The sequence below is a fragment of the Canis aureus genome, chromosome 3 (assembly GCF_053574225.1).
Source record: "Canis aureus isolate CA01 chromosome 3, VMU_Caureus_v.1.0, whole genome shotgun sequence".
Lineage (NCBI taxonomy): Eukaryota > Metazoa > Chordata > Mammalia > Carnivora > Canidae > Canis > Canis aureus.
The window spans coordinates 68,022,727-68,304,651 of record NC_135613.1 but is presented as its reverse complement, the minus strand read 5'-3'; the positions used below and the strand labels follow the sequence as shown (position 1 = coordinate 68,304,651).

The 281,925-nt window shown below is 41.1% G+C and overlaps 13 protein-coding genes and 1 long non-coding RNA gene across 44 annotated transcripts; 5 read left to right on the top strand and 9 right to left on the bottom strand.

Annotated features, from left to right (window-relative positions):
- Window positions 1-3,968: 3,968 nt before the first annotated feature.
- PTS (6-pyruvoyltetrahydropterin synthase) lies at window positions 3,969-11,065 on the bottom strand. The gene is made up of 6 exons (XM_077893524.1): window positions 10,924-11,065; window positions 9,458-9,537; window positions 8,183-8,205; window positions 7,749-7,805; window positions 5,143-5,213; window positions 3,969-4,953 (listed from the first exon to the last, which is right to left on the bottom strand). The coding sequence occupies exons 1-6, from the start codon at window positions 11,022-11,024 to the stop codon at window positions 4,830-4,832; spliced, it is 456 nt and encodes a 151-aa protein (XP_077749650.1). The 5' UTR covers window positions 11,025-11,065; the 3' UTR covers window positions 3,969-4,829.
- A 2,346-nt stretch (window positions 11,066-13,411) lies between these two features.
- BCO2 (beta-carotene oxygenase 2) lies at window positions 13,412-62,015 on the bottom strand. 4 transcript variants are annotated; one of them, XM_077893512.1, is made up of 12 exons: window positions 61,859-62,015; window positions 57,232-57,436; window positions 38,790-39,001; window positions 38,478-38,593; window positions 37,605-37,707; window positions 32,406-32,534; window positions 31,226-31,386; window positions 30,159-30,326; window positions 18,465-18,602; window positions 16,797-16,979; window positions 15,866-15,976; window positions 13,412-14,631 (listed from the first exon to the last, which is right to left on the bottom strand). In XM_077893512.1, exons 1-12 carry the CDS (start codon window positions 61,944-61,946, stop codon window positions 14,518-14,520), a joined length of 1,728 nt encoding a protein of 575 aa, XP_077749638.1. In that variant the 5' UTR covers window positions 61,947-62,015; the 3' UTR covers window positions 13,412-14,517. The 4 variants fall into 4 exon arrangements, with proteins under 4 accessions (XP_077749638.1, XP_077749639.1, XP_077749640.1 ...); XM_077893513.1 differs by having other exon boundaries at window positions 13,412-13,908; XM_077893514.1 differs by lacking the exon at window positions 61,859-62,015 and adding an exon at window positions 61,074-61,206.
- Window positions 62,016-64,832: 2,817 nt separating this feature from the next.
- On the bottom strand, window positions 64,833-69,381 carry TEX12 (testis expressed 12). 2 transcript variants are annotated; one of them, XM_077893521.1, is made up of 6 exons: window positions 69,261-69,374; window positions 68,365-68,436; window positions 67,403-67,481; window positions 66,519-66,630; window positions 66,368-66,423; window positions 64,833-65,610 (listed from the first exon to the last, which is right to left on the bottom strand). In XM_077893521.1, exons 3-6 carry the CDS (start codon window positions 67,463-67,465, stop codon window positions 65,470-65,472), a joined length of 372 nt encoding a protein of 123 aa, XP_077749647.1. In that variant the 5' UTR covers window positions 67,466-67,481; window positions 68,365-68,436; window positions 69,261-69,374; the 3' UTR covers window positions 64,833-65,469. The 2 variants fall into 2 exon arrangements, with proteins under 2 accessions (XP_077749647.1, XP_077749648.1); XM_077893522.1 differs by lacking the exon at window positions 68,365-68,436 and having other exon boundaries at window positions 69,261-69,381.
- IL18 (interleukin 18) lies at window positions 69,372-93,219 on the top strand. 4 transcript variants are annotated; one of them, XM_077893517.1, is made up of 6 exons: window positions 69,372-69,530; window positions 81,554-81,640; window positions 82,678-82,689; window positions 85,990-86,124; window positions 87,142-87,275; window positions 91,613-93,219. In XM_077893517.1, the coding sequence occupies exons 1-6, from the start codon at window positions 69,503-69,505 to the stop codon at window positions 91,832-91,834; spliced, it is 618 nt and encodes a 205-aa protein (XP_077749643.1). In that variant the 5' UTR covers window positions 69,372-69,502; the 3' UTR covers window positions 91,835-93,219. The 4 variants fall into 4 exon arrangements, with proteins under 4 accessions (XP_077749643.1, XP_077749644.1, XP_077749645.1 ...); XM_077893519.1 differs by lacking the exon at window positions 69,372-69,530 and adding an exon at window positions 72,320-72,480; XM_077893518.1 differs by lacking the exon at window positions 82,678-82,689.
- Window positions 93,220-126,180: 32,961 nt separating this feature from the next.
- SDHD (succinate dehydrogenase complex subunit D) lies at window positions 126,181-137,243 on the bottom strand. Of its 2 annotated transcripts, XM_077893509.1 has the most exons (4): window positions 137,086-137,243; window positions 134,113-134,229; window positions 132,568-132,712; window positions 126,181-127,136 (listed from the first exon to the last, which is right to left on the bottom strand). In XM_077893509.1, the coding sequence occupies exons 1-4, from the start codon at window positions 137,135-137,137 to the stop codon at window positions 126,971-126,973; spliced, it is 480 nt and encodes a 159-aa protein (XP_077749635.1). In that variant the 5' UTR covers window positions 137,138-137,243; the 3' UTR covers window positions 126,181-126,970. The 2 variants fall into 2 exon arrangements, with proteins under 2 accessions (XP_077749635.1, XP_077749636.1); XM_077893510.1 differs by lacking the exon at window positions 132,568-132,712.
- Window positions 137,237-138,867, top strand: TIMM8B (translocase of inner mitochondrial membrane 8 homolog B). The gene is made up of 2 exons (XM_077893505.1): window positions 137,237-137,392; window positions 138,486-138,867. The coding sequence occupies exons 1-2, from the start codon at window positions 137,264-137,266 to the stop codon at window positions 138,651-138,653; spliced, it is 297 nt and encodes a 98-aa protein (XP_077749631.1). The 5' UTR covers window positions 137,237-137,263; the 3' UTR covers window positions 138,654-138,867.
- Window positions 138,868-139,028: 161 nt separating this feature from the next.
- NKAPD1 (NKAP domain containing 1) lies at window positions 139,029-149,810 on the bottom strand. 9 transcript variants are annotated; one of them, XM_077893500.1, is made up of 8 exons: window positions 149,670-149,810; window positions 149,075-149,203; window positions 148,873-148,982; window positions 148,184-148,260; window positions 146,771-146,871; window positions 144,248-144,397; window positions 142,867-142,920; window positions 139,029-141,422 (listed from the first exon to the last, which is right to left on the bottom strand). In XM_077893500.1, exons 4-8 carry the CDS (start codon window positions 148,250-148,252, stop codon window positions 140,915-140,917), a joined length of 882 nt encoding a protein of 293 aa, XP_077749626.1. In that variant the 5' UTR covers window positions 148,253-148,260; window positions 148,873-148,982; window positions 149,075-149,203; window positions 149,670-149,810; the 3' UTR covers window positions 139,029-140,914. The 9 variants fall into 9 exon arrangements, with proteins under 9 accessions (XP_077749626.1, XP_077749622.1, XP_077749627.1 ...); XM_077893496.1 differs by lacking the exon at window positions 148,873-148,982; XM_077893501.1 differs by lacking the exon at window positions 148,873-148,982 and having other exon boundaries at window positions 149,075-149,104; window positions 149,670-149,782.
- Window positions 149,811-149,819: 9 nt separating this feature from the next.
- Window positions 149,820-156,487, top strand: PIH1D2 (PIH1 domain containing 2). Of its 6 annotated transcripts, XM_077893491.1 has the most exons (7): window positions 149,822-150,076; window positions 150,381-150,586; window positions 150,995-151,215; window positions 152,029-152,152; window positions 152,523-152,768; window positions 153,690-153,949; window positions 156,029-156,487. In XM_077893491.1, exons 3-7 carry the CDS (start codon window positions 151,039-151,041, stop codon window positions 156,161-156,163), a joined length of 942 nt encoding a protein of 313 aa, XP_077749617.1. In that variant the 5' UTR covers window positions 149,822-150,076; window positions 150,381-150,586; window positions 150,995-151,038; the 3' UTR covers window positions 156,164-156,487. The 6 variants fall into 6 exon arrangements, with proteins under 6 accessions (XP_077749619.1, XP_077749620.1, XP_077749617.1 ...); XM_077893493.1 differs by lacking the exon at window positions 150,381-150,586 and having other exon boundaries at window positions 149,820-150,076; window positions 153,759-153,949; XM_077893494.1 differs by lacking the exon at window positions 150,995-151,215 and having other exon boundaries at window positions 149,821-150,076.
- A 2,425-nt stretch (window positions 156,488-158,912) lies between these two features.
- Window positions 158,913-189,642, bottom strand: DLAT (dihydrolipoamide S-acetyltransferase). The gene is made up of 14 exons (XM_077893487.1): window positions 189,118-189,642; window positions 188,499-188,600; window positions 187,894-188,018; window positions 187,596-187,749; window positions 184,679-184,805; window positions 182,749-182,936; window positions 180,976-181,129; window positions 171,592-171,659; window positions 170,428-170,520; window positions 169,956-170,063; window positions 165,961-166,076; window positions 162,268-162,430; window positions 161,399-161,535; window positions 158,913-160,776 (listed from the first exon to the last, which is right to left on the bottom strand). The coding sequence occupies exons 1-14, from the start codon at window positions 189,394-189,396 to the stop codon at window positions 160,647-160,649; spliced, it is 1,944 nt and encodes a 647-aa protein (XP_077749613.1). The 5' UTR covers window positions 189,397-189,642; the 3' UTR covers window positions 158,913-160,646.
- LOC144311256 (uncharacterized) lies at window positions 188,968-195,307 on the top strand. Its single transcript, XR_013376821.1, has 2 exons — window positions 188,968-189,797; window positions 189,955-195,307. It is a non-coding gene; the product is annotated as an uncharacterized LOC144311256 (long non-coding RNA).
- Window positions 192,244-263,369, bottom strand: DIXDC1 (DIX domain containing 1). 10 transcript variants are annotated; one of them, XM_077893478.1, is made up of 22 exons: window positions 263,227-263,369; window positions 261,963-262,054; window positions 248,814-248,879; window positions 231,396-231,525; window positions 228,406-228,531; window positions 226,115-226,346; window positions 225,389-225,496; window positions 219,698-219,810; window positions 217,962-218,110; window positions 214,640-214,729; window positions 213,237-213,290; window positions 211,646-211,696; window positions 208,722-208,826; window positions 208,254-208,307; window positions 207,503-207,595; window positions 207,352-207,423; window positions 206,481-206,570; window positions 205,776-205,937; window positions 205,221-205,287; window positions 198,466-198,571; window positions 197,195-197,303; window positions 192,244-195,575 (listed from the first exon to the last, which is right to left on the bottom strand). In XM_077893478.1, the coding sequence occupies exons 2-22, from the start codon at window positions 262,017-262,019 to the stop codon at window positions 195,495-195,497; spliced, it is 2,115 nt and encodes a 704-aa protein (XP_077749604.1). In that variant the 5' UTR covers window positions 262,020-262,054; window positions 263,227-263,369; the 3' UTR covers window positions 192,244-195,494. The 10 variants fall into 10 exon arrangements, with proteins under 10 accessions (XP_077749604.1, XP_077749607.1, XP_077749605.1 ...); XM_077893481.1 differs by lacking the exon at window positions 248,814-248,879; XM_077893479.1 differs by lacking the exons at window positions 261,963-262,054; window positions 263,227-263,369 and adding an exon at window positions 252,980-253,325 and having other exon boundaries at window positions 228,406-228,528.
- Window positions 263,370-263,711: 342 nt separating this feature from the next.
- On the bottom strand, window positions 263,712-274,613 carry C3H11orf52 (chromosome 3 C11orf52 homolog). Its single transcript, XM_077893511.1, has 4 exons — window positions 271,012-274,613; window positions 265,961-265,998; window positions 264,834-264,907; window positions 263,712-264,610 (listed from the first exon to the last, which is right to left on the bottom strand). The coding sequence occupies exons 1-4, from the start codon at window positions 271,041-271,043 to the stop codon at window positions 264,362-264,364; spliced, it is 393 nt and encodes a 130-aa protein (XP_077749637.1). The 5' UTR covers window positions 271,044-274,613; the 3' UTR covers window positions 263,712-264,361.
- A 142-nt stretch (window positions 274,614-274,755) lies between these two features.
- HSPB2 (heat shock protein family B (small) member 2) lies at window positions 274,756-275,996 on the bottom strand. The gene is made up of 2 exons (XM_077893506.1): window positions 275,779-275,996; window positions 274,756-275,410 (listed from the first exon to the last, which is right to left on the bottom strand). The coding sequence occupies exons 1-2, from the start codon at window positions 275,870-275,872 to the stop codon at window positions 274,956-274,958; spliced, it is 549 nt and encodes a 182-aa protein (XP_077749632.1). The 5' UTR covers window positions 275,873-275,996; the 3' UTR covers window positions 274,756-274,955.
- A 736-nt stretch (window positions 275,997-276,732) lies between these two features.
- CRYAB (crystallin alpha B) lies at window positions 276,733-280,051 on the top strand. The gene is made up of 3 exons (XM_077893508.1): window positions 276,733-277,191; window positions 278,314-278,436; window positions 279,704-280,051. Exons 1-3 carry the CDS (start codon window positions 276,991-276,993, stop codon window positions 279,905-279,907), a joined length of 528 nt encoding a protein of 175 aa, XP_077749634.1. The 5' UTR covers window positions 276,733-276,990; the 3' UTR covers window positions 279,908-280,051.
- The last annotated feature ends 1,874 nt before the right edge of the window (window positions 280,052-281,925 follow it).

Genomic DNA, 281,925 nt, shown 5'->3' with positions numbered 1-281,925 from the left:
CTTTTTTTTTTGTTTTTTTTTTAATGATTAATATTCCTGTCTTGATAGTGACAGAATGCCAGTGGGATTTGGGGGACAGATTCTGAAGGAAGCAAATCAACTGATGAGCTACTTGAAAGCCTAACTGCCGCTTTGAAACTCCTTCCAGCACACAAACCACCCCCCCTACTTTTTCTTTTGTGGTGATAGCAGTTCTCTCTGCAGCTATGTGGAGAGAGTGTTTATCTGGGACAGTTTCCAAAAGTGTCTTGCAACAGAATCTTGCTATAAAGTTAAACTGCGTGAAACTAACAATGATTTTTCTGTGTGCAAGAGAGACTAGAAATATCCCAGACATAACAAAAGTGAAACGAGCACAATCTGTTTCCCACCTTTAAAATAATTCTATTTCCAGAAGGAATATAAAAGTTTGGAATGTAAAAAAAAAAAAAAAAAATGGACACTTACCATAGATCTAGTCTATGAGTAGCCACACATATACAACTGATCGTATTCTGGCCGTTTCTATAACCCACTGGTAGTGACTACATCCAGTTCAGACTAAGTGACAGCTGAGTTCTGGTCATTCTGTTCACAGTGATATGGTCAATATAATTTTTCTCAATTTCTCACCTTAGAGAGGGTTTTAATTTCAAGAATGCCATGCTTTAAAGATCTGTGTATCTACCCACAAAACCCACCATGCTCATTGGAAACAACCACTGCTGCTCGGATATTTCACTCCTGTAAAAGGAAATGAGTTTTAATCCCTCAAAAACTTTAGGGATTTGAGGGGGGGGGGGGGGCGGGAAGGGCATGACAGCGCCCCCTCCCCATACTTACCTCCCCAGCCACCTCTCCTGCGGTCCTCGCAACACTTTGCACCTTCCCTAGAGTGTGGGGTGGATTTAGTGAGTTGCTTCTAAGGGACAAAATCTAGAAATGTGATTAGGTCACAAGACTGTGGCCTCCGCAGTGCTGGGGCGCGTGCTCACTATCACTCCCTTTCCCTGCCCTTTGCCTGCTCACTCTGAGGAAGCAAACTGCCCTGTTGTAAGCTGTTCTATGCAGGGGCCCCTGTGGCAAGAAAGGGAGGGAGGAACTGAGGGCTCAGACCAACAACCCCACAAGGAACTGAACCCTGTCAACAATCCCATGAGCTGGCAGCTGACCCTTCCTAATCCAGCCTGGGGATAGATGACTGCAGCCTGTCAGTGATCCTGGGCCAGAGGTCCCAGCAGGGACTCATCCAGACTTCTGGCACATTCCAACTGTGATAATAATGATAAATGTGCAGTTTTGAGCCACGATGTTGGGGTAATATGCTGTGTAGCAGTAGATAACTAGCCCACTCCCCTTGCAGAGTGACCATAAGGATAACGTGAGGTAATATAAAAAGTACTGAGCAAAATGCCTGAGGCCACTGCAGGCACCGCCGTGTTAGCTCTGCCCTCCTTCCCTGCCGCTCCACTGCCTGAGCCCTGACAGTTCTAGCCACCATCACCTCACATCTGGATCCCCATAATGGCTTTGCAACTGATTTCATTACTTCCCTGGGTCCAGCCAGTGATCCTCCTTAAAAAGCAAACAAATTTCAACAGCTCCTTATTTCTCAGAGGTTAAGAACCAAACTGATACTCAAGGCCTCCAGACTGTCCCCATCCTATATTTCCTAGCCTGCTTGCATCTCATCACCCTTCTATTAAAATAAATCTATTTGCTCTGCCCCAAATATACTTGGTCCATTCCCACAAGCATCCTCATGAAGGAACTGTACCCATCCAGTACGTATTCCTTCCTTTCTCCTGAACTCCCAAGGCCACCCTCCCTACCCCATCACTTCAAGGACCATTCAGGACTGACCTTCTCTACTAAGCTTTTCCAAACCTCATCACCCCCATGATACCCCACCTTCTTCCTTGTCTAATTTAATATGTACTCCTTTAGGGGATCCCCGGGTGGCGCAGCGGTTTGGCGCCTGCCTTTGGCCCAGGGCGCGATCCTGGAGACCCGGGATCGAATCCCATATCGGGCTCCTGGTGCATGGAGACTGCTTCTCCCTCTGCCTGTGTCTCTGCCTCTCTCTCTCTCTGTGACTATCATAAGTTAATAAATAAAAATTAAAAAAAAAAATATGTACTCCTTTAGTATTTAAAATCACAAAGATATAAAATCTGACAACAGGCAGAAGCAACTTTGGAAAGCATCAGGTCCAAGCATTCATTTTATGAAGAAACTAAGGCTCTAAGATGAGAGGGACAATACCTGAACAGTCATGAGGACCAGAATTCAAGCCTCGAAACTCTCACATTATTCTATTCTAGAAACATTTACCAAGTGCCTATTATGTATAGGGGACCACAAAATTTCAACAGTTTCTATCAATATGCCATTCATTTATTTAATCAACAAAAAAAATTACTGGATACTCTGCTTAGAATAAAGACTCTGCCCACAAGAAATTTAGGGTAGTGAGAACACAAGAAGGTAAAGCAATAGTTATCAATACAGCTCAATTAGGGTCTCTGACAGCAGGTTCTAGGAAGACATAAAAAATCACCTACAGGGGCAGCCTGGGTGGTTCAGTGGTTTAGCATTGCCTTCAGCCCAGGGCCTGATCCTGGGGACCCAGGATCGAGTCCCACATCAGGCTCCCTGCATGGAGCCTGCTTCTCCCTCTGCCTGTGTCTCTGCTTCTCTCTCTCTCTCTCTCTCTCTCTCTGTGTGTGTGTCTCATGAATAAATAAATACAATCTTTAAAAAAAAAATCACCTACATAATATATTTACTCATTCTCTCCGTTTGATAGACAGATTTCTCACTTTTCTAAGGAGAACAAGTAGAAAAAAAAATGTTCTCTCAAAGCAATTTATGAACAGCAAACACCTGGAATTTCCATGCTACTAAGAAAAATAACGTTTTTCTAATGATTTCTATATCAGATCTACAAAATTAGATTAAAAAAAATCCTTGGGGCACCTGGGTAGCTCAGTAGGTGAAGCATCTGCCTTCAGCTCAGGTCATGATCGCAGGGTCCTGGGATAAAGCCCCATGTCTGGCTCCCTGCTCAGTGGGGAATCTGCTTTTCCCTCTCCCTCTGCTACTCCCTCTGCTTGTGCTCTCTGTCATATAAATAAATAAAAATCTTTTTTAAAAAATCCTCAAATATACACACACTATCCTATTACCCTTTGTTTAGAGTCTGTGTTTAGGAGTCAGACAGACCCTGAGTGTCAAACCCTCAGTTTGCTCTTTATTTGCTGGCTGATCTTAGGCAAGTGGTTAAACCCTCTTAATTTTAATTTTCTCATCTGTAAAATGGGAATAATATGCACCTTGCATGGTATCTGTGGGAACTAAAAATCCTGTCTTTTAAGTAATCAATATAGAATAAACATGCATACATAACAAAAGTTGTGTCTGACTACTAAAACACATTCAAATTTAATTAAGTGGCCACTGCACTATTACCAAAATTTATTATAAAATTCCTGCATTACTAAATCTCCAAAATATTTTTTTAAATTTTTAAATTTTTTTTTACTTATTTACTTGAAAGAGAGAAAGCACAAGTGGGGTGAAGGGCAGAGGGAAAAGCAGACTCCCTGCTAAGCAGGGAGCTAGACAACGTAGGGTTCAGAGAAGGGATGTAAGCCAGGGACTCCAGGATCATGATGAATCATTGTTGAAAACAGATGCTTAACCAACTGAGCCACCCAGGCACCCCCTAACTCTCGAAAATTACAGCACACTCCTTTGAAAAATTTTCTAGTATAGTAATCACCGCACAAGTCTTTTTACTATTTTCAGGCAGCAACATTCTGAAAATCTATTGTGTACTAGCTGCTATGTGGAGAGAAAAATAAAACCCTATGTTTAAGAAGTTTAGAATACGAATGAGTACACAGGAAGGAACAATTCTTTGGGCAAACCAAGCAAATATATTCTTGTGGATTTACTCATGAAGAAAAGATACCAGATGCCAAGAATACAGTTCAACTTAAGCAGGTAGAAGTTTAATGATCAGAACAAAATGAGGTCAATTAGGAAAAACTGTATATAAGAGATGCATTACAGTATAATATATCCTTTTCATTATTTAATAAGATTTAGTATATGTGACTATTCTTCAGTTTTCTGAATTAAAATTGTTCAGGTGGCCATAAGGTCTGGAAACATACACAAATATACATAATAGTCCAATGATATTCCAACAAATGTTCAATGAACATGCTGTTCCTCACTAGCAATTCATAGTTCAACAAGATATGCAAAACTGCAGTCAACAATTTCACTTAAAGCAGTATTTTCATCAATCCTTGTATATCCACCTACAACACATTGCCAAGGTGATCTGTGTGTCTCATTTTCACTGAATAAACTTGTGCCCTTACATATCTGAGAAGTAATCAAGGAAGAAGTATATGTTGTCAGTTTCTGGACTCTGTGGTCACCTGTATTTTTAAGTTTCACCTACTATAAGTCTTATAAACATTTCTGCCATTTATATTATACCAAAAAAATGAGTATTAAAAATGAGATAACGGAAAAACAAAAATGGATCTATTTTGCTTTCAAACTCCACACCACAACATTTTACTGAAAATGAAGTGATTTTTAATCTATAGATAAAAGACTCTCTAAATGATAATCAGAATGTTTTACAAGTTTGGTTTTAAGATATATTTCAATTACAACAGGTCCTACACACAATGATTTCAATCAATCGGGCACTCTAGAACACAGTTGTGAAGGCATAACAAGTATGTGATAACTTAATAGTCCAGGGGGATGAAGACCTTTTTCAAATAGAAAGAAATTAGTCTTTCTACAGTATTATCTCCTAAAAGCTACTCTCCTTTATAGACAACAATATTATTGTCAGTTTCATATACTTTTACTTTATAAAGAACTCCCAGAGGAAGAAATTTCTGGAGGTTTTCCCAGATATATACAGCTACATTTTCTGTTGTGCTGTAGGAAAAAAAGAAAGAAGATCAAAGACAAATATACAAAATTTCACTTTTGATATTTATAGAGAACAGAAATTCTAGATGTTAAAAGAGAATATTAAAACTTCAGAAATTATGCAGCAGTCAGATAAAATGTTAACAGCAATTCTTCTTTCTTACTATGTACATAAGGCAAGATGATCAGACTCACCTTACCACATCTGCAAAGTATGGTACATCCAGATCCAGATTCTTGTGATCAAGGGGCTTCATAATTGCCTCCTATAGATAAAACAAAGGAAGGATACCACTCATTCCCTTTCAGACTCAAATTCCAAAGTGTTCTATCTTCACCCCTAAACCTTACCTCATCAGTTAGCCACTAACTCAATACTTTTAAGAACTTCCTCCTTGTCTCAACGCTTAAAGTTGAAAAATAAAGCAAGGCCCAGATGTCCACCATGACTAGTTCTCTTTATTAACAAACGCAAAGAGGTAAGAAACTAACAAGTACAGGAGGATTCACTGGAGCTTTCTTGGAACCAGCCACTATGATTCAGAACTGAGTTTAACACCTTGTGACTGGCTGTCCCAAAAGTTACCAAAAACACTTCTCCATACAGTCTTCCCTTCTGCACAGAGCCACAATGTCATTAGGGTCCAGTGAGTAGTATATTTTACAAAGCAGACTAAGTGAAATTACGTAAGCAGTTCTAAATTTCTGCTATGAGGAGTAATTTAAGAATGGTCTTGGACACTTGGGAGGAAAAAAATGTAAATCTGTGGAGACCATTGTTTCCTAATGCTTATATATATTAACACAGTGTTTTCCCTTGTTAGTGGCAAGGGCAGTAACTGCCTTATTCTAACTTTTTACTTTTAGCTATTGTACAAAATCTATACATTTGAAAAACAATCTAATTTTCCAGTGGTATTGATCCCAGAATGGTACATTAATAATAATGGTAATCATTTTTTGAGCAAAACCAGAACCATATAAAAAGAGTTAAGTCTTTTTTTTTTTTTTTTTTTTTTTTAAGAGTTAAGTCTTAAATAGCCTGTAAAACAAATCAAATGAAAGGCTGTTCTACATGGAAATCAAGAAAATACCTGTTTTCTCTTCAAATCCAGTTTGGGTCCCAACTTTTCTGTCAATGCTTCTTTCACAGGCTCCTTCTGATTTAACTATCTAAGCCACAATGAGTCACTGTTACTGATGGGGCTGCATGGTGTCCCTCAGACACACAAAGTGGGGAAGAGTCCTCTCCAGAGAACCTCTCCTCTAGCATGTGGTCATATGCATGCATGGGACACCTCATACTTCCTATACTGTTGTCTTGTATTGTACAGCACTGTGTCCATATATATTTTATGTCCCCAATAAATGTAAAAATTCTGTCTTCATAGCTTTCCTAAAGTACTTGGAATACACTGAATCTTTTATTCATTTGTTCTTTTTTTAAAGATTTATTTAATTACGTGAGAGAAGAGTGTGTGAGCAGGGGAAGAACCAAAGGGAGAGAGAATCCTGAAGCAGACTCTCTGCTGAATGCAGAATCCAATGCAGGGCCAATCCCAGCTCCCTGAGACCACGACCTGAGCTAAAATCAAGAGTCATTTCACCCAACCGACTGAGCCACCCAGGTGCCCTCCTTCTTCATTTATTCAGCCGAACCTTACTGACCATTTATTACTGTTTGCCTCTTAGAAAAAGCACTCTGTGGGGAAGGACTTTGTCACACTCATCTGTGTACTCCTGATACTTAGCCCGAAGACTGATACAGAGTGGACAAACTTGCTGAATATACAGATGATAAGTATCATGGAAGCAGTAATGATCATTAATAGCATTTTTATGAGACAAATGTCAGATTCTAAAACAAGAGTAAGGAGCAGAGGGGATGCCTGGGTGGCTCAGTCAATTCCGTGTCTGCCTTGGGCTCAGGTCATGGTCAGGGTCCTGGGATCAAGCCCTGAATCTAGCTCCCTGCCTCATGGGGCCCTGCTTCTCCCTCTCCCTCTGCCTGCTGCTCCCCATTTGTGCTGTCATATAAAATAAATAAAATCTTAAAAAAAAAAGAGAGAGAGAGAGAGAAAGGAATAGAGTTAAAGTGAAGAAATGAACAAATAGGTAAAATGATGGAATCATAAAAACAGAGCTGGACAGAAGGAAGTCCACTCCCAACTTTGTAAAAGACTCACCACACAACCTAAGGCAAGTCAGTTAACTCTTCCGCCTCTCTTAGTCTTAATCTACGGAATGAAAAAATTGGTTTAGATAATCTCTAAGGAAAAAAAAAAAAAAAAAAGATAATCTCTAAGGTCTCTGACCAGGCAGGATTTCTATGATACAGTCAGCAAGTCTTTGAATTCCTTCTTCTATGTCATCCCTATGGTGAACTGCCTCAGTGAATTTAAAACTAGAGTGAATAACACAGGGTAGTGTTAAAGATCTATGATCAAAGGCATAAGGAAAATCCAGAGAAGGAAAAGAAAGCTTCAAGGGAAAAGCTGTGTCTTGAAAGAAAGGCAGAATCTGTTACACAGAGGAAATTGAGATACGCCAGCAAGAAATACAAGATGAGCCTGTTACTGCTATTCCCATCATTGCAATACAACTGGGACTTCTTTCCTTTAAATCACCCAAACACCTTTAGAAAAACATGAGAATGGTTCCTCCAACTACTTCCCTACTCCCATACCCAATTCCACTCACAAGGTCATGGAACCTCTGCAGATACTTGGTTGGGGAGTGATAAGGGGGCCATCCAATATACTTAGAGGACCATACATAATAAACATCCACCATGACGTTACCTCCATATATTCTTTGAGGTCGGTCAAGTTCATAACCATTCCTGTAACAGGATCAATCTAAAGAATAAACAAAGGTGAATGTTAATCTAATATTATCTTCATATTTAAACCTCTGTTAAATTATTAAAAGCTATACAATGTGCAGAAATTGTGCCCACATCTGCCTTCATTCCCGGGACATTGATCTCAGTACGGAAACACCTGGTGCTCCAGGAGCCCCTTTCATGGTGCTGCTCTTCAACCTGTCCACAGATAGCACATTACAGATAACCCTCCGGGAAAGGAAAGGCCTGGAATGCCAGCAGCTCACCACACACAAAGGCCAACACTGAAGCAATATTGATTTGAACAGAATTTTTCAACACAGAATCCATCACGTTGGCTGAAAGAGCCCAGCAATCTGCACAAATCACACAGCTATTTTCAGCACGTACCTCTCCATGCACTGTCACCACAACTATGGGAAAGAAAACAGAATACCAAAAAACCACATGACTTTCAACAGAAAACAGCCAAACACAAGTTAACAACATAAATTAAGTATTAGATCTCTGCCCTGCAATGTTCTATTTATATTTTCTCTAAAACAGCAGTTCCTTTGGTTCAGATCTTTTTATCAACCAAAGCAAGACTTGGCCAAGACAGAGAAGCTTAGCAGGAGCTTTGTTTAGGCAGAGGAGCCCAGCCAAAGCCAGAAAGGGTGTACACTGTGCTTATGAATTTGATGCACTACGTAGGAATGTCCACTAGATAGTGAGATGCTGCTTGATCACTGCCTGCAAAAGTAGAAAATGCACAGGAAGACATCTAGCAACACACGGAGATGGCCCAATAGTGGGCAACACCTTTCTCAGCAAGGAAAACCACGACTGACCTAAAACTCTGATCCCTTTTCTCACAGGACCTATATACCGTTTAAGGTGATGCTTTGTAAGTTAACAAAGTGCTTGTCTGAAGCACTTGAAAAATGATGATGGGAGCATTTTACAAATTAGTGACCTTTATATATGCTTTCCAGCTTTATACAAACACCATTAGGTATTATGTGATAAGTGAGCAAACTAAGAATGATAAATATCATAGATCACGTAAGAGGCAGTAACTAAACTAGAAATTCTGATCTTCCGATACCTTTTGAATCTTTTTACTCTACTGAACTATATGCTGTTGATACTCTATAGCTTACAGGGCTGTTCTTTTGAGATATCAGCTTTATCTCAAAGAATCAAGTCTCTTATAGTCGCATAAATTATTTTCTTGGAACACTGCTGCCAGTATTAGATCCAACCTATTTTCCTGCCATACAGCTATTCCTAGCCAATATCTCCCTTTTGTCAGTCATTATTTACTCAAAGAATACAATCTAATTTTTTAATACAATCTAATTTTAACATTAGCCTCAGCAATACCTAATTAGAAGGAAGTACGGTGCCAAAAGAATCTCATTATGCACACTAAGGCCAAGGGGGAAGAAAAACCTGTTTAAACCATTCATTATCTCTAACAGAGCAGATACTTGCAAGGTAAAATTTAAGACACATCCAACCAAGGTAACAGATTTTTTTTTTCATTCTGAACTTCCAGGTAACTTCTCATTTAAGGCTCAAATATGCTTTGTCCGTAAAGTTTCTTACTTATTAAAACCGTATTTGCTGATCATACTTTCATCCTCATTGGAAGGGCTAAAATTTCATCAGTTTTTCTCTCACCTTTATAATTGTGCCCATGGCCATTTGGATTGTTGCATTTCCCAAACAGTTTCAAGTTTTCTTCATTACTCAGAGATTTGCTGACCAAAAAAAAAAGAAAAAAAAATTTACATGACACAAGTTCAGACACCTTCTCTGTTCCCTATGTTTATTTGCTCTTGCCTTTGAAAAGCTTCACAATTTATTATTACCTTAGCTCACCAAAGGGAGAGTCATAAATCAACTGGACTTCATTGTTCAGCTGTCAGGAACCAGTGTATGCCCCCTAATTGGGCTACTGTACAGCACAAATGAGCATCAACCAAGCCCACACCCTTGTTCTATGGCAAGACTCCAACTCATCTAGATGCTCAAGTCCCTCTCCTGAAAAATAGTTCCGTGACCTACTACATCTCCTCTTTAACAGCCTTGCATTGAGGCACCTGGGCGGCTCAGTGGTTGAACGTCTGCCTTCGACTCAGGTCATCATCCCGGGGTCCTGGAATCGAATCCTGCCTGCATGCGGCTCCCTGCCACGAGGAGCCTGCTTCTCCCTCTGTCTCTCTGCCTCTCTCACGAATAAATAAAATCTTTTTTAAAAATCGCGTTTCTCCTGAAAAATAATCACATGACCCACTACCTCTCCTCTTTCACCATCTCGCACTATCAGGCCTTAACCACTGCCCGTTGGCCACTTCGCCAATCCCAAGAGCGGGATTCAAATTAGGGGACACTTTTAAAAATCACAATACTCAGCTGTAGTTCTGGACAGAAAACAATTTTCTTTTTTAAAGATGGCATTTATTTATTCAGAGGGACAGAGAGAAAGAGGCAGAGACACAGGCGGAGGGAGAAGCAGGCAGGCTCCGTGTGGGGCGCCCGACGCGGGACTCGTCCCAGGTCTCCAGGGTCACGCCCCGGGCTGCAGGCGGCGCTAAGCGCCCGAGCACCCAGGGATTCCCACAGAAAACAGTCTTCCTAATGAATGTTTATGTCTGCACCTGTCCCATCAACCACGCATCCTCAGTGAAGCCTAGGTGGGAAGGCCCTGCTCTGGCACGCCCTCCTGGGACTCTTGCTCCGGTCCCCCGCTCCCTCCGGCTCTACTCAGAGGCTTCGGCACCACGTGACTTCGCCGAACCCTTCCCGAAGCTGCGGAGGACGCGCCCCCACACAAGGCGGGGCGGCCGCGCCCCGGGCACCACTACCTGCCCAGGGAAGGAACGGGGGGCCTTGCTGGGGATGCTCCTCGTTCCGCGACGGGGAGCCGAGCGAGAGGCCACAGCGCCCTCGCAACAGCTCGTCTGGGGCTCCCTGCGCCCAGGGCTGCCTCCGGAAAGGACCCGTGCCGGGAGGGACGCAGACCCGGGGGCCCTGAGGTCCCGGGGACGGCCGCGCCCCGCCGCCTCCGCTCGGCCCCGCAGCCGTCGCCGTCGCCGGCCCTCCAGGTGCCCCCGGGCCCCGCCCCCCCGGGCACCCCCCCACACCTGTGGAGTCGGTGGGTGGCGCTGAAGGAGACGAGGCGGGACACTTGCGCCCTGCGGCGCCCCCCGCCGCCGCCGCCGCCGCCGCCGCCCTCCCAGCTCATCGCCTCGCCTTCCCGCGGTGACGGCGGAGCCGGGGGGGGGGGGGGGGGGGGGGGGGCGCCGCGGCTGCGCAGTGCGGCCGGCACCCTGGGCCGCTCTCTCGGCTCGGCGCTGCAGCTGGCCCCCCCTGCTGGCCTGGAGGCAGTAAAGCGAGTGTCTGTTGGCTCCCTGGAGTCGGGCTCAGCCGGGCAAACCTCCCCGAGGTCAGAAGAGGTGGTAGGGATGGCTTTCCTTAGGACTGCTCGGCTTTAGGCCACTCGGGGCCAGGAGGGTCAGCCTGGGTACTCTGGACACTGGAGGGGCCTCTCTGAGGTGCTCTTGCCACTGCCTTCCAGGAAGCCCCGTTACAATCCCCGCCACTGGCTGCGTAATCTGAGATGAGCCCCAGATCCAAACTACTCAGCATAAAGGGAGCGGGAATTTCAGGGCACATGTGGGACCACTTGGCTTTCGGGAATGATACTACCTTTGGACTGTTTGTGAAGATTCTTCTTACTAGGGGAAATTCTCGAGCTTTCCTGGTCATCCACACACATGAAGCCATTTGTGTGTGAACACACCCAGTCATGAACACACACACACACACACACACACACACACACCCTAGCCATCCTCGGCCCTCTGTGGACACCTCTGCAGTGAACGGAGCTCGTTTCCTCACACTTACTTATGAGCAGTATCCACACTACCTGCAGTTCCCAGTCTTAGGCCCCCTGTTTTCTCCATTCATTCCCTCACTAAATACTTACCCAGTAGCTAACCATGAGGCTGGCAGGGGTCCAGGTACTGGGAAGGACAGATTAAATCATGAGAGTGGCAGGCGTACAGCCTCCAAAAGGTGATTTCTCTCAAATGTCTCCTGTCTGCTGCTACATACTCTGCATGGGACACCTGGGTGGCTCCGCCGTTAAGCCTGCCTTCAGCTCAGGGCGGGACCCTGGAGTCCCTAGATCGAGTCCCACACTGGGCTCCCTGCATGGAGCCCGCTTCTCCCTTTCCCTGTGTCTCTGCCTCTCTCCTTTCTCTTTCTGCGTCTCTCATGAATAAATAAATAAAATCTTTAAAAAAAAAAAAAAGTATTGCCATGGAGCAACCTTTCTTAACACCTTTTCAGATATTTTTATTCTCTCCCCCACCTCGAGTTCACCTCGAGGGATGAACTTCGGAAATATCTGAGATAGACACTACCTAGTTCAGTCCTCTCACCAATGGGAAAACACGGGCCCAGATAAGTGAATTACTCATCCAAGATCCTACAATAAAACAGTATTTCCTGGGCGTTGACCACATCTAGGATAGAATACTTGACTCATTTTGAATGGAGTCTTAAGAATAAAAAGTACAGGGATCCCTGGGTGGCGCAGTGGTTTGGCCACTGCCTTTGGCCCAGGGCATGATCCTGGAGACCTGGGATCGAATCCAATGTCAGGCTCCCGGTGTGTGGAGCCTGCTTCTGCTTCTGCCTCTGCCTCTGTGTGTGTGTGTGTGTGACGATCATAAATAAATAAAAATTAAAAAAAAAAAGAATAAAAAATACAAACCTGAAAGAACTTATGATAAATTGCTGTTATTCAGTTACTGTAGTATGGCATTACATTTGCAGAGCTCTTTCTCTAAATGTTTTTATTAAAGGTACTAAATTCACCCTTAGTGATACTGTTATGAGCTCAGTAATGCCCCCCACCCCCAGATTAATGTGTTGAGCCTCCAGTAACTCAAAATATGACTTTATTTGGGAAAGGGTCTTTGCAGATGTAATTAGTTAACAGAAAGTCACTGGAGAAGTCCCTTTCCTTCTTCCTTGTACATCACATACTCCCTTTCCTTGAGTCTCTAGACACTGCTGAGTGATGAGAGGGGAAGAGGCCCTGCAGAGGCTTTGAAGCCTAGTCAAATGCTCACTCAATTTACCTAAACTCTCTGCACTGGATTATCAGGCATAGGCTATTACAAAATGTCATTGATCCTTTTTTGTCTTCTCCATCAAGAACCTCATAGCTGGCAGAACCATGGCAGAATTTAGGCACCTTTGGGTCCAAACCTTATGATTGTACTGCTAACCTTTATATGCTTGAACTTCACTCCCTGTGATTAGGATGGAGTTTATAGAGGAAAGACACTTATCAGCTCCACGTACTCCCAGATGTCAGCTAGAATCTCTTCCACCCTTTAGATCCAGATAAGATCTAAAACAATCTTCCACTCCTTGTCTGGAAAAGTACAATGCCTTTTTGAGGATTTCTGTGAGATATGAGGGGATTTATGTTCTCTTACGGTGACTTCAGCCTCGAAGCTCCCCCATCTGCTGTATTAGCTCTACTCTGGTATCTTCTCGTCATTCTGTTACTCACTGCTTTTGTTCCGTGTTTCATCAACTCAGACACAAAACTTAGAACTTTCACTTTATTGCCACAATATAAACTCTTACACACAGCATTTGTGTACCTGTGGGAACACTTCACTGAAAAGAACAGGGTTTATGATGTCTGCAACAACTCCTGAGGATAACTGGGAACAAACTGGCGATGCTGGTCCAGGGTTGTGCATGTATCTAACTGCGAATTCACAGTTGCCTAGAACTACAACTCTAGGAGGCTTCCCCAGCAACATGCAACATGCAGAGGGAGGGAGGACAGTGTAACGGGCCTGAAACTGGACTGAAGTGGATGGAGGAAGTATAACTGAAGGAAAAAGGAACATGGGATATTGAAGGTATTGGCAAAAGTGTAGCTTACATGACAGACATATGGCAGATTTGGGCGGTTGTTAAAAACTGGTGGGGGGGGGGGTTTAGGAATGTAGAGATTATATGGCCTCTAGTGCCACCTGTTGCCCAATTGAATGAAGAACTACCAACTCCTCTTCAATTTCTGGAGAACCATATACCTGGAGATGAGAAGAAATTTTAGTGACATCCCTCAAAACAACCCTCCCAAGGCTGAGCTGGGGTAGAAGGTGGCAGCTGGCGGTTCAACTGCTGTGCCCTCTGTGGACAGCGGAGAAACAGTGTGGAAGAAAGCTTCTAAGCATGACATAACTGGCTTCCTGTCCTCCCTGGGCCCCTTTGAAGCTGTGCTAATAGGCAGGCTGTGATGGAAGAAACAAAGTGCTTTTTAGAGCTATATTCATATCTTACTATCTATAATTATTTGTATTTTTTTCCCAAGTGTGAGGACCTCTGTCACCTCCCGACCTGGTGGTGGTAATAACACAGCTCTATTTTTTCTTTCGTGTATTCTTATGACCTAGAGGAAGATCTAGCTAGTAAATATAAATTTAAAGCTCTCTTCAAAAGGATGTATCAACACTTGCTTCATGTTTTTAAGGATGAGCCCTAAGAAATTATAAAACCATGACTATCTCAAGAACTGTTTTTAATAGAAATTTTAAAACCAGATGTCTGTGGTTTGGAAGGGAAGGTATTCTTTTTGTTCTCTCTTTTGTACAGAATATGTTCATCTCAGAGCTAGTTTCCAGGCATTTCCAGGTGTCCTATCAGGTGGCTACAAAGGTGCCATGGAACCCATAAGGCATTCGCACGGGCACTTCTGCTCGGCCCAGTTCTTCAAAGTTCTTGGCATCCAAGACTAGGAGAAAATTGTTTTCATTCTAGAATAGAAAGACAATACTGAAAATCCTTTTGATCATGTCTTATGCATCTTCCTATCTATCTTCAGCATCTCGCACAGTGCCTTGGCTATCTATCGATTCACTAAATGTTTGCTGAATGGCTGAACTAGCCTGAAAAGGAAATCATGGCTGAAGAAGTTCACACAGAGAGTGAAGAAATTAAGTTGTCTATACCAATTACCTTCATAGAATCTCTCAGAGCTTAAGGATCTTTTTACCTGTTCCTTTTCAATCTCCTAAGAGACATAGAATTTTTTTCTTCCAAATTAGAAATGCCTCCATTTCGTGTTACTTTGGAGCTGTACAAAGGGTAGCATTACAAGGCACACTGATATTTGCCCTGGCCTAATTACAGGAGTGGTAAGTACATGGTGTGAGGACAAAGTCCTTCTAGGCCTATGGCAGATATTAGTAATTGATCATAGCACTTTCCTCACTGAACCCTTAAAAAGCCTCAGAATCCTATACCCAGGCAGTCACTAATAACTGATTTGCCACAAGACTGCCTTAGACAATAAGTTAAAATATCATGATGACTGAGACACTAAGGCTCACCCCATTACACTTTTGGGGCACTCCGATGAAACTGGCAGTACAAATGGTGGCATGAACGTCAGACTAGATGTCAGAAGACAGACTGAAACACTGTCTTTACCACTATGAGATCTGACACAAGCTGTCTCAACTTCTAAAAGTTACAAATTCCACATGCATAAAATGGTATCCAACAAAGCTGTTCTGATGAGTAAATATAGTGATATGTGTGAAAATCGTTTGTAAATGAATTTCTGTGCAAATATAAATTATGACTATATAGAGACAGAGCTTTAAAGCAATGATAAAGCACAGATTATGATTTTTAAAAGGGCATGTACATGTGAATAGAGGAAGAAAAGGGAGAAAGTGCTGTATTGGAATCAAAAACTACTGACAGGGATCCCTGGGTGGCGCAGCGGTTTGGCGCCTGCCTTTGGCCCAGGGCGCGATCCTGGAGACCCGGGATCGAATCCCTCGTCGGGCTCCTGGTGCATGGAGCCTGCTTCTCCCTCTGCCTGTGTCTCTGCCTCTCTCTCTCTCTCTCTCTCTCTCTCTCTCTGTGACTATCATAAATAAATAAAAATTTAAAAAAACCATTGACAGCATCACTGAATATAATCCTCAAAAGGCTCAGTGCTACTTTTCTCTCTGACTAGTGATGGGAAGATATATCTACCTGGTCCGGGGTGATCACCACTGAGAGAATAACCCCACCATCTTCTTCTCTGGTTCCTGGTGCTGGGACAAACACAGGTTCCGAGGGGTAAAAGCCATCTTCTCTCCAAATCTAGAAGTCCCCAAAAACAGTATTTGATTGAAGGCTAGTTATGATCAGGAAGCTTTTGATAGCTTTTATCACATGTCATGAATTTGGCTGTCAGTACAATATTCCAACAGTAAAAGAATCAGGCTCACTGAGTTGAGTGGAGGAGGGGGTGCTTTTGCAGCTGCAGACTCCATCATTATCAGACACAATTTGTGCAATTATAATTTCTCATCCACCTGAAATATAAGTGTCCCAACAACCTGAACCCCATGATTTCTTTAAAAATAATATCAAGCGCAGACTTGTTTTTCTGGGCTTGTGATTCATTTAAAACTCCATAGATGGAATATACCCCTAAGCCTTAGTGATTCCATGGTTCTCAAACTTAAGAAAAGTAAATGGCTGAGCTGCTTATATGTTAAAGAATCTCAAAACCTACTTTAACAAAACAGAAATTCAGTTCAAATATCATGATGACTGAGACACTAAGTGATGTGAGTAGAGGAAGAAAAGGGAGACTCATTCAATTCACTACTCACATTCAATTCAATTCAAAGGGCAAAGCAGGTCTTTTAAAACTTCAGAAAGAGAGGGATACGTGGGAGGCTCAGCTGATTAAGCATCTGCCTTAGGCTCAGGTCATGATCTCAGGGTCCTGGGATCCAGCCCAACATCATCAGGCTCTGCTCAGCAGGGAGTCTGCTTCTTCCTCTCCCTCTGCCACTCCCCACCCCACTCATGCCCTCTTGCTCTCTCTCATATAAATAAATAAATAAATAAAATTTAAAAAATAGAGTTCAAAAAAAATAGGGTTCAGAAAGGAAAAAAATATTTTCATTACCGTCAGTGTCTTGTTCACCACATCAACCTTGATCAGAGAATCCCCCACCAAATGCCGAAAGCCACAGCCGTAGAAGAAGCGATACTTTTTGCCACTGAATTGGCCATAGTTGATCTGGGGAAATTCAACACCTCCTTCCTCCTCAAGATCCTCAGGATGTAGATTTTCATAAGCACACCAAATCTAAAAGAGATCCCAAAAAAGACTTGCAGTTGTTGCTTTCTTTCTCACTTATTTTACACAGCGTAGGTCAGTGAGAGGACTGAGTTTACCACAGGGCTTGGGAATTGAGACTTTCTAAGTATTTTTATCCATTGTTCCTCTTTCCATCATATGTACGAATCCATAAAAGATTATCGAGTTTGAGGGCACCTGCGTGGCTCAGTCGGTTAAGCATCCAACCTTTGATGTCAGCTCAGGTCATGATCTTGGGGTTGTGAGATCAAGCCCCATGCCAGGCTCTGCACTGTGTATGGAGCCTGCTTAAGATTCTCTCTCTCCAAGCAGAACCCCTCTTACTCTGTTGGAATGTAAACTGGTGCGGCTGCTCTGGAGAATAGTATGGAGGTTCCCCAAAAAGTTAAAACTAGAGCTATCCTACAACCCAGCAATTGCACTACTAGGCATTTATCCAAAGGATACAAACATAGTATTTTGAAGGGGCACATGCATCCCAATGTTTATAGCAGCAATGTCCACAATAGCCAAACTATGGAAAGAGCCCAGATGTCCACTGTTCATTGACAGATGAATGGATAAAGAAGATGTGGCATATTATATATATATATATAACATATTATACACACACACACATATAGGTATAGAATGGAATATTATTCAGCCATCAAAAAGAATGAAATCTTGCCATATGCAAGGATGTGGATGGAACTGGAGGGTATTATGCTAAAGTGAAATAAGTCAGAGAAAGACAAATACTGTATGATTTCACTCATATGTGTAATTTAAGAAACAAAGCAGAGGATCAGAGGGGAAGGGAAGGAAGAATAAAATAAGATGAAATCAGAAAGGGAGACTAACCATAAAAGACTCTTAACTATAGGAAACAAACTGAGGGTCACTGGAGGGAAGGTAGGTGGGAGGATGGGGTAACTGGGTAATGGGCATTAAGGAAGGCATGTGATATAATGAGCACTGAGTATTATATACCACAGATGAGTCACTAAATTCTACCTCTGAAACTAATAATACAGTATGTGTTAATTTAAAAAAAATTCTGCCCTTTTGCACACATACCCTCCTCTGCTTGCACACATATGCACACTCAAACGAGAAAAAAAAAGATTATCAGGTTTTGTGACAGTCACATGGCATGTGGAAGTGTGCTTTTTTACTCTACTAAAGCTGAAATATTTATAGCTACACAATGACATGCGTGTGGTAAGTGCAAACTATTTAAAGGTGAAGATGATCAATACCAATATCAAATACTTAGATGATCCATAACGATTAGAGAATTGCGTGTTTCAAAATACAAAAAGTAAACAGAGTGCTGACTCCTACTCAGAATTCTGCTGTTCCTGTGACCTTACCCTGCTCAGTCGAATGTTATTAGACTTATTGGGCACCAAATATTGTGTAGAACAGCCAAGGAATAAAGCAATATGACTAAAATTCAAAGTCTTCGTCTAATGTCCTTTCATAGCGTACCTTTCCATCAGCGTGTTTCACAGCACTAGCTGAAGAATAGGACAATGGGCTGAGGTTCTCTCCCTCGGGGTCATTCAAACTGACATGTAAGGGCAAAACAAACCTTCGAGGGAAAGATCTTCCCACTGAATTATAGACCTGTTCAGGAGAGACAAAGAAACAGATGAGAAAATGTCATTCGTGGGATAACAGCACATCCCAATAATTTATACCCAGGGAATATTGTTGGCATTCGTAAGTAATTGCCTAAGTGATAATTTTCATTCATTCATTTATTCCTCAAATATCTGCTGAGGATATCTGTCTACCTCCTGTAGGCCAAGCACTGTTTTAGACCTTGGGAATGCAACGGTGAACCAAGTCTCTGGCCTCATGGAATTCACATTCTAATGGAGAAAGGATGATAATAAATAAGAATTAAAACACAGGTTATTGAACGAATGTCTAATAAACAAATGATTACATAGCTCAAGGTCTGATAGTGATAAGTGCCATTAAGAAACATACTGCAGGGTGAGAGCCTACAGAGTAACAGGGTGCTTCCTTACTCATGTTTGGTCAGAATGGGCCTCTGCATTAGAAAAGCATTAACATAGTAGACCTGGGCTGCTGAAACCTGGCACATTGTCAAGAACGGTCTATTTTCACAACTAGTCAGTCGTTGGCCGGCACCTGGAAATTAAGCTCTTAGAATGTTTTGTCTGACAAGAGTGGTTTTGCAGACCTGAGGTCTTGAGCCACACTGTACTAGCTTCTCCAGATACTAACAATGTGATTTATAATGAACACCTGCTTCCTATGGGCATATGGAGGCTCACTAACCCAGGTTGTGTAGAGGCTATGGGCCTATGCGCCAATCCCCAACAAAACCCGGGACAACCAGCTTGGACAAGCTTCCCTGCCATGTAACATTTCACACACATTGTCACAACAAAGTTGCTGAAGAGTTCAGGCCTGTCCTGTGTGACTCCACCAGAAAGGACTTGGAAATGTGTACCTGTCAGTTTTCTCCAGGCATCATCCCATGCACCTTTTCATGTGCTGATTTTCCTGAGATCTGTGAGCCCTCCTAGTGAATCATCAAACCAAGGGGGTTTGTGACTTTGGGGACCCCCAACACAGATTATGTTTAAGCAGGAGACACTAACAAAATAAATGGGTTTTTTTTTTCTGACAATAAGAATGCTTTCGGCACATTTTCTTCTCTTGAACTACTGTTAAGATGGAGGGCAAACTGCCATTTCCCTTCATACACTTGGTTCATATCATCTCCATCTCACACAGAAATGTTTTTACCAAGTAAAGATTTAGTGCTATTTTTAAACTTCACAAAGAGATTTCTAAAAATTAATTTTAAATTTATTTAAACATTTCTTTTCTTTTGCAAAACCATAGCTGAACAAAAGCACTTCCAGTACTGATGGATTAGGTAATGTCGATCAACTGTCCCACTGAAAACAGCTAAAGAAGCTGGACAAGATTTTTTAAATAGCTGTGTGTAGGCACTGGTGAGCTAAAAAGGCAGTGAAAATCAACAGGGCAGAGATTTGAAGAGAGAAGGAAACCCACAGGTAAATAAGATACTGGGGGGCAATTTGTCCCCTCAGGATATCAGCTGCTTCTCAAAAAGGCTGAGAAAATGAGAGAATTTCTTTATTAGACTTTTTAATCCTGAGATCATTGCAGATTGGCATGGAATAATGCAGAAAGATAAACAACTGATTAAAAATAGGCAAGAGGGATCCCTGGGTGGCGCAGCAGTTTGGCGCCTGCCTTTGGCCCAGGGCGCGATCCCGGAGATCCGGGATCGAATCCCACATCGGGTTCCTGGTGCATGGAGCCTGCTTCTCCCTCTGCCTGTGTCTCTGCCTCTCTCTCTCTCTCTCTGTGTGACTATCATAAATAAATAAAAAATTAAGAAAAAAAAATAAAAAAATAAAAAAATAAAAATAGGCAAGAGACTAGAATTAACATTTCATCAAAAATATACAAATGGCCAATAGGTACTTGAAAAGATGCTCAACATCATTAGTCCTTAAGGAAATACAAAATTAAAACCACAATGAGACACGACTTCACACTAGGGTGGCTATTGTCAAAAAAATAAAAACAAAAACAAAATAACAAGTGCTGTGAAATATGGAGAAATTGGTCCCCTGTACATGGTGCAGCCACTGTGGACAACAGTCTGGTAGTTCCTCAAACAGATATAGAATTATCATAGGATCCAGCAATTCCACTTCCAGGTGTATACAAAAGGAATTTAAAACAGGCTCAAATAGATACTTGTATCCTGATGTTCATAACAGCATTATTCGCATTGCCAAAAGGTAAAAAACAATCCACCCAAATGTCCACCAACAGATAAGCAGACAAAAAAATGTAGTATAGACATACAAGGACATATTTAACCTATAACAGGAATGAGATTTTGATATATATTACAATATGGATGACCCTTGAAAGGATTATATTAAATAAAATAAGCCAAACACATACACACAAAATCTTTGGGGCACCTGGGTGCCTCGGTGCATCTGCCTTCAGCTCAGGTCATGATCTCAGGGTCCTGGGATGAAGCCCTGCATTGGGCTCCCTGATCAGTGGAGAGTCTGCTTCTCCCTCTCCTATTGATTCTCTTTCTACTCATGCTCTCTATCTCTCTATTAAATAAATAAAATCTTTAAAAATAAATAAACGAACAAATAAATAAATCCTGTCTGATTCCACTTATATTAGGTACCCAGAGTAGGTAAATGCATAGAAACAGAAAGTAGAGTAGAGGCTCCCAAAGGCTGCAGAGAGTGGGGAATAGGAATTTGTTATTTAATGGGTAGAGTTTCTGTTAAGGATGGTAAAAAGAAGTCTGGAAATGTACAGTGGTTATGGCTGTACAACACTGTTCATGTACTTAATGCCACTGAACTAAACACCTAAAAATGGTTAAAATGGTAAATTTTATGTATATTTTATCACATAAAAAAATAATGCAGAGGGATCACATGTATCCTTCATCCAGATTCACCAATGATAATATCTTGCATAACTAGAGTACAATATCACAACTGAAAAATTTACATTGATATTAATCCACCAACTTTATTCGGATTTTACCAATTCAACATGCATTCATTTGCGTGTGCGTATTTAATTCCATGCAATTTTATCACGTGTAAATTCATGTAGTCACCACCGCACTCAAGATATAAAATCACAAGAATCCTTAATGTTACCTTTATAAAGATATAGCCACATCAACTCCCTAACCACTTGACCCTAGTGAGTAGAGACTTTGATAGTTTTGAGGAACTAAAGGGACAAAAGTTGGAATTCAATAACTGCCAAAAAAGGAGAAGCCCTGATAAACCCCTAGTTCTTTGGGTCAAGACCCTGAAGGTCAGCACCTAAGAGTAAGAATAAACAAGAAATAGTCCAACTCTTTCAGGGACTGCATCCTTCTTCAAAATATCTCAATCCCTATAACTAGATTAAGAATATCTGGGACTCCTCATGTACCCTAGCAATCTGCCAGAAGAAAATAAATTTCTCTGGAGGAACATATCGTCCTGGGTCTCAAAATATCTCTACAATTTTTCAAACACAATATTCTGTATACAACAAAAATTAGAGAACACATGAGAAGACAAGAATTAGAGAACACATGAAAAGACAAGAGAGCATGATTAAAAAACAAAACAAGATAACAAACAACAGAAACAGGGCCACAAGGGATCAAGATATTAGAAACTATCAGACTTTAAGTATTCTGAATAGGTTGGAGGAAATTCTTTTAACTTGAGCATTGTAGCAGAGAACTAGAAATTATAAAAGAGAACCAAATTAAAATTCTAGAACTGAAAAATGCAATGAGATTAAGAACCTAGTGGCAAAGTTTAACAGCAGAATAGACACAGCTGAAAAAAAAATAAACAGTAAGATAGATAAGAAGAAAATATCCCAAACAAGATGCTTAGAGAGAGACAAGGAAGGTAAACTCTAAAGAGAACATAAGCAACAAATGGACAGAGTGAAAAGGAGTGACGTGTGTATTGCAGTCTCAGCAGAAGAGAAAGAAAGGATTTACCAGAGGCAATATTTGAAGAAACAATAGGTGACATTTTTCAAAATTAATAAAGACATCAAACCATAGATTCAAGTATCCCTAAAAACACCCATGTAAAATAAATAAAAAGAAAACTATATTGAGAGATACCATAGGACTAACTACAGAAAACCAAAGAGAAGATTTTAAAATGAGAGGAGGAAAAATTATCAACTTCAAAGGAGCAAAGCTTAGACTACTGATTTCTCAACAGAAATCAGAATACAATCAAATATCTTTAGAATGTCAAAAGAAAATAGCTAATAACATAGAAGTCTTTATCTATGTATCTATGTATCTATACTTTGGGATCCCTGGGTGGCGCAGCGGTTTGGCGCCTGCCTTCGGCCCAGGGCGCGATCCTGGAGACCCGGGATCGAATCCCACGTCAGGCTCCCGGTGCATGGAGCCTGCTTCTCCCTCTGCCTGTGTCTCTGCCTCTCTCTCTCTCTCTGTGACTATCATAAGTAAAAAAAAAAAAAAAAAAAAAAAAAAAAAAAGTATCCTTCAAGAAAGAAGGTAAGATAAAGATACTTTCCTGACAGGCAAAAATAGAGATTTCACCACCAGTATATCTGAACTGTAAGGAGCACAAAAAGATGGTCTTCTGTCAGAAAGAAATGATTCCACACAGAAGTTCAGACAGACTGAGAGGAATTAAGAGCAATTGAAAGGTACAGATGTGGGTAAATGGGTAGTATGCGGAACTATGATTACATAAAGCAATATTAGTAATAATGCCTTATAGGCTTTAATATAGAAAGAAAATTAAAATACACAACAACAGCAGTGTATAAACCAGGAGTAGAATAAATAGAGTTAAAGCATTCCAGAGTTCTTACACTGTATGCAAAGAATTAAAAGAATCAATTTATAATACATTGTGTTAAATCAAGGATCTATATTTTATTTTATTTTTTTAGATTTTATTCATTTATTCATGAGACACACACACACACACACACACACAGAGGCAGAGACAGGCAGAGGGCAAAGCAAGCTCCATGCAGTGAGCCCAACGCCAGACTTGATCCCGGGTCTCCAGGATCATGCCCTGGGCTGAAGGCAGCACTAAACCGCTGAGCCACCTGGGCTGCCCAAGGATCTATGTTTTAATCTCTAAAATAACTACCAAAAGAATGTATACCAAGCTAATGGGCAGAGGGTGAAACAAGGTTTGGAGGAAGGGAGATAGAAATGAAACAATAAAATATACTCAACCAATCCAGAGAAGACAAGAAAGGAGAGAAAGAATCAATGACACAAATAGGTAGTGAATAGTAAGATAGGATTTTTAAACCTCAGTATATTGGTGATTATTCCAACTAAAGGCTCAAATAAAAGTCAAGATTTAGGCACCCAGTGGCTCAGTCAGTTAAGTGGCTGACTCCTGATTTCAGCTCAGGTCATGATCCTGGGATCATGGGTCCTGGGATGGAACTCTACTGCAGGATCCGGGCTCAGTGGGGAGTTTGCTTGAGGATTCTCTGTCTCTCCCTCTGCCCATCTTCCCCCACCGCACATGCGCACAACCCTCTGTCTCAAACAAATAAATCATTTTAAAAAACATCAAGAATTAGCACAATGGATTTTTAAAATATATGTTGCTTACAAGGTACACATTTAGAAAGATTAAAACTAAAAAAGTAGAAAAGTTAGAGCAGGCAAGCACTATGCAAAAAAGTAGACTTTAAGGCAAAAACCATTACTCAGAAATAAATGTTCAATAAATTATCAAGGTAGAACAATTCTAAATTTGTATATACATAATAACAAAGCACCAAAATGTATAAAGTAAAATTTAACATAATTAAAGGGGTGTCTGGCTGTCTTAGTTGGTAGAGCATGTAACTCTCGATCTTTGGGTGGGTCATGAGTTCGAGCCCTACATTGGCGGTTGAGTTTACTTTAAAAAATAATATTAGGGATCCCTGGGTGGCGCAGCGGTTTAGCGCCTGCCTTTGGCCCGGGGCGCGATCCTGGAGACCCGGGATCGAATCCCACGTCGGGCTCCCGGTGCATGGAGCCTGCTTCTCCCTCTGCCTGTGTCTCTGCCTCTCTCTCTCTCTCTGTGTGTGACTATCATAAATAAATAAAAAACAAAAAAAACAAAAAAAAAATTAAATAAATAAAAAATAAAAAATAAAAAATAATATTAAAGGGCAGCCCAGTGGCTCAGCTGTTTAGCGCCGCCTTCAGCCCAGGGCCTGATCCTGGAGACCCAGGACCGAGTCCCATGTCGGGCTCCCTGCGTAGAGCCTGCTTCTCCCTCTGCCTGTGTCTCTGCCTCTCTCTCTCTCTCTGTCTCTCATGAATAAATAAATAAAATCTTTTTAAAAATAATATTAAATAAAACTAACATAACTATAAAAAGAAACAGAAAAGTCTATAGTCTAAGTAAGAGTTTTACTATGCCTCTCATGTGATATTGGAACCTTATATAATAAGCAGCAATCAATAAAAACAAGCATGATTTGGATATATATAAACAAATATGACTTAATTGACATATATTAAAACACTACATGCAAAATTCAGAATATATACTATTTCTAACATACATGAAGCATTGAAAAATGATCTTGTGGGCAGCCCAGGTGGCTTGGCGGTTTAGAGCCACCTTCACCCCAGAGCATGATCCTGGAGACCCAGGATCGAGTCCCACTTTGGGCTTCCTACATGGAGCCTGCTTCTCCCTTTGCCTGTGTCTCTGCCTTTCTCTTTTTCTGTGTCTCTCATGAATAAAAAATAAAATCTTTAAAAAAATAAAATAAAAATTATCTTGTTCTGGGTCATAAAGCAAATCTCAATAAATTTTATAAATTTAAAATCATACAGTAATATTAAGCTGAAAATTAATGGCAGAAAATAACTAGAAAAATCCCAATATATTTGGAATTTTAAAAATATGTTCCAAAGAAGATACCTCAATGAGAGAAAATTCTTTAACTGAAAGGTAATAAAAATAAAACATATCAAAACTCGTGGGATGCAGCCAAAGAGAAATTTATCATCTCAAAGACATATGTTGTGGGGGAAAGTATAAAAAAATAACAAACTGGGCAGCCCGGGTGGCTCGGCAGTTTAGTGCTGCCTTCTGCCCAGGGTGTGATCCTGGAGACCCAGGATCGAGTCCCACATCAGGGTGCCTACATGGAGCCTGCTTCTCCCTCTGCCTGTGTCTCTGCCTCCCTCCCTCTCTCTCTTTCTCTCTCTCTCTCATGAATGAATAAATAAATAAAATCTTTAAAAAAATGAAAAAAAATAACAAACTAAGGATCCATATCCTTAGTTAGAAAGAGGACACATTAAGCACAGAGACAGTAGAAAGTGTCAGAGAAAGACAAATACCATATGATTTCACTCAGATGTGGAATCTAAGAAAAAAAAAAAAGAGGATGATAGGAGAGAAAAGAAAGAAGAGGGAGGCAAACCATAAAACAGATTCTTAGCAATAGAGAACACAGGGTCACTGGAGAGACATGGGTGGGGGATGGGCTAGATGGAGGATGGGGATGAAGGAGGGCACTTGTGATGAGCCCTGGCTGTTGTACGCATCTGATGAATCATTAAATTCTTTTTTTTTTTTTAAATATTTTTTTCTTTATTTATTTATGATAGTCACACACACAGAGAGAGAGAGAGAGAGAGAGAGAGGCAGAGGGAGAAGCAGGCTCCATGCACCGGGAGCCCGACGTGGGATTCGATCCCCGGTCTCCAGGATCGCGCCCTGGGCCAAAGGCAGGCGCCAAACCGCTGCGCCACCCAGGGATCCCTGAATCATTAAATTCTACTCCTGAAACTACACTGTATGCTAACTAACTGGAATTTAATAAAATTTAAATAAAAACCTAAAAAAGAAAAAAACAAAGTAGAAAAGGAAATAATAAAAATAAGAACAGAAATTGATGAAATGGAAAACAAACACACATTAAAGAGCACCAGCAAAGGAAAAAAGATAGTCCTTTTTGAAAAGCTTCATTAAATTAATAAGACACTGGCAAGCCTTAGCAAGCAAATGAACAAAAAAGACAGGAAAAATAACCATATTAGAATAAAAACAGGTGGTATCAATTAACCCTAGGTACATTTTTTTAAAACATAGAATGACATTATGAATAACATCCAGTAAATAAATTTGAAATATTAGATGTCATGGATAAATTTATAGAAAAACTCAATTTACCAAATTTGACACAATGAAAAACAGAAAATCAGAATAATCCTATATTATTAAAGAAACAGAATTCATAATTTAAGATCTAACTATAAAGAAATTTACAGGCGGGATCCCTGGGTGGCGCAGCGGTTTAGCGCCTGCCTTTGGCCCGGGGCGCGATCCTGGAGACCCGGGATCGAATCCCACGTCGGGCTCCCGGTGCATGGAGCCTGCTTCTGTCTCTGCCTGTCTCTCTCTCTCTCTCTCTCTCTCTCTCTCTCTCTGTGATATGACTATCATAAATAAATAAAAAATTTAAAAAAAAAGAAATTTACAGGCCCAGATGGCTAACTTCTTGAATTATTCCAAACATTTAAGAAATAATGCCAATCTGATACATTTTCATGCAGAGAATAGAGAACAATTTCCAACCCACTGTATGAGATCACCAAACCTTAATACCAAAACTTAACAAAGTCGTTATAAGAAAAAAATTATAGGCCAATTTTATTCAGAAAATACATGCAAAAATATCCTAAACAAAATATTAACGAAGTAAATTTAACAATATTAAAAGAAAAATATGTTGCAATCAGTTGGGATTTGGTTCAGGAATGGAAGGTTAAGCTTCACATTCAAAAATCAATAAGTAAAAAAAAAAATCAATAAGTAGCTGTTATAAACATTTTTTAAATCAATCAATATACTTCACCACATTGATTACATAAAGGATAAGTCATATGATTATCTCAATAGTACAGAAAAAAAACAATAAATCCAACACCCATCCATGATAATAATTCTAGTAAACTGTAAGTAAGAAAGAACTTTCCTAAGCAAATAAAAAGCATCTTTAAAAAAAATCTAGCAATAATTTTCTCTCTCTTTCTCTCTCAAATAAACAAATCTTTAAAAGAAAGCTAGTCTGAAAAAGCTACATACTCTAGGATTCCAATAATATGACATCTTGGAAAAGGAAAAACTATAGACAGTAAAAAGATTACTAGTTGCCAGGTGTTGAGAGAAGTGGGGAGGGAAGAATAGGTGGAACATGGTATTTTAGGGCAGGGAAACTATTCTACATGACCTAATGCATTTGTCAAAATCCATAGACTTGTACAACACAAAGAATGAAAGCTAATGTAAATTATAGGTTTTACTTAGTAATAATGTATAAATATTGGCTCATCAACTATAACAAGTATACCACACCAAGGCAAGATGTAAATAATAGGGAACCTGGAGAGAGACGGGGTAAGAGAATATACATGGGCGTTCTCTGTATGTTCTGCTTGATTTTGCTTTAAACCCAAAACTTCTTTAAAAAAACAAAGTCTACTAGTTTGTTCGTTTGTTTAAATCTATAGCAAACAGCATATTTAATAGTAAAATTAAGAAAACTTTTCCTCTCAGATCAGGCATCAGATAAGGATAGCAACTATCACCACTTACATCCAACACTGTACTGGAGATCCAGTAAAGTAGGGCAAGAGAAAGAAAACCAATAACTAGTTTGGAAAGGAAGAAAAAAAACATCATTATTTGCATAAGATACAATTATAGATGTACAGAATCTTGAAGAATCTATAAATTATTAGAATCACTGAATTGCTACATTCATTACCGAATATAAGATCAATAAATAAAAATCAATCATATTGCTATACAGCAGTATTCACATAAATGCAAGTGAAGATAAATAACATCTAAATTAATATAAAATAATATTAAATACCTGGGGCACCTGAATGGCTCAGTCAGTTAAGGGTCTGACTCTTGATTTTGGCTCAGGTCATGATCTCAGGGTTATGAGATGGAGCCCCATCTTGAGCTCTGAGCTGAGCATGGGGTCTGCTTAAGATTCTCTCTCTCTCTCTCTCTCTCTCTCTCTCTTTCTCTTTCTCTTTCTCTCTCCTTATGCATCCCCCATTCATGCACACTCTTTCAAAATATATATATGTGTATATACATATATGTATGTATATACACATATATATATATTACCTAGAAATAAATGCCTAGGAGTAATACCCAGGAGGAAATCTATACTTATTCTAGAAGAAAAAAATTAGGAGGACATGATCTACTAAACATAAAGATTTTTTTAATACAGAGATAGTAATCAGAACAATGGGATACTGGTACAAGAATGCATAAGTAGACCAGTGGAACAGAATACAGAGTTCAGAAATAGAACTATATATATGTATACTTAATTTTTACAATTAAAAATTCTTCTAGAGGTAAATGAGAAAATATTTCCATGACCTTATGATGGGACGATATCTGAAATAGGATGTACAATGTACTACTCATAAAAAAAATTGATATCTTGGAAACTTATTCATCAAAAGCACCACTAACATAGGTCAGTTCTGTAAGTATAAAGAACTTTAAAATTAATGTTTTAAAAAGATTTAAAAATAAAACTACAAGGGCATCTGGGTGACTCAGTCAGTTAAGCATCCAACTTTTGTCTCAGCTCTGGTTTTGATCTCAGGGTTGTGAGTTCAAGCCCCACATCAGCTCCACACTGGATATGGAGCTTACTTTATTTTTTTTTAAAGATTTTATTTATTTATTCATGAGAGAGAGAGAGAGAGAGGCAGAGACACAGGCAGAGGGAGAAGCAGGCTCCATGCAGGGAGCCCGATGTGGGACTTGATCCCGGGACTCCAGGATCACGTCCTGGTCCAAAGGCAGGCACTAAACCACTGAGCCAACCCAGGGATCCCTGGAGCTTACTTTTAAAAAAAAAATTTTTTTTAAATAAATATAAAAAAAACTACAGCTCAAACCAATTTATATTGCATAATCTAAAGGGAAAACTTTACCTGGGATTCAGTATCAGGAAAATGTGAATCCCTTCAGCTAGATGAACTGAAACACTTTCTTTTATCAGAGAATTAAGATATTATATAGTCCATTTTGTTACCCTTTCCAGGAAACGTAAGTGTATTTAGTGTTCAAGTATAATAAAGAACTAATCACAAGAGCTCCAAAACACATCTCTTGGTTTTCCTTAATATGCTTTTTATTTATTAGGTATGAAGTAAGTATTTTGAATTATTTTTAAGTATTTTTTTTAATTTTTATTTATTTATGATAGTCACACAGAGAGAGAGAGAGAGAGGCAGAGACACAGGCAGAAGGAGAAGCAGGCTCCATGCACAGGGAGCCCGACTTGGGATTCGATCCCGGGTCTCCAGGATTGCGCCCTGGGCCAAAGGCAGGCGCTAAACTGCTGTGCCACCCAGGGATCCCTATTTTTAAGTATTAAATAAGTAAATTACAAAGCTGTGTTTTCAATGCTTCAAAACCATTCTCCTTCTTTATTTGCCAAAGAAGCAAGAGAAACAGCTAATTCCAAAGCTAACCAGAACCTGACTAGTTCAAAATTATGTTGACAACTCCTGACAAATCAGTTATTTACCTGATCAAGCCCTTCTCCAGCTTTCCTGAGATTCTGTAGCTGGTAAACTTCCAGGCTTCTTCCATCATCTTGACAGCACAAATCAATTACAACACAGCCCTGGTCCTCAAAGGCATTGATTTGATGAAAAGTAACAAAAGGTTTAGTGTAGTACATTCCTGGAAGAAGCTGCAGGGGAAATACAATGAAAAGAGATATTTTATTTTTTGTTTCATTTTTTTTCTCTAGGGAACAGAACCACGAAGTTTAAATTAAAAAGGTGCCCTCCCCTTTAAATGACAAGCCTAGCAAGTGTAAAAAGTAGAAGCAAACATTTTGATTTGAGCATTGCTTGTTTAAGCCATCACATCTCATATTAAACAATGAACTGGGGCTATCTGATACAAACCAGTCAACTGCTACAACGAACTTAAAAGTCCTGATGAAATATGGTCCAATATTTTGAGGGATAAATAAATACTGGACTCTACATGATTAAATAGAAAATACTGCCATTAAGTAACTTATGATTAATTCTTTGAAAAATGCACTCATTACCAAAAATAGGATTCTTTTGTGTAATGACATTAGGATAGAATAAATTTAGGATATTATCTCTTTAAAGAGGCTAAAAAAGGACAAACATACCAGTGCCACTAATCAGGAATATAGAAAGATATTTAACTAACATACTTTGGACTTTGGTAGGATTATCATATTTACATATCAAAAAGTCACAGAAGTAAGCAATTAAAGTATGAGTGCAAAAGTTACAGAACACCTCTGCACGAACAACGTTCTCTTTAGCAAATAGTATGATATGGACAAATCCATGCTAAGATGCTAAGAAGGTTTCCTAGATGCCATTATAGTTGGGTCAGATAATTAAAAGTGTAAAGCCATTTCTTACCATTTTCTAATATGCAAAACCCACTGTATTAATAAATAAGTGAGCTTCTACCTATGGAAGAAGGTAATATCCTTGATTAAGTGTGTCTTATGCAAGCAATGCCCAGAGAAGGTAAAAATCAACCACAGGAAAATATGCCTTTATGTCCAATCATTTTAGTATACTCAAAATACTCCACCTGTCCAGTGTGCTTATCCACTACATGAAATCGCGTATTATACTGGGGTTCCCAGCTTATTCCATCTGAAAAGGCCTTTCCCCGAATTCTAGAAGTGACAATTTTCCACAAATTCATCTTTAGAGGCTGTTCAATGAAGATTATATAGTTCCTTGTCATTCCTAAAAGGCTCCAGCAAATAATAAAATGTTATTTGGCAAATTAGAGTTGTCTGAAATGTAACAGTTATGGGGACTCATCCAAATGCCTGGACACGGTACTGCTGACCTAAGCAAAAGCCAGCCACAAAATAATTCTTCACTGTTTCCCAGCTTTGCTTAACATATTTTCTGTTCCTACATAAAAAAGGGAATTTCTTTAGAACAGCTGGGGTTTGAATGCCCTCAGCTTGCTTTTTGAGATCATGACTTGAGCTGAAGGCAGATGCTTAAACCAACCATCTGAGCCACCCAGGCACCCCTAAATTGTTTGTTTTAGGAACAAAGTAAAGAAGCATAATATTAAAATGTCATTTGTGATCGAGATGTTTATTCTGTATTCCATTTGCTATTTACATTGAAGGTAAGGATTCAGGAGCAGATTGGCTATAAAGGTTTAGAACACAGAAAATAAATATTCTGAGAAAGATCTGAAGCAATCAAACAAAATATGAATTTCCCCCCAAAATATAGTCAAGATTTTTTCATGTCTGATCATTACCTATGGCTTTAAAGTTACCTAAAATTTTGAGTTCTGTCAATTTTTTATGGTCAAATTATTTTTTTTATTAAGGCTTTACTTTTTTAGAGCAGTTTCAGGTTTGTAACAAAATTAAAGGGAAGGTACAGAGACTTGCCATATACCCCTTGCCCCCATACATGCATAGCCTCCTTATTAACAACACCCCCACTAGAGTGATCAGCATGTTTACTACACCTGATGAACTTACACAGATACATCAAAAGCATCCAAAGTCCATAACTTATGGTTCACTTTGATGTTGTCAATTTTTTAAATATGTCTTTTTCAGCAGTCATTTGGCCAGGGTAAGAAGTATGTGACTAAACAGAATAAATTTAACTAGCATTACAATGCAACTTTGATCTCATTATCAGCATACTTTGAGGTGTATTGACACAGCATTTGCCCAAACTAGTTCCTCTGCTGCAGCGACGTTAATTGACCTTATCTCTGGGCTTACCAAAGCTATGATAGTAAGAAGGTTTCATCCTCTCTGCAGAGGCAATAGAACATATCACCTGGGCTCCGTGGACTGTCTCCCCAAGATCCACCTTCTCTGGAGGAATCTGAATAACATTATAGCAAGAACCTGGAAAACAAAATCCTGTCTTACACATTCTAGAATAAAAGACAATCCTTTTAACTCATGAACTACACAAAAGCAGTGAAAAGACTTATGCAATATATGCATGACATCCATATTTCATAAAGGGCTATTTCAAAGGAAGACTTGGATTTAAAAAAATATGAACTTCACAAAAATCATTAGCTAAGGTTTTCAAACAATACAAAGTAATCGATCAACAGTTTATTGTGGTTTTTTTTTCATGATTTGTAGCTAAGTTTGTTGCATTTTAATGATCTCTAAAAGTTATCCACCCTTTCACTCCCTGAAGATGATCTCACTCTCTACTTTATAGGAAAAGATTAGGTACCAGTCAGTATTATCCTCAAATTCTTACTTTTTTTTAATATCCTCAAATTCTATTTGTCCCTCTTCCTACTCCCTACAACTATAGTCTCCACATGCCCCAACATCCACTCTTGTCCAATCCTCTGAATCCCTGGGGGCACTCTGAGTCCCATAGTCCCATCTCATCCTTTCTCATCAATGCATTCATGCAGTCACCTTCATTCATGCAATCATTCATCTTACCACTTCTTCAGAAATCAGCTCAGGTAACCACTCCTCAAGTAGCAATCCCTGACTCTTCCCTACCCCAAATGTAATTGGTGCCCCTCCTCTAATGCCCTGATTATATCCTATACAGTTATAGCACTTATTACACTATGATTGTGACTTATTTATCTGCTTCCCAGTAGACTGGTAAGCTCTTTAAGGGCAGGAATTGTGTCTGATTCATCTTTGCATCCTCAGTACCAAGCAAGGACTTAGTATTCAGTAGGCACAGTACAAATAGCTATTGACCGATTAATTAACATATTTGTTAAATCATATGTTATGTTAAACCATACGTTATAATAAATATTGAGGTCATATCAAATTATATTTCTGGTATTAGAATTGTCAATGCTGGTCCTGAAAAACTGGGGTAACTTACAGAATTTTGTAATTACTGAGCTTCTTTTGGAACAAGATAACCATACAGTTCTCTATTCATTTATTCAGCAATTATTTATTGAGTGCCAACTATATTCCAGGTATTCTTCTGAGTATCCTAAGTTTATCTTCCAGATACTTGTATACAGTGGTGTGCAATATACAAAAGGCTCTTCTTTGATAAAGCTCAAGTTCTAATAAGTACCCATAAGTAAAAACATAAAGCATGAGATGATGGTAAGACCTATAAAGAAAAAATAAAACGGAACGGGGATCAAGAGTAAGTGTATATGGATGGAGGCCACTGTTTGCAATTTCAGATATGGTGATCTGAGAAGGCTTCTCTAAAAAGGTGACATTTGAGCAAAGATCTAAAGATGGTGAGGAAGAGAGCCTTGAGGATACTCAAGAAAAACAATTCCAGGCAGAAAGAAGAGCAAATCCAAAGATTCTTAACCAAGAGTTAAGTCTGGAGTGTTCAAATAAAACCAAGAAGGCCAGTGTGGCCCTATCACAGTGAACAAGGGGAAGAGTCTAGAGAGATGAGGTGGGTGGGTTCAAAGGATAAGTGGCTGATATGTTGAGAATGAAATGAAGTGAGACTGAAGCATGGAGACCATTAAAAAACCATTATAATAATTCACATGAGAGAGGATTGTAGGCTCAAACCAGAGTGCTGGCAGTAGAAGTCATATGAGGTAGCTGGATTTTTTATTTATTTTGAAGGCATTGCTGCAATTTGCTTTTTAACCAATTGGATATGGATGTGACAGAGGTGGGAAGGATGATTCCAAAACTGTCGCCTTGTGCAGTTGGAAGGATGAAATTAGCATCAACTGAGATGGGGATTATTTTAAGCAGAAAAAAATCAGGGGAAATCTTCAGGAGTTTGGTTTTTAGATAAGTTAATTTTGTAATGCCTATTAGACATCCTAGTAAAAACACTGAGTAAGCAATTGGATATAAAATACTGGAGAGGTCTGAGTTAGGGATGTAGATGTGTTCTGAGAACCCATTATATATAAAGATGAGTTATAAAGCAATAAAAGACAAGCTCTATAGTTCAAGAGTACCATATTACCATCTAAATGATTACATATATTTAATTAACACTAAAAGTTAGCTGGATTGATTAATATTTAGAGGATTTTTGTTCATTTTTAAAGGTCTCTTAAAGATACCTGGAAAGGCTAAAACAACTAAAAGCTTTTTAATTCTTTTATTTTATTTTATTTATTTATTCATGATACAGAAAGAGAGAGAGAGAGAGGCGGAGACAGGCTGAGGGAGAAGCAGGCTCCATGCAGGGAGCCCGACGTGGGACTCGATCCCGGGACTCCAGGATCATGCCCTGAGCCTAAGGCAGGCGCTGAACCACTGAGCCACCCAGAGATCCCCAAGCTTTTTAATTCTTAAAGATAAAAATTACTGGCAAGCACTTTATTATGAGAATCACTAAATTCCCCCCAAACACATCTTAGGTAGTCGAGCTCCCTGCAGCTACATGTACATTTGAGTTTCAGTTCAAAAACTCCCCACCAGACTAAATCATCAAGTAAAAAGAAGGAAGAGGAAGAAAGAAAATTCAGTTTTAGTTGAGATTAGCAGAAGATAAAGAGAAGAACTGCCCATCTCAGCAGTTGGATTAAGTGACAATATTCAATTCATTAAACTTAACCATTAGTTAATGAACTATTTTTTTGTTTTCCTGGAAGATTTTTATTTATTTATTTGAAAAAAGAGGGAGAGAGAGCACGAGCAAGGGAAGGGGCAGAGAGAGAGGTAAAAACAGACTCTTCACTGAGTAGGAAGCTCGATTTGGGGCTTGATCTCATGACCCCAGGATCACAACCTGAGCCAAAGGCAGACACTTAACCAACTGAGCCACCCAGGCTCCTCATTAATGAACTGTTCTAACCACAAGTTGTGAAGGCCTGAGCAAGGCAGACACATGCCCAGGAAACATCCAGCAAAGGAATGCCCAGAATGACCTGCCCATACTACAAGTCTAACTGTGGGAGACTCTTCAGGACTTTGTATAATAGCAAATTGAGGCAAAGTAACAAGATAGCCTTTGATGACTTGGGGCAGGGGGGCAGGGTTTCTCAAAGATCCAGGAGTCACTTGTACCAAAATCACCTGGGGACTTGTTCAAATGTGCCAAGATAAGGGCCTTGTAAGGGGGTGGTTAAAATGCAGATTCTTGGCCCCTTTTCAGGTCTATTGAACCAAAATCTCTGAAGACAATGCCCAGGAATCTACATTGCTAAAAAGCATTCCAGAACATTCTTAGGCACATTAAAGGCTGAGAACCACTAATCCAATGACTATTTATTTTAGAATATATAATTCAGAATGGTTAAACAGTATTTATCATATTATGAACTAATTACAAAGTTATCTACTTGATTAATAGTTAATTTTTTTTTAAAGATTTTATTTACTTATTTATGAGAGACACAGAGAGAACAGATAAATAGGCAGAGGGAAAAGGTGGCTCCCTGCAGGGAGCCCAATGCAGAACTCCATCCCAGAACCCCAGGATCATGACCTGAGTCAAAGGCACTCAACCACTGAGCAACCCAGGTGCCCCTAGAATTAATTTATTAGTAAATGTATTTTTTGTCAACCATATTTTAATCAACATGAAAATAGTTTTTAAAAAAGAGGTACATCTACTTAGAAGAATTCTATGCAGCCTGGTTCTGCAAAACGAGTAATTAATTACACTAATATGTTACTAAAGGAAGAAAAAACAGACCAAAAAAAGTATATAGACATCATTTTTTAAATGAATCTTTTTTTTAATGATGAAAAAAGATGGATAGCCAAAAACGAAACAAAACCACTGAGTCAGTTTACCTATTTGCTGAAACATTTTACCTAAAAGAATGTTTGCTGTGTCCTGTAACAGCTTTGAAGGATTCATCCCTATCCTAGATCAAGTAATAAAGAAGAGGAGAGAGACACGGGTGATAAAGTGTCGGAATACCCTATCTTTACTTGAGCCGTAAAAAAAAACCTGCAGTATTCATTTTAATATACACCCCCACATTTGTAAATACAGAGGTAAAGACCAACAACCTGCAAAACCAATTACTCACTACCAACGTATACATTAACCTACACAACATTAAACTCTACAAAGCTTTCACAGGTTACAGATGATAGATTGACAGCAAAGAGAGCCAGCAATATCTTAACACCTACCCATTTCTTTTCAGAGGGATACATACTCAAGCTACAAGAACATGAATTTGCATGGTCTGAGAGTCTTCTGCACTCAGTAATGAAAAATTCCTAAGATTGTCCAACAAAGTGACTTTGGGTATGATTCAGGCTCAAGACCAGTTTTATATACTTAGAAGCTTGCTTAAGCAAGTATCCTAAACCTTCTTAGGTTCACTCCTTTCATCTGTAAAACGGGGGCAGTTTATTAGTACCTTTCCCAGAGAGTTGTTAGAAGGATTAAATGAGAAAATATATGTAAAAATGCTTAACATCAGCATGTACTAGGCACTTGTGCTCAATAAAAGTTAGCTATCACTATTAGCTATTAGAACTTTCTAGAGCAGATTGGTAGGCAGTTGGAAAAATATGTGGATGACCAGGAAAAAGATGTGATATAAACAGCTGTAAATACAACCACACTATAACCTTAACTTACCTCAGAATGTTATTCCATTGATAAATTCCTTCCCATGTGATAAACAATATACCTTCCCTGACCCCCATATCTCTTTGTGGTAGCATTCTACATTTTTTTGTACTTGCAATATGATACTTTTAAGAAATTCAAGTTTGTGAAATACATATTAAAAATCCCTACAATGCCTGTGAGCCAAAAAGGACGATAGAATATAAAAATGTAAGTCATGCTGAAAAGGTCAAATAGCAAATCAGTTGCTAAGTGTATGTGCAGAAGGACCACAGAACACAGTAAATTGTATACTTTAAGCTCAGTTATACCACTTTGGAAAATTCTCTCAGAACCTTTCAAACAAAGTTCCTATGGGCTTACAACCTTAACCATAATGGAATCCTGGAAAGATAGTTAACTCCTAATTATTTTTAAAAAGACCTCTATCTCAACTTTACCATGTGGCCCATAGGAGTTCCCCATGTTGTATGCTGTTCCATCTGGGTCATAATGAGGATGTGCAGTTGCTCCATTCACAGCAATAAATTTGCTCCAGTCTACCTGCAAATTTAAGACCATCAGGGATTTTTAATGTTACATAGGCAGATCCCTACTTGCAGCATAGACAGTAGGAATGTGTTAAATATTTTTAAAATAGAATAGAAAAACTATAGTATAAGCCCCAATATCTCACCCCCAAGAAATCAAATTTATTTTTCCTACTAAGGAAACTGAGAATAAATAATAAACAAAAACTGCAACACCATTAACAACAAATGGACAAAAACAATTATCCAGTAAGGATTTTCCCCCCAAGATCACAGGAAAGTGCAAAAAATAAGAATTAAAATTAAAATTCTGGTCCAAAATCCTATTTATTTTTAATTAATGTGTTAAGTGAAAGCAGTATGGGTCTAGACAATCTCTAGTCCAATTCTACCTGTAGCTAGGAAGAACATGAAACAGCCAATGTAAATCTATACTATTCTATTTCTCCTTTGCCATAGCCTTCGGATATTAGGACTAAGAAGTCTAGAATTGTCTTTCTTTTTTTTTTTAAGATCTTATTTATTTTAGAGAGGGAAGAGCAGAGGGAGAGAGAGAATCCTGAAGCAGACTCCCTGCAGAACGCTGAGAAAGACTTGGGGCTGTATCCCAGGAGACTGAGATGAGATCATGACCTGAGTTGAAATCAAGAGTCTGCCACTCAACTGCCTGAGTCACCCAGGTGCCCCCTCAATTTCTTCTTTAGATATCTACTACACTAAAAAGTATTTTGAAAGGAAAAAAATTGTAGGGTCTATTTTATTTATTTTTTACCTATATTTTACCTTTTCTGTTTTTTCCAGAGTTTTAATGTCCACTTTATTCATAAAGTTGGTCTCAGTACTAACATAGTAGTCACCTTTGTACTGCACGTAGTTGACGTTGGTATTGTCAGTTATTGCTGAAACCAAACCTCAGAGTTAATTAAACATCACAACTTACTATAGCACACAATCAGAGCAACAGCACAGTTTAAACATCCTCTCATACCTAGATATATGTATTTCAAAGTATATATTTATATAGATTGATACATATCATAATGAAATAATCATCACTATCACCCACAAATTCTGAGTACAGTAAAGGCTGCTTACCAGGCAGCTCAAATTTTGACATGAAACGTTCAAAAACATTCTTGCATGGATCAGGGAGAGCCAGTGTGCCAAATTCTGAGATCACAATTCGATCATGGGCACTATTGGCCTTATAGGTATCACTCTGTAGGAACTTGCTTCTATAGGTCACTGTGCCCTTCTCCATCCTGAACTGGTGAAGCAAAGCCATTCCATCAAACCAGTGACTGTACCTTCAAACAGGAGCAAAAAGAGAAAAACAGTTATCAGTAGGAAAAACATGGTGTCAAAATGAGAGCCTTCAAATATAGAGATAAGGAATCAGAATGAGTTCTTAGCACAACCTGATTAATTAGAAAACTTGAAATTAAGGGATGATACCTTTTGAGTATATCCTGGAATATAACGGGAAAGAGCAACCTACATTCTTCTGACCCCTACCCCATCAAAAAACTCACACTTAGAAAGCTAAATAGAATCTCTAAATTGCTGACTCCAAAGATAATTCTGATTTTTTAGCCTATGGCCAAGAGAATAACATGCAAGGATATAGAATACTTTACATTTTCTCAATTAAAATGGGTTCCTAAATTTTTAGAAAGTTATCTTCATATCTTATATCTTCCATTGACTTTAAAATTTTTCAAATTATCAGAATTTTGCTAAACTAAATAAATAAGATGACTGTCCTTACTGGCTAATCATTTTTATACATATAATTACAGTAGAAATGATCTATTTAAATGACAGAACAGGGGATTGGCTCAGCAGTTTAGCGCTGCCTTTGGCCCAGGGCGTGGTCCTGGAGTCCCAGGATCAAGTCCCACATCAGGCTCCCTGCATGGAGCCTGCTTCTCCCTCTGCCTGTATCTCTGCTTCTCTCTGTGTGTGTGTGTCTGTCATGAATAAATAATAAAAAAATAAAATCTTAAATAAATAAATAAATAAATGACAGAACATCAAAAAACCATAAGGAAAAGTTGTGGCTTTGCTTTCTAAATGGTTTCACACCTTACAGTCTTTTCATTAACGTGCTTGATTGAATGCTTAATGTCCTCAGCATGGATAAGCCAGGCTAACACCACTGCCTCAAGGCAATGGTCCAGAAAGCAGGGGATCAAAGAGATATTCGTACACCCTTGTTTATAGCAGTATTATTTACAATAATCAAAAAATAAGCAACCCAGTGTGCAATGAGCAGGAAGGAAATTCTGTCACATGCTAGAACATAGAATTTGGGGGACAGTGTTATAAATGAGATAATCTAGTCACACACACACAAAAGGTATAGTTCAATTTTGCATGATGAAAAAATTCTGAAGATCTATTTCACAATGTGAATAAACTTCACTAACCTTTACCCCTTAAAATAGCTAAGATGGTAAATTTTATGTTATAGGTTTCTTTTTAAGATTTTATTTATTTATTTGAGAGAGAGAGAGAGAGAGACAGCACGAGCAAGGTGAAGGGCAGAGGGAGAGGGAGAAGCAGACTGCGCAGTACAGAGCTGAAAGTGGGGTTCGGTCCCAGGACACTGAGATCCTGACCTGAGCCGAAACCAAGAGTCAGATACTTAAATGACTGAGCCACTTAGGCACCTCAAAGTATATTTTAATGTCTAGAAGGGCGTGTCCCTTCACTGAAAAATCTTTTTTAGTGTTTTCTTGACTATTCTTGCATATTTATTTTTCCATATAAACTTTATATTGATTTGTTTAACTTCCCTTATTTATTTATTTATTTATTTTGCTTAACTTCCTTTAAAAACTTGTTAGAATTTTTATTAAGATTGTATTAAATTTTAAAAAAACTTTACAAAAAAATAAAAATAAAATTTTTTTTAAGATTTTATTTATTCATGATAGACACAGAGAGAGAGGCACAGGCACAGGCAGAGGGAGAAGCAGGCTCCATGCAAGGAGCCCAACATGGGACTCGATCCTGGGACTCCAAGATCAGGCCCTGGGCCGAAGGCAGGCATTAAACTGCTGAGCTACCTGGGCTGCTTAAGGAGTACTAACATCTTTATGTTGTTGAATTATCCTATTCAAGAACACAGGATGTTTTTTCATTTAATTAGGTCTTTCAGGAGTATTCTAAAGTTCACACATTTCTTGTTAAGTTCCTAAATATTTAATCTTTTTTGCTACTGTAAAGGTTTTTTCTACTATTATTGTTCCCTAACTGGTTGTTTGTGTATATGAAGGCTATTATTTCAGTAGGTTAATTTTACACCCTGTTGCCTTACCTTCTATTGTTTGAATTGGTTTTGTCATTGATTCTGCCTGGTTTTCCAGGTTTACTAAGATATCATCTACAAACAGAGTTTTACTGTACTAATCCTCATGCCTCTAGTCAATTTCTTTAGTTTAACTGTATTGGTTACATCTGGTTGAAAGCTGTGGAATAGTGGCTATTCTCCCCTGTTCCTGTCTTAAAGAAATGAGTTGTAGTATTTCCCAATTTAATATTACTGGTTTTAAGACTAAGATTAAAATATTTTATGTGTGTATACTATATACACATATACATACAAACTTTATAATGTGTATATACATACATATATCAATATAAATACACACGTGTATATATACATATACACATATACACATCTATTTACATATATATGTATAAATTATGTATACATATATTTATACATGTGTGTACACATGTATAAATATATATAATATCACATTAAGAAAATATCCATCAGGTCCTGTTTTCTTGAGTATTTCCATAAAGAATGGATGTTGAATTTTGACAAAAGTTTTGTCAGCATTTATGGAGATAATCCTATGATTATTTATCCTAAAACCTATTAATATGGTATATGATATTGGTGGATTTCCAAATAATGAACTTACTTTGCATTCTTGGAATTAATCTTACCTTATCATACTTATTTATATTTTAAAATAGTGTTGGATTCTATTTGTTAATAAAATATTTGTCTTGTATTAACACTATATATATTTTTTCATGGATATTCAGAAATAATATAAATAATAGTTTTCTGTACTATCTGTATCATGTATAGTCAAAATTGCACTTGTTTCATTAAAAAAGGTGGAAAGTTTCCCTTCATTTCCAATTCTCTGAAATAATGTATAGAGAACATCAGGAGTATTTGATATTTGAAGGTTTGGTAGCATTTCTCTGTGAAGAAATCTGGGCCTTGTGCTTTTTTTGAGAGGTGGATACTTAATACATATCTCTTCTTTCCTCTGTAGAAATTGTGTTCACATCTGCTATCTCTATCAATTGTGGTATCTGTGCTTTCCCAGGAAACCATCCGTTTCACAAGGTCCTCAAATGTATTTGCTGAGAGGTGTGCAGTCTCCTGTACATTCTTATGTTTCGATGGTTTCCTTTCCTCCTGCCATTTCTTGTTTTGCACATTTGTGCTTCTGTCCTTTTTCTTCTTGATTGTATTAGCTAGTAGTTTCTCTGTTTGGGTAATTTTCTTCCAAAAACATTATAAAGAAAATAATTTCAATAATTATTGCTATTATAATCTAAGTATCTCTAAAACCACAATACAAAAAAAAATTTAAAAAAATAAAATAAAACCACAACACAGAGTCCCAAACACAATACTCTGGGTATAACAGCAGACACTCAAGTTTCTTCATTTAAGAAACTTCATATTTTTTTCTTTCCTACTTATTTTTTTTTGTTACCACCTCATAGTATTTTTTTTTTACCACCTCATAGTATTGACTCACACTGAGCTGTCAACCAAAACGCTTAAGTAATTTTTAACACATTATGCTGTTACATTCTGAATTACTTGTGCTTGTGAAATCTCTCTTCATCTCATCTACCTTTAAAAATATTCAACTTGTTAGATTCCATCTCATAAAATCCTTCTAGATCCTATCATTCCATGTATCCATTTACTCAAACCAGCCAACTTTTCTTGAGCCCCCACTACTCTGCCAGGCTTGTGCCAAGACGAGTGCTTACAGGCACATAACTATGTCATAAAGTTGTTCTCTGAGACAACATAAAGGTGTTAACTAATACTATCTGTGCACAGAAGGAGCAACAGAATGGAAGGATGTGGGGATCGCGAAAGGGTCTAGAGGAGAGAAGACTCTGATTCCCTAAGGATGTTTGCCAACTAAAGATGGGGGAGGGGTACTCTAGGGAGAGGTGGTGACAAAGAGAAAGAAAGAAAGAGAGAGAGAGAGAGAGAGAGAGAGAGAGAAAGAAAGAAAGAAAGAAAGAAAGAAAGGGAATTGAAGGCATGTGGTGATCCTGGAGAAACATCCAGTTAACAAATCCGTATGTGGGCAGCTGTCAGTGGCTGGTGATGGTGGAGAAATCAGTCAGCGCAAGATCTATCCACACTTAGAGCTCAAAGACTTCTTTTTTTAAAAAGATTTTATTCATTTATTCATGAGTACACACAGAGAGACAGAGAGAGAGAGACAGAGAGAGAGAGAGAGAGAGGCAGAGACACAGGCAGAGGGGAAGCAGGCTCCATGCAGGGAGCCCGATGTGGAACGTGATCCCTGGACTCCAGGATCATGCCCTGGGCCAAAGGCAGGCACCAAACCACTGAGCCACCCAGGGATCCCCAAGCTCAGACTTTTAACAGCAACGTATGCAGTTTTGAAACAGGAAGAATGAAATAGGCAGATGTGCATTTTAGAAAGGTCACTTGGGACACACAGTAGAATGGAGGACAGAATGAGGAGCATCCAGATTCGGAGAAACCAATAAGGAGACCACGCAACAATTCAAGTGAGAGATTATGAGAACCTGAACTGACATAGTATAATTAGAAAAGGACAAATTCCAGAAACAAGTGAGATGACTGATAGGATAAAAGCAGCGACAAAAACGCAAAGTACAGTCATACCTGAGAGATAGAGATACTTTCACTGAGATGGAGAACATGTGAAGAGCACAGAGTTCCATTTTGAACAAGAGTCAAGCTATTTGAAGCCATCAGAGTAAAGATGTTCTACAGCCCATTGGCAAAGTTACAGGTGCTAGAGCACAAGAGATGGGGACTGGGTGGGAGCTGCATGTGTGAGAGTATCTGTGTGTGACAGGCACAGGCAAGGTGCAAATAAGACAGTAACTACCACGTACTGAGTGCTTAACTAAGCATGTTACCACATCCTTTCCTATATATATAAATCTATAACATATTTTAACTCATATATAAACATAAAATATTATTTTAATATTTATCTCACACATGCATTAATCCTGTGAATAGATATTATTACCATTTTAAGGATGTAGAAACCAATGTACAGACTAAAAACACGCCAGGGTAACAGGGCTGGTAAGTGGCAGGAAAGGGATTTGAATTCAGTGCTGACCCCAAATCGTGGGATCTTACAACACCCCAAAAATTAAGGTGAACTATAAAAAGTAATTTGGCAGGAAAGGGAGTGGGGAGAGAAGGCACTGAAGGGAAAGAAGAAAATGAAAATGTACTGACTGCCAATTCTTGTTAGCCACTGACTGAGGTACTTTTTATGCATTGTCTCCTTTAATTCTCATGCCCAATCACTAAAATCTGTATTATTAGCCCCATTTCTCATGGGAAAACTTGCTCAAGACCACAGCACTGATAAATGGCAAAATGGGATCTGAATCCACTCCATCTACTCCAAAGAATGTATTATTTCTACTATATCAAAGAAAGCATATAATGATAGAAGAGGAATACTCAGGGCAGAGGCTGGTATGTATCAATACCAAAGGCACAAGTGAAGTGAGATGAAGAACAAAAAATTTATTTTAGAATGAGAAATCTGATGGGTAGAAAAAAAATCAGGAGAGGACACCTGGGTGGCACAGTTGGTTAAGCGTCTGCCTTTGGCTCAGGTCCTGATCTTAGGATCCTGGGATCAAGTACCAGGTCAGGCTTCTTGCTCAGCAGAGTCTGCTTCTCCTTTCCCCGTGCCCTTCCCCTCCCCACACTCGTGCTCTCTCTCAAATAAATAAGTCTTTAAAAAAAAAGGGGGGGGGGGCAGCCTGGGTGGCTCAGTGGTTTAGTGCCGCCTTCAGCCCAGGGCATGATCCTGGAGACCCAGGATCGAGTCCCACGTCGGGCTCCCTGCATGAAGCCCGCTTGTCCCTCTGCTGTGTCTCTGCCTCTCTCTCTGTCTCTCGTGAATAAATAAATAAAATCTTTAAAAAATAATAAAAGAAAAGAAAAAGAAAAAAGAATCAGAAGAAATTGGTCTGGAGGAGTTCAGGGATGAGAGAATTTTAAGACAGGCAGTCGATAATGTTAAACACTATTGAAAAGTCAGGCTAAGGATTGGAAACCTCATTTCATTTAATAATTACATAGGCTTGGTGACCTTTTTGAGAACAGATACTGTAGAGTGGTGTGTTAGTCAGAGGGCCGTGAACCAAGAAGACATGAGGAAGCAGGTAAACAGAGGCAGTGAGGGAGGAGAATGGATATTAGCTGAAGGGGAAGGTACAACAGCCAACGAAGGTGTTTTAGCGTGAGAGAGCATCTGGAGGCTGAGATGAGGAGTTGGTGAAGGAGAAACAGACACAAAGGAGGGTGTGAATGATGTGGCAAGGTTTCAGAGGAGAAGACAAGGGCCATTTGCTCCTCTGATCATGAGAAGGCAGGAAGAGGCACTTTTGTGGAGAAGTTTGGGAAGAGGGTAGTGGACAAAGCTCAATCAAGTCTGATGGCCCTCTTCACTATGAAGTAGGCTTTACTGTGCCTGTGACATTGAGAGGGACAGACGGAGTAAAGGAGGCTTCAGGAAGGGATGCTCTGAGAAGCTGGGAAGAACAGTGAATGCTAACCATGCCCGGCAACACCAGATTCAGCTGGGGCTGCCAAACATGCTGCTGTTCTTGAACCTGCCAGCGGGTTATGTGGTCTCCCCTGGAACTGCTGGGCAGGCCTGCACTGAGGGAAGACGGGATGGGTGCATCCAGGACTGGCAGTGGTCAGAGGGGATGTGGGGATCCCCAAGTAGAGGAAGCATGGACAGTGGTGAGAGTGGGTTTGAAGTAACAGACGGTGGGATCTGTACCAGGGACAAGTCAGAGGAGCATTGATAAACAGAGGACAGAGAAGACAGAGGAGGGGAGACCCTGAGGAGATTGAAATTACGTGGGGGACAAGCAGACTCTGCTAAGCACAGAGCCTGACACAGGGGTCGATCTCATGACCCTGAAATCATTGACCTGAGCCAGAATCAAGAGTTGGATGCCTAACCCACTGAGCCACCCAAGTGTCTCAACACTGAAAACAAGTTTGATGGGAATGAAGGAGTAGGGACACTGGAGTGCTGAACGGAGAGCTGAGTCTCAGAGTTCAAGATATCAAGGGCAGGACGATTCTGTGGCATAAGTTCCATGATGTAGATGTAGCCTTGTCGTTGTGGCACAGAGGGGAGAGTCACTGCAGTGGGGATGGGAGGTCCTGAAGTCAGTCCAGGACAGTGGTAGGTATGAAAATGCTAAGCATAGTTCCCATTCCACCCAAATTCATGTCATTTTAAAAACTCATAAGCATGGAATCATTGATATCATTGCTTAAATCACTGATGAAATCAGTGAAATATTTTTGATTGAAAAAGGGCTCTTAATTGAAGAAGACTGTCACTACTATGTCTGCATGTTGACAGAGACTCCTGAATGGCATCTCACAAAGGGACCAACACTCATGACTGAGTGGGGCTACTCTCATCCATAGGTTGGGGTCCCCCGGCTTTAGTTCTCCACCGGCCCAGGAAGTCTGATCAGGGGGGCCAATCACTAAACCAAACCTCTACTTTGACCTGAAGGCATATGTACCTCATATGCAAGGGGAAGGCTAGATCCTGTCCTTCTGTAAATGCCTACTGCCGGCTCTAAAAAAATGGACCAGCCACATTACCACTTCCCCCACAAAGATGTTTATCTTTAAAGAGGCATGTAAAAAAAAGGGGGGGGGCATGTAGTACAAGCCTAGGCCATGAGCAGCCCTGCTGCTTAGTTTTAAAATTTATTAGAGCTACTTTTGCAGCAGATGAAAGACCATATGCTTTTGCAAGAGACTGTTACTCTCTCAGGGTTGGACTAGTTGTTTTATTTTTCTCTTCCTCCTCCCTCTTCTTTTTGCCTTATAATCTTTTTCAAATTATAACTTGCATGGAATCAAGATATGGAAATAGAAAAAAGCTCAACTCTGCTGATTAGAGCCAGGGGGATCCACAGGCCAGCTCATTCACCTTCTTTTTCTCTGCCTCCAAACCACCTACCATCCAGCCATAAAAATAATGGTCATTCAGATTTCATAGCAACATGGGTTAAAAGGCTTATGATAGCATGAAATTTTTTAAATAAGGGCAAAAAAATCAACTACTATCCAAGATATAAAGAACCCACACAGCTCAATAGTAAAAATAATTAATTAATTAATTAATTAATAAACAATTCAATTAAAAAATGGAGAGATCCGAGTAGATGTTTTCCCAAAGAAGACATTCAGATGTCCCAGAGGCACATGAAAAGATACTCAAAATCACTAATCATGATGGAAATGAAAATCAAAAAAAAAAAAAAAAAAAGAAAAGAAAATCAAAACCACAATGAAATAGCACCTCACAGTTAGGATGGGTAATATCAAAGAAATGACAAGTGGCAAGTGTTGGTGAGCTGTTGAGAAAAGAGAACCCTCATGTACTGTTAGTGGGAATGTAAATGGTGCATCCACTGTGGAAAACAGTATGGAGGTTCCTCAAAAATTAAAAACAGAATTACCGTATGATCCAGTAATTCTACTTCTGGGTATTTATCTGAAGAAAATAAAACACTAGCCCCAAAAGATATCTGCATCCCCTCATTCATTGTAACATGATTTACAATAGCAAAGATACAAAAACAATCTGTGCATCAGTGGGTAAACCCATAAAGAAGATAAAGTACATATATATATATACAATGGAATATTATTCCATCATAAAAAAGAAGGATATCCACCATTTGTGACAATATGGTAAAGGCATTTTGCTAAATAAAAAAAAAAAATCAGGTGTTAAAAGACAAATACCACCTGATCTCATTAATACAAAGAATCTTTAAAAACAAAACAAAAAACAAAAAAACCCAAGTTCATAGAACAAGACAGGTGGTTGCAAGAGATGAGGAGGAGGGGTAAGTTAGGTGAAATGGGTGAAGGAAGTCGAAAAGTACAAAAATAAGTAATGGGAATGTAATATACAGCATGGTGACTATAGTCAATAATCTATATTGCATATTTAAAATTACTAAAAGAAAAAAACCTTAAAAGTCTTCATAACAAGTAAACACTATGTGTGGACAGATGTTAACTAGACTTACTCTGATGATCATTTGCAACACATACAAATATCAAATCATTACGTTGTACACCTGAAACTGTTATGTTAATTATACTTCAATAAAAAAATTCTACACACAATATGATTATAATTATTTAAAACCAATCTATAGAAATGGGGTAAAGCCTAGCAGGAAATACACCAAAGTGCTACCAGGATATGGTCCACATTCCCCCCAACCACCATCTCCGCTCTGTTCGATAATTTTTTTTTTGATAATTTTTTTTAATAATAAATTTATTTATTATTGGTGTTCAATTTGCCAACATACAGAATACCACCCAGTGCTCATCCCGTCAAGGGCCCCCCTCAGTGCCTGTCACCCATTCACCCCCATCCCTAGTTCGTCTCCCAGAGCTAGGAGTCTTCATATTCTGTCTCCCTTTCTGACATTTCCTACCCATTTCTTCTCCCTTCCCTTCTATTTCCTTTCACTATTATTTATATTCCCCAAATGAATGAGACAATATAATGTTTGTCCTTCTCCGACTTATTTCACTCAGCATAATACCCTCCAGTTCCATCCACGTTGAAGCAAATGGTGGGTATTTGTCATTTCTTTTTCTTTTTTTCTTTTTTTTATTTTTTTGTATTTGTCATTTCTAATGCCTGAGTAATATTCATTGTATACATAAACCACATCTTCTTTATCCATTCGTCTTTTTATGGACACCGAGGCTCCTTCCACAGTTTGGCTATTGTGGACATTGCTGCTATAAACATCAGGGTGCAGGTGTCCTGGCGTTTCATTGCCTCTGTATCTTTGGGGTAAATCCCCAGCAGTGCAATTGCTGGGTCATAGTGCAGGTCTATTTTTAACTCTTTGAGGAACCTCCACGGTTTTTCAAAGGGGCTGCACCAGTTCACATTCCCACCAACAGTGTAAGAGGGGTTCCCTTTTCTCCGCATCCTCTCCAACATTTGTGGTTTTCTGCCTTATTAATTTTCCCCATTCTCACTGGTGTGAGGTGGTATCTCATTGTGGTTTTGAATTGGATTTCCCTGATGGCAAGTGATGCAGAGCATTTTCTCATGTGCGTGTTGGCCATGTCTATGTCTTCCTCGGTGAGATTTCTGTTCATGTCTTTTGCCCATTTCATAATTGGATCGTTTGTTTCTTTGCTGTTGAGTTTAATAAGTTCTTTATAGATCTTGGAAACTAGCCCTTTATCTGATATGTCATTTGCAAATATCTTCTCCCATTCTGTAGGTTGTCTTTTAGTTTTGTTGACTGTATCCTTTGCTGTGCAAAAGCTTCTTATCTTGATGAAGTCACAATAGTTCATTTTTGCTTTTGTTTCTTTTGCCCTCGTGGATGTATCTTGCAAGAAGTTACTGTGGCTGAGTTGAGTTCAAAAACGGTGTTGCCTGTGTTCTCCTCCAGGATTTTGATGGAATCTTGTCTCACATTTAGATCTTTCATCCATTTTGAGTTTATTTTGTGTATGGTGCAAGAGAGTGGTCTAGTTTCATTCTTTTGCATGTGGCTGTCCAATTTTCCCAGCACCATTTATTGAAGAGACTGTCTTTCTTCCAGTGGATAGTCTTTCCTCCTTTATCGAATATTAGTTGACCATAAAGTTGAGGGTCCACTTCTGGATTCTCTATTCTGTTCCATTGATCTATGTGTCTGTTTTTGTGCCAGTACCACACTGTCTTGATGACCACAGCTTTGTAGTACAACCTGAAATCTGGCATTGTGATGCCCCCAGCTATGGTTTTCTTTTTTAAAATTCCCCTGGCTATTCGGGGTCTTTTCTGATTCCACACAAATCTTAAAATAATTTGTTATAACTCTCTGAAGAAAGTCCATGCTATTTTGATAGGGATTGCATTAAACGTGTACATTGCCCTGGGTAACATTGACATTTTCACAATATTAATCCTGCCAATCCATGAGCATGGAATATTTTTCCATCTCTTTGTGTCTTCCTCAATTTCTTTCAGAAGTGTTCTATAGTTTTTAGGGTATAGATCCTTTACCTCTTTGGTTAGGTTTATTCCTAGGTATCTTATGCTTTTGGGTGCAATTGTAAATGGGATTGACTCCTTAATTCCTCTTTCTTCAGTCTCATTGTTAGTGTATAGAAATGCCACTGATTTCTGGGCATTGATTTTGTATCCTGCCACGCTACCAAATTGCTGTATGAGTTCTAGCAATCTTGGGGTGGAGGCTTTTGGGTTTTCTATGTCGAGTATCATGTCATCGGCGAAGAGGGAGAGTTTGACTTCTTCTTTGCCAATTTGAATGCCTTATATTTCTTTTTGTTGCCTGATTGCTGAGGCTAGGACTTCTAATACTATGTTGAATAGCAGTGGTGAGAGTGGACATCCCTGTCTTATTCCTGATCGTAGGGGAAAGGCTCCCAGTGCTTCCCCATTGAGAATTATATTTGCTGTGGGTTTTTCGTAGATGGCTTTTAAGATGTTGAGGAATGTTCCCTCTATCCCTCCACTCTGAAGAGTTTTGATCAGGAATGGATGCTGTTATGTAAAGTTTTGTTGGCATTTATCCTACAAAAATAGAATATTTTAGTATGAATTTGCTGAATAAGACCATGGACTCTGTTTTTATACTATGGCCTGATTTTAAAGGTCCAAAACAAATTGTTTTTAAAAGTTTGCCCTTGTGCTAAAGTGCCAGTGTATGTATAATTGATCTGGTTGTAAACTATATTTCAAAGTAAATCCTAGTGTAATAAGTTTTATATAACTAAAGGTTTTAAGCTGCTAAAACACTTCCTATTTTTAAGAGATGTGAGATGCAGTATGGGACTAATTTTTCTTTCTTAAGCCCAAAGATTAAACTATTAAAGGTCCCTCCAACCCTAAAGATTCATTCTGGCTTTCAATAATTTTTGTAATCTATAATATGAATATAGTTTAGTGTATGATGTCAGTATATATTTTGTTACTAGTCCAAGTGCAACCCAGGGGACCATTAATGCAAAAGATGTAATTTCTTGCATAATATCTTGAAACGTGTTTTACCTAAATATAAATTTATCCAACATTAACTTACAAATCTGTATGGGAGACTCAATTTAAAAATTATTAAGTGCCCTATTCTAATTTGGTGGCCTTTTGACATTTTAAAGCAGAATGGCCAAATTGTATTTCTCCAGTTAAACGTAGATTGAGGTGATATTGCTCAAGTCAAATAATGCTATCCTAAAGTTTACATAGTACTTCATGTACATTTGTGAATTTCAAGCATGAAATTAAAAAATAAAATTGCCTCTTCCCCCCTCCCAAAAAAAAAAAAAAAAGGAATGGATGCTGTATTTTGTCAAATGCTTTCTCTGCATCTATTGAGAGGATCATATGGTTCTTGGTTTTTCTCTTGCTGATATGATGAATCACATTGATTGTTTTATGAGTGTTGAACCAGCCTTGTGTCCTGGGAATAAATCCTACTTGGTCATGGTGAATAATTTTCTTAATGTACTATTGTATCCTAGTGGCTAGTATCTTGTTGAGAATATTTGCATCCATGTTCATCAGGGATATTGGTCTATAATTCTCCTTTTCGGTGGGGTCTTTGTCTGGTTTTGGAATTAAGGTGTTGATGGCCTCATAGAACGAATCTGGAAGTACTCCATCTCTTTGTATCTTTCCAAACACTTTAGTAGAATAGGTATGATGGTTTCTTCTTTAAACATTTGATAGAATTCCCCTGGGAAGCCATCTGGTCCTGGACTTTTGTGTCTTGGGAGGTTTTTGATGACTGCTTCAATTTCCTCCCTGGTTATTGGCCTGTTCATGTTTTCCATTTCTTCCTGTTCCAGTTTTGGTAATTTGTGGCTTTCCAGAAATGCGTCCATTTCTTCTAGATTGCCTAATTTATTGGCGTATAGCTGTTCATAATATGTTTTTAAAATCGTTTGTATTTCCTTGGTGTTAGTAGTGATCTCTCCTTTCTCATTCATGATTTTATTAATTTGAGTCTTCTCTCTCTTTTTAATAAGGCTGGCTAATGGCTTATCTATCTTATTAATTCTTTCAAAGAACCAACTCCTGGGTTCGTTGATCTGTTCCTCAGTTCTTCTGGTCTAGATTTCGTTGAGTTCTGCTTGAATCTTTATTAACTCTCTTCTTCTGCTGGGTGTAGGATCTATTCGCTGTTTTTTCTCTAGCTCTTTAGGTGAAAGGTTAGCTTTTGTATTTGAGTTCTTTCCAGTTTTTGGATGCTTGTATTGTTCCTTCCAGTTTTTGGATGCTTGTATTGCGATGTATTTCCCCCTTAGGACTGCTTTTGCTGCATCCCAAAGATTTTGAACAGTTGTATCTTCATTCTCATTAGTTTCCATGAATCTTTTTAATTCTTCCTTAATTTCCTGGTTGACCCTTTCATCTTTTAGCAGGATGGTCCTTAACCTCCACGTATTTGAGGTCCTTCCAAACTTCTTGTTGTGATTTAGTTCTAATTTCAAAGCATTATGGTCTGAGAATACGCAGGGGACAATCCCAATTTTTGGTATTGGTTCAAACCTGATTTGTGACCCAGTATGTGGTCTATTCTGGAGAAAGTTCCATGTGCACTTGAGAAGAATGTGTATTCAGTTGAGTTTAGATGTAAAGTTCTGTAGATATCTGTGAAATCCATCTGGTCCAGTGTATCATTTAAAGCTCTCGTTTCTTTGGAGATGTTGTGTTTAGAAGACCTATCGAGTGTAGAAAGCGCTAGATTGAAGTCACCAAGTATAAGTGTATTACTATCTAAGTATGTCTTAATTTTGGTTATTAATTGATATATTTGGCAGCTTCCACATTCGGGGCTTATATATTGATGATTGTTAAGTCCTCCTGTTGGATAGATCCTTTAAGTATGATATAGTGTCCCTCTTCATCTCTCACTACAGTCTTCGGGGTAAATTTTAGTTTATCTGATATAAGGATGGCTACCTGCGCTTTCTTTTGAGGACCATTTGAATGGTAAATGGTTCTCCAACCTTTTATTTTCAGGCTGTAGGTGTCCTTCTGTCTAAAATGAGTCTCTTGTAGACAGCAAATAGATGGGTCCTGCTTTTTTACCCAGTCTGAAACCCTGCGCCTTTTGATGGGGTCATTAAGACCATTCACGTTCAGAGTTACTATTGAAAGATATGAGTTTAGTGTCATCATCATATCTATTCAGTCCCTGTTTTTGTGGATTGTTCCATTGGACTTCTTCTTAAAGGGGAATTTTGAGAGTCCCCCTTAAAATTTCTTGCAGAGCTGGTTTGGAGGTCACATATTCTTTCAGTTCCTGCCTGTCTTGGAAGTTCTTTATCTCTCCTTCCTTTCTGAACGAGAGCTTTGCTGGATAAAGTATTCTTGATTGCATGTTTTCCTCATTTAGGACCCTGAATATATCCTGCCAGCCCTTTCTGGCCTGCCAGGTCTCTGTAGAGAGGTCTGCTGTTACCCTAATACTCCTCCCCATAAAAGTCAGGGATTTCTTGTCTCTTGCTGCTTTATCTTTGGAATTTGCAAGCTTAACTATTAAATGTTGAGGTGTTGAACGGTTTTTATTGATTTTAGGGAGGATCTATTTCCTGGACCTGAATGCCTGTTTCCCTTCCCAGATTAGGAAAGTTTTCAGCTATGATTTGTTCAAATACATATTCTGGACCTCTGTGCCTTTCAGCGCCCTCAGGAACCCCAATTAAACGTAGGTTTTTCTTCCTCAGGCTGTCATTTATTTCCCTTAATCTATCCTCATGGTCCTTTCATTGTTTGTCTCTTTTTTCCTCAGTTTCCCTCTTTGCCATCAACTTGTCTTCTATGTCACTCACTCGTTCTTCCACCTCGTTAACCCTCGTTGTTAGGACTTCTAGTTTGGATTGCATCTCATTCAATTGATTTTTAATTTCTGCCTGATTAGATCTAAATTCTGCAGTCATAAAGTCCCTTGAGTCCTTTATGCTTTTTTCTAGAGCCACCAGGAGCTTTATAATAGTGCTTCTGAATTGGCTTTCTGACATTGAATTGTAATCCAGATTTTGTAACTCTGTGGGAGAGAGGACTGTTTCTGATTCTTTCTTTTGAGGTGAGGTTTTCTTTCTAGTCATTTTGCTCAGTGCAGAGTGGCCAAAAACAAGTTGCATTGGGAAAAAGAGAAAAAGAGAGAAGAGAAAGAAGGAAAGAAAAGAAAAAAAAAAGAAAAAAGAAGAAAAAAAAGAGAAGAAAAAGAGGAAAAAAATAAAGAAAGGAAAATAAAGGGGTGGGGGAAGCAAACAGAAATCAAAAACCAAAAAAAAAAAAAAAAAAAAATCCCCCAAAAAACCAAGGGGGAATATCCTCTGATTCTGTATAGTGTAAGTCCCTTGACTTCCCCTGGAACTTTCCAGTGCTGCTTGGTCAATAATTTGTTTTTCCCCCTTCCGTCTAGCTGGTCTTCTGGGGGGAGGGGCCTGTTGTGATTTTCAGGTGTTAGGACTTGGGGGAGTTTCTCTGCCCCCTGCCTGGTGCAGGGCTCAGTAAGTGATGTTTATCCTGTTTATCAGGTGAGGCCACTGTGAGGCTCAGTGGGGGTTGTTTACCCTGTGAGGCCCCAGGAGGAACAATCACAGTGGCAGCGGCCAGCCCTGGAGCCCTGGATTCAGCTCCCACAGTAGCTACAGAGCTCTCAGTCTGCAGGGGCCTGGATGCTCTGGGGGAGGGGCCGCTGATCTGCTCAGCTTGGGGCAGGAGGGTCCTTGCTGTCCTGTGCCCTCCGGGCCTCTGCCTGTCCCGGGGGGAGGCCAGATCCTGGGCTGTGTCCCTGGTGTCCTGTGCTCCCAGGCCTGCGCTGTTGGATTTGCGCTCCTGGCCGCGCAGCCCCTTATCTGCGGAGCCGCAGCCTGAGCCCCTCCGAGCTGCTCCCGGGTCCAGCCGTGCCGCGGGCTGAAGCCCTTTAGGGAGCTCGGCGCACTCTCCCCAGGGCACAGGTGTCTGTTAGTGTCCCAGGGAGCCTGAGGGCATCCCCGCCCCTCCTGGGGTCCTGCTCTAACTCCCTGACAGCGCCTTTCCTCCGGGAAGATTGGTGGAAGCCCCTGCTTCTCCGGGAAGATTGGTGAAGCCCCTGCTTCTCCAGGATGGTGCTTTCCTGTCCTGGGGGCACTCGCCCTGGCCTTAGCCCAGCTCCTCACGGGGCCCCTCCCCCTTGGATGCCTTTTGTTTCATTTCTCCACCCCCCCCCACCCACCCCCCGTCTTTCTACCTAGATAGAAGCGTTAACTCTTCTCACTGTAGCATTCCAGCTGTTCTCTCTTTAAATCTCAGGCCGAATTTGTAGATTTTCAGGATGATTTGAAGGTTATCTAGGTAATTTGGTGGGGACAGGTGACTTGGGGACCCTACTCTTCCGCCATCTTGCCCCTCCCCCATTCTATATTTCAAAAAGTTTTATATAAGTAAAAACTTTTATAACGAAAAAAAGTTTCTGGGATCCCTGGGTGGCACAGCGGTTAAACGCCTGCCTTTGGCCCAGGGCGTGATCCTGGAGACCCGGGATCGAATTCCACGTCAGGCTCCCGGTGCATGGAGCCTGCTTCTCCCTCTGCCTATGTCTCTGCCTCTCTCTCTCTCTCTCTGTGTGACTATCATAAATAAATAAATAAATAAATAAATAAATAAATAAATAAATAAATAAAAAAGAAAAAAAAAAGTTTCTAATGTTCGAAAATGTTTAAAGGGACACTTAATTGGCTCAGTGGTTGAGCATCTGCCTTTGGCTCAGGTTGTGATCCCCAGGTCCTGGATTCGAGTCCTGCATCAGGCTCCTTGTGGGGAGCCTGCTTCTCCCTCTGCCTGTGTCTCTGCCTCTCTGTATGTCACTCATGAATAAATAAAATCTTTTTTTTTAAAAGTTTAAGGCAAAGAAGATTCCTTCCTTACCATAGGGGTTTCTTTAATCATTTCATGTCCCTACTAAACAGAGTAATAATATACTAAAGAATCACTGGTGTTTTTCATTTATTTATATGTATTTATTGAGAGCTATTTAAGAACAGGCCAAAAAAAAAAAAAGAACAGGTCACTGTCCTAGATACTGGGGATATAGGGTGAAGAAGAAAAAACTTTCTGCCCTCATGGAATTTATATTCTAGTGGAAGAACACAGCCAATAAAACAACAAATAAACAACAACAACAAATACTAGGCATTGACAGTGCTATGCATAGAATTAAAATAGGTAACACCATTTTTAAAAAAGATTTTATTCATCTAGTTGGGGGGAGGGGCACATGAGCAAGGGGAGGAGCCGAGGAAAGGGACAAACAGACCCTGAGCCAAGTGCCAAGCCCATCACTGGGCTCCATCACATGACCCTGAGATCATGACTGAACCGAAGCCAAGAAACCAAGAGTCAGGCACTCAACCAACTAAGCTACACAGACACCCTAATAGGTAATATAATTAATAATAGCATTTTTAGATTGGGATATCAGGAAAGGCTCAAAGGACATTTGAGCTGATATCTGAATGACAAGAATCAGACTTGGGAAGACAGATAAGGGCCAATGCCAAGACCCTGAGCAAAAATAAATGTGTCCAGTTTGAGGAACTGAAAAAGTCATGGTGTCTGGCGAGCACTGAGTAGGGGAGCTGTCTGAGGTGAAGACATTGCCTCTTCCTTCAGGAACTTGTGGTGAAACAGAGCTTGGTAGTCATACAGGCACTTCTCTTTTGGCATAAGCCTTCAGAGGACTCTGAATTCATAATATTCTGCAAAGCAGAAAAGTCTGAACTTTCCTTTTTTTTTTTATAAAGATTTATTTATTTTTATTTATGATAGATACAGAGAGAGAGAGAGAGAGAGAAAGAGGCAGAGACACAGGAGGAGGGAGAAGCAGGCTCCATGCCGGGAGCCCGACGTGGGACCCAATCCCGAGACTCCAGGATCGTGCCCTGGGCCAAAGGCAGGCGCCAAACCGCTGAGCCACCCAGGGATCCCCCTTTCTTTCTTTCTTTTTTTTTTTTTTTTTTTAAGAATTAAGTGTCTTATCTTTTCTGTAGACTACGGTTTTCTCACCTGTAATCAAAGGGACTGCATGCAACATTAGCCTCAGAGAGAAAACAGACTTAATGCACATTAATGCACAGAACCAGTCACACTAAAAAAAATCTAAATTGTTCTCCAAAATCAAGACTTACTCATCCTTCCCAAACTCGAATTTCCCAGGCCCAATTCGAAGTAGATAGCCACTGAGCCACTCAGGAAACTGTCCTCGGACTTGGGCAGAAACCATCTGTGGCGTCTCCTCCACCGTGGTTAGTAGTGGTGCAATACACGGGAGCCTTTCACGCTTATGGAAGACTGCCTTCTTCTGATGAGTACCTTCCATGTATTTCTTCAAAACTGTGAAGAGGAAATCAAGAGTCAAAAAATTGTACAAGATACCTGTTTCTCCAGAGACAATACTCCTACCTACTAGTAAGGGAAAAGTAAACCCAATACTAAATATCATCTCCAAATCCCTCTACCTCCTCATTCTCAAATGTCACCTCTCTGTTTTGTTTTTTTGTTTTCTTTTTTTAAGATTTTATTTATGTATTCATGAGCAACACAAAGAGAGAGGCAGAGACATAGGCAGAGGGAGAAGCAGGCTCCCTGAGTCTGATGCGGAACTCTATTCCAGGACCTCAGGATCACGCCCTGAGCCAAAGGCAGATGCTCAACCACTGAGCCACCCAGGCATCCTGGTTCTCCATTTTTGAACTACAACAATCCTTTTTTTGTATTCTTGCAGTACAAATCTGCAAGAATACCCCTAAGAATTAACTCAAGATTTTATTACTACTATCATTTCTCACAGTTGAACAATGGTCCTCTTTTCACAAGACTGAGTCTACATATTAACCTCAGATGTGCTAAAAGCAACCTCATTGTTAGAATGAAAAATGACCACTATTCATTACTATCCTAATTACATCTATGTCAGTACTTTTGATACACCAAAGTGGGATGCCAACGATTTCATAGCAATTTATGAGAATTTAGTAGGATCTGTAATTCAATTTCTTCCATTTTAGTGGCATACACATAAATGTGCATGGCATTTTCTAAAAGAAGGGTGTCATTAAAAAAAAAAGAAGAATGTCATGAATTAAATTATGCAGTGATACATGGTCTGAAATTATCTGGGCTTCAAAAGTTACGAGAAGAAAAAAATCATTACTATATAATAAGCTGGAAATTATCCCTATTATTTCATATTTATTTGATGTTCACAAGATAGTGTTGCCTAATGCATAGAGGTGGTGAGATATATTAGACTGTGCTTTATTTTATTTCACAGATCTTGAACAGTAAAATAGAAATCTAAACCAGAAAAACTGACACAGAGAGATACTATTCCTCCAAAGAAGTGAGATTTGCATTGCATGATTTTAGCAAAATATTTTACAATGTTATATCTATTATCCCATTTCTTTCAAATCTTTATAAAATTCAGTTTAGAGTACATGATTCCTTCTACTTTCCTATAAATAACAATTCAAACTCAACTATTTCCTAATTTCCAAAAAAAAATGGACTCATCTATCCCTAAGGAAATGCTAGTATTGTTCAAACTCTATCTCAAGTGCTACCTCCTTTAAGAGGAAGTCTAGTGTAATATTTGATAAAAATACTGGCCCAGGTTCTTCTGCTGGGCTCCAGATTGCTTAGGTTCAAATCCTGGCCTCCCATTTTTCAAATAAATAGCCTTGAACAAGACAACCTCTCTGTGCTCTGTTTCCTCCGTTCTAAGATGGGGATAATAATAATTCTTATTACTTCTAGGGCTATAAAAAATAAATGAGTTAGGTTATGTATAGGTTTTAGAACAAGGTTTTAGAAAAAATGTTACCTATCATTATTTATATAGCTTTCAATGATCAACCCAACAAGACCTAACATCATTTTCCTTCAAATTATTTACTCATTCTACAAAGTGGTAACTGGTAAGGGATAAAAGGTATGTGAATTTGATGTAAAGGAACTTGTTCCCTAGTAAATGGACATACAAACAGACCATTTGTACTGTAATCAGTGTTTTGTTTGAGCACTATTTCTCAAGGTATGATCTGAGGACTACTTGGAACAGAAATACACGGTATTACTGCTAAAATGCAGATTAATGGTCTCCAGACTGGACCTAAGCAGAATCAGATACAGCAAGCAAGTATTCTTAGGCATACCAAAATTTGAGAACCCCAATATTAGAGGTATAAAGAGGATACTTTGAAAACTTGGAGGAGGAAACCCTTAGGTATTTATCTTATTACTTTCATTTATATTATGCATATTCATCTCACTCTCCTCTTAACATTAAAATAAATGTCCTGAGGTCAGTGATTTTAGTCCTCACACTTAAATAGAAACTGAATACCCAGATTGGACATTTGTCTGAATAGAGATTCATGAATTTAAAACACCTTGCATTTTAGAAAAAATGTATATGTCCATATGTTTTGTACGCCATAGCATTTTTTTTTAATTTTTATTTATTTATGATAGTCACAGAGAGAGAGAGAGAGGCAGAGACACAGGCAGAGGGAGAAGCAGGCTCCATGCACCCGGAGCCCGACGTGGGATTCGATCCCGGGTCTCCAGGATCGCGCCCTGGGCCAAAGGCAGGTGCCAAACCGCTGCGCCACCTAGAGATCCCGCCATAGCATGTTATTGGCAGTTTTTTGTATACTCTTCAAACTTTCCATGGCACTTGATATTGTGATCTATACCTCTTTAAACCCTTTTCTATTCTTGGTTCCTGAAAACACTGCATTTTTCTAACTTCCCTACTCCCTCTTTGTTTGCTTTACGCTAGCTTCACTTACTAGCTGACAACCTTGGGTAAGTTACCACTCTGAGCCTTAAGTTTTTCAATGGTAATATGGGGATCATAGAGTGAAAGGAGGATAATATTTCCCATTTGTATTTGTTGTCAGAATTACATATAATAAGAGTAGTTTCCCTTAATTGGCTCCTCTTCTTATCTCCTCTTGAGTCTGACCTTGGACCTTTATTCTTTATAATCTCAGCACACCTCCCTGGTAGTCTCACCAAGTCCCTTAATTTTACCAAGTACTTCTTGCAGGTGACTCTCAACATGCCAAAAGAGAATTATTCATTTTCCCCTTTCCAAATCCATTTTCTCCACCGCTAAATCATCTAGCTTCAAAATCTCTGTGGGCCTTGAATTCGTCTTCTCCACTGGCCCCTCACATTCACTAAGTGGTTAAATTCTGACTATCCCCAGACAGGACCAGGAAGAGAATGCTAAGGGGATGATATGTGGTGGCCAGTATAAACTATTAGGGCTGAGAAGTTTACAAGGTTATCTGGGGAAATCCTTTGTAAAGATTTTTGCTAGTCCACCCCACCTGGGCAGCACCCCCCCCCCAATTTTTCTTCTGCCTGAACCTGTCCTCCTCAATCTCTCTTACCTATCCAGTCACTTCCTTTCTACTGTCCTAATTTAGGCCCTCACATCCTCTTAGAGGATGTTGGCATAGCCTCTTACTTGGAAGGAGAAACTAGATAGGGAAGCTATCTACCATGCAGAGCCTCTGACTGGGTGGGCCTCGTGATCGCTTGATCCCTTGGGATGGCCAGAGGCCACAGGTCAATTGTCTCCAGCTCTAAAGGATCCCATCCAATTTACTCCAATGTAAGGTAAAAATATTATCATTTTCTATGTGTGCTATGATGTGAAAAATTTCGGGAAGCACTGCTACAAAATTAATCTTCTTAAGAACAGATCTGATTGTATTAAATAATCCTCCAAAAGCCTTCACATATAACTCCTCGCTTCTACCAAGTAAAGTCTAAACTTCTTGGCAGGCACTGAAGGCACTGTACCATCTCACACCAACTTACCTGTCCAGGTGCCCCCTAACTAATGCCTTCCACTCCAGCCAAACTAAACCATTCCCCATTCTCTTCTCATCATAATTACAACCTTCTCTTCACCTAGGATATTTCCCATCTCTTCCAGGTGAAATTCACTTACCCTACTCATCCTTCAAGATCCAGTGCCCATAGCAGGTGCTTCTCAAACACAGCATTCCCATTTTTCTATAGCAAGAACTGATTCTCATTAGTGTGAACTCACACAGCATCTATTTCAGCTCTGTTAAGGCACTCATCTTACTCTCTCTTCTGCGATAAAGATGAATACAATTTATAACCTCTACTACTGGTATTTCTTGAATAAAGGATCACTTGTTTTTACCCCCACTCTAGTACCTAACACACTATGTTGCATACTACAAGCACTAAATTATTAAACAATTTTGAAGTTTATAATGCATATTAGTATGATTTCTGGTAGTTCAACATCAGCCAATTTCAAGAAATAAAATCTTGTAATGATAGTACCTATAATAAAAAGCTAGAAAACAACCACCAGACGTTTTAAAGCAGTCCCCCAGAATGCAAATAGAATAACCAAACATTTACATTAGGACAAGAAGCAGTGATTTGCAATTGAGAAGGGTCTAAATAGTGAATATTCTTCATATTGCAGATTCAAGAGAATCCCTAAACCCTGAATCCTGCCCTGTATGTTATACAAAATATACAAATGGAAAGACTGTTTCCCTGACAAGTAAACAGATCCTGACTCAAGTCTTCCTTAACTCCCAGCTCCATGGTGTTGCTGCCTGCACCTGCTACACACAGAGTGAAAAGCTTCATAAGCCCCCAGAACTTTTCAGGAAGGAGACACAGAATTGGAAGCCTAAGGTGCTACGTACGAAGAGGAGGAAGGGGGGTAGCAAGGGGCAAATCCCCTACCTGGGATCCAGTGTACTACCACAGAAAGGAACCCCACTGCAATGGTAGAAAGGTTGCTGACAAAATGGAGAAAGGTCTGAGAAAACATTCTGGTACTGAATTTAGTAGCAGCAGATCCTGTGATTTCCAAAACCTCACACTCACTTCCTGGGCTGTCCTTGGCTCACTGACAGAATAGGAGGGAATGGGGGAGGGAGTCAGGGAGGGCAGACAAGGGGCAGGGCTTCCAGACACCTGCAATCTCTTAGTCTCATTTTCAGGAGAAGTATCCTAACTACCTAACCTATCATAAATAGCTGTTTCAAATTCTGAAATTAGACCACTAATAGAGGTCTCCCTTCCTAAACTTTCTTCTTTCAAACCTCTTCTCACAGTACAATTAAGCCCCTTGATCCATCGGCTCAGTTTCATTATGCCACTTCTCTCAAAGATCCACATGTCTTTCCTTAGAGAATATAGTCCAACGTCGTCTAGCAACAAAGAACTCTACCTTTTTGGCCACACCTACCTTTCCATCTTTTGTCCCTCTGCTTTCTAATATTTCATCCCTCCTTTTCTTTTCCATTTATTTAATTTACAAAACATTTTCTGACAAGCTAGTACGAATAAGGCTCTGTGAAGGTATGCTCTTAAAAAACATATAACCCTGTACATTTTTATTAAACAAACACTCTTGAACACCAATATATCAAATACTGTGCTACAAATTAGGAATATAAGAAAACAAGATTCAGTCTCTGCTCTCTAGCAGTTTAGATGATGCACTATTCCCTTGTGAATTCTCAGCTCCAGAGAAAGTCTATCCAACATACCACATGATTTTGTTCTTTGGTGCCATTTTAGCAAACCTTCCCCTGCCTGAAATATCCACTTCTTTCCTTTCCAAAACTCGTTTCACTACTTTTCTGACCCCTTTGCCAACACCCACTAAGGAGTTAACTAGCACTGCACAGAGATACTCTTAACATTTACCTATCCTGGCTTCCTAGCAAAGACATGTAAGTATATTTCAAGAAAGGAGTGGTTACAACTGTCAAAAGGGAGAACAGAGTATCTTATTCTGTATTCCCCTCAATGCCTAGCAGAGTATGATGTACAAAGATATTCAATATCTATTTTTATTGGTAACTAGTGAGAAATAACTTATAAACTGTGACATTTTATTGAAAAGAGTGATATTAGAAGTGCAAACTAAAGGGTAATAACATATCTGCAGTTGTTAATCATCCAAAGATAATTATTTTTGTTTATATGGATGGTACAAAAAACACCAAAACGTGATAAAAAATCAGTCTTAATTAGGCTTTCAGGAACTTTTATCATAGGAGGTAGCTTTTCTGACCAGTAAACACACAGTAACTAAAAATCAGGGGATCCCTGGGTGGCGCAGCGGTTTGGCGCCTGCCTTTGGCCCAGGGCGCGATCCTGGAGACCTGAGATCGAATCCCACATCAGGCTCCCGGTGCATGGAGCCTGCTTCTCCCTCTGCCTATGTCTCTGCCTCTCTCTCTTTCTCTCTCTGTGACTATCATAAATAAAAAAAAATAAAAAATAAATTAAAAATCAGTTCCCCTAGTCTTAGTCACACCAAAGGAAATGATCAAACCAATTTTCTGAACCAGCATAAAAAAGAACATGTTGAACAATGGTGACACCATTAAGATATAACATATTATGAAATGCCCTCTGAAACAACGTTAGCCTTATCTTTCTCATTAATAATAAATGCTTATAAAAGAGTAACTCAGGAACATTAAATTATGATGTGCCAGTAGATGTCTTTGTATTTAGAACATTATAAAATTCTGTAAGTTAACAGAATAACTCAAAATCTATGTGACGTGTCATAACAACTCAAATATAATCTTCTGGTTACATTTAGTATTTTCAAATTCCATTACTGGGGTGCCTGGGGGGGCTCAGTCAGTTAAGTGCCTGCCTTCGGCTCAGGACATGATCCCAGGGTCCTGGGATGGAGCACCCTATCAGGCTCCCTGCTCATGGAGAGTCTGCTTCTCCCACTCCTCTCCACTCATTCTCTCTCTTGTTACCTCTCTCTCTCAAAGAAATAAATAAAATATTTTTTTTAAAAATAAAATTCTATTACTTTTTTTTTTTAAAGATTTTATTTATTCATGAGACACACACAGAGTGAGAGACAGGCAGAGACACAGGCAGAGGGAGAAGCAGGCTCCATGCAGGGAGCCCAACGTGGGACTCGATCCAGGATCTCCAGTATCACACCCTGGACCAAAGGCGGCGCTAAACCACTGAGCCACCCAGGCTGCCCCTAAAATTCCATTACTAATAGTTCTCTCATTGACCTTCAACCTATCCTGTGCCATTAGCATATCCCTCTACAAACCTAATTAATTTTTTTTCACTTAGCCAATATTTTTAGTTAATATTTTATTTTACTGTTTTCAATCCTTTCTTGCATGAGTACTTATATAAATGTGGTATATATGCCTTCAAATAGTAATGTGATTGCTATTTTAGTTGTCAAATGAGTTTTAACATTTAGAAGGCAGCAAGGCAAATATCCTGTACACCAGAGGAATATCAAATTCCCTGTGGTGCCATTTGTAAATATGTCCAAATTTGTGATTGCTTAAATGGCAAAATATACATAAAACAGATTGAATTACTTATATGATTGACAAATGTGTGCTGTGATTTTTAAAATTCTGTTTAATATAGTTATCACATATAATAGCTAACATATATAATTACAAAACATATTAAAAGTCTTCGATAAAATCATACACGACCTTCCAACCTTTTTTTAGCTAGATGAGTTTTAGATCCTCTAATTGAAATTCAATTTATGAATTATCATAGGTTTTAAATGACTCACCAAGGTTACTTTGTTGTTTAGGCAATCTTATACCACACAGTTGCTAAGGTTTCTAAACATAATTTATTAACTGCACCATTGTATGGTTGATATGTAAAAAAGCCAACTCATATAAGGTTCTGGTTAGTAATTTCTGGTTTTTATTTTATCACTTTTATCACAAAAAAATAATTTTATGCCAAGAATTTTTATTAGTCATATATAATAATAGTTAAAATAATCAAATGATAACATTAAACGCAATAGTTGAGTCATATTTTATTACATATTGTGAAACTGGACAAATTACCTTGAGGTTTTAGTTTTTTTTTAATAATACTGACCATGAAAACCATTTAAAACTATCTCCAATAAAAAACTATCTCCATAGCTATCTATCTGCTATTTAGACAGAGTATTCTAAAAGAAGAAGTGCATTATTGTTAAACATTATCAAATTAACTCACTGAGTTCTCTTTTACAATTTTAAGAAAGGCTAGGAGGTTTAAAAAAAAAACCTACAGAGAACTTAAATAATTTATACTTCTATGAAATATGCCAAATATTCAACCCTCAAAAAAAAGAAAGCTACATACTTCATATTAATGTCCAGTTTAAAGCCCCTTTTAAATCTAGAAAAGAAATGCAAGGGATTTCCCCTTCTACATTTAAGGTACACATTTTCTTTAGTAACTAGAGAGCTTTCAGAGCATTAATGTCATTCTTTTAGTACAATAATGGGCTTAAATTCTCAGCTTATGTTAAGTACACAATTTTATCTGTGCAATGTGTTTGCAATCACTGTAAACCTCTGTCTCAGGAGCTCTCTTTTTTGTATTAGAAAGTTTTCAATAGTATTGGCTTCTTTGAAGAGTCCATCTATCTCGTCAATATAAGATGCATCTACTGCTGCTCTCTCACTAATGAGGAAAAAAAAGTTTTACGTTAAACTAAATAGTTATAATGTCTAGTGACACTATCACAGTGATGTCATTTGTTAGCAACTTCATTTAAATAGCTTTGCATATCAAAAAGCTTCATTAACTTACAAACACTCTTCAGTGAAAGTTAAATTAGTCATGTAAATATTTTGGACTATTCAAAGTCTCCTGACACTGCAGACTATATATCTTACAATACAATTCCCATATTAAACTATATACATTATTTTAACAGCCACACAAACCATCTTCCAAATACAATGATTGTCCAGTAGTTAAAAAAAAAAAAAACCTTAAAAAACAAAACAACAAACATCTTACAAACATGATAATCTCAGGCAAATAAAATATTTAAATTCAGTCTTCAAATATATGACATAATATTTTAATATTTCATAAATATATTTATCTTTAATAGCACTCTTATCATTAACTTCAACAAATGCCATCTTTCTCAAAGAAATTTTTTTCATAAAATGTTAAATGTTATATCATCTAATCAGAGATCAAAATACAACCAGCCTAGTACTTAGCTTTGGTAGTAACAAAACACAGGATTTTAGTGGAAAAGTTCATGTTAGTCTTTGAAAATAACCAACTAATTAATTATTTAAAAACTCTGAAATTACAATTACTGGACAGATTTGCAGCCACTGAACTAAACTTCCCATTATGGTTTCGAGAAAAAAATCATTTCTAAGAGAAAGACTCAAGAGGATATACTGTAAGTACTTGCCTTAAGATCTTTGCATATGTAGACAACATTAGATTAATTTCCTTGCTCATATCTGTTCAAAAAAAAGTCACTGAGTAAGTTATGAACTATAACAAACTTTCTGTATTAGAAAATCACTGTTTAGAAATATATGCATTTATATATCACCATTCAAATCTTTCTCCAGGGATTCATCTTTATAAAACAGTCCAGAGCTTTCAGAGAAAGAGGAATCTGATTTTCCAAGAGAAGACAGTTGTGGACTATCTGGCATTTGAGGCTAATAAAAAAAAGTAAAGAAAATAGATAGTCAACAGGATTCTTAGAACATATGCATGCTGTCCCCAAAAAAGGCAAATAAAATATCTTTCAGGAAAAGAGCAAACATACTAGAAATTATATGCACTCATGTCCCACTTAGTCATTTGACATTTTATTATCGAGAAAACTTTTAGGCCTAACAAGAACCTTATTCAACAAGCTAAATTTTACTTTGGTTTTACGTTAGACTTTGATTATGGTATGAATCCCTTGATGGAAAAGTTTCCTGTATCCTGAAAGGGTAGATGTTTCCATAGCAATAATGTAAAACTTTCATTTAGACAACAGACAAATGTCTGGAAAACTCTGCAAGATCTTTAAGGAAGCAAATAATATCCTAAATGCAAACAGATCTATTGGTGGGAGCAGTAGTGAAGAAGGGCAGAACACAGTGCTCTTAATTGAAAATATCAGCAACTATAGTACCTAGGTCTCCTATTTACTAGAGCAAAACAATTACTTAAAATCTTAGGTATCATATATGCATGAAACCATTTGTTTCTACACCACTAATTACAAGAAAGAAATCTCCCAATAGTTTCTTGAAGACCTCCATTAATTTAGTGAAAAAGCAGCTGGAGTCAACATAGTTCCTGCTGGGACAAGCCCAATTCCGGGAATATGAAAACATTAAATTCCATTCATCAACAGAACTTGGTTAAATAGAAAAAAATTTTGAGAAGTATAAAAAATAAAACCAAAGGTTAAGGCTCCAGGAGCATATGGATTACCTCCAGCTCTCTTGGTCTCTTGCAATTTCTAGTATCAGGTTTTACGATGTGACTTGCCATCATATTCTGGAGGCAAGAGCTGCAAAGTTTAAAGGAATGCCAAATGTAAGTACAAACTCCATGCTACAGCTTATTTTAGTCTTCCCCTTTCTTCCTAGTCCCACCAATTTTATTTAAGTTCTAATTGTTCATTTAGGCTCTCGTTATCTGTCATTTATCTGAACTACTTAATTTTCCTCTACCCTACTCCATCCTATCAACTACTGCCAATATTTCAAACTGATTACCATATTCCCTTAACTCAAAATTCCCTTCCCACTATTCATTGCTCCAGAACAAGTTCAATTTCCATGGCAGGGCATCTAAAGTCCGACCTCACCTGGGGTCAACCTACCAACCCATGATTTTCACCTACTCCCTCTGCCTAGGTTCAGCCAAACTAGTCTCCTTCGCACTTTTGCCTCGTTTCAGAATTTAAGATTCTTCTACCTTCAAAAAAAAAAAATCTTAATGGTGAAATATATCTCATAGTCTACCTAACTGGTTCAATGTCATTTTTCACAGACGTGAACACAGAGGCAGAGATCATTGGCCAAGTTCAAACAAGTGCAACTGAGCCAGTCTAGAACCGAGATTTCGCGTCGGAGTTTCCACCGCCCTATCTGACCTTCACAGAGCATCAAATTTTACTCTTAAATTACTTTTCCATAAATCCTGAAGATCATTTCCCTAGGAATCTGAAAGATTACGGTCACAGTAAAAATGTAGAAACCCACACGGGGATAGCCTCTACGTCTGAAGAGATGAGCCCGGAAAAGAAAAAGAAAAAGAAAGAAAAAGGAAAAGGAAAAGGAAAAGGAAAAGGAAAAGGAAAAGAAAGAAAAAGAAAAAGAAAAAGAAAAAGAAAAAGAAAAAGAAAAAAGAGAGAGATGAGCCCGGTCTATACTCGAATATCAATTTACTTTTCTTTCTTCTTCTTCTTCTTCTTCTTTTTTTTTTTTCTTTTTTTCTTTTCTTGTAGAAACTATGGTGACCTGAAAAATTGTAATGAATCTGTTTGGTTGGTCACACATCACATTCGTATAAATGAGACAGAAAGACAGCAACAACGAACAATACTAAAGCACTGATGATGATCATGAATTCCGTCCTGTGCTCCACAGGGTCCACCACCACAGCAGCAGGAAAACACCACACGTGCCCCGGAGGGCTCGCTCTGCCTTGGGAAGTTCCAAAAGAGAAGCCACCACCAGAGCCCTTCTCTTCCTCTCCCTTCCCCTTTTTCTCTTCCCTTTTTCCTTCTACACCTCTTCTCTCCCCCTCAGGGTAGCAGAACGCGTGTGGACAGCAAATGAAAACTTCCACAGTTAGGTAATTCTGTTTCTGCAAAAATTAATGTGTTTGTTTTTTGTTTTGTTTTGTTTTTTTTTTTCTGTCATCCACTTAGCCGCCCTCCCCCACCCGCCCTGCCGAGTCCGCCGGGTCACGAGGCTGGGTGGGACTCCTCCCGTGACACACCCCACTCGCAGACGCCGACCTCGGCTCCGCACGCCAATGCTCCGGTGACCTAGACTTTACCAAGCAATGACCCTGCACCTTACGCAACTTTTTTTTTTTTCTCCTCATCTTCTCTTTCTCCTCAACGCCTAGTGGGCCCCTGGGGCCATGTCACCTACCTTTTTTTCTTCCCCCCGCTTCCCTCCCCGCGGCCTTTCCTCCCTCCTTGTGTTCCAGACCCGCTAACGCCCCTGAGAGGAAGCAAGCGTCCGTCCTCTCACTGCCTGGCTTCACACCCTCGAGAACATGCATCCCTCCCGCCCCACCCCAAGCCCAGGCTACTACTACATGGCGACGGGACCTTCCACTTCAGCGAAAGCGCGGGAATGAAGAGGCCTGGTTCGCGACCGAGCGGCGCCAGTGCGCAGACTCCGCGGGCTCCCAGCAGGCAGCGCGTGGGTCACGTGACGAGCCGCACAGCTTCCGGGAGCGCTGCGAGGAGCTCTCCCGCGCATGGCCGAGGGGCGTACCCCCGCCCCCCACACCAGTTGCGATCCCTGAGTCAAAAATCTCTCCTCGCCTCCAAGTGTGTATTTGGGGAAGATGGGAAGACCTCCTTTCCTGATGTCCGGTAGGTCTAGTCGACTTAATTGGCAGCATTCAAAAAATACTTTCTAACAGGCATGGCCCACATACTTTGAAGTTCATGCTTTCCTGTGGTGACTTTGACCTGCAATTTCAAAGATAGACATTCTTAAGGTTATGCCCAGTTAGTTGATGGGAAAGAAAAAAAAATATATCACCTCATAAAACAAAGGTCAATAACACCCTCCATAAATTCCAGGTACACAGTCTCACACCTTAGCAAAACTACGTTTGACTGCACAGGCTTCCCCACACACACACCCTTTGAAACATCTCAATGTTTGTGTGTGTGTGTGTGTGTGTGTGTTGGCTATTTGTGAAAAAGGCCATTCGTTTTAAGTAAGCTCCCAGGAAATAGGTACTTGGTTTGTTTCACTGGATTTGCTAATATTGTGAAATATAAGTTACTTCATAAAACTAGACTAGATGATCAGGGTGCAGTTATTATGGGCAGTCTTTGTAGGATCCCAACCACTGTTTGGGGACTGATCACAATCTGTGTTGACATCTTCCCCTTGTGTGATAAAATGAGGGGGGAAAGTAGAGTTTTTCATAAAGCCGCAGCATCTACCTGAAAAAATGGTCCTTTACTCTTATTCTATGTACTTCCTAGTCTTTTTGGTGTGAAAGTGGTCTTTCATGAAATAAAAATATAAAGATTTTTAAGACTTTTAATGTCCTACTTGAAAAAATATAAAGCTGCCCACTCAGTGCTCATTCGTTCTGCGTTATTATCCTTATTGTCATTATTCTCAATAGTCCATTAAATCCAAAAGCCTGGGAAATATTGATCTAATTCCTCTTTCAGACTTCACATTGTATGATTTCTAAAGAGATTATTATCTAGTTCCTAAAATATTTCCAAGAAAGATGATTCCACCCAATACATAAATGTTTACACCAGATTAAGAGAACACTATATAAGTTTTATTTTTAAAATGTCATCTCCATTGTATAAACTAAATGAGTAAGAATAAGAATACATGGAGAGTTATAGTTGTCTAGTGCTTTAAAATATTCAGAGGGCTATCATCATCTCATTTAATCTTTACAAACAATCCTGTGAAGTAGGCAGGACATGAAGACATCTGGGGTACTCTGTATCAAAAAAATGTTTATCCCAGAACTAAGAAATGGGTAAATTGTGCATTCCACATCTTCACAGTTGGAGAAAATGACTGGCAATTAACACGTTTGGTGCTATGCTTTTGATCACTGTTTGACTCCACTTCATGCTTTCATACTCTATAATTGGAGGAGGAAAAATTTGTTATTTCTATTTCAATCATATGTAGATTCTTATTATATACTTCTTAAATATGTGATTTTTTCTTCTTCTAGTGGTCTCTGCACCAAGCACTCTGACTATCCCACCACAGACTTCCTTTGTAATCACTGCTGGGACATGATGTTTTTATGACCTTATAAAATAAAAACTCTATTTTGTTAAAAAACAAAACAAACCCAACTAGCTACTTATGGACACATTTCACTTCCTAATTCTAGAACCCCTCTGTTTCCTTTTTTCTTTTTTTTTAAGATTTTTATTTATTTATTCATGACAGATACAGAGAGAGAGAGAGAAAGCAATGCAGAGACACACAGGCAGAGGGAGAAGCAGGCTCCACACAGGGAGCCCAACATGGGACTTGATCCCTGGTCCCCACGATCACACCCTGGGCCGAAGACGGCGCCAAACCACCAAGCCACCGGGGCTGCCCAACCCCTCTGTTTCTATACAGTCTCTATACCCACAAAAAAAGCAAAAACAAAAAGTTGCTTTGCTAATTCCCTTGCTAGCAAGGTAATACAATTTAGTGCATGTTCAAGAAAAAATTGTCCAAGGAATTTTGTATCTGCTAATTATTTTCAAGCTGTAATATTTTACTTTGCTTTAAGTTACATTTTAGGTGCTATTATTACATTATAGGGACTTTTCTAATAGGGCTGATTACTCAGCACCGCAAGATAAGGAGTTTTGTACCAAAGTGTGAATAGAAAGGCTCAAAACAGAGTTGTTGTTGTTGTTTTAAGATTTTATTTATTTATTCATGTGAGATAGAGAGAGGCAGAGACACAGGCAGAGGGAGAAGCAGTCTCCATGCAGGAAACCCAATGTGGAACTCGATCTGGGGACTCTGGGATCATGCCCTGAGCCAAAGGCAGGCGCTCAACCGCTGAGCCACCCAGACGTCCCTCAAAACAGAAAAGATGCTTCTAATTGGCCACGCAGTGCTTTTCTAAAAGGGCTTAGGGGGCAGCTAGGTAGCTCAGTCTCTTGAGTGTCTGACTCTTGGTTTCAGCTCAAGTCATGATTTCATTGGCCCAGAGATAGTCTCCCTCCACCACCACCTTGCACTCACCCCATCCCAGTCAGGTCAGATTCCTCACACAGTGGGGCATCTGCTTGAGATTCTCTCCCTCTATCCCCTCCATGCTCACTCCTTCTAAAATAAATAAGTCTAAAAAAAAAAAAAAAGAATCTTTTAAAAAGGGGGGAGGAGTCTTGGAAGTACAGTACTTCTGAAAGAGGCACAAGCTTTGTAAGGCCCAAAACTCCAACTTTTACAGAAGAAATATTTCATTAAAATAGTGATTTTACATGAAAAGAAATACCCATATTCTCTAACAATACTTCAAGTTCTTTTGCCCTAGGAAAGAGCCCACATTTGACAGCCGGTCCAAGGCGTGCCATAGCAGTCTCCTCCCTCCACCTTCTTCCTCCTTTCTCCCAATCGCTTGGTCTCCTCCCCCAGACACTTGGTCTCCTCCCCCAGATGGCTATTAGATAAGACGACAACTGGCTCTGTTTTCGATGCTTTCTGCATTCCTGGCTGCTTCAGCTGCCACCTTTTCCCATCTACACAGCCTCAGGAAAAGAAAGAGACCTTAAACCTTCCAGATCCCTTCCTCTTATAGGAAACTATCGAGCACAGGTAAGAAATATCATTCCTCTTTGTTTGGAAATGAGTCATGGTTTAAAAGTAACTAAGCTAGAAAAGTGTTTGAGAGCAATGTGAGTCCTGTGACACCACTAATTGATGGTCAGGCAGTAACAACAACAATGTAGGGAACATACAGCAAAGTCAAAGTGGAAGATTTTTCTCTTTTTTAACCAACAATGGAGTGTATCACTTTTGAGCAAATGTTCTCAACCTGTTTGGTCTTGTGACCTCTTTCCATTCCTAAAAATTACTGAGGAGCCTGAAAAAGTTTTATTCTTCTAGGTTATTTACTGTATTACTGTCATTTACTGTATTAGAAATTAAAACAGAAATTTTTTAAAAATAGTGACTTTTTAATTTATTTTAAAATAGCAATAAGCACATCATGGGTTAGCATAAATATTTTTAATATAGATAACTGTATATTTGTAAAAATCTACTCTGAAGAGTGACATTGTTTTTCATTTTTATGGATCTCTTTAATGTCTGGCTTAATAGAAGACAGCTGCATTTCTATCTGCTTCTGCATTCAATCTATGCAGTATCACACAGAATGTAGCCTCTGCTAAACTGTATTGTACACCCCTGAGAAAATGAGAAGAAAAAGACAAATCATATCTTGAAATTGTGATGAAAATAGCTTTGACCTCATTAGCCCTTTGAGAATCGCTGCTTTAAAATGATAAAATAAGGGTGCCTGGGTGGCTCAGTGGGTTAAGTGTCTACCTTCAGCTCAGGTCATGATCTCAGGGTTCTGGGATCCATACCCCCCCCCCTCTGGCTCCCAGCTCAGCGGGGAGTCGGCTTCTCCCTCTGCCCCTCCTCCTGCTTGTGCACTCTCTCTCTCTCTCTCTCTCTCTCTCTCAAATAAATAAATGAAATCTATTTAAAAAAAAAAAAAAGTGATAGGGGCAGCCCGGGTGGCTCAGTGGTTTGAGCCCAGGGCAAGGCGGCAAGGCTCTGGAGACCCAGGATCGGGTCCCATGTCGGGCTCCCTGCATGGAGCCAGCCTGCTTCTCCCTCTGCCTGTGTCTCTGCTTCTCTCTCTCTGTCTCTCTGTGTGTCTCTCATGAATAAATAAATAAAATCTTTTTAAAAAAAAAATAAATAAGTGATAAAATAAGTAAGCTTCTCTCCAAAGGGAGTCTCCACTCTGAATCTATGATTCTAAAAGCAAACAAAAAATTTTGCCCAAGACTGGTTATTTGGATAGAATCTGCATCAACACCCTTAGCTGGCCTACAGTTTTACAAAATTATAGTATTCCCCAGGAGAATTTTATTTCACAAGAAGGAAAGGGCTGCATAAAAATCTCTGTTTTGAAGTGTGACTAACAAAAATTAGGATGCCCTTAAACTCTTTTCTTTTTGCCTATGTCCAGCTATTTCAATTACTATTAAATCATACTCCACAATATCTTTCATAACCTGGCCTGTTCATAATATCCCTACATGAATATTGTGAATTCCTACATGAATTCTTACAGTAGTGTCATAGCCTACCTCTGTCTTTTTCATAATCCATTTGCTCGCTCAGTAATCTGCATCCCTATTGCTGGCAAGATTAAATTCACATTCTTCCGGGGGCACCTGGCTAGTTCAGTCAGAAGAACATGCAGCTCTTGATCTGGGGGTCTTGAGTTTGAGCCCCACACTGGGTATAGAAGTTACTAAGAAAAATAAATAAACTTCAGATAAATAGATGATAAATTCACATTCTTCCAGTGATTTCCAAAGCCCTCTCTAACCCCACCCTGCCTTGAGTCCACTAGAGGACAGCAGGATTGTTCCACTACAGTCTAAAATATGGTTCCTTCAGCCCACCCTCCACCACAACATTGTTTTAATGATCACATAAATGTTCTTTCATCTCCTTTTCCATTCATTCAAATCTTAAGCATTCTTTAAGGTTAAATTTGATTCTCCTTTTCACACAAGGCCATTCCAACTACATCAGTTCCATTTTTGCTTTTTCCTTTGAGTCTGTATGTACCCATTGATTACATATACATCTTTTATTGTTAACTACCTAAATTTTTATCTAGGTCTTCTTCCATCCCATTTCTGCCACACCTACATGCATATATTCATAAAAGGGCAACATTTTTAAGAACGAAATGGTTTATAGAACTGAATAGTTAGGTTTTGATCTTGCTGCTATCAGGATGACTACGTACCTGATTTTAGGGAACTAGGTAATATGCTTCTTCACTTCATGACATGCCTATGCCACAGAATTGTAATTCCACAGCAAGGATAAATGTGATTGCTTTTCAAATTCAAGACACTTTTACTTTTAATTTAATAGTATGTTTTTAAACTCCAATGGGTTAACAATGCTGGCTATATAATAAATATTCAATCATTACATGTTGTGTTAGATCTGAGGAAGTGGTTACGAGCATATATGCCACATATAAATGTTTCTCTCCTTGCAGCCTTACCTAGAATCTAGAATTACAGAACGCTGGGTTGGATAAGATCTGAAAAAAAATTAACCATTCAACTTCCTCTTTGTTCAAATGAGGAAACTGAGACTCTCCAAATTAAGTCCCTCGCCCCAGGCAAGACTGCAAAGCCCACCACCTAATTTCCAGCATGAGTTCTACCATTCCCTAGCCTTTGGCTGGTTTCCAAGGCTTGTATAACTAAAACTGGCTTTGTTTCAAAGAACCAATTTCCAGTGCATATTCCCCAGAGGATCGTTCCAAGGTGGCTTTTACCTTTAAAAAAAGAAAAAGTCAGTAATCTGAGAATTGTAGATGAGATATTCAAAGTATCTTTATCCAATGGGAACTATAATTTTCATAGGCTAGAATTAAGAAAGCAAAAGAGGAAAATTGAGGAGAGGAGTGAAAGGGGGCACAACATTTGTAATCTTAGCTGTATTTAGATCTAACAAAGAGTGGCAAGAAAATAAAGAATTAAAAATAAACACATGAAATAAAAAAATCAATAGAGAAAAAAACGAAGAAGGAGAATATTGAAGAAGTATTTTATAAAATATATTTTTATTTATAATATATATTTAATATATTTTATAATATATTATAATAATTTTGCTTATAATAATGTATATTAATTAATTTATAATAGTACATATTAAATATATTTTATAAAATATATTTCAGGGGCACCTGTGTGGTTCAGTCAGCTAAGCATCTGACTCTTCCTTTTGGCTCAGATCAGGATCTCAGGGTTGTGAGATAGAGCTCTGCATAGGGCTCCCACTTAGCGGCATGGGGTCTGCCCGGGATTTTCTCTCTCTCCCTTTCCCTCTCCTTCTCCTTCTACCCCTCTCCTCAAGCATGCATGCCCTCTCTCTCTGTCTCAAATAAGTAAAATCACTTTAAAAGTAAAATAAAATATGTTTCAGATTTTCTTCATTTTCCTTCTCTTTCTCATTGGCTTTCAGATAGAGTGAAGGTTTTAAGACAGAAAAGAATTCTACCAATCCCTCCACACTGTTGTCATGGCAGCACAATTTATCCTAGCAAACATTTATTAATTTTAACATTTATTGAATTCCTGCTGTATACAAGCTTTCCAGGTGTTGAGGATTCAAGAAAAAAAGGACAATTCATTTTAAAGAAACTCAGATGGAAGCTGGGCAGACCTATTTGTAATCAAAATAATCTTGTAGGGATCCCTGGGTGGCGCAGCGGTTTAGCGCCTGCCTTTGTCCCAGGGTGCGATCCTGGAGACCCGGGATCGAATCCCACGTCGGGCTCCCGGTGCATGGAGCCTGCTTCTCCCTCTGCCTGTGTCTCTGTCTCTCTCTCTCTCACTGTGTGCTGATCATAAATAAATAAAAATAAAAAAAAAATAATAATAATCTTGTAGTAAGAGCTATTTGAGAAGCATAAACCGGGATTGATGGAGGGGGTCACTCTGGAAAGAATGACTAGGTATGAATGGAGGAGTCCAGGAGGCTTCCCTAGAGAAAATGTTTGAGCTGGGCCTTAAAGGATGAAGAATGAAAGGTTTGGCAGGCAACAAAAGCAGGGAAGTTGTGGCCTGGCAGGGGAAGTGACACTGGCAACATTATGTAGCCTGGGGGACTCTGGAAGCAAGAAAACCAAGTCAAGGAGTATTAAAATAGAAGATGTCGGAAGTGATGAGGGCTGAATTTAAAACAGTGCTGGTGGGCAGTCCAAATGGCTTAAAATTAACAAGTCAGGAAATGACAGATGTTGAAGATGCAGAGAAAGGGGAACCCTCTTACGCCGCTGGTGGGAATGCAAGCTGGTACAGCCACTCTGGAAAACAGTATGGAGGTTCCTCAAAAAGTTAAAAATAGAGCTATCCTATGATTCAGTAACTGCACTACTAAGTATTCACCCAAAGGATATAAACATAGTGATCTAATGGGGCAACTTCACCCCAATGTTTATGGCAGCAATGTCCACAATAGCCAAACTATGGAAAGAGTCCAGATGAATTCATCAACAGATGAATGGATAAAGATGTGGTGTATATATGCAATGGAATATTACTCAGCCATCAAAAATGAAATCTTACCATTTGCAATGACATGGATAGAACTAGAGGGTATATGCTAAGTGAAATAAGTCAGTCAGAAAGACAATTTTCATATGATTTCACTCATGTGGAATTTAAGAAACAAAATAGGGCAGCCGGGGTGGCTCAGTGGTTTAGCACCGCCTTCAGCCCAGGGTGTGATCCTGGAGACCTGGGATCAAGTCCCACGTCAGGCTTCCTGCATGGAACCTGCTTCTCCCTCTGCCTGTGTCTCTGCCTCTCTGTGTGTCTCTCATGAATAAATAAATAAAATCTTAAAAAAAAACAACAATCACAGGGGAAGGGAGGGGAAAAATAAAATAAGACAAAATCAGAAAGAGAAACAAACCATAAGAGACTCTTAACACTAGAAACAAACTGAAGGTTGCTGGAAGGGGGGGTGGTAACTGGGTGATGGAATGAGCCCTGGGTGTTGTATGCAACTGATGAATCACTAAATTCTACCTCTGAAACTAATAATATACTATATATTAATTAATTCAATTTAAATTAAAAAACTGGATTAATCAGTATAAAAAGTAAATAAATAAATAAAACAGTGGTGATGGCAATGGAGAAAAGATACCAAATTCTAGAGACATTTCTGAGTTATAATTTACAGTATTTATGAAGCAGTTTAGACAAAGGAGTCGAGGACTCCCTGGTTTCCATTTGGGACAGGTTACTTGAGAATGTTTCGGAAAGTAATTCATTAGTATATCCTACAGTTGGACTGTGGGTCTCAAGTCAGAAACTGAAATTTGCAAGTTACATACTGCCCCTGCCCACCTCCCCCGCCACCCAGCTCCCACCCTCTCTCTTCGCTTTATAGCCAAACTCCCTAAAAGAATGATTTGTATTTGCTGTCTTATTTCCCTGCACCTCTTGTCCTTCCCCACCCAATTCTGCTCTAGATCTTTATCAGCGTGCCTCTGCTCCCTCCACATTCCCCATACTGTGCTAACACCAAAACTTCCTACTAACTGCCAAGTTCAATGAACAAGTTTGAGCTTGTATCTAAACTGTGAGCTCTACAGCTTTTGATCTCAAGCATGTCTTTGAAATTCCTTTCTCCCTTGCCTTCTCTGACACTTCTCTCCGAGATTTGCAAAACTAAACTAATTATCTTCTACTCAAGCCTGTCATTCTCTTTTTATTTGAGTTATAACCACTCAGCAAATTGCCCAAGCCATCAACTTTGAAGTCACTTGCAGTTCCTCCTCCTTCCAATTTGATCTACAGCCAATCAGCTTAAAAATCCTGCTGTTAAATCTCCTTTCATCCCCACAGCCACTACCTTAGTTTATAGCTTCATCAACTGTTACCGGAACTGTTAACATTGCTTCTGAGGTTGTTTTCTGGGCTCTGTCCATTTTTACCAATAGAACCCATCCTCTAGTCTGCTGCCAGGGCGAGCTTTTTAAAACATAAATTTGTCTTTCTCCTACTTGAAGAAAATTAGTATTTTTTTCAGAAAAACAGTTCAAACTCTTTAGCCTACTTCAGCCAGGTCTTTATAATCTGACTCTCCTTCCGGAGTTTTGTCAAACTGAACTACATCGCAAGTTGCATTTTATATGAATTGAACTAGGCAGGATCAATACATGAAATGTAAAAAATAAGAGCCTCACTTCATAGACATAATGAAAATATGTGAAGTCCTCCAAATTAGTTTATCTAGAATGACATAATTTCAAAGCTGGTAGGCTAAGTGAGTTGTGAACTGTTAACACTCTTGAAAAAAAAAAAAAACTTGACACATTTAAATGTCTCTTATACCTGACAATGATCTACTTCCTTGTCAGTATTATGTAAACTAGGCTATTCTTTAAATATATCAGAAGTTCCTGAGACATACAGGTTTTGTATGGTATTTTTAAAATATTCACTACTCTCATAATTTTAAATATTTTTATACCTGATAGTAATGCTATTGAAGTGCCGAGGGGTATTGTTACTGTTGTGCAGAAAAACATCTCCAAATAAATAAGTTGGAAAAACAGGTGCAAGAATAAAGGCCAAAGTACCACCATGATACACTGTGTGGAGAGAGCACTATGCAAAGCTTTAGTGGGTGAGAAAGTTGAAACAAAGAAAGAAAGCTAGAATACTACTTTGGTTGTTGTAGATTTATGTACTCCAAGGATAACACTTTACATACTTTTCTATTTACTCCTGAGGAAGTTAATCTTTAACTATGTGAGATCATCAAGAATGCTTACCTCCTGTAAAATGGGGCTGCATTTGCATCAACTACAATAATAATGATGAGGCACCAAATAAGCCATGTTCTCTCAGAATTCCCTGCTTCCTAGCTTTTGCTTAGATTGTTCCCTCTTTCTGGAAAGCTCTTCCTTTGGCCTTGAAAATGCCTGTCTCTCTTACAAATCAGCACAGTTATCACTTCCTCTAAGATATCTTCTTCAACAAGCCAGGCACACAGAGACGGTCTCTTGTAAACCTAGCTCTTAAAGCATTCATTATACTATTTTGGAATTGTTTATATATTTGTCTCTCATTAGACTCTGAGTAATTGGAGGGTAGGTATTGTGTTTTGTCAGCTTTCTAACTCCACGCCTGACACCTAGTGCATGCTCAGTAATTAACTGATGAATGATTTCAAATATTGTGTAATATTATTATTTTTTAAGGTAACAGTGTCCTCTAAATACATTCACTCATTGACTCACTACTCACTCTAGTAAACATAAGTAAATTCATACAATTCCTGCACATACTACTTAGTACTTTTTGGGTAAATTATTTTCCAAAAATACGAGTCCATTACATAACATTAAAGTTTGTGGAGAAGACTACCCTAGCTGTTATTTCATATGTTTGTATATTATATATCTATATAAATTTGATAACTATCCACATTTGTATGTGTATAAGGAACTGAACCTAGATAAAATTTAAATAGCCACCAATTGACAAGGGTTTTGGGTTAACCTAATTTGGATTACGTTTTTAAACTGGGTTCTAATTTCCTGCTTCCTCTACCATATATATCTGGCTTCAGCAGACTATGCCAGAAAAATGTTCGAGTCAATTCTCTAACTGGAACCTTCAGCTTAAAATACCCCTATATATACCAATGACGACTGTGACCCAACCACCTCCCTTAGAGTCCCAATCATAACTACCCTCAGGAATCCAAGGTACTGTGACGACAGGGTGGCTCAGCAGTTGAGCGTCTACCTTCAGCTCAGGGCATGATCCTGGAGTCCCGGGGTCAAATCCCACATCAGGTTCCCTGCATAGAGCTTGCATCTCCCTCTGCCTAGGTCTCTGCTCTCTCTCTGTGTCTCTCATGAATAAATAAATAAAATCTTAAAAAAAAAAAAAAAGGGGGGGATCCAAGGTACTGCTGAACTCTGGAGTAGATAGAACCTCTTAACCATTTCTGTGTCATGGACCCACAATCTGGTGCAATTTATGGATCCCTTCTCAAAATAATATCTTTACATGCATAACATTAAATACTGGACTATAAAGGAAATCTATTGTATCAAAATGGAGTTATCAAAAAAAATTTAACAAATTTTGATATAGTATAATTATGTGCTTCTTCATTAACACATAAATTACAAAATCTACTGGGAGGACCAATCACTTCTGTATATTTCAAACCTTATTTCAAGATCTCAAGATAACACAATAGGAAATATGTATTTCTATTAATGACATTACAGGTACTGCCAATAATTTGTTTGTTTCCTACACCATAATGGAAGGAACTGCTAAATGTCAGTTAGAAACTGGTAAAAATAAATATGTAAATTTTTCTCCCATCCAAGTTCACAAATTTCCCTGCTTCATAGACAAAGGTCTGGAAGGAACATACTATATTGGAGTGGAGTGGAGTAGAGTAGGGACACAAGAGAAGAGCACAGAAAAGTTTTAACATTTTCAAGGCCTATATTATTTGTTGTTGTTTTTTACAGAAATACTGTATATTTACATATTATTTGTGTAAAAGGCATAGTATAAGCCAAATTCCAGATCTAAAACTGCTGCTGCTGCTGCTGCTGCTGTGTAGAGAGAAAAAGAGCCACCAGATGACAAGCCTCACCCTCACTGCCAAGTGAAGGGACCATTTTTATCATTGTCTCACTTTAAGTATTTTGACAATGAAGTGATCCCGTTGAATCCCCATGCACGTGATCCTTTTGGTTGAAAGACAGAGCCAATCTGTAGTTAAATGACAGGCATCTTATATTTATATTGATATTCTATTTCTCCCAAGATACTAGGACAATATTTCAGTTCAGTAGCGGGCCACTTATCCATCCTTTATAACACTGTTTTATGAAAAGACACTTTCTAGATTCCAAATATCTGATGGTTGGCAAGAGAACATTTGAATATGTGTATTCATAAGCCAAAGATCCAAGCATTTATTAAGTGTCCAAAGTGTTCATCAGCATGCCGGGTGATAACACTGACTTCTGAATTCAGGGTAGTACAAGGCAGTAAATAGTAAAAATTCTTTTTATATATATGTATCAACCACTACCTTTTCAATGCTTTGCTTTCATTAGGAATAAAGATGGCTACTAACCTAATAGAAGACAATTGCATCAACCTTGTGAAAATGAAATTTGTTAACAATACACTGTACTTTAAAGGTAAGCTTATGGCAATAGGCCAAATGAGGGTTCAGAAATGTATGCAACTAGAAAAGATGTTGTGAGGTGAACTATTAAGTGCCTCTTTTTTGTCACCAAATTGCATTGTAATACTCTCTGTAATGACACTCTTCTCGGAAGAGAAAAAATATTGGGCCTCTAGAAATTAACCACAATATGTCCAACATCCTAGCACCTCATCCCACCATAAATCCTGGCACTTTTAACAGTAGCTAACTCAAGGTGGTTTCAGGTACACATCATGAAAATCCCACAAAATTGGGTACATTCAGGGAATATAATTTCCCAAAACAAACTGCAAATCATATAAGAAATACCTTAGATCTAGAGTTCTGTGAGTGAGTTTCACCATTTTAGGTAAACATATTTGACAAATAAAAACAGGTGCTAATGACTAATCTTCCCTGGGCAGTTGGGCTTCACTTGAAAGGCTGACTTCATTTGAAAGCTTTGTAGAAAATCCCCAGGTGACTTTTCCATTGAAATAATAAACCTGGGGCACCTGGGTGGCTCAGTCTGTTAAGCATCCACCTTCAGCCCAGGTCATGATCCCAGGGTCCTGGGATCCAGCCTGCATCAGGTTCACTGTTCCACTGGGGAGCCTGCTTCTCCCTCTCCCTCTCCTCTGTCTGCTGCTCCCCCTGCTTGTGCTCTCTCTCTCTCTCTCTTGTGTCAAATATACAAATAAAATATTTTTAAAAAGAAACAATAAACTTAAGAGTAAATCTCTCATTTTATAAAATTTCATTTTAACTGAAAATTTAAATTTATAAACCCTGGATATAGGTTTTATATCTAATTTACCTGGGAACACACTAAGTCTAATGAGCTTCATTTTATGGGACCTTTAAGATGATTATATAATATTTCTGATGGAGTTCCACAAAGGCCATCACTGGTAAGATAGTGGTTAAATTTTGGGGAGTGACAGGAGAGCAATGAAATGATAGGGTAAAAAATATTCTGAATTGAAATATAGAACTTAACATATTTTGTTTCTCTTTTTTCTCCTTTAGCGGAAAGTGATGGTAAAGTATAAATTTATTTCTCTTTCTTTGTAAAATAAGTAACTACTTGAGTGTCTGTCAGACACACTCATATCACCACTCTCAGCTGAGAGAAACTGGTACCAGTATATTTGAGAAGCGAATCTTCCCTCAAAGGAATATGGACCCCAAAGAACAGCCTTGGAATAAAGATAACCCTAAGGGATACAAAAGGAACCTCTAGCAAAATATGTTTCTCTCTACACCTTAGGAAATTCTCTAGCCCTTAGAATCTACAAAGTAGACTTTGCCTGTTATACAGATCCTGAGATTAGCAGGAAATCATGGATTCTCTGGAGGAAAAAGGGATTGAAGCATGAGAGTTGTCCAAAATCAAGAAAATCTTCCTTCTTCAACCCTCTCTCTCAGAAATGCTTTGGGAAAAAGCCTGGGAGGTGCCCAGGAGCCAGAGATTTCTGGAAATAGATGAGCTGGGGAAGGGTGGAGCAAGCAGAATTATGAGGCTAAGTCACTGAGTCTTATTAAGATGTGAATGCACCCAGGCCTTGTCCTTCTGGTATTTAGGTAAGATCATACCCATGTCTGGCCTGTGACCCTCTAACAGACCCCCAGGTTATTAAAGTCCACAGTATAGTTTCTCATACTTTTCCTTAAAAATAGCACTTTTCCCATTCTTAAAGTAATCCTACTGAACTGGAAATAGAAGATGGCAATTTATTTGAAAAAAAAAATACTACTTTTTCATGTTTCTTTCCCCCCCCAGCTTTACTGAGTTATAATTGGCATATAACCCCTCATGTTTCTTAAAGATTGCCCTACTCTCCACTTACTTAATTCAATAAATATTGATACCTATATCCCAGGCACTATGTTAAGCAGTAGGATACAATGGTGAGCAAAACATGGTTCCCACAGAAAGTAGCAAGCACATCAGGAAGGCAATTGGAATACAATATGTTAAGTGTTACAGAGGCACAAAGGGAGCACATAAAACGGGCACCTAATTTAGTCCAGTAGATTCTGGGAGGGCACTTTGAAGGAGGGACAGATTTAAAGAGTGAATAGGAGTTAGCCAAGAGGAAGTATTCTAGGTAGGGAAAAGACCACATGCAAAGGCCAAGATATGAAAGAAAGCATGGCAGCTATGAGGAATTAAAAGTAACTCAGAATGGGAGTAGGAGAATGGTGAGAGAAGAATGATAATAGGGCGCAGATAAAGAAGGTTCCCTTATTCCAAGATAGGGAATTTGGACCTTATCTTTGGGATAATAGGGGTTCATTGTGCACAGTGTACATGATCTGGTATTCAGAGTGGTTTGCCATAACAAGGAGATCCAAAAACATAGTAACTGAATAAGATAGGAAATGCTTCTGTCAAACACAAGTCCAAGTCAGTAATTTAGGATTAGTATGGCTAGATACTGCCTAATGATGTTGGGACCTCAAGTTTCTTCTCTCTTGTTATTCCAGCATCCCTAGGTTATTGAACACATTCACATACTCGAAAAGCATTACCACATTTCCTGGGTCCGTATCCCAGCCAGCAAGAAAGGATTCAAAATAAGGGGAAGAAAACCCCATTCCTTTTCAAGGCTCTTCTTAGAAGTCACACACATCAACTGCACTCATATTCCATCCATTAGAATTTAGTCATGTGGTCACACCAGCTGTGAGGAAATCTGGAAAATTTAATCTTTATTCTGAGTGGCTATGTGCCTCGTTAAAATTCAGAGATAATATGATCATCTCTCTGAATTTCAACTTTAATTAAAATTGAATTTTAATTCCTCCTGGCTTCAATATAAAGAACTGATGTACGGACATGGGGATACCAATTAAGAGGCTATTATTGCAGTCCCTGTAAGAAATGATGGTGACATGAATTAAGGTAGGCACAGCAGGTACCAATGAAGAGCTGTGGAGGGATTTTAGAAATATTTGAGAGAATCAACAGGACATGATTGGGGCTGGGGAGAGAAAGAAAAGATGATGGCTACATTTTTTTCACGTAGGCAATTTCTACCATTCAGTTAAATAGGAAACACAAGAGGAAGAATAGGGTAAAGAGGTTTGCAGAGCAAAGAGAAAGACATCAATTTAGTTTTGGATCTTGTCTGTGGGTAATCCTAGTGGAAATGTCCAGTAGACCCTTGGACATAAAGTTTGGAGCTCGGGATGAAAATCTGGGCTGGTTATATAGATGTAGGAGACTTATGCATAGAAATGACATCTGAAGTTACCGGATTAAAAAGGCAAATCAGAGGAAATGTATAGAGTGAGAAAGTGAAAGCCAAGGACTAAACTCTATGGAAAGGATTTAAAGGATGCAGTAGAAAAAGAAGCTGATAAAGAACAGAGTAACCAAAAAGGAAGGAGAAAAACCAAGAGAATGCCACAGAATCCCAGGAAAGCCTTTCAAGCTGGAGTTCATAGGCACCCTGTTAGATTTTGCAGCCTTGAAAACCAAGGGCCAGAAAGTCTATCACATTTGCCAACAAGGAATTTGGTGATCTCGGCGAAAGCAGTTTAATGGAGAAATGGAGGCAGAGGCAGATTGCAATTAGTAGAAGAGTAAATGGTAAGGAAGTGATACAGACAATTCTTACCAGAAGCTTAGCTATTAAAAGGAAGAAAGAAACAAGGCCAGCTACAGACTGGATACAATTGATGGAGGAATATTAAATCTCAAAGTGAAAAGAACTTTATGTTTTCTGATTATAGAAATAATGTGTTTATTATAAATAATTTTAGGCACTGAAACTTAAGAACACTAGGAAAAATAGTGTTAACAGAATGTATTGACATTGTATCGGTGAATTTGTGATGGCACCAATTTGTACATTTCTATAATTGTTTGCTAGCCACACTCAGGCGGCCAGGTTTGGGGTTTTGTAGTAGGAGGACAAACAAATTCGAGATTTAAGATACTGGCAAAGGGGTAGATAAAATGATGAGCCACGAGGTCCAAGCTGCATAGAGAAGAAAGGGAAGAAAGGAAGAGGTTAGACAGGGAGAAAATTTAAGAGGCAGAACTCTGAAGTAGAGGAAAAGCTTAAGAAAGCTAAAGGAATGAGACATTGTGGTTAGAAAACAGAATATTTGAATATAAAACTGTAAAAGTAGAGTAGTTCTGGGTGATAACAAGAACTGGGGCGTGCTCTTGGAAGTGGGTTAAAGAAACACTGTGCAACTTTATCATAGCTGCTTCTGTACCAGATTATGATCAGTAGCTATTGAAAACTGAAAGACATATAGTATGCTTATTTGTAAATTTAGCGGGGGAAAAACGTATTTTTAAAGGATATTTAATGTGCATTGTAGAAGGCCTGGAATCAGATTACTTTGGCAAGCTTGAACCTAAACTCTCAATCATACGAAATTTGAACGACCAAGTCCTCTTCGTTAACGAGGGAAATCAACCTGTATTTGAGGATATGCCCGATTCTGACTGTACAGGTATTTTTAAAAATATATATTTGTAACGTAAAAGTGATAAACTACTTCTAGCCACTCCATTTAACTACCTCTGTTTTTCTCTGATAGATCTAATCCTCAGATGAAAAGTCCTAGGAGTAGTAATAATTTCACTCATAAGAAACTTGATAGGGTATCCCACATTTTTTTAGTTGGGGTGAAAAATAGACGCAATAGACATTGCTAGAGGTCCTGCTGTTGACCCTACATGTAGGTCATCAATCCCTTCACTTGTTAATAGCATTAACTATATAGGATCTCTACATAGATCCTTAATACCTGCTGCTTATAGCTGAAATTGCTGGCGGCATTTTCAAAACTCAAAAATAAATATACAAGCATTTCAGGTAAGTCTGTCTTACGCCAGAAACTTAGAGTGCCTTACAAAGTGAATCAGTTTGCCTCCCAAGGTTTGAATTCTAAATACCAGAGCTAAAGCAGAGTTGAAACAGTGACTGTGCACTTTTGAAAAAAACTAAATTTTTACCTTAACAGATTTTTTAAATGTTCTACTTAGCATTTAAAGTTAAAAACAGGGGCAGCCTGGGTGGCTCAGCGGTTTACCGCTGCAGCCTTCAGCCCAGGGCCTGATCCTGGAGACCTGGGATCAAGTCCCATGTCAGGCTCCCTACATGGAGCCTGCTTCTCCCTCTGCCTGTGTCTCTGCCTCTCTCTCTCTCTGTCTCTCATGGATAAATAAATAAAATCTTTAAAATAAATAAATAAATAAATAAATAAATAAATAAATAAATAAATAAAGTTAAAAACAATCTTTTAGAACTCAAAGGATCTGTAAAACACTCAAAACGTTGCATCATTTGTGTTACAATACATATTGTGAATGTGTTTTAAAGAATGTGAGGGTGCCTATTGAACTGACTGAACCTCAGAGTAATGGTAATGGGTCTATTAAGGATTATCCTTAAGCTAATTTCCATAATACTGATTTGCAAGACTTCTTTCTAACTAGTGTTTTCCTTTATTAATGGTTTGTTTCAGATAATGCACCCCATACCATATTTATCATCTATATGTATAAAGATAGCCTCACTAGAGGTCTGGCAGTAACTATCTCTGTGAAGTATAAGACAATGTCTACTCTCTCCTGTAAGAACAAAACTATTTCCTTTCAGGTAAGACTGAGCCTTAATTTGTTTTAGTCATGTTTTTGTGCAAAATTTGAAAACCCAAATATCCTCAGTCCAACCTTTTATCTAGAACAAGAGTAGCAAGAAGCAGAGAAGCATGAAAATGGATAGTTACTAAAAATTGTCAGACTCTCTAACATTACAATAACATCATAGTTTTTCTGAGCCTGCTATAGGGGGAGAAGGGGCAGACTTGTTTCAGAACCAGAGTCTTCTGAATAATCAACCCATAGATAAAGTAATAATATAGAATACAGACATGAATTATCATGTATTAGTAAAGAATGGCATGTGACTTTCCAGAATGAGTCCTAACACAGAGAATGAAGCTAACTGACCTTCTGTAAGCCCTCTACTTTGTAAATTATGATGATAATGTAATTTATATTTTAATCCCTAATTATTTTGTTCCTGCTTCTTAGCCTAAGTCTTGGCTACATCCTTCAACTTTCAATTGATATATGTTACTTTCTTTGTGTATGTTATTTTCTTTATTTATTTATTTAGTGAATAAATACATTTTAATGTGGGGTTTGAACTCCCAACCCTGAGATCAAGACTCCAGCTGAGATCAAAAGTCAGACACTTAAACCAACTGAACGCTCTTTAATCTGTCTCAAGGTCAGATAAATTACCTCTGGCCACTGCTTATTTTTCTTTCTTCTCCATTATTTTTCTCTATTTTCTCCAGTATTATCAAATAAACAACCATTAACTATAGCTACAGACTGACCCAGAAAACTTTCTTCCCAATAACAGCAGCCAGGGCTTGCTCACAAGTTGACAGTGTTTCAAAGGTGAATCCACAACATGAAAGACTTGCTAAGTGGGGATTTGCCAATAAACAACTGATGTCAAGGTCACCCAGTTCCTACTGGAAGCTAGTTATAACTAGTTTAACTTTGGGAAGGTAGAAAGAGCCACTTTAAAATATAATCCAGGGCACCCAGATGGCACAGTGGTTGAGCATCTGCCTTCGGCTCAGGGCATGATCTTAAGGTCTTGGGATCAAGTTCCATAACCAGGAGCTTGCTTCTCCCTCTGCTTGTGTCTCTGCCTCCCTCTTGTCTAAAGAAAAAGAAAGAAAGAAGAAAAGGAAGGAAGGAAGGAAGGAAGGAAGGAAGGAAGGAAGGAAGGAAGGAAGGAAAAGAAAGAAAGAAAAAGAAAAGAAAGAAGAAAGAATCTGGGTGGCACAGTCGGTTAGGCGTCCAACTCTTGATTTCAGCTGAGGTCCTGATCTCAGGAATGTGAGATCCCACCTTACCTTCTCTCTCTCTCCCTCTCCCTCTCCTTCTGTCCTTCCCCACCCCACCCCAGCTCATGTGCGCTCTCCCTTTCTCTCGAATTAATTAGTTAATTGATTAAAATATATCCTCCAAGGAAGACCAATGCAACAAATACTTCCAACTTTAGCTGTGCCCTTAGGCCATCGCCTTCCAACCAGAGTGCCACTCCCTTCTGGTGGCAGTTGGAATCTCCCATGTTGACCTGACAGGCAGGAAGCTTAGTTATCATAATGGCTTTCAAGGCCTGGGAGCTAACAAATGAGCTGGAGTGGGTTAAGCACGTTATTATTTAGCAACAAACTCAGAAGGGAAGGAGGGACTTGACTAAGCTCCAGCCTTCTGGGGTAGAGGACAACTAATTCAGTTGTGGAGGCAGATTCAGAAACGGATGAACCTAACCTGTAAGCAGTCTTGTTGAGAGAGACTGGGGAGGATGTTAAGATGGAAATAATACTCAGCGTAGAGTAGGAACTAGGCAAATCCAGGTCTTCGAGAGCCTGAAGCTTCTATAATTTGGGCAGCCCTTTTAAAGAAAGAGAATATAAAAAATCACCAAAGTAATAAAGTTGATGGTTTATTTAAAATAAGAAAAGGCCTGGGCAGCCCGGTGGCTCAGTGGTTTAGCGCTGCCTTCAGCCCAGGGCCTGATCCTGGAGACCCAGGATTGAGTCCCATGTCAGGCTCCCTGCATGGAACCTGCTTCTCCCTCTGCCTGTGTCTCTGCCTCTTTCTCTCTCTGTCTCTCATGAACAAATAAATAAAATCTTAAAAAAGAAAGAAAGAAAAGGTCTTTAGGAAGACAAGTGAGGGGCTCTGACATTTAAATTTCATTAGCTTCATAGCAAATGGAAGGACTCAGGTGATACTTAGTGGGAAGGAGGGATTTAGGAACAGTTTTATTTTATTTTATTTTTTTAAATTTTTTTAATGGGTGTATCATTACTTGAACACCTTTTCTTTCTTTTTTTTTTTTTTTTTTTTTTTTTTTTTTTTTGTGATACCTGGGCTGAAGGCAGGTGCTAAACCGCTGAGCCACCCAGGGATCCCTAGGACAATTTTTAATGCATGTTCTTTAATCTGTCTTCCACCCATTAATAAGGATTTTAGTCATGATTATAAATATAGACTAAATTCTAGATTGTAAGACACAACTGGCTGCCATTATGTGCTCACCTTTCTGGATTGGTTACTAGCTATAAAGTCCTAGTGCTTCTGGTTATCCCCGATTTTCTTTGGGCAGGAACCTTCATGACACCAAGAGGGATTTGCTTCAAGAGCTTACTGTCAGTGTCTATTTTTTGTTTATACTACAGGCAGGGTCAGGGTTCTCTCAGATTTACTAGTGCACTTGGGAGAGGACCAAAATAATTAGATGTTAGGTCAAGCTTCCCTTTCCCTGGGTTCAGATTCAATTCCTCCTGATGTAAAGAATACTTTAGGCCCTTGGAGCACCCAAGTTTCACCAGGTAGACCTTTCCAAGTTGAGGGTTCGCCAAGGTCATTGGGATTGTTTCCATGTCCACTTGTGCACCTTCTCAAAGAGGGCTCTGAATAATCAATATTAAAACCAAGGAGAGCCACTGCCCCAAGATTTCCTTGCCTTTGTTCTGAAATAGGACATCGAACTAGTTAGAGATCACCTATTCTGCTTATCCACACCTCTACCTTCAACAATAACTTTCCACACTAGATTTGAACTAAAAGGTTTACCTCTCTCTAATATTTCTAGACCTCTTGGAGTTTTAACTAGGAATGATCTATTACTTATACATTAGACTTTAGCTTAGTCCCAAATTGGCTCCCTCAGTTTGGGGTCTCTTCCTAAATTCTGGTATATTGTAGACAGGCATAGAATTATGAGCTTGGAGTGAACTCGTTTATACTGTCATCAGTTCAGGACTCTCATTTGTTGAAAAAGGACAAAGGTCAGTTAGAACTATAAATTCCACTGATTGTGAAGTTTGGAGGTAGCCCCCTCCACTCAGATTCTTTCAGGTATCTTGAGAGGATGCTGGAATGCTATTTTGGGTCTGGAGGTCTTTCCATCAGTTCCTTAGACAGGATCAGGGTAATCTTTGCTACCAAGGGTTCAAAATTAAAATCAAAATGTCTGCTGGCTCTGGGATTAACATGGAAAGAATCTCAGGTGATCCTCACATTTTCTAGCCCATCCCAAGAAGTAAATATGATGCAATAATAGGAAAAGTACAGTTGGGTGACCAGCAGGATTATAGTCTCAAATGATCTAGCTATCCTTGAGAAAACCTTATGCTGTGGCTGAAAGATATAGGAGTCAACATTTGGTTCAGGGTAGGACCCAGCCAATGTCAGGATAAAAATTGAAATCTACTATGGAACTAGAGTGCTTGGCAGAGCAAAAGTACTGTCTCAGCCAATAAGCAAGGCTATACTGGAACCCAAGGCATTGCCCCAGTACAAGTAGGGGATCTATTTATAGCAAGTTTCAGTCCTCGGCCCCACTGAAGGAAGAAGGAAGCTAAGATGCTTGCAGCTTTCTGCCTCTCTCACATTTGGCTCACAAGAGCTAGTCTATGCCTAGGAGTGGTGTTATCAACTTGTTTAGCTGTGAATGGTTGAAGAAAACAGGAACTAACAGCACAAACAGCTGGTCTGTGCTGGAACTCTACTTCGTCTTGACCAGATATGGACTCCACTCAGGGAAGAGGAAAAAAGAAACTACAAGCCTAAACCTGAATGTGCATTCAATGGTGGGAAAAGCCAGAGTAAACAGGGAGAATAGATTTGGAATTAAGAGGGAGAAGACCCTCTGCCTGTGTCTCTGCCTCTCTCTCTCTCTCTCTCTCTGTGCGACTATCATAAATAAAAAAATAAAAAAAATAAGAGGGAGAAGAGATCAGTAATCTTACATTGAAAGGTTTGTTTTTTCTTAACTCATGAGAATAAAAACTTCTTTAGTTCTGTGTAGTGATAAACTTCAAAATAAATCACATGTATTCAAACTGTTCATGCCCTTAAAAAATTGAACCATGTTTTTTTTTTTTTTTCCCTCTGTAGAAAATGAGTCCTCCGGATAGTATCAATGATGAAGGAAATGACATCATATTCTTTCAGAGAAGTGTTCCAGGCCATGATGATAAGATACAATTTGAGTCTTCATTGTACAAAGGACACTTTCTAGCTTGTAAAAAAGAGAACGATCTTTTCAAACTCATTTTGAAAGACAAGGATGAAAATGGGGATAAATCCATAATGTTCACTGTTCAAAACAAGAGCTAGATATGAAAATTGCAGTTTGAATTTTCTGAGTTTTTGTCTTTCAGAAAGGTCATAAGAGACTTTGAGCCTTTAATTGTAGTAATGAAATAAAATGAATTATAGTTTCAAAATATACCACTAAGAAATGAATAAGGGGCACCTGGGTGGCTCCGGCAGTTGAGCACCCGACTCTTAATTTCGGCTCATGTCATGATCTCACAGTTGTGGGATCAAGCCCCACGTTGGGCTCTGCACTCAGCATGGGAGGTAACCTCTCTCCCTCTGCATCTGCCCCTCCCTCCACTCACACACACAGGCTCTCTCTCTCTTAAAATGAATAATTAAAATATTAAAAGAAAAAATAAATGAATAGGCAGGTATCACAAAATTGAAATGAGTCCTCCTTATCCAGGTGAATAAAATATTTGTTTAACATTAGAAGAATGTATAGTTTCAAAACACATTCTACATTGTTAATTGCAACATAGATTATATTTGTGAAGTGTTTCAATCTTTTGGGTTACTAGTCCTAATGACAAAAGATACTGATAACTGAACTTTCTAATTTTTAAAAAATATCATTAAAAACAAGATTTTGTAGAGACTGCTTCACTTGACTAATTTCTGCATTTCTTCCAAAGTCAGATTGATCCTGAATCCAGCAACATATACAAAGGATTATATACTCTGATCAAGTGGCATTCAAACCAGCAATGTAAAGATAGTTTAATATTATAAGATAAATTAACATACTATATTAATAAAATAAAGGATAAAAACCACACAATAATTTCAATAGATATAGAAAAAGCATTAGACAAAATCCAATTCATAATAAAAATTCTCAATAAACTTGAAAAAGAAGAGAACTTCTTCAATGTAGTAAAGGGCATCTATGAAAAACCTACAGCTAATATATTTTTTTAATTTACGTTTTAATTCCAATATAATTAACATACAGTGTTATATTAGTTTCAGGTATGTAATACAGTGACTCATAATTCCATTTATTACTGAGTGCTCTCATGATATGTATATTCTTATCCTCATCGCCTATTTCACCCATCCCCCTACTTACCTCCCTTTGGTAACCACCAGTTCTCAGTATTTAAAAGTCTGGGGTTTTTGTGTCTTTTTTCTTTGTTCATTTGTTTCTTAAATCCCACATATGAGTGAAATCATATGATATTTGTATTTGACTGACTTATTTCACTTAGCATTATACCCTGTAGATACATCCATGTTGCAAATGACAAGATTTCTTTTTATTCTTTTTATGCCTGTGTAAAAATCCATTTTGTATATATACTACATCTTCTTTATCCATTCATGTATCACTAGACACTTAGGTTGCTTCCATGTTTTGGATATTGTAAAGAATACTACAATAAACATAGGGGGGCATATCTCTTTTTGTATTAGTGCTAACATCATACTTAATGCCGAAAAAATAATGTAAGAATGTCAGCTCTTGCAACTTCTATTCAACATCATACTGCAGGTTCTAGCCTGTACAATCACAAGAAAAAAAAAAAAAGAAAAGGGAAAAGTAAAACTGTCCTTATTTGACATACAACATGATTCTGTATATGGAAGATCCCAAGGAATATATGCACACACATATGCACAAAATATATATGCACACATATACACACAAACCCCTATTATAATTAATAAGCAAGTTGAGCAAGGTTGCAGAATACAAGATTAATATATGAAAATAAATGAATTCAAAAAAAAAATAAATGAATTCTATTTCTACATATGAGAATGAACAATCTGAAAATAAAAATAAGAAAACAATTCCATTCACAGTACTAAGAAGAATAAAATACTTATGAATACATTTAGCAAAAGAAGTACAAGACTTGTACACTGAAAATTTCAAAACAACATTGAGGGAAATTAAACTTGATTTAAATAAATGGAGAGATATTCCATGTTCAATGATTGGAACACTCAATATTGTTAATATGGCAGTTCCCTGAAATTGATTTATAGATTAAACTCAATGTCCATCAAAATTCCAGCACATCTTTTCTGCATAAATTGACAAGCTGTATCTAAAATGTGTATAGAAATCCAAAATACACAGAATAGCCAAAATATTTTGAAAAAGAACAAAGTTGAAGAGCTTTTATTTCCAAATCTTAAAACTTAATATAAGCTACAGTTATCAGAACAGTTTGATACTAACATAAGGATAAACACAGATCAAAAGAACAGATTTGAGAATTCAGAAATAAACCCTTGTATTTATGACCAATTGATTTTTGACAAATGCTGTTTGATAGAAGAGTCTTTAGGAAATGGTTCTGGGACAATTGGATATCCACATGCAAAATAATGCATGTAGACCCTTATCTCACTCTATATATAAAAATTAGGGCAGCCCCGGTGGCGCAGCGGTTTAGTGCCGCCTGCAGCCCAGGGCGTGATCCTGGAGACCCTGGATGAGTCCCACGTCAGGCTCTCTGCATGGGGCCTGCTTCTCCTTCTGCCTGTGTCTCTGCCTCTCTCTCTCTCTGCCTGTGTCTCTGCCTCTCTCTCTCTCTCTGTGTCTCTATGAATAAATAAGTAAAAAAAAAAAATCTTAAAAAAAATTAATTCAAAATGGATCAGAGACATCAATGTAAAAGCTAAAGCTGGGGTGCCTGGCTGTCTCAGTTGATAGAGCGTACAACTCTTGATCTCAGGGTCATGAATTCAAGCCCCACGTTGGGCACAGAGATTACTTTAAAAAAAAAAGGGTGGGGGGTCCCTCGGTGGCGCAGCGGTTTGGCGCCTGCCTTTGGCCCAGGGCGTGATCCTGGAGACCCGGAATTGAATCCCACATTGGGCTCCCGGTGCATGGAGCCTACTTCTCCTTCTGCCTGTGTCTCTGCCTCTCTCTCTTTCTCTCTCTGTGACTATCATAAATAAAAAAATTAAAAAAAAAAAAAGCTAAAGCTATAAATCTTGGGTTTATGTCAAGACCTTGGGTTATGCAAAGACTTTTTAGACACAATCCCAGAAGCATGACCCATTAAAATAAATAAATAAATTGGACTTAATCAAAATTCAAGGGATGCCTGGGTGGCTCAGTGGTTGAGCACCTGCCTTCAGCCCAGGGAGTGATCCTGGAGTCCCAGGATCAACACTGCCCCATGTGTCCTTGGGCAGGACTCTGTGAAGAGTCTCTTCTCCCTCTCCCCTCCCCCGCTTGTGCACTCTCTCAAAAAAAAAAAAAATTTTTAAAGAAAGAAAAAAAAGATGCTTAATATCATTAGTCATTAGGGAAATGCACATTAACACCACAATGAGAAACCACTTCCTGTCCACTAGGATGGCTGCCATCAACATGTCAAGTGTCAGTAAGGATGTGAAGAAACAAATTCTCATACACTGCTGATGGGAATACAAATAGTACAGCCACTTTGAAAAAGAGTTTTGCAGTTTCTTTAAAAGATAAATATAGAAATTCCATTTCTGGGGCACCTGGGTGGCTCAGGGTCTGAGTGTCTGCCTTTGGCTCAAGTTGTGATCCCCAGGTCCTGGGGATCACATCCCGCATCAGGCTCCTTGAGGGGAGCCTGCATCTCCTTCTGCCTATGTCTGCCTCTCTCTCTGTCTTTCAAAAATAAATAAAATCTCTTGGGGCAGCCCGGGTGGCTCAGCGGTTTAGCGCCCCCTCCAGCCCAGGGTGTGATCCTGGAGACCCTGGATTGAATCCCGCATCATGCTCCCTGCATGGAGCCTGCTTCTCCTTCTGCCTGTGTCTCTGCCTCTCTCTCTCTCCTCTCTGTGTTTCTCATGGATAAATAAATAAAATCTTTTTTAAAAAAATTCCATTCCTACATATCTACACTAGAAAAAAACATGTTCACACAAAGATGTGTACATTAACATTCACAGCACCATTATTCATAATAGTCAAAAGTGAGAAAAGCCCAAATGTCCATCAACTGATGAAGGAATAAACAAAATGTGGTATATCCATAATGGAATACCAACACTAATAAAAAGTAAAATATAGATACATGCTACAACATGAATGAACTTTAAAAACATTGTGCTAAATAAAAGAAGCCAAACACAAAAGATTATGATTCAATTCTCATGAAATGTCTAGGAAAGGCAAATCCAGGTGAGATATATGTGACATTCCTCAGGCACTCCTGCCTGCCCTAAAGCTACAGGAAGGAAAAACAAATGACTAACTAATAGAGATCACAGTCCAGAAAGATGTGAGCCTCCCTCAGTTTACAAATGTCTTAGTGGTTTACGAGAAAAAAAAAAGCATTCTTATCAATAACCTAACTCCCAAAAGTAAAGATCCAACTGTCTTAATGTTAATACTTTGCTAGAGGGAGAAACAACCTTAACTTGGCAATGGCAAGGTCTCCAATATGTTGTAGGTCCTCTTTAGCATATGAAAATTCTTTTGGACACTCCCTTTTTCCTTACCTGAAACTCCCACGTGTATAATCAACCATTTTAGCATATGAAAATTCTTTTGGACACTCCCTTTTTCCTTACCTGAAACTCCCACGTGTATAATCAACCATTCCTCACAACCCTGGTGCAGCAGCTCTTTCTGCCCATGGGTCCTGTCCCTGTGCTTTTAATAAAACCACCTTTTTGCACCAAAGACAACTCATGAATTCTTTCTTGGTCCTCAGCTCTGGATCTCACCTACATTCAAAAACTATATCATGTTTGTCTTACAGTTAAGGGTGGAAATGGGGATTAACTGTCAACAGATATGAAGGATCTTATTAGAGAGAAGAAAACATTCTAAAACTGGATATGGTGATGGTTGCACATGTTGAGGAGGAAAAAATTTTACTCTATCATTCAAATTTCTTCTAGCCAATCTAAGAATTAAACTGACATGAAACAGATTAACAGGAGAAAATCAAATTTCATTGTATATGTATGGGAAATCCACCCAGACATGAGATACCAAAGATAGGGAAAAATGAAGTATATAAGTCATCTGGAACTAAGGAAAGTGGTGTAGGAGTCTGGGACTTCAAAGAGAAGGAAAGCAATTCACAGAGAGATGAAAAAAAATAAATATTTAGTAAGCAAATGTTTGTTGGGCCCTTCAGAAACAATGGGACATAAAGAGGAATTTTAACAAACAGACCGCTAAATTCCTCGCTGTTTACAACCCTTAGTTCATTTTATATACTATAGTTATCCATGGCGATACCTCCCTTCTTGGAACAGGTCCTCTATCTAAATTCTTCTTAGACATTTGGAAGAAAGTCAAAAAGTTTCTTTCTGAGTCTTTTGGGTCTTGATTGTTTTCAGCTTAAAGTAATCTACATGCCAAAATGATACATTTTGGGGTGGACTGCCCCAAAATGGTGGTCCCTACCCAACTTGGTAAATCTAAATCTAAAACTAAACATCATTGAATTGTATGATGAAGTTTTGGAATATAGGTGAGGTCCGGAGCTAACAACCAAGAAAGTTTCTTGAGATACTCTGGTGCAAAATGGTGGTTTTATTGGTTTTATTAAAGCATGGGGACAGGACTCATGGGCAGGAAGAGCTGCTGCCCTGGGCCTGTGAAGAGGGACTGATTATATACCTGGGAGTTGGGCGCGGTTTGGGAATAAAAGTACTCTTTAAGGAATTTTGGAAGCAAGGTTTCCAGGACCTTGAGAGGGCTAGCTATTATTGGAAATATGGTATTATTTACCATCTAATAAAACCTGAGTCATGAGACCCTTCAAATCCATATCGGTGGGCCATGTGCTTGGGGAATGATTGCCAACACGTATCTTGGGGATTTAGGGATAAAGGACATTTCTAAATAAATTTTTAAACTTTAAAGTAGACTTACAGGATCCTGGGGGTCGGGCTAAGATTGCCTTTTGCCCTTAGCAACGAGACAGTTGAGTCGGTAGAGGAAGGTCACTCTGTTTCAAGGACTTGTCAATGTGCTGCCCCAGGCTTGTGCTTTGTCCTCAGCTAGTCCTCCGTTCTCCCATCAATATACTTAAATGGATGAATTTATGGTATGTAAATTATAACCTCAACAAAGTTATTCTTTAAGGGAAAAAAGTTGGTTTGACCAAATTTTTATATTAACTTAATATTTTTTCTTTACTATAAAATTAAGACATTTTCACCTCAAAAATTTTAGAAAATACTAAGGAACAGAAAGAAAAAAAAATTATATCACCCAATCTTCCATCTTATAACCATTGACATTTAGTATAGATCCGTATAGTTTTTCTTTCTATAGGCATGCAAGCTGAAAAACCAAAAAAAAACAAAACAAAAAAAAAACAACAACAAAAAAAACAAAGCAACAAACAAAAACCCTACCCTTTTCCCTGGACAAAATCTGGTAAAGTTTTACAACAATTCTTTCAAAAATGCCATTGAAATCTTGAACATGCAAAAGTAGAGCGTGTGTTGAGTCTGGATGTAAGGAATGGAAAGAGGGAGCCCTGGGAGGGAGAACACAAAGAGAGCCCCAGCTTGAGTCCCCCTCTCCCACCAAAACAAAACAGAACAAAACAAGAAACAGAGCCCAAATCGAGGATTCCCATGCAGGTAATTTATTTAAGAGGTGGTTCCCAGGGAGCAGGAATGAGAAAGAGAATGTGCAAAAGCTGGTCTAAGGTGTGTTGTCTCTGTGGGCCTGATTTGTGCAGAACCTCCTAAGCAGCTGACAAGATTCCTCCCTGAATTATTCCTACGAGGAAGGGAGGTAGAGGCATTTCCCCACCTGCTCCTGACTAGTACTAGTTGAAGGTTGCCCCGGGGATGTTAACACCCACACTCCTGAGCTGTGCTAGGCTGGGCAGATTTATCTACAGCAGAAAGTGGAAAGACACGCAGCCCATTCAAGGCAAAATTGTTAGTATGAGCTGGCATGCAAATCGCTGCAATTATTGCTGAAATCAGAGGTGGGCTGAAGAAATGTGATAGGGGGCACCAGACTGGATCCAAGCACCACGAAAAGAAGGTGGAGCTCAAATAGTAAAAATCACCAGAGGACTTTTTTTTTTTTAAGATTTTACTTATTTATTCTTGAAAGACACAGAAAGAGAGAGGCAGAGACATAGGCAGAGGGGGAAGCAGGCTCCATGCAGGGAACCTGATGAGGGACTCGAACCCAGTACTCCAGGATCATGCCCTGAGCTGAAGGCAGATGTGCTTAACCGCTGAGCCACCCAGGTGTCCCACCAGAGGACTTTCTAAAAACAGAGAAGTAGAATTCACTTTTTTTGTTGAATCTAAGATGCTACTGACTGTAAAATCCACCATTATTTAATGTACCACCATGAAAGTAAAGACCCTGACAATTAAACTGTGACATGCCTTCAATTGTAAAGCACATTCTTATTTCAGAGATATTAAAATGTGAAAAGTTGCACATTTTAGGATTGAGGAAGTACAGACACAATTTAACACTATTTGCATTATTCTAACGTAAATGTCTCCATCTCCATATACTTTAATAGAGTCTGCTAAACACAGAACACTTTGTGCAGCCCCTTTTTTTGTGGAAATTAGGGGGAATAGCTGAATTTCATATCTGAATCAATGTGAACAGAAGAGTGATCTGCTTTAGATATCAAGATAAGCACCCCTGGAAGAAGCAGGAGCTTACAACCAAAGGGGGACCCTGAGTTTCAGGAATCTGAAGAAACTTTGAGAGCAGTACTAGATTTTCCTCAATTCATTGAATGGGAGTTTGAGCCAATCTTAACCAGATCTTAATTTAAAAAAACAAACAAAACAAAAAAAAAAACAAAAAAAAACAAAACAAAACAAAAAAAAACTGAGATAATATTAAACAGATATTTTATGTCCTTTCTTTCTTTTTTCTTTTCTTTTTCTTTTCTTTTCTTTCTTTCTTTTTTTTTTAAGGATTTTATTTATTCGAGAGAGACACAGAGAGAGAGAGGCAGAGACACAGGGAGAAGCAGGCTCCATGCAGGAAGCCTGACGTGTGACTCAATCCCGGGTCTCCAGGATCACGCCCTGGGCTGAAGGCGGCACTAAACCGCTGAGCCACCAGGGCTGCCCTTTATGTCCTTTTCTTAATTATATTGTTGTTTTTCCTTTTTTATTTTAGGAGGGGAGGGGCAGAGGGAGAGAAAGAGAGAATCCTAAAGTGTTTGTTCCTGGATGGACCCTTCCATTAGTGGACTCTTTTGTCTAGGACCTAAATTAAGTATATCTCACAGAGTTCAATTCAGAAATCTAGAAAGTAAAAACAGTCAGAGGTAGAGGAAATTATTAAATGTGAGGCACGATGCCATGACATTCCACCTATCCCAAAAGAGCCCTTCGATTGACCTATGAAGGAAGCACTTTCTCTTCTTTCTGGCTCTTAGACTCCAAGACGGCGTTCAAGATAGTTTTAGAATCATTAACTCATTTTTTGTTAAGCCATTGGGCAAAAACAAAAACAACAAGTGGAGGCATTTCCAGAAAGTTCTCAGATACCATATTCTGAACTTTTTAAGACCAGAGGCACAAATCAGGCAGAGCCTTGGGCCTTCCAAAGATGTCCTGCAACATGAAAGATAGAAAGAAAGAAGGGGGAGAGGAGGACTTCTGGTTGGCTGGTTGGCAGAAGCCTTCACAGGAAAAGTGCAAATTAAGCTAAGTTTTGAAAGGAAAGAATTTTATTTTTTTTTAATTTTTATTTATTTATGATAGTCACAGAGAGAGAGAAAGAGAGGCAAAGACATAGGCAGAGGGAGAAGCAGGCTCCATGCACCGGGAGCCCGACGTGGGATTCGATCCCGGGTCTCCAGGATCACGCCCTGGGCCCAAGGCAGGCGCCAAACCGCTGCGCCACCCAGGGATCCCAGGAAAGAATTTTAATAGACAAATGTGAAGAAGAGTTCTGTCCTCGTAGCATGTGAACCTTGATTTGCCAGAAGTTATCTCTGAAGGTCAGGGTGCTACTTGATGTAGCAGATATGAGTCTTAGTCTGTAAACTCTGATGGGTAAGAAATGCAACCTTATTTTCTATATTTTTATTTCTTTTCTCAAGTTCTCAGTGTGCTGAAGCAGTGGGAACTTAATTTTAGTAATTGCTGGATGCCCCCCTTTCTCCATAGTTTTATCTCAGTTCCATAGGGTAAATAATACCAAGGTGTCAGGAGTGGGATGGGTATGGAATCTAGCCCTCGATCATTATCAGCAGATTCTGACATCTGCCATCATCCTCCTTTGGTCCACATGAGCAGGCCCTCACTCCTGTCCACAAAACCCTTTTAGGTATATGGCTTTCTCCAACTACATGGTTGACCGGACTGGTTGCCGCTCCAGGATTTACATGATCCCTTTCCATTATGTAGCAGGTAGGTGACTGCAATGGGATTGACATAAACCACCACTTCTGCCACCAAGTTCCACTGGTGGGTCCTGATTGACTCTGGCATAATCTCATCCTTCTTGCCTTGATGGCAATTCCTTAGTCACAATGGCTCTTTCAGGGTAAGCACATGACTCAGGTTGGTCCAAACAGAAGCCCAGGACTATTTTTTCATGATTTGGAAAAGAGAAATCCTCCCTCGAACAGGCAGATGTGAGGCCTGAAACTGACACACACATTTTGCTCTTAGGAGGGAAGCCAGCCTGAGGACAAAGCCAACACCCAGAAGAGAAGAGCAAGGAAGCCAGTGCCTAATCAAATCACTCTTACCTCTAAGCTTTATTATGAATCAATAAAACCTATTTATTACTTAAAGCAGTTTGAATTAGATTTGTTATTACTTCCATAGAAAAGCATTCTAATGAATCCAGGCTATGCTGGTGCATTGAAAATATTCTGGTTTTGGGATGCCTGGGTGGTTCAGTGGTTGAGCATCACTGCCTTTGGCTCAGGTCATGATCCTGGGGTTCTGGGGTTGAATCCCACATAAGGCTCCCTGCAGGGAGCCTGCTTCTCCCTCTGCCTTTGTCTCTGCCTCTCTTTGTGTCTCTCATGAATAAATAAATAAATAAAATCAAGAAGAAGAAGAAGAAGAAGAAGAAGAAGAAGAAGAAGAAGAAGAAGAAGAAGGAGAAGGAGAAGGAGAAGGAGAAGGAGAAGAAGAAAGAAGAAGAAGAAGAAAGAAAGAAAAAATATTCTAGTTTTCCTGGATCCACTGGAGTCAGAGAACTTTGAGAGATCATTCAGGTCTTACCTACTAGATATACCATATCTTTTTCTATCTCTATCTACGTTTCTTTTTTACTGTCTTTCAGATGTGAAGGCTCTACCCAGAAAAGGAGGAGGCATAGATCCGCTCTATTTCATATCTTATAAAGCTATCTGTGTGTATGTTGGGGGACGGGGGTGTCAACTTGTACCCCTCTCTAAAATCCAGACCGTGAGAAGTCAGGTTGCCATAACATACTCAACAAGAAAGCTCTCATTAGGGGTGCCTGGGTGGTTCAGTCAGTTAAGCATCTGCTTTCGGCTCAGGTCATGAACCCAGGGTCCTAGGATCAAGCTCCATGTTGGGCTCCCTGCTCAGTGGAGAATCTGCTTCTCCCTCTCCCACTCTCTCTCAGTTGTGCTCTCTCTCTCAAATAAATACATAACATCTTTTTTAAAAAAGCAAGCAAGCAAGCAAGCTCTCATTAGTCCCCCTCCCATCTTTACTTCCTCCACTGCCCTAGGCTTCCTTTCCAAGTTGGTAAGGGAGATTGGTTACTGGTTGGTTGTAGGAGGGTAGCCTGCTCATCCTGTACCTCCAAACCAATTGTCTCTCTTCTGGGTCCTCTTCCTTTCCTTGGTTGAATTGTTGGTCGGTGGAAAGTGAAGGCCAAAGGGTAATAGGACAAACCAGAAAGGGAAGGGGAAATCATCACAGGGCAGTGCTTCCTGGTCAGAGGAAGGTCTAGGTCATAAATAAATATCATATAAATGTTAACTTCCAAATTTATGTTTAAAGTCCAGACCTTTCTCCTGAACTACAGATTCATATATTCAGCTCTATACTCACTATTTCTACTTGGATTCCTATCAGGTATGTCACCCTTCACTTGTCTAAAACGGCAACTATCCCTATCATTTTCCTCCATTCATATTTGCCCTGCAGCCTCAAATGTCCTCCACACCATGATTTGTGGTTGAAGCCCTTGAGAGGCAACCTCCTGTACCATGGCCAAGAAAAGCTCTTCTTAGAAATAGACCTCTGTTCTGTCACCACTAAACCCTCCCTTTGCCTTCCTGCCAACGTTATCATTGCCCTTGGCCCCCCAGAGCTCTGTCTACAGGGTCCGAGTCCTAAGAGTGGCCCCCTAAATCCACCTTCTGCATTCACAGTAGTTGACAGTGAATTTGCATATAACCACTGACTGATTAGGGTGTAGTCCCTAACAAAAGAGAAATATAGGCCAATAATGAACCTCTTACTCTCTAGTATGATTTCTATTCCAGCACCACAGGGGTAGATTCTGATTTTGTAGGAGCCTGAGGCCTATGTATATTTGTGGAATAAGAAACAAAATCAAATTGTAAGTTTTAAAAGCCCAAAAAATTCCACAAATATATACAAATAAATATTAATTTTCTGAAAACCCTACATAATATTTTTAAATATTTTAATATTAGTTTTTAAATTGACATACTATACAATTAATTTTGCTTTGGTGTGCAGTTTATGAATTTTAACAAATTCAGATTGATGAAACTGCTAACACAATTAAAATGTAAAACAGTTCATCATATCCACAATCTCTCATACTGCCCCTCTATAGTGAAACCTACCCCTCAACCCCCATCCCCTGAAAAATACTTGTTCATCTTCCATATAGTTTTAGCTACTCCAAAATATCATACTAATGGAATCAGACACCATATACATTTTTTGAACTGACTTTTTCCATTCAACAAAATGCCTCTGTGATTCAACCAAGTTTTTGCATGTATCCATGGTTCAGATCTTTTTACTGTTGAAAACCTGCTAATTCCCATCTTAGTTGACGGCAACACTATCATTCTAGTTGTTCAAGACAACTATTTAATACCATGAACTACCCTATCTCACCTCCAGGCACTATTGATTCCCCTTATGTTGCATTACTTCTCATCTATAGACCCATCACCTTTTAATATACTGTATGATTAACTTCTACTCTATGCTATTGTTTATTATGCAATTCTCCCATAGAATGTTGGCTCTACAAAGCAGGGACCTGTGTCTGTATTGTTCAGTGATGTATGCCAAGTACCTAGTGCAAAACCTAGAACATTGTGATTCCTCAACATATGAATATAAAAAGTAAAATATAGATTCTGGGACTTGATACTTTTCTACAAATGGAGCAAGTCAGTTAATTAAATAAAGAAGTTCTCTGAGGTCTTGAGGACTCTAGTCGATGGCCTAGCTGAGTTGAGGAGCAGAGGGCAACACTTGTAACTTTTTATTTTGCGCATCATGTAGCTGTGGCTGGTGGTCTCAGCATCTTGCATGGTTAATTACTTACTATAGAAGAGAGACCACCAACACCTGCTGGACCCTGGGCCACTGAGGACAACGGTGCAGGTGGTGCACAATATAGAACCCTAACACAGCGGCCCTGGCTCGTCAGCATTCCTTTTCCACCTTGGACACCTTCCAGAATCCAGAAAGGCTACACCCTTCCCTCCTGCACCTGGACAGGAATAGCTATACCCAGGCAAGCGGTAATAGAATCCCTCCCTATTGAATACGTATTATGTGCCAGACATTATTTCATCTGACCAGACAGATATCCATGAACTGAGCCCCTAATGCAGAGGTTCCAAAAAGCTAGGATAGTCTATGGCAGGTGCTCATAAATTGCGTAAAGAAGCAGTAACAACCTGAATTGTTGCAGGGTAAGGCAGTCTAGTCTCCCTGCTCTTCTAAGGAGTGATCAAACCTGGGCAATGCCTGCCCAAGTCACAGGCTTGTCCGTCAGTGGTTTCAGGAAGATAAGGGCCTAGTTTCCGGGTCCTCTCGCATCTTCGTAGTCTGTCAATCTTTGGTCTGCTACCTCACCTCTTCACCTCACTGCTTTCCAGTCAGCACATCAAGGTTGGAAGCTCTGTGTTGTATGCCTGCGGCTCATATGAGACTTACCCACCTGGGCAGCCCTGGTGGTGCAGCGGTCTAGCACTGCCTTCCGCCCAGGGGCGATCCTGGAGACCTGGGATCGAGTCCCACGTTGGGCTCCCCGAATGGAGCCTGCTTCTCCCTCTGCCTGTGTCTCTGCGCCTCTCTCTCATGAATAAATAAATAAAATCTTAAAATAAAAAGATAACTTACCCACCAGTAGAGGAAGACAAACCAACCTAACCAGACTTATTTGAGTGCTTTTCATGCGTCCGACAAATATTTGCTGAGCGCTCCCTGTGAGCCAAGCTCTTTTACAGGCACTGCGATTCAACAAATGAGAGAAACAGATCCCTGTTCCCTTGGAGCTAACATTCTAGGGGGAAATGAGACAAGATACATTTTTTCTTTAGCGATCAAAATATCAGATAGTGGAAAATGCTATGTGAAGAATTAAGCACTTCTATGAAGAGGTAGCAGTTAAAATAAGAACCGAAGGCCAGCACGGAGCCTCCCGTGCTGAGATTATGAGGAAAGACGTACATTCCAGGCAAAGAAAAGTGCTGGTGCAAGAGTCCAAAAGCTGCTGGGCAGCCCGGGTGGCTCAGTGGTTTAGCGCGGCCTTCAGCCCCGGGCATGATCCTGGAGACCCTGGATCGAGTCCCAAGTTGGGCTCCTGGCATGGAACCTGCTTCTCCCTCTGCCTGTGTCTCTGCCTCTCTCTCTCTCTCTCTCTCTCTCTCTCTCTGTGTCTCTGTCTCTCATGAATAAATAAATAAAATCTTTTAAAAAAAATGGCTTATTTGGTTTTTTAAATTAGACAGGTTATTTGGCACCTTGCATTTGATGAAAAGCAATTGCTTAATTTTTCTTTTACTTTTACTAATTATCCTAATTTACTAGTAATCCTATAATATTATATATTATTATATGTTATATTATATCCTATTATATTGTAATTGCAGTTAACTCATTCAAGCTATACCTTTCAGAGTTATAATTATTTGTTCTGACAGTGTCAGACATAGTAATTGCATATTAAACATAAAAAATGTTTATTAATGATAATGCTAATAACAGAGGAGCCAGCCAGCTAAGGCTAAACAGTGAACTCTTCCTGGAATTGGTGATTTTTAATCAGACTTAAGGTAAGAGACTTGTTTTGGTAAGGAAAAAGGGGAAACAATTACTACATACGGCCAACTTCTCAAAAGTGTCATCATATGTGCTTTGTTTTGTTTACAGTAAGAACAATAAGACTGCAGGGAAAAATTTGTGTTTAGTGAAAAACTGCATTGTCTTTTTTATTGATATATAGCATTGTATTATTTTCCGGTGCACAACATAATGATTTGATATTATATTTGGCGAAATGATCACCACAATACATCTAATTAACATCTGTCACCATACACAGTTACAGAATTCTTTTTCTTGTGATGAGAACTTTTAAGCTCTACTCTCTTAGCAACTTTCAAATATGCAAAACAGAATTAATAACGATAGTGGCCATGCTGTACATTACATCTTCAGGACTTATCTGGAAGTTTGTATCTTTTGACTCTCTTCACTCATTTCATACTCCCCACCCCCACCTCCTGCCCCCTGGCAACCACCAAGCTGTTCTCTGTACCTATCAGCTTGTTGTTGTTTTTAGATTCCCCATATAAGTCAGATCATATAGCATCTGCCTTTCTCTGATTTATTTTACTTAGCGTAATGCACACAAGGTTCATCCATGTTGTTGCAAATGGCAAGATTTCACTCTTTTTTCTGGCTAACTCTATAGGTACCACTTTTTCTTTATCCACTCAGCCATTGATGGACATCTAGTTTGCCTCCGTATGGAACTTCACAGTCTTTTTTTTTTTTTTTTTTAAGATTTTATTTATTTATTCATGAGAGATACGGAGAGAGAGGCAGAGACACAGGCAGAGGGAGAAGCAGGCTCCACACAGGGAGCCTGACGTGGGACTCGATCCCGGGTCTCCAGGATCACGCCCTGGGCTGAAGGCGGCGCTAAACCGCTGCGCCACCGGGCTGCCCGGAACTTCACAGTCTTAAAGAGATTCCTCCAGTTATCTGATCCCAATTCCAAGGGAGCTATTTTACCTTTAACTTGGACAAAACTGATAGCAACCCACAATAATTCTTATCAATAGACAGTTCTGTCCTGTCTGGTGAAAAAGAAATTGATTTCCCTTCTCTCTTCTGGAAAAACTGATTTGTCACCAGTTCCATATTTATTTCAATATTCTTGATCTAAAAATGGCCTGTTCTTTGGATTCTTTGGATTCTCTTTTGAATCAGCTGCAATCTCTCCCCAGTTCCTTCACTGATGAGTAGAATAAAATCTTTAATGGGTGATTATCTTGATATCTGTATAAAAGTCCTGACAGTACCATATTTTGAAAGTTATCTTTTAACAGCATGAAAGGGAGACAATATAAGAAGGTGGGAGAAACTCGGGGAAATAGGAAGAGACAAAAGGAAAAAGATAAGGTGGCTTTCTTGTAAACTCTGAGGGAATAAATTAGAAGTCAGGTCTCCTGAGGGAGTCAGTCCGGTACAAACTTTTCTTTTTTCACATCTGTTGTTGTCTTGAGTTGTGGCATTAGTGTGTGCTGGGAAAATGTAATTAAGAACAAAATCTCCCAATCCAGAAAATCTCTCCACAAAGGAAGAGAAAGAAAACAGTTTTACACCAAATCAGCATTAAACCAGAATGTGATGCGCATCCCAAGCAATCCACTAAGAGATTGCAAAAACGGAAAGAAATCCCACCCCCTTATAGAGCCAAGCAGGTACAACCCATCACAGACACGTTCTCCAGAGAAGCAATAACTAGTCCTTAAGTAAGTGGATGCAATGGCGCCATTTATTACCCATAGTTCATCTGAAATTCACATGGTACTTGGGGCAACCATCTGTGTTAGTAAACTGGTTTTATAGGAAGAAAAAATAAACTCCCATTTTTATGACAGGGGGTAGTTTTGCGACCCGTAGCTGAAATTAGGCTCCTACTGGCCCTAAGACGCTGGGGGATAGGGGCTCTCTTCCAAGGGGGCCCCAATTCCTTTGGAAGGACACACCTGGGTCATAAAGCTGGCCAAAGGTTGACTTCACTTTTAAAACAATTTGTAGAGACTTCAAAGAGACAAAGAATTTTTAAGTTTTCTGAAGTAGACGCTCTAAGAAAAGGGAAGATGGACACTGGTCCATCTTCTGGTCCATCACTGGTCCATCACTGGTCTCTTCCCTTGTTCTTAACAGGGAGAAATAAGCCTCTGATTTCCAATGTGTATTTGCCCTTCTCTGTGTACACCATTACTCATGTAACTGTAGTATCTAATTGCATGGTTGGAGGTGTGAGCAATGCAGTTCACTAAAAATGTTATGCTCAGGCCCCAAAGGACAAGTCCAGTTTGGCCTCCTTGGGGCTCCCTGCTCCCCTTAGGTATATAGGAACTCTGTGTGAGTAGAGTGTCCAGAGAAAGAGAGGGACTCAAGCCCCCCAGACACTTGTAGCTGAAGGATGCCTCCCATCACTACATTAGTTGTTCCAGAAGGGTCACTCTGGGAGCTAGTGTCACCAAAGCCCTGAGGGGCTTTCAATTTGCTGCTACAGTCTAAACGAGAGGGTTCCCCAAGAGAGGACAACCTGGTGCGTCACTGCGAAGTTGGGTCAGCAGTTCTGAAGATAACAGCTCCTTTGAGGCATCTACTTTCCATGAGCCAAGTCAGCCCCAATAAGACTGAAGGGGCAGGGGCCTGGGTGGCTCAGGGTGTCTGACTCTTGGTTTTCAGCTGGAGTCATGATCTTGAGGTCATGATCTCAGAGTCTGAGATCCAGCCCCATCAGGCTGTGCCCTGACTGCAGAATCTTCGTGAGATTCTTTTCTCTCCCTCTCTCCACACCTATTCCTTCCCTGCTCCTGCATGCGTTCATCAATCATTCAATCAATCAATCTAAAAGAAAGAGAAAAGCGAGTGAGACCAGGTTCCAGCAGCAGACACCCCCCAGAGACCTGTGCCCTCCTGCTCACTCCACCAGCACAGAGGCCAGCTCACTGGTTCCCTCTCCGGTCATCGTGGTTATTCTATAGCAGAGAACTGGGACTCTGGGCCTCACCTACCACCAAGTCCCGGACTGGGCCACTCAGTTTCCCTCCTGCTAGACCCCTCACCATGAATGCTGGGGAGACAGGTTGGACTTTTAAAGGAAGAAGCTCCTGAGTTCCTCAGATACATTTCCTACCTGCTCCTCAGAACCACCACATTATGACATTGGAAGGAGGGTGGAAGGCAGGGAATCCAGTTACACTCTCTTTCTCAGACAATGGAGAAAAGGGTCAGGTTTCTGTAGTCACCGAAGGCCGATCCAGTGGTTTCTTTGGGTAATTTCTGCCGGAAGTGATTCACAGCCTCCATTTACAAGTCAAGAAGCAGCATGATCTTCAAGTTTTGCCTTGCCAGGCATCCAGCTGCACTCGGAATTAGCTTAGAAGTGGAGAAATGAATTTTCTGTGTTCTCAGTACAAAAATTCAGGTTTGAAATTAAAGTTTACTTTTCCTCTGCAAAGAGGAAAAGAAATGGGGTAATTTTTAGAAATAGACTTTGAAAGCCTGAGATAAGTAATTAGGTGAATAACTAGTCTGACACACTGTCTCCTCCAGCCTTGCTTTTTTGAGAGCGCAAGACTGCTTCATTCCAAAATATCCCAAATTAGGGGTGCTTGGTTGGCTCACTCGGTTGAGCATCTGCATTTGGCCCAGGTCATGATCCTGGGGTCTTGGGATGGAGCACCAAGTCGGGCTCTGTGCTCAGCACGGAGCCTGCTTCTCCCTCACCCTCAGCCCCACCCCAGCCCTGGTTGTGCTCTCTCTCCCTCTCAAATAAATAGTCTTAAAAAAAAAAATACTCCAAATTACATTAAAAGAGCATTTAGTTGTTGTATGGTTCTGAGTCTTTTTCTTAATCATCTTTCCTTTTCATTGAGTATTACAATATTCCTAACAATTCATACTTTCTGAAAGTATATTAAGGAAAAGTTCAGACTAAAATGGATCTAAATACTGTGATTCTTCAACTAGCTGCAGCTATGTGAGTGCCAGAGGGCTACTGCCTTCAGTTGCAGGTGCTAAGTTGAGCAAGAGTGGGATGGGGGGGTGGGGGGATTTCCACTCCGTTTCATGGGAAATGACCTGAAGAGAAAGTTATGTTCAGATCCAGCAGATCCACTGCCCCTGTGACCCATCTTGGTTCATAAGTTTCATGGGCTCTGCTGACTCACTTCTCTATTTAAGATGTTTATCACCCAGGAAATAACTTACGCCATCAGAATCTATTTCCACTTTGAATGATACCGAAGTTACAAAGCAACATGGGAAAAAGCTGAATTCCTTATGTGTAAGTTACGACACGAATGCCAGCAAAGAAGAAAAAAGTTTCACCTCTTACAGGAATCCTTCACTCATCTGGCATTACTGACCACATATCAGAAGTAAAGAGGTTCTGGGCTCCTTTGTTTGTCTGAGCATGGGTGGGATTACAAGGATTAGATTCTTACTTTGCCCAGTTATCCAGTAGAGATAAAGTTCTGACTGTGCTCTTAAGGCCCTAATGCCAATTTATTTGGTTTGTATACATTCATATACATGTGTGCGTGCACGTACACACACACACATAAAACTGTGAAAATACCACTGAGCCACCCAGGAATCCCCAATAAAATCTTTTTAAAAAATAAATCTTTAAAAATTAAAAAAATAGAATTTAAAAATCTATTTAAAAACCATGGGCAGCCCGGGTGGCTCAGTGGTTTAGTGCTGCCTTCAGCCCAGGGTGTGATCCTGGATACCCAGGATGGAGTCCCATGTTGGGCTCCCTGCATGGAGGCTGCTTCTTTCTCTGTCTCTTTCTCTCTTTCTCTTTCTCTCTCTCTCTGTCTCTCATGAATAAATAAATAAAATCTTTAAAAAAAAAAAAAAAAAAAAACAAGGGTACCTGGGTGGCTCAGTCAGTTAAGTGTCTGCATCTGGCTCAGGTCAGGATCCCAGGATCCTGGGATCAAGCACTGTGTCAGGCTTCCTGCTCCCCTCTGTCCCTGCTCCATCCCTGCCACTCATACACTCTCAAGCACGTGCTCTCTATCAAACAAATAAAATCTTAAAAAAATTAATAAAAAATAAATAAAAACCAAAGTCTTATAGGAAGTTTACTTTTGAGTAACCTATCCTGTCAATTGTCTTATGTACCTCCTCATTGAGCTTATAAGCTCCTGGAGATCAGGAACTGTATCTTTTTCATCTTTTTTTTTTTTAAAGATTTTATTTTTTTATTTATTCATAGAGACAGAGAGAGAGAGAGAGGCAGAGACACAGGCAGAGGGAGAAGCAGGCGTCATACAGAGAGCCTGACGTGGGACTCGATCCAGGGTCTCCAAGATCACACCCTGGGCTGCAGGCGGCGCTAAACCGCTGAGCCACCGAGGCTGCCCCTTTTTCATCTTTATATTCCCAGGGCCCAGCACAGTGCCTGGTATGTAGCAGACATTTAAATATTTTTTAATGTATGAGTAAATGAATAATAATGATGTATGTGAAATCTCTTGCAAAGTGTAAGGTACTACATGATCAAAGAATTAACAATTATGAATAAGTATTTGAGCATTCAGCTCTTGGTTTCAGCTCAGGTCATGATCTTGGGGTGGTGGGACTGAGCTCATCCTTTTAAGTATATGGTATTAAGGGCACCTGGAAGGCCCAGTCGATAACCATCCAACTGTTGATTTTGGCTCAGGTCATGATCTCAGGGTTGTGAGATTGAGAGGCGTTGGGCTCCATGATGGACATGGAGCCTGCTTAAGATTCTCTCTCTCCTTCTCTCTCTGCACCCCCCCCCACATTCACGCTCTCTCTCGTTAAGAAAAAAAAAAAGTATACGGTATTAAAAAAAGCAAAAACAAAAAACAAGACACAACACCTTGGTATTGGTAAAATACGAAGTTAGGCCAGGAAAGATCTGGAGAAGCTAATCCTGACATCCTTTAGCAACAAAATCCCTTTCTTCCCACTAGAAGGAGCAGTGTTCTTGCTTCTGATCCAGTTTCCATCCCCCAAAAGTCATTCCTCTCCCCACCAAAAAAGAAAAAAGAATCATACCTGTAATGATTTTTGTTGCTTTGTTTTGTTTGCCTTTAAATCATATGAATCTCAAAAAAACAATGGGGCAGAAAGTGTGGGGAAACTAGTTCTTAAGTATAGCCCTGGTATGATTTGGAGTTAGGGGAAGAAGCAGGGAAAATCTTACTAGGACAGCATATTTTATAAAAATCACCCAAGACCTCATGTCTTTGATTAGCTGAGATTGACAGATAATAAGGCAACAGCAGTAAGAGAAAGATGCAACATCAGCAGAGCAGAAGCATACAAAGGCAAAACTTCTAGGGAACTGGGAATGAGACCCGGACACGTGCACATCAGTCTGCCCTCCAGATAACACATTTTAAGGGTGGGTGTTCAACCATTGGGCAGAAATCAGAACCACAGGAAATCCTCACTCAGTCTGCCTGGTAACAGGCACTAAAAAAATCTAAATAGATACCACTTTGTTCAAAGTTGAGAACAGAGGAAAAAGCACAGAGACTACTAAAAAGACAAAGCAAACAAAACAATAAAATCAAAGAAAGGAAAAAAAATATTCCAGAGACTTAGAAGCATCAAATACATCTGAATAATTTTTTGCTGGAGCCAGAAAAAATATATAGGAAATCCATGGGCATTTTAAGTGGAATTGAAGAGGGAGGGGTGTCTGGGTGGCTCAGTGGGTTAAGCATCTGCCTTCAGCTCAGGTCATGATTCCAGGATCCTCGGATCAAGCCTCGCATTGGGCTCTTTGTTCAGTGGGGAGTCTGCTTCTCCTTCTGCCTGCCGCTCCTCCTGCTTGTGCCCTCTTTCCTTGTCAAAGATTAAATAAATAAAATCTTTTTAAAAAAGAATTGAAGGGGCAGCCCTGGTGGCTCAGCGGTTTAGCGCCTGTCTTCGGCCCAGGGAGTGATCCTGGAGTCCCCGGATAGAGTCCCACATCGGGCTCCCTGCATGGAGCCTGCTTCTCCCTCTGCCTGTGTCTCTGCCTTGCTCTCTCTCTGTGTCTCTCATGAATAAATAAATAAAATATTAAAAAAAAAAAAAAGAATTGAAGATGTGAATTATAGAAGTGAAAAAACAAGAAAAATAATAAGCAGAAATTTTTTTTTGATAAGCAGAATTTTGATAATTGTGTAAGATGGGTGATGGGTACTTGCATATGTTTTAAATTTTTACAGCCACAGTTTTTAAAAAATTTTTTTAAATGATTGTATTTATTTACTCATGAGAAACACAGAGAGGCAAAGACATAGAGGGAGAAGCAGGCTCTCTATGCAGAGTCCAATGTGGGATTCAATTCCAGGACCCCGGGATCACACCCTGAGCCAAAGGCAGACGCTCAACCGCTGAGCCCCCAGGTGTCCCTATAGCCACAGTTTTTAAAACTAAAAATCTATTAGATATCACGAATTCTGCAAAACTGCAAAACATTACATACGTCTGCAAAAATACGAATTTCACTTCAATAAATGAGTTATATGAATAAGAAAACGTAATGTTGGAAAATCCCACGTATAACAGTAAGAAGGAGATAGTGGGAATAATCTAATTTAGGTAATACAGGCTACTCAGACAAAAGTGATTAAGAGAAATAAAGGAACCCTAAAGCACATGGAGACATACCCATGAACAAGACTAAAAGGCAGTGAAGAGGACAATGCTTTCCAAATTAATATCCAGATTTTATCCAATACCTGACATGTTATCATTTAAATGGGCATAGGTTAAAACTTCTCATTCATATACTTCCTTGCCATAACATTTCTTTTAAGCTCTTGAGCCTTATGTACTAATCTTTTTTTTTTTTTTACATTTTCTGTTTTATGATGCTGGCTGGGGAGTGTCTGCCCTTCAGGACTAGCTAATTCCTAAGACAGTGAACAACTTTCTGTTGGGCCCCCCTTTCCTACATAAACTGACCAATCCCCAAGCCCATGTCCCCAACCACGTCCTGTGTCTAGCTCCCACATACAAAGCCAGGATTTCCCCTGCCTTTCACCAAAGGCCAGATAGCAGACAAGCAGGGACAGCCCTATGCCCCAAAGCCGGCCGGAATTCCTCGAACTATCCAATCTTCAACTGTCTGCCCTTCCTTGCCTTTCCTGGCTCTGCATTTCTTTATAAAGCAGAATTAAGGCGGTGGCCTAGGCTTCCCTTGCTCCTTTCTGTCTGGAGACTAATACTGGGGCCTCCCCATGTGGCCCTGCATGGCATGGCACGCCTGTCACTTCTAATGCAACTCTTCCTTCAATGGCATTGACCTCTCCATATTTTCACTTAGTCATTTTTATAAATTAAGAGCTGAGCAGCACACCATCTCACTTTTTTGCATTCTTTAGCCATGATGTCTAGCTTCTTCATTTTCTTTTAATGTCTACTTTTTGTGTCAGAGGCAGCTGTTACTGCCAAAAATATTTATTTACAATGTCACAGTTTTGCTGAACACCTGTGGGTCCTTCACTGGTCACATACTGCAGTGGTTCTGTTTCTAACAAACACCTCCTTCTGCACAGGTGCGCTGGCTCGATTGCCGATGCCAAAGACAGAGGGTTGGAAGCCACAGGTCCCTCGTTCATTCAACAGTGTTTCCCTCCCTGACCACTCAGCAAGCACTAGACAGGGTGTTCAGTTCAGGGGTAGGAATACAAAGGCACCTGACACATGATCTCACCCCTTAGAACTGTCACAATTCAGCTGAGCGAGAAAAGCATTTCTAAATTGTAGATTTCTAAAGATCCTAAAGATTTCTAAATTGTAGTAAGTGTGAATTTAGCTTATGGGGCCAGTTCTCCTGCTTTCGCATCCTTCTTGGAGTCTCCCAGGGAGCAGTCTCATGGCCACAATGCTGATACTGAAGTCCAATTCATAAAAGTGCCTATTTGTTTTTCCAGAAGAAGGAAAAGGAGCTATTTAAATGAGAGGTAAGTATTTTTCTGAGAGTGAATAGAAGAAAACTACACAACCAAATGAAATCAAAATAGACTATAACACTCTCTAGCCAGTTCAATAAGTTAGGAAAAGACAAAAGAAAAAGATGAAAAGACACTGGTGGCATATGTGTGCACATAGGGCTCTAGAGGATGGCAGACATGACAAGAGGACAAAGAAGAGCTGCCAGAGAAGCCGGGGAAGGCCTTTCCAGGCAGAGGGAACAGGCAAGGCCAAAGTACAAGAATATTTTTACTTTAGCTTCTGACAACTCCCACACTTTGTGACCATGCACCTGTCCCCAGAAGTTCCTCTTCACTTGCACTACAACTCTTGGGGCATCTTGCAATGGGTTGGCCTGACAGTTTTGCTTTTAGCCAATCCTTTCCTACACTAAAACCTGAAAACACCATGTGGGAAAATGAAACGCTGTGTGAATCCCTTTCTCTGTTTTTTCTCCTCAGATGTCCTTGTAAACCTATTCATATTACAGCCCTTTACAGTTTTATTTACTTATTTGAGAGGGAGAGAAAGAGAGTGGAGGGGAGGGGAGGGAGAGAGTGGAGAGGAGGGGAGGGAGAGAGGGAGAGAGAGAAGCAGACTCCCCGCTGAGCCAGGAGCCTAATGTGGGACTCACTCCCAAGACCCCAGGATCATGACCTGAACCGAAGGCAGACATTTAACCCGCTGAGCCACCCAGGCACCACTGGTACAGCATTTTTAAATGTGCTACTTATTTTAACATCTTTTTATTTTTATTTTATTTTTTACTTTTTAAGATTTTATTTATTTATTCATGAGAGTCACAGAGAGAGAGGGGCAGAGACACAGGCAGAGGGAGAAGCAGGCTCCATGCAGGGAGCCTGACGTGGGACTCGATCCAGGTCTCCAGGATCAGGCCCTGGGCCGAAGGCAGGCGCCAAACTGCTGAGCCACCCAGGGATCCCCTCTCTCAGCCTTTTCCTTACCCCATCTACTTGCTGTGTTGGGGCACTCAGCTCTTCACATTACCTTTTTAATAATTTCAATGTGAAATGCATAATTATCCAGTTGTCTGTGGAGGTATAGGAATATCTGCATTATTGGAAATACTCTTGGGCTTCATATGCCTGTTAGTGTAGAGCTGTATGTATGAAAAATGACTAGTAATAATGCTGATTTCTAAAGCCACTGAGGGAATAGTTAATAGATATTTAAAGAAAGTGAGTGTGCCTGTGGCATACTCAGGATTTGGAGTGTGATTGGCTGTATGTGAAGGGCTTTTTAAAATTTTTTTTTATTTTTTAAAGAATTTATTTATTTATTCATGAGAGACACAGAGAGAGAAAGAGAGAGGCAGAGACACAGGCAGAGGGAGAAGCAGGCTCCATGCAGGGAGCCCGACATGGGACTTGATCCCCGATCTCCAGGATCACACCCTGGGCTGAAGGCGGCGCTAGACCGCTGAGCCACCGGGGCTGCCCTTAACATCTTTGTAAATCTTTACAATCCTGTAAAGTAGGTAGGATTTTGCTGAAATAAATGCCTCACATGTTCTCTCTAGACTAGAAGAGTAAATCTGATTGCAGGTAAGGTTTTTAGGTCAAACAAGAGAGAAGACAAAGCCCTGGTAGGCAAGGCTTAGGAGCTAATTCAAATCACACCTTGTAAGTGATGGAAAAACTCAATGCCTAAGGCTAAGCCTGAATGGACAGGGGGTTTGTGTAGCATAGCTCAGACTTTCTTGAGGAATAATATGACAAGCAATGGGGAAACTCAGTCCCCACCTTAAAGGTTTCTGCCACCTTAAAGGTTTCTGTAAATTCCTAGGAGGCATATATTCTCATGGTCACTTCTGGTTCCAAGTTCCTCCCTCCAGTGAATTGGAATGTCATACAGATATGGATCATCTCGGCATCTAACATATGCTCTGCAATAAAGATATTGCTTTGACCCTAATAGAAATCTACTCCAGTACAATTTCTAAAATAAAACGCTGAACACTCTTATAAGACATAGTAAATATTACTGAAAAATTGTGATGGACAAAAGAACGAGTTATATTGTCAAAATGCAGAAAAAAAATCTTCAAATTACACATGGACACCCTTATCCATTTTGGGGTCATTCTAGAATGAGGAATTGTTTTCACTGGCTACTATACTTCTCTGGCCCCCAGATCCCAGTCTCAGTGCATCTTGCCAACTCTTTTCTCATCTGTCCCTCTGATCTCTCCTCTTCCCCAAGTCCCTTCCTGGATTAGTTCTAGGAATCCCAAATTTTTATTCTATTTTACAGAACAATTTAGCTCCCTTCAGGCTCTGCCCCCAAACTCGGGCTTACATGTGCACTGACCAATCCACTGCATGCTCAGCAGAACAAAACGAAATTTTCATGTAACTAACGTTTGCAGAAGACTTCTTCGTGCGTTGGCCTCATTCTCTCATTTGCGGTTATACAACACATTTTTTCCTTCCATTACATCATCATTTACAATTTCATACAGTACCAACATACTTGTCTCCACGTCTGTCCCCAGTGCTCAGATGTTAACTAAGTGAACACATATTTCAGAGAATGAGGATGAAGGCTCCAGATAGTAACCTTCAATCTGAAAACAAAATTTGAGATCCCCAGCTTATGTCTACTCACTACTGAAGCCTCCCCAACTAATTTCATCAATGAACGCAGAGCAGGAAGAGGCCAACCCCAGGAGAATGATAAAGTACACACTACCTATGCACTGCTGTTGTATTTTCTTAATCTATTTTTCTGATTGGAATAGATGCTCATTGCCAAAAAACAAATATCACAAAAATATATAATGTAACCACTGTTAGTAGTATGGCAGACACACACACAATTGTCTAAACAAAACTGAAATCAAACTGTAATAACCACTGCACTGTTTTTTATTAAAATGTAGAAATACGGGACACCTGGGTGGCTCAGAGGTTGAGCGTCTGCCTTCGGCTCAGGGTGTGATCCCGGGTCCTGAGATCAAGTCCCACAGGGAGCCTGCTTCTCCCTCTGCCTGTGTCTCTGCCTCTCTCTCTCTCTGTGTCTCTCATGAATAAATAAAATCTTTTTAAAAATAAAATGTAGAAATATATCTTAACACATTTTAACTTTAAGGTTAAATTTTTTATGATGTTTGTGCTTTGGGAAGACTTAAACTACGAAGGATATTCTACTAAAATTATGCCACTAAGTCACATTGCTTGAAGTGTTAGATTATATCCAGACACATGCTAACTATTTATCTTCACTGACACGTCTTTAATGAGCTGTGTTAGCCCAAAAACCAATCCAAACCATTAAGGCATGGGAGAAAATCCACATGCTACGGTGTCTAAATCTGTTAAATAGATCACGTTTGCTGCAATGTATTTGAAACGAGGATCTGCAATTGAGATATAAGCCTTTTGTCAAAACCTCCCCTTCCTCATATACACTGTTGTTTAAGTTTGATTGGCACCTCGCTCACTGATTTTTCTTTCTTCCCTTCTGTTATAAGGCTATAAACATAGTACCTAAGGAGGTCTTTGACTGCAAGAAACAAGTTTTGCTATATATTATTTTTTAACTGTATAATTTCTATTATCTGATTTCCACTATAACTCATTCTTTGACCTATGAATTATTTTGAGGAATCTCCCTTACTTTACAAATATATCACACTGAGGGTTGTTTAGGCTATCTTTATTTTTATGAAATTCTGATTCTAACGCATTATGGTCAGAAAAGGTGATCTAGGGGTACCTCAGGTCTGGATCTCAGAGTCATGAGTTCAAGCCCCACATTGGAGCCTATTTAAAAAAAAAAGAAGAAAAAGAAAAAGAAAAGTAATCTGTGTGATATCGATTCTTTGGTATTTATTAAGGCTTTTCTGTAGTTTGTACACATGGTCAGATGTCTTCTTGAAAAGAATGTGTAGGGCAGCCCAGGTGGCTCAGCGGTTTAGCACCACCTTCATCCCAGGGTGTGATCCTGGAGATCCGGGATGGAGTCCCACATCAGGCTCCTTGCATGGAGCCTGCTTCTCCCTCTGCCTGTGTCTCTGCCTCTCTCTCTCTCTCTCTCTCTCTCTCTCCCCCTTTCTCTCTCATGAGTGAATAAATAAAATCTTTAAAAAAAAAAAAAGAAAAAAATTTTGAGGCTGTGATTAGCAGGTGCATACACATTCAGGATTGTTAGAACACAAATTTTTTCTCTTTTACCACATAATGACCCTCTTATCTTTAACAAGACTTTTTGCCTTAACGTTTACTTCAAATGATATAAATATAGGTAGACCAGCTTTCTTTTGGTTTGTATTGTACTGTATTTTTTTGTCCCTTTACTTTCATCCTTTCTGTGTTTTTATATTGTAGGCTTATCTCTTATGTAATATATAGCTAGATTTTGTTTTAGCTCATCTAAGAATTTATCTCTTCTTTTAAGATTTTATTTATTTATTCATGAGAGACACTGAGAGAGGCAGAGACACAGGCAGAGGAAGAAGCAGACTCCCTGCAGGGAGCCTGATGCAGGACTCGATCCCAGCACTCCGGGATCATGACTTGAGCCAAATGCAGATGCTCACCACTGAGCCACCCATGTGCCCCAGAATCTCTATTTTAACCAATGAGTTTAACCCAGTTATCCTCTGAGTGATCAGTGCTATATCTGGATTTAATTTCTACCATCTTATTTGGGATAATTTACCATGCATTTCTTCTTTTTCCCCTCCTATTATTTAGTTAGTGAATCATCCTTGGGCACCTGGACAATTTCTAAGTAAGACAAAGAACACAAAACATCGGTTACCAGTCACAGTTTTAACACATACTTTAACTACTTTTATACATTATAGACTGACTATTGATTGGCATGCTTAATAGAATGTCCTTATGCCCTTAGATGATGTTTTTCTGAGGTACTCTGTACCTCAACCCTTAGTCACCTGCATTCTGGTTTTCTGTCTGTAAGGAAATAGAAACTTATTGTTATAGTTAAAGATTAACGAAGATAACTAAAGTAACGAATATGAATGATCAAAACTATATTTGATATACTAAATGCAATAAAAGAACATATAAATTTGAAAACAAATGGATATGATTTGTCTATCAAAGGAATTTCTACAGCTTACTAAGATAGAAAATTCAGTAAGATATATGTGTTTGCCTACCATGCTAGGGTTAATTACATTTTTAAAAAGATGATTTATTTATTTATTCATGAGAGGCACAGAGAGAGGCAGAGACATAGGCAAAGGGAGAAGCAGGCTCCCTAAGGGAAGCCCAAAGCAGGATTCGATCCCAGAACCCCAGGATCACGACCTGAGTCAAAGGCAAACACTCAACAACTGAGTCACCCAGGTGCCCTGGATTAATTACATTTTAAAGCTAAAGGCAGGGCAGCCCGGGTGGCTCAATGGTTTAGCACCGCCTTCAGCCCAGGTCATGATCCAGAGACCCGGGTTCGAGTCCCGCATCGGACTCCCTGCATGGAACCTGCTTCTCCCTCAGCCTGTGTCTCTGCCTCTCTCTCTCTCTCTCTCTCTCTCTGTGTGTGTCTCTCATGAATGAATAAATAGAAATCTTAAAAAAAAAAAAAAAAGCTAAAGGCAAAAGTTTGGAATCTTTCACCCATTTGTGCATTTGCATGTGTGTAACCATATACATATGAAGACATATTAGTAGTAAAGAATAAGATCAATCTTTAAATATAGTTTTTGTGGGGATACCTGGGTGGCTCAGTGGTTGAGCCTCTGCCTTTGGCTCAGGGCGTGATCCTGGGGTCGCCGGATCGAGTCCCACATCAGGCTCTCAGCAGGGAGCCTGCTTCTCCCTCTGCCTCTCTCTCTCTCTCTCTGTCTCTCATGGATAAATAAAATCTTTAAAAAATAAAAAATATATATAGTTTTTGTGCTTCCATCGTTCTCTTGAATCAATCTTTCCTCACTTCCAAAAAAGCTTTCTAATGTGTACACATATATCATCACTCTAAAGCAAGATACTCCCTTGTATTTACAACTCTATGATTATGCCTATATGTAACAACCAATTTTCTCTGACAATTTTCATTTCTTAAACGCAAGTCTTTTTTTTTTTTTTTCTTAAACGCAAGTCTTAAATTTAGAATAATAGAATTGTTAAGAGGCCTTTTAGGGGCGCCTGGGTGGCTCATTTAGTTAAGCATCTGACTCTTGGTTTCAGCTCAGGTCATGATCTCAGGGTGTGGGATCAAGCCCCACTTTGGGCTCCATGCTGGGTATGGAGCTTGCTTGATATTCTCTCTCGCTCTTCCTCTGTCCCTTCCCCACCTATGCTTGGGCACACTTCCACACTCTCTCTCTAAAGTAAATAAATAAACCTTAAGAGAGAGAAAGAGAGGACTTTTATACCTAAATGTTCTTGGGAGTATTCCAGGCTGTAATTTTTAATTTTTCATTAAAGGAGAAATACTAAAACCAATTAGGCATGTTTGGTATTCCTCATATCCTGATTAGCTCAAACAACGTGTGAGCTGAATTTATAATATCTCAGAGCTCTGCCCAAGGGGTACACATGTTCAAAGGGGCTTTCTTTTTTAAATAACTTTTATTATTATCATCTCTAACTCGGGCCTTCCTAACTATGCTGAACTCTTCTTATTGCAAATGAAAGACAGGATAGTGTTTTAGTGATGCTTACTCAAAAGTAGGAATCATATAAGTTCATTGCCTTCTGTAATATTATTTCATTGTCTGCTTCCTTTATAATTATTAAATGCTGCTCCAATCTAAACCTAGCTACCTCACTCCCCCTTCCTGATAATTTTATGTATTTATTTATTTTTAATATTTTATTTATTTGAGATATATATAGAGAGAACATGAACAGGGAGCAGAGGGAGAGGGAGAAGCAGTCTCCCCACTGAGCAGGGAGCCCCAACAACATGGGGCTCAATCCTAGGACCCTGGGGTCATGACCTGAACTGAAGGCAGACACTTAACTGACTGATCCACCCAGGTGCCCCTAAAAAGTAATTTTAGATGTTCTACAGCTCTTAAGCTCTAAGTACACCCAGTCCTGATCTGACTAACCCTATCCTGTACAACCCTGATATATTACCATATGATGACCCATAACTTAAAAGAATCCAGGTATATCTTGTGCAAAGATATTAGCTTCTGAAATATTCTGTTTTGGAATATTTTGCAACCACCATCCCACTCTTGTTAAAGAATTAAGGATTTAGGGCAACCCAGGTGGCTCAGTGGTTTAGTGCTGCCTTCAGCCCAGGGCGTGATCCTGGAGACCCCATGTCGGGCTCCATGCAGAGAGCCTGACATGGGACTCTATCCCGGGTCTCCAGGATCACGCCCTGGGCTGCAGGCAGCGCCAAACCACTGCGCCACAGGGGCTGCCCCTGTTATATTTTTTTTTAAAATGAATCTCATATGCATAGTCTGTATGCCCAACCTAAAATCTGTTTTTTTGAAAGGCATATCATCATTTTGTGCCTCTCCCACTGCCACCAGCATGGTATGCAACTAGGACACTAGATTAGTGAGATACCAATAAAAGTCAGCTTTGGAGCCACATTGGAAGGTACTTTAACCTCACATAGAATTCTCAAACTCCAGGCCCAGAGCCATGCATACATGCTTCCTAGTGTTGTGTAAAGTGCTTAGGATCTCATAACCAGGATATCCAGCCCCACTGGGGATGGACCCTGACATCCATCTATTAGGACTCCCAAGGAACAGACAACTTTCCCGAGTAGACATCTACTTCCCAAGACTCTATGAATCGAGAACATCAGAGGTAGGGTCACTTTCTCCAAAGATGTTCTCATCCCTGATCTGACAACTGACTCATACTTAGATTTCCACTTCATTTAGTTTATATTCTGTGTCTGAAAATGCTGCCAAGATCTGAATTCTTTGCGGGTAGAGTTTGTTTTATCTGTGCTGACAAGTCTTGTTTAGGGTGTTTCCTGGATATATTGTGATTTTGTGCTCATGAATTCACATTCATGAGAACTTTATGGGAACTTTTGAGGCTTGTGTTGGAGAAAACTTCCTCCAGCAAAAAATTGTGTACTTCCTGCCGGGCAGGGGTGGGGGCACCACCAACCCAGGTAAATGGTAAATTAGCAGACAGTATGAACTCAGGCCATAAACTGGCATAAGGACTGGCCCTTAGCCACACACTCTCAGTGATGTTCTTTCTGCCAATCAGAACCAAGGCAAGTCAGACAAGTTTCTCCTCTCTGCTCTTTTGAGATAAGTTATTTTTCTAATTCACCCTTTGAGAGTAAAACTCTTCATGGTTCCTGATTTTAGGGAGTCTCCAACCAAATTCCAATTTGAGCCCAGAAATTTGCTCCTGGCTTCTACGTTGCCTTCTTCAAATCTAGAGCCCGAGGCCACCTGAGGTCAGTACATGATCCCATGGCCAACAATTTGCCTCTCTAACCACATGCACATTTTGTTCTGGCTCGAGAGCATTTCCTCCAGCAACATGAGCCATGTTTGAAAAGGTGCTCTCCACATTTAACATTTCTAGGTGCATTGCAGCAAAATGGTTTCTAAAATTTAGTCTGTTGTATTGCCAAAATATAAATTCTATAAATTCTATCTTTTCCTGGATATCTCATAAATTCAAAGCTTTGGCAGTGACCTCTCTCCACTGTCTTAACTAATTTTCCTCCAAAAGTTAATGACCTCTTCCCATCCATGCATTTATGACAAAGAAATTGAGCATACCTTCCTTCCTCTCTTGACCTCTCACACTCCAGTTTAGCTCTTATTGTCTAAGTTCTAATTATCTCCTATGGTTGTTTTCTTCTTCATTCTGGCTACTACTGCCTTTCGTCAGCTTTTCTGCATCATTGAAATAATCTAACATTTGCTTGCTTACTTCCCTCAAATGCATACTTCACACGGCAGCCTACATAACCTATTTAAAACAAACATCTGACCATATCATTTGCATAATTGAGAATCATCAGTGACTCCCCATTGCCATCACGACAGTTCCAGTCACTTATCGTGGCGCAGAGGGTCCTATACAATCAGCTCTCCTGTGCTGCTGTCACACAAAAGGCTGTGCCATCTTCTGCTAGGTCTACTATCCTCCAGTCATCCTGATGCTTCACCCAAGTGTCCTTGGCCATTTGTCAGCTCCCTATCTTTCGGATACCAGGTCAAGATTCCTCCAAGGAAACTTGCAAGCAAATTCTAACTGCACCTTTTGTTAGATCACTTATGGTCATCGCATTTACCAGTATATTGTGATACAGTGTTTAACTTAGCTGTTGTCCCAACGGGACTGAGTTCCTTTTAAGGGCAGAGGATTTCTCTCTTCACCCACAGTGCCAATTACATGAGGTACTTAGTACCTGTCAGATGAAGGAATGTTTTTTTCATTTCTATAATACCTTTAAAATTGAGTCCTACTTTCTGCTGCCATTAGAGTTCTGGCCATTTCTTCCTCTATTGTTGAGGCTCCATGTCCTTCTCCCTCTAGTTTATCAACCTTCCTCATGTCATCTACATTCTAAGGCACAGTTCTGATCATGTCCTCCTTAGCCTCAGAAACCTATTGCTGTTAGCCCCTGCCTCATTTTCCCTGATGCTCCAGCAGCTCACAGCAACCCAGATTTCCCAGTGATAGCTCAGCGCTGTCCTAATTACAAAACCAACTGGGACCTGGGCAAGCAGTACCCAGCCAGCCTCCACTCTAACTTCTTATTCGCTACCTAATGAAGCTTACTAACATTAGACACTTCTCCAGATCCAACTGTGGGCTGATGGTGCTAGTGCCAAAGGATCCCCATATTACCCAGTTCCTGCCCGCCCCATTTCAACCAAAGAAAACTCCCCCTTACAGCAGTGGTGTCCTGGGGGCTGGGTACAGGATGAGAGGAATAACACAAAGGGGGATCACTATCTACAGAGAATTTTCAGCCAATAATAAAATTGACTGAAGGTCAGTCTGCTATCATCATCATGAACCAGCAATTCTAAACAATGTCAGTTTTATTACTATTTTATTAGTAATTTTATTATTTATATTTTATTATATTTCTCCCTACCAAGGCAGACTCTCCCAACACCCCTCTCTTTGGTGAACCCTACTATTCTGGCATAACTCCCTTTTAAAATCTTTAACCACCAAAAAATAAAAAATAAAAAAATAAAAATAAAAAAATAAAATCTTTAATCACCCCAAAACAGAATTAATCTCCTCTTCCTGAGCCCTTAATATATATCTGAATCTCCTATGAGGCCATACACACATTAAGGGGAGCTTATTTTTAACCCCTACTACAGACATTTATGAACACACTTACCCTTCTGGCCAGCTCCCCTTTGATAGTTTGCCTCAGCTGCCCACTAATGTCCTCAGTGAGAAACATGTCAAGTCCCAGTACCTCTATGCTGCTAGGAGAAACAAACCATCATGCCTTACACTCACCCCTCAGATCAAACTCCCTGCCTACAGAATATAACTTAAAATTCCAAAGGCTGGCATTTATAGAACATTGTAATCTAGACCTCATTTTAATTCCTACTACAGACAACCCTTTCACAGTATGGAGGCTAGGGGTGCCAACACCTCACACAGTCAAAAATCTGTGTGACTCCTCCAAAACTGAACTACTACTAGTGACCAAAAGCCTTACTGAGAACATAAACAGTTAATTAACATTTATTTTTATATTATATGATTTATATGCAATATTCTTACAATAAAGCAAGCTAGAAGAAAAATATTAAGAACATCATTTTAAAAATACATTTATTGTACTGTATTTATAATAAAAAAATTCACATATGGGACGCCTGGGTGGCTCAGTGGTTGAGCATCTGCCTTTGGCTCAGGGCATGATCCTCCGGTCCAGGATCAAGTCCCACATTGGGCTTCTGGTGGTGAGCCTGCTTCTCCCTCTGCCTGTGTCTCTGCCTCGCTCTGTGTCTCTCATGAATAAATAAAATCTTAAAAAAAAAAAAATCCACATGTAAGTTGACTGCGCCAACTGTATTGTTCAAGGGTCAAATGTATTTAATCTTAATACTCTTCTCATCCCAAACTACTCATACTCCATATATTTCTGCCTATTACATATAAGACTTTTTTGTATTACAGTACTTTGTAATTTACCTAACTGCTGAGCCCTAGAAGGAAATTTAAACAGTCCTGTTTTACTGGTGTATATGCAACAGACACCAAGTTCTATTGAATAAAACTAGAGACAGTTAGTACATAAAAGAGTAGAATACAATTTATTATACAGCATTTTATTTTTTAAAAAACTTTATTTTCATAGAATACATTTTCACATTAAAGATTCCTACAGTGGGAAAATAACAATTACTTACAGTTTTTTATATTCGTAGACAGATTATTTTAGGACAAGTAAAATAAACACATTTGAGGATTAAGTCTCAGTTTAGAATCTATAATACTTTCATACTTCTATGAGGGGACCTCTTCCCGATATGGAACTTCTCCATACTCAGAAGCTTTCCAAGCTCTTCTTCCCAGGACTTAGAAATGAATAATGTCAGAGAGCAGTATTTCCTAATTTGAAACTTTCCCTAGGACATGTAACCATCAGTAACCGGTATCAACTGAACAGAGAGGGCAATTTTCAAAAATTAAACACTAATTTTAAGTCTTTACTTATGAATTAACAGGTTTTCCCTTTCTCCGTCATTCCCAGGACAAATACAGAAGTTTGATCATGTACTGATAGTAATAAAGCTGAATTCCCTTTAAGAATTTGATATGCTAACAGGCAAAAGCTCATACATAATGGTTAATTATGCTATGAGTCTTATGAGAAGCTAGGAGACAACCCCATAACTCACCAGAACAAGGAACCCAGTCTCCAAATTTCTTGGATACAATTCGCCTCAAACCTTTTCCTCAAAGACTAAATTCTAAAAAATGACCAGGTGATTAGAAGAGGTTTGTCTCACCATTAGACTTATCTGTTATTTCCTCCTTACTGTGAGCTGAAGGGCATGATAGAGCAGAGGCAAAGAGGTGTACAATCAATTCTGAAGGTATTAAGTCAAAAAGGTCAGAGCTTCCACAGCATGGCAACAGCTTTGCAGATGCCCACATCATGGTAGTTGAAATAACAAAGCCCAGCAAAGGTTAAAGCTGAGAGTGCCAAAACGCCTGCCTTGACAGCTTTCTGCAAACCATCCCCTCGAACATAGTCAGTAACCACTTGTCCAAGGCCCCTAAAGAAAAAAAATACAGTACAAAAGAAAAATCACAAGTCAAAAGGCTAACTTGACTGCAAAAAATAATTATCAGGTTCAAAATACAACTCATTGTAACAGGAATCATAAACCAAAATGAAGGGGCTATGAGTTTCCTAGTAATATAATAAAGACATTGCTTTTCTTTAGATTCAATTTTTCTCATTATTAATATCAAAGAGGGTAGGTTTTTTGTTTTATTATTTTTATTTTATTATATACTCTTTTTATTGAAGTTCAATTTGCCAACATATAAAACTCAGTGCTCATCCCATCAAGTGTCCTCCTCAGTGCCCATCATCCAGTCGCCCTATCCCCCTGCCCGCCTCCCTCAAAGAAAGTAATTACCGTTCTATTTACAAAATCTTGGGGGTTTTGTTTTGTTTTGTTTTTTAACTAAAACCAATGCTCGAGAGGTGCCTAGCTAGCTTAGTCGGTGGAGCACATGACTCTTGAGCTCAGGGTCATGAGTTTGAGACCCACATTGGGTGTAGAGATTACTATAAAAAATAAACTTTAAAAATAAAATAAAATAAAATAAAATAAACTTTAAAGCAAGTGCTCTACTAAGTTTTTCATTAATTCAAAAAAAAAATTTTTATGAAGCAGACACTATGTGCCAGGACCTGTTATAAATGTTGAAAGAAGAGCAAATAAGACAGCACCCCTGCCCTTATGGAACGGATTCTGGTGAAGCAGAAAAAAAAAAGTACGTATGTGCAATGAGGAAATATTTTAGAAAGGATGGACTAAATGAGAAGAACATTCTAAACAAAAGGGACATTGACTGTGGCATCTTTGAAATAGTAAAAAGATCAATGTGGCTGGAGAACACGGGGATCAGAAGGCAAGGGTAGATCACACAGGGCCCCGAAGGTCACAAGTCTGAGTTCAGACGCACTGGTTGGCTCAGTCAGTAAACTGCAGGACTCCTGATCTCAGGATTTTGAGTTCGAACCCCACAATGGATGTAGAGGTTACTTAAAAATAAAAATCTCGAGAAAAAAAAGATTTTTAAAATTTCATTTGAAATGTAATGAGAAACGAACAGATATGTTTTAAGTTGGGAGTAACCTAAGTCAGTAGTGACATAATTTTGTTTTTTTAATAATAGCTTTATTGAGATGTAATTCACACGCCATAGAATCGATCCTTTTTTTTTAAGTTATCTTTACACCCAATGTGGAGCTCAAACTCACAACCCTGAGATCAAGAGTCATATGCTCCTCCAACTGAGCCAGCCAGTCGCCCTAAAACTAACCCTTTCAAAATATACACTAACACGGCTTTTAGTATATTCATGAAGTTGTGCAACATCATCACTATTTAATGTCAGAACGTTTTCATCACTCCAAAAAGAAACCCCATATCCATTAGCTCATTAACTCAACAACTAGTTTCCTGTCTCTATGGACTTGCCTACTCTGTACATTTTATATAAGCGAAATCATAACAGGTGGCCTTCTGTGTCAAGTTTCTTTCATTTCACATTTTCAAGGATCACCCATGCTGTATTAGTACTTCAACCTTTTGTGTGGCCAAATAATATTCCTTTGTAGGAATATATTGTATTTTCTTTAGCTATTCATCAGCTGATAGACATTTGGACTGTTTCTACTTTTTGGCTATTATAAATAACATTATGAATATTACTACACAAGTTTTTGTGTGAGAACATATGTGTTCAAGTTTGAGGGGTATAACACCTAAAAGAGGAATCATTGAGTCATATGGTAACTTTTTTTGTTAGGACTTCCAAACCATTTTCCAAAGTGGCTGTAACTTCTTACATTCCCAGCACAGAACTACAAGGCAACTTCCAGACATCCTTCCCCACCTCCCACCCCCCGACATCCTTGAAACACATGTTACTGTCCATCTTGTGGATGACAGCCATCCTAGTGAGTTTGAAGTAGTATCTCATTATGGTTTTGATTTGCCATTTCCCCCCCCCCTTGGAGAGAGAGAGACAGAGACTCTTATGCAGGCTCCAAGCCCAGCAGGAAGCCTGACTCAGGACTAGATCCCACAACCCCAAGATCATGATCTGAGCCGAAATCCAGCGTCAGACACTTAACTGACTAAGCCACCCAGACACCCGTTAATTTGCATTTCTATAATAACAAATGATGTTGAGCATTTTTTCACATGCTTATGAGACATTTGTAGATCTTCTTGAGATAAATATAATTTTACTTTTAAAAAAATATATTTTATTTATTTATTCACGAGAAACAGAGAGAGAGAGAGAGAGAGAGAGAGAGGCAGAGGGAGAAGCAGGTTCCATGCAGGGAGCCTGACGTGGGACTCGATCCCAGGTCTCCAGGATCACGCCCTGGGCTGCAGGCGGCGCTAAACTGCTGTGCCACTGGGGCTGCCCTATAATTTTACTTTTAAAAAAGGTCACTCTGGCCATAATATGGCAAATGAACAGTGCAGGCAGAAGGGGTGGGGGGCAAAAACAGAAACAGAAAACCACTTAGGAGGCCAAGCGCCTTGGTAAGACTATTTGCTTAACCTAGGCTGGTGACAGGGAAGACGGTGTGAAGGGACAATTGAGGTAAGCTGTGTTTTGAGGAGACAACTAACAGAAAGAGCTGATGGACTAGATGTAGGATAAGACAAAAAGAAATACCTAAAATAATTCCTGGGATTTTTGGCTTGAGCAACTAGATTTAATTGAATTAGGGAAGAACAGGAAAGGAGGTGGCTTTGAGGAAAAATCAAAAGAGAGAGCTGAGTGGGGGAAGAGTGATTCTGGGCAATGTTAAATTTGAGACAACCATTAGACATTCAAGTGGATTATGCTGGTTAGACAACTGGAAAATACAGGTCTGCAGATCAGGAAAAAGTTTAGATCTGAGTTCACCTCAGGAAATTAAGAGAAATTAGGAAAGCAAGATTGAGCCCAGGATTCAGAGCTTTATTATTCAGAGGTCAGACAAAGGGAGAAGTAGGCATCAGAGACTGAAGGCACAGCTGGTGAGACAGAGGAAAGAATGCTGGGTACAGCATCTAGGAAGCCAAAGGGAAATCATTTAAGGAGGGAATGGTCAATTAGGTTGAATTCTGCTGAGAGTTCAAGTAACAGTAGGACCAAAAACAGACAGCTGGGTTTGGAAAAATGAAGGTTTTAGGGAGATTTTGGTAAGAATGACTTAAGCTTTGTAGTTGTGATAAAAGACCAATTAGTACAGGCTAAAAGAGATTGAATGCTGGGGAAGTAGTGCACGATTATAAACAACTCTTTGAAGTCGTGTGTGTATGTGTGTGTGTGACAGAGAGAGAGAGACAGAGACAGAGAGACAGAGAAAAGGAAGGAAGAATTAGTAAGGAAACTAGAGGAGTATAAAATAAATGAAAATAATAGAAAATATATTACTTTAGAATTATCTCTTATTCTGACTTTTCATGGATTTAGATGGATCTCCTGCCAAAAAGCCACATATTAGAGAAATCTTACTGTACTTATGATCTAATATTTAATATACAACTGGAATCCTTTACTTTGAAACGTCTATCTGGTTAAAGGGTAATTCCCCAACCAACCCCAGAAAACTAGGTAAGTAAAAATCTCCCTTTAATACTACAAAATCATTCTGACAAGTCACTTAACCTCCCTGGGGTTTAGTTTCTACATCTGCAAAATAACAGAGTTGGTTAAGATATTCCCAAGTCCTTTCAGTTCTAGCAATACAAAAATGCTTCCCTCTCCCACAATATCATACTGTCCTTGTAAAATAATATAAAATGAACAATTCAAAGAACCCAAGTGTTACTTACAAACTTTTCAGAAGGTTCATTAACTTAGAAAATCTAGGGCAGCCCTGGTGGTGCCGCGGTTTAGTGCTGCCTGCAGCCCAGGGTGTGATCCTGGAGACCCTAGATGGAGTCCCACGTCGGGCTCCCTGAATGGAGCCTGCTTTTCCCTCTGCCTGTGTCTCTGCACCCCCCCTCTCTGAATAAATTAAAAAAAAAAAATGGTTAAAAAAAAATCTAACAAACTACATACACTGGATAAAATAAATAGAAATTGGAAATTCAGTCATTCAACTATTTACCTAGTGCTATGTGTCAGGTACTGCTCTAGGCACTAAAGATATTAAGAGTAAACAAAAAGTAAAAAAATCTCCATTTATTTTTTTAAAAAGGGCAAAACTGAACTATAGTGTCTAAGGACAACTAGATGATAAAACTATGATGAAATATAAGGAAGGGATTACTATAAAAATCAGGATAATGGTCCTTGGTGGGTGCATGCTGAACAGTTATGACTGAGGTAGAACACACGGAAGCAGCTCCTACAGTTCTATTTCTTTTTTAAGATTTTATTTATTTACTCATGAGAGACACAAAAAGACAGGCAGAGACACAGGCAAAGGGAGAAGGAGGCTCCATGCAGGGACCCAAACCCTAACCCACGCCCTGAGCTGAAGGCAAGCACTTAACAACTGAGCCACTTAGGCATCCCTCTATTTCTTGACCTGGGCAGAATTACCCTTGTGATAATTCATTAAGCCATGAATTTGATTCTCATTATTTTCTGTATCTGTGCTTTCATTCTAATGAGGGGAGACAACATAAGAAGGTAATTAGCACTACTGAGAAAAATAAAATAGGGGAGAGGGATAAGGAATGCTGGGAAGGACACTGCAATTGTGAACAAGTGGTTACAGAAGGCTTCATTGAGAAGGTGACACTTCAAATATGAAGGAAATGAGGAATAAGCCAAGTATGTAACTAGAAAAAGAGTATGTTGAGCAGAAGCAAGAGTAAATGTAAAGCCCTGAGGTCTGGAGTGTCCCTGGCATGTCTAAGAATGATCAAAGCCAGTGTGAATGAAGAAGAAAGTAGCTGGAGATGTGGGAACAGAGCCAGAATACACATTGGGTCTGTAGACCACCATAAGAATTCTGACTTTCAGTCTGGGGAAGGTTAAAAGACGGGAAAGTGTTTTGAGAAGGAAAATGTCTTGATTTGACTTAATATTTTAACAGGATCATGGGGGCTGCTGTGTTGGAACAGACAGAAGGAGGACCAGTTAGGAGACTACTACTGAATTCAAAGATGATGACCAGGTTTGGGGCATGAACAATTGGAAGAATGGAAAAACCTTTAATTCAGATGAGCGAGAGTGCCAGAGGAGGAGATCTGGAGGAGATCTGGGGGAGATCGGGGACTGAGTATTATAACATGCTATATTCAAAATGTCTATTAGATATGGAAGTGAAGACATTGAATAGGCAAGTGGACATATAAATCAGAGCATATAAATATTCTCTATATGTTTTAAAGTTGTCTCCAGGTCTGAGTATCTCAATCAACTTCTCCCTCATATGCAGTAATGAGACAGGCTCACAGCAAATAAACTGAGCAGACAACATAACAATGAAGGGCCTGCTGTACTTGCCAGTGACTGTGGAGAGTGAGGGCCGCAGCCAGGGAGTAGTCCATCGCAGAGCCAGGATTCAAATAAGCAGCTGGAATTAGGCCCAGGAGCAAAACACTGACAACCCTCTCACCAGTCCAGTGGAGAGATGCAGCCTTGGAACCAGCTACAGAAACGAGGAACCAGATTCATAAGAGTTGAAAGGGGGAAACACACATCTCTCAGATTCAATGTCTGCCACAAAATAACCCAGCTGACAGAATGGTAAACAGCATGCATATAAGACTTTGTTCTGAGCATAAAGAGAGTAGGATAAAGAAAGTGCTTGAGAAAGATGCTACTTCCCTTCTTTGAAGTTCTTTAGCACAAGGTGTCTTGGTGCCAACAGAGACTGATTATAAGACTGACCCACTTTGTTGACAGGCAAGAAGATGAACAAAATATCTTTGTGGAATTACCAATCTCAAATTTTAGTGTATTAGACAGATAACTTATGAATAATATAAGTTAGTACCACCTGAAGAATTCCTTTAAAACATTACTCTTTTATTTGCACTTTCTAATCTTTAGAATTAGAAGTAAGGTAATAATAAATATCCTTCCAAACAAAATTAAACCAGCCAATTCAAAAAGTTCTGTTATGAACTTTTAGGATTACGGTCCTTCTGTCCCATTACTTATAAATAGCCCAAAATAAATATGGAACAGGAGAACTTCTTTTAAATAAGTGAGAACAAAAAATGGGCTTTAAACATTTCTTTGAGAGCCTCTATCTTATTTTGGTTACAGAATCTAATGGAAGGATGGAGCTGCTCCCTAGAAAAATGCACATGGATACATAGATAGAAACTATATTTATAATATCAAGTGCTTTCCTTCAGTCCACACACCCCAAATTAAAACCACTCTCCTAAATTTAACTGAACTTAGCAAAGGACTAGAGAAACAAAACTTTTTCAAAGATAATAAAATAATTCTAAAGAGCAGAAAAAGTGTACTTGCCTAACTTCTCATAACTCAGATACAACTATATGTAAGCTGTTGACTTAAGAATCAAGAGAAGTCTTATCTCTGCAAAACACAGATCTTTCCAGACTTTAAAACTGAAAATAACAGTTAACTCATTATTCATCTACAAATTTTCTATAATAGTCATAAAAAAGCCATGTGATTTTAATATGGACCTAAATAAAAATAGGCAAGTCAATTTTAGCTATAAATATTTGTCTTTTTAAATTTTCTACTATTCTAAAATTATTTATATCTGGCTCCTATCAGCTAAATAAATAAGATCGACTACATCGTACAGACTCTTCCTACAGAGTGATTTTCTTTTTAAAAAAACTGAAAATGTAGGACTTAGATCAGAAGGGTCTCTATGACTCTAAATGGCATCACTCAACCATGCTGGCATTGTCTGCCCAAAAGGACTGGCTAGGTAGGTCTTCATTTGACAGAGGTGGACATAAGAGTTCTGCTCCACAGTCCTGCCAAAGGCATGAAAATTTGGCCAGATGTAGAGGGCCAGAGCCCAAGAAGCAGCAGCAATAAAAAAAAAAAACATACAGTAGTGGTTGGGTGACAGGTGAATGTGCTGGGTTCTACACCATCCTGGGGCAGGCTGGTCCTGGAGAAATGCTGAAACATGAGCAGGTCTGACCACTGGGATTCGGAGAAACAGAGCTGAGGAAAGAGACATTAGGGAGGTCATAAACACTTCTCTTTTAACAGGCCTGACAGACTTTCTAAATAACCACAGGCAAGCTACTTAATCCCAAAGGGGGCATAACATCTCCTCTGCAAATGAGAACAGTATCTATTTCCCTGGGCTGCTAAGAGGTCACACTAAGTAGCCCCTGAAAGATTTAAAAAAATCAATGAAGATTAAAAAAAGATTAAAAAAAAAATCAATGAACCATTTATGTAAAACGGCTGCACTCTTACTAATTTTAACAAGTAAATTACAGCTCCTTTCTCTTTCCATGCATTCACCCAACAAACATTTACAACATATAAGAGCAAGAGACAAAGACAGCCTTTGTCCTCAAGGAATTCAGTCTAGTTTGGGAAAAACATCTATTGCTATCTTCCTTTTCAAGATCAGTTTCTCCATGTCCTTTTTTTTTTTTTTTTTTTTTAAGATTTTGTTTTTAAGTAATCTCTACACTAAATGTGGGGCTTCAACTCACAACCCCAAATGGAGAGTTGCATGCTCTACTGACTGAGCCATCCAGGTGCTCCTCTCTACTGGTACTCTTTTTGGGAGTGGGGAGAAGGCAGAGGGAGAGAGAGAGAGACAATCTTTAGCAGGCTCTAAGCCCTGCATACGCCAGACGTGGGGCTCAATCTCACAACCCTGAGATCATGTCTCAAGCTGAAATCAAGAGTCGGACACTTAGCTGACTGAGCCACCGGGGCGCCCCTCCACTTGTACTCTTGAACCCATCCTTTTCTGTCCCCCTTTGGATCCTGTCTCTTGGTTAAAAAATAGGCAGACCCAAGTTCACACAAATCACCACTTACTAGGTGGGAGGTGATGAGAAATTAAGTTAAACAGTCTTTCTAAGCCTCAATGTCCTTATCTGTAAAATGAAAATAGTAGCACTTACTTATTAATACTCTGTTGAAAATCAGTCTCCTCTTGCATTCACTCTTAAATGTTTTCCCAGCATCCCATTGCTCTCCTCACATCCTAAGCCCACCCTTGGCCATTTTGTCACTCAGTTTATGCTGCCTATAAGCTGATGACACCCAGTTCTATATCAGCAGCCCTGCTATTTCTCCAGTGTTTCAGAAGTTGACGTGCCTGCTGGGCCTCTCCTCTGAGATATCCTACAAGATTCTCAAACTCGCCACACCAAAAATGAAAATCATTCTTCAACTTTCTTTCTCAACCCAACTTGTCTTCCATTTGCACGCTCCCCCACATTATCTAGTGACATCCCAGCCATTCTTGACCTAACCCCCAAATCTGGAAGTCACATAAAACGCCCCTCTCCCTTCAACTCTCAATCACCAAATCATATCAACATATCTCCTTAACATTTCTTGGGACGACCTGCTCTTTTTTGTACTACTTTCCATGTTTAGGACCTCACAATCCTTACCTGCCCTACTATAAGTGTCCTATGTCATCTCCTGGACTTGTGTCTTAGCCCATCCCATCTCCTATGATGTCCATCTACCACAGTGTTACCCAAATGGCCAATCTAAACTGCAACTCTGGGATGCCTGGGTGGCTCCCCGGTTGAGCATCTGCCTCTGGCTCCAGTCATGATCCTGGGGGTCCTGGGATCCAGTTCCGCATCCGGCTCCCCACAGGGAGTCTGCTTCTCCCTCTGCCTGTGTCTCTGCCTCCCTCTCTATCTTTCACGAATAAATTAATAAAATCTTAAAAATAAATAAATAGGATCCCTGGGTGGCGCAGCGGTTTGGCGCCTGCCTTTGGCCCAGGGCGCGATCCTGGAGACCCCGGATCGAATCCCACGTCGGGCTCCCGGTGCATGGAGCCTGCTTCTCCCTCTGCCTGTGTCTCTGCCTCTCTCTCTCTCTCTCTGTGACTATCATAAATAAATAAAAATTTAAAAAAAATAAATAAATAAATAAATAAATAAATAAACAAACAAACAAACAAACAAACTGCAACTCTATGTCAAATCTTTCAATGGTCCCGTTCACATCGGGTAAACGCATATTCCTTATCGAGGCAAGTTCTTCCATGATTTGATTCCAGTTCACTTTTCCAGATTCATCTCTCATTCCTCACCTTGAGCTTCGTGCTCTAATAACACCCAGTCTGTTTTCTCTCCTGCCTCGCAGTTTCTACATCCTTCATCATCACTTTTACTGACCCCAGTAGTTCCAACTGTCATGCCCTTCCTTCTGTGACCTTCCTTATCCTCAAGACACACACAGCTCCTTCAGGAACCAAGACAGGGTAATTCTCCCAAAACAAGAAAGCCAAGTATTTTCTTCCTCTGGACTGGCATAACAATTTATGTGCAACACAACGGTTTTTGGCTTTGTTAAATCACATTTGCATGTGCTTTCCCTATAAAAATGAAAACTCTTCGTGGGCAGGGCCTATGTTCCATACACATGTGTATCCCATCCCTACCACGGTGCCTGGTATAAGAAAAATGCCCAGTTCAATGATTATCGAACTGATTTCCGGAACCCGCTCTCCGCCAATCCGGAGTCAATGGGCAAGGCCAGGGGCTTAGAGCCTAAGCCCACCTTTTTCTGATGCGCGTTATAAGGACAGTGAATGGGGAGAAAAAAGACAACTCTTAGGAACAGCCTCAGGAGGACTGTAACTCCCAGGGGCTCTTTCAGATTCCCCTACCGCCGTGTCTGCCCGGAGCGGGGCAGATGCGAGCTCCGGAAAACATCTGGGCGCGTAGACAACGGTGGTTATTGCTGTGGTGTAGACAGGAGCCAGATCGGCCAACGGGACGGCGGACGGATTCCCTGCTTCAGAAGCCTCCCTCCCCCGGCTGGAGGCGGCGCGAAGACCCTCCCGCTGCTAGGACCCCTCACCTCGGCCTCCTTGAGCTCCGCACAGGACGCTCAGCCTCCAGAGACTCGCCATCTCCCTCCTGAAGGCTCAAGGTCACCCAGCAACCCGGAAGCAGTCGCTCGCAAACTCCCACCCACCGACCGCGAAGGGAAACGCCGCGTGAACCGGAAGTCGGGAGCTGGCGCGCGCCCGCCGCACATGCGCGCACACGCTCGGCGGGAGGCCCCGCGCTGCAGGCGGACGATGGCGGAGCTGGGTGAGGCGGACGAGGCGGAGTTGCAGCGCCTGGTGGCGGCCGAACAGCAGAAGGCGCAGTTCACTGCACAGGTGCGGGGACAGGGTCCGGGGGGGAGAGACAGGAGGGTGAGGCACAAGTTGAATTTTCAGACTCTTCCCAGTCCGTGAAGTGACAGCCGCCAGGGAAAACGAGCGGAGCCCGCGACCTCACCCCGGGGGCGGCCTGGGGCTCGCTCCTGCTGCGCCCGCTTCCTCCCGGAGAGAAACGAGGCGTGGCGCCCCAGCCGCCGGTGAGCCGCAGTGCTCGGGGCCCGCTAGGGAGAACGGGTAAAGCCGAGAGGAAGGTTCGGGCGGCGCCAGGGCACGGGCACCTGGTTCGGCGGCGACCTCGCTGTCGCTGGGCTGGGCGTTCGGAAGCTCTGGCTCTGGTCCTGCCTTTGCCCCCTACGGGCGCGCGGCCCTGGACGAGGCACCCATCCGCTGCCGGCCTTGCGTCTGCAGTCGCCTGCTGCCTCACCACAGGTCCTATGCGGTGAGGAGTTTGAGAACGACAAAGCCCCGAAACGTCCGTTGAGAAAGGCGGGCTCCGAAGTAGTCTGGACTGTGGTTTAGGACAGGCGTTGTGGAGCCCCGGCGGCGGGGTTCGAACCCGGCGTGGCCCCTTACTAGCAGCGTGGCTGGCGGGTTGACCACGCCTCGAACCGAGATGACAGCCCCATTTTAGGACCGCAGAAAGTAGGGACTGGCAGCCTAGTACCCAGTCTCCCGAGACAAAGCCGTCAGTAAATGGTTTTCCCCCCGCCTTTGGGGGCTGGGGGTTGGTTCTCGGAGAATTAAACAGCAAGAACACATTTTCTGTGCCCGTATGTGCATTTTTCTAATGGAGAGTGGATCCATTAACCTTCACTGGATTCACAAAGATGTCCATGGCCCCCAAAAGGTTTGGAACTTAAGAGCTAGCCTAAGGGATAGGTTTGGAATGACAAGAGAGCAGTGGTTTGGAGGAAATTAATTGGTACCATACCTTGCCAGCTTACACTGGTGCCACTTGGAAATAGAAAACATAACCCGGCCTGAAAATTTAGTCTGATTACGAACTTAACACAATTGGGGAAAAATAGGTAGTGGCCTTCAAGGAAGTAAATGCAGACAGCAGTGGTTACTAATTTTCTTTCCTCTTAAGGTGCATCACTTCATGGAGCTGTGCTGGGATAAATGTGTGGAGAAGCCAGGGAATCGCCTAGACTCTCGCACGGAGAATTGTCTCTCGAGCTGTGTGGACCGCTTCATTGACACTACTCTTGCCATCACCAGCCGGTTTGCCCAGATTGTCCAGAAAGGAGGGCAGTAGGCCATCCCCTGGGAGGATGACAGAGGCAAAGGACTTGTTAAGCAGATTAAAGGGCCAGTGGGGGATGGTCGTCAGCCTGTCATCAGGTGAACTTGAGGCTGTTATTGGTGCTAAAAAGTAACAGATCAAATGTTCAAGAAGTGAAATTTATTTATTTGGAATTCAGAAATTCCATGTTTTATCACAATTTATTCAATAAATGTGACTTCTCCAACTTTTTTTTTTCTTAATCCCATTTTAGGACTTAATATAGAGATCTCTGATTGGCAGGAACACTAGGAGTTTGTTCCAAGACCAGTAGTGCACATGAGAGATCTTAGGTTTTGAAGGGCCATCCTAAGCCAAATATAGAAGAGAAATTGGGGTTGAGAAAGGTGAAGAACAGAAAAACAGCTTTATTGCTTATACATGACCAAAAAAAGTAAACATGGCAAAAAACAAAACAGGCAAGATGTGTATTCTTGGGAAAGAAATAGGCCTGCTAGTCTGGGAGGAAGGGAAGGTCAGGACTGAGTAGAACCAACTTCCTGGAGACGCCTTGTTCCACTGGCCCATCTTCCTGAGTCTGTGCTAGAATCAGTACTTTTAAAGCACAGAAACAATACTAAAAAAAATTCGTGCTGAAAACTCCTTCCAACAGATTTCACTTACTCCAAGAACATAACAATTTGTCTTTAGGTTAAGAGGTAGTAGTTACAGACTGTTTTTCCCCCACCTTGGGCCCCTACCAATCCCAAAAGTAAAAATATACGCCATGGAACACTGACAATTAAGTACCAAAGTATTAATATTTCAAGTAAATATCCCCAAAGGTAGCACCTGCTTATAATCAAGGGATAGGGAGCCTCTAGCCAGCCATATATTTTATGACTAAACATTTTATTAGACATCTGTTCTGTAAAGAGAACAACTTTAGTAGTTAGAACTATAAAGTATTACCACCTCATGGAATGTTGTTATATTCTATTGCTGGTGTCTTACGCTGTCCTGCTGCCATGAAGCATTTCTGTATTCTACATGGGGAAAGTAAGGCCAGGGAGGTTAACTTACCTGTTCCAGATGTTGTAACTACCTAATTAGTGGTAGAACCAAAACTAAAGGTCTTGCATTTTCAAGCTTTCTACGCAGCCCATGAAGTGACAACCAGGAAAAACAATGGTGGGTCACTTGATATCCTGTCATAACGAACAAATTCACTTGTGTTCTGCCAGCCTTTTCTCCGTGACATTTTGGTTTCTTAGGATTTAACAGTAGGGATCACAGTATATAGCAAAGGGAAATACTATGGTCTCTGCTTGGTGCTTTAATCAGAAGGCAGACTGGGAAGAAGTAGGTGCGTCCCTGAGAAGCCTGTTTCATTTTGGAACTGATTCGACCTAGTTTCAGGGAAAATCTCAAGGTCATTAATAGATTTAGAAATGAACAAATATTTAAATTGGCAATTGCTACCCTGAATCCTGTTCAGAGCACCATGAGCATGACTAATTCCTAATTTTATCCCATTTGGTTGAGGACTTCCCCAAGATAACTAAAGAAATAATTTTGAACACAAGTCCATTTAGGCGATATACAGCAATGGAAGTAGAAAACCATTTACTATACCAATTACTATGTTTAGGGATATAGTGAGTGTAGCTATGGACCCTGTCCAGCAGGGAAACTTGACAGAAACCCTAGACTCCTAACAGCCGTCTATGGATGTTATCATGAAGGAAAAATGTTTTGCTCTTATACTCATCTTCTCATTAAATAAACTGGACCACATCTATGAGGCCAAAATACAGAAAGATCAAAGCACCAAGGCTGAAGACAAAAAAGGTCAAGTTGTGGCACCTATATAAACAGCAACACGATGTTCCCTTACAACATTCTACACAGCACCAGTTCCAATCCACCTCTTGATCCCAGCCCTTGCTTTCCCCAGATTCAACATCCCAATTAGTGTACCCAGGTTGTTATTGGATTCAGCCTTCTGGGTCCTTTAATTTGCTGTATATGCACTCTAACCTAAATGTGATTAATTGCAAAAAATAATCTCTTCGAGAAAACTTCATAACAAAATACCAGATTCCCTATTAACAGTAAGAGGATCAAGTTTAACAGGCCAAAATAGAAGACAAGAAGTCTGTCAGAACGAATGTAGATGGCACAGGACAGCTCTGACCTCAGGGCCCCTGTGCTGGGAATAGTCACTAGCAGAACCCCAAGGTGGAAGAGCTGTAAGTAACCAGTCAGATGGGAAATGGAGAATGTCTCCTCATCTAATCCTCCTCTGAACTCTCTGCAGACCTTTCATCTGTAGCCACTTTCCAATTTGTGCGTTTATTTGTCCTCTCTTGTATTTCATTGTTAACTAGAGGGATGTGAACATTTTTCTCGCTCTTTTTCCTTTTGGTTTTCTTAGTCTCTCTTTCCTCACCTTCCTCAGAACTGCTGGATGCAGAATCATCCGACTGGGAAGTGTCACTTTCTGCATCCAAGAATAAAGCAGATTTTTTGAGAGACTTTTTCCTGGATTTTTTCTTGCGCTTATGTGGTTGTTTCCTTTTCCTGGTACTAGAAGTCCCGGTTTCTTCCGAGAACTCACTTGAGGAATCTGCTGTTATATCTGTGGCTTCTTTTTTGCTTTTCTTCTGTTTTTTGTGTGACTTTTTTTTCTGCTTTTTTTTGTGGGATTTCTTTGACTTCTTGTGTTTGTGAGACTCGTGGGTAGATGATTTTACTTGAGGAGATGTTTTTTTTCCATTGGTAATATCTTGCTGATCACTACTAACAAAAAAGAGAAACTGCTTTACTATAGAAAATAAAAAGCGTATTTATATTTTAGTATTGAGCATTCTGGATAGAAAGTTGGGGCTGGGGCACCTGAGTGGCTCAATCAGTTAAGTGTCTGACTTCAGCTCAGGTCATGATCTCAGAGGTCCTGGGATTGAGACCCACATCAGGCTCCCCGCTTAGCGGGGAGAGTCTGCTTCTCCCTCTGCCCCTCCCATTGCTCATGCTCTCTCTCTAATAAAATCTTAAAAAAAAAAAAAAAAAAAAAGTAAGTAGGGGTTAACATCTGAATTTTTAACTAAGAGCTTTAACAAAGGATTACTATGAGACTTTATCACTCTGAGTTTTATTTCCTTATTTTGTTTTCTTAAAATTAAGGTAAAAATTCTAATCTGCCAAACTGAGTTACTGTATTGAATACTATGTATAAAAACCTAAATGTTGGGCAGCCCCGGTGAGGCAGCGGTTTAGCGCCGCCTGCAGCCCAGGGCGTGATCCTGGAGACCCTGGATTGAGTCCCACGTCAGGCTCTCTTCATGGAGCCTGCTTCTCCCTCTGCCTGTGTGTCTCTGCTACTCTCTCTCTCTCCTCTCTCTCTCTCTCTCTCTCTCTATGAATAAATAAATAAAATCTTAAAAAAAAAAAAAAAACCTAAATATTGGAATCCCTGGGTGGCTCAGCAGTTTAGCACCTGGCTTTGGCCTAGAGCATATTCCTGGAGTCCCGGAATCGAGTCCCACATCATGCTCCCTGCATGGAGCCTGCTTCTCCCTCTGCCTGTGTCTCTGCATCTCTCTCTGTGTGTCTCTTATGAATAAATAAATAAAATCTTATTAAAAAAAAAAAAACAAAACTAAATGCTGGGGTACCTGGGTGTCTCAGTGGTTGAGCATCTGCCTTTGGCTCAGGTCATGATCCCGGAGTCACGGAATCAAGTCCCACATCGGGCTCCCTGCAGGGAGCCTGCTTCTCCCTCTGCCTCTGTCTCTGCCTCTCTCATGAATTAAAAAAAAAAACAACAAAAAAAAAAACAGGGATGCCTGGGTGGCTCAGTGGTTGGGTGTCTGCCTTCAGCTCAGGACGTGATCCTGCAGTCCCGGGATCGAGTTCCACGTTGAGCTCCCTGCAAGGAGCCTGCTTCTCCCTCTCCCTGTGTCTCTGCCTCTCTCTGTGTCTCTCATAAATAAATAAAATCTTAAAAAAAAAAAAAAAAACCTAAATGATATATATATATGCAGAACATCAATCAGGAAAAGGCAATATACCAATTATCTCCCCACAAAATTGCCTGTTATTTTTCTGGGTTACATTTTTAATGGCAAACGTCATCTCCTTTGTAAAATTAGGAACCCAATTTTACGATACTATACGTCAGTACAGACTTAGTATTAATCTTACAGCTTCTAGCTTTTTTTTTCAATAAGCCTATTTATCTTACCTGTCTGTTTCAAATTCTTCAGGGTATAACTCTTTATAACCACTGTGACCCCATCTGTAAGATGACATATTTCATTACATGTATTAGAGCAATGCATACATTTTTGAAAATTAAAAAAAAAAGAGACTCAGGAGTACATGCAGACACAGACATGCACAGAGAACAAAGGAAATAGAGATAATGATAGAGCCAATCCCATCTTCAAGCTCAGTAACTTAGTTGGCTACATTTTTTGTACTGCGTTATTATTTCAGACACAAAGGATTCTTTTGTCCATTTGTAAGAGAACTTGCCATTCTCAGGAAACACTAAGGAACTCTTCTATCCTGCTCTTTAGCTGTAAAGTGCTTCTCCAAAAACAACTTGTAACAATACTGTCTACAATGGGACAATTTTTTTTTTTTTACACAGCAATCCTATTGAGATGTAATTCCCAGGCCAGGAAATTCATCCTTTTTTATTTTTTTTTCACCCTTTTTTAAAGTGTACAATTCAGTAGCTTTTAGTATATTCAGAGTTGTGCAACCATCAACCACTATCTAATTTCAGAACATTTTCATCACCCAAAAAGGAACTCCATTCCTTAGCAGTCACTCTCCATTCCTCCCTCTCCTGTAGCCCATGGCAACCATGAGTCTACTTTCTGTCTACAGATTTGTCTGTTCTGGACAGATCATATAGATAGAATCATATAATAAATGGTTCTTTGTGTCTGGCTTTTTTCACCTGTTTTCAAGGCTCACCCCTGTTGTAGCATTCATCAGTACTTTATTCCTTTCACCATCAAGTAACATTCCATTCATCCGCCCCCCCTTATCTGTAGTTTCGCTTTCTAGAAGCAGTTGCCCTCCTTCTGTCATATTGTCAAGAGGTCAGGAGTAGCCTAGTGGTACTCAAAATGCCTGCATCATTCACTTCACTTCATCTCACCACATAGGCATTTTATCATCTCATATCATCACAAGAAGAATGGTGAGTACAGTACAATTTTTGATAGATGACATTCACATAAATTGTATTATAGTAAATTGTTATAAATGTTCTATTTTTATTTAATCTCTTACTGTCCCCAGTTTAGAATTTAAACTTTATCATAGGTATGTACGTATAGGAAAAAACAGAGTATATATAGGGTTCAGTACTAGGCAGTTTCAGGCAACCACCAGGAGTCTTGGAACATAGCCCCCATGGATAAGGGGGAACTACTGTACCACATTTTGTTTATCCATTCAGCAGTTGATAGACATTTGGGTTTCCACTTTTTGGCCATTATGATAATCATGCTATGAACATTTGTGTGAAATTTTTGTCAAAATAATTTTTAAAAGTACACATTCTCAGGCCAAATATTATTAATGGTCACAAGAATTTAGTTACAAACCTGTCCGGCATATTAGCTTCATAATCATATAACTTCTTGTTCCAGGATTTAGCCTTAAGAAAATCATCTTCCAGTGCCCCAGAAATTTCATTCTTTGGCCTCCAATAGTCTCTTTGACTTTCTTCATCAAAACCATCACTACGCATCCGGCTATAAGGAAAAGCAGAACTTTTACAATGAAAAGCAATCAGTGAGGTTCCTTTATGGAATGTCAATGCATAAAACCCATTGAATAGGGACACCTGGGTAGCTCAGTGGTTGACCGTCTGTCTGCCTTCGGTTTAGGTCAGGATCCAGGGATCCTGGGATCAAGTCCTGCATAAGGCTCACTATGGGGAGTCGGCTTCTCCCTCTGCCTATGTCTCTGCCTCTCTGTCTCTTATGAATAAATAAATAAACACTGAAAAAAAAACTATTGAACAAACTAAAAGGAAAATAAAACCACTTGATATTGTGTTTAAAAAAAACAACAATAGGGGATCCCTGGGTGGCTCACCAGTTTGGCACCTGCCTTTGGCCCAGGGTGTGATCCTGGGGTCCTGGAATTGAGTCCCACATCGGGCTCCTTGCATGGGACCTGCTTCTCTCTCTGCCTGTGTCCCTGCCTCTATGTCTCTCATGAATAAAATCTTTAAAAAAAAAAAAAAAAGGCAAAAAGACGTGATCTCTTCCTCTCTGTTAAGTCTGAACAGTTGTTCAGTGAAAATCTGACCATTACTACCCAACCTATTGCAGAATACAAGACAAAATGACTTATGAACTGTGGCATGCTATAGCTCACTGATTCTCAAGTACAAGGGCATGCAAAGAGGAAAGTAGAGCATAATCACAGCTAGGGACATTTCAAACTACCCTAGAAATATACTCTCTTCCCAGAAAACTAGTAATTTGCTATCATGAGGGCTTAATAACAGTAGGAGCAAGGCCTAACCCATGAGTATGCTGGGGAAGAAAAACAGTTGAGAACCAAGGGATACAGCCTGTGCTTATAAGATCCACTAACAAATCACTAAGAAAGCTAATGAATTACCAAAAATGTTTAAGGGCCTCCTATATGCTAGGCACTATTCTAGCTGCAGGGAAAGAGATAATCAGAATCCCCACTTCCAAAGAGATTATGTTTTAAAGATTTATTATACTATGACAGGTATCGATAATTCACTCTAAAAACAACATTTTGTTCCTGGAAATGCCTTTTGGAATTGAACCACCAACAGAAGACAAATTATCTGCACCAACTTTATTTCTAAATTCTCAAAGGACCATCTTCAGCAAGAAAACAGACTGCAAAGATATTTATTTTTATACTGAGCCTCTGCCTTCTTTACTGTGGATACCCTGAATATTTTCTTGTCTAAAGCCCTTCACAGGGGCAGCCTGAGTGGCTCAGGGGTTTAGTGCTGCCTTCAGCCCAGAGCCTGATCCTGGAGACCCAGGATCCAGTCTCACATCAGGCTCTCTGCATGGAGCCTGCTTCTCCCTCTGCCTGTGTCTCTGCCTCTCTCTCTCTCTCTCTCTCTGTGTGTGTCTCTCTCATGAATAAATAAATAAATTCTTTAAAAAATAAAAAAAAATTTTAAAAAGCCCTTCACATATAGCCAATCACACTCCAAATCCTGAGTATGCCACAGGCACACTCCCTTTTTTTTAAATATCTATTAACTATTCCCTCAGTGGCTTTAGAAATCAGCATTATTACTAGTCATTTTTCATACATACAGCTCTACACTAACAGGCATATGAAGCCCAAGAGATATTTCCAATAATTCAGAGATTTCTATACCTCCACAGACAACTGGATAATTATGCATTTCACATTGAAATTATTAAAAAGGTAATGTGAAAAGCTGAGTGCCCCAACACAGCAAGTAGATGGGGTAAAGAAAAGGCTGAGAGAGGGGATCCCTGGGTGGCTCAGCAGTTTGGCGCCTGCCTTTGGCCCAGGGCTTGATCCTGGAGACCTGGATCGAGTCCCACGTCGGGCTCCCTGCATGGAGCCTGCTTCTCCCTCTGCCTGTGTCTCTGCCTCCGTGTGTGTGTGTGTGTGTGTGTGTGTGTGTGTCTCATGAATAAATAAAATCTTTAAAAAAAATTTTAATTAAAAAAAAAAAAAGAAAAGGCTGAGAGAGAATCAAAGACTAATAGGGGAAAGGAATGAATAATAACTAAGTGACCCTAAGTCAGGAACAGAAAATCTTAAAAGCCACCAGACAAGGTCTGGATACACAGAATCCTTAACTTTTAAGATTGTTCAAGGTAGAATTTTTTAATCATCCATTGCAAATAAATACTAAGAGTTAAGCCACATGCACCATAACCATTACTTTTTATTTTTGGGTCTAGATTTATGAAGAAGGAAGGCTTAAAGATTCACAGAACTGAACTCCTCTATCTTTAGCATACTAAAATGCTTTTATTTATTTATTATTATTATTATTTTTTTAAATAAAATGCTTTTAAATGAAAGTTGAAGGTTCTGAACAAGATCTAAATTAATACTGGTTCTCAAAGCTGCAACTTCACCTTGAACTACTGGGTAACATTTTCCTCCTGGTCCCCCGGTAAGCATCTTCCATCTGTTTCTCCAGTTCTCTTATTTTCCACATATCTGATTCCTCCTGAATCTAGATTAAAAAAAAAAAAAAAAAAAACTAAAAATAACATTTTACATCACAGAAAAGTAACTGACTAATATACTCTGTACTAATTATTGCATTACAGAGTAGGTTATAAGCAGGAACCTGAGAAACAAATCATGGATTCTCTAGAGTGGCTAAATAATCCAACCCAGAGGGACACCTGGGTGGCTCAGTGGTTGAACGTCTGCCTCTGGCTCTGGGTGTGGTCCTGGGGTCCTGTGATCGAGTCCTACATTGGGCTCCCTGTAGGGAGCCCGCTTCTTCCACTGTCTATGTCTCTGCCTCTCTCTGTGTCTCTCTCATGAATGAGTAAATAAAATCTTAAAAAATATAATAATAATTATAATCTGACCCCGTGAATCTCAAATATGTAGAATCCTACAGCAACAGACCTTTTTAACCCTGCATAGACTCATTTATCACTGTATTTTGTAATTAAGCTGCAATTATCAAATGATAACCCTTTATGTTTCAATTTAGTCACCAAGTTCTTTGGATTTATCTCCTAATTCCTCATCTTCATCCCTGTCATTGTTTTCATATGAACTCATCCTCATCTCTCAACTGGAGCACTGCAATTGCCTAACTGGTGTCTCTATTGTTTCACTCCATCTAATCCATCCCCTAATCCAGTTAATAAACCATCTTTCTAAAATACAAAACCCTGCTTAAAAACATTTGATAGGGCAGCCCCGGTGGCGCAGTGGTTTAGCACCGCCTGCAGCCCAGGGTGTGATCCTGGAGACCAGGGATCAAGTCCCATGTTGGGCTCCCTGCATGGAGCCTGCTTCTCCCTCTGCCTGTGGCTCTCATGAATAAATAAATAAAATCTTAAAAAAATTTTTTTTTGATAGCTTCTTTATTGTTTAGAGGAAAAGTCCAATCTCCAAGCATCACAATCCAATTCTAATTCTCCACTTGAACCTTATCTTCTGTCACTACTCTGCCCCACATTCCTTACTTTCTGGATGCACACAATTTCTTGCCATGCTCCAAAGTGCTTCATGCTCTTTTCTGTTGCCCTATGAGTACATGAGGTTCTGTCTGGAATGATATTTTACAGCTGGTAAATTTGAACCTGTTCATCAAGAAACTAATTCAAATATAGCGGTTCAAATACCATGCATTCTTGCCAAGACTCTCCTAATACGCCAAGGCAGATTTCATTACAGTATGTATCAAATTGATTGTAATTATCTATTTTATTCATCTTTGTATCTCCAAAGTACCAAAATCATGCTTGGCACACTGTATGCCTCCAATAAATGTTGGGGAATAGCTAGTTTGTACGCCTCACCTTATTGTGAGCATCTGTGTGCCGGATGACATTCCTCAGGAGGACTTTCCCCAGTGGAACACGGGACATTCTTCAATCTGAAACGAATCAGTAGATAACATTTAATAACAATAATTTCCTTCATTACCTTATCTTTTATTACAATGTTATAAAGAAGCATGAGATAAAGGAAAGATCACTAAACAAGAAGTCAGAGGTCCTCAGGGGTAGTTTTCCCTTCACCATTCAAAGGGGAAAATGGGGATGCCTAGGTGGCTGAGAGGGTTAAGCGTCTGCCTTCAGCTCAGGTCATGATCCCAGGGTGCTGGGATGGAACCCAGCATCATCCCACTCCCTGATCAGTGGGGAATGTGCTTCTCCTTCTGCCTCTGCTCCTCCCCGCACTTAAATAAATGAAAATTTTTTTAAAAAGGGGGGGGGGGGCGGAATGCCTGACCACACTAATGTGAAGATGAATGTGCCTTGAGATAGTGGACATCCAAGTCCTTTGAAACGGCACGGAATTAAGTGCCTTCAAGAGCACCATTTTATTTAATCCTCAAAACAACTCCATGTTTTATATAAAGCAAGCATCTTCATTCCTGTTTTGCAGATGAAATTCCCCTCAGCCAGAGAACCTAAAGCAAACAAAGTCCAGAGGAGAAAATCAACTTTCGAATCCCAAAATCAGTTTGTGATGAAGCATATACTTAGATCTGACGATGTCAGGGACCACGAGTGTCAACATTTGCCATCAGATGCAGAGACGCCCTACATTTCTCCACTCAGAGGAATCTTACTTTGTACTTTGTACAGAAGCCTCCAAAAAAAAAAAAAAAAAAAAAAAGATGACAAGGATATTCAGTGTGTATCTCCCAGCGGTTTTGAGCAACCACCCCACAGCTCACTCACCCCTCGGTCCTGAGGAAATCAGGCATCTTGCTAGTGTGAGACGAAGAACCACTCCATTACAAGATCTCCTCCGACCCAGGAAGCCAAGGAGTCAGGGCTCAGAGGCAGCTCTGCAGCTTCACCCGAGTCCTTCGTGAAAACGCAGCCTTCCCACCGGTTACTGTGCCCTCCGCCGTGGCCCAGGCCGCGGCTGCCTCTCCCCCAGCCCACAGCGACAGCAAGAGCTCTTTCCGGACTGAGGCCGGAGGCTGCGCCGGCGCGGAACCCGGCGGCCGGCGGGACGCGGCATGCCCCGCTCGCGCTCCTCTGGGACGGCCCCGGGGCCTGGGCGCCGCTCTCCCGAAGGGCTGGGGACGCTCCGGACGGGCACACCCCTCGCCTGGGCCCCAACAAATACCCGGAGCGCCCGGAGGGGCGGGAGGGGAGGGGGAGGGGCGGGAGGGGAGGGGAGGGGAGGGGAGGCTTCCAAGTGGAAGGCAGAAAATACGCCGCCGTCTCTGTCACCGGGATCCCTGCCCCCCAGCGGCCACGGAGCTCGGGGTAACCTTCCCTCCAAACGCCCTCCCCGTACAAACACACACAAACACACCCATACCGTGCGCCGCAGCCTCGCGTGGCGGGGACTGGGGGGGAGCAATCGGTCTGGGAGACAAGGGAGCGGGCTTCCCTTCCAGGCCGGAAGTCGTGCTCCGGAGAAACGCTTCCCACCCCCTGGAGACCCAGGGACACCCCCCACCCCCCCACCCCCACCACCCCCCGGGAGGGTGTCCAGCCGCCTCTCGAGGTGGAAAGGCGCCGAAGCCAGGGAGGCGGGCGCCTTCCTGGAAAAGAAGTGGGTCGGCCTCAGCGGAAAAGCAAGCCCAACACCAGAAGGGGAAGATCCCGGAACTGGACGTGAAAACACCGTTCTCCCTGGAGCTTTCCGGACCCAATTAGAGGTTGTACCCGGCCCGGTTACCGTGGTAACAGGCGTCGCGGTTTGTCAAGGAACCGAGGGAAGAGGTGGGTGCGCCGCCCGCTGGAAGGGTTGTCCTTTACCGAAGCCTCCCGTGGAGTTCAGCCCTAGTAGAGTATTCGGGGGACGCACAGCTCCTCTTTTCCTCATTCTGTGGCAGCTGTGGGACGCCCCTCGGGGGGTGGGGGGTGGCGAGGGAGGTTGTCCCTTGGCACAGGATGCTCTTAGGAAGTGTCCCAGCCTCCCTGCAGCAGCACAGCTCGTTCTCCCAGTAACCTACGAGGTAGGTATTATCGCCTTCGCTTGCAGGAGCATAAACTGATACATAACTTAATTACATTATCTGCAAAGGCTGCGATTGGGATCGAGGCGTTGTGCCTTCGGAAGCCATGCTCTCAGCTACTGAGCTTTGAGGGACGTGTCCTGGGGCCTCTGGCAGGGTCAGGACTGCATAGGCACGGGTCAGCCAATACCCCGGACCTGAGCAAGAGGCTGGGTCCCTGGGAATGCAGACTTTGACCACTCTACCCTCCGCGCGGGCGGGGGTCAAGGCAGAGGTGAGGACTTGTGGTCTGAGGGGACAACCTGAGATCCTAAGAAGGGGGACTAGATAATTAGGGAAATAGGTAAAAAAGAGTAGTGCTGATGGGGTTCTTGGGTGGCTCAGTCGGTGAAGCTTCTGCCTTCAGCTCAGGTCATGATCTCGGTCCTGGGGTGGAGCCCCCGGTCAGGCTCCCTGCTCAGCGGGGACTCTGCTTCTCCTTCTCCCTTGGCCCTTCCCCCTGCTTGTTTCTCTCTCCCTCAAATAAATAAATAAAATCTTGAGAAAAAAAAAAAAAGTGGTTCTGAGCCACAGTCTTTTAGACACAGGGTGCTATCTTCACCAAAACAATTCCTGACCTGTGCCGCCTCCTCCAAAAGAAGAAACAAATCATTAGTCACATGTCCTTTTTTTCTCCCCGAAGCCCTGTCTTTCCACAGACTCAAGAGGCCTATTTTCAGGTCCACCATGGAGTCTTCCTCAAAGGGTCGGCTCACCCAGGTTACTCAGCTCTGGAACCTCCTAGATGATCTGGCTGAAAGTGATCCTGAGAGCTATAAAAAGTTCATTCAGCAGCAGCTCAAAGAAGGGAAAGAGCTCTGTGCTGCCCCAGAACCACAGCTCTGTCTACAAAGCAGGATCCTGGTCTGTCGCCTTGGTACTCAGGGGCGGTCGGTGTTGAGGGAAAGAATCCTGAGTAATCAAAGAATCACTTACCTTTAGCTATTGCTACTTTAAGAAAACTTGAAAGACCTTTAGCTATTGCTACTGTAACAAAACTTGAGAGGAACCACCACTCCAAAGGGAGAGTGAAACATAGTGTGGAAGATTAGATTGAAGGAGTAACAATGGGAAATTCACAGTTGATATATTTTGGAGATCTCAAAGTGAGCGATTTTCTATTAGAATAAAAAACAAGTGGGACACCTGGGTGGCTCAGTGGCTGAGCATCTGCCTTTGGCTCAGGTCATGATCCAGGGGTCCTGGGATCAAGTTCTGCATCGGGCTCCCCACAGGGAGCCTGCTTCTCCCTCTGCCTATGTCTCTACTTCTTTGTGTCTCTCATGAATAAATAAATCTTTTTAAAAAAATGTAATGATTTAACAGAGACTCGCAGAGTTGGAGGTTTTCCACATAAAGAGAACTTAACTTACTTCGCTGGAAGGTAAGGAAGTTGGTGACGCAGGGTCATACCTGGAATAGCTGCTTAGATCACTGCCCCCTCCTTCCTCCCAGTTCCTCTGGGAGCAGCAACTGGATCTTGATGAAAAGTCAGTGGCTTCAGGGAAATCAGATAACAGTACAATTTCTCAAACACAGTTTTAATGAATGGAAAGGCTTACTCGGAGTCTAAAATTCTCACACTCCAAATTCTGTGATGAGCTACCTTTAGGATATTTTTAAATGAAAAAAAAAAGACCCTAGGTTTTGAGATGTGCAAAATTATTTGCTTTTTAGAAACCAAAGGAAAAAGTACTTTTTATTAACCTGTGTCAGTGGAAAAGGATCCCAGCTCCTCAATCAGCCACTCATCCAGTACTTATAAGTGTTGGCAAACCAGAAGATATGTCTGAGACATCAGGTACATAGAATTAAGGGAGAGAAAGTATATTTTAAAAACTTTATTGGGAATAAGCATGGGCCAGATTTTACTTGGTAAAAGGCATTACAAGTAAAATATTTTATTTGGCTATAATGTAGTTAATAACTAATAAGCATACTTTTATTTATATGAATTGAATGCTGCTCAGTTTTTCTCATTGTGACCCATATAAAATGCCAAGAAATGCCCTAATTGGAAATTTTTGTATTGAGCACCATTGTGATTATCTCTGAAAAATACAGAATTTATGCTTACTAGCTTTATCCAAGATTATGACTTAATATATTACCTGACAGTATCATTAGTGAAACAAGTTGTCTTCATTTCACATCCTCTGAATTAAACACAGATGTTTATACAGTCATCAGTGTTGCCTACAATCCTGATGTTCTCCAGGCAGCAGAAAAGGACCAAGTGAAAAAAGACCAGTTAATACGGATGGCCATGAAATGCATTGAGGAAAAATTCCAATTCACTCTCTCACACTCTTACAGTATCACTAAATTTAGAATAAAAGGAAGCATTGAAAGGATGAAACAAAATCTGATGGGAATGCAAGCTCACCCTACAGATTTAAGAGAGAAAATGAGAAAGGGTAAGTTAATAACCGTAAGGGGGAAATTTAACTGATCTAAAATTGTTTTGGATCCTGTGTACATTTTGCAAACCAAAAATCTTGATTTTAAAAGATGAGAAACTTAAGATAGAAAAATATAAAGATTAGATGTTAGAAATATTAACATGTCCTTAAACATTTTTAAATCCTGCAAACTTTTTAACCCAGCTCTTTAAGATTATTTAAGATTTTATTTATTTGGGGAGGGTGCAGAGGGAGAGAGAGGAGACAGAGAGAGAATCTCAAGCAGACTCCCCACTGAGCATAGAGCCCAACTCGGGGCTCAATCTCACAACCCTGAGATCACGACCTGAATGAAATCAAGAGTCGGATGCTTTGGGGGATCCCTGGGTGGCTCAGCAGTTGAGCATCTGCCTTCAGCCCAGGGTGTGATCCTGGAGTCTCAGGATCAAGTCCCACATTGGGCCCCCCGCATGAAGCCTGCTTCTCTCTCTGCCTGTATCTCTGCCTCTCTCTGTGTGTCTCTCATGAATAAATAAATAAAATATTTTTTAAAATAAAAAAAAAAAGAGTCAGATGCTTAACTGACTGATCTACCCAGGTGCCCTGGGTTTAAGATTTTTTTGTTTAAGGTTTTATCCATTCATGAGAGACAGAGAGAGAGGCAGAGACATAGGTAGAGGGAGAAGCAGGCTCCCCACCAGGAGCCCAATGCAGGACTCGATCCCAGGACTCCAGGATCATGTCCTGAGCCAAAGGCAGATGCTCAACCACTGAGCCACGCAGGCATCCCAAGATTCTTTTAAGATTCCTAAATGAATTTAGTTTCAGTTTTATTTGCCATTTTGGCTAACACCACATCTATTACAGTTCATAGCCTGATAATATTTTATGTTGTTGATTAATCTTATGATTTAATCTCACCCTTTTTTCTATAAGAACTAACCTTTGAAGAGATAAGTAGTACTCTGAGCAATCCAGATCACTTTCAACTTTTATTGCCAAAAGGCGAAGTTTCAAGCAAAAAAAGATGTCTGATTGAGGAGATTTCCAGTACAGAGATCCAGGTAGAGATGAAGGAACCAACCTATGAATTAAAAATTGTGGCTGACCAGAAGGAGAAACCTCAGAAAATTGAAATAAAAGTTGAATTACCTGGTATTAATTCAGTGTCTCTCTGTGACCTTAGTGTTTCTGAGGTAAGTCGAATAAGTAATACCATAAATTGTATCAGTCAACACAATATATTATGCTGTAGTAACAAACTCCACAATCTCAGTGGTTTATACCAGTTTGCTCAGGTTACATGTCAGGTAGACCTGCTCTGTTCCAGGAGTCTTGCACATTTTAAGATACAGGTGGAGGAGGAATTCCCATTTGAGATATGCCATTCTCATGGAAGAGGAAAACAAATGGCCAAGCCATGCAATAGATCCTAAACTTTCTCTCAGACATAGTATATGTCACTTTTACTCACATTCTGTTGTCTAAAGCTAAGGCATAAGGCTAAATCCTCCATCAATAGGGCTGGGAAGAATATTCTTTTATTTATTTATTTATTTATTTATTTATTTATTTATTTATTTATTTATTTAATTTATTTATGATAGACATAGGGAGAGAGAGAGGCCGAGGAGGAGGGAGAAGCAGGCTCCATGCCAGGAGCCCGATGTGGGACTCGATCCTGGGACTCCAGGATCGCGCCCTGGGCCAAAGGCAGGCGCCAAACCGCTGAGCCACCCAGGGATCCCCTGGGAAGAATATTCTTACAGGTAGTCATTGACTTCAAATGGCAGGAATGTATACCCCTCTAACACAAAAAGAACAAAAAATTGGCAAAAGTCCTAGAATCTGCCACAGTCCACTCTCAAGATGACAAAAATTTGCTTCTTTCTCCAAGAAAGTTACCCCTAATCCCAGTATCAGACTCTAAACTATAGGATTTTGCCATTGTAATCTGCATTCTCCTCCTGAACACAGACCTATGAGCTGAAAAGACAAGTAATCTACTGCCATAGCCCCATGCACCATACAATTTGGAATGGAGAGAGGATAACCATAATTAACAGTCTCAGTTTGGAAATGGGGAAAATATGAGGCTTACTGGTGCACAGCAATTCTGAAATCCTGATAGGCAGATACTATGAGGGTATCTCTCCTGCAGGTAGAGGATGTTCTTGATTAGGTTCCACTACAAGATTCCTTGATTACCTAGCCCCCTAGTTCCATTGTTTTCCAGGACTTTCAGCTTCATTCTTTGGATGGTGTTTCCCTTTTTCTGACTCACACTGGCCACGTCGGAAAAGAACATTGGAGGGTATACCACCATTACATGCTGAGCAGTTTACTCTGTTAAATGTTTTGGGAATGATGGGCATAGAAAGGTCATTTTAAATGTTTTAGTCTAGGCTGGTAGTGTTTTATTTGATTCCGATCAGTGCCACTCCCCATAATTCTTTATTAGACATGTTCATTCATTTTTCAGTTCCCTTTTTTTTTTTCTTAATTGCTGTCTTGTGAGCCAAATGTAAGGATTAACTGAGCTCCACCTTAAGCCAGTGAGAGGTTTTAACAAAGAGTGTAATATATGATGTGTGATTCAATCTTTACTGCTAGGCTGTCTTCATCAGTCTTTGTTGCTATGAAATAATTTGTTTTATTTTTTACTGGGCTAAAATAAAAATTAGTTCCATTTCTCAGTCCTGATGTCTTAGAATTTCTGGGCTTTGTATTCTTTAAATACTACTTGCAAAAAAAAAATACTACTTGCAAACTGGGAAATTGTTTTCTAAGCTCGTCTCTTTTTGTAGTAGTTTATTAAATGTAGTCAATGGAAACAATGCATGCAACCAACATTCTATTTTCACACTTCTTTACCTCAAGCCACAAATTAACAAGGTACGTCTTTTAAATTACTGTGATAAAACTATCAGTTTTACGAAGGGTTTTATCACTATAAAACGCAGATCACCATTTTTCCTATTGTCAGTAAATTTTCCTCACTGTTTGCTGGTCAGCCACAAAGTCAATGCCACATAACCTAGGATGGCAACACCCAACTTATGGCACTGTATCAGTTAACTTTTGATGTATTGAGCAGCAATAACAAAAAACCTCAAAACCTCGGGGAGTTTACAACAGCAACTGTACAGCTCATTGCAAGTCACATGGCAGTAAGTGGGATCCTCCTCTTATGGAAAAGGAGTGAATAACTGGGAATGACACAATAACACATATTTTAACCAGGAAATACTTTCTCTTTTCATCTTTTAAAATAGGATGATTTATTGATTGAGGTCTCTGAGAAGTACAGATTACATCTGAATCTTCCGGAATCTGTGAATACTGAAATGACTACAGCCAAATTTATCAAAGAGAAAGCTACATTAATCATCACAATGCCATTGGTATAAGTCAAGAGCATCATCTGCTTTGGGTTTTCAGTGCTGACTAAAGACATGTGAATAATAGGACCTTCATTATGGGTGACATTATGGGTGAAGAAGTAATGGTTTACCTGAAACATTAGTATTTTCTAAGAGTTCTTTTTGATGGAATGAGATTTTCTCATCAACTTATGTTTGTCTTTTTTTCCTTCTTCTCAAACTTGGCTAGAAGCAGAAACTATTAAAATAGTATTGCCATGATAGATGGTTTTGAAGCCATTTCTCTTAAAGTAACAAATTGTCATTTGGGAAAATTCTTTGTGTTTCCAAGTAAATTGTGAAAATTCTTGATTTACTGGTTGAAATTCTGGTTTACTTGGTTGTCAGTAGCAAAGTTTTACCTCAGGAATAAATCCCACACTGTACATGTGAAGCAATGAAAGTTTCCTCTGGCTATACAGTTACAGGGCCAATGTAATTCTATGCAAACATATGCTTCTATGAAACAGCTCTGGTGGGAGGAGTCCAAGCTACCCAGACAGATCTTTTAATATTAAATATGGACTTGTCGAGCAGCCCTGGTGGCTTAGCGGTTTAGCGCCTGCCTTCAGCCCAAGGTGTGATCCTGGAGGCCCGGGATCAAGTCCCATGTCCCGGCATGGAGCCTGCTTCTCCTTCTGCCTGTGTCTCTGCCTTCTCTCTCTGTGTCTCTCATGAATAAATGGATAAAATCTAAATAAATAAATAAATAAATAAATAAATAAATAAATAAATAAATAAATATCAGTCTGTGAGCTGGATACAGTGATGCAGTAACAGTAACTAGACTGCTTATTGCTCCTAAGTAACTTATTGCTCAGAAGATGCAAAATACATCTAACCCTAAGAAAAAGGATATGACTTTGGGACAAGTGCCTTTCTCCCAGGAAAGTATTTTTTTTAAACTTATTCATTTATTTATTCATGAGAGACACAGAGAGAGAGAGGCAGAAATAGGCAACGGGAGAAGCAGGCTCCCTGCGGGACTTGATCCCAGGAACCCAGGATCACACCCTGAGCCAAAGGCAGACACTCAACCACTGAGCCACTCAGGCATCCCCTATGAAAATAATTTCAAAAAGACACAAGTGATGTATTTATCAACTTCCATTCGTCAGATGGTTGTTCAATACAAAGTATCAACTTCATAGCCCAAGCAATGTTCATGTCAAACCTTAAACATCCTTAATCATCTTTTCTAGATACAGTACATCCTCCTTGTAAGTTCAACATAAGGTCTTTAAAATTCGTATTCATGCATGGGACGCCTCTGTGGCTCAGTGGTTGAGTGTCTGCCTTTGGCTCAGGGTGTGATACTGGAGTCCCAGGATGGAGTCCCACATTGGGCTTTCTGCATGGAGCCTGCTTCTCTTCCCTCTTCCTATGTCTCTCTGCCTGTGTGTCTCTCATGAATAAATAAAATCTTTAAAAATAAAATCCTTATTCACTTTAAAGCTTTTTAACTTTAGAAACTAATACAGTATATAGAATAGAAACAATTGCTGTGTGATATTTAAAAACATAACTTTCTTAAACTTGGTCTGGATTTGAATTCTCCCAGCAACAGGATAACTTACCATCTGAAAAATTTTCTAGAACTGTATGATGTTCTAAACTTAACGTATCTATGATATTCTGATCCCTCAGAAAACTTGGAATGCTTTCGCTTTACATTCTCTTCTACAAAATCATTGTCAAAACATGTCCTAAGAACTGCCGTACCTAACCACATAGAACCGGTTGAATTTCTGCTCTGGTATTCTCAGCCCTTGTCAGCAGCTAGGTGTTTGTGTACTCATTAGTAAAATGCATCTCAAGATCTAACATGCTTAATTTTTAATTTACATTCTTGTTATTTTCCAAAATATTTTACTTATTTCAGTGGATTTTTATAAAAACTTCTCCTCCTCCCTCTCCCTAAAAATGCAAGACTTTGCCTAGGAAGAACATTAATAACTGTGGAATAGTTTAATCTGAATCTTACCAAGATTTTTCTCCCTTGAAACTGGAATTTGAGATGCTAAACCAGATTTTTCTACAACCTTGGTTTTTTTTTTTTTTTTTAAGGTTTATTTATTAATTTGAAAGTGTCCAAGCAGGGGGAAGGGGCAGAAGGAGAGGGAGAGGAAAAACAGATATCCCATGGAGCACAGAGCCCAATAGGGGCTCAAATCTCACCATCTGCACATCATGACCTGAGGTGAAACCAAGAGTTGGAGACTCAACTGGGTGCCCTTACAAACTTGGTTTTAGAGAATTATCAGTAATGATTATTTCCCCAAATATTCCAGGGCTTGTGCATTACTAGATGAATACTCCTTGCAACCATTCATATCATCTCTCAGGCTAGTTAACTCCTATTTCAGACCATGCTTTGGGATAATGTAACTTCACTCAAAAACCTCAGGGTTGTGATAAATATCTAACAGGGCCAGACTATGCTTTTATCTTGCTATGTGGCACACTCCACCATGAGGTGCTTCAGTAACTCCCAAGAGCTTGAAGTGTTAGATTATATCCTTTATTTTACTAATTCCACATGCTTAAAATGCACTTGTATTAAGAGTATACACATATATAGCTATCTCTGGCTTTAATCATTTAATGTGAAAAATAATTATCAACTCATCAAAAATTAGACAAGACACACTGAAAACAGTTTAATTTTTAAATAATTTCAGCAAAACTTTTAACTTTTTTCTTTCAATTCTGGTAAGAGAAATAGACTGAATCCAGATTTAGATTATACCTCAGATTAATTTTTAATTCAGAATAATTTTTATTAGGAGACAACTTTTATTTTCTTTCAAGGGAACAACAGCTATATAAGCATTTGCCAAGAATGAATTATCTTTGAAGTTTTATGTATTTGAACCAGACATGGCTCAGATTGATGGTCCCTTGTGATAAGCTTATTCCTTCTGCATAATCTTCAATTCAAGCTAACATTACTAATTACCAAAAAATCAATTTAATGTACTGCTTTCATAATAATACAGCAAGGGAAATATTCTGGAATATATGCAGTGTCACTTGTGCACCATGTAATAACATTTAGAAATAGATTCCACACTGAAAGACCTAAATTCCAGAGGGCTGCTCCACACATATACAAGGAAACACTGGTCAGATTTATTTTAAATAGTCATAAACAATTCCAAATATTTATTAAAACACATAAATTCAATAGAAAGTCTGGAATTATGATGTTCCAAATTCATTTTTATTATCCTGAATATCACCTCCCCTCCACTCCCCCTCCTCTAAGAAGAAAGGCAAATCGTAACAAAATGGAAAAAAATATTTAGGCTGATAAGGCAGCAAGCAACCTAAATTATTTTCTCTCCAATAGAATTTTAGGACTTTCTATTATACATGAGACAACACTGGGTGGAAAAAACAGAACACTTTTGTACACACTGAACATTTTTTACTTTATCCAAGTAGAAATGACCACTTTACTTTACTCTTTTGGCTCTCCCAACTGCTTACACCAATGTCTCTCACTCTTCCTTTCAGACAGGACTTGGTGATAAATGGACTTTGGCACATATCTCACTAGAAACCATATTTTACATATATACACTTATTTCAGTTACTCGATACAGTTTTCCAAAGTTATTTGAGTAACAGATTCTGAGAAGTTCATTTGCAAGTAACCACCAGTTAATCTTGGAGGAATAATTTCTACTTTCTTTTAAATTCTATAAGCATATTATTTTATTTGAATGTAATTTTAAATTCTCTCAGAATTATATGTGTAAGTCATTTAAATAAATACCCACACAAATTCTCATTTATACCAAGTAGCTGGTTTATATTTGTATATTCATTTCAAGAGGTGAAAACAACTATTTCGGGATTCATAGAAAAATAAAGGACAGTTGGTTGAAGAAGTCTAAGAAAATGTTAACTTTAAAAATTTTACTTAATTTCCTTAAAGTTCTCTACCCTTCCCATCTGTGATAAACTAAGATCATGTAACAGAAAAATTCAAATTAGGGTTGAATTCCAAAATCAAGCTTTAATTCAAACCCTTAATCCAAGAGAATGAGCTTCTTTCCTTGACTTCTCTTTCCCTCAAATCTGAGCAAACATTTGAGGCAATTACATTTCAAAACCTCAAGATTTCATCCAGATTACTTTTATGTATCTGTTTCAACAGGAAACCACAATCCTACCTCTACATTTCCCAATGGAAGTACTTATCACCAAAGGGCCAGGCCACATGTTCCCCTGACTAGGAATACACAGCTCAAAATCTGGTGTTCATTAAATGTGTACAATATGTGGGTGTAATTGGCATTTAAAAAAATTCAGTAATGCCCATTACAAATAACTTATCTGGACAGACTCAAAAATAACTGGTTAAAACTTTAAAATAAAAAGAACCACCTGTGTAGTAACATATATATATCTTGGTAAGAATGAACCACTGTGACCTGGGAGAGTCTAGAAGTTCTTGGGTTAATTATAACAACATGGTGATAGGTTTTTCAAGGTACTTTCTAAACTCAGCAAGCCACTGGGCTCCAACTGCTCCATCCACAACTCGATGATCACAACTGAGTGTAACAGACATCATGCTAGCCACATCAAATCTAGAAAAAGATAAAAAACATTATTAGGTATCCTGAAAGCAATCACTAGTTTTTAGCCAGTAACCAACCCAAATGCCACCTCCAACCAGGTAATATTATTTTCCACCTACTCTTTATGTACTATACACTTCTACCTCACCCTCTAGATTGACAGACCAAACAGCCATCTGGAGCATGGGCTGGCAAACTATAGTCCCTATTCAAATCCCACCAAATGCAAGTTTTCTGGAATTCATTTACATATTGCCTATGTTTGCTTTCTCACTACAATGTCAGAGTACTTGCAACAGAGACCAGGACTCAGAAAGCCTAAAATATTTACAATCTGGCTCCATGGGAAACAGTATGCTTAACCTCTCACCTATAGTAAATAAGGCTTCCCATCTCAAATAGGATTAACTGCATTTAGTAACAGAAGAGTTGCTGCCCTAAGAAACTTCATTTTATACTTAACATTCTATACTAAAGTTCCAAAAGGCCAAGCCAATAATTATAAAACTGAGACTTAAAAAACAGGTATAATATGCAAACAAACAAAAAAATACAACCACCACCACCAAAAACCAAACAGGTATAATGTAATGAAAATGAACTTCAAACTCCCTTTTATTTTGTTACTTACCCTTTTTCATTATCTGCTGGAACCAATCTATCCTCTGAAGCACCAATTGCCAAAATACATGCTTGAGGTGGGTTAATAATAGCAGAGAAGTTCTTAATTCCAAACATTCCTAAATTGGAGATTGTAAAAGTGCCACCCTAGAGAACAAGAGATTAAAAATAGATCATATTAACTGCCTGTCAACATAAGCCAGAAAAAAAGACAAATATTCTGTGGAAAGACCTTAATATAATCTTTAAGAAAGGCCTCTGAACTACCATAAAAAAAAAAATTTAAAAAAGGAAAACAGCACGAGGTAAAAGATGTGACTTAGCTTGACTATGATCATCTCACAATGTATACATAGATCAAAACATCAAGCTGTACACTCTGAATATATACAATTCTTATTTGCAATTTATTAATAAAAGCTGAAGTGGGGAGGCAAGCCTAAATTATCAGAAAATATATAACCATTAGAGTATGAACATAAGTCAGTTGTGCAGCTTTTGCAAACTGCTGGAAAATGTCTTTTTAGCTTTAGGGTATTCACTTTTTATTTTTATTTTCAGGGACTTGTATCAGGAAGAATATAAGGCAGAATCAAAGGTGGAAAACACAATAAAAGCATTATGCCACCTCTCCCTTTTAAAAAAGATTTTATTTCACACACACACACACACACACACACACACACACACACAAAAGCAGAGGGGAGGGGCAGAGGGAGAAGGAGAAACAGACTCCTCAATAAGCAGGGAGCCTGATGTGGGGCTCGATCCCAGGACCCTGGGATCATGACCTGAGCCAAAGGCAGATGTCTGGGATTATGCCACCCTTAAAATTAATGTAATTCTTAACATTCAGAAGGGAAATAAATAATACCTTACCTGGAACTCATGAGGCTGTAGTTTACCCTCTCGTGCTTTGGTTGCTAAAGAAACAACATCATTAGCAATAGCTTCCAGTCCTTTAATATGTGCATTAAATACAATAGGTGTAATGAGTCCTGCAGGAGTGCTGACTGCAACACTGACATCCACGACATGGTTTCTATTTAAAAAAAAAAAAAAAAAAAAAGGAAAGGAAATTTCAATAATCATCAATGTTTATTAAGAGCTCATGTGCAGATTAAGCAAGAATACTGATATTTACCTCAGTTTGGGCTACTGTTTAGCCAGTAGCGTACCTTTCCTGGTTTTGACATTTTGCTATACCCACTTCTTAACTTGGACTTTTAAAAAACGAATGAGAAATGTGTCGGTAGGCTGACTTCATGTGTGCTTTAACTGCCTTGTACCTGCCTTGCCTGATAGATGGGTGCAGGTGGAAAAGGCCCAGCATTCAGTAAGGATTACACAAAAAGAAATTCCTGGATTCTGAGATGAAGTAGACTGTTTGGAGCTGAGTCTGCAGAGTTTGAGATAGAGGAAGAGTGGAGGGAGAGGACTCTCTTGTGGGAGAAACAGGAGAACTCAGGATGTAGGGTAGTAGCATCTCAGAACATTAAAAGTAGGTTTCCTACTCTGTATTATGCCATGGGTACCTTTGCATCTGAGTCCCTTCTCAGAATAGATATTTTTAACACAAAATAATTACCAAAATAACTAAACAAAAAACAACTATATAGAAATTCAATTACCACTATTTAAAAAACAAAATTGTGATGTAGTATTAACTCAATAACAAGATCTGGCAAGAGGTCTAATAATTGAAAAAATTTTGAAGTAGTGATAAGCAAAAAACACTCTTTTAAAATGACACCTGCAAAAACTACAATCTGATATGAAAATAAGTGATTTTTATTGGTCACCAGCACAAGTACTATTAATAATACCTCTTTGAGTTGTTCCTTATGTTTACAGTAGGAGAAAATGCCAAATTTCAGTTAGAGGTAATGGAAGGGATTATTTATTCCCCCTCATCCAAGTTTCCAAATTATTCTTAAATTGTATCAACAGCCTCCTTGGAGTTTGTGTAAGGACCCCTGGAGAAGTATTCTGCAAGTGAGAAAAAATTAAAACTTCTCATGAAGGAAGAACTCCAGCTACTTCTAGGCCCAAGTTTTAGAATATTATGGGTATCATATCCCTCAGTGTGGCCAAGCTGACTAGGGGTATTTGTGGGACTGTCACTTGCAAACACAAGAACCTGCTCAAACAGAGCACTGTGTGACCCCTTGGCAGCTACCGCGGTTGGACTCTTGCCAACGTATCACACAGCAAATACTGCTTTCCTAATGATCCTGTATTAAAAAAAGTCTTCCTCCTAAGAGACTAATAAGCACGGTGTTTCTTATCTTGTTGACCACTGAATATAGTAAACAGTACAAATTCAATAAATATTTGTTGAATGCCTATATAAATGAATGAAGGGCATTTGATAGCAATTAATGAACAATTCAGAACTTGCCCTGCAACCTTGATCTGCTCATCAAAGAGGTGTTTTCTTCAGATGCTCTTAAAAGGTTAAACATTAATTTACCCTATGACCCAGCAATTCTACTTCAACTAAAGAAAAATAAAAATGTTAAGTCAACACCGAATTGTTACACAGGTGTTCATAACAGCTCACTAAAAGATGTGTCTTTGTCTTAATCTCAGAATCTATCAATGAGACCTTACTTTTATATATATTTGAGAGAGAGAGAGAGAGCATGAGTGGAGGGAGAGGGGCAGAGAGAGAGGGAGAAGCAAACTCCCCGCTAAGCAGGGAGCCCAATGGGGGGTTCCATCCCAAGACCCTGAGATCATGACCTGAGCCAAAGGCAGATGCTTAACCAACTGAGCCACCTAGGCGCCCCATCAATCTGACCTTATTTAGTAAAAAGATCTTTGTGGGTTAATTAGGATCTTGAGATGAAATCATCCTGAATTATCTGGGTGGTCCCTAAATCCAATGCCAAGTGTCCTTGTAAGAGACAGAGAAGAAGGCCATGTGAGATTAGAGTTATGTTGCCACAATCCAAGGAATGCTAGAGCTACCCAAACTGGAAAAAGCAAGAAAGATTCTCCCCTAGAGCCTATGGAGGTTTGCAGCCATACTAACACCTTGCTTTTAGACTTCAAGCCTTCAGAAGTAGGAGAGAATAAATTTTTGTTTTAAGCCACCCATTTAGTGGTCATTTATAATAGAGGCCCTAGGGGGTGCCTCCCAGGGTCCTGGAGTCGAGTCCCGTATCCTCTCTCTGTGTGTCTCTCATGAATAAATAAATAAAATCTTTTATAATAGAGGCCCCAGGAAATAATATAGTCCATAAGGAATAGTTAGACCCTCAGATGTTCTCTAAGAGATGGATGACCAAGCAAAGTAGGTTACCTGTTACGTTTGACAGGCTTGGAAAATGGTTTAGTGTTCTCTTGGAAACTTTTAGAAAGAACTGATGATGAAGGAGTGCATAGCCCCTTCTTAGACAAGCATTAAGATCAGTTTGGTCAGTATTCACAGCATACATGTCTTAATCATAAATAATATTTTCATAGGCATAAAAATATTAATACTGATTTATCCAGAATTTGTGCTATAATCGATTTGGCAGGATAACAGTGTGTGTGTGTGTGTGTGTGTGTGTGTGTGTGTGTAGGGTACAAAAAAGCTAAATTTTAATCTTCACTGATATCAAATCAGCTGATAAAATGAAAAATCCATAAAAGGAAACAGGAAAATGTTATTTAATAATATGAAGATAGAGGTGCCTGGGTGGCTCAGTCGATTAGGCATCTGACTCTTCATTTCAGCTCAGGTCATGATCTCAGGGTTGAGAGATCAAGCCCCATGTCAGGATCCCTGCTGAGCATGGAGCCTGCTTAGGATTCTCTTCCTCTCCCTCTCATGCTCTGCCCCTGCTCATGCTGTCTCTCTAAAAATAAAATCTTAAAAAAAAAAAAAAAGTATTTGCCTCTTGAGAGTAGACCACAGATTAAAAGTTAAATAGGTCACTGTAAGCCACAAAGCAATATTCTAATGTATATACTATTATTTTATATAATATAAAAAAATCTACATAGTAGAAGAAACCTAGGTGCAGAAGTCAGAATCTTGATTCCAATCACAGTTTTGCTACTTACTATAACATATTAATTCAAGCAAAGTTATTTAACTCATTGAACCCTCAGTTTCTTCACCTGTAAAATAGAAGTGAAAGCCCTAGTTCATAAGGTGGTTCTAAGGATTAAAATGAGACATGGGAAGACACTGAGCACCATGCCACTCACAATGCCACCATAATATTAACAAATATGCTTCTTGGTTTTGTTTTCAATTTGCTCCCATTAGAATTCAGCAGAACTAATTGGTGAGCAAAAATCATTTCAACCCTGCTTTATAACAGTTATCAACTTAATTATTCACATCTGTAAACTTATCTGCCTCTCTAAACTCGTAGAATTTGTAGTCTTCACTAACTAAATTTAGCCTTATCTTATAAATAGTTTTACATTGTTTTCAAACTGTTTTGCCTATGGAAGTCATCTCCCTCCCTGTATTCCATTTCTCCTTATCCCCTATATTCCTAGTTACATGTGAGATAGCACAAGAAATCTGCTGGTGGATACATATACCTTGACCAGCAGTATCTTACTTACTGTCTTATAACTGTGTCCAGCCAAGAGGAATTTGCTTCAGGAACTTTTAAACATGCCAAAGCTGAAGCTTTTATGATGAAGTCATTGACAGAAATTTTGCTTCTCCCTTCTAACATCTGCAAAGACAAGAAACCATCGTAGTTTCTTAAACTCTCTTCCCAAACACTGAAACATAACCTCTGGCAGGGACTTGGGGGGGGGGGGGGGAAGAATACAAATGTCCTGAGGTATAAAGGATGAAATGAAATTAAAAGTTGCTTTTTTCATCTTTTTAATGTAGGCCTTTTTGTAGGTCTTTAATGTAGGTCTGTAGCTATAAGCCTCCTACTAAGTCCTGCTTTAGCAGTATCCCTTAAGTTATGGTATGTTATGCCTTCATTTTCACTTATCTGAACAAAACCAAAAGTTGGTTCCGTGAAAAGATCAACAAAATGATAAATGTTCAGCTAGACTGACAAAGAAAAAAGAAGACTCATATTTCTAATCAGAAATGATGTGGGACGTTACTACATAACCTACCAAATAAATTGTAAGGTAATGCTATAACAATTATCCCACAAATTAGATAATTTAGATGAAATGGAAAATTCCTAGAAAGATACAAGCTGCCAAAACTGAATCAAAAAGGAATAAAACCTCTGAATTGATCTGTAACTAGTAATAGAGACTGAATAATTTTAAAAATACCCACACAGAACAACTTAGACCCAGATGACTTCCCCAAATGGTGAATTCTGCTAAACATCTGAAGAATATCAATTCTTCACAAAATCTTCCAAAACACAAAAGAAGGAGCACTTCTCCACTCATTCTGACACACCAGTATTAACCCAATACCAAAACCAGACCAAGATATCACAGTAAAAAAAAAAAACACACACACACACACAAAAAACAAAACCCAGAAAAAATAAAACTCAAATACCTAGGAATACAGATCCAAAAACCCTCAAAAAAATTCTAGCAAACCAAATCCAGCAATATATGAAAAGGATTATTCACCACAGCCAAATGGAATTTGTCCCAGAAATGCAAGGTTGGTTAACATCTGAAGATCAATTAATGTAATAATGTCAGAATATAGGACAAAAATCACATGACCATCTCAATAGACACAGAAAAGGCTTTTGAGCAAATTCAACTACCACTTCATAAAAACTAGGAATTGAAAAAAAAAAAAAAAAAACAAACAAACTAGGAATTGAAAGGAACTTCCCACATCTCATGATAAAACAGATCTACAAAAGTCCCACAACCATCATCATTGTACTTTAGTGAAAGACTTACTTCCTCTTACGATCAAGAACAAGACAACTTCCAGTCAACATTTTACTAGATGTGCTAGCTGAAGAAGTTGGGTGAGAAAAGGAAATAAAAGACATCCAAATTGGAAAGGAAAAAGCAAAATTATCTCTATTTGGAGACGAATGATTTTGCATATAGAAAATCTTAAAGAAAAAAAAAAAAGAAAATCTTAAAGAACACTAAATAAAAAACAAGGTTTTAGGATACAAGAGCAATACACAAAAATCAACAGTATTGCTCTATAATAGCAATAAACACTCTGAAAATGAAATTTATAATAGTATTAAAAAGAATAAAATATCTAGGAATAAATTTAACAAAAGAAGTACAAAAACTTATACTTGAAAAACTGTACAAATTATTGAAAGAAGTGAAAGAAGACCTAAATAAATGGAAAGACACTCCATGGTCATGGAGTAGGAACAGTACTAAGAAGACAATACTCCCCAAATTATTTACAGATTCAATGAAATCCCTATTCCTACAGGAAATACCCAAAACAAGCAAATCTAAGACAAAAAGTAGGTAGTGATTATCTAGGGTTGGGGAAGATGGGAGGATTGGAGTGGGGGCTAAGGTAATGGGAGAATGATTTCATTTTGGGGTGATGAAAATGTTCCAGAATCCATTGTGATGGTCATAGAACTCAGGATATACTAAAAGCCACTGAATTGTAAACTTTAAGTGGCTGAATGGTATATGTGAAATGTACCTAAATAAAACTGTTAAAAAGAATAAAATAATACACTGGATGCATACTTTTCATGTCTAATTTTCAAATAGATTATAAAATAGCTTTACCATTTTGCCAGTAAAAGCATGCAATCATCTTTAAGCCATATAGCCAGTTACTACCTGTTAATGCTTCTTGCTTTATTCATTCATGCATCTAATATTTGAGTACTCTGTTCTAAAAATCCCTGGATATAAAGCAGTGGAAAAAAATGGGTAAAAATTCTACTCTTAGGGATCTTACATTCTAAAGGAGTAGACAGATAATAAATAAATGAAATATATAATATGTAAGATAATGTTAAAGAGAAAAAAACAGAGGAAAAGAACTAATGGGAAAACTGATTACTCACCCCATTCCTCTTCCCTTAATTTTAGAATAAGGTAACCAGGGAAGATGAGAGAAGGTGATACTGAGTCAAATCCTTAAGGTGGTAAAGGAAGAAACCAGGTGGATGCTAGGGGAAGAATATTCCATGCAGAGGGAACAGTACGTGCAAAGGGACTAAAGTAGGAGTATACAGGCAGAGTGTCGAGGAACAGGAAGACAATTTTTTTCGAGCAGAATGAGCAAGGAGTGGAGTGGAAAAGCAGGAGGTCAGAGAGGTTATAGATAACCTGTATAATGCTGAGTGCCACTGGCTTTTACTTTTCACTTCTTTGAAAACAGTTTTCATATCTCCTCCTACTCAATTCTTTTTTTTTTTAAGATTTTTTTTTTTTTTTTTTTTTAAATTCATGAGACACACAGAGAGAGAGAGAGAGAGAGGTAGAAACACAGGCAGAGGGAGAAACAGGCTCCCCGCAGGAAGCCCGATTCGGGACTTGTTTTGGGAACCCAGGACCACGCCCTGAGCCAAAGGCAGACAACCACTGAGCCACCCAGGTGTCCCTCCTATGCAATTTTTTTTTTTTTAAAGATTTTATTTATTTATTCATGAGAGACACAGGCAGAGGGAGAAGCAGGCTCCATGCAGGGAGCCCAATGTGGGACTCGATCCTGGAACTCCAGGATCGTGCCCTGGGCTGAAGGCAGGCGCTAAACCGCTGAGCCACTGGGGCTGCCCACTTACGTCCTTTTTAAAAAGCATTTTGCCTTTATGATATTCCATCAGTATAATGAACTATCTTCAACTTCTTTGCCAATGCAAACCCTTCCTGTTCTCCATAGCTTAATCAAGTTTTTCCCACACCACTGTGAATTCCCCAACTACTTTTATTGGTGTCCTCCTTCTCTGAATTCCTAGAACACTTAACCTATACAGTGTAATTTAGCAGTCAAGGGGCATTACCATAAAGAAATTGACCTACCAACGGGTATTTTTACTTTAATAAAAATTGCCTCTTCTGTTTTTCACATGCATTATCTCCATTAGATTAAAAACTTAAGCTCATGGAGGACTATGACTTATGCTGTATTCCTAAAAGTGCCTCATGCTAAGCATAAGTAGGTAGTTGGTACTTAACTGTAAACAGAGTAAACATACTGTTTCTTATCTAGCCTCATAGAATCATAGTGATTGTGCTAGGCTAAAATGGATCCGTGGCAAAATCAACTTTAAATGAGAAATTTTAATCAAGGGTTAGAAAACAAAAATTCTCCAAGATATTCTCTCAGCAAGTTAAAATTAAGAAGACAACTGGGATGCCTGGGTGGCTCAGTCAAGAGTCTGGCTCTTGATTTTGGCTCAGGTCATGATCTCAGAGTTGTAAGATCCAGCTCTGAGTCAGGCTCCGCTCTGGGTGTGGAGCCTGCTTGAGATTCTCTCTCCCTTTCCCTTGGCCCCTCCCCACCCACCAGTCTCCCACTCTTTAAAATAAATAAATAAATTTAGTAAGAGGACACCATTTTCCATCATCAACATACTGTCACAAAAAATATAGGTAAAAATGTAAATGTTTAGTGGGGAAAAACAAGAATTTTAGAATTTCAGAGTTGGAATTTCCAAACCTCTTACCTTATTAAGTTCTTTCCGTACCAACAAAACTTCTCCCATATTTACATCAATGGAAAGGTAATAATGAGGTATGGTTTGCTTAGACTGCATTAATCTCTGTGCAATAACCTGAAATCAAAGAGATTAAAACATCACTTATCTTAAGCTGAGGTGAGATTTTACCTAATGCAGGGCTCTGTTTGCCTCTTTACCCTGTTCCCTGGTAATGGCTACCTCAAACATTACCAGAACTAGAATATGGAATTGGAATATGCACCAAAACCTGGACTCCGTCTAGTAGTATCTATCAGAGCAATGTTTGTTTATCCCAAGTATTTATTTGGCCAAGCCAAACATCTACAACCAATCATCCAAATATCCCAAATAAAAAGTCTCTGGTAGTGTTTCAAACTGTGGATGCAACTGAACAATCAGAGCAAAAATGCCCCCTACAGCTTTGGCTGCAGCTAAATATTTAGGATAATATTCCTACCCGACGAATGTTGCTGATTGGAACGTCCGTGAAGACCCCTGAAGGAACGGGTGCCACTCCTGGAACCGCAGCAGGCACAGCAGCTGCTGGAGCCTATGAGGAGGTACAGAAGCTCTTAGTACCTGTGGCTCAATCTCAGCATATGCAACAGGCAGAAGCTAGTGACTCTTAACAGATGGCAAAGTAAAAAATTAAAAGGCTTATAGAAAATAGCTATTTCTAACTCAAGGGAGCAAAAGAGACTCAGATTTGTACTGTGCTTATATAAGAATTCTGTTTTTAATTTTTATACTTAAGTATCATTTTCTTTGTTCAGAGAAATGATTAGTTAAAATAATTTTGTATTTGCAAAATTACCTTCAAGAAAAGCAATCAATGCATTCTTAAAGGATTAGAAATAAGCATAAAAAGTAATTCGCTTTTCTGAACAGTGTTGAGAAAAAACAATGATAAACCGTGCATTTTAAAGCAATCATCCAAAAAATTAAATCATTTTACTTACTTTTAGCTAATTATCTTAACACTTTAACCAACTGCATGACAGTTGGTTGGCTATATGGATTTAATTCCTTTTTTTTTTTTTTTTTTTAAATCTTTATTTATTTATGATAGTCACACAGAGAGAGAGAGAGGCAGAGACACAGGCAGAGGGAGAAGCAGGCTCCATGCACCGGGAGCCCGATGTGGGATTCGATCCCGGGTCTCCAGGATCGCGCCCTGGGCCAAAGGCAGGCGCCAAACCGCTGCGCCACCCAGGGATCCCTGGATTTAATTCCTGTGTGGAATAATTAAGTACATAAAACTCAAACTCTAGTCAACCAACTAATAAGCATGCACTTAAAAATAGGACCTGAAAAAATAAATAAATAAAAATAGGATCTGAATAAGAGAGGATTTGTTAAGAAAAATTTAGTACCACCATTGAAAAAGGAAACTGGAATGCATGTCAGTGTAGCATACCATCTTTCCTTTTATGCGCGGAATGACAGCACATTCATATCTACTGCTAGCCAGTGAAATTAGACAAAAAAACCCCCCCACAATTCTGGTTAAGCTATTCCATTCATAAGTAATGTATGAAAGGGTTTAGTAGGTTGCACAGAATATTTTGCAGGGACAAACTGCCAAGAACTAAACAAAACAAAAATGCTAAATGTAACTCACAGGAGCAGCTTTAGTAGGCACAAAAGAGTCGACATCCTTCTTGATGATTCTGCCTTCTGGTCCCGTCCCTGGAAGAGATGCATAAATATCACGTATGTGAGAGCAGACCTGTTTGTTCCTCCAGGAGACTGACCCCGTGATCTGGGAAGTGCAAATTACTAAGGGTTCTCTACCAAAGACCCTCTGAAGGGGTTCACTGCCTTACTCCTATACCTTAATGTTTTTGGCAGCTTTTACCAATTATTAATTATCATTCACACAGAGTGCTCTCATTTGATCTATAGTGGTTCTTTTAACTACAGCAAACACTCTGTTAAGTATTTAAGAGTTTTACGTGCTTTTAAATTGGGAAATACTGGGATATGGATAAGCTGAGTACAATTTATGCCTCCCAAACAAGTCTAGCTTTCGCCTCTCCTAGTCAGCTCTGAAAACTCCTTTCTGAACCCTGAAATGGATCTCATCTGGGTTCTAGATTCATCAGATCATAAAGAATTCCCTTTGTACAAAGTCAACAGATATGACAATCGTTTCAGACATATTAGGCAAGTTAATTTTTTCACCCCAAAATAGCCCAAATAACTCTCAACTGTAATGATCTCATCTTCAGAATCACTCCTTCCTTGTGTGGTCTCCATCGTTCTGAGCTTTCTCGTAGTGGCCAAGGTTCTAAACTGGCCTGTCACACACTGGGAATGAAGTGTGTACAATGTCACACACAAGGTAAGATCTTCAAATCCTCACACTACAGGCTTACTTTCATTTTCACTCAATTCTTTCCTCCTCCCATGCACAGCCAATCAGGTTTACCTTTAGATTCAAATAGATAATTCTGAATCTTAATTCTAAGATTTAAAACTTAGTTATTAAAATACCTTTTATACTGGCCCACTTCTAGAAAAAAAATGGGTCATATTGATTCATCTTTCCCCAAGGCAGACTTTTAAAAGGAGTCTCGTTGTATGCAGTTCTTCCCAACTCTTTTCCTTCATTATAAAAACTGAGTTGGCTAGGACTGTGTTTATCCTCACTTGGAGCTCTAAAACAGAGGTAGTAGTATCCCTATTAAATACCTCTCCCTTTATAAGCAACAGAAACCATAACCTCCCCTTATCATCAAGGTGGATCTGGATACCACAGCCCCCCAAGAGGAGGGAACCTGCGGTATCCCCTGCCTTAGGCTGGGCTTTAGCCACCCACAGGAATTCACTCAAAATCTTTTACTTTTTTGCCTGTCTCCCGAAGAAGGCACAATAGGCCATCACAAAGCAATATGGTTTAAAGGGAAGAACACCAGACTAGGAGTAAAAAAATGTAGGGTTGTGGTCAAATATAATTCAGAAGACTAGAGTTACTTAATCTTTGCTGGTCTTGTTTCATCTGTAGGATTTTTTTTTTTTTTTTTTTTTTTAACGATTTTATTCATCCATTCATGAGACACAGGCAGAGGGAGAAGCAGGCTCCACGCAGGGAACCTGATGAGGGACTCGATCCCGGGACTCCAGGATCACGCCCTGGGCTGAAGGCAGGCACCAAACTGCTAAGTCACCCATGGATACCCGGATAGAGATTATACCAGGCCCCGCTCAAAGGAAGACTGTGAGAATAAAATGAGACAGTGATGTGAAAGTGTTTTGCCTTAAATATGAAACATGAGTAGCTGTGAGACAAATCAAACTGAACATTTGGGTTTAAGCTTTCAAACATTCTCCCCAAATGATTACATTTTGGTCATATTTGCTAAGTCATCTGTCCCTCCAAGGAGGGCAGGGGTACTGGAGAATGAATTCAACAACTCATAGCCAAGGATTTAAATAACAATGCTTCTTACAAAAAAACCTCCATAAAAATATAAACTCTTTAAGTTTGGAGCTTTTGGGTTGGGGAACACACATCAATGTGCTGAGAGGGTTGTACTCCCAGAGAGGGCATGGATGCTCTGCACACATTTCCCCAACAACCCCACTCCTTGCCCTATGTATGCATCTCTTCCATTGACTGTTCCCATGTGATATCCTTTACAACAAACTGGGTACTGGCACATACAGTGCTTTCCTCAGCTCTTTTACTTCTATAGCTAGGTTTATTCCTACATATCTGCTGGATTTGGGTGCAATTGTAAATGGGGCTAATTCCTTGATGTCTCTTTCTGTTGCATCATTATTGGTGTATAGAAATTTAACAGATTTCTGTATGTTGATATTGTATGCTGGGACTTTACTGAAATCGTGTTTCAGTTCTGGCAATATTTTAGTGGAGTCTTTTGAGTTTTTTGTTTTTTTAAGATTTTATTTATTTATTCACGAGAGATACACAGAGAGAGGCAGAGACATAGGCAGAGGGAGAAGCAGGCTCCCTGCGGGGAGCGTGATGCGGGACTTGATCCCAGGACCCTAGCATCATGCCCTGAGCCGAAGGCAGACGCTCAACTGCTGAGCCACCCAGGAGTCCCTTGAGTTTTATATATACAAGATCACATCATCTGCAAATAGCGGCAGTTTTACTTCTTCCTTGCCAATTTCTTTTTGTTGTCTGACTGCTGAGGCTAGGACTTCAGTGGAAGACTGGACATTCTGTCTTGTTCCTGACCACAGAGAAAAAGCTCTCAGTTGTTCCCCACTGAGGATGACATTAGCTGTGGATTTTTCATAGACGGACTTTATGATGTTGAGGTGTTTCCTCTATCCCCATGTCTTTGAGGGGTTTTATCATGAATGGATTTTTGTACTTTTGCCAAATGCTTTTTCTCCATCTATCGAAAGGACCATATAGTTCTCTTTCATGAATGTGGTGTATCGTGTTGGTTGACTTATAAGTACTGAACCACCCTTGTAGCCCAGAAATAAATCCCATTTGATTGTGGTGAAGGATTCTTTTACTGACTGTTGGGATTCGATTTGCTAGTATTTTGTTGAGAATTTTCATATCCATGTTCATCAGAGATTGGCCTGTAGCTCTCCTTTTTTAGTGGAGTCTTTGATTTTGGTATCTGGGTACTGCTGCCCTCACAGAATAAGTTTTGAAGTTTTCCTTCCATTTCTATTTTTCAAAAGAATAGTTTTGAGAGTAACAGGTATTAACTCTTCTTGAAATGTTTGGTAGAACTTCCCTGTGAAGCCGTCTGGCTCTGGATCTTTGTTGAGGAAGTTTTTGATTACGGATTCCATTTCTTTGCTGGTTATTGATCTGTTCAAGTTTTCCATTTCTTCCTGTTTCAGTGTTGGTAGTTTATAGGTTTCTAGGAATTTATCCATTTCTTCAGATTGTCCAATTTGTTGCCATAATTATTCAGAATATTCTCTTATAATCCTTTCTATTTCTGTGGTGCTGGTTATTTCTTCTCTCTCATTTGTGATTTATTTGGGTCCCTTTTCTTTTTTATAAGTCTCTGTAAGGGTTTATCAATGTTATTATTTTTTTCAAAAAAACAGCTTCTGATTTCATTGATCTGTCCTACAGTTTTAAAAAAATTTTTATATTGATATTTCTGCTATAATCTTTATTATTTCCCTTCTTCTGCTGGCTTTAGGCATCATTTGTTCTTTTTCTAGATCCTTTCAGTGTAAGGTTAAGTTGCTTGAGATTTTTCTTGCTTCTTGAGGTAGGCCTGTATTGCTATGTACTTCCTTCTTGGGGCTATTTTTGCTACAAACCCAAAGGTTTTGGACAGTCATTTTCATTTTTTTTAAAAGATCTTATTTATGAGAGAGAGAGAGAGAGAGAGAGAGAGATGCAGAGACATAGGCAGGGGAAGAAGCAGGCTCCATGCAGGGAGCCCGATGTGGGACTCAATCCTGGGACTCCAGGATCACGACCTGAGCCACCCAGGCATGCCTTCATTTTCATTTGTTTACGTGTTTTTTAAAATTTCTTCTTTAATTTCCTGATTGGCCCATTCATTCTTTAGTAGCATGTTGTTTCTTCATATATTTGTAGCATTTCCAAATATGTTCCTGTGGTTGATGGACTTCAAGTTTCACTGTGTTGTGGTCAGAAAGTATGCATGGTTATGATCTGAATCTTTTTTTTTTTTTTTTTTTTTTTATGATCTGAATCTTTTCGTACTTATTAAGGCCTGATTTGTGACCTAGTATGTGATCTATTCTGGAGAATATCCCATGTGCATTTGAAAAAAACATATATCCTGCTGCTTTAGGATAAAATGTTCTGAATATATTTTAAGTCCATCTGGTCCACTGTGTCATTCAAAGCCATGGTTTCCTTGTTGATATTGTTTAGATGATTTCTCCATTGATGTAAGCAGGGTGTTAAAGTCCCCTACTATTATTGTATTATTATCAATGAGTTCCTTTATGTTTGTTATTGTTTTATATATATTTGGGTGCTCCAAAGATGAGAGCATAAATATTTACAATTAGATCTACTTATTGAATGGTCCCCTTTATTATGATATAGTGCCCTTCTTTATCTTGTTACAGTATCTGATATAAAATCTTGTTTGTCTGATATAACCCATTGTTACTATGGTTTTCTTTTGACATCTATTTGCATGATAAATGTTTCTCATCCCCTCACTTTTTTTTTTTTAAGAGTTAATTTATTTATTCATGAGACACACACACACACAAAGAGAGAGAGAGAAGCAGAGACACAGGCAGAAGGAGAAGCAGGCTCCATGCAGGGAGCCTGACGTGGGACTCGGTGCCGGGTCTCCAGGATCACACCCTGGGCTGAAGGCAGCACTAAACCGCTGAGCCATCCGGGCTGTCCCTCTCACTTTCATTTTCAAAGATTTTTATTTTTACTTTTTAAGTAACCTACAAAACCAATGTGGAGCTCAAACCCACAACCTTGAGATCAAGGGTCACATGCTCCACTGATTGAGCCATATAGGTCACCATCCCTTCGCTTTCGATCTGTAGATGCCTTTTATTTAGTCTAAAGTCTCTCATAGGCAGCATATAGATGGGTCTTGTTTCTATCCATTCTGACACTCTGTGTCTTTTGCTTGCAGCATTTAGTTCATTTACCTAAGAGTAATTATTGATACATGTCTAGTGCCATTTTATTACTTGTTTTGTTGTTTCTGGAGATTTTTCTCTGTTTCTCTCTTGTCTTTGTCACTTTTGGCCTTTCCTTCCTACTCGAAGAATCCCCTTCAATATTTCTTGCAGCCCTGGTTTAGTGGTCACAAATTCCTTTAGTTGTTTGCCTGGGAAGCTTGTGTGTGTTTTAAGTAGGCTTCACATACAATGTGGGACCCCACGTGGTGGGGCTTTTAAACTGACAATCCTGAGATATAGACCTGAGCGGAGTTCAAGACTCAGACATTTAAACAACTGAGCCATCCTGGCACCCCTGTCTGGGAAACTCTTTATCTCCCCTTCTATTCTGAAGGATGGCCCTGCTGGATAAAGTATTTGTGGCTATAGATTTTTCCCACTCAGCATAGTGAATATATCATGCCACTCTCTTCTGGCCTGTTAAGTTTCTGTGGAAACTTCAGCTAATCTTATGGGTCCTTCCCTTGTAAGTTAGGGATTTCTTTTGTCTTGCTGCTTTTAGGATTTTTAAAAATCACTATATTTTGCAAATTTAACTACAATGTGTCTTAGTGTTGGCCTGCTTTTCTTGATTTTGATGGGAATTTTCCATGCCTCCTGGATTTGGATTTCTATTTTGTTAACCAGACTAGGAAAGTTTTCAGTTTTTATGTCCTCAAATCTTCTGTCCCTTTTTCTCTCTTCTTCTTCTGGGACTCCTATGATATGAATGTAATTACGTTTGATGGAGTCACTGAGTTCCCTAAGTCTAATCTCACAATCCATCATTCTTTTGTTCAGCTTCATTATTTTCCATGATTCTATCTCCAAATCACTTACTCGTTCCTCTGCTTCTTCTCTCCTAGTGGTCATCATATCCAGCCATTTTCCAATCTTAGTTATTTCATTTTTCCTTTCTGCTTGATTTTTTTTTTAAACTCTTACTTCTGCAGTAAGGGTCTCCCTGATATTGTTCATGCTTTTCTCAAGCCCAGGAATATCCTTATGACTATTTTAAATTCTCCATCAGGCATATTACGTACATCTGTTTTGATCAGATCTTTAGCCATGACATTTTCTTGTTCTTTCTTTTGGGATGAATTCCTCGATCTTGCTATTTTGTCTAGGTCTCTGTTTTGTGTATGTTAGAAAATTCTATTGCTCCAGAGAGTAATAGCTTTAAGAGGAGGTCACACAGTGGCCAGGACCTGGCACTTCAGGGAGTGTCTCTAGTATGCTGTGTGCACCCTGCTGCTGTGTGTTGGCTGCTCTATCCGTCAGACAATCTTTGCCTGCAGTGGGCAGTGCCCTCAGGTCTCTATCCCAGCCAAGCCTGTGGACCTCTAACTCCAGTCCTTGAGCCCTGCTGGTTGCAAAAACTCATGAAAATCAGCCTCTCTCATTTTCCCAGCCAATGGCTTTTGGGAAGTGGAAGTGGGAAGTTCTCCTTGTATGTATCCCTGTGTGCTCCATTCTCTTGCCTCTCTTTACAACCAGGGCTCCCTCTCTTCTGCAGCATCCATGACCCGTTTCTCCTCAAAACGATGTCTACTCACTTCCTACCTTCCCTGATGTTGTCTCTTCTCTCCCTCTAGATGTTTGTTCTATCAGTCCTCGGGTTGATTTCCTGGGTATTCAGAATGATCTGACAGTTATCTAGCTGTGTTCAAGGGACGAGACAAGCTTAGGGTCCACCTACTATACCACCATCTTAGCTCCTACTCCTCCATAGGAAAGCTTTTAAAATGAGGTGTCCACAAAGCTGTTTCCATTTCTCTATTCACTTTCTACTTTTCAGCCTACCCAGACTGGCTTCCAACACACCTTTGTTTTGAAAGAACTGTTATCAAGTCCCCATGTACCATCTTTAAGTTCTGTTGATTCTGTCAAAAATGTATCTTGAAGCTGTCCATTTCTTTTCATTTCCAGTCTGACCATGCTTGTCTAAGTCACCACTGTCAGCTCTAACAACATCTTTAACAGGGACTTTGGGGTTCATTTAACCCATCTGCACAAAACAGCCAAAATGATCTTTTAAAAATACGAATCGTTTTATGTCACTTCTTTGTTTTAATCCTTTAGTGGCTTTCTGCTATGCTTTAAATAAAATTCAAATTCAACCATGACCTGTCAAATCCTTGTTCTTACCCCTCCCTATGTTTCTTTCCAACCTCACCCCCATTAACACTGGCCTCCCTAATGTTCCTCAAACATGCCAAGCTCTCTTCCACTTCAGAGACCACTGTTTTACTGGTCTCCCTGTCCCCAGTTCTTCACACAGTTAGCTTACATCTGACTCCTTCTCATCTTTCAGGTGGGATCAAATGTCACCTCATCAGAAAGATCTTCCCCAACCACCATGTCTAACAGCAGTCAAGACTACACATATATTCATTTTGTCATTCAATGGTGTTGTCAACTTGGGTTTATTCTCTCTTAGCATTTGGACCAACCTAGGTAATCACAAGTTATCTTCTTTATCACAGCTAACACCTGTATATGTTTTATATATAGAGGCACTGCTAACTTAATTTATCCTCACAACCTATAAGGTCTTATTTTTATATACAAATAAAGAAACTGAGACACAAAAGGTCAAACAGCTAGTGTACAACAGAGCCGGGGTTCAAACCTGAGCATTCCAACTCCAGAGTCCATACTCCTGACTACTATGCTATACTTCCTTTCTGCTTTACTCTTTATTTTTGGTAATATAAACATCTGAGACTGAAATCTTTTTTCTTTTTAAGATTTTATTTATTTATTAGAGAGAGAGAAAGAAAGAGAGAGAGAGGCAGAGGCAGAGGGAGAAGCAGGCTCCATGCAGGGACCCCAGACATGGGACTCAATCCTGGGTCTCCAGGATCACGCCCTGGGCTGAATGAAGGCAGCGCTAAGCCATTAAGCCACCGGGGCTACCCCCCTCCTTTTTAAAAGATTTTATTTATTTATTAGAGAGAGAGAGAGAGAGAGAGAGAGAGAGAAATCTTATTTTTTTTTCTTCTCTTATGAACAAGTGTTGGACGCACAGACTCCATGAATATTGGTATCTTAAGTAATAGTAAATGAATCACCTAACAGGTTACAGTTTCTTTTCTTCTTTTTTTTAGATTTTATTTATTTATTTACGAGAGACACACAGAAAGAGAGGCAGAGACATAGGCAGAGGGAGGAGAAGCAGGCTCCACGCAGGGAGCTCGATATGGGACTTGATCCTGGGACTTTGGAATCACACCCTGAGCCAAAGGCAGATGCTTAACCGCTGAGCCACCCAAGCATCCCAAGGCTGTAATACTTCTTGAACAAATAGATGACTGGCGTCCCTAGATTAGAATTTCTATCACTTTCTCAAATTTTATCTTTGGTACAGCAGCCAGTGTTGCTAAGTATCTCAAATAATCCTTCACGTCATAAATTCTTTGGATATAATTATTAACTCAGTCCCTCATCTCCTTAAAATTTATTCCAACTTACATTGCTATCCCTAGTTCTAGTCACATATATATACAAAATGGCAATACACCAGTGCAATAACATAAAGATGGAAAAAAGCAACTTCAAATATTTATAAAGAACCCTCTGAGGTCCAAAAAATTTACAGTATTCTATTTTTATTCTTTCAGGAGTGGCTTGCCTTCTAACCACAAGACAAAAGGCAGTAGATAGATGATAACCAGCACTAAGCACCCAGAGCTGGACAACTGGGGAAATAACCAGTAACTGGATACGAATTGAAACTTTACTACTGGGGATCCCTGGGTGGCTCAGCAGTTTTGTGCCTGCCTTCAGCCCGGCATGATCCTAGAGTTCCAGGATCAAGTCCCGCATCGGGCTCCCTGCATGGAGCCTGCTTCTCCTTCTGCCTCTCGCTCTTTCTCTGTGTCTGTCATGAATAAATAAATAGAATCTTCAAAAAAAAAAAAAAATTAAAACTTTACTACTTAACAGTAAGGGAGATCCCTTAAGAGTATTTTTCATATCCCTAAAATGGTGAATTCTTACTTTATGAAATGTCATGTGGCAATTCCAAACTAGCACACAGTAGTAGCCATCAAACAGGCTTCAGAATTAGTAATTTCCCCTTTTCTAAATAAGTAACCTCTTATCAGTAAGCTATACTTTCTTTTTGGGGAGAAAAAAGACATGAATAAGACATTTTCCTTTGCCCTCAGGGAACTTCAGTTCAGTTTTATATGAATTTTATTATTTAAAGTCATTTCAATTCACCCCAGGTTTATGTTTTTTTATGTTGTGTACTGCTAAATTCAGTCAGCCTCACATTAACAGGTTTCTTATTATATAACCAAGTCTTAAAACTCAACTCTGCTGAACAAGCACATTATACTTTCACTAATAATTAAGTATTTCCAGACAAACTTACCTTTTACTTGTGTAAGGTCAATACCTTTCTCTGCTGCCAATTTCTTTGCAAGTGGGCTTGCAAACAATCTTCCCTTGGGTCCAGCAGGAGTAGCTGGGCGGGGGGCTGAAGGTGTAGGAGTGACAGGTTGGGGAGTTGGAGGAACAGGGGCCACCTTTTGAAAAAAGTTACATATTGTTAATTTACCACTGCAAAGACCAGTCTGAAAGATAAAGAGCTTACATTTTATTATGAAGTCAAAATAATTTTTTTCTCCCAAAGATCATAATGCACAGTTTTCCTGCTTAACCAACATAACACAGCCATATGAAAAGTAGTAACACTTTATGTTAAAGACAGAACCATGTTATCTTACTCCACGGTAACATGGAAAGACATGGAATTTCATACTGCTAACCAGTATGTAATATCCTTACAGACTTTTACTCACTTTAATCTCTCGCTGTTTCCTTATTCTCTTACGTGGCTTTGTTTTTACTTAACTTCATTTCAAAATAAATTATGCTAGAATGTTCCATGTTGAAGTCACTACTCCTTGCCTATTCCCCACAAACGTGGGGAAGTCAGAAATCAAGTTTTCCCTGACAGAAATGTGTATTTAGTCTAAAGCTCATATGACTCTAACATCTACAAAAGCCTCGTCATAGTGTTGTCTAGGCCTAGAGTACATACAAATACATTTTAGATATATAATGTATCCTGTACAGCATACGACGACAAGACTAGATTCTAAGCAAAACAAGCCATGTTATGTCAAGGTTCTAATGTACTATAGAAATAAGCTTGACCCACTATCATAAAGGAATACCAAAAGTACGAACAAGTTTGAATGATACATGCCCATTTACATACACATGTATTTTTTACAGTATTGTACTATAAAATAACCGTGAATGTATTTTCTCTCCCTTACAATTTTCTTAATGACATTTTCTCTAGTGTGCTTTAAAACTACGGTATACAATATATATCAGATACATATACTATACAAAATATGTGTTGACTATCTACATGGTTGGTAAAGCTTCCAGTCAACAGTAGGCTTTCTCAGTAGTTAAAATTGGGGGGAATACAAAGTCATACACAGATTTTCAAGGGCACGGAATTGGTGCTCCAGATCCCATGTTGTTCATGAACAACTGTATACAGTAACTTCCATTTGCATGCGTATCAACACCTCACGCAGAAAAAGAACATGTCACCTCAGCTTTGTTCTCTGCAGGACTCAAGACAGTAGGAAAAAAATAAGCTACAAGGATCCAATAACTATTAGGGGAATGGTGCACTGCCATATACCTTTCAGATCTCCACAAAAGTTCACTATCTCTTTCTTCTTTTTTTTTTTCTTTTAAAGCTCTAAAAATATTTTTAGGGGTGCCTAGGTGGCTCAGTCGGTTAAGCATCTGCCTCAGCTCAGGTCATGATCCTGAGATTGAGCCTCGCATCAGGCTCCCTGCAGAGTAGGGAACCTGCTTCTCCCTTTCCTTCTGCCTGCTGCTCCCCCTGCTTGTGCTCGCTCTCTGTCAAATAAATGAATAAAATCTTAAAAAAAAATTTTTTTTTTAAAGTAATCTCTATACTCAACTTTGGGCTCAAATTCACAATCCTGAGATCAAGAGTTGCTGGCTGTACCGACTGAGCCAGCTGGGCACCCCAATCATCTTCTTCGTTAAGTCACAGAATCTAGAAGGAACCCAGAATATCATCTAATCTAATCCCTTAATTTAGAGATGAATACGGTAAGTGTTTGCTCAATTCTAGAAGCATACCTACCGGGGGTGGGGTAGATGGTGGGGCTTGTGGTTTTAAATCAGTTACTTCAGTTGGCCTATAGTCAGCAAATGCTGGTATGTCTTCCTCTTTTTCTACAATGATACAAAGTGGGGTTCCTAGAGGGACATCTCTTGTGCCTTCAGGGATCAAGATTTTTGCCAGGTAACCCTCCTCCTGTACTTCAAAACCTGAAATAGAAAGAAAGACCATGATGGAACTTAAGAGACTCCACTATTCCAACAAACTCAAAGCACAGTTTTAAGTAAAAAAGCTCTTCTCCTTAAGAAGAAACTAGCTATGTAACCTTTTTTGTTATTTAATATCTCTGTGTCTCAGCTTCTTTAGCTACAAATGGGGATAACAATAATACCTATGTCACAGGTATGTTATAAAAATCATTATTTTCCAAGTACTTAGAAATAGTACCTGGGACAAAGTAAATACTAAATAAATAGCTGTCAAATAAAACTATGAGAGATTACAGACAGTAATTAGTTCTGAACATTTTCCTAAAAACATCTCTAAGGGAGGCCACTATGCAGACCCACAAGACTCCAAGATGGCATCAACTGTACCAATATGGCATCAATTATACTGCTAAAAATCAGAACCATATGGATGTTAAATTAAGGGAGCTATTAGAATTGACAGTGATATGGGATTATGCCCTTAAAAGTATCTGTGGAGTTTTTCAAAGAGGTGATATTTGGTATTCAACTAAATATTTCAATGTGAAGAAATATGGCATTATTAGGGTTTCTGTGGTGTTGACCGCTTACATTTTATACAGTGACTTCTTAGAAAGAACTCAAACATGAAGTGTTACAAAAGTAAAACTAAAAGACAACACTGCAAGAACAATTTTTGCCTTGCATATCTTGGCTTTCTGTTGTGTTGTGCCCCTCCCTGACAAATACATCTTTGATGAAATCTTCCCTTTATCAATTAAGAATATCCAATAAAAGATATGTCAAAAAAAAAAAAAGGACTCCAAGGCCACAAGACGGTTTAAAGAATTTGACCAAGGTAATGCTTCTCCAGCGACTAGAGTCTCTAGAATACCATCTCTAGAGCAATTCTGGTATTCAAATTGAAAGGTAAAGCAGATCTATTGTTACCAATGGGTTTTGTTTGTTTCCAACAAACAATCCTTTCTTACAATAAAATCTTTTGGGAGGAATACAATATGCAAAAAGATAAAAAGGTGAAGTTGGGGCAAGGGGTAAGGCGACTAGAGTCTGTTCATTATGTCTCCTTTGTACCAAGGTGCCATCAAGGTATCGTGGGGTTTGAAGAACACAATCTCAAAACCACCATTGCAGAGGATGCCCAGAATTGCCTACTGCATCTTTGGGGACTGGACAGCAAAGAAATAGATCTATCTACTAATCTCTAAATATTATAACAAATATAAGATTCTCTAGGTAGTCTTTGTTCTGAGCGTAAAAATGAATCGGGAATATATGGAAATGCAGTATGATGTGTGAACAGATATATATACATATACATACATCCTATCAGTCATTCTCAAACCATGAAAGCAATCCAAATCCTGGTTTCAGTTTTACCTCAGTCATTTTAAACTCTGTTATTTTCTTGCCTTGAAAGTAATTTTCTCCTAATTCTTCTTTTCTCCCCCTTGTCCAGTTTAAACAGCAGCAGTGCTGATATAGCTTCTTAATAACATAGTAAGACTCTAGATAAAAATAATCTCTAGGTTGACATATCCTCGATTCATTAAGAGTGCAGTGTGGAACTGACAAACTCCACTAGGCACCCCTGCTGTCATGACATAGCCTGTTCCAGGAAACGAATCCCAAAAATTAAAATTTTTCATGTTATCACTCACTCATTATAGGATAGGACGGCAATCCTCTTCCCTCATTGGAAAACTCAGTGCCTCAACCATTAAGAGCTGAAGAAATCTCACCTATAGTGGCCTTGTCAGTCTCTATCTCTGCCAATAAATCTCCTTCACTTAGCTTCTCACCCACTTTTTTTTCCCATCTCTGAACTGTGCCCATGGTCATGGTAGGAGAGAGAGCAGGAAGAACCACCTGTAGAAACAAACACATATTATTGCTTAATCCTAGGAAGCTGTGGACACAACCGCACTGAGTTAAGCTTCAATAGTTGTAGGAATGATGGTGACTCTGATGATCCAAATCCCCATCTGTCTGATACTCCCATAACAGCCAAGAATCAGTGCCTCAACAGTGGCCCACCAGCTGAATCAACCTCCAAACCTCAAGGTTTACAGTATTAGTGATGCTCTGGCCTCTTCTCTTCCACCAAAGTTAAAAGCAAGGGGTAAGTTAGGAAACAGTTCTTTCTAGATAGTCAAAATTAATTCCTCAATTATATATCTAAGCACAGAGCATCTTTTCATCTTTTTTATCACTTAGATTAAGCTAGAATTTTTCATTGTCACAAAATGATCTTGGTCTAGACTATTCCATTAAAATTCTGCTGCGCTCTGTACTAGCATTTATCTAGCATCTATCTTTTCACTTAGAGGAACTGCATTTCTCCTAAACTTCCCAAATACCTTTCCAAGATAAGAAAAGAATATTATGAAAAATTATACACCATCAAATTGGACAGCCTAGAAGAAATAGATAAATTACTAGAAACACAAACCTTCCAAAACTAAATCAGAGAGAAACTGAAAATTCGAACAGACTGATCATTAGCAATGAAATTCAATCGGTAATCACAAAACTCCCAACAAACAGAAGTCCAGGACCATATGCTTCCCGGGTGAATTCTACCAAACATCTAAAGAATCAATACCTTTTCTGCTCAACTATTCCAAAAAAATAAGGAAGAAAAGTTCCAAATTCATTCTATAAGGCCACTATTATACCCTGATACCTAAACCATCAAAAACAAACAAATACACTACAGGCCATTATCTCTGATAAACATAGACGCAAAACTCCTTAACAAAATATTGGCAAACTGAATCCAACAATATATTTAAAAAATTTACCACAATCAAGGGGACTTACTCCAGGGATGCAAGGGTGGCTCAATATTAACAAATCAATTAGTGTGATATATCACATTAATAAAAGAAAAGATAAAAACCATTATGATCATCTCAATAGATGAAATAAAAAGCATCCGATAAAGTTCAATATTCATTCATGATAAAAACTCAACAAAGTGGGCACAGAGGAAACATACTCAACATAATAAAGCCCTTATTCTTTTTTTTTAAAGATTTTATTTATTAATGAGAAACACAGAGAGGCATAGACATAGAGGGAGAAGCAGGCTCCTCGCAGAGAGCCCAATGTGGGACTCCATCCCTGGACCGGGATATCACGCCTTGAGCCGAAGGCCAACACTCAACCGCTGAGCCACTGAGGCATCCTTAATAAAGGCCTACATGACAAACCTACAGCTAACATCATACTTAATGGTGAAAAACTGAGAGCTTTCCCTTTAAGATCAGGAACAAGGTAAGGATGTCCATTCTCACTACTTTCATTCAACATAGTCTAGAAGTCCTAGTCACAAGCAATCAGACAAGAAAAAGAAAGAAAAGGCATCCAAATGAAGTCTTCCAAATTGGTAAGGAAGATGTAGAACTTTAACTATTTGCAGGAAAAATAAGCAAATAAAGGAAATAGTCACTTCCACCTCAAAATTTAAACAGCAGATTGGCTGATCTCAATGAAACATTGCTTTGCTATTCATATGGCTTGTGTGTCCCCTGAATTTTGGTGCTTATCCAGTTATTATGGGCTTGCTTCTTACTTTTTTTTTATATCTAATAGCAATAGGATTATGCCGAGAGAGAAATCACTTCAATTAATGTCTCAGGAAGGAAGGAAAAAGAAGAAAAACTTAGAATTCTAATTAGAAAATATTGCTTTAAAATGTTCTTATTGTACAAACTTTGTCACCTACATCTACTTCTTAAAAAATCAGAGAAGCCAATAATCTCTATACAGTATCTTAAAAAACAACTAAGACACAACCATTAACACTTGCACACAAAGCCACAGACATAAAACGGAGAGAAATGAAGTATGTCTTATGTAGTGAGATAGACTTTACTGAATAGGATGAAATAAATGTGTGAACCAAACACCACACAAAACTTCACCACAAGTGGCTATTAATAACAGATCATGGAGAAGAACATTATGTCCAAAAAAGAAAATGATTCCTATACAGAAATTTCTACAAATAAACTAAGTGAAAGAAAAGTTTTAGTCTTAATCCTTTAGAAAAAGGCCAGCTGCTTTTTTACCCATTTCCAATATCCAAAACACACAAATATATATGGGATAACCTTAATATCTAATAAGCTGCTGTAGTTTCTTAGAAACAGATTTCACAGAACCAACAGTGATCATATTTAATGCCTTCAGCTCTTCTGTAAATCTTACTTTCACACTTTATTGTCAGTTTCCTCATTTATTAATATTATGGGACTAGTTCACCCACTCTTAGAAAACGAACACCTAATGTCAAAGGAAAACATCAACTGGGGACTTTTATTCTATAGACAACACTTGAGGCCTATTAAACAATTTATTTATACGAGGAGTAGATATTAAATACAAATCATCCTCAAAATCTAATATAATATTCTTGAGTGAGAAATGCCAAGCACTATCCTATCTACCACACTGAGGTTGGAAAAGTTTAAAGGAGACTGTCCAAGTTCAAACAACTGACATAATGACTAAGAATAAAATTGCCAATTTTCATGTTTAAATCCCTATTCACTTTGAAATGACAAGAGCTAGACATATTTAATGCCCATTTCCAGAATGAAAGATAATGAATAATAAATTTTCTAGAGTAAATACCCAAACGAGGAGCCTCACCTGCATGTGAGTGGGGTAGGAGCTACCAGGAGCCTGAGCGGGAGGTGTAGGTGGCAAAGTAGGGGCAACAGGGGTTGGTGCTGCGGCTGCTTGTGGGGTAGGTGCTGCGGAGGAATCCAATGTGTAATTTTTAAAGGCCTCAATATCCTCAGGCCTATGGAAGAGAAAGAATGTGTAAGCACAGGAGATTGCAAAGCAGATTTAGCTCAGAAGCCTTTAACTCCTGCTCTCTTAATTCTGGGTCAAAACACTCCACACTAAGCACCCTAGTTCTGCAAATTACCAAGGTACTACTCACTTTTCAACTGTGATACAGATGATGGCTCCAACTGGAACATCTCTGGTACCTTCAGCAACAAGTATCTTTGCCATGTAACACTCCTCCAGGCTCTCAAATCCAACAGTGGCTTTATCGGTTTCAACCTTTTAACAGAAACCAGCAGCTTAAGTTTATGCCACCAGTGGGAAATTTATGAGACTGTGCCTAGAATCACAGTTCAACAGTCATGTGAAGATAAAGCCTCTATTAATAGACCTGAAAGGAATTATTTTTAAAAAACCACCTTAGCTAAAAATCAACCTGGCTAGCTGCTGGCAAGATTATCTAACCAGCCTTCTCTAACATCAAGTTGTAAAAATAAATAAATAAATAAATAAATAAATAAATAAATAAAATCTAAGTTTCTTAAGCAAAAGGGGTAGCTATCTATCAGGAAAACTAACAGTTAATTTAACTAAGCCAGTTCCTTCTCATTTCGATATTTTATTTTTATTAAGATTTTATTTATTCATGAGACAAAGAGAGAGGCAGAGACACAGGCAGAGGGAGAAGCAGGATCAACGCAGATCCTCGACCACAGAGCCACCCGGGCATCCCCATTTTCAATATTTTAAACAACTTACCTCTGCAATTAGTTCACCCTCATTGATTTTTTCCCCTTCTTTTTTTTCCCAACGGGCTATGGTGCCTGCCTGCATTGTGGGGGAAAGAGAGGGCAAAGGAACCTGGAGGAGAAAAAGGAGAAACACTAAATTAAAAAAAAAAAAAAAAAAAAAGCTAAGCTCTCTCTGTCTGGTTAAATGCTTCATTCAACTGTATTTATTGCAAAGAGCGCACTGAGTCCCCGGTCACACGCTTGGCACTGGGGATAGAAAGGGAGTTGTTGCCACCAGCACCAGAAGCTCTCCAGTGGCAAGGTTCCCGCTCCACGGTCCCGTGGGGCTGACAGAGCACCTAACTCAGCAGACATTCCACAAATAGCCTCAGGTTTGGAGCTCTGCTTTCAATGGAACAGATCAAGAGGCGGAAGCCTGGAACTCCTTTCCTTCAATGGAATAAAAAGATGAGCAGAGGTAAGCAAGCCCAAGAGCCAGAGCAGAGCTTGGTTTTGGAGAAGAGACAAATGATATGTGCCGGGACGGGGACGGAAGATCCCGGAGTCCTCAGAAGGAGGATCCCGAAGCCAAGAAGTCTGCCCTGAAGGACAAACGGGGTCCGGAGAAGGGCAGGTCCGGGGCTCACCTTCTGATGCGGGGGCAGGCTATAGCAGCGGCGGCCGGACGACCCCAGCAGCTGCAGCAGGAGGCGATTCCTCTGCGTCGCCCACGAGCTGAGGCTCCCGCTGCAGAGCGCCCGGACCCCGCCGGACCCCGCAGTCCCACTACTGCAACGAGCCGGGGCCGCGCCAGCGCGCGAGGTCACGCGCGGAGCTCCCGGCTCCTCCCGCAAGGCCGCCCTCCGAACCGCGAATCCTGCCCTTGGGGCCGCATTCCGGGCCCGCCGAGCACAGACGCGCCACATAGTGCCAGCAACCCCCACACCCCGACACCAACGCCGTCTCCGGAGTGACCTCTCCGAGAGCAGGGCGCCGCTGCCGTCAGCCGCGCCGCGCCGCCGCACATTGTCGTAAAACGCGCTCCAGCTTCGCCGCACCCCGCCCCGGGCCAGAAGGGGGTGGGACGTCGGTCGGCTCTTCCTCCCGCGAGTAGGGGAGAGGGTGGCCGGCGGAGGGCAGGGGAGGCGGCTTGGGAGCCGCAGCGGCCGGGGTCGACGCTGGCGCGAGCCTGAGCACCGACAGCAGTGGAAGCCGGAGGGGTCCTAGGAAAGGAAGGCATCGCAGGGCGGGAAGGGCGCGGCCGAGAGGAGGGCGGGGCCTACGAGGTGGCGAGAGCCCTGCGGACGCAGGCCGAGCGGTCGGAGAGGTGGGCTGAGGGGAGTGGCCGAGCTTGCAGGAGCGCGGGAAGGCCGCGGAGGCCTAGGGCGGGGGCGGGGGCGGCGTCGGCGGGCGCGGGTGAGGTGACCCGCCGGGTGTGGGGCCTCGCTCGGCGCCGCTTGTAGCTGACCGAGCTTCAATCGCAGGTTTGTAGCATCACCGGACGTCGGAGTGGAGCCGGGCTCCCCAGCCAGATGGCGTGAAGGGCGGCCAAGCGGAAGACTCCTTCCCCCCACGGAGGTGTGCCCGAGCGGGACTAGGCATATGCCTCGTAGGAAGATGCACGTTTACGGGACAGATTTGCGTTTCTCATTTCCTGTCGAGAGCTTTGTTTTGCTTGCGGTGACGTGCACAAGGCTGACCCGTAAGCCCTCGTGAGGGCAAGGACCAAGTCTCTGGTGCCTCGGTGCCTCCGCAGGCTTTGGTCCATAGTATCCGGTAAATACTGGAGGTTAAGGGCGGTTCGTTTGAATTAATAAACGAGAAGTTACCGTCAGCCATTTGTTAGGTATACCCCTCTTGTGGGGTCATCATGCTATCATAAGCACAAAATACCTCATTTCTGACCTGAGGGTGACAGTAGGAGGAAGCACGTGCTGTATTTTTATCTCCCAAGTCCCCAGTGTACAGATGGTCATAGGACACCAAGAACAGAAGAAATAGGAAAAACCGACGTGTCAAAACATGTTCAGTCTTGCTAGTCATGAACCATTTGGAAAATCAAAACAACCTCGAGGCACTATTTCATACCTATTAAAGTAGTAAACTTTAAAAAAGCAAAAACCCAGTATTCATGAGATTGCGGATTGAGTGGACCCAATACAGTGGTGGTTTTTTTTAGATGGCAGTGTAAGAAGTGGCAGACTGGGGGAAAATGTTTACATCTTTCCCCAAAATTCTATTCTAGTACCCTTAAAGCATTCAGAACAAGGTTAAAAACCATTCTGGTGTCTTTAGAGCAAAAAGGACTGGATAAACCTAACTCTCCAAAAATGAGGAAAGTTTAAGAAGTCACAGCTGCCTAACAAAGTAATATGTAGGCAATACAACGGAGAAAACTTGCAGATTAAATGGAAAGGTACGTTTGAAATTCTAAGAGTAGAGCAATTATATTACAAGTATGTAAAGCAATTTAGTGAATAACAACTGGAAGAATAATTGTGATCAGTGAGAGGGCTTATACTGTAACTTTATAAATTATTATGAAAATGTTTCAACGATTTTGAATTGACCAGAGTATCTCACTACTTACGATGTATTTGAGTTTGAAAACTATCTAATAAATTAGCCTTTGGATGATACAATCTTCAGTTTTCTGTTCACTTAGGTAGGCTTGTGTAAACCTTGGTTGGCATTTTGAATATTCTTTTGACAGGTGTAGCTAAATCACAGGAGGGCACAGGTCAAACAGTCCAGGGTAGTAAGTTTACCCTAGAGGCAGGCTAGGAAATCTTAGGTTTCATCAAAATAGCCCTGAGAGAATGAACTGAACTCTCATAAACAGATTGGGTAACAATTTAAGGAAAAGGAAGGCTCAAGACTCTAAGGTTTAAAGTAGAGAGACTTGTAGAATGGTGACAACCAATAGAAAAAGGGTAGATGGGGCAGCCCCAGTGGGACAGCGGTTTGGCGCCACCTGCAGCCCAGGATGTGATCCTGGAGATCGGGGATCGAGTCCCGTGTCTGGCTTCCTGCTTGGAGCCTGCTTCTCCCTCTGCCTGTGTCTCTGCCTCTCTCTCTCTCTCTCTCTGTGTCTCTATGAATAAATAAAATCTTAAAAAAAAAAAAAAAAGAAAAAAGAAAGAGTAGATGGAAAGATAAATTAGTGTATAACAAAAGATTCTGAGTTAAGCTCTTTACGTATTTAATTTTAACATAATGACCCGCTTAAAATGGCTTGTTATTAATAGTTGAAAATGTGAAAAAAAAAAAAAAAAGTTGAAAATGTGTAATTGCAAGTCAAGTGAAAGCCCAGGACTAAAAATGTAGATATATAAAACATTTAAATTGAAGTGATAAATGAAGCTGACCTAAGTTTTTAGAAAGGCAGCTTTCAAATTAATTTGGAAATTCTGTTTCTTTTAAATACACATTTCTGAAAGTCTATCTAGTTCATGTTTCTTGCTTTTGCATTCAAGACTTTTGTCATACGGTTTGTACTCAGGCTCTTACTTGTTTGCATGTTTATACATAATTTCAAAAGTAGTGTTAAATCAATGAATTTTCTTTGACAACAATAATGTGTTTTGTGCTTATATTTGAAATACCAATGGTAAAATATCTATAGCAATAAAGTAATCCTTATCTCTGCTCTCCAGGTAGTGAGTAAACAATGCTACCAGGGAGATCACTTGAGGAAATTGACTTTCACTAAATGTAAATGGCTTTGCTGATTAATTTCAGTCAATCAACACAAGTGAAAATGATTAATGGTATTTAGTTTGCAAACTCCATTTTATTCATGGTTTGTTTCTGCTTTTTTAAATTAGTTCACAAATCTGGTACATACAGGCAGTTAAAACTGGTTATCACTGATAATCAGAAGCCTCTGGTATATAACACAGTCTTCATGAAAACAAAACAGGGAGAATGCATGGTGGTAATCTCTATGAAAGCAAAGGTTGCAAACATCCATGTTTCTAAGAAAATATAACTTTACATATATATTTTAAGCAAGCTATACCTCTTACATAAATTCAGACAATAGGAGTGTGCAATCATAATGCTTATTTTATGGAAAAAATGAAAATTATAATTATGACATAAATGCTCTTAAGTAATTAGAGTCCTCTTGAATTGGATGTAGAACATACAGATATTTTCCCTAATTTACAACCATCCTGGTCAAAAGAGCTGAAATGTTAATCAGTAAGTAGGAATGCCATTAACAAGTAAATTTATCCCAAATTCTTTAGGTACAAATTGTAAAATGTTCCAATTCCAGCTAATTTAAGGAACTGAGTGTGAATAGTTGTCAGTTTTTTAAATGATGATTTCTGAAGGAATTGGGCTTTCTTCTAAACTAATTCTTGTGAGAGGATCATTTTTTTTAAATCTCCCAGAGTTGAGAGGTTATTTTATGAACTCTAAACATTCTAGTTCCTTAGTTTTTTCAAAGAAATAGAATTTCAAGGTCAGGATGGACTGTCCCACACAAATGTCACCAGGGGTCAATTCTCTGAATAAGTCAAGAGGCTTCGAGTGCAGCCATAGTGTAACAAATAGTACTCTCTTCAAACCAAAAGGAACCAATGCACCTGCTTCCTCAGGAGGTTCCTGCCTTTAGAAACTGGAATGGGGATTACCCACACATTGTACACAAGAATTACTGGAGTGACATCCTGTGATGGGGTGTTTAGTTATTACATGGCATATGAGAATTAATGAGCTAAAGGGGAAAAATGACTTCATTCTCTCCCCGGAACTCAACTTCAGCTTTTTGTGGAGGCACTAAGCCATGCAGCTCCTCTTCCAAAGGACAGAGATATAAAAGCCAAATAAGGCAGAGGACTTTGACATTTTTCTCTCATTTAATTTTCTCTGAAAAGCTAAATTCTACATAATGGTAAGAATGTTTGCTCAAAGAAAACTGACGAATAAAAACTAACTTAAATATTCAAGATAAATTGTACTGGAAACACAATAACAAATTTTGGCCTGATAACCCTCATGCTGTCTTATAGCAAAACACTAAAATTCATGCAACAGAGAAGTTGGTGACATGAGGACTTTTTCTTCAGACTTCCTGAGGGGGGCGGGAGGGGGGGGCTCAGAATATCCTATTTTCTTCTGTTTGCTTTCATAATGAATTATTCTTCCTTTATGACTGACTTTCCCAAACTTTCCCAGTCATTTCTGCTAAGAAATTCTTCAGTAGATCAGGTAAACTTACTGAAGGATATCACATCTTTTGAGCTCCTTCTGTCTGCTAGAGGAGCAATCAAATAGATTACATAAAACTACCTCCACAACCAAAATGGCAGGTAGAATTAGAACCAGGAGTTGTCATTAGTATACTTGTAATAAAATAAAGCTTGTTCTGAAACCACAAGGGCTAAGAAGAGAAGAGCCTGTATAAAAGCTACTGGGTTCTCTAGAAAATGGGTACAGTATACAGAATGTGAGGACATATGGAACTCACACTCAAGTTATAAAAATAGACATGGTTCTCAGACAAAAAGCAAATGGGTACAAAAGAATTCTCCAAACATGAAATATTTTTAAAAGATACATCTATATAAAACAACAAAATGTCATTTCAGAGCTTCAATGAGTAGTGTGTTGAAATAGCTGGAAAGAGAGATGAACTAGAGACAGACAGGTCAAGAACCCAGAAATGACTTGTCTGACTCTTCTGGTTGGCAGTGTACATTGGTGGTCACAGGCCGACTGCTTTTGGGAATGAATGTGTGTGTGTGTGTGTGTGTGTGTGTGTGCGCGCGCGCGCGTGTATGGCTGATTAGTTGATGGTGCTTTGTAAATGACTGAGAAAACCCAAGTTATTAAGTAATCTCTGGAAGTTTAACTCTTCTTTTACCTTCTACACTTGACAATGTTGCACATGAGAAAGGATTCTAAGGTTGTTGTTTTTTTTTAACCCAGAATCAACCCTGCCATTCACAACTCATGCACCATGCCCCATGGTTCCTATTGTGCCCTAAAGGATCAATCTAGACTAAATATATAATAGAAAATAACTTGAAATGAAGAAAGGCAGACCAGTAACTCATGCTCAGTACTCCTAAATCACAAATACTGAAATTAATAGTCTGTCTCCTTTTGACTGCAAAGGAGATGCCATGAGCTGAAGTCATGAGAGAAAGAAAGTCAAGAAAATATGGGTAGCAGCACCTTTCCATACCCGCCTGGATTTTAAAGGAGATTTTAACTCCTCATTCCTTTCAAACACAAAGTTCATCAGTTGGAAGGGGAAAAAAAAAAAATGGCTCTACAGTGAAAGAGTCCCCAGGGAAAACTAGCAGTACATGAAATGTGCCCTCTGTGGGCTAAAGGACAGTTGCAGAACCAGTTAAGACACAAGAGGCAACCCAAGGTCTCACTTCATCATGGTTTTAGCACAGTATAGCACAATATGGGCAGCCCTTTTTCTATCCAATCAACAGTTCAGCACCATCCATGTCCAGTCAAAAAAATTCCTGAAGAGTGGGCTTTCATCTTTGGTACCACCTCATGAGTTACTCTTGGTTTGCAATAGCTGCAAAGAAGCAAAAAAGCTGGTACCTTTGCCTTGTCTGTGAGTACAAATGCTGGGACTCTGATTGCTGCAACCATTGAGGCCAATTAAAAGAATACTGTAACACACAGGAGAGATGCATCCAATTCCCAGGTTCCAGATAATAGCAGCCATGCCCCTACTGGAGCGAGATCATCCATTCCCATTGGTTAAGGCCTTCGGTTTGTTGTCCTCAGAGTAGAATAAAACACTGTGTTCCCACGGACAAGGAACTCCAGATGAACCCATGGTCTACAGTTGGACAGGGATTTTAAATACCACATATGCCAGGCACAGAAATAGTACTGGCTTGAGGCTGTCACACTTGGAGAAGCTTCTGTTTTGGCAGCACGAACTAGAAACTTCTTCGTGTATTCTGGTTTCAGTCTTCTTTCCTGAGTGAAACAGCCAGGGGGTACCAAGTTCCATCAGCCCCCAATCCAATACTCAGCATTAATTCTCTCCATGGTCTTCTTCCACCCAGGCTACAATTTTTCCTTCCCATCCAGGGATGGCATCATCATCGTGGAAAACCTAGAGGAAGAAAAGGAAAAGCCACAGTGAAGAAATAAATAAGATAGGGAGTCTCACCAGATAGCTGCTGCTGATAAAAGTAAGAGCTCAACACAAAGGATAAGAGGAAAGCCTTAAGTTAGAGTCTATGTTCCTTTGGTTTCATCCCTAAAATTATAACTAAATGTATATATATAATATTTTTGATATGAGTAATAGGTTATTATACTGTACTTTGTATAACAGACTATTAGGTTATATATGTTATATATAATATGTATTGTAATGTATTATTATATATTATTAAAATTATGTAATATATATTCTTAGTTCCACATATGTGAATTGGTAAAAGCATCCCTAACCCTGCTTTGCTTATAGAGATTGATTGGAATTAGTAAATTACTAAACATACAGCACTCTGTGGTTCTTAGGAGAGAGCAGTATCATAAACATTACAAAAATGAGAAAGGGTAAAATTTTGGTCCTAGGTGTTGTAAAGGGTTAGAAAGAAGGCCAAAAGAACAGGCAGTTCTTTTGATTCATTCATTCAATTAATTTTCTAAGTCACTAATAGAACAGGGCTATTAAAGGGTTTCAGTACAGAAATATTTATGAAATAAAACATTGGTTTTAATCGCAACGCAAGCACTTGAATATGTCAGAACCCAGAAATCTCTTCCCTGTATTTGGCAGACAGATTATAAAGAGAAACACAAGGCTAAGAAAAACAGTCAAGGAGCTGAGAATACGCATAGGTGACTTCCCAGAAGTTCCTCATTTTCATTATGTGAGAAACTACCAACACAACATATAGTTCCATATACTCATGCCTGTTTTATTTTGCTCAACATAAGCAGAAAAGTTTTTTTAAAAAAGGTTTTATTTATTATTCATGACAGACACAGAGAGAGAGAGAGAGGCAGAGACACAGGCAGAGGGAGAAGCAGGCTCCATGCAGGGAGCCCAACGTGGGACTCGATCCCAGATCTCCAGCATCACATCCTGGGCTGCAGGCGGCACTAAACCGCTGGGCCACTGGGGCTGCCCAAGTTTTTTTTTTTTTTAATAAAAGTTTTTTTTTTTAAGATTTTATTTATTTGTTTATTTATGAGAGACACACACAGAGAGAGAGAGACACAGAGAGAGAGGGAGAGAGAAAGGCAGAGACACAGGCAGAGGGAGAAGCAGGCTCCATGAAGGGAGCCTGACGTGGGCCAGGTCTCTAGGATCACGCCCTGGGCTGAAGGCGGCACTAAACCACTGAGCCACCCAGGCTGCCTAGCAGAAAAGTTTCTAAGATTTGGCTACAGGTCGAGAAGGGACCTCAAAGCCAAGCTTTTGTTCAAGTGTTAAGTCCTTTTTTTTTTTTTTCCCACTAACAAAACTCCTTCTTTTTTAAAATTATTTATCCCAGTTTGGCCAAAGTGATTTAAGTCCTTGAACTGAAGAAGCTGCCCACTCCTTGTGCAATTCCCTGACTGCTTCAGTCTGGAATAATAAGACTGGTCTGAGGCTCAGGGAAGTTCCTCTGACCTGGTTAGGGAACTCAGGTACTCCTGGTCCTAGTCCCTGAGGAGGAGGCTCTGGGGTTCAGTAATCACCATTAATACCACCCAGACTCCCCAGGGATTCTGTACCTCCTCTTTGACAGTGCCAAACTCAGGATCCAGCGCTTTGAAGTGATACCGGTGATTTCCCTCCCGGTCAATAGCTGCTTTAAAATCCTTCAGTGTCACCTCCCCCAACCTGCAACAAAGGGCAAGAGCACTGAAACAGACTATTTATCAATAGGTTGGGAAGATGAGACGTTAGCTTTATTTTTTTTTAAAGATTTTATTTATTTATTCATGAGAAACACAGAAAGGCAGAGACATAGGCAGAAGGAGAAGCAGGCTGCCTGTGGGGAGCCTGATGTGCGGGGATCAATCCCAGGACCCTGGGATCAGGACCTGAACCAAAGGCAGATGCTCAACCACTGAGCCACCCAGGTGCCCCAAGATGTTAGCTTTAAACCCAAGCCCCTGCCAAAGACTCTCCAGGAAGAAATGGCATGGCCTTATTAGGTCCCTGCCGCTGAGAACCCAGACAATTCTAGGACGGCAGAGGTTAGGGAGCCACCAGGAATGAATGGGAATGGCATTGGGGTGATCTGATAATTTAAAATAGATTTTTTTTGTTTCAGCAGCAGCCAGATCACTTTTCTCTGTTTTACTCTGGAAATAAGACATAATAAGGTCTCTGAAGTTTGTGGAACCATCAGTATGTTGAACTATCAATATATCTAAGTTCTCTTGATCTCCTTCTTGGCAACAATATTCCTTTCTCTAGGCTGGTGGTAGTTAAATCAGATGTTATCATCTTTATCCTTCCAGTTTCAGAAAGCTCTTCTCTAGCCCAGATCAACTAAGCAAACACCCCAGGAAACGGACATCCCATCACCTTTCTCAGTAGTTGGTTCCAGAGTTTAAAAAATCTTTCTTTCAAAGCCATTTACCTTACAAGGGAGTATAAATGAATGTTTGAGGGCTTTTAACATGAATTCTCAATTGCTTAGATGCAGTCATCAAACAGTACTAAGATCAATGAGTGATAGCCCTGGAGGGACAGGCTGCTAGCAATCCATGGCTAGCAACAGGAGGTATTGTGAGCCTTTAAAAAACTATTTTGCCTAACTTGGAACATATTTGTATATCAGAATCGGGAGCACCATTCTTGTGTCTCTACCTAGCAGCAGATCGTGTGACTTGTCTCTTGGAATGCCACTGGTGGTAACACTGAAACTAGAATCCCAACTTGTATGCTTCCTACACTGTACTGTTTCTCAAACACCTCAGCTCCTTCAGTGGGCAGTAACTAATGGTTCTGCCTCCTTTCCTTTTTAAGACAAATAGCGATTCCAGAATCTCACCTCTTTGGTATATTGACCATGAAGGGTGTAAGTGACCGGTCAGTGAAGTAGAGCACTTTAGTGCAGGTGCTGCTGACAGCTGGCGAGCTCTGTGAGTGAGGCAACTCTGCAATCAAAAGAGAGACTGTGGTCAGAACTTAATTTGCTCCCAACCACCCTCATTTCCAGTTATTCAAAGTGTCTCAGGAGAATGAAGCCGCCTGAGGTCACTGCACAGCTTTCACACCATTGCAAAACACCAACCATGTCCATAGGGTGTGATCACACAGGGAGTCACCACTAGGGCCATGAAACATGGAGATGCTTTGAACATGGACACTATCACGAGGCCATCATTTCTCACCCATTCCAGGTATTCCTACCAGGGCACAACAAGTGTCCTGACAGAGGCTGTTGCTCAGAGTCAAAAGAGGTCAAAGAAGCCAAACAAGATTTCAACTAAGAAGAATGGACACAGCAGAAGATGCAGATACTGCCAACATTTAGACAGTGGTAGAGAATGCTCACGCGATTCATGAAAAGAGAAATGAGCAGGAACAGGGATCACAGAGCAAAGTAACCTTAGAAACCCAGAGGCCGAGGGACTTCATGCTTCCATTGTAAAAGGCACAAGACCTACTTTATCCCTTGGCTACACAGGATCTATATGTGTTGGTCCCATGGTTTGTTCTTTTTTTTTTTTTTAAGATTTATTTATTTATTCCAGAGAAAGAGAAAGAGAGAGGGGAGGGGCAAAGGGAGAAGGAGAAAAAATCCTCAAGGAGACTCCCCGCTAAGCACAGAGCCTGATGTGGGGCTTGGTCCCAGGACCCTGAGATCATGACCTGAGCCCAAACCAAGAGTCAACTGCTTAACTGACTGAGCCACCCAGGTACCCTGGTCCCATGGTTTTTAACTCAAACTCCTTGGTCTACATCTTGTCTCTACATTTTTTTACAGGTACTTATAGAAAATTTTAATTAATGAGTACTTACGATTATGCTTTTTTTTTTTTTTTTAAGATTTTACTTATTCACGAGAGACAGAGAGAGAGAGAGAGAGAGAGAGAGAGGCAGAGACACAGGCAGAGGGAGAAGCAGGCTCCACGCAGGGAGCCTGACCTGGGACTTGATCCGGGTCTCCAGGATCAGGCCCTGGGCTAAAGGCAGTGCTTAAACCGCTGAGCCACCCAGGTTGCCCTGATTATGCTTTTTTAAAAAAAGATTTTATTTATTTATTCATGAGAGACACAGAGAGAGAGACAGAGACATAGGCAGAGGGAGAAGCAGGCTCCCTTGCAGGGAGCCCGACATGGGACTCGATCTCAGGACCCCAGGATCACGGCCTGAGACAAAGGCAGACACTCAACCACTGAGCCACCCAGGCACCCTGATTATGCTTTTAATAAGAGAAAAGACTAATTAGAAATTTTTATCATAAGAACCAACAAACAATAATTATTGTATCTTATAACCTAATTGATATAATTTTTTAATATAATTGTTATAATATTAAAATCTCCCCTGCCATTCCACCTTCATATATTTTCTTGACTTATTCTAGGCCTTTCAACATCCTTGTCCTATTTGAGTCTACTCTTGAGTAGATATTGATTGACTCTTAACAGTATTTTTCTTGCTTTTGTGGACGTGTTATAATTTCTTACTGAATGTCAGACATCACGTGTACGACAGTATTGAGGGACTTAAAAAATGTTTATGCTTAGAAAATGGGCACACTGCTTGTTCTGCTAGGCCATTACTAGGGATGGTTCATCTAGACTGGAATTGAGATGGGATTGGGATTTTTGTTAAGGTTACCTTCAGTGTACCACCCATCATCCTTGAATTCTAGTTATGTTTAGGGGGTGGCTGGTTGCTGGAGGGTTTTTCTTCAGTGTTCCTGTTCCACCTTCAGCTTTCGACTTGTGTGCCTATACCTGAGTCAATCTCTCTACACTTTTGCCCCCCTCCCCCCACCCCAGCAGACTGCTATTGCTTATTACACAGTGTTTGCACACCCAGTGGCCGGGGATGAGGGGAGCTTCCCCATGGTCATGATCCAACCTTGTCTTGAGGATGGGGCTTTCAGAGTGATCCTATCCTTACCTCAAGGGTAGGCAACTTCTAAAGATCTGAGCCCAAGGCAGTAGCCTACCATTTTTCCAGGAGCAGACAGTTCTTTTTTCCTTTTTCCTTCCCCCTAGCCAAAATGGATCTTCACTTTTGCCTGGGACAGGGAGGGAGGGGAAAACAGGATTTGCTGCCCTTTCCTAAAGGCTCAAGGCTTTTGTTCCTCAAGGAGGAATGCTTAGTGCTTTTCCTGCAGTGGCAGCTGGTCCCCATCTCTGGGTCTCCACCACCAAGAGAGGTTTCCTCCAGACTCTGTTCCTACCACCAGTATTTTTCATAAGCACATGATGGAGGTCCATAAAGAGCCAGCAAGTGGATGCAAACTCCTCTTGCATTTGTGGCCCTCAGGATTCCTATACTCTCTGCTTAGCCTTGAGCAATTAATTACAATCCTAGCTGAATTCTTCCCTGTTTGTATGGTGGCACCATCTTTCTCCCATGCTCCGCCACAATCTTGCATGCATGCATGTATGCTTGCATCCAATCTCTCCTTGGAGCCACCTGTTTGTATTCTGGTGGGTTGGACACCCTATGATCTCATCTCTCTAATGAGTTCAAGAAAATTATTTTATTTTTTCAATAGAGGTAAAATTCACATCACACAAAACTCACCATTTTAACCAGGTAAAGTGTACAATTCAGTGGCATTTAGTACATTTAGTGTTATGTCACTATAACTATCTAGTTCTAGAACATCTTATTATCCCAAAAGGAAACCTCATACCCATTAAGCAGTCACTCCTTTCTAATCTTGGTATCTGTTGAATGTAATGTCCCCTACCCATTGTCTCTATGGATTTGCCTATTCTGAACATTCCACATGAAAGGATTCATCCAACTTATACCCTTTTGTGTCTGGCATCACTCACTTAACATTACCAAGGTTCATCTCCATTGTAGCACGTATCAATACTTGGTTCCTTTTTGTGGCTGAATGATATTCCACTGGATGCACATGTCAGAATTTGTATCAACAACATTCATTAGGTGATGAACATTTAGGCTGTTTCTGCCTTTCAGCTATTGTGAATAATGCTATGTACATGTATGTACAAGATTTTTGTTGTTGTTGTTATTTTTGGATACCAGTTTTTAATTCTTTTGAGTATTTAACTAGGAAGGAAACTGCTGGATCACATAGTAATTCTAGATTTAAGTTTTTGAGGAACCATAAAACTGTTTTCCACAACAGCTATACTATTTTATATCTCCACCAGCAATGTTACAAGAGCTCCAGTTTCTCCACATCCTCAACAACACTTACTTTCCATTCCTTTGGAACCACCTAGTGGGCATGAAGTGGTATCTCACTATGGTTTTGACATACATCTTTTCATGTGCGGATTGGCCATTTGTTTATCCTTGGAGAAATGTCTATTCAATTCCTTTGCCCTTTTGCTGTTGGATTCCTTGGTCCTCTGTTGTCAGTCTTTAAGAGTTCTTTATGTATTCCTAATCCTAGACCCTTATCAGGTATATGATTTTCAAGTATTTTCTCCTATTCTGTTTGTCTTTTCACTTTCTTGATAGTGTCCTTTGATGCAAAAATGTTTTTAATTTTGATGAAGTCCCAATTTCCCTATTTTCTTCTTTTGTTGCTCACACTTTGTTGCTTTTTCTTTTGATGCTGAGAATTCAAGGTCATGAATATTTTCCCTGTGTTTTCTTCTAAGAGATTTATACCTTTAGGTCTTATATTTACATCAGTGATTTATTTTTAATTTTTGTACATGGTGTGAGGGAGGGGCCTATCTCTATCTTTTGCATGTGGATATCCAGTTGTCCGGCACCATTTGTTGAAGAGACTACTTGCTGGTCAAATGACTACAGATGTATAGGTTTTATCTGAACTTTCAATTCTATTCCAATAATCTACTGTATTACTTTTAAAGGTTTTTTTAAAAAAGATTTTATTTTTATGTATTTGAGAGAGAGTGAGAGCAAGAGAGTGTGAGGAGCAGGGGCAGGGCAGAGGGAGAGGGAGAGGCAGACTCCCCACTGAGCAGAGAGCCAATCCCAGGACCCTGACATCATGACCTGAACCAAAGGCAGATGCTTAACAGACTGAGTCACTCAGGTGCCTACTGTATTACTTTTAAAATCTGAAATAATAAATACTGTTTTCCCTTAAGAGTAAAAGGCAAGAAAAGAAGTAGATTCGGAAAGATTACTCTTTCAGGAGATTTGGCTGTGATGAAAAGTAGAAAGGGCATAGCCAGAGGGGAATAACTGGAAGTTATTTTGAGGCTATTAACATTTGCCTTGCACCTATCCTATGCCAAACACTATACCATATTATTTGCAAATACTTCACTTAATGCTCATAATCCTTCAGAATTATCTCCATTTCATGAACAAGGAAACTAAAATTCACTGATATTAACAGCCTTGCTCATGATCATATACTCTGCTGAGAGCCAAAACTGCATCTCAGATCTGTTTAATTTCATACTACATATTTTCCCTTATTTCGTGTCCAGTTTTAGACACAAAGTTTGAAGTACCTTTCTACCTACAAGGAGATATCTAGCTGTTATTCAGAAATAGAGCCCTGAAGCTCAGAAAAGGGCTGGGGTTAGAGATTAAAGTTTAAAAATAATCAGCACATAAGAGTAGTTTAAGCTGTGGGAGCGGAAGGGATCACCTGAAGAAAATATGAAAAGGCCAGGTCTAGATCCCCATGGATCTCAACACATCAACATTCAAGGGTTCGACGGAGAAGAGAAGGAGAATGTGTCTAGTTCACTAGACTCTCGATAAATATTTGTTGAATGAATAACTGGTTGGTACTCAAGTTAAAGAGGAAGAATGTATACAGAAGGAAACTATGTAAGAGCAGTAAGTGCTTCTGAAAAGTCAATGGAAGACGAGTTTTGAAAAGTAACCACTTTGATTAAGGAACAAGAAAGTCAACAGTGATCCAACAAAAAGAACATGTGGATTAGATGAGTAACAGTCCGCTGGTGGCTAGAGTAGTGAATGCGAAGAAAGGAAGGAAAACGAACAAGTATAGACTATTCTTTCAATGTCTGATGCAGGGGAATGAGAGAGAAGAGTCAGTAGGTAGAGGGCTAGCGAGTTACACAAGTTTTTGTTTTCAGAGAAGAGACCTTGTATATCATTTGTGAATTTACAAGCAGCAATGAATTTATTTGCAGTATTCAGGATAAGTACTGCAAATACACAAAAGTGAGAAATTTATTAGACTTTTAAAGAAGAATTTCCAAATATTTAGACTTACCTATATTGGCAGTTTATATTAACCTAAAGAAAGTACTAAAGGAGATGGCAATAAAATAAAAAGCCTCTCGAGAAAACAGAAGTAACTATTTCAAAACAATGCTAGACAAAGAAATTGAAACTAATTCTGGTACTAATATAATTTGTTTTGTTCCCAGTGTAAATCCCTCATTCAAGAAGAAAAGGTATCTGGTGACATATATATTAGTTTATTTACCCTACAAAAAAACATTTTACCTTTCAAATTGTGCCGATATCTTAAGTATCTTACTTTAGATTTTTTTTTAAGATTTTATTTATTTGACAGAGAAAGTGCTTGCTTTGGCAGCACTAATATAACAAATTATATTAGTACCAGAATTAGTTTCAATTTCTTTTTCTAGCGTTGTTTTGAAATAGTCACTTCTGTTTTCTCGAGAGCCTTTTTATTTTATTGCCATCCCCTTTAGTACTTTCTTTAGGTTAATATAAACTGCCAATGTAGGTAAGTCTAAATATTTGGAAGTATACTAAAATATTTGACAGAGTGAGAACAAGCAGGAGTGGGTACAGAGGGAAAAGCAGGCTCTCTGCTGAGCAGGGAGCCCGACACAGGACTCGGTCCCAGGGCCCCGGATCATGACCCCCAAAGGCAGATGCTTAACCGATGAGCCATCCAGGCACCCCTAGGTTTTGTTTATTAATGTAGTTTTCAAAACTCTATAAAACTTGCTACAGTCAGCTTTTTACTATTTGGTTTTTTTTTAGATTACTATGTACTTTTAGATTAGGACTGGGTAAACTATAAAAGATGAGAAAATGTGAACATTATTAAAGCAAAAGATAACACACACAATAAAAGAGAAATTATCAGGCAGGGTAGTAAGTTTCCAGCATGTTTGAAGGAACAGGGAAAGAAATCTAAGGAGAGGTCACAGAACAAGTTAAATGACTTCTTAGGTGTGGCCACTAGGAGGTGCAAATCTTTCTCAGGACTCAAACTGAAAAAGACCTCAGCACCAGCTTTTAAGGAAAATCCCCTAAGAATTAAACTTGCCATTAGGAAGAACTGGAAATTTTCTGTGCTTTTTGGGGCTACAGGATGGTTTGTGTGTGTTTTTGTTGTTTTATATTTTTCTGTGGTTAGTGTAAACGTTTTGATACTGTATATTTTCCAAAGATATTTTAGCTTGAGTCCGCAACATCCTGCACGTGGTTAAATGTGTACTTGCAGTGATGGTGGTGATGACGATCGTATGTGTTTTCATAGTCCTAGAAGTAACTTGATTTAAGTATTAACTAGAGAAACAACAGAGTGAAGCACCACAAGAAAAATTTTACTCTCAAAATGTTAGTACCAAGAAAAATACTAAATCTCTGATCTAATATGCTAGGAGTCCTTACTGAGCAATAATGAGTACTTACTTGAATTAGGGGGCCAGGACTCCCGGTATTCACTACCTGCTTGACTTCTGGGTGACTTGCCCCGAACCTGAGGAGCCACACAATAATGCTCAGTTAGGATCAGCAGGAGAATTTATCCGAGAAATTTAAATCATAAAAGTATACCTGAAACACATACTTTTCTACCACATCTTCCACAGTATATAAAGCTAAACAATTTATCCTAACAATAATGATGTCCATTCATAAAAGGCTTTCTAGTTGCCAGTACATTTTCCCATATATTTCCACATCTGATGTCAAGCTCATTCAGGGGAGAAGGGGAAGCAGAATAAGCAATAAAGAGAGACAGACCCTGTGTGGTCAAGAACCACAATTTCTGTGGAGCAAGAGTTATCACGAACTCCCATCCTAATAAAGAGTTAGCTCCACTTAGAGGAAAACCAAAGAAAAAAGCAACCACAACCTTCCACAGGGTCTTCCCATCTTTTAGCATGGCCTTCATCTAAACTAAACTTGGTAAAACTAAGTTCTTTGGGTGCTTGGCTAAGAGAAACAACACAGGAAGAGGATTACCCTTCTGTCTTGTTTCTTCTGGGTCTCCATGGCATGCAAGCGCTCCATCAGGCTGGAGATGCCCTGCTCCAGGCTGTCGATGGTGTGGTGCTGAGGGTCGTGGCCACTGAAGCTGTTGCGGAGGCTGCGGAGTGCATCGCGAACAAGCTGCAGATCACTGGTCTGTGGGCAGAAAGGAGGTGCTGCTGACCTGGCGCAGTGCCCCACTGTTAACCACATCCCAAGTGCTGGCCTTATGATGGTACAGGATAGAGATTCCCAGGATTGGTCTTTTCTTTTCTTTAAGATTTTATTTATTTATTCATGAGAGACACAGAGAGGCAGAAACATAGGCAGAGAAAGAAGCAGAGAAAAAAGCAGGCTCCTTGCAGGGAGCCCAATGTGGGACTTGATCCCAGGACCCAGGGATCATTACCTGAGTCAAAGGCAGACACTCAACCACTGAGACACCCAAGCATCCCCAGTCTTTTATTTTCAAGGGAGGAGGTATGAGTGATAAGAAATCTTCCTTCACAGAAGTGGGCCTACTGTTTGCCCACTAATTATTAATTTTGGATAGCAAGTGCTTCACATCTTTACATGGTCAACAGAAATGCAAGAACTAGGAAACGGGGGTTCAAAAGGCCCGGGGCACTGGCAGTGGCTAGGCTCCTCTTCTGGTTTTAGCTGGAAGTGGAGGTCTGCATGCAAATCCTAAGAACCTACCCCTTTGTGAGTGATTGAAGCAGCTCCTTTTCCTGCCACTGGAAGGAGAAAACCATTGCTTTGAGAGTTGTGACTGTTGTAGTTGGTCACCTATAACAGCAAGAAGTGATGCTGGTTATAAGGGAGAATTCCAAACCAACATGTCCTGTCTTATTTTTCTTATTTATACTTATCACTTCCTGACATAGTATATCATTGTGTATTTGTTCATGTCTCTCTCAATTAGATTGTAAGCCTCGTGAGTATTAAGACTTTTTTTCTCCTTTTGTTCATCATTGTAACCCCAGGACTTGATACATGGTTGGCACTGTTGAATAAAGAATGAGCAAAACGGAAGCCTCAGCCTGGAGACCCCCAACCCAGCCTCAGCCTGGCCACTAGAGGGTCTGAGAATGCTGCTCTAGCAGCTCCTGACTTCACTCTAGTGAGAAAAAAATAAGAATCAGGAGTAATATTTTGTGAGCCTGACTCTGAGCCAAGTGGATCTACCAAGACTGTCCATTTTCCAGATGGGTCATTTTTTTTTTTTTCAGATGAGTCTTCTTTTTTTTTTTCCTCCCAATAAGTCTTATTTCTAAGACTCAGAAGTTAAGCAAATTGAGGTCACATAATGGTAAAAAGTATATGAAAAACTGGAATATCAAACCAGATTTTCCTTGCCTGGAACCTGCACTCTTTTTTTTTTAAGTTTTCTTTATTTAAATAACCTCTACACCCCACATGGGGCTCGAACCCAAGACCCTGAGATCAAGAGGCACATATTCTTCTAACTAAGCCAGCCAGGCACCTGGAACCTGTACTCTTAACCCCCTCATCAAGTAGCCTCTGCGACCCCGCAGATATGGGAGAGGGACCTCAAGTTGTAAGTTACCTCATCAGCCTCTCTTTTCATACAGTGAGCCAACAGGACATCTTTCTGTTCTAACTCCCGCTCAAGATCCACCTGCAAATAAGACACTATATCAGAAAAGGAGGTCTTCAGGCTGGAGGGGCAGGAAGCCAGTGGGTGACTATTTTCCCACCTGCTGGTAACTGGCCTCAGAGAGTTTCCGGAGTGCTTCCTCCAGCTTGACTTGGTGCTGCTGAAGGAGGCGCTCCTTCTGCCCCAGCTCTTTCTGCAACAGAGACCGAACTTTCAGATGTGTGGCAGAGCCAAGCACACTAAGCAGCAGTTCACCATGGGCCATGCAAGTTCCAATTGAGCAAAGGAGAGCCTCCGGGGGAACAGTCCTTTCCTCAAGCCACACAGGAAGCCATTATACACCATCTCACACAGTACAAAGGATCCTAGGAAAAGTAAGGAGGAAGGGAACTACCTTTTGTAGGAGGATCACTATATACATGCATGCTAGTTAGAAAGAAAGGTTGAGACTGAAGTTTCCAGACAACTAGTTCTATGCTCCTACTCTTAGACTTGCTATCTGTTCTTCAGGGTGACTGAATCAAAGGAACAAAGATTTCCTTGCAGAAAGCAGCCATGAGAACAGAGTACTTAAGATCTCTTTGAACAACAGCAACAATCGACTGTTCAAGAAAGGTCAAATGGAAATCATCTGCAAACTGATAAACATTCTTTTTTAAATATTTTTTTAAGATTTATTTATTTATTCAGAGAGAGAGAGAGAGAGAGAAAAGCAGAGACACAGGCAGAGGGAGAAGCAGGCTCCATGCAGGAAGCCCAATGTGGGACTCGATCCCTGGTCTCCAGGATCATACCCCAGGCTACAGGAGGCGCCAAACCGCTGCACCACCAGGGCTGCCCAACATTCTTACCTTATATTCTCCCAAGAGGCGGTTCCTCTCATCTAGCTTCCTCTGTAAGTCCACCTGCAAGAAGGAAGAGAAAGAATTAACTGGCACAGAAGTGTCATCTGCCTACCCTAGTAGAAGACCAGCTACACAGTAGCCAGAACTGATGTTGGCCATGAGAGGACACAGCACAGAGATGGCACAGTCATGGTGAAGACACACAGCTGCTCTGTGGCTGCTCTCCATGTCTTTAGTAAGATAAACTATAGAACCACAGTTCTGCCTCTGTCTCAGTGTCCTCAAAGTTGAAGGCTCAAGGCCAGTGTGGTATGGGCTTTCAGCCAGAACCAGAGATGACTCTAACAGGACGTAGAAGTAATTGCAGACACCAAGGGCTGGCATCTCAGAAATAAGGTCAGGGAGATAAGGCCGGCAGATCTAACAGGTAGTTCCTGGGGCTTAAGGAGGGCAGAGTTCATTCACGTAGCTCACATTCTGGTTGTGCAGCTCATCTTTGTCCATGTTTGCTCTCAGCAGTTCTTGTTTGAGCTGAAGAACAGATGTGTCCTGCTGCGTTAACCTCTGCTGCAAGGCATCCTGGGGAAAATGCACACTTGTCACTGTGGTCCCAGTTAATCAATTAGCCACTTATTACTGAAAGGTTTTTTTTTTGTTTTTTTTTTTTGTTTTGTTTTTTTTTTTTTAGCAAACGGGAACTAACACTTTTATTTTTATATTTTTCTTTTTTTTAATTTATTTTTTATTGGTGTTCAATTTACCAACATACAGAATAACCCCCAGTGCCCGTCACCCATTCACTCCCACCCCCTGCCCTCCTCCCCTTCTACCACCCCTAGTTCGTTTCCCAGAGTTAGCAGTCTTTACGTTCTGTCTCCCTTTCTGATATTTCCCACACATTTCTTCTCCCTTCCCTTATATTCCCTTTCACTATTATTTATATTCCCCAAATGAATGAGAACATATAATGTTTGTCCTTCTCCAACTGACTTACTTCACTCAGCTACTGAAAGTTTTAAACCCCTTGCTGCACATCCAGCATTAGTTCGGGCAGACTGGGAGACAAAGAGAGTACAAGGAGCAGGGACTTTTCTGTCCCCTCCAGGATTCTAGCAGCTAAAGGACAGTCCTACCCATCGTCCTACACCTAGCTGACTGTAACCTGATTTTTCTTCCACCTTTTCCTCACTCCTCTCCTCCACTGCATTCCTGACAGCATGATGCTCTAGAGAATCAGTGGCCTTTGGGATCCAATAGACCCAGATTCAAATTACAAGTCTACCACTTACCTTGATGACACTGACCACGGACAATGCTCTCTCCTTCCTCCCTCATCTGTATTCTGGGCATATAAATACTGAATCTAGATGAGCTCTTTATCCTCCTCCTTCTCTGCCAAATCTCCATCTGCTAGAGAGCCAGGCCCTAGAGCTGCCTGCTACCCTGTTGATATAGAATCCCTGGAATCACATCCACTTCCAGAGCACTGCTCCTGCCCTCCTCCCATTGCCTTCCAATGTCTTGTCTGGATCAGGACCTGGATTGTATTTCCACGCTCAGAACTCTTCTTGGGGGTCGCCTGGGTGGCTCAGTGGCGGAGTGTCTGCCTTTGGCTCAGGGCGTGATCCCAGGTCCAGGGATTGAGTCCCATAATCGGCTCCCTGTGAGGAGCCTGCTTCTCCCTCTTTCTGTGTCTCTCATGAATAAATAAAATATTAAAAAAAAAACAACCTCTTCTTGGGCTGATGGGTTTCCTTCCCAGTATCCTACGATCTTACCAGCTTTAGAGAATCTTTCTCAGCTTGGACTCTCTTGGTTCCTACCATGAGGAAGAACTGTGGGTTGTACACACTTAAAGGAGTCATCTGTAACACATTTCTCCAACCATGGCAACCTCATATGTAAATAATGGACTGGAGCTGCACTGCAGTGTATTTGCCCTGACTCTTCTCTCTTTACAGACTGCAAAGAAACAGTGCGGCTCTGGCGAAATTGAGAGCCCATTCTTAAGTATGCTGTCAGCCACGACACTACATGGCAAAGGCCATCCAAGATGCCCCTGGCGTCAGCAGTTCAGAAGAACTTTTCCCAAAGTGTTAGTAAGTGTTGCATGGGAGAAAAGGTACTTCTGTAGTTAATAATTCCAAACTTTTTTTTAGGCCAACCTTTTTATGGCAGACTTTCTCAGGTCCTTTGTATGGGGTTACTCACTGGGACTTTTCTGGCCTACAGGGCATTTCTCAAACTTACTTGAGCATGGAACACTTTGTTTTCTGAAGTATCTCAAAGGATTAAGGCTATGAAATATACTCTGACAAATGCTGCTGAGCTACCCTCCAGTCTAGCCCATGAATGGAAGTGCGGGGAAGAGGGGGAAAAGCAGTAGCTTAAGAACATCCTTCCATGCTTCTAGATGTTTATTCAGCAGATACATTCCCACTTGTGTGAAACAACATATATTCCAGGCTGTTTGCTAGATCACTGTTTGTGTTAGCAAAAGACTGGGAATAACCTAAAAGACCATCAGTAGGAACTGATTATCATATAAACGTACACTGGCATACTGTGCAGCCATAGAAAAAGATCTAGAAAGGTCTTTATGTACTGAAATAAAATAATCTCCAGGATATGCTACTTAGTGAAAAAAGGAGCAATGTGTCAAGCTGCATTTACCTATGTACTATGTATATATACATAGTATAGTACACTATCATTGGGGAAAAATTATATACATACGTGTTTATTGATAACTGATCAGTTGGGATGCCTGGGTGTCACAGCAGTTAAGTGTGTCTGCCTTAGGCTCAAGGAGTGATCCTGGAGTACCAGGATCAAATCCCACATCAGGCTCCTTGCATGGAGCCTGCCTCTCTCTTTCTGTGTCTCTCATGAATAAATAAATAAAATCTTAGAAAAAAATAACTGTTAAGTTGCCTCAAAGAAAGAGAACTAGGTGACTGAGCAGGGAAGTGGGCAAGGCTGGAAGACAGACTCTTCAAGGATTATCTTTTTACACCTTCTTCACTTCAAGCCATTTAATATTATTAACTCCTCAAAAATGGAGTAAATTACAATGTTTAAGAGGACATTCTTTAGAATGGAAGAAAACTAAAAAATTGGCTGTTTTTATACATAAAAACCACCAGGGTGACACCGAGGGAAGCGACAGCGCTCTGAGTCAGAACCACCAGAAATAAGCCTCAGCAAAACACAGGTATTTTCCTCAACATGTCACAATTCCCATCCACAAAGCACTTTCTAATATCACACAGCCTGTTCACAGCTCCAGCAAATATATACAAGACCCCAGACCCAACTAGCCTCCTACCACCCACGCTATGTGTAGACAGCTTTACCGTGTAGAGTTTATTTAAGGGGTTAAATGTCTTCCTTTTTACCTTTATCCCCTGTAAGTTTCTGGCTTCTTGTTTACATTTCAGTAGCTCCTTCTGCAAACCAAATATAGTTAGATCAGATGGTTGCGTCTGGGTTGCTTCAGAAGCATTACCTCATTCTGTCAGTAAGAACACAAAACTCAGATAACCATTCCATGAAAAATTAACCCTGTCCTGAGGCAGAGAGCAGGTCTGGTCCAGTAAACTGTAAAGCCTGACTCACAGAGACAGACACAAGATCCATCCCATTCTTCCCTATGCTACCCAGGCTCAAATGCAGGTAGAGAAGAGTCTTGCCAAGGAAGAAGATACCCACATTCCCACAGACTCTTATTCCTACATTTAGCATGCTTCCCTGACAGGAAAACTTAATCATAAAAATCTAAGACTCCCTTACTGAAACATACAATCATATCTTAATATGCCTATCCCCAATGTCATTTGTTCAGCAAAGGGTTAGAGTGCTTCAGATTCTCCAAGTGGGCATTATTCTTTATAAACCAAAAACACATTTAGTCCAATAATGAAATACTAATTACCCATCCCTTATAATAGATTAAATATACGTACATACTTGTCACTAGGAAAGATTTTAGGAGAGGAACATCCATACCCCAGACCCTGCTCTCTCTTTTCCTACTGCATCACATCAAGAGTTTGGAATTAACATATCTAAAATGGGGATTCTTCACATGGGCTCCACAGATGAGCTCTAAAGTTACTCTATTAAAAATTCAAGTCAGGGAGTGTGTGTGCACGCACCCATGCATATTCCTGGGGAGACAGTTTATGGCATTAGTCATATATCTATGACTCCAAAAAAGTCAAAACCCACTGAACTATGAGCATTCTGGGAAGAAATCATTATAAAGGACCATAGTGGACTGTAGTTAATAAAACTGCATCGTGTATTTCAAAGTTGATGAGATGGTAAATGTTAAAAGTTCTCATTAAAAGAAAAAAATGTGGAATTATATGTGGTGGTAGATGTTAGCTAGACTTATAGTGGTGATCATTTCATAACATATACATATATCAAATCAATATGTTGTACACCTGAAAGCAATATATTATAAATTATAGAAAATTATTTTTAAAAGATCATACTAGGGGCAACTAGGTGGCTCAGTTGGCTAAGCAACTGCCTTTGACTCAGGTCATGATCCCGGAGTCCTAGGATTGAGCTCCCTGTTCAGTGGGGAGCCTGCCATTCCCTTGCCCACTGCCCCTCCCCGCCTCATGCTCTCTTATTCACACACATTCTTTCTCAAATGAATAAACAAAAAAACCCCAAAAACAAATAAAAATTAAAAATACCATATAATATTAGACACATTTTTAATTTAAAATGAAAGATTATAAAATATTTAAAACATAAAGTAGAACCAGTGACATAAATACCTATTATTTACCCCCAAGACTGAAAAGACATTACCTTTTTGCCATATTCAGGACATGTCTCTTTTTCAAATTCAAGAAATAAAACAGACACAGCTGAAGTCCCAAATCTGTATCCCTTCCCTATATCCATTACCATTTTGATGGTGTGTAATAATTTTTTTTCAAAGGGAAAAAGCTACATGTTCTGACATACCTTTAGGTCCTGATTCTCCTCCATACTCTGATCCAGACGACTTTGGATTATAATCTAAATATAAGGCAAAAAGAGGTAGCTATGTAGCTAAGCCATGAAATTCAGAGGTCATTCATTCAACTAATATTTACTTAGCACCTTTTCAATGCTAGCCCTGTGCTATGAGTACAGAGAAGATGAAGAAGCAGTTCCTCTCCTCTGGTGGAAGCACGCACACAGGGCAATGCCAGGAAAAGACCATGGATGAAGTTTAGATAAGTGTGTGTGTATAGGGGATGGGGAGTCGGGAGAAAAGGCAAAGGGATGATGAAATGAAGTTTGCCTTAGAGATAAATTATTGTTGCTATTCTTTTTAAAAGATTTTACTTACTTATTCATGAGAGACAGAGAGAGAGAGAGAGAGAGGGAAAGGCAGAGACATAGGCAGAGGGAGAAGCAGGCTCCATGCAGGGAGCCTGATGTGGGACTCAATCTGGAGACACCAGGATCATGCCCTGAGCCGAAGGCAGACACTTAACTGCTGAGCCACCCAGGTATTCTGCTATTTTATAGAAATGAATTGGAGGAGGACAGGAGAGGAATCAGGAAAACCAGCTGGAAGGCTGCTAGAATGTTGGAAGGAGGCCAGAATTAAGGTAGAAGCTGTAAGAATGGAGAGAAATGGATGGAAATATTTAAAGAGTGAACTGACAGAGCTGGGTGACCGACTGGATACAGAGGGAAAGGCCAGAAGGATTGGAGGATGATATTCAGATGTCTGTTTTGGGCATCTGGGTGGATGGAGAGCGATCAGAAACAGAATCCAAAGGGACAAGTAGTTTTGGAGTTGGGGAGACAAAAACTGTTTACTCTAGGACTCACTGAACTGAGATGCTTATGGGACATATAAGTGGAGGTGATCAGCAGAGGGTTACATGCTGCACATACAAATCTACAACTTCACAGAGAGGGCTGAGCTAGAAATCAGTATTTGGCAAGCAACACTGGGTCAGGTGGGAAGTGAGCGAAGTGGAGGCAGATAATGCTGCTCAGGTGAGTGTATAAGACAGCAGGGGCCCTGGGGGGAACTCTGAGGAACACCAGCATTTCAGGTACAGGCAGTAAAAGAGAGGGAACCTGAATGTAAACTCTGTGAGGCTGGGGTCTTAGGTCTTCTGTGTCATCATCGTATCTCCAGCACCCTGAAACCGTGCCTGTACACAGTCAGCACTCACTAGCTATTTGTTGATGAATGAGGGAGGGAGGATGGAAGGAAAAGTAGTCAAAAACATACGAGGAAAATCAGGAGGGTTGAAGTCAGGGAAGAGAACATTTCTAGGTGAGGACAACAGAGTCAAAAGCTAAAAGCAAACAAATACATAAACCAGATTATCTGGTGCCCAGTCACAAAAGAAGAAACTCACCAGTTGCTCCTCAGGATTGACTCCTGGTTCACAGAGGGCCAAGGGCCTCTCCTGTTCGTCTTCGGGTAAGGATCCATTGAGCAGTAAGGCCTGAATAACCACAAAAGCAGAAAAAAACCTGATTCCCATCAGATGACAGAGTCCAGAGTTGAGCCTGGTAAGCTTATCCCAAGTTGAAATCACAACTGAGCTTCCTCTCAAAATCTCCTAATTTCTGGAGAAATTAGGTAATTTCTGGTCCTTTGATACCTCCAATTTTTCATGTTCAGTCTATCAGGAGTTCTTTTTGTCAGGCCCATGCTTAGGACCCTTTCATCTCTCTGGATGCACCTAAATCCTCTGCTCTGAGGCTCCTTGGCCCCAGTAAATGCTCAAAAACCTAGAACTTTCTGCTCAGAAGTTACATTTCAAACCACAGCTGCTCAAACCGAATTCTACCAACTGGAAAGGGAACTAAAAGCAGTAAGAATTATCCTTCCTTAGAAAAGTTTATTATAATGAATTATTTAAAATACACTTGGGGTGCCTGGCTGGCTCAGTCAGTAGAGCATGAGACTACTGATCTCAGGGTTGTGTACTGGAGCCCCATGTTAGGTGTACAGATTACTAAAAAGTAAAAATAAATAAATAAATAAATAAATAAATAAATAAATAAATAAATAAATAAATAAAAACTTAAAAAATACATTTAGGGATCCCTGGGTGGCGCAGTGGTTTAGCGCCTGCCTTTGGCCCAGGGCGCGATCCTGGAGACCCGGGATCGAATCCCACGTCGGGCTCCCGGTGCATGGAGCCTGCTTCTCCCTCTGCCTGTGTCTCTGCCTCTCTCTCTCTGTGTGACTATCATAAATAATAATAAAAAAAAAACATTTAAAGCACTAAGTTGGGTTTGTTGGATTTTTGCTAGTTTTAATAACTCTCCATTTTTACTCCCTTGGGCAACCTGTATACAATTTTTTTTTTTTTTTTTTTACAAAATGCAGTACAGTACTGCAAGTATATTTTCTCTTCCTTATGATCTTAAAATTTTCTATTTTCTAGCTTACTTTAAGAACATGGTATTTAATATATATAACAATCAAAGTAAGTGTTAATTAACTGTTTATGTTATCAATAAAGCTATGGTCAATAGTAGGCTATTAATAGTTAAGTTTTAGGGGCGCCAAAAGGTATACACAGATTTTTGACTGTGCAGAGAGGATTGGTGCCCCTAACCCCAATCCCTATCCCAGTTCTTCAAAGATCAACTGTACTCATAATCTGTAATCTTATTTCTAAAGAAGGCCCCAAAACTGTATTCTTCAGTACTCAAAAACTTGGAACTGCTCGTGCAGGTAGGTATTATGAGACCTATCAGCTCAGTGAAAGATTTAAGAGTCCCCAGTTTATATTTCAATTCTGTCTCAATTCAATCCAGGATTACAGAGGTTAAATTCTATTTCTTTCTCTCTCTCTTTTTTTAAGATTTTATTTATTTATTCATGAGAGACACACACACTCACACAGAGAGAGAGAGAGAGAGAGGCAGAGACACAGAGGAGAAGCAGGCTCCATGCAGGAAGCCTGATGTAGGACTCGATCTGGGACTCCAGGATCACACCCTGGGCTGAGGGCAGGCGCCAAACTGCTGAGCCACCCAGGGATCCCCTAAATCCTATTTCAATAAATATAACACAAACCACAAACGCTGGTATATAAAAACTGTTTAAAATCCAGCCACTGGCTGGTCTAACAAGCGCTAACTAATAATAAAATATTTGCAAATCAAATGAATTTGGTTGTCCCATGGAGTGTGACAAGAGGTATAAGAAGACCGGGCCACAGGGAGCTATGGAACAGCAACCTCATAGAAATACTAACTCTAATGGCAAAGTGTCAGCAGCTCTAACTGAGGCATACTAATAAATCAGAAATTCTGGATGTGGCTTAGCAGGCAACACGCTCATCACTGAAAGAGTTAAGAAGCCCAGTGGATGCTGTGAGCCCCATTGTATTCTATAATGGAACTGAATTCTCATTGTGATCATGTGGCTATGAATTAAAACAACTGTTTGCAGGGAATATTAGGGTTCTGACTTTCTGCCTGTCAGATCTCTTCTTTTTCTGTCTAATCTGCCATCGGATTTCTTCCAGACTGAAAAATGCAAGGCAAACTGAAAGCCCAAACTGATGGGTATCTATGTTCATATAATGCAAATCATCCTGGGAAAAGACCTGGTTGGGTATAATCCCAAAGTCAGCGCACACACAAAATTCCATTAATTAAACCAGTCCTTAATGGAGTGGCAGATAAGAGATCTCAAAGGCAGACATTAAAAAAAAAAACAAAAAAAAACAAAGCAAACGGGGAAAAATCAACAACTCTCCTTGGGAACATTTAGGCAGTAAACATTCCTGGAGCCCTTCTCAGCTCCTGGGGCATACATTATGCAAACTGTTTCTCCACAGTACCAATCCCCTTTTTTCTTTAGGAACCCTTTGTGTCCTCACCCTGCTGCTGGCTGGCTGGGAGCACGCCCTCCACCGCCAGCCGGCTGCCAGAGCCACTCACATAATGTGGGCTTTGTTTACGTATCCATAAATATTTGACAATTCAGAAGCAGTGCAGCTCCCAGCACAAACAGAAAGGAATATTCCTAGGCAATTTCAGGGTCACCAGCACACTACAAGGGGGCTCTCCCAAACAGGGGCAGACACAAAGAGATGGGAGGATTGGGGTGGGGGGGTCATTCAAGGTAGGAACCAAGTCAAGTGGGTCAATCGGCCTCTGGGGTAGAATTGCCCAGCTGGCACGAAGGTATAGAAAAGACTGAAGGGCTTTGTTGCTCAAGGGAAACCTCTGTTACCTGATCGTTATGGCTTGGCAGCCGCTTGCAAATGCATCAAGACGGAGCTAAATCCCTTAGCTAGACTCAAATGGAGACCTGCGGGATTACTCTCATGCACTCTTCATGAGAGAATTCCAAGGGAAAAATCCCTGACTGTTCACAGTGCTGTTCTTTGGTGAGGCCCACAGTGCAGGTCAGGGGAGAGACCCACCTACAAGCCAAGAGCTGGAAAAAGGGTTTGGTAGGGGTCCAGAAGGGTCCCAGGCTCGCAGAAATCCCAAGAGCTGTGCTGTCAACAAGAGCCCGTAGGCCCATTTAGGAGTACGCACCCATGAAGAGTTTTCTGCTCTTTGAGGACTACTCCCCCTGTCTGAACTCCCCATTCAACTCTGACCTCCTGTGAATCAAAATCAGTTTACTTTCAACTGATACTCAAGACTTAAAAATCATCATCAATGAGTGCACCAAGGATAAGCCACACGGGAAAGGGCTACCTGCAATCCAGATATCATTTTCTTTGCTTCCTCCATTTCTTTCTCTAAATGTTCTTGCTGTTCCAACAGCTGTTCTTCCCATGAGGTCTCCAGATAGGTTCCGGGGCTACCTGGTCGCCAGTCTCGGGAAAACGGAGAGTCTGTCTCTTCTAGGAAAGGAAAGGAGGGAGTATAGTTCATGTTGAAGAAAAGAGTTTCGAGCAGAAAGCGTCACCGTCCTCTGCCTTTCTCAGGTTGGGGTCACCTGCCTTCTGAACCTGTCCTCCCGGCACAAACAGGACTATCCACCAGGTGGGGCTGTGACACATAAAGAACTGGCTAGGAACTCCGCCTCCCTCCTGTTGGGGAAAGCGATGGAACCTTGAAGAAGTAATAAGATTCCCTCCTTGGGAATCTTGGTATGGGACACATAGACCCTATTCTTAATCCTCTGCAACTGGCCTCCCAAAGCTGCAATCTGCCAGGTACAAGAGAGGAGCTAACTACCAGTTGCAATGAAAACCAAATTCTTGTCGGTTGCTGCGGAGCTTCAGAGGGGAGCCTTCGAGTTAATATTCCTTTGACCATTCCGTCATACCGAAGCCCCGTCCACATGTGACACCGTATGAGTCACACATGAAACAAACTAGTGAAAGCACACATGCACAAGCTATTTAATCTTGCTCCTGGTTTTGTTTTATTTTCCGACGTTTATGGTCTCTTTGCTCTGGTTTCCTGGTGTCTATTTTATCCCATCTAATTGTGTGCACGGCCATTAAAAACGCATTATGGAATACAGAAGGGTATAAACTCTCTGAGTAAGCGTCTTCATTCAGAAGCGTGAATGTAATAAGTGTAATTCCTCTGGGTTGCTGGGAAGATTGAATGAAGTAACTTATATGCAGGGCTCCATGGTGCCTGACCCGGAGCACTCACTCAGTAAATGCTTTCCCTCCCCAAGGTCCCAGGAGTTTCTGAATCAGTAACGTGACTAACTCTTTGCTGCTCATTCCAGGGCTAGAGGCAAGAATTTAAGTCGTTTTTGTTTTTGAGGGCTTCAGTTTCATTACAGCCCTTAGAGATGAATAGAACTATCGAAATCACATGCTTTTGCTTCTTTTATGCTTCCCTGTATGTTTATGTAAGAAGAAGGAGAGTAACTGAGAGAGAAGAAGAAGTCTAAACAAAGGGAACCCTTTGTGGTCCTTTCTATAGCCCTCACACCAAAAGCCTGATTAAAAAACAAAACAAAAAAAAAAACAAAACAAAACAAAAAACAACAAAAAAAAACAAAAAAAAAAAACAAAAACAAAAAACCCACACAAAAGCCTGATGTAGACCTGCTCTTTATATTTTCACAGGCACCTCAACTCATACTGATCTATTCCTGGTTCAAATTTAAGTCAAGAACTTACTGAAATTATTTCTATAACATAGGAATAATAAAAACAGTTTAGTTGAGTAAGACTTTTGTATTGCCCCAAAGTCACTTCCTAATTCATAGACAGCCAGCAGAGGAACAGCCTGTCTGTGCTGCTGTAAGATTTCTGACAGCTATGATATTGTAAGTGACATTCTGCAAGAAGATAACCACATTCATTGGCTCAAAGGCATCAGAGCCCCCTAGAGCTGACCCTGCATGCACAGGTCACAGAGAGGGAGAGAAGGCCAGGGAATTTATAGGTAGACAGTCAGGACCCCCAAACATTTCAAGACAAGGGCTATACCCTGAGCCAACCCAGGCACACTGACAGTACCTGTTCTGTTCTCTATTCCTTCAGAGGGAATAATCACGAAATCTGCCTTCTCCTCTGACTGGGTTATAATGGATTCGCTCTTGGCACTGTGGATAGGACTGGGTGAAGTCAGGCTGTGATAGAAGGAAAAGTAAGAGAACAATTAGTGTGAACAGTTATTTATTTTTAAAAAGATTTTATATATTTATTTGACAAAGAGAGAGAGAACCAGAGAGCACAAGTGGCGGGAACAGCAGAGGGAGCAAGAGAAGCAGGCTACCTGCTGAGCAGGGCTCCAATTCGGGGCTCGATCCCAGGACCCTGAGATCATAATCTGAGCCGAAGGCAGACGCTTAATGACTGAGCCTCCAGGTGTCCCTGTGAACTGCTGGTTAGAAGCCAACTGTCATAATTTAACCCAGAGACATGTTTTTTATTAACCCTACTGCCCAACACAGTCCCCGGCCCACGGAATGAACGAACATTTGTTGAATGAGTACAGGATGAATTATTGAATGAAAGAATGTTAAAGGAATGAATGACCCAGTCCTAGGAAGTTTTTTCCACAGCAAGGCTGCCTGGAAGCCTAATTCGCAAGGAAGAGATTTACCAGAAGGATGGGTAATCTAGCATCTTACAGAATTCCAAGTTTTGTTTTGTTTGCGCTTTTTTTTTTTTTTTTTTTTTTAACTTACCACCACAACCTGCACCACCACCTGTACCATCACTATCCCTGGGCCCAGATTCAAAGACAGAAAGATATAGTGTGTGTCTTAGCAGCTTTGGGAGCTGGAAGAAAAATCCACTTCCAATCTACTGAAACTCACAGACACAAGCATCACCAGCAGAGTAACACGGCAGATCAGCTCTAGGCTGGTCTCCAGAGAAGGGACTATGCTGAGGTGATTCACGGTGAGGAACTGCTAGTGTGTGGACAGTGCTGGACTGGGCAAAAGGGCAGGGATATATCAACAAGGATCCTACATGACAAGGAAAAGGGGACTCAGAAGGAAATGGGGAAAGATCTGCTAAGGAAAGGGAAAGGTTTACCTGGTTGTACCATCAAAGAGTTATTTAGATCCCTGCTTATACTATTTGCAAACTATCACCACAAACCTCCCAATGATTCTTAGGTTCTCATACAACTATTAGCCTTGGAGGGAACTGCTGTGATTATCAGGGAAGGTGACTTTTAAAGCTGCAGAACAACAGCAAATCTGCGGACAAGATGGGAATGTGAGGCTGGATTTTCCATCTGACAGGGAGAAGGAATCTGAAGAGCCTTTTTTTTCTCTGCACTGCCGCACCTTGAGAATATCAGCTCTGAAACAATCTCAGGGACCCTGGGGTCTCTGGGCCCAGCCCCCTCTCAGGAATTCTTTCCAAATCCATCACCCAGACAACAGTGAAAGTGTCTAGGATGCACTGACCCAATTAATGTGCCCCTGAAGTCTCCCAGGCTAATCCTCACAGCCACGATCAGGAGTTAACATTTTGTCTTCCTAGAGACCAAGAAAAACAAGAGCTGAGCACAAGTGGTTATAGTCAGAGATTTCAAAACCTTGAAAGCCGCCTGAGGACTAGTGTCTCATGCTCCTGGTTGTCCCAAGTTTAAGGGCTTTGGTGGGAATGACCTCACCCAGTGATACATCCTCATCCTTATCAGAACCCCAGAAAAAAATACAAAGTTTTTTGCTTCTTCAAATGAAGGAAAATTGCTTTACCCTATCTAAAGATCTATCACCCCAGCAGGAGGTGGGGGGGTTGTTATAGAGAGGTGGCAAGAAGTGGTATTTAGAAAAGGTCATTGCTTATCCATCTTTCACCACCTGGGCAATCTGGCTTCCAGGCCAACATGAACTAACTGCTGGAAAAGCATTAGTGTCAGGGCTCTCTGTCACCATAAGGAGAATAGATTTATGACCATTCAGGCCTCCGCATTCAGATTCCAACAGAAATGGGGATCCACTTGCAGACAGAGGCCCGTATCAGCTGCTCTTCTTTGAGAAATGATAAAATGACACTTCCTTAGCCGAGAGGTGCTATGGTTGACACGTTCCACTGCCTGCATTTGGCTGGACCACAGTGGGGATGTGTGAGACGCAGGGGGGTGAGGGTGGGAAGAGGAGTGTGAACCTGGGATGCTGGAGAACTGCACGCCTAAAAGCAGAGACGCATGCTCAGCTCCACCTTCTTCCTCTTAAGTGAGTTGTCTCCCATATAAGGGCAGAAGGAGGCGGATGTCTGCACATCCAACCCCACTGGGGGAGTGGCAGAGCAGCCAAAGGAAAACAACATTTTTCTTTCTTGAATTTGAGGCTGCCAGTATGTGAGGCCACAGGGAGGTAAGACCATGAAACTAGGTGGCCAAGTCACAAGATAAAGGACCTGTGGGAGAAAAATCCTGAGGCACATGTCAGAGCAGCAATCTTGCTGCATTCCCCAAGAACCTTATACCAGTGAGGATGGTGCATTCGATCATGTACTTCAGGTCACAGAAAAGTATTTTAATGCTAATTAATTACGTGATTTAGGCTCCCCGAAGAACTCAAAACCCCTATTCTGCAAACAAGTAATGCCCGGCTTGCCATCATAATCCCCTCAAATCAGGGAATTGATTACAAAAACAGTGTGACTGCTACATTTCTTAATTCCCACAGGTCTAACCTCTCTCCAATCTTAGCATCAGACAAACGATCCCCCAGCAAAGTCCAAATGACAGGAAAATCAATCTTTAAAAAATGGGTAATGGGCAACGCGAAAGAGCCCGGGGTCCTCCGGCCGTGCCCTCCCGCAGCGGAGACAGGACAGGGTGAAGGGCCACTCCTCCCTCCCCGCGGCGGGCTCGGCTCCCAAACCCTCCGTGCTGCGCTGCGATCCTCCCGGAGCCGCGCCCCCGGCCATCCCGGTCTGGCCCCGGCCAGCAGCACCCCCGGCCCCCGCGCGGCCCCCGCCCCCGCCCCCATCCCCATCCCCATCCCCATCCCCATCCCCCCCGGCCGAAGCGGCTCCTGCTCACCATTTGACTTGCGTCCCTCCCATGGTCCCCGTCCTGGCTCCGGCTTCAGCGAGCCTGTTTCCCCGGGCGAGGCGGGCGGCGGGGGGTCACGGGCATGTCTCCGCGCGGGGGCCCCCAGACGCGCTGCCCCGCAGGCCGCCTACCAGAGCCGCCGGCCGCGCCCGCGGAGCCCAGTCGGAAGCGCGGCGAGGCGGGCGGCGAGGCGGGCGGCGAGGCCCCGCGGACCGGGATGCTCCCGGGGGTGAGGCGCGCGGTCCCGGCCGCTCACACGCTGCCGCAGCCCGGCCCGCACGGAAGCCGCCTCCCCTCGCCCGCGGCGGGGCCCCGGCAGCGGCATCGCGGCGGCCGCGCGGCTCCGGCCGTGCCCCCGGGCGCGGGCATCTCACCCCATCGCCGGCCCCGCGCCGCGCCGCCAGTGGCTCCGGCTGCGCGCGGCACCCCCTGCCCTGCCCTGCCCCGCCCCGGCCCTGCCCCTGCCCCTGCCCCGGCCCTGCCCCTGCCGCGGCCCCGGCCGGCCCCCGCCCCGGCTCCGCGCCGCCTCCGCCCCGCCCCGCCCCTCTCCGCCCCCGCTCCCAGGCTGGCGGCGCGGCGGGACGCGCGGGGCTCCGACCCGGACGGGGGGGGGCGAGGGCGGGGCCCGGGCGCCGGGAGGAGCGGGCACCCCCGGCCGCAGACGCCCTTTCTGCGCCGCCGACCCCTCCCTCCCTCGCCGCCCCGAGGTCGCGGCCGGGATCGCCGGCTCCTCGCCGGGGTGGAGACAGCGCCGCCAAGCCCATCCCCTCCCGCCGTCCCCCAGGCCTTGCGAGCCTTCTAGTTTCCCAGCTGGGGACCATTCTGCGTGGACGCGAGGTCACCGAGCCCCGCCGGGGGTCTCCAGGCGCAGGGGGCCGGCCGCCTTTCCCTGCATGGGAGCCACGCCCGGTTCACACTCACACCGTGGGTCTCCCGGCCTTCCTGGGTCACTGAGCCACGAGGTGGCCTCTCCCCCACCCCCCTTCCCGAGGAAGGCGGGGACGGGCAGAATGTTCCAGAGCCTGCTGGGTCCCGGTGCTCACTGAGGAAAACTCAGGGTGCTGACCCAGCATCCCAAAGAGGTGAGTGAGAGGTCAGCTTAGAAGAAAATGGCAAAAATCAGCAAGGGAATGCGAATTACTACTTGACCCCTCTCCCAGGAAATCTGTCACTGCCTGCCCACTGCAGCCCGAGTTCCAGTGGGTCCCTAATTCACGGTGTCAAAGCTCCTGCCCTAGTCTGAGTTCTCCTGCCAGAAAGCAAGGAAGCAGGTGTTCTCAGGAAGAAATCCAGACTCTCCTTTCTGGCTCGCTCTGGCTCTCACTCTCTCACTCTCTCTGACTCTGACACACACTCTCTGGCTCTCTCTCTAACTCTAACTCTGGCAGGCACAAAAGAGTGAAAGGCCTGTAGCCATACAGGAAGCAATACATCTCCTTATACAATGGAACGGCCTTTGATTCTGTACCAAATGATAGTTTAAGCAGCAAGCAAGGAAGAAACGCTTTAGATTCTCATACTAGCACACCTATTGCTTAATGGATACAGGGTTTCCTTTTGGGGTGATGAAAATGCCCTTGATATGGATAGAAGTGATGTCACACAACATGAGGAAGATACTCAATGCCACTGAATGGTACACTTTAAAATGATGAGTGGCTAATTTAATGCTATGTGAATTTTATAAATAAAAAAGCAATCTACTAAACATAAAAATTAATGTTGAGCAAGGTTATCAGTATATTAAAATGCTGGGAAGAATTCCATATGACTGCAATGAATTAAGAAACAGTCTATCAATCTCAGATGGAATTTTATATGGAAAAAACACAGGAGGAAAGAAAACAAATGCACCTAAGATACATACAAGACAAAGAACAACTAGGCTTTACTAGAACAGACTAAGCTGGGTTGAGGTAGGAAAGAAAAGGTCATAAGAGCATAAATTAAATATGATTCAGCAATGAAATGAAGTTAGTAAATAAGCTAACATGATCTGGGGATATATTTTTAGGAGCATGATTTATATGAGCCAGGAAAGTAGTCTTTTCCTGCCACTACACTTGGCATCGATCAGGCTTTTATTAGAGCACTGTGTCCTATTTGGGTCTTTGCACTTGGCTCAAAGAGCTAGAGATGGCCTTTCTGCTAGGGTCCCAAACATCTTACCCCACTCACAGGCATACTAGTCTGCCACAGTTCCTAGCCCTAGAAATGAAAGTTGGAAATGTTCTAATGCTCTCAGACAGCTCTGCTCAGTTTTTTTTCTCTTGTTACAAGCTTGATACAGCCTTCTGGGGCCAGGCTCAGCGACAGTACCATGGAACTGGCTGTCAGAATCGGTGGCTGCCCTAAGGCACAGATATCCGAGCCAGGGCCTGGGCCCTAACAGCTCCTACTCACGCCCCCATGTGGACAAAGCTGAGCAGTGATGCTCAGGCTCAGCACAAAGCTTCCCTGTGTGGGAAACACCCCACCCTCCCTACCTTCCTGCCAGCAAGAAACCGCAAAGCAGTGCTGAAGACTACCCCTTTAAAGTTAACAGAAACCGAGTGAAAGAGAAATGAGTTAGAAGCCTTACTGCCTGTTGTGTTGCTCCTTGAAGCTCAAAACTCGGAGACTTCTCAAGAGTTCAACTTTTAAGCAAGACATTAGAGCTACGGGGCTGACACCACAGTTACCTGGAGCAGCTGGACTCAGACGGGGACCTCTGCTGCCCTTCATACTGCTGTACCAGGGCGCGCACACTCCAGTAGGGATTCTCAATCTCCTCATCCATGCTGTTGTTCCTAAAGGCGGAGGGCACCAGCAAAGGAGAGGGTGTCAGTCCTCAGTTCAGGTCAACTCAATAAGAAAAGACCGATGGCCACTCTGAGGGCACTAAGGGAAGAAAGAGGAGTAAGGCCAAGCCCCTGCCTTAGAGACACCTGACACCCAGTACGGAAGACAGACATAAAACAACTAATTTCACCAATCTCTGCAACACCTAGGGTCCTGCTCTCTCCCAGCAGACATACAATCCCCACAATGTTTCCTGCTGTGAGTCTTCAGGACAAGTTGGCTTTAGGATATGTTCTAGAGAGAGACTCCCCCAGATGACTTGGAACATTGCTCCCACATATCTCCCAGTGAAGAAAACCCACTGTGCCAAAGGCATATATTTAAATCCTGGGCACCAGAACAAAAAAATTACAAATATGATTCCTTTACTTTCCACTAACTGCAAAGTAAACATCTCTCTTAAAAGGGCTTTTCTCATTTGGAGTGTCCTCTCTGACCCATACTTTATGCTTTTTTCTGCAATGCAGGGCTCTTGAGATGATACACATCCATCTATCTCACGGTATCATTCACCATGAGAGATCAGAGAGAGGAACAAGTTCCCATCCCCAGATTTCTGCCCTTACCTCTGTCTGTATCGAAAGACATCCCGTCCTGACCGTGACATGTCATGACACACATCAGCCAGAGCGGCAGCTGCTCCCTGGGCCACAGCAGTGGCACAGTGTGGTTGGTGACTCTGCAGAGGGGCTCTGGAGTCCCGTCCTTGGCTCACTGTCCTGCTGGAGCCAGGTTTGAAATGAGCTGCTAAGGCAAGGACCAGCCTCATGATAGACTTCAGGTTTCCTTCCACAATATCTGAGAGACAGAACAGACCCAGAGGTCCTAAGAGGGAGGCACAGGGTTCATTCATTTAACACATATTTGCTAGTGATACTGGTCTCTTCGTCCTCACAAAGCCATGTTCAATAGGAAGACAGAACATGTAAAAGCAATTATAATAAAGTATGGTGATGTGTAATGTTAGAAGTACAGGACTCTCCGGGAGCACAAAGTTAGGTCATCTTGTCCAGTCTAGAGGGCTCAAGTAGATTCCTAGGGGAAGTAAACTTAAAACTGAGACTTGACTGACAAATAGTGGTTCATCAAGTGAAGGAGGAGAAGGAAAGAATATTCCAAGAAGAGGGAACAGCAGGTGTGATGGTCTAGAAGTGAGAGAGAGCATGGCATGTGAGAGCCGTGCTGTCCAGTATGGGAGCCATGAGCCACATGAGGCTTCTGAGCACTAAAAGGGTATAGTCTGAATTGAAATGTGCTAGAAGAACAGTACTTAGCACCAAAAAAAAAAAAGTCAGATTGAAACATATCTCATTAGACTTAGTATAAAAAGTAGAATGCACAACATCTCATTATTAGCTTTTACATGGATCACATACTCCACTGATGATATTTTGGATATACTTGGTTAAATAAAATGTATTATTAAAATTAGTTTCTCTCATTTCCCTTTTTTGGTAAATGTAGCTATTAGAAACTTTTAAGTTATGTCTATGAGACTCGCATTATATTTCTGTGGCATGGCTCTGTCACAGAGCCATTGAAAAACGCACAGCACAGCTAGGGCTCAGAGTACAGGGGGAGAGGGTGAAGGGCAAGGCCACAGGCAGTGAAGTCAGAGGTCAAGTCAGAAAGGCCACAGCAAGCCACAGGAAGGACTTTGGATTTCCCCCTAAGGACCTGCAGGCACAGAGCAGTGGCATGAACTCATGTCTTCCCAGAAAGATCATTATGGCTGCCGTGTGGAGAGCAGAGGGGGGTGGACAAAACTCCCCCTAATTAGCCGGGAAACTAATTAGGAAGCTGTTGCACTTCTCCAGGTAAACGACAATGATGTCCTCCACTGCAGTATTCCCTCAAAATAGCTAAGTTTAATGGGCCAGATCCCCAAGCCCACCCCTCAGGGGGACCAGAGCAGCAATATTATGGCACTCTAAATTTTGCCCTAGAAAAAAAAGAATGCACGCAAAAAACAATGTGATAGGTCTGGTGAAAGTTAAACTAAGGAATGGGTGAAATTCTATCTTTTTAGTGTCATGGCATTGCAAATATGCCTGATACTTTCTACAGGGCATTCTCACTGGTACATACAGTATCTGCCCCACCTGAATGATCCCAACACAGAGAACACCAATAATCCAATGTGGAAGGAAAGCTCCCTCCCACCCCCATTCTCATCAGAGCCACAGGCAATCAGACCCAGAAACTGAAGCTGAAATAGAACCAGATCTACAATCATTTTTAGAGAAACAGCGGGAAGGCCAGAGAGCCTGGGGCTCAGTGAAGACACCTGAACAATGGCTTCCTTGTAGCTGCGTTCATTATGGAAGAGAAGTGTTCTCTTCTGGCCATGCAGTTACAACAGAGGGGATGTACAGAGGCCCCAGAGCCCCTTTCATCTTGCCTGAAATATTCCGTGATATAAAAAAAAAAAAAAAGCTATAAAATATTTTTCTTCTAGAAAACTGGATGGAAAAAATATAGCTATTATGATTTGAAATAACGCTTGGGCATGAAACCGAAGGAACTTGAAAAACATAATCTATCTTCATTTTTGATTACTTAAATGAGATATTCTAAGGCTAATATCCCAATCTTGTTATTTCTACTCTATTTTCATACATACACTCAGCCAAACTGTTATTCAATAGAGAATGTCTATCTCCACCCAGATTTTCAATGATCACCCTGTCCCAAGAGGGTAACTCTCTTTATGGAAAAATGATATGAGACCATGGGCCTAATCCGATTGCAGTCTACTCAGAACCGTTGGCTATACAATGGATGGTTCTTCCGAGGCTCATAATCCCTGAGTAAAGCTGAGTATACTCATCCCCCAAAGACATGACAAAGCACTGACCTTTAGCTGAAGTCTGGTGCATTCGAATCTTTTTAGAGGCCACAAACTGTAGCACTTTCTCCACATTATTCTTCATTTCCTGTTGGTTACTGGGACTCAGCTGTACCCCATTCAGTTTTTCTCCTGCTGTTAAAAGAGAGAAAACATATAAAAGATATAGGGAGGAACACTATCAAAGTTTCATAATAGCCAGATACCAAGAAAGGGAATATTTGATGTAAATGAGAAGATTATATATAATTATGCAAGTGAGTTAAGCCTTGGTGCTTGTAATTTGGATGGGGAATAAGAAAGTAAAAGCCTTTTGGAGGGTCTTCAAATTTTCAAAGCTAAATGCAGGAGGCTGTGAAATGACTGTGTGTGCACTTATTCACTCAGCAAATACTCATTGAGCACCCGCTGTGTCCCAAGCACTGTTCTGGGCACCAGTGAAACAGCAATGAACAAGATGGACAAAGTCCCTCCCATTGCAGAGGTCATATCTCTAGGGATGACAAATGACCGAGCTAACCAGTACACGTGTAATATAATTTCAGGTGGTGAAAAGGGCTATGAGGAAAAACAAACAGGAGTAGAATCATGGCCTCCCTGATACTGTATTTGGGCAGAGACTTGAATAAAATAAGAGATGTTAAGATTTGATGAGGAAGCATCCCAGCCTGAGGAATCACAGGTACAAATGCCAGGGTAGAAATGAGTTCAGCTTATCCGAGGAAGAACTACAAGCCCAGTGTGGCTGGAGTGGAGAGAGAGGAGGGAGCCAAGTCCTAGAAGAAGGTAGGCAGGTAAGCAGAGCCAGGACATTTAAGGGTCTATGGACCAGAGAAAAGAGCTGGAATTTTATTGAGTGTAATGTGAAGCCAAAGGAGAGTCTGAGGCAAGGGACTTACAGGATCTGTGTTTTTAGAAGTTGACTATATATGGACTCAGCTTATGTAGAGAGGAAACAGGGAGATTAGTTAGAAAATCAAACTAGCCAAAGTAAGGGATAATGATGGTTCTGGGCTTGACTGGAAAAGGCTGACAGGTGAGAAGTCAGATGTTGGGTGAAACTTTAACACAGAGTAGATAGCACAAATGAAGGGTATAATATATGATATGAAGAAAAGAGAATAATGAAGGACAGCTTCCAAGCGTTCTGTGTTAATGGCTGGGTGAATGGTATCGTCATGTGTTACTTCAGTGAAGAAACTGGAGGATGGAGGAATTGGGAGGCAGAAGGTTACCCAAAGCTCTGCTGCACTTTAGACATCCGGGTGGCACGTTGAGCACAAAGTTGATATTTATGTCTCAAACTCAAAGACAAGTTTAGGGCTAACAATATAGATATGGGAAGAGATCACTTGGGGACAGAGAAACACGAGGGTTACAGACTGAATGTAGAGGACCTCAACATTTAGAGGTCAAAAAGGAGAAAAGCCAGGGGTGCTGGGGTGGCTCAGCTGGTTGGGTGTCTGCCTTCAGCTTGGATCATGACCCCAGGTCCCAGGACCAAGTGCCAAATCAGCTTTCCTGCTCCACAGGGAACCTGCTTCTCCTTCTGCCTGCTTCTCCCCCTGCTTGTGCTCTCTCTTTTTCAAATAAATAAATAAAATCTTAAAAAAAAAAAAAAGGAGAAAAGCCAGCAGCGCAAACAGGGGGAGCCAGTGAAGAAGGAGGGTCCTGGAAGCCAAGCAATGAGAGTGTCTGAAGGAGGAGGGACAAACTGTGTCAAGTTCTGCTAAACTGAATAAAATGGAGACTGAGGCCGAGCCACTGGATTTGATAAGGCAAAGGTTGTGACCTTGATGCAAGCAGTTTCAGTGGAATAGTGGGATCAAAAGCCTGATGATGAGGACATGTTAAAGAAAGACTGAGGAATAAGATAGTGAATTCAGTGAATTTTTCCATATAGCAAAGTCACAATAAAATCCAGCATTTAAGAATGTGGGTTTTGGGAAACCAAGAATACATATTCATATTGCTTGTAGATGCACAGAACGTCTGAAAAGAAATGCAAGAAACTGCTAACACTGGTCCCTTCCAGAAAGAACACGTCACTGGTGCGGGTGGAAAAAAGGCTTTTACATACTTTTGTGACTTCTGCATTTTCTATCTGACTATATTTTCAAGTATAATTGATTCAAATCAGTGAAAACTAAGGTTTAAAATGAACTTTGGGGGCAGCCCCGGTGGCACAGCGGTTTAGCGCCGCCTGCAGCCCAGGGTGTGATCTGGAGACCCTGGATCGAGTCCCACATCAGGCTCTCTGCATGGAGCCTGCTTCTCCCTCTGCCTGTGTCTCTGCCTCTCTCTCTTTCTCTGCATCTCTATGAATAAATAAATAAAATCTTAAAAATTAAAATAAAATGAACTTTGGGGGACGCCTGGGTAGCTCAATGGTTGAGTGTCTGTCTTTGGTTTGAATTGTGATCCTGGGGTCCTGGGATCAAGGCCCGCATCAGGTTCCCCTAAAGGAGGCTGCTTGTCCCTCTGCCTATGTCTCTGCCTCTCTCTGTATCTCTCATGAATAAATAAATAAAACCTTTTAAACATAAATAAATAAAAATAGATGAACATTGGAATTAAAGCAGGTCTAGCTTTGTGCCTCTGCTTTGCCACATACAGTTACGTAGCCTTGGAAAGTCGAACCCCTAGGACTAGATTGGGTGCCTCCATCTACCCATGTGCTCCTCTTTGTCCTTTCCCCATCAGAGCCCTAAGTACAAGAATGGAATTGACTTCACTTTCCAGTCTTTCCAACTAGATAGGAATACTCCTGAGAGGATAGACTATGCTCATAATCACATTCCCGGAGCATAATACAGTGCCTGCACACAGAATTTGTTGAGTCATAAATAAATGAATTAACATTGGTTGAGTATGTTAAACCTTCTACACTTCCATTTCCACATATTACAAAGAAGCAGCAAACTGGTCTGAAGGGCGCATGGAGGATAAAGAAGGCATGTTCTGGCTTATGCTGGCATCAGAGTCCAGGGTCAACTGACCAACAATCTCGATGAGATATGCCAGGATCACCCCATCCCGAAGATCCTGTCGCAGGTCCTGCACCGGCTTCACCGCTGGCCTCTTCTTGAGCTGTGCATTCACCCAGGCCACGTACGCCTGTAGCTGTTGCTGGAAAATCAAAGGTGGAAATAAGACAAAGGTTGCATATTATTCTTATCCTTTGCCCCACACCTTCTCAGCATTTGAGAATGGGCTATGGTGGGAAATCTACATCCAGAGGGAGGAGGAGGTTTCAAGGGAATAAAGAAGAAAGATGATCAGAAATGGAATGTGTTCTAAAAATCTCTAGTTTTATGCTAGCCATCAGGGAAAGCTAACCACTGACTTGGTGGCAATGTAGACACAGATAAGCAGATGAGTGTCTCAAGGACTATGGACTCCTGCTTTGCCTGTGTTTTCTCTGTTGACCAGGGATGAGGACCAGCCAAGAAACGCAGCCAGTTTTCAGGTGTAATCACTGCTGCCAGCAACCCACTGTGCTTCCCAGGAACAATCACTCATGTCTACAATGCACAAGGGACAGTGATACTCAGAAGGCAGGTATTGGGGAACCAGGAATAAACAGCAAAACTGCTCAGAACCACCTCTGCCATCACTACATTCTTCACAATGAGACTTAAGTGCAATCATCTTAGAGTCAATGCAAGATTTATTCTCCTGAGTCCATAATCCTGGGATTGCTACACAGTTAGTGATAATCTGTGCTTTATACTGCCAAAGAGGATCCAGTTGCCTAAAACCTGCACAAAGAAGGAAAAGAAAGGCTTTGGTAAGCAGTGCCCTAAAGACGTGGGCAGGCGGAAGGGAGAACTTTCACTTATTGTGAGACTAAGCTAGACAGTATCATCAGAAGTCTGATGGACATATAACTCATCCCAGCCCTTGGATAATCTTACGCCTTCCATGTTGTGCCTTACACAAAACTTGCATTCAGGTGTTTATTCTGATTATGCATTTGTTCTGAAGAAGGGCACTAAATATCAAAATGGCACATGAATAATGGCCCAGAAGCAGCAGCAGGTCTGTTGGGTTTCTGCCGAAGCCCAAGACCCTGAATCCTAAAAATCAGGCTCAGAGGCTAACAGTATTAAGTTACAATCTGGTTAAAGAACAGTTGATTTTGGGATCCCTGGGTGGCGCAGCGGTTTAGCGCCTGCCTTTGGCCCAGGGCGTGATCCTGGAGACCCGGGATCGAGTCCCACGTCGGGCTCCCGGTGCATGGAGCCTGCTTCTCCCTCTGCCTATGTCTCTGCCTCTCTCTCTCTCACTGTGTGGCTATCATAAATAAATAAAAATTAAAAAAAAAAAAAACAGTTGATTTCTAAGCCACAAGTACTCTGTCAATGAAATGATGCTGGAAATTACTCACTGGCTGCTCCCTGAGCTTAAATTAAATCTTCATTATTTTCTCTGTGTCGATTTGTGGGAATAAATGAAGTCTCTGCAAGACAGTACTAAGGGAATAATCTATCAGCTGCTGGCAAACTGTAGAAGTGCAGCATCAGCAAGGTAGTGGGAGGAAGAACTTAATACATACGTGAAGTATACACTATTTTTGGTGTTTGATGTATGTTTTATTGTGTTGATGAATGTACCTGAAACAGGACCTGCCACACAGTTGATGTCATTATTATTTTCATCATTATTATCATGTAATTAATTCTCACAAAAGCATTGAAGGGTCAGTATCCTCTCCATTCTATGAATGAAGTTCAGAGAAGTTATAGAACTTCCCCAATGTCCCCAGCTAGGATGTGGTATACATGGTATTGAAACACAGTAAATGTAGTCTAAGCATTGACGAAGGGCTTTGTGCTAACCAACTCACTCCACAGAACAGGGGAGGCTGCACCTCTGCCTGATATGGGCCAGACTCCTGCCCAAGCTCTGCTCCTTTTTTTCCTACTCCTCAGCCACAGCACCCTGGGAGGCAGACCAGTCAGGCACAGGGCCCCTCCATAGTAAACCATGCTGCTCTGGGGAAAAGGAGTTAAGACCAAAAAAGGCATTTAGGGTAACAGCTGGGATCTACCTGGCCAACATATAAACTTCTAACCAAAAGAATATCCAATAGAAAAAGGACAGTCTCTTCAACAAATGGGTGTTGGGAAAATTGGACAGCAACATGCAGAAGAATAAAACTGGACCATTTTCTTACACCATACAAAAATAAATTCAAAATGGATGAAAGACTTCAAAATCCTCGAGGAGAACATAGGCAGCAACCTCTTCGACCTTGGCCACAGCAACGTCTTGCTAAATACATCTCCAAAGCCATGAGAAACAAAAGCAAAAACGAACTACTGGGACTTCATCAAGATAAAAAGCTTTTGTACAGCAAAGGGAACGGTCAATAAAACTAAAAGGCAACCTAGGGAATGGAAGAAGATATTTGCAAATTACATATAAGATAAAGGGCTAGTATCCAAAATCTATAAAGAACTTACAAACTCAACACCCAAAAAACAAATAATCCAGTCAAGAAATGGGCAGAAGACATGAACAGACACTTCTCCAAAGAAGACATACAAATGGCCAACAGACACATGAAAAAATGTTCCACATCACTTGGCATCAGGGAATACAAATCAAAACTACAATGTGATACCACTTTATACCAATCAGAATGGCTAAAATTAAAAAGTCAGGAAACAAAAAATGTTAGCAAGGATGCAGAGAAAGGGGAAACTTCTTACACTGCTGGTGGGAATGCAAACTGGTACAGCCACTCTGGAAAACAGTATGGAGGTTCCTCAAGAAGTTAAAAATAGAGCTACCCTGCGACCCAGCAATTGCACTACTAGGTATTTATCCCAAAGATACAAACATAGTGATCCAAAGGGGCACCTGCACCCCAATGTTTATAGCAGCAATGTCCACAATAGCCAAACTGTGGAAAGAGACCAGATGTCCATGGACAGATGAACGGATAAAGAAGATGTCCTCTATACATACAAAGGAATATTACTCAGCCATCAGAAAGGATGAATCCCTACCATTTGCATCAACGTGGATGGAACTGGAAGATATTATGCTGACCAAGATGAGTCAGTCGGACACAGACAATGATCAGATGGTTTCACTCGTGTGGAATATAAGAAACAGTGCAGCAGATAATAGGGGAAGGGAGGGAAAACTGAATGGGAAGTGATCAGAGAGGGAGACAAACCCTGAGAGACCTTTAATTCTAGGAAACAAACAGGGTTGGGGGAGGGGAGGTAGGTAGAGGGATGGGGTAACTGGGTGATGGGCATTAGGGGGGCATGTGATGGGATGAGCACTGGGTATTATAGGCAACTGATGAATTACTGAACTCTACATCTGAAACTAATGATATACTTACTATATGTTGGCTAACTTAATTTAAATGATAATTTAAAAACCTCCTAACCAAGCTTCCTATACCTAGTATCATCTTCAACCCACCCTCCACACATTCCTGCTTCAAATCCTTCACTGGCTTCTCTTATCCTCAAGATAAAATCCAACCCCCTTAGCTGCATTTAGTCTGTCGTGTGCTGGCCGCTACCTCTTCTTCAATTTTACTCACTACCCTCCCCTTGGTGGGGCACATTTCAGTTCATCCAAACCATGCACAGTACCCCAAACACACTGAGCTTTCCAGCCACGTCCCCTCCCTGAGCCTGGTGCCTCCTCTTAAGGCTCAGCTCAAGCATCAGCTTTTCCAGGAAGCCTTCCCTGTCCTTCCTGCACACCTCAGCTCTGATCTCCCTGAGGATGTCTGGTGTCACACAGGGCTCTGACAGCACTAGCCCACCTGAGCCCATACTTTGGGGGTTGGAAGGAGTGGCAAAGGCGACAGTGAGCTCAAAAGAGCTCAGGTCTGAACTATGCTCTACACAGGTAGTAGAGCATAGTTTTAGAATTATTGGACTTTAGAGTAACAGGTACACGACAAATATTTGAGCCAGTGAATCATTTGTCACAGTTCATCAGGCCAAGACTTAAATGACTGAAAAGATTAATAATGCAGGGGCAGAGGAGCACAAATGGTTTACATTAAGCCAAGATCATTATTACTTGAGTAACTAAAGCCTTCTGTTGGCTTTTTTTTTTTTTTAAGATTTTATTTATGTATTCATGAGAGACACACAGAGAGAGGCAGAAACAGGTAGAGGGAGAAGCAGGCTCTATGCAGGAAGCCTGATGTGGGACTCAATCCTGGTACCCCGGGGTCATGCCCTGAGCTGAAGGAGAATGCTCAACCACTGAGATCAAGAGTCACACACTCCGCCAAAGGGGCCAGCCAGGCACCACTCTGCTAGGTCCCATGAACACACTCTCCCTGACACTAATCTGCCGGGGAAGTTTTACTGCATTTTTTCTGTTAATTGGAAACTGAGAATCAAAAACAGTGATCTAACTTGTTCCGGGTCACTCAGACAGTAACCATGACTATGAAATTCTAACTCCTGCCAGTGTTCTTTTCACTGGACCACACTACCACCCAAATAAATTCATCCCCAAGGTTTCAGTGAACCTTTCTCAACCGCTCAGAACAGAAGGCACCTTCATCTAAACCACTTTCTCCCCCACAGCCAATGCTTGGGTCTCTTGAGTAATAATCTACGTGAAGTAGCTGTCTACTACCCCAAGTATGGCCCACAGGCCAACAGCATTAGCATCACTTGGGAGCCCGTCAGAAATGCAGACTCTCAGGCTCCAGCCCAGCCCTACTCCATCAGAGGCCATACTTTAAACAGATCTCCTAGTGATTCATATGCACATTAAGTTTTGAAAAGCACTGTTCCCATTCCTGGCTAAGCATCAAGATCACAAGGGAAGCTTTTAAAAAACACAAACATGTAGACATGACCCCATCAAATTCTCTCCAGGGGGTATAACTTAGGAAGCTTTATTTTCCCAAGTTCCCTCATAGGATTCAGGTAGAGCTAACAGGTACCTGGTAGGGCCCAGGTATATCGATACTCCTTGACTGCTCCTACATATATCCAGAGCTGTGAGCAAAGGTCAACATCCCTTACATAAAATAGTTTCAAGCATTATTGATCTCCTGTCTAAATCTCTCCAAAACCGAGACATCTAGAACCTAACACAATACTCTGGGTATAAAAAGAGACATGAAGAATCCTTGTTTGAGACATTTCACTTTTATTTCCCTTTTTCTTCCTTCCTTGGCCACCAGAACACACTGTTGACCTACACACTAGGGGGTTATTCAAAACCCTTAAGTATTATTTCCATTTTATTTACTGTTCATTTTGAAATAATTTCATACTTACATAAAAGTGACCAAAAATGGTACAAAGAGTTCCCCAATACCCATTATCTAACTCCCCCACGTTTTTTTTTTTTTAAGATTTTATTTATTTATTCATGAGAAACATAGAGAGGGACATAGATACAGGCAGAAGCAGCAGCCGCCATGCAGGGAGCCCCACATGGGACTCGATCCCGGGACTCCAGGATCAAGCCCTGAGCTAAGGCAGGCGCTTAACCACTGAGCCACCCAGGTGTCCCTCCCCGACATTTACATCTTACATAACCATAGTACAATGATCAGAACAGGTCATCAACACTGACAATGAACTAGTCTCCAAATGTTATTCTAATTTCACCAGTTGTCCCACTGTTCTTCTCCCATCCAAGATGTCACGCTATGTTTAGCCATCATGCCTCGTTGGTCTCCTCCAATCTGGGACAGTTGTTAAGTCTTTCTCTGTTTTTTATGATCTTGACAATTTTGAAGAATAATGCTCAGTTATTCTGTACAGTGTCCCTCAACAATTTCGGTTTGTCTGAAGTTCTCACTGATTAAATTCAGGATGGATTTGGGGCATGAATAACACAGAAGTCATAGTGAACCCTTCTCAGTGGACCATATCAACACAGACATCATGCCAGTACATCTCATTGTTGGTGAAATTAATTGTGATCAAATGGTTAAGGTAGTGTCTGCCAGGTTTCTCTATTATAAAGTTGCTTTTTTCCCCTTGTAATTGGTAACTATCTTGTGGGAAAATGCTCTGAGACTATGAAAATACCTTTTTTCTCATCATCACTTTATCTGTCCATTTTAAATTTAACATAGATTTTTCTTTCCCAAAAATCATTGAGTTTTTTTTTCCTGATTGATTCCTCTGACGTTTCCCAAATGATTTTTCTAATTCCATCATTCCTTTTATAGTTATTAGAATTTCTAATATGAGAAGTTCTCTCTTCCCTCCCCCATTTACTTATTTATATCAGTATGGGTTCATGGGTATTTATTTCACTTTTACTTATTTATTATATTAATCTATCACTATCATTATTTATTTTGCTGCTCAAATTGTGACAAATGTTGGTTTCTGTATCCTTGTTATATGTGCCCATCACTTTTTAAAAATTTTTGGTAAAAAACACATAACATATAATTTACCATCTCAACTATTTTTAAATGTACAGTTCAATAGTGTTAAGTATATTCACACTGTTGTGCAATGAAAGTAAAGATCTTTTTCATGTTGTAAAATTGAAACCTTGTACCTATTAAACAACAAATCTCATTTCCTCCTCCTCTCAGCCCCTGACAACCACCATTCTACTTTCCGTTTCTGTGAATTTGAATACTTTAAATAACAACTCAAGGGAGCCTGGGTGGCTCAGTGGTTGAGCATCTGCCTTTGGCTCAGGTCATGATCCTGGAGTCCTGGGATCAAGTCCTGCATCGGGCTTCTCCCTCTGCCTGTGTCTCTGCCTCTCTCTGTGTCCTTCATGAATAAATAAAATCTTTTAAAAAAATAAATAATAAATAAATAACAACTCAAAAACGTAGAATCATACACTACTTGTCTTTTTGTGATCGGCTTATTTCACTTAGCATAATGTCCTCAAGGTTTATCCATGTTGTAGCATGTGTCAGAATTTCCTTCCTTTTTAAGACTGAATAATATTCAGTTGTATGTTTATACCACGTATTGCTTATCCATTCATCTTGATGGACATGTGGATTGCTTCTACTTCTTGGCTATTGTGAATACTGCTGCTGTGAGCATGAGTGTGCAAATACCTCCTCAAGATTCCACTTTCAATTCTTTTGGCTACCAACCCAGAAATAGGACTGCTGGATCATATGGCCCTATCATGTTTTTTGAACACTTCCTTACTTTCTGGCATCATAAGATACTCCGCACTCCTCAACTTGTACTTTCCTTGCCCAGCTCTGGAATCATCTATTTCTCAAAAGAACTCCAGTTCTTTTTACTGGAGAATAGCTTTTAGAAACCAAACTTTGGGCATGAGTTGTGCTCACTGTCACTGGGGTAACATTCTTGGCCCTGTCAGTAGCAGAGTAGGAAACATGAGTATGTATACACATATACATACACGTCTATGTCTACTTATCTTGACAGAGAGACACACCATGAATTCTAGCGTAAATTACCCTGATCCCTCCTTCAATCCAACGCAGAGTTCACTCCTTTCCATCCCTTTTATTATAACTCGTTTCTCCCCATGAGAAATTGGACTCTCACTCTCCACTATATATTTACTAATATGTGCTCAATCCTAGAGAACACATAAAATAGCGTCAGACTTGCTCATACCTCGTGAAAAATTAGTTTACTAACCATAATATTTGTGCAGAGTTCTTTTTGTCTTTAGTTTTACAGTATTTGTCAAAATACTGATTCACAAGTCACGTAGGTTAGCTCTCCTCCACTCCCTTCGGTGTGGTTATGTTCTTCATTTGCAATACAGTTGGGTTCATTTGTCTAGTATCAGTAGTCCACTGTGGGTTCTCTCCACATTTAGGATGATCAGGTGAAAGATTAACATGATTCTAAAAGTCAGAGCTATACAAAAACATCTAGTCAGGAAGGTGTCACTTCCTCATCATTCCTTCTACTCCACTGTCCTCTCCATTCTTTCCACCTACTCCTGCCCACCCCATACATAACCAACCTCATGAGTTCCTGTTTTTTTCCTTCTTGTGCGAAAAACGGCACAGCATTGATATTCTCTTTGCATTTGTGCTTTTCACTTTGCTTCACTTAATATATTCCGTGTATGCAGTGATTTAGTTTAGAGATTTTTAATTTAGAGATTTTTCCTTATTCATTTTTACAGCTACTGTGGTACTCCATTATGTGGATAAGCCAGAATTTATTCAACCATTCTCCTATATGTGGGCATTTAGAGGTTTTCCAATGTTTTGCAACTACAAACAAAGCCACAATAAGTGACCCTATGCATGTATATTTTCATGTTGATACAAGTCTACCTTCAGGGTAGATTCCAAGAACTGGGATTGCTGGATAAAAAGGCAAGTAGTTGGATAATTTTATCAGATATTGCCAAATTCACTGCCAAAAGGGTTGTATCTGTTTGCATCTCCAAAGGAATGCATGAGAGCACACTTTCCCAAAGCCTTGCCAACAGAATGTTGTCGTACTTTCAATCCTTGCCAATGTGATAAGTGAGAAATTGTATCTTAGTGTTGTTTTAATTTTCATTTCTTTCATTATGAACTTAAACCTGTTTTTGTAGGGGCATCTGCGTGGCTCAGTCGGTTAAACGTCTGCCTTCAGGTCATGATCTCGCGGTTCTGGGATAGAGTGGGATAGAGCCCCACATCAGGCTCCCTGCTCAGTGGGGAGTCTGCTTCTCCCTCTCCCTCTGCCCCTCCCTTCCCTCATGCTCTGTCTCTTTCAAATGAAGAAATAAAATCTTTCCAAAAAAAAAAAACTTCTTTTTGTAGGCTTAATAATTCATTTTGTATCTTTTACCTTTTATCACTTTTTTAAATATCTGAATGAATTGTCTTTTTCTCATTTTTCTATCAAAGTTTGATAGGTCCTTTGTCCTTCCATTTTTAAGAATTCTTTAGATCTTAGGAATGTTACCCTTTTGTCTTAGACATGTGTTGCAGATATTTCTGTTTGTCAGTTGTCTTTTGACTTTACTTATAGTATCTTTTTGGCCATGAAAAAGTTTCTATTTTTATATCATCAAATGTATTGATCATTTATTAGATTGCCTCTGAATTCTGAGTCATGGTTAGAAAGCCTTTCCCTTCACTAAGGTGAAAGAATCCACATGTTTTTTTCCTACTTCTTTTATGGTTTTATTTTTTACATTAAGATCCCTGATCCATTTGCAGTCTATTCTTGTGTTTGACATGAGAAATAAATCCAATTCATCTTTTTCCAAACAGTTACCCAGTTGTTCTAGCACCACCATTTATTAAAAACTGCCTCTTTACCCTGCTGGTCTGAGATGCTAACTTTATCATATACTAAATTTCCGTAAGTCCGTAGGTCTATTTATGGGCTTTGTATCCTCACTCATATATTTGTTTATTCACGTGTAACATTTTATTTTTTTATATATTTTTAAAGAATTTATTTATTTATTTGGGAGAGAGAGTGAGTGAAAGAACATAAGCTGCAGAAGTGGCAGAGGGAGAGGGAGAAGCAGAGTCCCTTTTTGCACTGTCTTTATCATGTTTAGGTATCAATATTATATTTGCTTTTTAAAAAGAAGTAGGAAGTTTCTCTTCATTTTCAATGCTCTGAAATAACACATAGAGCACTGGGACTCTGATGATATGTGGCAGTTTGGTAGAATTCCTCTATGAAATAATCTGGAACTGGTACTTCTTTTGAGAGATAGCTTCTTAATAGGATTCCCTTTTTATTCCACAGAAATTGATCTGTTTAAATTTTCTGTCTCTTTCAATTTGGGTCATCAGGATTTCCCTAGGAAATTATCCATTTCATCAAAGTTTTAAAATATGTTTGCACAGACCTCCAAAGACTCTCACAATTTTTTTCAGTGGTTACTTCTCCATTGTCACTTCTTATTTTGTATATTTGTGCTTTCTCCCGTTTCCTTCTTGGTTGTGTTAGCTAGCAGTGTGTCTATTTTGATAGTTTTTTTTTCAAACAGTCTTAAAAACAAAATAGTTTCAAGAATCGTTGCTATTCTGGTCTAAGTTCCTCTAAAACCATGATACCTAGAACCAAACACAATTCTCTGGCGGTAAAATCAGACATTCAGCTTCTTCATCCAAAATATTTCACATTCTTCCCTCCTCCCCCTCTCCTTCCTCCTCCTCTTTTTTCTTTTTTTGTTACCACCTTACATTGTTGACTCACACAGTACTGTCAACCAAAACCCCTACGTAATTTTTAACACATTCTACTGTTAAACCAATGTCTTCCATCTTCATTCTTGTAAAACTGGTCTTCTTGATCCATATTTACCTATAATAAATTTCACTTGTTAAAATCAACCAACACAGCTAGTAATTGTGCCAAGTCCTGAGCTTACAGGCACATAAATAACTGTGATACAAAGTTAATTATGGTGGGCACAGAGAAATATTCACAAATACTCTGCACACAGGAGGAGCAACAGGGTGGAAGGATGTGGGGATCTGGGAAGGGTCTAGAGTTAAGGGCATTCGCCCAGTTCCCTAAGGATGTTTGCCAGTTGAGGAAGGGGAGAACAGCATCCTAGGGAAAGGCGGTAAAAAAGAAAAGAAAGAGCAGTGAAGGCACATGGTAATCCTGAAGGAACACCCACCCAATGTGTGGGCAGCACCATCAGTGACTCTGGTTATGATGGTAGAGAAATAGGTCAGCACAAGATCTATCCACACTTATACTTAGAGCTCAAAGACTTTTAACAGCAATGTGTGGAGTTTTGAAAAAGGGAGAGTGAAACAGGGAGATGTGCATCTTAGAAAGGTCACTCGGAATACACAGTAGAACGCAGGACAGAATGAGGAACACCCAGATTTGGAGAAACCAATAAGGAGACCAGGCAACAATTCAAGTGAGAGATTATGAGAACCTGAACTGACATAGTATAATTAGAAAAGGACAAATTCCAGAAACAAGTGAGATGACTGATAGGATAAAAGCAGCGACAAAAACACAAAGTACAGTCATACCTGAGGGATAGAGATGCTTTCACTGAGATGGAGAACATGTGAAGAGCACATAGTTCCATTTTGAACAAGAGTCTGAACTATTGGAAGCCATCAGAGTAAAGATGTTCTACAGCCCATTGGCAAAGTATAGGTGCTAGAGCGCAGGAGATGGGGACTGGGTGGGAGCTGCATGTGTGAGAGTATCTGTGTGTGACAGGCACAGGCGAGGTGCAAATAAGACAGTAGCTACCATCTACTGAATGCTTATCCCCCCGCTGGCACTGTGCTAAGTGCTTTACTACATTCTTTCCCAGATATATAAAAATAAATCTATAATGTATATTTTAATTTATATATATGCAATTTATGTTTTAATATTTAGTTATTTATATTCCCGTACACACAATGCACACATACACACTGATCCTGTGGGGAGCTATTATTCCCATTTTACATATGTGGAAACCAAGATCTGAGAGTAATAACATGCCCAGGGTAACAGGGCTGCTAAGTGGCAGGAATGGGATTTGAATTCAGTGCTGCCCCCAAATCGTGGGATCTTACAACACCCCAAAAAGTAAGGTGAACTTTAAAAAGTAGTTTGGTTGCAAAAGGAGTTAGGAGAGAGGGCACTGAAGGGAAAAAAGAAAATGAAGAAAATGAAAATGTACTGACTGCCAATTCTTGTCAGCTACCGACTGAAGTACTTTCTATGCATCGTCTCCCTTAATTCTCATACCCAATCATTAAAATCTGTATTATTAGCCCCATCTCTCATGGGAAAACTTGCTCAAGACCACAGCACTGATAAATGGCCAAAAAGGGGGGGGTGGGGGGCCTTGAAACTACTCCATCTTGGTCCAAAGAATATAATGAGATAAGCAAAAAGTAAAATTATTGAGGCACCTTGCCAGTCTAGTCAGTAGAGCATATAACTCTTGATCTCAGGTCATGAGTTCAAGCCCCATATTGCACATAGAGATTACTTAAAAAAACTAAAATCTTAAAATAATTTTAGAATAGGCAGTCTGATGGATAGAAAAAGAATCAGGGGGCAGCCCGAGTAGCTCAGGGGCAGCCCGGGTAGCTCAGCGGTTTAGCGCCGCCTTCAGTCCAGGGCCTGATCCTGGAGACCCGGGATCAAGTCCCACATCGGGCTCCCTGCATGGAGCCTGCTTCTTCCTCTGCCTCTCTCTCTCTCTGTGTGTGCTTCTCATGAATAAAAAACAAAACAAAACAAAACCTTCCAGGCGCTTCCTGGTTCATTGAGGGTAAAATTAAAAAAAAAAAAAAAATCAGGAGAAAGTGTGGGAATCCAGGGATGGGAGAATTTTAAGATGGGTGTTTGATAAAGTCAAACTCTGTCCAAAACTCAGGCTAAGGACTGGAAAGCCCATTTTGTTTAATAATTAACAGGCTTTGGTGATCTTTCTGAGAACAGATACCGTAGGGTGGGGGGTTAGAAGTCAGAGGCCCGTGAACCGAGAAGACGCCAGGAAGCAGGTAAACAGTGGCAGTGAGGGAGGAGAATGGATATTAGCTGAGGGGAAGGTGCAATAGCCAACAAGGGTGTTTTAGCATGAGAGGGCATCTGGAGGCTGAGATGAGAGGTCAGTGAAGGAGAAACAGACACAAGGGGAGGGTGTGAGTGATGTGGCAAGGTTTCAGAGGAGAGGACAAGGGCCACTTGTTCCTCTGATCATGGGGAGGCAGGAATAGGCACTTTTGTGAAGCTTGGAAGGGGGAAGAGGTGTCATTGAACTAACCTGAATTTGCTCCTTGGTAAGTCACATATAGAAGCTACATCTGGTGGAATTGTCACAACAAAGGAAACTTTATTTGTTGCAAATAAGGAGATCACAGTGAATAATTTCTAAAGCTGCAACTCCCCAAGCCAGGGTGGATGGGTTCCTTTTATTTAGGGTTAGGATGCGTATTTAGAAAGAGGAGCCCTGTCATCGTATGTAGAGGGGGACAGAGGTCACACACGCACCTGAAGGAAACATGCCTGGGCATACTCTGTGCTCCTCCTTAGCACTGTAATGGAGTAAAGGTAACGGTCGGTCGGACATTCCACGGGTCTCTCCCCGGGCCAACTGTGCAGCAGGAGTCAGGGCTTAAGCTCAAACTGGTCTGGGCGGTCAGGGCAGTTACTGTTCAAAGGGTACTGTTTCGGTTTACACCCATGGGGTCTGCTGAGTTAGAGATAAACTGGAAAGATCTCAAGGAACAAGGTGGGACAAAGATCAGTGGGGCTACACAGGTGAACAGTAAAGGTCAGATCTCAGGACCTAGCTGGTAACCAGGGCAGTGGATGGAGCTCAATTTCGGTTGCCCTCTTCACTCTGAAGTAGGTCCACTTGCCTGTGACATTGAGAGGGACAGAGTGAAGGAGGCTTCAGGAAGGGATGCTGTGGGAAGCTGGGAAGAACAGCGAATGCTAACCATGCTTGGCAACACCATACTCAGCCGGGGCTGTCAAACATGCTGCTGTCCTAGAACCTGCCAGCGGGTTATGTGGTCTCCCCTGGAACTGCTGGGCAGGCCTGCACGGAGGGAAGAGGAGATGGGCGCATCCAGGACTGGTGGTGGTCAGAGGGGATGTGGGGATCCCCGGGTACAGGAAGCATGGATGTGGTGAGTAGGAGTTTGAAGTAACAGATGGTGGGATCTGCATCAGGGACAAGTCAGAGGAGCATTGATAAACAGAGGACAGAGAAGACAGAGGAGGAGAGAGCCTGTGGAGATTGAAATTAAGTGGGGGACAAGCAGACTCTGTGAGCACAGAGCTCAACACAGGGCTTGATCTCACAACCCTGAGACCACGACTGAAGCCAGAATCAAGAGTTGGACACCTAGCCCACTGAGCCACCAGGTGTCTAAACATTGAAAACAAATTTGACAGGAATGGAGGAGTAGGGATACTGGAGTGCTGAGTGGAGAACAGAGTCTCAGAGTTCAAGATATCAAGGGCAGGACAATTCTGTGGCATAAGTTCTAGGATGCGGCCTTGTCATTGTGGCACAGAGGGGATGAGAGGTCCTGAAGTCAGTCTAGGACTGACTAGACTGACTTCTATGACTAGACTAGGCGGTAGGTATGAAAATGCTGAGCACAGTTCCCATTCTGCCCAGATTCATTTCATTTAAAAAACTCTAAGCGTGGAATCATCGATATCATCGATAAAATCATCGATAAAATATTTTTGACCAAAGAAGGGCCTTTGTCATGCTACTATATCTGCATGTTGACAGAGACTTCTGAATGGCATCTCACAAAGGGACCAACACTCACGACTGAGTGGGGCTACTCTCATCCATAGGTTAGGGTGCCCCAGCTTTAGGTCTCCACCCACCCAGGAAGTCTGATTAGGGGCCAAGCACTAAACCAAACCTCCTCTTTGACCTGAAGGCATCTGTACCTCACACCCTGTCCTGTCCTTCTGTAAATGCCTACTGCCGGCTCTGAAAAAAATGGACCAGCCACACCACAACTTCCCCCATGAAGATGTTTATCTTTAAAGAGGTCTATAGTACAAGCCTAGGCCATGAGCAGCCCTGCTGCTTAGTTTTAAAATTTACTAGAGCTACTTCTGCAGCAGATGAAAGACCATATGCTTTTGCAAGAGACTGTTACTCTCTTGGGGTGGGACTAGTAGTTTTTATTTTTCTCTTTCTCTTTCTCTTCCTCTTCTTCCTTCTGACGGTCAGGGGATTGGACTGGTAGTTTCCTTCCTCTCCTCCTCCTCCTTCTTTTTTTGGCCCCATAGTCTTTTCTCAAGTAAGTCGTGTGAAAGGCAAATATGTAAAATAGAGAAAAGCAGAGCTTTCCTGGTTAGGGCTAGCATGGGGGATCCAGAGCCTAGCTCACTCGCCCTCTTTTTCTCCACCTCCCACCCCCTACCCCAACCACATGAAATAACTTAAAGGCTTCTTGAAGCAGGGCGAAGAAAGCCCACTGAATTCTGTTTACTTCTAGCACTATCACCTTATTAGTCAATTGTTCAGTGAAGACAAGATCCAATAGGTTTGGCAAAATGAAAATATCTGGAATATTAATATATACATCATGAACATGCCCCTAGTTACTGGTCTGTTTTCAAAAACAACAGCTGGAGAATCACAGCATGGCCAATAGGTTCAAGTCAGACCCACGGGGTGGTAGAGCTAAGAGCTCTTGGTGTAGATCCCTGTGCCACAGTGATTCCCCTCTGGAGAAACATGCCCCATTCTGCAGACATGGTGGTGGGCCCAAGGACTGGCCTTCTATGATATCACCCCCTCCACTGGCCACAACTCATTGGTCCAGCTGAGTTGATTGCGACCAGCCAGTCTCTGGAAATTTTTGATCTGGCCTCCAGGAAGAGAATCCTTCTCCTTCTCCCCACCCATCTCTCTCTCTTTCTCTCTTTAAGATTTTATTTATTTATTTATGAGAGACACACAGCAAGAGGCAGAGACATAGGCAGAGGGAGAAGCAGGCTCCCTGCGGGGAGCCTGATGCAAGACTTGATCCCAGGACCCTAGGATCATGACCTGAGCTGAAGGCAGAAGCTCAACCATTGAGTCACTCAGGCATCCCCCCATCCATCTCTCTTTAACAAAGTTCTAACATACAAATCTTAGATGTTGCCATAGGCCATGCTGCCCACCTGAGAGGGGAAAACCCTACAGAGTACAAGGGAATAAAGCCACCCACAGAAAGAACCAGAGATAACTGGCAAAGAGGAGAGGGAGGGAGCTGGCCAGTATTTGAGTTCTTGATTTTCATGGAGACTCTGCTCCAATCTTCCCTTTGCATGGTTTAATTTTTCAGCTTTTCCTTGGATTCCATGAGTCAGTAAATTCCACTTTCTATTTCTGCTAACTCAAGTCGGGTTCTTGGCACTTGCAACCAAACTAGCAAGACAATCAAACATACAGTGTCAGTGACAGCACAGAACTAATCTTGATCCAGAATTAACATCTCTAACTTGCTCTGGGGAAGCTAGAAAGATGCCTGTGTAATCCAGAAGTCTAGAAAGACAGGGTTTTTTTGACAGTCCTTTGAGTCCAGGCATCAGGGAGAAGAAAAGTAGATGCAGCATCGGTGTAAGCTGGCTGGGCAGGATTTTGCCTTGATGAGACTGAAGGACTGTAAAGTTGTACAAATAGTGGTAACAGCAGGAAGTGGCTGGTGTGGAGAGCACTTAGCAACTCCATGAACTCCATCAGCTTTCTCCAAATGGAATGGTTATTCCAAATAACCCTACATAGAAGTTAAAACTGTCCCAAGTAGAGACAATTCTATCCACCATCTTCACTTATGCAGGAAGCACTATCTTGAAACCCCTCTTGCTGCCAAATGTAACTTTCTTTCTGTTTCTCTTTGGAGCCTGCCCTTCCTTCCAAACAAGTTTGCAAACCCAGCCTCTCCTAGCTCCTCTAAGCCTCAAGGTCAAAGAAACTTCCTGCAGGGGACTTGTTCCCTTAGTCACAAAAAAGCACTTACTGGGCTTCACCGGGGAAAGTCTGTGATCTACTGTTCCAGTGCAGAAGCATCCAGAAGTGAGAGGTCTGTGGCTCCCTGCTGGCAAGCAAGAAAGGCAGTGGGGCTCTGCCAATGTGCTGGAGAGTTCAGGAGGAGACCTATCTGGCTCAGGAAGTGAATCTGCTTCACAGGGAAACCAGATTCCTGTGTGGGACTGAGGCCCTTCAGCAGCAGAAGATGAGGGGGTGGGGAGACGCTGCTGAGAAACTGAGGGGAAAGCAGGAGGTCTGGAAAGCCTGAGTTATTATTGGCTTGAATTCTGCCGGTAAAAGAACATGATACAGTATAGCCTTTCTATTAACTCTTTCAGGCCTTAACAGAGCCAGGAAAGGCGACTGATTCATTGAACCTGGTGGCTACTTAGGTAAAAAATAAAGCTCACAAGTGCAACTATCATCACATTTCTTCTTCCTGTATAGGCAGTACTATTCATATTAGGGTTCAGCATGGTGGTCAAAGGATAATATACCACAAAGTGAAAAACTAAAGACTTTCTGAAAGATTTCATCTCCTAACCTTACTGTAAAAATTCCTATGAGTTACAAGTTCCACAAATACTCTCTTCCTTCAGGAGAACAGTTATAAAGTAGGTGCTCAATAAATGTGTATGAATGAATGAATGAATGAGACATCACTAGAGATGAGTGTCCCCTATCCTACAAACAAAGCATGGAGCCCGCTCATAGGGCCTTTGGGATTGGTTCCTTATCCCCTTACCATAGCTGACCATTGATGGTTATGTTCATGACTACTTAAGTGGGACCCAGTTTGGGGATAACACAAAAGGAAATATATTCAGTAAAACGTCATTTTGAGACTTTGGTCCCCACAGCCTACATAAGGCCAGTCATGGCTGAGGAAGCATTTCGGGTGCTTCTCGGTCTCTCTGAAGTGCCTGGGAGAGTGGCACCTGGCAAACGGTGCCCTATCACTGTTCCACATGCCTGGCCAGCCCATCACTCACCATGAGGAACATAAAGCTGTCTGATAGCTTGCTGCCAGGGAGCATCTGTTTAGCTGGCATTGACTCCTGTGGGAACAAAGCCAATGAGCCGGGGTGAGGAAAGGAGAAATCAGCCAGAATTAAAAAAAAAAAAGGTTAGGGAGTATAGTGCTTTTGTTACATTAAAGACCTAAAAGGCCTTTTAATTTCTAAAGCAAAGCACGGAGGAATTCATTGTGGAAATGTCTGAAAATCTGTGGTCTGCCTCATGTTGCAAATCCTACTTCATGGAAGGCATAGGGCACTGAGTGATGTTTGCTGCAGCTGCTCCACCTGCCAATGCTCTTCCTCATACGTCCTACGTCCCCCTTATGGGGATGACACCAGACAAAAGCTCTTTCTGTAGTTCTCAAGGATGGCCAGGCGGGTGAATCTCCGTGTGGGATCTGAGTTTCTACTACTCTGCTTGGAGGGAAAGAGGTAGGGAAAGTCCTCCAGGTTGAACGTTTCAAAAATGAAGGCCTAGACAACTCCCTTCCTGTTGACCAACATTTTCATAAATCCTTCCCATAACTTTCAGTCCCTCAGGCAGTTTACACCACAGCCAAGCTCAGGTTTGCCTGACAAACAAGATTTCTGTATTGCCACAATTTACCCCAAGTTTCATACTGTGAACATTTATTTTATTTTCATGACTTGTGAGCTCCACTAGGGAACTCTATGTTATTTGATAGCTATTTCTAGAGCCTGGCATGGTGTCTGGTAAACACAGTCGTTCAGTGAAGGTCCGTTGAGTGAGTGATTCCATGCATGTTTATACCCCACTAGCAGGAAAAAAGGTTTGGCCTCAGTGAGTAGCTTGGTTGGTAAGTATTTGGTGCTTTTCATATCATTAAATAGAAGATATCCCTATGAATCTCCCATGAACATTACCTCTCTTTTAGGATGCTTACCACATTAAACATCCTATTATGGGTTTTTTTCCAGAACACCCACAAAATCCTTGGGAGCAGGAACCAGGTGTGTTTCAAATATTTTATCCATCCCCTCACCCAAAAAATGAACTAAATAACTGAATGAACAAATGTTTATTGGCCAAACCATATTAAAGTCTGAGATCTATCAAAACCTTCCAACACAATCACCAAAATCTTTTTTAAAGAAAGTTCAGCCCCCTAGAAAAACACCTGCAGAAGTGCATGTTGGCACATCACCCAAAGACAATGTTCATATGGCAGCATCAATACCCAGTAGCAGAGAAAATAAATAAACAGCTTTAAGGCACATGCAGAAAGGGGAAAATGTGAACTGTAGATAGCCTGGCCAAGCCCAGAGCACAGGAAACAGGGGACGACAGCCAGGGTAGGCTACAGAATGTGGCAGTAGCCAAAATTTGTGGATAATTCAAAATGCAGATTCACCATGTCAATAAAAGGGATTGTATTGATAACAATAACATAGATCAATTCTGTGGGTAATTTGTCAGGTGTGTTGAAGCCAGGGCTTTATCCAGGGAATGTGGCAGAAGAAAATTTTCATGCATAGTTATGCAGAACGGTGAAAGGACTAAGAACAAGGCCTCCAATGGGTAGAGGGAAGCCTTGATTCAGACCGTAGGGTTTCTCCCTGTTTCAGAGTTCCCTTATAATTAACCAATTAGGGCCATTGCTTCATTTCCTGTGGCAGTTTTCTCTGCCACACAGAATGAGGTCACAGCCCTAACCACACAGATCTATAAAGCATCTGGGTGATGAAGAATGGCTTCAGATATGCTTGGATCATTCCCCAGAGATGATTGGACACATGTGTGGTATTCTTAGCCTCAGTAGGAAGAGCTTCTCAGAGGAATCAAAGTGTATTCTGACACCAGCTACATCCTTATCACATGACTCTAACAAAAGAGAGAGAATATTACTAGATCTATCAAGCAACCCTAGAAGCTGGAATAAATCAATCAGGGCTCCATCAAATCTGAAATAACAAATCATAGCAGTATAATCAGTAGCACTAGGCATGATACTCTATGTGAAAAGAATTATTCAATATAATTTATTATGTATGTGAAAGGATTATTTAAACTCTCAGGGGCCACTGGGATTTAACATATTAACTGTAAGTAGTATTTAGATGATGTCAATATCTCAGAGAAACCAGAAGTACCTATTGGCTATCAGAGTTCCAATTTACAAATAGAAAGAATGGATTGTATGTAAGCCCATGAAGGCGATGGAGGGAAGCAGAAAGGATGGGCAGAAAAAAAATCAAACATCAGAGAGGGACAGGGGGCATTACTGCATTACTCTAGATGAGCTCATTATAAATTACCGTGTGTCATTTTGATGAAGAGACTGTGTTACCACCACAAACAAAACTCTCCCACTATCCTTTCCCTTTATGTCTTACCGGAATGGGAGATCAGGGGATATTTATGGAAGCAGTAAAGCATGGAAAAGACAGCCAAGCCTTTTGGCTCTTCAGCTGAAAGGTCTAGAAGTGAAATGGAGCAGAAGCCAAAGGCTAGGGCTGACTGTACTGGATTCCCCCGCCTAACAAAACACTGGGACCTGACATGGGGGTGGGGGGGCTGAGTTAAAAGGGAGGGAGGCTACAGAAGGACCCAAGGAGCTTCTGCCACAATTGGTGGATGAGTCAGACAGTACGAAGCCTGGGATCAGGGGAGGCCCAGAGGCCCGAGTGAGAGGAGAGGAATCAGGAATACCGGTAACACTCAAAAAGGCGGCTTCCCAGCTCGGCTGTGTTTCATTTCTCAGACTGTAGCCCTTAACAGTGCGGTGCGGTCCGTGTGTGTTCAGGGAGGATGGATGCAAAACAAGGAGCCCCGCAGTGCGGGCAGCATGCAAGCTCCACCCTGGACTCAAGGTTGTGACATCCCTCCGCAAAAGGAAAATTCTGACTCCGTTGATTAGGTGGGGACAGCATTTCTGCAGTTTTCCTCTGTCTGGAACAAGGCTGGGGCACAGGGAGCAGGCTGGGAAGGTTCTGAGACAGGTCGGCTGCGGAGCTTCTTAATTAGAAACAGGAATTGAGAAAAGAGTATTCTGTGCAGTGGGAGAAAGAAAATCTTCCACACAAATTCATGTGAAGGGTCACCTCTGGGGAACAGGCCAGGATTGGAGGGGTGGCCAAAGGCACGCAGGCTTGCCTGTAATGTTCAGATTTAAGAAGAGGATGTATTCATGTGTTAACTCAAAACTGATCTTCAGAAAGTCTTATATTTAAGAGAGACATAGAGGGAAGAGAGGAAGAGGTGGCAAGAAAAAGAGCAAAGAAGAAAAGATGAAAAGACACAACCAACAGCCTAGGTCTCCTGGTAAAGGTCTCCCTGGATGCTGGAATCAGGAGAACCAAAGGGGTGGGGCTTGGAAGCAATGGAAGACACATGGAGCAAATCACAAGGAGGGGAGGGTCCAAAACCAGAATTTCCTGGGTCCCAAGAGAAGGGAATGGAAGAAACCACAGAATTCTGAGAGAAAACCATGAAAAGAGAAAGACCCCCAGCCAGCCCTAGCCCATACTGCCTGTCAGATTGAGGGTCCCATCCCCCACTGGCACACAGAAGGGAGCAAATGCTGGCTCCCCTGAATTCGGCCCAGAAACTCAAGCAACTTCTCTCCTCTACGGTCCTGCCTGCCAACCATGCCCTTGGTGGTCAAGAAATCTACTGCCCAGAAAATGGAAAGAGACAGAAACACGAAGAGGGCACTTCGAGTGGACCACCTACTCACCCTGCCCTCTCTCAAACTTTCTACCAATGCAATTCCACCTCACCCCTAACTTGGCCCACCCAGTTAGCTCCTGAAATAGAATGAGCACTTTTGCCATGCGTGCAGAGGCTTCCCTGGGGATTTTCTGGTGGAGAATCCCCGAGGAGGGTGCAACCCACCTCTTTGGGAAGGAGATGACCTCTGAGTTCGCAGTCCTGTCTACTCGGCTCAGGTAAGCCACCAAGGAAGGGCATCGCTCGGCTTAGATGGAGGCAGGCGGCCCTTCTGATTTCTCCCCGTTAGCCATCTCGTCTGTACGGTACCTACCACCTTAGCCTCTCAGGGCTCTGCGGGGTAAGGGGTCTGGGGTCCCCGCGAGGATGGGGCAGGAGAGCCCCTTCCAGAGACGAGGCGGGAGGCGCTGGGGGAGGGGAGCTGGGAGTGGGAGGAGCAGACGGTTACCTCATTGAAGCCCTCCTGCAGGACGTCCAGTAAGTTCCCCCGGGTCAGGCAGGCTAGCATTGTTCCTGCCGGGGGCTCCCCGGGCGGGGTCTCCAGGCCAGGCCGCCGCCTCCTTCCTCTGCACACAAAGACTCTCCGCTCAGCTTAGTGGGATCTCTCCGGAGTCCCGCAGGCCACTTACTGGAAACCTAGACCCGAGCCAAACTAGCGCCTTGCACTGGGCATGCTCGCACCCGGCCTCTGCCGGAGGGGCCCCGGCACTGTCGCGGTTCCTATAGAAACAGCTGGGCGCGCAAAGGGTGGAGGGGCGCTGGCTGGCAGCCCCCGGCCCGGCGTGCGTCAGGGGGAGCACCGCGGGCGCGGCGGGCTGGTGTGTGCGCCCAGCGCGCACGCACACACACACACTATGCGTACAACACACTTGCACCGGGCTGGGGGCGGGCCTGTGTGCCTACACTGCAGCACCGACACGCCAGGCCGCCGGCGGGCGGGCGGGTCTATGCGCGCGCTGCGAACACACACACACACACACACACACACACACACACACGTGAGCGCACACACACACACACACGTACGTGAACGCACACACACACAGTCGCTGACACACCGGCCGGCGTGCCGGCGTGTGCATGCGCTTGCAATCACACACCAGGCCTGCAGGCAGGCTTGCCGGCGTGAGCGCGCGCTGCACGCTCACACACACACACACACACACACACATTCTGCAGATTTATTATTTATTTTATTTTATTTTTAAGATGAGATACATAGAGAGAGGCAGAGACAGAAGCAGAAGGAGAAGCCGGCTCAATGCAGGGAGGCCGTATGCGGGACTCGAACCCTGGGACCGCGGGATCACGCCCTGAGCCGAAGGCGGATGCTCAACCGCTGAGCTACCGGGGCGCCCCTTATTTTTTTTTTTTTTAAGATTTATTTACTTATTCATGAGAGACAGAGACAGAGAGAGAGGCGGAGACACAGGCAGAGGGAGAAGCAGACTCCTCGCAGGGAGCCCGATGCGGGACTCGATCCCCGATCCCAGGATCACAACCGGAGCCTAAGGCAGGGGCCCAACCACTGAGCCACCCAGGTGTCCCCATTCTGCGGATTTAAAGCCAAACGCCCCACAAGATGGGTGGGAAAGGAAATGAATCAGAACTTTTTTTCCCCGGACGAGCTGAAAACAGCAACCTTTTTCCACAAGAGGCCTGGAGAGTAAGGTTAGGCTAAAGACGGGGAAGCAGGGCAGCCCCAGTGGCTCAGCGTTTAGCGCCACCTTCGGCCCAGGGCCTGATCCTGGAGACCTGGGATCGAGTCCCACGTCGGGCTCCCTGCATGGAGCCTGCTTGTGTCTCTGCCTCTCTCTCTGTGTCTCTCATGAATAAGTAAGTAAGATCTTTAAAAAAATAAAATAAAGACGGGGAGCAGAGAGAAAAAAACAGAGAGAGAGAGAGAGAGAGAACCAGCCAGACTGGGGTGTGTGTGTGTGTGTGTGTGTGTGTGTGTGTGGAAATTTAGTTATAGATGATATCAGAACACATTTAATAGAAATAGTACTAAAGAAATATCACAGGATGACAACAGATCAAGGGTAAACCAAGGATCACCAAAGCTTTACCTTTAAAACTCGTATTTCTTTTCAAAATAACTGCAAAGTGGCACCTAGATGGCTCAGTTGGTTGAGAGGCTGACTCTTAATTTCAGCTGAGGTCACGGTCACCATCTCAGGGTCCTGGGATTGAGCCCCCCTCTGGCTTCCCCCTCAGGGAGGAGTCTGCTTCAGGATTCTTTCCCTCTACACCTTCCCCACCCCGCTCTGTAGGGCTCTTTCAATAAATAAATAAATAAATAAATAAATAAATAAATAAATAAATAAATGTTTAAGACAAAAAAATTACTGCTAAAATGTAAAGCCCATATTTTTAATGAATGAAATGGGTTTTATTTCTTTTTGAGATTGTATTTATTTGAGAGAGAGAGAGAGAGAGGGAAAACACAAGTAGAGGGGAATGGCAGAGGAAGAGGGAGAAGCTGGCTCCCTGCTAGGCAGGGAGCTAGACACAGGCTCCATCCCAGGTCCCCAGGATCATGACACCAGCCAAAAGCAGATGCCCAATGGACTGAGTTACCCAGGCCCCCTGAAATGGGTTTTAATTAAAATAGGCACTACAGGTGAGTGGGGGATGGGCTAAATGGGTAATGGGTATTAAGGAAGGCACTGGTTATGATGAACACTAGGTGTTATACATGTAAGTGATAAATCACTAAATTCTACTGAAACCAATATTACACTATATGATAACCAATTGGAATTTAAATGAAATTTTGAGAAATAAAATGAAATAAATAGTATTAAAATGTCCTGGAGCTTTTGAAAGAGTTCAGTAAAAGCTTCCCCAAATGAACCAGAGAGCTATTCCCCTCTGTTTCTAGTTATTCAAGTCACAGCCTTGATTATTTATTTTTAGGAATACTAGTCGTTTGTACTCTCAATGCACATTCTTGTTTCTATAGGAAAACTGGAAGCTGAAAGAAAACCCATATTATGTTACATACTCCTCCTGATCCCAGATGGAGGGGAAGGCTGTGAGGTCAGGGCCTTGCCCAAGGATACACAGCTGGTCAGTAACAAAGGCAGTTTGAGGAGCTAGGACTTTACACTTCTGATTTTGCAGAAGGCACAAATTCCTTCCCCAAATACACATTGGTACCTCAGCAAGAAAATCAGTAACAGCTCTTTTCAACCTAATGACCGCCTCCTCAGCTCACTAGAGAGAAAGAAAATCCATACCTGAGCATCCAGAACTAGCAACATCTTGCCTGAATGTCTAAAGCTGCTAAATGCAAAGCTACTTCTGAGAAAGACAAACCTCCACCACCTTCCCCCACCCCCACCACAGCAAGCAGGGAGCAAAAGGCCAGCAGAGGTGTTAAGTGGCTGCTGCTGACTGAAGCTGTGTATTCAATTCTGGCAAAGGCTGGGGAGAAGCCATGACACCACATCAAACTGAACCTGATCAGCCCACAAGTCAGAAGTCCACTGTCCTTCCCAACTAGCTGGGGAGTTTAGCTGCCAAGGGGACTTGCCATGACCACAGTTCTTGGTGTAATACCGTCAGGTGAGTCACTGATCCATGTTAATGCAACAAGGCCCTTTGAAAAGAGAAACAACATAAAATTGCATGCAACACATCTATATGCATAGTGATGCAAAACCAAAACACTCAGCTGGTGGATCTCTGGATAGAGGATTCTGATTGGTTCCCAGCCCATCAGGCTTTCGACAAAGGAGAAAGTATTGAAACATCAGAGGGAGGTCCTGCTGATAGTTATATGCCAAAAGGTCACTATTTCTCAAAGAACAAGGCCTATATCAAAGAAGGACCTGTGAGCTCAATATTCCCAGGAGAAGACTCATTAAACCATTGGATTTTAAAGCTAAAAAAAAAAAAAAAATCTTTTGACACACATGAAGGAATAAAGACCAGGAGAGCTATTTACAGTCACTCAGCATATCAATATGAGCTAAGATCTGGGGCACCTGGGAGGCTCAGTCAGTTAGGCATCTGCCTTCAGCACAGGTCAGGATCTCAGGGCTCCCTGCTTAGTGGGAAGTCTGCTTCTCCTTTTCCCTCTACCTCTCCCCTGGCTTGTGCTCTCTCTCTCTCTCTCTCTCTCTCTCTCTCTCCCTCTTTGTCAAATAAAAATCCAAACAAAAACAAAACAATAGGAGCTAAGTTCTGAACCAAATGCCTCTGATAGTCAGCCCTGTGCTGTTTGCCCTGCACCTCACAGCATGCTGGAGGAATTAGAGGGAACTGTGGTAGATAGATACAAGATTTATTATAGGGCATGTGGCCCACAATTGCTCTGTTCCCTAGAAGTCTGTAATTATATCAACCACATTTTCTACAGTAGTGGTATGCAATAGGGTTTTCTGTGATGGTGGATATGTTCTGTATCTGTGCCATCCAGTCCAGTGGCCACTAGCCCCATGTTATTAGTAAGCACTTAAAATGTGGCTAATGCAAATGCAGGACGAAAATTTAAATAGCATTCAATTTTAATTCATTTAAATCTAGATAGTACCATTTCATAATATTCTGTGCCATCTTCCCCACACAACTAATGAACTGTTCCAAAAATTATACTATTTTCACATATAGTCTGCCTCTCACACTTGGATAAAGCACCAAATCCCTGTTGGAGCATATAATCTCTAGGTTTTTTTGCTCCAAAGATGTGATCATGGTATTTATCATGGTCTGCCCTACCAAGTAACCCATGTGAAGAACAGAGTTTTAGCTCTAAACAGCATTAACATTTACTGTCCCCTCCCTTTTCCCCATCTCACTCTGCTGTGATATCAGCATAAGAGCTGGTAGGGTAAGTGGGTTAGCTAAAAGAACCAGGAATAACTAGGGCAATGATCTGCATCCCGTAGTGCTGGAAGGTGGGGAAACTGCAAGCCGGTCCAGGTAGCTGGAATCACTCCCACCACTGCTGGCTTGTCATTCACTCTGCCTGGGAGGACAGGCAGAGGGTCCAAGCTAGCCACTTCCTGTATATCTATGCCATGCTGCCTGATTTCTGAAATTTTACCAGACCTCCTCCCTCTGTCCTAATATTATCTTAACAATAATGGCAAATGCTTCCCTCACCGACTAAAAGCTACCCACATATCTATGTACAACCATAATAATATTAAAATTGAACTTATACTATATGCTAAGCCCTATACTAAGCACTTATGTACATTAGCTCATTTGATGGTCACAATCATCATAAACAGTATGGGTTTTTTATTATCCCCATTTTACAGATGAAGAAAGAGAGGTCTGGAGGATAAGTAATTTGCTCCAGACCTTATAGCTGCTAAGTGGTAAAGCCAAAGTCCAGGTTCTTAATCATTATGCAATATTTTTATATGATGCTTGAGACATAAAAGGTACTCAGTAAATGTTTTTAGTTGAATGAATGAAAAAATAAATGAGTGGAGGAATCACTGGCTAACTCATTTATCACTTTATTAATACAGATAATAATATGCTAGCCTAAGTAAGACTATGAGCCTTAGACAGAATTGCCATTTGGTGAAAAAACTTATATATTTTTAAATTTTAGGGCAGCCCTGGTGGCTCAGCGGTTTGGCGCCACCTTCAGTCCGGGGTGGGATCCTGGAGACCTGGGATGGAGTCCCATGTCAGGCTCCCTGCATGGAGCCTGCTTCTCCCTCTGTCTGTGTCTCTGCCTCTCTCTCTCTCTCTCTATGTCTCTCTTGCATAAATAAATAAAATCTTAAAAAATAAATAAATAAATTTTATTTATTCATTCATGAATGAATTTATTTATTTATTTATTTATTTATTTATTTTTAAAGATTTTATTTATTTATTCATGAGAGACACACAGGGAGAGGCAGAGACATTCACAGAGGGAGAAGCAGGCTCCATGCAGAGCACCTTATGTGGGACTTGATTCCAGGACCCTGGGATCACAATCTAAGCCAAAGGCAGACACTCAACCACTGAGCCACCCAGGCATCCCTCACACTATGTAAATTTAATACATCTATTGTGCACAATCATTAATGACTATAAAGAAGCAGAAAGACAATCTGAATAAACATAATTAAAATTGTCAATGGAAATATTTTAAATGACTCTGAAATAATTTCTTAATCTTTTTCTGTTTTCACACATTAGTGAAATTCTTGGCAGTAACATATGTCTACAATTTCAACTGCATTTATCTTCAGAGACATCAGCATAAATGTACACAAAAGGGCTCACATCTACCACCAAAGACCCCAAACGTGTCCTGGCTCTTAATCTGCTCCCTTTGTCTCCAGGCTTTTCTGCTAGCCTACACCCCTTAATCTTACTTAGACAATGCATTCATCTTCCTGCTCAAATGGTCAAGTGTTTTCAAACACTCCTTTTTCCTGTCAGATATAAATTCCTCTCAAGGCCCTCCCCCACATTGCTGGTGCACAGGTTGGGTGCACAGGTTAGCAGGCTCCTCTCTGTCTCACGCATTTCCAGGGCTCATTTTCATCTCCCATGCCTTCATTACTATCCTTCTACTACTCAGATCTTGACTATGCCTCGTTCAAGTTCTGCTTCCTCATAAAACTCCTCTGACCACTTTTGGTTTTCTTAAAATCAAGGTAGATCTTATCTTAATCTTTCTGGAATACCCATGTCCTAGATAACGCATGGTTCATGCCTGTTCTTTTTTTCAGGTTTCTGCTCAAATATCACTTTATCTGTTCAGCCTTCTCATGATCACCCTATTTAAAATGACAATACCCAGGGCACCTGGGTGACTCAGTTGGTTAAGCATCTGACTTTTGATTTCAGCTCAGGTCTTGATCTTGGGGTTGTTGACTTCAAACCCTGCACTGGGCTCCACACTGGGTGTGAAGCCTACTTAAAAAACAAAAAATAAGCAAAAGTGAATAAATAAAATGACAGCACTCCTTCATCCAGGCACTCCTAAATCTCTTTGCCTTATTTATTTTTATTTTTCTTCCTAGCATTCATCACTGTCTTGTATATTCTGTACTTACTTGTTCGTTTGCTTGTCAGTGTCTCCTTGCTCAGAATGTAAAGTCCATGAGAGCAGGGAATTCTGTATGTTTAGTTACAGGTTTATCTCCAGAACCAAAAATATTTCCTAGCACATAGTAGATGCTCAATAAATCCTAGCTCAATGACTGAATATTCTTCTTTTTATAATTCAAAGGTCATAGCATGTTCCATATTATATTCCTTAACATTTAATTATAGTTTAATTTATTTTTAAATATTTATTTATTTTTTAAAGGTTCTCCATTTATTTATGTATTTGAGAGAGAGAGGACCAGCGAGAAAGAGTGTGCGTGCAGGGGCAGGGGCAGAGGGAGAAGTAGACACCCCGCTGATACAGGGCTCAATTCCAGGACCCCAAGATCATGACCTGAGTCAAAGGCAGCTGCTTAATCGGCTGAGCCACTCAGTGCCCCTAATTCTAGTTAATTTAGAAGTGTGAATTTTTGTCTCTTTCAGTGTATTTCCAAAACAGATATAAATAGATAATTTCTGGTATCCTTTTATATTTTCTTTTCCTTCACCAATGCATTTTTTCTTTAAATATTCACTAAATATATGGAGTGCCCACTGTATGTCATTATATGCCACGTCCTTTTCTTTCAGCAAAAAAAAAAAAAAAAAAAACCCTCAGGAACGCAGAGTTATGCATAAATACACAAATACACACAGAAGCAAGAAACAAGACTGAAAGAAAGAATAGTAAAAGACTAGTACAACCAAGAATCCAATATTAGTATGTGGGGACAAAGTGTACAGGGTGAGTGACAGACTGAGTAGGAAGAAAAAGGAAAAAAGAGACAGAATGATAAGAGACTAGAGTAGGATGTTGCCAAAGTAATCACCAGATGCCAGTGCTTAATATAAACTGTACTTAAACAGATATGCAAATACATTCTACATGAATTTTTGAAATTCACATTTCAAAAATTATCTGCAGATTAGCCTGCGGGTAGAAATTATATTAAGACTAGCGACATCTGGTGGATATTTTGGAAATAACTCTTGAATTTCTCTACCGTATAAACACTACACAAGCCCCCATGCCTCTGGACTGCCATTCATAATAGGTTAGGGCTCCGCATTACTAACTACACTATCATGAAATAATCTTTCTGCAGGACCTAAGACTTCACAGCAGGAGGTAGCCAGATTTCTACCAAGAACCCTTCTATCTCTCAGCTTCAGAGATATATATATGTATATAATATATATATGTCTTCAGAGACATATATATGTATATAATATGTCTTCAGAGATATATATATGTATATAATATATATATGTATAATCTGACACCAGGATTCTTCAGAGATATATATATGTATATAATATATATATGTATAATCTGACACCAGGATTCTTCCTTTAAAAGTTAAGTTATTACCTAAAATGTTCATGTCCTTTGACCTAGGGATTCTACTTCTGGAACCCAACCCAAAGGGAAAAAAAGTCTTAAATGAGGAAGTCAATTTATCACAGGGGAGGGAAACCTAAAAGTCTAACAAACAGAAAAATGGTCAAGAAAATTAGAACCGTTATAATGTTTACCAAACATTTGTAACCATATGAAAACAAACATTTTTTAAAGATTTATTTATTATTTATTAGAGAAAAAAAAAGAGAGCATAAGCAGGGAGAGGGAGAGAAGCAGACTCCCTGCTGAGCATATAGCCCCGATGCAGAGCTCATGATCATAACCCTGAGATCATGATCTGAGTCAAAATCAAGAGTTGGATACTTCATAACTGAGCCACCCAGGGACCCTTTGACTCTTGCTTTTCTTAATGTTTGTAAATATTAAATTTAACTGTTCAAATGTTTGTTTTAGGGGTGCCTAGGTGGCTTAGTTGGATTAAGCATCCACCTCTTGATTTTGGCTCAGGTCATGATCTCATGAGATCGAGCCCCATGTGGGGCTCCATGGTCAGCAGAGTCTCCCTGTCCCTTTCCCTCTCTGTCTGCCCCTCCCCCATTTGTGCAAGGGATCTCTCTCCGTGGGGGGAAGACTAGAAGAAAATACTACATTCTAAAATAATAACAGTGATTGCTTCTGGAAGGGAGCATTATGTTTTTTTAAAATAATGGTTTACAGTATTTCCCAAATGCTCTATAATTAACATGAATTATTTCTATAACAATTATTATTTAAATCTTTTAAACAGCATATATTCTGATTAATTGCTATAATTTTTCAACATCTCCCTGATTTTAATAATGAATCAAAGCAGCTACCATTTCCACTAAAAGGGGAAGCAAGAAAAGAAAGCAAATATATGACAGTTTTGTTCCAGGATCTGAGTCCTGTTGGAGAAATCCCCAGTTGTGGAAATGTCCTAAAATTCCATTAATGTCATCACACTTCTTTTAACAGTATACCAGAAACTTACAGAGGGCTCTGCTGGCAGCAAGGTGTTACAGAGTCTCCTAACCACTTGAGTCCCCATCTTCAGAGTCCCTAGAAAAGCCGGATCACAGCCACCTTAAAATAGGAAGAGGGAGAATGTACAAGAATTCAGGACAGGAAAAAAGTTCCCAAGCTAAACCAACCTAGTAGGGTCAGGACCCTGCCTCAAATCTACCAACTTATGTCATCTAGAAGTTTCAGAAATGGGACCCCAGTTGGTGGGGAAATCCAGCCAAAGGTAATGTAATCACAACAGAACTGTCCTAATGATATTTTAAAAACTAGCCACTTAACGCTGAATAGTAATGAAGTAAAGAGCAATGCTTCCCTATCAGTCACCAAGGATGCATTTTTCCCTTCTCCCTAAGATTATCAGTTAATGACCACAGTTAAGAATTCTTTTGTTGTTGTTGCTTTTGTTTTTGTTGTTGTTTCACAGTTAAGAATTCTGAAGACAATCAAGACAAATACTGGGAGCTCTGCTTCTGGCATGCACTTCTATTCATTCTCAGGGATTCCATTTTAACCTAGAAAGTCTGCGTTTATATATTAAGGCAGAAATTTTGACATAGCACTTTCAAGTTTACAAGTGTTATCACCTACATCATCTTATTTGACCGTCATAGTAAATAACTGTTGGAAATCAAGTTCTTGCTATGACGCTCCAGCTAGTAGTGAACCCGCGAGGAAGTTGCACTGCCAATTTGTGGCGGAGGAAGTTTTCTAGTCACTTCTTTCGAATCCACCCTGTGCCAGAGAACAGGCCGGGAAAATGATGATAATGCTGATAATGGCAGCGACATTGGACTACATGCCATGTACTGTTCCAAGTGTTTTAAATACTCACAAACCTTCTATGAGGTCGATACTATTACCACCAACTATTTTGTGCCATGATTCCATTTTCGGTACTATGTCGGTCTTAAAGAATCATCGCTCTCAGGGATACATCGAGGGCGTCGGTATTTGGGGAGGATGGCATACAGGCTGAAGGGGTACACGCCCTTAAATTCGTCTCCAAGCTCCGAGAAAGTCTGATTCAGGAACTGCACCCTAAGAACCTGAAAGACTCAGAGCCGGCTCAGAACCTGAAACTTCCGCCTCCTTCTTTCTGGCCGCCCCCCCCCCCCCTTTTAACCCCTCCGAGGGTACCTACTTCTGATCTGGACGCTCGACCAGGAGTAATTCTATTTCCCAGGCATGCCCCCCCTCCCCTCACCCCCCCTCACCCACTTTTCAGCACCTACTTCTTAAATCATCCGTGCGTCTGGTTCAGCATCTCGGTCCCCAGCCCTTCTGAGCACGGCCTCCTCCGGCTACAGCATCGCGGCTGCGTCCCCGCTGCCATGGTGACGCGGAGGCCGGCTCGGCCTGGCCCCGCCCACCGCCAGCCGACGCGAGCCAGACCCTGCCCACCGGGGCCCCGCCCCTTCTCGGCCGGCCCCGCCCCCTAGCGGCCCGGAGCGCAGGCTCTGCCGCCTTGGCCCCGCCCCCTGCGGACCGAGCCCGCTCCGCCCCCTGAATGCCCGGACTGGCCCCGGGAGCTCAGCCTTATGCAAAGATGGGAACCCGCCTCTTGGACGCCCCAACCACATCCGTGCTCCGCCCAGCCAAGGCCTGGGGGGTCCCGCGCGAAGCGTCTGAATTTCCCCGCTGCCCTTGGGCTGAGCGAGTCCTGCTTTACTTAGGTAAAGCCCGCAGCCCCCCACCCGGGAAAACGCCACCAGGGATATTCCTTTTGTGATTTATTGATCCTAGCGGCTCTGCACCTGCAAGCCAAGGGGAGTTTCCAGGTCACGCACTTCTGTCAAATGACTTGAAGTCCTTGTCACCGATGGTCAGAGATCGCTTCCTCCATGCCTCAGTCCCTGCCCTCGTTTGTCTGTTTAGGTTCTGGGACCTTTGACCCCACCACCGAAGGAATTGCCCAAGCCAGCTCTGGGGGGCTGTGTACAAGAACTGAGAATGCTTTTCCAGAGCTCCTCTTCTTCTTAAACTGTGGAGTGTAAGGTGTGTAAAAGAGACACCGTTAAATTAAGCCCAACAAAATCAGCTCAAGTGCTGGGGTAACCTGGCCTGTCAGCACTTTTCTTGAAAGCAGGAGCAAAGGTAGAGGTCAAAACACTTCCTTCAGGCTCATCCTAGCCCCCTCATTTTGTGGAGCTCCATCCACACCTAGCTAACCCAAATACAACTCCAAGCTAACGGTGGCAAATAAAAGATAGGCCTAGGGGAGGGGGCAAGACTGGTGGCATTCATGGGACTCTGGAGTTCTTTAAAACGTGGCAGGCATCTCTGGGCTGCCAACCAATTCCCCAAGGCAGATTCTCCCCCAAGGGAGTAGTGGTAAAATGATGGAAACAGGTGCGTCCTCCCCAGAGCTCACACCAGGGTCCCATTCTTGCTGTCATAGCGGGGTGTGGCCTGTGGGAAGCGGAGGATTGCGTACTCCGTTGCATTTTCTGACTGGAGGTGTTTCACCTGCCGAGCAGAGCGAGGCTGGGTATAGCTGCACACTTGAATGTCTGCATAATGTAAGCTGCTCTCCTTGGACCTGAGGCCTGGACTCTTCTCCTGAGATCCGGGCTTCTCTAACACCTGCTCATACGTATGTCCTCTTGTGTTATGGACCTGCAAGAAATGGACAGCATGAAGGGAGATTCTTGGCTTGCTTTTGCCCCTCACCTACAAAGCAAGGTCAGTGATTCTGATGTCCCCTCGCCTTGCTCCTCTGTGGGACAGAACCAGCAATTTCTGGTTCCAGATAATGGAGATGTGTCACAGGGTGAAAATGCTGAGTCCTCAGATCCCATGTCAGAACAGCCCCCTGGAAGGGACAGAGGCCGGTCATCACCTTTGCACTGTGCTTGTGCCTGTGCTGCTGCTGCTGCTGCTGCTGCTGCTTCAGTGTCTGTCTTGCTTGGCTTCCTGAGAGAAAGAAATCCAACTTAAATTCAGTCTCTCTTCTCTGTCTCTGCTGAGATTGCCTTCTTGGAATCTCTGTTTGAGTATTATGGTGGGCTTCTAACTAATCTCCCTGCCCCTGTTCTCACCTCTTTGGTGACATTCTCACATCCAAACTCCTTTCATTCTCTGCCCACAATATCTTCCATCCTCATTTTTCACTGGCCCCTAACACAGTACAATGTTGACAGCCCATTATATGGCAGGCTGTGTGCCATGTTCTGGGGATAAAAGGATGAGCAGGCTATTTTCTCTGCCTTGGAGAGCTTACAGTCTACTAGGGGAGATAAATAAGTATACAGACTATTAAAGTACAATGTGCTAAGTGTTCAGCCACACCACACAATCGGTCACTTTCAAGGAAGGGTTAACTTCCTTTTCTTTCTTTCTTTCCCCTTCTTACTTCCTTCCTTCCTTCCTTCCTTCCTTCCTTCCTTCCTTCCTTCCTTCCTTCCTTCCTTCCTTCCTTCCTTCTCCTTCCTTCTATGTGAGACAATTCCACTGCCTAAAATACCCTTCCTTCTCTGTTTTCCTCTTCCAGCTTGAGAACTTGCTATTATTCCTTCAACATTGGTGTTTTCTCCCATTCTCCCGCACTCTTACTCTCCTATGAATGTGAATCTATGATAGCACTAGTAGATTGCATTGCAGTTACTTGCTTATGTGTAAACAATTCTCTCAAATTTGATTTTGAGCTCTTTGTGTCCTTCTTATGCCTCTCTGCCTCCTTGGGACCCAGCAGAGCGCCTCGCATACACTATCAGTGCTCAATTAATTTTTGCTGGGTGAATGAAAGAATGAGCATCCAACCTTGCCACTCTGAGATGATGGAAAGGATAAGACCCAGAGACTCAAAGCTGGTCTTGAATCCTGGAAGATTTTCTCAGGTGTAGTATCTCCCTTTATCTCTTCTAAGGCTTCTCCTCTTTTTCATCCCTTTGCCTTTTCCAAAGACACAGGTTCTAGCAACTTCTCTAATTGGACCACTTCAAGCCCCCACCCCCAACATCCAGTTACCTGTTTTCTTTTTCCTCTGGGCAATTGATGGGCAGTTCCTGTAAAAAGAAACACAGATCACCTACGTGTAAGGGACCTGGCCTCCATCTTCCCACCTTCATCATTTGTTCTGTGTCCTCCTGAACGTTTTGGGATGACCTTCCCTCACTTCCTTCTAACAAAGCTTCACCCTAAGCCAGCCTAGGCATTTATCAATGGTACCGTATCTCTCCCACAAGGATGGTTCTGGAAGGTGAAGTGGTACAACTGACATAACTAAACCCAAAATACAGCCTCAGGCAACTAGGCACAACATGCCAGGGATATAGCTGGGTTGAGGGCTATTCTGGGATTGTCTAGCAGGCTAATCCCAGCAGAGGGTAAGGGAAACCTGCCAAATAATGGAATATTCCTGGATTCAGAGACCCTCTTGCTGCTGCTTCAGTGCTTCTTTTTTCAGGGTCTCTGCTAACATGGGATTCTCATCTGGGAGTCACAGGAGCTGCCACAACCAGGGCTTACTGGTTAGGACTCCTCAAAGCCCTTTTCTAACATGTGATCTCCCTTCCTGCTTCTCTGTCCTTGTTTTTAATTAACAGAGAAAGTGAGAGATATTTAACCTTTAACATCCACAGCACAGGGAGCTCTGAATTTGGTGAGTGACTCAGCTGCCTTGCCCTTGTTGCAGGACAGACCTCATTTCTGAGCTGTAGGACAGACTCATTTCTGAGCCCCTGGGGTCCCTGGTGGAGCCACTGTGTCTACGTGACTGTCAACTGTTTGATGGCCAGAGAAAAACACTTGTCTGAGGAAATAGGCTGAATAGTTTGGGGCTTACTCCGGATGCTTTTTCTTGCTAGTACATTTCCAACTCTCGCCAGAGCCAGCCCTATCTGTCTGAATTCTGTCCCCCTAAGGAAATTTCCTTCTTTTGCTAGCTAAAAAGAAAGAGGGAGGGAGGGAAACTTCTAGATCATGTCCTTTTTCCTCCTGTGGAAAAAATTAGGATTTTCCCGCATATATTTGTTTGTGTTTTGGTTTGACTTTTGGTTTTAATGCAGCTTGTTAAGTTGAGAGCAAATAGAATCACCATCTGAACTTTACACGTGGTTCAGGAGGAAAAGCTTTGAAACCACTTCTAGGTGTTTCTACTTCTGCCACTTTAGCTCTTCCCTTTCTTTTCTTTTTTTTTTTTTTAATTTAAAGATTTTATTTATTCATGAGAGACACAGAGAGAGAGAGAGAGAGAGGCAGAGACACAGGCAGGGAGAGAAGCAGGCTCCATGCAGGAAGCTTGATGTGGGACTCGATCCCGGGTCTCCAGGATCACACCCTGGGCTGAAGGCGGCGCTAAACCACTGAGCCACCAGGGCTGCCCTAGCTCTTCCTTTTCTTAAAAAAAAATTTTTTTTTTTACCTCTGTCTATTCATAGCCTTATCCTAGCCTCTAATTCCTTGCCCTTGTCGAGACTGTTCTACTTACTTCTACTTAAATGGATAAAGAGAATATAAATTCTAAAGTAACAGATTTGGGCGACCAATTTTAGTGAATGGAGCCTTTCCCAAGCTGGATACTATACAGTGCCTGGACACAACCTAAATGGAATATTCAGTTAGACTAATAGCTGATGGGATTTTATTTTTAGCTCAGAATTCAGGAAGCTAAATAGGCACTCTCTTATATTGGCAGTATGAATAAAAACTGGCTCAATTTTCCTGCATGGCAATTGATAAGAAGTATGAGGAGGCTTAAACATAAAGTGTGTACCCTCTGCTATAGCAGTTCCATATCCTAAGAAATAATCAGGTGCAAATATGGATGCTCATTGTAGCATTGTTTACAAGGGAATGGATATATAGGATATTTCTGACTGGAAATATTCCCAATGTTGGACATATTTTTTTGCAATTTGCAAAAAAATAGTAAATATCCTATATGTCTAACATTGGGAATTGACTAAATAAATGGCATCTTCAATAAATGGACCATTATACATCTGTTTAAGAAACATGTTGGAAGAACATCTAATAGCACGGAAAAGCTTATTAAGTTAACAAAAAGATAATAAGGCATGTTTTGGGATAAAAGCTATGCATGTAAACATTTCAAAAGGATTACATGGAAGTGACCTTTCCGAGTCATTGGCTGTGCAGGTTGGGACAGTCTGAGCCAGGGATTCTGTGCTGAGATGCTTCAAAGCCTTGTTTAAAATGTTTGGATCCCTCATAGAGGCCTATAATACCCAAGTTTACCAGGAGATTTGGGTAGGAATGGGATTGATGGACTTCACCGTTTATAAAATCAGGATTGCTGATAAAAGAAGTAAAACTATGAGAGCTTTGAGTCCTGGCACCTGCTCATGGTCATCATTATCCAGTTTTGCTTGGAGTACAAATCAGATAGAACTTCAGTCTGGCTGTAAATCTCAGCAAGCTCTGTTAGATGGGAACATGAAGCATTGCTGTACACTTGTAGATGTGTTGTTTCCTTTGTGGCATGAATAAATGTAACTGTGAAGTGCGCCAAAAAAAAAAAAAAAAAAGGATTACATGGAAATATACTAAAATGTTCCTGCCATTTATGGTTGCTATAAATATATTTAGAATATTTATGGTTGCTTCCTATTTTCTGCTCTTTGGTATTTTCCAAAATTTCTTCAGTGAATGTGTGTTACTTTTATAATCAGAAAATAATAATAATAATGATATTTTAAAATAAAAATCTTTTTAATCATCATACTGTCTTAAAGTCTCTAAGTTTATTGAGATAGTAAGAATCAGAGGAGAACAATATTTATCCAGTCCTATTAATACTTAAAATTTTTTAAAAATTTATTTATTTGGGGAAGAGAGAGAGTGAGTAGGAGGGAGAGGGAGAGAGAATCTGAAGCAGACTACCTGCAGAGTGCAGAGACTGATGCGCGATTCAGTTCCATGAGCCTGAAATCCTAACTCGAGCAAAAACCAAGAGTCAGACACTTAACTGACTGAGTTACTCAGGTGCCCCTGGTCCTAATAATATTTTAAGAGGAAAAAAATATGTTTTGGTTGGAATATCCAGGGTAGTGTTTCTAACAAGGCCCTAGAGTCAAAGTGATGGTATCAGACTAGCCGTGTGATATTCAGCAAGTTTTTAGCTTCATCAGGCTTTCATTTTTTATTAACAAAATGAGGATAATAATAGAAGCTAAATCCCATGGACTTTTGGAAGAATTACATTAAAAAAAATGTAAAATACAGGTACCTGACATATAAGGAACATCAGTAAAAGCTGACTGCTATGATTAGCACCATCAGAGAAAGAATTAACCAAAAATGAAGACTGTGAAAACTTGGCACAAAGGAAGCAAAGGAAGCTGTGACACACTTTCTGTAGAAATGCTTAGATGCCTGGGCACTTAGGTGGTTCAGGTGGTCGGTTGAGCATTGGACTCTTGATTTTGGCTCAGGCCATGATCTTAGGGTCATATAGTCATGCCTGCGTCGGGCTCTCTGCCCAGTATGGAGTCTGCTTCCCCTCTGCTCCTACCCCGAATACAATATCCCTCTCTCTCTCAAATAAATGAATCTTTGGGGAAAAAAATTTTTAGAAGACCCTAAATGTCCTATGTCTATGGGACATCTCAGAGTTTAAAAAGTGCACCCCTCCACCCCCACCAATCCTGATTAGCTTCTGAGAAACTCATTATCATTTCTAATTTACAGATAGGCCAAGTGAAGCCCTAGAACTTTGGTTTCTATTTTTTTTTAAAGATTTTATTTATTTATTCATGAGAGACAGAGAGAGTACGAGGCAGAGACATAGGCAGAGGGAGAAGAAGGCTCCATACAAAGAGCCCGATGTGGGACACGATCCCAAGACCCCAGGATCACACCCTGAGCCAAGGGCAGAGGCTCAACCACTGAGCCACCCAAGCATCCGTAGAACTTTGGTTTCTTATGCAAGAAGGCAGGGGCCAAATTACCTATTATTACCACATCCTCTGCATCTGTCATTATATCTGGTACATATAGGCATTCAATAAAAATGTTTGTTTGAACGAGTAGTAAGAACAGGACTGGAACCCAATGTACTGATTCCAAATTACATGTAGCTTTTCAAAGGACCTTATCTATTTCTCTAAATATGATGATGATTTTTTTCACAACCAAGACATCCTCAAGACTGACCTAGACATGGAAGATATAGCCAAGAAAACAGTAAACAAGATAAAACTAGGTCTGGGGATTTAGAGTGATTATATCTCTGGGAAAAAGCAGTAAAGACACTACAAATAATTTATTGTGAGGCTTTCACATATCCTCTGCTCTTCAAACCTATAATCTAAACAACATAGGTCGTGTTAGCTATATTGTCTACCTGAGGACAAAGAGAAGTTACGGGACTCGCCTAAGGTCACACACAGCAAGGAAGTGTGAAAGCTCTAATCAAACATTCCATGGATATTCTCCTCTCTACTTCATCTCTTTTAAATAACATGTCTCCAAAGCTGCTTTGCTTGATGTGGGAGGCAGTATTATGCACGGGTAGAAAGTATGGGGTCTGAAGTCAGACAGGCCTGGGTTGGAATGTTGGTTTATTTGCTCACTAGCCATGTGACCTGGGAGAAGTTAACTTCTCTGAGCCTCAGCTTCTCAGCTGTAAAAACAGGAGGAGTAAGGCCACCTCCCTCATACTATTGTTGGAAAGAGTAAAGGAGATTGCTTGAAAAGTGCCTAGAGCCTGGTAGCTCTCGAACATTATAATTATGATGATCATCCAGGGAAGAATGGAAGGGAGCAAAAGGAAAGGAGAAGAAGAGGAAGACAAGGAGAAACCAGGCCAATTCACCATTCCAGTCCTGCTCTGGCCACGCGGCAGTCAGCATGTTTGGCTATGTTTTCTGAGGCTTTCTGAAAGGAGTCAACACAGAAAGAGGTAATGCTCTGGTGTTGGCACCTGGAGGTGTGCCTGGCAGAGGGAGGTGGCAATGGGAGGTTGGTAGAGAACTATCTGTAGGCTTTCTCTTATTCTCTGGGCCTCCACGTCCACCAACAGAGCCATTACCCTCCCCCACTCTGCCCCTACTCACCAGCATCCCCGGCAGCAGAGCTGGTTTCCCATGGTGCTCTGTCTCGGAGGGAGCCCAGCTGTTTTTCTACATAGAGGGTTGTGGATTTCCTGGTTCCTGGTTTAGCTTTCAACAGCAGTTCCCAGGGAGTCTCTGTCAGTGTCAGATTTCAACCTAGCCGGTTGGACTTTGGAAGCCACCTGCTGGAGTGATTCCCAGGTGACTGTTTCCAGCCAAGGGGTAGAGGAACACACATGGGCTCCAGGTGAGAGCTATCTCACCTTTGGGATTTGGAGCTGCTTTGATGAAGCCATGAATGTTGAGCTTCAAGCTTCAGTGAAAAGAAACCTGAGATAGGAAGGGGCTCTGGGTTTCCTTAGGAAATGTTTCTCTACCACCTTAAACGGTCATTGAAATATAGCCTCTATAATGGAGTGAAGACTCTTACCATATGTTTCCCCAGCACTACTCAGGTTTAATGGAGTTTCACTTTCAAAGTAACCAGTATCAGGTTCTTATTGTCCCTGTCCAGAATCTGGGTTTGAATACTGGAGTCTCCTGGAAACTTAAATTTAGAGAAATTGATTCCTTTTATATGCTCCCTTGCTTTTGGAATTAATGTGGGCAGGTCACTTTTTCTACTTGGGTGAAAAGAGAGGACTAGACTCATTACCTAATCCCCTTTGTGGTCAAAAATCATATGGTTCTAGGATTGGCATGGCGTCAGCACTTCCTGATCTCTTACTTCCTCATCCCAGTACAGAACTACAGAAGCTCCACTTCCAACTCAACTCAGCTTCTCCTTCCAATGCCAATGTTATATTCATTCTACTCTCACCAGCAAGTAGGATGCAGTTGAGCAAATTCCTCTGTAGACGATATGGGCTCTGGGAAAATTTGTGAGCTTGTCTTCAATGCTCCCAACCCATCTTGCTCAGATGTCCGGTTATCTGTGTGCCCCTGCTGGGTGTTCAGGACCCATAGCTCAGCCCTGGGCTCCATAGGGAGTGGCCTGCACACTCCCTTCCTCCCCATATTTTTTTCCTTAAGAGAAATGGGAATAATGGGAGTGATAGTTTTATAGGATTTTGGTGAACATTAAATGAGATAAAGTAAATAAAGCTCTTGTCCACAGCCTGGCACATGGGAAGCTTTCATTAATTTCTAGCTATTGCTATTACTTCTTGTTCTCAGCTAATTGTCAGATGGCAAAGCATCTTACTTTATTATTTTGTGCCGGATCATTGCACTAGCGTCTTACTTCATGGCTGTGCTTCTCCCCGGTAATTCCTTCTGTATTCTAGTATTAACTGTATTCCTTTCACCCCGATACCCAAACTTCTTAGCCTGGCACTCAAAGCCCTCCAAAATCTTGTCTCTTTTCAGCCACTTTCTCTAATTTAAAGGGAGTTTTTAAATAAGATTTTATTTATCGAGAGAACAAGAGTGAGAGAAAGAGAACAAGAGTGGGGGGATGGAGGAGTGGAGGGAGAAGGAAGAGCAGACTCCTCACTGAGCAGGGAGCCCAACACAGGGCTCAATCCCAGGCCCCTGAGATGGTGACTTGAGCCAAAGGCAGCCGCTTAACTCACTCAGCCACCCAGCCTCAGGAAATGTAAAGGAAAATTTTAAAGGAAAACACCAAAGAGATTTTATGACCAGAAACTCCATAGGAAACCACAGTGTACTGTGGTATGATATACCTTAAGCAGCATTTATGGAATTCTAGAATGATAAATAAGGGTATCAATGATTCATGGAAGTCTGTTCCAGTGGGCCCATGACTGGAATAATAATTTTAGGTCTACATGTTGAATTTCAAGTTACATTGTCAAAAGCCAGTGTGTTCAAGAGAAAGTTGTCTAGGTAACAAGTGGTTTGGAAAGTCCTAGGGGCACCTGGCTGGCTCAGTCTGAGGAGCGTGCAACTCTTGATCTTGGGGTTGTGAATCTGAGCCCCATGTTTGGTGTAGGTATTGCATAAACAAACAAACAAACAAATAAATAAACAAACAAACTTTAAAAAAATGTCCTATAAGATATGGTTAAAAGAATTTGGTATATTACTTGGGAAAGAGAAGCTTTTAGAGGACAGGATGATTATTTTAAAATATCTGTAAAGGACTCCTAAGTGAAAGAAGGATTGCATTTATTTTCTGGACATGACCAGACCAATGAGCAGAAGTTACTGAAATGAAGATTTGGGGTCAACAAAAGGAAGAATTTATGAGAAATACATCCAAAAAGTTCTGATGAAGAACTGCCAAAAAGAACTTACAAAGTTCTAAGTTCTCTTTCACTTAAAAAAGTCCCAAGAGGAAGTTGACTAATAGTTGTAAAAGAATTTCAGTGGTATGGGGATTTGGACTAAATCAGAGGTTTTGAGTTTTTTTCTAGCTAAGGAACCCCCTCTTTGAAATAAAACTAACATAATAATAATAATAATAATAATAATAATAATAATAATAATAACAATTCCAAAATAGATCAATGGAAATCATTCTGGCTGAAGTCTGAATAAAGATCTCTTCTATTTCTTTTTCTTCTCAACTAGATGTAAGGTTCCTGAAAGTAGACAATAAAAGAGCATTTAAAAAAAATTATGTTTATAATGTACATCCACCACAGTGCCTTACCTGGGGGTTGAGAAACACTTGTCGAGTGAATGGATGAACAAATGAATGTGTCAATAGTTATTTCTCTGAGGTACGCTTTCGTTTTTGTTAAATGGTAATCCTTTAACCAAGAATTGAATTATTTGAATGAGGGCTCTTATCTTGAGAATCCACAGATCCCTAAGAAGGGGTTATAGGAATGGATCTCAAGAGCTGTGTGAACCTGTTCAAATCGTTAAGGCAAGCTTGAGTGTATTTTTCTGGGAAGAGGATCATACGGCTTTTGCTAGATTTTTCAGCCGGGTCTGTAACCTTAAAAAGTTCAGAATCAACCACTTAAATGGAAGAATTTCAGGTGTCCACCACAACCTGGTAAAATATATATTTTGGGGCAAGGAGGTCTTATGGACCCTTCTCAAATCAACACATGCACAAACTACAGAGAGTAACTGAGGAGCCAGATGCCCACACTTTTCTGAACACACCATGTCCCTAGTATTAAGAGTCTGCTTCCAAAGGAAGATTCCCTGGCCGCCATCACCATATAAATAGCTCTAGTGCCCCTGCATTTAGTCTTGGACTAAGTGATTCCTCTCTTTGGGATGTTCCAAGATTAGAAACAGATGCTTTCTCTCATAGACCCTGTGCACAGGTTGGAGACACTTGGTGGTTTGGTGACAATGGCAGAGGCGTCTGTGTCTGTGCCCTGTGTATGCCTCCACCGCTCAGAATCAGGGACCATTTTCAGTGGATAGATCTTACTCTGGGAAAACAGGGCTTTAGGCAACTCTCTCCAGCTAACACTGTTTTCCCAACCCCTACCCGAAACAGGCCAGACAGGCTGGAGACCCTTGTTTTTGTGTCTCTAATCACCAGCTCAGACAGTGCCCTCTGGGCTGTTTGGATGGCATATCCCTTTCCCCTCCCAGGATCACTCTCTCTTTTGTTGCATTGTGAGAAAATTACAGCTAGGAATTTGATCTGGAGCCAGTGTCAGCTTCTGGGTATGATCTCAGCATCCAAGTGTGAGCTCAGGGTGCTGTGACGTGGGGCACATCTAACGGAGGAGCTTTTGTCTCGCTGGCTATGGCCTCTTCCCTCCCTGCCCATCCCATCGTCCAGGCCACAGAACAGGGAGCAGCACAAACAAGGCCCTGAGATTTGGGTTTATTCAGCTCCACCCAGAACTAAACCAAAGGCTATGACATGTCTCAAGGGACCAAACCATACATTGTGGGCCATGCACTCTCCCCCTCCCCCCAAGGATGCGGCTACCTCTGGGGCGGTGGGCAGCTGCTCATACCACCGCGGGGGGTAGAAAGGGGTTCGCTGGGTGCTGGCTCAGTGACACTCAGGGCTCAACCCTGGTTGCCTCCTCCTCTTCGTCTGGATCGGGAGGTGCAGGGAGCAGGGAGATATAGACCTCATTGACCTCCGTGTCCAAATGTCGGCCACCCCGAGGTGCCTCCAGGTTAAGGATGCCATCGTGGGAGAGAGCCGCCCGGACCCGCCAGGGGTCCACATCGGCGGGCAAGACGTAGGTGCGGCAGAACTCCCGGGACACGAAGCCGTGGCGGTCCAGGCGCTGGGGGTGCCGGGCAGACACCTCCAGCAGGTTGTCCACAGTCCTTACGGTCACCTCGTCGGGCGTAAAGTGGCTCACGTCCAGAAACGCCTGGAACTTGCCGTCGCTGAGCCGAAGCTCCGACGCCCCTGCCCTGCTACCCTCGGCGGCGCGGGCGGCCCGGGGCCGGACATAGTAGCCATGGTAGAGGGTGGGGGTCAGGATCTCTTCGGGCAGGAGGCCTGAGGGGCAGGATGAGGCAGGATGAGCCGGGGACGAGGGGTGAGGGCCAGGGAGGGCGGGGGGGGGGGGCAGGAGGGGGCCAGGGGCCGAGATGGGGGTGCAGAGGGCAGGCCGGGCGGGGACCGCGGGACAGAGGGGAGCACGGGCCCAGCCAGGGGGTCAGGGCCGGGCATCTGCCCCGAGGTCAGCGGGAAGGGGACGGAGCCCTGCTTGGCGGGGGCGGGGGCGGGGGGGGTCCGGGTGGGAGACGGCTCGCCCCAGGAGTTCAGTTAAGCCGGGAGTGGGGTGGAGGCCAGCACTGTCGGGAGGTCAGCCCGGAATCTCAGGAGGTGGGGGCGGGAGGCCGGGGGTGGCGTCTGTGCCATACCTTCTCCGAAGCGCTGCTCGCCCAGGCGGCTGGGGTTGGCGAATTCGTACTCGGTGGTGGCCGGGTGGGCGTGGGGCACCGAGCGGCCCGACATGGCTGCGAGGCGTCGGCGGCTCTGCTCCGAGCTGCAGCCCCAACAGAGCAGCGACCCCTCCAGCTGCGGGGCCGGCCAGGGCTCGGTCCGAGGTGGGGGCGGGGTCTACACCACCCAAAATAGTGCGGAGCCCGGGGTGGGGGAGGGGCGGGGGCCGGGCCCCTGAGCGCCAGCGACAAGTGTGTGACCCGCGCTGCCTGGACCCCCGCGCCCCCCCCCCCCCCCGCACGCCCTGCAGCTGTCGCAGGCGGCCCGAGGGGACAGCGGGGGGTCCTGGCTGGGCAGCGAGCTGGAGCTGCGAGCTGCGAGCTGCGAGCTGCGGCGGGAGGCCGGTCCCGAGGCCCTGCAGCGGCCTAGCTGCGACCCTCACCCTCACCGTGGGCACATTTTCCACATTCCCTCCCTCTGTCCTCCTAAGTCCCGGGCACCCTACACCCGACTGCACAAAGCTGTCCCGGTTTTAACGTTCTGCCGCCGTGTAAGGTGAAAGATGCAAGAAACTTTCCCACCCTTTTTTGGAGTGGGGTGAAGGGTCTTCTGCCCAGACGAATGTCAGGGTCCTCTCCTGAACCAGGGTCAAGCCCGGGCGCCACACAGATATCTGCCTGGCGCTGACTTGCTGGTGATGGCTGCTCTCCTCCAGGGACCCATAAAGAGTTAATGTCCCTGGGGCCCAGCCTAGGAAGATTCCAGTTCCTGCCCAGGCCCAAGATAGTCACTGGCCCAATTCCCCTGGCACGCTAGGCTGGAGAGGAGGAGGAGGGGCACAACAGCCGCCTGCTTGGGATTCCTGACTCCCTCCCAACTCCAGAGAAGGGGGTGTGGGGGGGCACTACTGGGTGTGGACGGAAAGCTAGTGCAACAGGACCAGGACAAGTCACTGGCCAGCTCAGACGTGTTTGTATTTCTCTTTTCTTAGCTCAGTGAGTACTGGGTATGTGTCACACTGCCAAATCCCCGATCACAAGTCTCCATGAACGGGTGGTGAGCTGGGATAATAAAACTCCTGACATCACCATTCCAGAAGCTTCACAAGACTGCGTATATAAGGGGCTGGCTGTAGCTGCGGCTGAAGGAGCTGACCAGCCAGCTGACCCCCTCCACTCAACCTAGCCACCATGGACATCGCCATCCACCACCCCTGGATCCGCCGCCCCTTCTTTCCCTTCCACTCCCCCAGCCGCCTCTTTGACCAGTTCTTCGGAGAGCACCTGTTGGAGTCCGATCTCTTCCCAACTTCTACTTCCCTGAGCCCCTTCTACCTTCGGCCACCCTCATTCCTGCGGGCACCCAGCTGGATTGACACCGGGCTCTCAGAGGTAAGTTTCTGCCAGGAGAGGAGAGTTCTTCCTAGAACCTCCTGGAAACATATCCACCTGCTCTCCTTTTTCTCTCTGCCTGAATATGGCTATGTCTAAGCATCTTAGGCACTTGTACGTCCACCAGGGTTTAAGAAACACTAGGCTACTGGTTCTTTCCACCAGTTTACCTGTTTGTATTTGATGCTCCACTGTGTCCTACTTACTGCCTTTTCTCCACGGGCTGTGAAGATCGCCCTCTATCTCCTAACTTCTAAGTAGGATGCCCCTTTCTGGTTTGGTTCAGAAAGATCTACAGGGAAAGAGCTGCCTTCAGACTCCTTTGCTCGCCTCTTCTGATATCTCATACTCCTGACAAATGTTAGCATCTCAAGTTTCAGAGTCAGGAAACAGTCCTGCCTCATTCTGAGCTTTTCACTTCCACTGAATGGAGCTGAAGACAGCAAACACTGTTTACTTTCTTTCTATTCCTTCCTCTAAGATTTTCCAGGTTTCTCAGCACTGTGACAGGGCACTGACCTGTGTCCAAACCTGATAAGAACAGGGCATAAGTCCAGTCTTGGGACCCCCGCTTGTCCTAAGAGGGTGGGAGAAAGGGGGTGAACAGATAAGCTTGACAGAGCTGTCACAGAGAACGCTTTGGTTTAAAAATAAATATTCAAATGTGAGTAAACAGGAGCTGAGTGAGCAAGGGCTTTGGAAGGACAATCAAGACCAGCAGAACATTCCAGATTGAGTGGGTGGGAAAATTGGCAGGGGCCTGAGTAAAAAGAAAGGGCCTTTGTCTCACAGACAAATGACAAGGCCAGGCATTGGGGTCAGAGAGGCAGCAGGAGCCGTGTCCAGATCCATCCTTGCGATTGCTCCCCTGGGTAGCCTGTCTTTCTTCCTGTCCCTGTACATGAAATTTGGGTCTGATGACCGTGAGGCATGCCTTGGGTACCACTCCAGTGGCTCCCCTGAACCAGAGAGCCATGTTTATTCAAAAAGGGATTTTGACCCAAAAACAGAAGGATGAACTACCTGGAGAGAAAGCGAGTCTGCAGAACGAAGAGACTGCACTGATGCAATCCACATTCCTACCATCTTTTCTCCTACCCTCTCCTCTCTTGCTATTTCTAGATGCGTCTGGAGAAGGACAGATTCTCTGTCAACCTGGATGTGAAGCACTTCTCCCCAGAGGAGCTCAAGGTCAAGGTGTTGGGAGATGTGATTGAGGTGCATGGCAAACATGAAGAGCGCCAGGTGTGTAGTGTGTTTTCTCTTCTGCTCATTCATCCACTGTGTGCTACATGCCAGACTCTACCGTCAGCCTCTTAGCCTGGCAACTGTCCAGTCTTAAGCCATGAGGGTCTGGGACCGGGACAACCTATTTTTGTTTGGGCCAGAGAAGAGGTCTTATTGTTTGTTTTGATATGATTGCCTTAGGTGGGATATATGGGATGTTTATTTCCCATTTAAGCCAGTGGTATTTGGCCACCTTAGAATCATTAGGGGAATGGAAAAGAAAAATCTCAGCGCTTAGACATATCCCAGACCAATTAAATCAAATTGTTTTAGAAGTGGGCCCCAGGCATCAGCATTTCTAAAAGCTCCCTAGGTTATTCTAATAAACATTCAAAGTTAAGGACCACTGATTTAGGAATAGTGCTTGTCAGACACCAGGTTACTTTACATAATTAAATGAATTGCGCGTATCCTGAAGACCTTTGACTTTGAGCCTTTCTTTTGGATGTTCCAGAATGCTCTCATCTTTAGCTCATCTAAAATGCTGAACTACTTGGGTTTGTCTAAGTTTCAGAGCTGCATTCAGCAGCTAGAACCCTGAAGCCCATGTGGAAATCAGTTCATTGATAGCCTGTCTGCATAAATGCTTGAGATTGAGCTGTATAAAGGTTGGGGTCAGGTAGTTTTTAGCAGAATTCTAGAGAATGAAATAGCTTCTCATTAATTTCTGGGAGGGTTTTTAAAAGAGTCTGCTTCTTACCGATTATTGAGAACCCATATACTTGTGCATCAAACAGTATAGTTTGAGGTCCTTGGTCTGTTTCAGCTTTGTTTATGTGATTTAAGTTTGGGTCATAGTCTCCCTGGATGAAGTTTTATTGTTGTCGTTGTTTTAGCAGTGGTCCTGTTGGTCTGGGACATTCTGGGACATTCCTGAAGAGTCAGGATAATTTCTGGACTTCTTTAGGGACTCAGATCTTCAGTGCTGAATGATATTTCAGTAGGCCCAACACTGATATAAACCTTTGGGAAATACTCCTAGAGATATCTATGCTTCAGTTTGAAGAGCTGTGCAGTTTTCACTGTTTCAGATTTCTCAGACTCTCATTGGTGGGAGTGACCACTTAGGCAACTTTTTTTTTAGCCCCAAACAGAACAGTCATTTGGTTTTTTCTTGTTGCAGTGGTGTATGGTCACATGTCAGAGGAAGGAGAATGTCTGAGTTCTCAGCAAGTGGTGCCATTTCCTGTTCTTATCTCTCTCTTTCTTCTTTCTCTTGGATTAGGATGAACATGGTTTCATCTCCCGGGAGTTCCACAGGAAATACAGGATCCCAGCCGATGTGGATCCTCTTGCCATTACTTCATCCCTGTCATCTGATGGGGTCCTCACTGTGAATGGACCAAGGAAGCAGGCCTCAGGCCCTGAGCGCACCATTCCCATCACCCGTGAAGAAAAGCCTGCAGTCACTGCAGCCCCCAAGAAATAGATGCCCTTTCTCTAACTGCATTTTTTAAAACAAGAAAATTTCCCCACCAGTGAATGAAAATCTTGTGATTAGTGCTGAAGCTTATTAATGCTAAGGGCAGGCCCAAATTATTAAGCTAATAAAATACTATTCAGCAACAGATAACTGTCTTGTGTTTGAATATTCTGTATTTTTAAAAAATAAATGTAAAAATACAGCAGATCCATTTAATCACTACATTATGATTTAGGGGACTCTGGGGATATTAAGTCAGAATGGCTGTCTCTACTACTTACTAATAGTATAAATTTAGCAAGTCAACCTTTCTAGTCCTTAGGTATTACATTTGTAACACGTGGAGCTGATTTGTACACTTGTAAAGAGTAAATCCAGGAGGAAATGTAGGTAAAAGCCCTTGTCAGAGTTCAAGGAATATCAGTTCCTCTCTCTCCTCCTCTGATTTTGGCACTCATTTTCAACAACAAATCTGAAAGAACTCTGGATAAATATGCATAAAAGACCTTAGTGAGTCTCTGCAGTTAATCCTGTTGCCAGGCAGGAGGTGGTATGCCAAAAGTGATATTTTCCTACTGATAAGCAATGCCTTCAGCTAATTCGCAAGAGAAATGAATAGGATTTGAGTTACTATCACCAAACAAGCCTTTCATTTGTAATCTCCAAATTATTTATCAAATATCTTGGATCTAAGACTGGGAAGGGGTGCCTGGCTGGCTCAGTTGGTAGAGCATGCAATTCTTAATCTTGGGCCCCTGAGTTTGACCCCCACATTGTATATAGAGCTTAATAAAAAAGTAAATTAAAATATTTTTAAAAAGGGATCCCTGGGTAGCTCCGTGGTTTGGCGCCTGCCTTCAGCCTAGAGTGTGATCCTGGAGACCTGGGATCCAGTCCCACGTCGGGCTCCCTGCATGGAGCCTGCTTCTGCCTATGTCTCTGCCTCTCTCTGTGTGTCTCTCATGAATAAATAAATACAATACAATCTTTAAAAAATATATATTTAAAAAAAGAAAAAACAACGAAGACGGGAAGCATCCTCCTAAAAAAATTAAGTTTCAGAATTATTAATAATTGATCAATAAGTAATTCTATTATTCAGCTTAAACAAAGATGTATTACTCTACAAAAACACCCCCATCCCACTTGTGGGTTCAGACAAAACTTCTGACTCAACTAGTGAAAAATAGCTCTGGTATAGGTTATCTGGCATATTTGTTCACAGATACTACTATTTTTCTGTAGTAGCTTCTACCTAATTTCTGATTTCAAGGACTGACCACAAAGTAAAGTGAGATTCTTGCCTTCACAAAGCCTACAGATTGGGGATTGGCTACGCTTTTAAAATCTTCTACATGAGGGACACTTGGGCGGCTCATTTGGTTAAGCATGTGATTCTTGACCGCAGCTCAGGTCTTAATCTCAGGGTTGTGAGTTGGAACTCCATGTTGGGCTCCACGGTGGGCATGGAGCCTACTTAAAAAAATAAAAATCAAATATTCTGCCTGAAATAGTTGCCAAAATTTTTCGTGCTGTAGGAGTGTGGAGCTAGGACAATATAAATTGCAAATCTATACAGGTTCAAAATATTTTCTCCTACAACACAACTTCCTAACAGCCAGAAATGCTGTGATCTAGCCAGAAGTCAGATTTCTCTAAAATTAACAGCTAATTTTTGTGGCTGTGTAACAGATACAGGTGGTTGCCTAACCAACCTATTTACCACCTTCGTCTTGCTAACAGCTCCATAGATTGATTTAGGTATCACCATATTCTAGCCATGTGCTTCAGGAAAGTGAACCAAGCTCCAGGCACAGGTGATCTATCTTGATTAGCCCAAACTAATCATGGAAATTCCCTTCCCTCTGTAATGATTAGTCTTGAAAGGGCCATGATCCAATTGTAGCTATTGAGACAGGGGCAAGTTTGCTGAAGATGCTTCCAGAAAAGGTTATTAGTTATTATTATTTAAGATTTATTTATTTGAGAGAGAGAGAGAGAGCAAGCTTGTGCTGGAGTGCAGA

Excerpts from the sequence above, each read along its gene's own strand:
- PTS (XM_077893524.1), bottom strand. The coding sequence starts at position 11,024 with ATGAGCTGGGAGGGCGGCGGCGGCGGCGGCGGCGGCGGGGGGCGCCGC. Across the intron at positions 8,206-9,457 it reads CCATGGGCACAATTATAAAG|TTGTGGTGACAGTGCATGGA; the intron begins GTGAGAGAAAAA and ends TCTTTCCCATAG. Across the intron at positions 5,214-7,748 it reads ACCTCAAAGAATATATGGAG|GAGGCAATTATGAAGCCCCT; the intron begins GTAACGTCATGG and ends TTTTATCTATAG.
- BCO2 (XM_077893512.1), bottom strand. The coding sequence starts at position 61,946 with ATGTTTTCTCAGACCTTTCTCCATTTTGTCAGCAACCTTTCTACCATT. Across the intron at positions 39,002-57,231 it reads TTCGAGTTTGGGAAGGATGA|GTACAGTCACTGGTTTGATG; the intron begins GTAAGTCTTGAT and ends TCCTGTTTGAAG. Across the intron at positions 31,387-32,405 it reads TTCTTACTATCATAGCTTTG|GAATGACAAGGAACTATATA; the intron begins GTAAGCCCAGAG and ends GGAGCCTTTTAG.
- TEX12 (XM_077893522.1), bottom strand. The coding sequence starts at position 67,465 with ATGATGGCAAGTCACATCGTAAAACCTGATACTAGAAATTGCAAGAGA. Across the intron at positions 66,424-66,518 it reads CCTGGAGAAAGATTTGAATG|ATATGAGCAAGGAAATTAAT; the intron begins GTGATATATAAA and ends TTTTTTGAACAG. Across the intron at positions 65,611-66,367 it reads ATGCAAAGATCTTAAGGCAA|AGAGCAGCAGTAGATGCATC; the intron begins GTACTTACAGTA and ends CTCATTAGTGAG.
- IL18 (XM_077893517.1), top strand. The coding sequence starts at position 69,503 with ATGGGAAGACCTCCTTTCCTGATGTCCG. Across the intron at positions 69,531-81,553 it reads ACCTCCTTTCCTGATGTCCG|GAATAAAGATGGCTACTAAC; the intron begins GTAGGTCTAGTC and ends TGCTTTCATTAG. Across the intron at positions 87,276-91,612 it reads ACAAAACTATTTCCTTTCAG|AAAATGAGTCCTCCGGATAG; the intron begins GTAAGACTGAGC and ends TTCCCTCTGTAG.
- SDHD (XM_077893509.1), bottom strand. The coding sequence starts at position 137,137 with ATGGCGAGTCTCTGGAGGCTGAGCGTCCTGTGCGGAGCTCAAGGAGGC. Across the intron at positions 132,713-134,112 it reads CCTGTCACCCAACCACTACT|CTGGTTCCAAGGCTGCATCT; the intron begins GTATGTTTTTTT and ends TCGTTTCTGTAG. Across the intron at positions 127,137-132,567 it reads CTCACTCTCCACAGTCACTG|GGGCCTTGGACAAGTGGTTA; the intron begins GCAAGTACAGCA and ends TTTTTTCTTTAG.
- TIMM8B (XM_077893505.1), top strand. The coding sequence starts at position 137,264 with ATGCGCGCACACGCTCGGCGGGAGGCCCCGCGCTGCAGGCGGACGATG. Across the intron at positions 137,393-138,485 it reads AGGCGCAGTTCACTGCACAG|GTGCATCACTTCATGGAGCT; the intron begins GTGCGGGGACAG and ends TTTCCTCTTAAG.
- NKAPD1 (XM_077893500.1), bottom strand. The coding sequence starts at position 148,252 with ATGTCCCGTGTTCCACTGGGGAAAGTCCTCCTGAGGAATGTCATCCGG. Across the intron at positions 142,921-144,247 it reads GAAGCTAATATGCCGGACAG|ATGGGGTCACAGTGGTTATA; the intron begins GTTTGTAACTAA and ends GTCATCTTACAG. Across the intron at positions 141,423-142,866 it reads GAAGAATTTGAAACAGACAG|TAGTGATCAGCAAGATATTA; the intron begins GTAAGATAAATA and ends CTTTTTTGTTAG.
- PIH1D2 (XM_077893489.1), top strand. The coding sequence starts at position 151,039 with ATGGAGTCTTCCTCAAAGGGTCGGCTCACCCAGGTTACTCAGCTCTGG. Across the intron at positions 152,769-153,689 it reads AAGAGAGAAAATGAGAAAGG|AACTAACCTTTGAAGAGATA; the intron begins GTAAGTTAATAA and ends TTTTTCTATAAG. Across the intron at positions 153,950-156,028 it reads GTGACCTTAGTGTTTCTGAG|GATGATTTATTGATTGAGGT; the intron begins GTAAGTCGAATA and ends CTTTTAAAATAG.
- DLAT (XM_077893487.1), bottom strand. The coding sequence starts at position 189,396 with ATGTGGCGCGTCTGTGCTCGGCGGGCCCGGAATGCGGCCCCAAGGGCA. Across the intron at positions 188,601-189,117 it reads GCCTGCCCCCGCATCAGAAG|GTTCCTTTGCCCTCTCTTTC; the intron begins GTGAGCCCCGGA and ends TTTCTCCTCCAG. Across the intron at positions 170,064-170,427 it reads CAATCAGCAACATTCGTCGG|GTTATTGCACAGAGATTAAT; the intron begins GTAGGAATATTA and ends CTTTGATTTCAG.
- DIXDC1 (XM_077893476.1), bottom strand. The coding sequence starts at position 253,039 with ATGCTAGCCTGCCTGACCCGGGGGAACTTACTGGACGTCCTGCAGGAG. Across the intron at positions 219,811-225,388 it reads TCTGAGTCCAGCTGCTCCAG|CCTGACTTCACCCAGTCCTA; the intron begins GTAACTGTGGTG and ends CTTCTATCACAG. Across the intron at positions 208,308-208,721 it reads ATGAGCTGCACAACCAGAAT|GTGGACTTACAGAGGAAGCT; the intron begins GTGAGCTACGTG and ends TCCTTCTTGCAG.
- C3H11orf52 (XM_077893511.1), bottom strand. The coding sequence starts at position 271,043 with ATGGGAAACCAGCTCTGCTGCCGGGGATGCTG. Across the intron at positions 264,908-265,960 it reads CCAGAGGAAAAAGAAAACAG|GAAGCCAAGCAAGACAGACA; the intron begins GTAACTGGATGT and ends TCTTTCTCTCAG. Across the intron at positions 264,611-264,833 it reads GGCACAAGCACAGTGCAAAG|GTCCATAACACAAGAGGACA; the intron begins GTGATGACCGGC and ends CATTTCTTGCAG.
- HSPB2 (XM_077893506.1), bottom strand. The coding sequence starts at position 275,872 with ATGTCGGGCCGCTCGGTGCCCCACGCCCACCCGGCCACCACCGAGTAC. Across the intron at positions 275,411-275,778 it reads CGAGCAGCGCTTCGGAGAAG|GCCTCCTGCCCGAAGAGATC; the intron begins GTATGGCACAGA and ends CCTGCCCCTCAG.
- CRYAB (XM_077893508.1), top strand. The coding sequence starts at position 276,991 with ATGGACATCGCCATCCACCACCCCTGGATCCGCCGCCCCTTCTTTCCC. Across the intron at positions 277,192-278,313 it reads TTGACACCGGGCTCTCAGAG|ATGCGTCTGGAGAAGGACAG; the intron begins GTAAGTTTCTGC and ends TGCTATTTCTAG. Across the intron at positions 278,437-279,703 it reads GCAAACATGAAGAGCGCCAG|GATGAACATGGTTTCATCTC; the intron begins GTGTGTAGTGTG and ends CTCTTGGATTAG.